This window comes from Cheilinus undulatus, linkage group 1 (genome assembly GCF_018320785.1).
Source record: "Cheilinus undulatus linkage group 1, ASM1832078v1, whole genome shotgun sequence".
Classification (NCBI taxonomy): Eukaryota; Metazoa; Chordata; class Actinopteri; order Labriformes; family Labridae; genus Cheilinus; species Cheilinus undulatus.
Window position 1 is genome coordinate 51164267 of NC_054865.1, and position 225600 is coordinate 51389866.

The following is a 225600-nucleotide window of genomic DNA, read 5'->3' on the forward strand; positions in this document are numbered from 1 at the left end:
CATAGAGGGCATTAAATGGGGCAGTGAATACTGTATACTGACAATAGAGGGCACTTTTCTGATGATTTTTCAAACATTAGGGCACCAAGGTGTGCAATCAGCCCCCCTCTGAGTCAACCAGTGCACTGCTATGATTACATTCAGCACCTATGACTGAATCACAGCAGTGTTTATATTCTAAATATCACTCCCTCTCATGTGATGTTGCCCTATAATATAGATAATTATTAGTGTTGCAGTTTAAGGGTTTCAGGGTGTCTCTTTTGGGTTAAAAACCTCTACAGCTTCTTGAGCTCATGTAGCCTTTCGAAGCCCATCACATGTCAAGCATTTATTTACATTTCCAAACTAAAGCCAAGGTCATTTTTGGCAGCTTCCAAACAGATGACATTTTTGAAAAGTATTTTTTTTTTAACCAATGAAAAGTGACAAGATATTATATTGAAACTGAAACATGTGGAGGAATGTTTGCTGGTGTACAGCCGACACTCCATATGTAATTTATTAAGCATTAAGCATTTCTGCCAACATCCTGTTACAGTGCTATAATTTAGGCTGAGTTGTGGAAGGTTACGAAAATTTGCAGTACTGTTGGAGTCGAGATTTTTCATGGTGGTCGAGTATGCAGAGCCAACAAGACAAGGTTAAGAGGGAGCACTGGAAAGTACCTGAAATGAGCGACAAATTAAATAAAAGCCAAAACATTTTTTTTATCTACATTGTTTTTGCCAATTTAATTCAACTGGGTTTCACAAACAAGTCTAGGACTACATTTTCCTCATGTATGCAAAATCAAAAATATAGCTTTCGACAAAGATACATGAACATAAACACTCAAAACCTCAGTGTGACATTTTTTAGTCTTTGGTGACTTAATCTTAAAGGTACAAAAGAATAAAACTCTGGTTAATCCTTTTACACAGCAGATTAGAACAACTAAAAACTATAAATTATATATTTCACCTACTTAATCTCATTCACATTGGATTTAACACCCATAAAGTGGTGTTATGGCTACAGTTCAATCTTCATTCAGTCAAGTTTATCATTACATCCTTCATAAATACCTTCAGAAATGAAATCTGAGTACCGCTCATCAAGCAAAAAATAGATTTAAACTTTTAAAACATTTGCATATATTTGAAATAATGTTGACGCATTTAGAAAGTGCATTGTCTCAGATAGTTCCAGCCTTCCTACAGAGGGCTATGGCAAGATCTTAACAGAAAAACAAAACATTTGGTACGTGTAGAGCTGATTATGTAAGATATTGCTGAATAAGTCATAAAAACTCACCTGAAACATGTTTTACAATCAGGGTTTTCAAGCTATAAAATTATGAATTACTCTCTTTGGAAACTTCCCAGCAGCGCCTCAAACAACAATCACGACCCGCTCACTATACTAGAGTTAAAGGACTCTACATTTCAGTGTCAGTGAGGCCAAGGTAGACAGTCATTCTCTACAGTAATACCTACTTTAAAGTCAGAAATAATAAATACACAGTCTGTTTGCATAGTCTGGAAGTGATCACTATAGAGGAACTCATCCTGCGAAGAGGAGCTCCTGAAGAGGCCTGGACTTGGGCTGATGTTGCACCTTCATGAGGCAGGGTCAGTGTTCTCTGGGCTGTAAAGCTGGTCCTGGATCTGTAGCAGGAAGTCATCAACTCAAAGCAGGGGGAGAGGAAACAGCAGGCGATCACAGCGGAGAGCAGTGGCTACCTGGAAGAGAAGAAATCAGCCAGGTTAGAGAGCTTTGAGGGCTAAAAAACAACATGGATCCAGGCTCACAATAATAATCTTCGCTTCCGGGGTGCTTCACAATGTGTGACTCAAACAGCTCAACCTGGCTTGTCTATTATTGTCTCTGTTTGCTGTTTGTAAATGTTTGTATGGTCTGGGTAGACTGCAAAAACTGAATTGCCCTTTGGGATAAATAAAGTTGTCTGACTCTAAATCTAAATCTAATGTACAAACCAACAGAATATTCAAATATTTAACCCTCATATCTATGCTTTAACCTAAGTCATAGCCGTGTGACAACAGGACAGAAGCAACAAATATGTGGATTTTATTATTTATCAATCCTTAGAGGGTGTTGAAGCCATTTTCATATTCTTATTAGTAATTTTTAGTTTGTTTTTGTATTTTTTTTAATTATTTTGACTGTGTCAATGCTAAAACATATATTTTGGAAGGTACTCTTTTTTTCAAAAGAATATCAGGACCTGTAACGGGCCAACAATAAACTCTGTGTACTTTCTGTTTACACTCAGGGTGGTTGTGACCAAAAATGTCTCACTGAAACCTATTAAAACCACAACTTTTGATACCTAAACCACTGCAAAAAACATGCATTTTATGTTAGGCTTTCATTCTGAAGTCATTGCTTCAAATTTGCAGATTGTCCTGTTTGCCACGCAATGTCAGGCATTTTCTAATATTTGGTGTGATGGGAAAAAGCATGCTTTTTCCTGATGCGTCCTCTAAGGGCATTTTTGTAACATAAAGTATTAATTTGTCCCTGTTTCCGAATCAATCCACTGTCCTTCCTCTGTCAAATAAAGCATGAAAAAGCCCAAAAATAAATCTAAAAAAATAATAATAATAATAATAAAATATCCTTACAAAGGAAAAAAGAAAAGAAACCCTGATATAATTCAATTAAAAATACAAAACTCTTTATGCACCTCTCCTGGACTTCAAACATCCATAGTATTCCACTTATAAATATCTAATGTTTGTTTAATTAACCAAAACTCAACTGTTTGTCTAACTGAAGGATTTTATTTTATTGTCTTTTTATTCTGTAAACTCTTGTGCCATTTTATGCAGTTAATTGTTGTACATTTTATCACATCAGATTCATGCTCTGTTATGAAACTATGTTAAACTGCATTGTCCCTATCAAATAAATAAATTCAAATTGACTTTACCTGTCTCTCAGGGGCAGAGTTGGGTTACTGAGGAAAGACAGCTGCTGCTCCAGGCTGCACACACGAAAAGCCAGGTAGCACGATGACAGGATGAGGAGAATAATACTGAGCAGAGAGGAGGAAAATTATTTTTAAATATAACAAAAAAAACTATTAAACATTATAATCACTGTGTTACAAGACATGAATTTTCTAGTGGTTTTAGACATCTGTAAAACCATTTTTAAACACTGGGGGGCGATGTTGTATTTCTGTCAACAAACCCTGACTCAACACAGCCCCTCTACAGCAGTAGTATTCTTCTACTTGAACAAAAATGCAAATCATGTTTTCTGAAACTACAGCAGAACATTTTCTACACAATGATAAACTTTATGGTTTAACATTTTTAATTGTGTTCCTGACAAAAGTAGATTAAAGCATACTAAAGATATAAAACCAGGAAAAATATCATTATGTCTTTCTACTTTTGATTATGTTATATTGTCATTTAGCAGATGCTTTTATCCAAAGCTACATACATACAGGTAAGACAGGTGTCCCAGGAGTTAAGGACCTTGCACAAGGGCCCAAACTGGATATTGAGTCTGTACTGACTGGGAACCATCAACCTTGCAGACCACAGTCAGTGGTGTAACCCACTGAGCTATCCAGCCCCCAGCCCCAGTGATGATAACTGATAAAATAATAACATTAAATACTGTAGTAATAATCCTGTAATATAATATGAGCCAAAGAAGAGCCTTTTGAATTTTAGATGAAGATTCAAGTTTTTAATATTTGTACTTTAAACATATTTGAGAACATAACATTATTCTATATAGCCCTTAGATAAACAGTTTTAAGTAAATACTGGGATTCAGTGTTCGAAGGCATGAAACAACATCATTTTATCAATATGGAGCTACGATGAAATACATCAAATCAATAAAACTATCTCTGGTTTCCACTGATGTGTGTTAAAAACATAAACATTTCCATCTGACATGAAGATACCTCAGCTCAGCCAAGTCTGGACAAACTGTGAGTCTTCCTGTTTCAGTATACTATATCTGGAGCTGGTTGTTTTTCAGCATTTGTTTATAACAGGAGACAGAACGTTGTACATATTCTGATTCCACTGTTATTTTGATGATGGAGACTTTCAAAATATACCAAATTTAAAAAAAAGGACTTGGGCAACATTTTCAACCAAAAGCTGCTCTGAGTGAAGGAGTGAAAGAGTTAGAGCTCTGTTTAAATCACACTACAGTGCACAGAAATGTTGGTAACATAATTTTGAGATTTAGACAGTGTGCCAGAGTTTGCCTGCATTATTTGGGTATAAAATAATACATTATATAATTGCATTTTATACAAAAAAAGTGGGCTTCTTTAAATTTAAGACATGACAGGCACTGGTTTTTATTTATTTATTTGTAAAGCCTTACAAAATGCTATCATATATAACATCTTTGTTAAATCAATCTCATATCCTATACTCAACACATTCTAGTAACCTGCTGATGTCTGAAGTTCCACAGTCAACACTTTGTTGGGGAAACTGCTTTAGCAGCTTTGCTGCACTCAAAGGGAACACTTTACAACAGTAAAATTATAAATACTTCCTATTGGTCAGTGTAAGACAACAATAACAAACTCATCTGATTTAAAATGTAACTGTTTTTAATTATGTTGATGACATTTTTATTTTTCTGTTGAATGCATATTTATTTTGTTTCCTGTTCCCTCGACATTATTGAAAATGAGTGCCTGTCCTCACTTTCAATGATATCAAGTGAACAACAAGAAAAATAAAACAATGATTGTTGGTGACAATATAGAAGCTGAATGAATGGAAACAAGAAATTACCCAATATTGCAAATAGAGGAGTCCTGCTTTTTAGGCTCAGTATCAAAACAGGTATCAGTAGTGTTCGATTTTCACTATCATCGTATTAGAAATCTGGTGGAAAAAAGGAAAAAACAAGAGACTTGAGAGCTTCTTAAACTGGAAGTATTGGTAATCATGACAGAGCTGGCTGGTGAAGGGCATGATCAAATCTAGAACTTTGATTAAACTGATTTAAAAGCCTTTATTAACTTTATTGTAAAGGTAAGTGCTTTGGTTTTTATGATATTCTTTTGAATTCTCATCGCTGTAATGAGGCTAAATACTGCTAGTGCTGAGCTGATGATAAATGCTTGAGTTCCCCCCAGGATTATTAAAGAAATCTAAAATCTATCTATGCTGCCCTTTGTTTTAATAGGCTAATTAAGAGAGCACAGTCTAGACCTGTCCTCTTTGTAAAGTGATTTGAGATAACTTCAGTTATGAATTGTGCTATACACACAAAGACTGATTGATTGATTGATTTGTTCCTTCACTGGCAGGCTGAACAAAAAAAGTTAGTTTTAAAAAATCTGTTGTGTTCACCTAAAAATCTAAAATAGCTATTTCAACTCTATTTCTCTGAGTTGATGGAACACATTTTTGGCTTCAAGTATACAGGATTCAATCAGTTTTTTTTTGTTGTTGTTGTTTGTGTCATTGTACCCGATTTATTTGACAACCATCCCTTAATCTGCACAGTTTTCCCAGAATGCCTTTGAGCACTAGACGCTTTTGCACCATGAGTGAAGTTACCCTCTCAGTTAGTGAAGTCCAGACACAGGATGATGTCTAGGTATACCTTTAAGTCGTTGATCTTTGTAGCCAATCATATCAGGTGGCATCATTGTTCAAAATTAAAATGTGTGAAAGACATAAGGGAAAAATTACAGTGGATGAGAAACATGTAAATGATATACTTTGACATGAGTTGTACTCAAAAAATTAATTTCCTTTACTTGAGAACTTTTCTGTAACTGATTACAACAATTAATTCAAGTGTTTTGAACTTGTTGGTGTAGACTGAGCTCTCATAATGTTTTTGTAGCTTAATTTCTTTGATTGTGGTATCAGTATATGCTTGTTAGGCTTTATTACATTCTATTTTAAACATATTAAAGTATAAATTGGGGCTTTACCTTAAGTTTTACCTTAGGTGTTCTCTTGATGTTGTTTTGCTGTTTTATCTCTTGTTTGGGTTCTGTTGCTTTATTGTTCTGTATGTCAAAGCACTTTGTAAACTCTTGTTTTTAAAATAAAAGTTATTTGAATATTTTTTCAAACAATTTACATATTTAAACTGTGATTAATCCCAGAATGTCTATAGTTAATCACTATTAATCTCTTAACTATTGCATTTTGAAGGTTTAACATTTTAAACCTAAAACGGTTTTTGTTTCATTTTGTATTTTTGTACTGTCTTTAACTAAGGGACATTGACTTCCTGTTTGAATACAGATCTGCTTTTATTTTGAAAGACCATAAGGAACTTGTTATGGACTGAAAAGGAAACATAAAACAAGGTGAAGATGACTTCTGACTAGTCCACTGAGCTGTCTTGAGTTTTTAAAGGGCCATGAGACTTATGGAGCAGTGGTGGATTTATTTTACCTCACTGTGGCTTTAGTTGTTTAACCAAACTGCTAAAAAGGACAATAAAGCATGTTCATGTTCGCAGGTCATTAATGCCGACAGTCTGAGTATAAATATTGCGAGACTGTCATTGTAAATGTTATGGATTTAAATCTGTGATATATATGACCAAGCCTGTTTCTTCTCTTCTCCCTGACAGGTGGGGTCACCGTCAGCAATAAGACAAACTTACAGGAGCAGATAAAGATTTATTGCTCTCTCAAGGACACTTCAACAGGAGCTTTATGCTCTCAAGGTGAAGGACAATCGATGTCATCATTGTGTTGCCTTGTTTGTAAGAGGGCAGGGTGGTTAAGAAAGCATGATAAAGTTATTCTACAGTTGAGTTCATTTTTATGGGGTCTGATTTCACTAAACTTTATCACAGAGAAATAAAAGTACAAACTGAACAGTGTTTAAACACCTCTGATCCCCATGTAACTCGTTTAATCACTCTCTATTTATACCGCCATGTTAGTGTGTGTAGGCGTGAGTCAGCTGTTGGCCGAGCTGAAGGTGCTGGTGTTGTTGGTGTTTGTGTGTCCCTCTGTATACTCACAGCAGGGTGAAGAACTTGAGCAGCTGGTACTCCATCTGGCCCAGCTCTGTCACCGGCTCTGATAAAAGACCTCTGTCTGTCTGCAGAGACCGCTCTGTAACACACAAACACACACTTTGACATAAAACCATTAACAGTACTTGGCCTGGCTACATTATAACCCCATCAGGCCTCTCAGGTCATAAGGTGGAGGTCTCTGCGCTGCACTCAGAGTTAGATCCAGGCTAAGTGAATGTGGTCCTTCTCTCTGGAACAGGCTGTGTGCTCACTTCAGGTCCATCACAACACCAACAGCATTTTAAAGAAAACTCAGAGCTTCATGGTTGAACACAGCGGTGTTTTTGTGCTTGTTTAATCGATGGAGCTAGGTACACACGCTTCAGTGAGAGGGCAAAGGTTTACACAACAAGGAATTGGTGTAAGGCATGATTAATCAATGGTGTTTGTCAGCTTCATCGACACATTTTCTGCATTGTTCTTATGTTGATGTTCATAAATTATGCTGTTTATATAACAGATGCTCTTTTTTTCTGTCTTTATTTTAAGATTTATTTTTGGGCTGTTATGTCTTTATCAAGGTAGGACAGCAGAGCATCAGAAAGAGAGGAGAGAGGCAGAGGGGAATGACATGAAGAAAAGGAAGCTGCCCATTCTGTGGAGAACAGCCTCTGTACATGGAGCAGACTTAAACACCTTTAATGTTCTTTAAAAATAAAGTAAAATTAAATTAAGTGCATGATTTTGATGATGATTTCTAAAGAGACCTTATTTTGGTTATGAGTATAAAATGTCAGATAAAAAAAAGATATTTAAATCATTTATTGTCATTGCAGTGCTGCATTTGATTTTCAAACATAAAGTATCCGTGTTGTAAGGGGTGGGAAAAATTTCACAAGCAAGATGGATTCTAATAAAGGTTAGGCCAACCTTCCTGCTCTCAATTTTAATAACAAATAGGATATTTTAAGCAAAACCTTTGGCAATAAAGCTATATGGAATGAATAATATGTAAACTGAATTCAAGAATTTTAAAACTGGACAGTACAACCCTTCCATTAAAGGGGGATTACCAAATATTGTTCTTTGCCAAAAAAAAAAGTGTTCAGAAAGTATTCAGACCCCCTTTGCTTTTTTCAGTTATGTCATGTGTCGGCTAGACAGCGGGCTTTCATGTCTTTGACACTGAGGAGACCTCATTGGTTTCTAAGTCAGGGGTTCCATAACTTTTCAACCCAGGAACCCACAAAACAACAGCATCAGAGACTGAGGGCCCCAACTGTCTTAATATTCAAGCATGTAACTTTACACATGGCCTTTCTCATCACTGACAAAAGAACACAACAGTCTAAAAACACAATATCTTATAAAATCATTTATTATTAAAAAGGCTGGAAGAAGAATTTACCATAACATTTTTCAGTGAGGGCCAGAAGAATCTAAGGATGGCGGGGCCACTTTGGTATAGTTCACCTTTAGTGTATTAAAGCCAGTAAACACAATCCCATGTAGGTTAAGATGGGCTTAGTAATTGATATGCTTCAAGAATTAAAAACCTTCCATCGTCACAGCTCTCCATCAACAGCTGACCAGGCAAACAGCCAATCACTGTAAAGGGTTTAAGGTTGGTAAGTGAGCACATTTCATGCTGCTACCACCATAACCTTTCTGTCTCTATTCATCGTGTCTTTATGATTATTTTGGTGTCTTAATGTTCACCATTTATGCTGCCATCTCAGTTTAGTCATAAAAAATAGCTTGTCAAAATGCTTGTTTACAGAATTAACACGGCAGTACTGCCACTGTCCAAACTAAAAAGTACTTCATAGTCTCATGTTCTAATGTGGGTCCTAATTTAATTTTTTAAATTTTCTGCGACCAATTTAAAATCAACTACAGGCCACAGTTTGGACACTCTTGCTCTAAGTCATAGGAGAACTGTGAGCTGACTGCTTGTTCTGAAAAGTTATTTATGATCTAAAGCTTCCTAACAGATCACTGCTTGTGCGTGGTTGACATAATGCTCCTCTAATACAGGTGTTGACTCAGGTTACACCACAAAGTCAGCGTACATCTCTTAATTTCATTACACCCCAGCTCTCCCTTCCACCTGATAATCATGTACACAAAAGCTCCCACTGATCAAACATCCAACAAGCATTAGAGGGCAACATTAATGTGGGTTAATATTTAGAAAAGATCTAAAGCCTGTCAGTATATATTTGTAAAAATGTCCTCAGACAGCTCTGACAGCAGACATTGTTTGGTGATAATCTCCAGTTAATCTGCATCCGCCCAGAGCGTTTTAATACAAGCCCCCGCATTCTTTAATCTCCATTTGGAGCTTAATGTGTCGTTGCATAAGAGAGATGCTGCTGTCCAAAAGCAATTACTCTTTCTCTCTCTCTCTCTCTTGCCCTGTGTCAAACACATACACATACTGTTTTAATGAAATGAAAACCTTAAAACATCTTCAGATGAATCCATAGCTATCTGCATATATTCACTAAATCTATTGCTCCCTTTATACATATAATAGGTTGAAATTATACTTTCACTTATATTGTGTAATAAAAGTGACTCTAACACTGGACTTGACTCATATTTTCTTGGTTCACTGACTCGGTGCTTCACAAAACTTGGATTAGAAGCTGTTTCCTATTACCTATAAAGCTGTTCCTGGTCTATGACCTCTCTGCTCACAGTGAGACTCTATCATGCAGATTTCCTGTTATCTAAATATTTATTTTACTGCACATAGTCTTTTACTGGCAGTGTAAGACCCTTGACCCTTGCAAGTTTAAAGGGTCATCTGAAAGCACACTCATGACCATGTGCAATACATCAGCACTAAAGCACTTTACCATCTGTCTTATAAACTTAGCTACAATGGTCACTTTATTCCTGGTCAGTCATAAGCAAAGTCATACAGCCACCTTCTGTATTGTTATATTTGGGTCTTTGTATTATGTTGTAGTGTTTATGTTGTTTGGTCTCTTGGTGTTGTCTGATTTTATGTAGAGTTTTGATTCCATTATGTACATGTTGAAGGTACTCCATGTTCATTAATGTGTACTGTCCCTGATAATAACTATATAAATAAATATAAAAAAATAAATAATTTCTTACTACACTTCTTTTTTTTTTTTTTTTTAAGATTTATTTTTGGCCTTTTTGCCTTTATTAGATAGGACAGTGGATAGAGTCGGAAACAGGGAGGAGAGTGGGGAGAGACATGCAGGAAATAGTGCCACGGGCTGGACCCGAATCCGGGTTGCCTGCGCACATGGCGCGCGCCTTAACCACTCGATCACCGGCACGCCTTACTACGCTTCTTTAATGTAAAATATTTCAACTCTGCCGAGAACAGAAGTCAAAATTACTGACCAATTTTTTATCATCTGTTATGACATTTCCTAGTTTTATAATAGAAACTTATTATGCATCTTCAATATTCTGCTTTTTTTGTTGTAATTTGTTTTATTATCAAAAGATTAATTTTTGGGCTTTCAGACTGTATTTTGCACTCACGGATCACTTTATTAGAAATACTTGTTCAACTGCTCATTAACCCAGTCAGTATATGGGATGCAAACAAACCACCTGGTCATCAGCGCCCTGACTAAGTGTCCTTCTCTACACCCATCAAGATGTTTTTTATTCAGTTAGGTTTTTTCTTTAATATTCAAAATGGCTTTGAGATTTTTTGAAACTCATAAAAATGTGAAACTCATAAAAAGCCAACTAATTACCCTTTTTGGTGAGCAGAGCCAGAAATTTTTTTGATATTCTAATATTTGAGATAGTGAATTTGGGATTTTAATGAGCTGTAAGTCATAATCATCAGGAGTACAATAAAAAAGTCTTAAAATATTTCACTTTGTATGAGATGAATCTAGAACAGTCGTTCTCAACTGGTGGGTCGGGACCCAAAAGTGGGTCGCAAAGCCCTTTTCAGTGGGTTGGGGTTGTGTGCCTGGGAAAAAAATTGTTTCAAATTTTCCGTGAGACATGATAAAACATGCATGTTTTGCACTGTTTCATTGTTTCATTGAAAATCTCTAAAATTTGGGTCGCAGTTCTCCTTGAGAAGTTGATGGTGGGTCCCGTGACTTAACCAGTGAGATCCACTGATCTAAAACATGTGAAAGTTTCACTTCTGCAGCTAAATAAACATCTGGAAAAATAAATTTTTTTATGATAGTCATTTTTTTTAAATACACCTATAAACTTTATATACAGTTAAAATGGATTGGATTAGAAGTAGCAGGTTCTTGTTACACATTATACGATTAGGACGTTGTCATATTTATCATATTATCACAAAGCCACAAATTTTACTGCAGTATCATAAATAATATTTTTGTTTCCCTGTGTTGCTTGGATTGATTTACTTCATTATGGATGAGCAAAAGTAAACCGTGTTTATAATTGTTAATAATTATGATCAAAGACCCTCATAAACTGTGCCAACATTATCCAGTAAACCTTGAGGAACATCAAGCTAATTCTCTCTAACATTGAGGTTAATATGTCTTTCCCTGGACGTTGCATCCATGCAATAATTAATACAGTTTAATCAATTTATAGAATCTTACTACCTTCCAGCAGCTGCTCTGGTTTGAAGGGAGCGTCTGTGGGGTTCAGGCTGCTGGTCGAGTTCCCCAGGAGATCAGGAAGGGAGGAGGATACGGATACCACCGAGGGTTTTCTTCTCCATTTCAACACTGACGGGAATTCATCGACTGCTTGGAAATCATCAGAAGCGGGAAACTCGTCCTGTGGTAAAAGAGAGAGGAGAATAAAGTGTAGAGATGATGATGCAAAAACACTGATCAAAGACTGACGGGGTATGAACATCTCAGCAGCAGGCAGACGATTGGAGAATTAATCTAAAACCTCAGATGGAAAAAGACGACTAAAATTTAATGACTTTTTACTTTGATTTCAGGGTTTTGTGCATTCAAAAACCTCTACTTTGCAACTTTAGTGGCCCCTAAACTGTTTTTATGCCTCCAAGAGGGCAAAAGCCAAGGTCAGGTATAATGTTTATGGATTGTCTGTCCTCATTTTTCTGGGAATGCAGGGTAACTTCTTCAAACATTGCATGAATCTTTACTCTGACTTAGGGATGAACTGGTTAGATTTTGGAGGTAACAGGTCAGACATAAAGGTCACTAGGCTTTCTGTTCAGCCCTTGCTTATGAATGCGACATATCAATAGCAGTCGAAGATGTCTTGGTGGCCTCTCTCACTAGCCTCTTTTTTGCACAGTCACGCAGTTTTTGAGGACAGCCTGATCTACGCAGATTTACACACGTGCAATATTCCTTCCATTTCTTGATGATGGATTTAACTAAACTCAAGGACATGTTCAGTGCCTTGGAAATGTTTTTGTATCCATCCCCTGACTTTTACGTTTCAATAACCTTTTCTCTGAGTTGCTTGGAGTGTTCTTTTGTCTCTGTGGTGTAATGGCAGCAAGGAATACAGATTAAACAGTGACTTGATCATCCAGACAAAAGTGTCCAAAAAGCAAAACTATATTGACAATGATTTCCAAAATCCATAAAAGGGAAAAACACTCCAGGGAGGGGTATTTTCATAGGCACTGTATGTTTTATAAAACGATAAACCAGACTGAGTGAATTTGGCCAACACTGATAACACCTGTCAGATCCTAACTTCACTCAAAATGATTCAACATTGTTTTTTAACTCAAAAGCAAAAAGTAATCCTTTGTTAATAAGACATACAGACCATAAATCTAAAAAGGCATCAAATATATATGAATGAGTTAAAATAAGGTTGGACAAAAAGATGAAAGCTATAAACTGGGGACACTTTGTGCCACAATAAACATAAACATGTCGTCCAGTTGGAAAACAGAAGGGTTATTCAGGCATCTTACTATCATCTTGGTTTGAGATGAGTAAAATGCTACAGAACCTTCAGTGGAATATTTTGGCACCGTGAGCAAACCTCCCCCTTTTGCTCTTAATGCTTTCAGGCTGGATTAAAGTGTGATCAAGGACACAGTTGTTGATAGAACTTAATTATTCTGTAGTACAAAGCTCGTCCTGTTACAGAGAAGGATATAGTGCACACAACCACACAAGGTGACTTCACAGAGCTCTTTGATAGCATCGTGCAGAGTCGGGGGATGATTCACGGCGGCTCAAACAGAATGATCAATCGATCGTGTCTGTGTGAGGAGTAGAGTCAGCCTTCAGGTCAGGGTTAGCTGTACGTGAGAGTCCTCGGTCGCTTTCAGGAAACATCAGAGTCATTCTAACACCTGTGAAACACCAGACGTTGTTTTATGATGGTTTATAAAAGATATGTTCAACGTACCAGCGATAAAGTCGGCTCTTCCATAAACTGCTTCAAGCTCAGACTCTTCCCATTGACCTGGAGAGGAAAAGAAAAAATCCTCTTTAACTGAATGAACTAGAAATAGTAAATCATGAGTAGTATGCATGTGTCTGTTATCTGACCTGCAGGTGTGTACAGATCCTGCGGAGGACGTCATACACACTATCTCTTGATAGCAGAGATACAAAAACATACTGAGGAAAGAAAAGAGGGGATGCATGAGGTTTGATTTTTGTCAGTATCAGACATAATATTCATAAAGCGTAGCAGTTACTGTACTCAGTATCATTTTAAAGCATGATTTTGGCCTCTCCTTAAGTGTGTATGTCATGAAAGTTGAAGCCATGTCTGCAGTTTGTTGACATCTTAAGATAAATGAGGATGAAAAAACAGGCAATTTCAAAAACATTTTCAGGATGCTGAAGCCCCCCTAAATTTCATATCAGCACCCCTAAAAAACAAAGGGTAATGCCAAACCAGACTTTTTTAATCTGACAGGTAGATGTCTTAAAAAATGGCCACTCTCTGCACCATATATCTCAGAACAGAAAAACAGACTAAAACGTAAGAAATAAATCAGATTAAACTTCCATTTAGTGTTGGGCTAAAGGTTAGGATACCAGAAAGGTTAAAAACCTGATCACAAAATATTTAATAAAGCCCAAAAAACAGTCTGCTCACAGGGAAAAAGGCTCGCCCCAAATGAAAACACTCTAACCCAGCAAGCATAGCTAACATAGCGTCATAAGCTGCATAAGCTACATAAATAATGGGGCTACGTAGCTAACATAGCTAAAGCCAAGCTCACAAAGCAGCCATGTAAGCTACATATTTATGTTATCTACATAGCTAAGTTAGCTTTGGCTACATATGCTAATGTTTAAGTTGCTGAAGCTAACTTAGCTTTAGATTACAGAGTAGCAAAGTGGCTGACATGGCGATGGAGCTAACATTGCAAAAGCTAAGCTCAAAAAACAGCAATGTGGGACATATAGATTCATTATCTACATAGCTACGTTAGCTATGTTGGCTAAAGCTTGTGTAGTTAAAGCTAAATAAGCTACATTGACTTATGTGGTAACACAACTTACATAGCTTGTGTAGCCATGTTAGCTTTAACTAAAACTAATCAAGCTAAAGTGAGCCACTGTCATTTTTTAAATTCTGTTTTGCTGTGATAATGAGGAATTGATAGGTTGGTTTTTCAAGAACTTGTTTGCTTTTAATCTAATCTTACCAAACAAAATTAGGCCTTTGACAGTCTAAAATGTTTTTTGGTTTTTAGGAGTGTCAAAAAAATTCTCACTTGACAAATTATTTACATCAAAATAATAATGTAGTTTAATCCATTTAAGTGGGTAAAAGCTGAAATCGAGAAATTGAGAAAACAACCAGAAATGACTATCACAGGAAATCGAGTGAAAAACTTGCAGGTCTGCTTAGGGTCATAACAACAGAACAATTTCCAATTTTATATCCACACAGAATTTTAAGAGGTTTCTAATGTACAACATGAGTGAAGGAGAGACACATACTGTCACTTATCACTAAACTGATCTTACATAAGCTGTGATATCAAGAGCTCTGCAAGGGACACCGAATTAAGAAATGTATCTTGACTTTCTACTTTGCTCAGACTGCCTTTGCTAATACCTGAACTTTGCTCTTTTTATCTGTTTGCATTTGGGATCATTTATACTGTAACACTCTTACACAATCAGAGCATTAAAGTGCACTATATGGACAGAAGTATCTGGTCACACCTGTTATTGACTGAATGCAGGTGCTTCAGTCAAGCCCGTTGCCACAGGTGTATAAAATAGAGCACCTAGACATGCTGTCTCCATTTGCAAACATTTTTGGTACAAAATGGGCCGTTCTGAAGAGCTCAGTGACTTGAAGTGTGGTACTTTGATGGATGCCACCTTTGCAACAAGACGATTCATGAAATTTCATGCCTACTAGATATTCCACAGCAGTGTTAATTTCGTCGACTACAACTATGACAAAAATGTTTGTCAGTGGCCTTTTTTTATGACAAAAACTAGACTAAGACTAACTTAAATAGGTCTGTGATGACTAAAACTGACAAAAATTAGTTCAGTTTTTGTCAAGATGACTAAAACTATACTAAAATGTATTGTAGTTTTCGTCAGACATTCAAAACCCGTGATATTTCTCCACTGTGGGTAATCTGTCAAAAAACAATGAATCTGTAGCTATTCTGCCTCTCAGCTGTAGAGAGCAGGGACCCCAGGTTTGGCGGAGTGCAGAGAACACCCTATCATGATTTGGTACCAGATTTAGGCAAGAAAATAAATGCTTAAACTTAAAGTAAAGACTAAAATGTGAGGACTTTTAATGGATTAAAACTAGACTAAAATGTTATGAGTTTTTGTCGACTAAAACTAGACTAAAACTAAAAAGGATAGAAATGACTAAAATGTGACTAAAACTAAAATGCAATTCATTTAAAGACTAAAACTATGACTAAAACTAAAAAAGTTGCCAAAATGAACACTGTTCCACAGTCAACTATGTTATTTTATTGGTAAGTGGAAGCATTTAGGAACAACAGCAACTAAGCCACAAAGTGGCAGACAACATACAATCATAAATTTCCACAGAAACACTCCAAAACTCGTAGAAAGCATTCAAAGAAGAGTGGAGCTGTTGAAAAGGAGGACCGACTCCATATCAAAGTATAAGTATATGAAATGTCATTATAGTCCTTGCTGGTGTAATGGTCCAGCGTCTGAATACTTCTGTCTATATAGTGTATGTAAAGCTTGAGTGATTATTTGTATTTTCATGCATATAAGCCAGCCAGCAATCAAACATAAAGATAAAGAGGAGACATTTGCTGTAAATAATTTGGGCAAACAACATTTCCATAATGGAGAGCTTAATCTGGGGCACAAAGAGGATATTTTCTAATCACATTTTGATTCAGGTTTATTCAGGCTTGATGAATTATAAATGACACATTGATGACAGTGTACTAAAATATCCTGCTGACCTGAATAACTATGATCATAGAAAGTACTTTTAAATGTGTTTTTAAGCATCTGAAACACTGTTGAGTCACCTTATCAGTTGTTTTATGTTCCTGTCTGTCCATAAATAGCTCTCTGTTGTACCTCTCGCTGAAGGTCATGCTTGTGAAAAAGCTGAAGAATAACAAATGAAGCTGTCGCTGGATTTTTTTCATCACTAACAGAAGCTGTAAAATTTGTACCACATAAACAGAAGAACTAACCGCCATCCTGCTTGGCGGTATAGCCGTGCTGTACAGAGTCATGTATGTCTGCAGGGTTATGTAAGGCATGTTACACAACCCTGCAGACGTACTGCATGAGGTGAAAGATATATTTACTTGAGCTGTGTGAGACATACTGTTCATATGCTCTGACAAAGGTGGGGATTTACTTTTGAAATTCATAAATATTAAAGACAAATTGCTTGGACAGATGGAATGTAAATAATTATTTTACAACAGCTGGGTTTTGCTCCGACCAGCAGACTTAACATGTAAAACTCCACAGAAATGCAAAGCATGTGGATATGTGAAGGTGACGACAGACAGAGATAGTGCACGCGGAAAAGACATCAGATGGACAGAGAGCAGAAGTATCATCTGTTTATTTTCATTCAGCTTGAAAAAATACCTCTTCTCATAAATAAAAATAGTTATTAATGAGTTTGTCTGTTTGCAAAACACAGTGTTCAGTTTGTGTATGAGAAGCCCAATTGTAAAAGCATCAGATTTTCTTCTACAGGACACAGTAGTTGTCAGGATAAACCAACATTATGGCTGCTTGGATGTAAGCCTGTCAAAATCTCCCATACTTAGATAACTGAAAAAGACAACTCAACTACCAGCTTTTTTTCTGAGCAGTGGTGGAGTCGTGTCTGGCACTCTTATATAGGAGAGGATTTCAAAGAAAGGAAAGTAAAAAGCAGAAAAACAGAGACCTGTTTCAGCCCAGAGGCCTACGTCGAGGCATTGTTGTGTGGGCCACTAGGCTTAAACATGTCAGTGTTTTCCACTTCTTACTTTCCCCCTTTAAGTCACAAATGCCTACTAAAAAGTGGGAAACACCAACAGCACAGCAGCCTACATAATAACTCCGCAATGTAGGCCACTAAGCTGATACAAAAACAAATACAAAGAGATTTATTGGTATGAAAAAGGTTTAAGCATTACCAAAGCAGTGTACAAATAATGTATAAATATACTATTTTATAAAATGACCTATTTTTAGCTCAGATTCCCCCCATTTATTTTGATCTTTGCCGAGATGTTTCTACACCTTGATTGGAGTCAACCTGTGGTAAATTAAATTTACTGGACATGATTTGGAAAGACACACACCTCTCTATAGAAGGCCTTACAGCTTACTGCCTGTAGAGCTCAGAGACAGAATTGGCTACAAAAAAGCGTCCAGTGTCGATAGAAGTTCAGAATTCATAAGCAGAGGAATCAGCAGAGTGTTGGACTTTAATGTCCAATGCACCTTAGCAGATGTCGAGCCCGCTCTGTGATTTCACATAGTCTTCTGCCTTGTGGCTGAGTTGCTGTTGTTCCTAAACTCTTCCGCTTTCTAAAAACATCACTTACAGTTGACTATGGAATGAAGCAGGGATAAAATTTCAATAACCATCTTATTGCAAAGGTGGCACCATCACAGTATCACACTTGAAGTCACTGAGCTCTTCAGAATGATCCATGTAAGATCACTGATGTTTACGAATGGAGACTGCATGTCTAGGTGCTTGACTTCATACACCTGTGGAAACGTGTCTGATTGAAACACCTGAATTCAATCATTAATAGGTATGAGTGAATACTTTTGTCCATATAGTCTACCTGCAACAGTTATCAGATTCCCATCAACTTTGTCTCTATTTTGTGCTAATTAACTGCTATTCTTATTTTAGCAAATTCAAAACATTGGTGGCTTGTAAACATGAGCACGTTAGCATCTTGAAATATATGCTTATTTAAATGACTCTCTTTTAGTGCATGGCATAAAACAAATGCACATAAAGTATATATGTGTACTATTTTCATATCCTCAGATTTAATATTTTGTGCTCTAAAATCGCCATCCTATTTAAAAAAAAAATGTTTTCATTCTCTTTCCTGCAGTTTTTTTAATGCTAACAGGAATTTGCAGTGCCACCACATGCTCGTGTTAGCCTGTTCTTTATCATTGTTCATGTGTTGCATGAGGCAGCACAGGAGCTTAAAAGGACATTATGTCTTTGAAAGCAGCCCTTGATGACAGGCTGATGTGACAGAAAGTTGAAAAGCCCTTCTTAACGTTGCCTTAATTGTGGAAAAACCCTTCAGCCTCTCGCTCCACCAGGCTAGGACTCCACTCTGCTGCTATCTATAGCATGGTGTTGTTTTTTCCATCACACCTCCCCTGGTCCCTGCTGCGCTAATCAGCATAAGTATTTTAATTCAAAGCGAGTGTGATGGAAGTGTTTACCTTCTGGCCAGTGTCTGTGGTGATAGCCAAGCCATTGGGCACGAGGCCCGCTGTTTTGTGCTTCTTCACCAGCCTCACAGACACAACAGGGATAGCCACCTGGAGAGAGGAGAAAATAACATTTAAAAGGGAGCCGTGGAAGCCAACTGGAACGCAAGTTGATACTGAAAACACTGGTGGGATATACGCGGGGCTGTGCATTGAGTAAATGGTATCCGAGAGGGAAAATGCAGTCGGGAAAAGCCCCTGGATTAAACCGGCAGTGGACATGAAACGTGTCTTATTTCAGTCAGAATGTGAAGAATGCAGTCTGAATAAGAAGCTTATTGTCACTCAGATATCAGGAGAGGTTTGGTTACAGGGAAATAAGGGGAAGGAACAATGCACAGCATCAAAGACAAAGTCACATAACTGTTTAAGGTTAAAGGTTCACTACCTGTTCTTGGTACATAGTTTCACAGCGCACACATGTGATCACAGACTGTGTCTGAGTCAAGAATTAAACCTGAGACTCTCAAAGTCACTCCATCATCTTGACAGACTCACAGAGGAATAATTTGTCAAGTTGTCCAACCAGCTCGTCACATTATGACTCAAAGCCACTCGGTTCCATTTCTGACAGTCACTTTAAGTTTATTAAGCTGTCCGTCTGCATTTGTACCTTGATGTCTTTTCCAAAAAGGTTGGCATAGAAACACAGCCAGTTTCTGGAAATGTAGAGCCGGCCTTGCAGAAGGATATCTCTGAGGAGAGCACAGGAGTACACTGACAGAAGAAACAAAGAGAAATTCTGTTACTATTTAAAAAACAGTAAACTGCATCAAGAAAAACATACAGCCTTATCAGAACGTTTCCACTGAACCCTCCAGCTGCTTCCCTGGCTGGTATTTGTTTTTCAAATTGAAAACAGTTTTCATCATTCTTTCAGATACACATCATCAGCCTCACTTTGTAAGCTGCACAAAGGGACAAAATGTAAAGTAAACCAGGTGAAACTGTGCAAATAGAGAAGCTGATACAGAGCAGGTAATGTTTTGAGTTTAACAGGATGGTGAAGCTGAGGCAGGAAGACTCGAAAGAAAGAGTCAGGACAGACTTCTACAATTAATAAAAAACGTTATGTATTGGTTCTGATCAGAGATGGTCGACTGTCAAAATAAGAGCTGGTACCAATATCCATGTTTGATAATTTAGATGATGTTCTTTTTTGAAGGTCTGGCTGCAGACCACAGCTCTCAGACGCCTCCTATTGCAAGCCACTACCGTGAAATGCTGCCTCTGTCAGGACGGACGTGATGTAATAGAGCTCAACGGTGCCTGCCTGCACCTCTGGATCCTGAAGCAAACTTTAAAATTTAAATCCTCCACAGATATTTTCGTAAAATCCTGATTAAAACATTTGGAACGCATGAACCAAGCTGACCAGCTATATTATTTTTAAAAATTCAATTTGGCAGCATTAATGGATGTCACCACCAACAATCATTCATCATTCGCAGGTGCAGTAGACATTTCCATGTTTACTCGAGACTCCACCAATAAGAGACTTACTGTTTCACTATAGGATTGTGGGTAGTGTAGTATTGGCAGAGATCGCGAATAAACTATTTTTTCTTCAAATATAATATCGTACAAATTTTGTCTTGTACAGGAGCGTATACCATTGCTTTACACTTAGGTAATAATCAAATCCACAATGGAGAAAATGAATGGGATTTTAACTTACAGAACCATCCTGTTGAGCTCTTTTTGCAGGGAGAACATTTTTCCATTCTACTTTTTTTAAAGTCAGGATTATTCATAAACAAACAAACAAAAAACACATAAAAAGGTCCAAGTTCTAGCAGCAGATTAGAGTATTTGTAGACCCATTTTAGAAATAGTCACAAGAATACTGTAGTGGCTCACTTTAGCTAGCTAATGTAGCTACGCTAGCTACGTAGTTAACACACCACATAAGCAAATGTTTCTATGTCAGCTACATAGCTAATGTAGCTTCAGCTTTAGCAAAACTAGCTTTAGGAAACCTTGCATGAAATGACATAGCAAACATGCCTTCATTAGCCTTAGCCTTAGCTATGTTAGCGAGTAGCTACTTTGCGCGAATAAAATATGGGTTTATGAGACTTGCAAAACTGTAAAAGGTGTACAGTCTTCAGCTATGTTAGCTACATAGTTTCTGTAGCTTTATTAGTTTAGCTACCTTAGCTACATGGAGGACAAGGTTTATCCTGTAAGCAGACAGTTTAGTTGGCTTGATTTAACATTTTGCAGGTCAGGTTTTAACCTTTGGTATCCTAACCCTAACCTTAGCTGGAAGCTTAATCTGATTTTACATGGAAAGTTTAAACGTGTAATTCTGTCCTGACTGAGGCAGCATCTTACAGCAGTGGTCTGCAAGGGGGGGCTGAAAACTGTAGTCTGCAGCCAGATGGTCTTGCGTTTTTATGAGCATCCATCTCCTTGTGCCAACATTTTCTCTCATGTTTGACCATGAAGACAGACAAGAGCTTGTTCAAAAAGTGCCTTCTTCTGCCCAATAAAAATTCTCTTCTTTCATCAGCAATAAGCTTTGCCAGATGCTAGCATAAACTTGAATGGACACATTAAAAAAACAATAAATATGAGGACAAATCGGGTACAACAAACATAAAGAAAAGAAGTTAGATTTAGGAGCAAGCGCAACGGAGCTACGAGACCTGCTGGCTTCTTCTCCCTCTCCTCAACTGTCTGCACTGTTTTTAAAAAGCCTTTAGATAAAAGCAGTGTTGCATCCAGCATTTACAGAAGCTAGACTGGAGTCCTTCAGTGGCATACATGAGTCATGATTTTGCACGAATTATCACTGCACCAGCTAATTACTAACGACTACGTGACGTGTCAAGGCACACTGCATGAATAAAAAAATATGATGCGCCAATGCATGTATTCTAATTTGCATTTTTATGTTCTATGTTTTATCATTTCATATCAGGAGACATTGGGATTTCGTTTTTTGTGCTTATTTTGCAGAATTTTTATTGTGTACACCACAGGCTGTCCTTACTTTCAAAGGATGGAAAAAACTGAAAGCTGCTCTACTGTTAGTTAAAATTAATGAATGAGGGAAACCTAGAATTATACATCTGAAATCTTATGCAAATAAACACCAAATCCTGACCCCAAAACTGAGGTTCAAACCCAGCAATTGCCACTATAAACCATTACACCCCTACTCATGCTACATTATTGGTTACTGGCCAATGTTTGTCACTAGGGCCAAAATCAGCTGATGTATACAGTCGTGTGCATACCTTTAAGGCATGAAAGGATTCATCATAGGCACATGCAGTGATGTGCAGGGAGGGCAAGGGGGGCGGTCACCCCCCCTTGTGGCCCAATTGTTGAAAAATGCGTGCTAAAGTGCCCTCTTGGAAGCCAAAATACATGTTAAAGTGCCCTCTTGGGCGCCAAAACACGTGCTAAAGTGCCCTCGAGAGCCAAAACGTGTGCTAAAGTGCCCTCTTTGGAGCCAAAACATGTTAAAGTGCCCTCTTGGAAGCCAAAACACATGCTAAAGTGCCCTTTTTAGAGCCAAAACACACACTAATGTGCCCTCTTGGGGGCCAAAAAGCGTGCTAAAGTGCCCTCCTGGTTGGCAAAACACACTAAACTGCCCCCTTGGCTGGTTAAAACATGATAAACTGCCCACTTGGGTGGCAAAAAGGCGTGTTTAAGTTTGCTCCTCATTGGCAAAACACACTAAATTGCGCTTTTGGGTGAAAAAAAAAACACTTAACTCCAGAAGACCATTAGGACCAAGAAATCAGTGAAACTTTACTTTGCAATGACTTTTATTTTGGGCCCTTTTTTGATCTATATTGAGCTAGAACTATATCTCACAGAACCAGTTTGAATTATCTAGTGCTAATATGGTGTTAAAATGCACTAGAATACAGGAAATGGCATCTACTTAAATGAAAATGTTCTGGGGGAAGACCCCCAGAACCCCTAGGGATTTATTTATTTATTTCTGTGTGTTCTTCACAGTCCAACGTTGGATCTACACAGTTCTTGTGGATGTTGATCCTAACTACAAACTAACCAGAGCAGTCTGTCTAGTTAGTCTGTTTTAAGGCTATATAATGTGCCATTTGTATAACATATAAACATGTCTAAAGTGCCCTCGAAAACATGCGAAACTTAGCGCCCTCTCTTCAGTGGCTTGAATGCGCTGTGTGTGCCCTTTTTCTCTTTTTGCCCCCGCCATTGAAGTCTGTGCATGCCACTGGGCACATGTCAACACGTGTTGAGCAGCCAAGGTCAAATAAAGGTCAAGCTTAACAGCATCTCTTTTTTTGGGCCCTTTCATCCATGCCAATACGCCCAGAGAATGCCAGCAGTTTTCGTGTCTTTCCACAGCCCAATCAGGGTAATCCTACTACCCTGACAGAGAGCTTCAAAGCACCTATTCATGCATTATAGCGCTAAGCTAAGTTGGAGAAATGGAAAGAAATTTTTAATTCCATCTGTTATGACCTGTGAGTAGGCTACAAACTTCTGCCTTTATCTGTTATATTTCCATAGTTAATGTCTGCATAATACATGGGCAAATTATTGAATTTAAGGTGAGGTTTCAGTGTGAGAGAGGGACGGAGTGGGGAGGGGTTGGACAGGGTGAATGAGCAAGCCAGAAGGAGGCAGCACTGATCTGGATCATCAATCACCATCTAAATGACCTGGACTAGCGCAAAACTTCACATAAAATTTTAATGTTATGAAAAAAAATAATGATGGACGAAAGTTATGGCATCAGTGTGCAAACACGATTAGCACCACATAAGATTAATTTTCTTTTTAATGTGCAAGAAATTTGGACAAAAAATGGACTTAGTGTGCAAAGACCTTCACTCTGCCCTGAAGGTGTGGACTTTATTACTTCACCAAGCACATGACCGGGGTTCTGTTGATCCTCTGCCCAGCGTGATGGTGCCCTCTGTAAGCTTACTCCTCACAACTCCGCAATTTTTGGCCCAAACATGTTTAAGTTCTACAAACTACATACCACTGTAATTGTAAAGTAAAGCAACTTACTTCCAGAATTTTGTTGGATAAGAGAAAATCAACCTTAACCAACATATCATTATTGCTGACTTTCCAGGATAAAAGTCTTGCTTTTACATTATATAAAATGTCTCAAAAAGGCAACTTATAAACCTGTGATTTCCAAAGTGGGGCCTGTGGCCCTCATGGGGGCCCAAAATGATGACGAAAGGGCTTGGAAAGGCATTAAAAAACAACAATGTGCACTGTTTTGCACTGCTAGCAGAGCACGGTGAAATTTTGTGAGATAATTTCCAGGTAAATATGAGGCTACTACAGACATGACAACCACTAATATAAAGACAGGAGAATATGACGAGTCATATCTTTCTCTCGGCTTCATCAGTAAATTAATGTGTGCTAAAGAAAGAGCCCCGCCTAACCCGCGTCAGATAGGTTTTCAGTGTGCATTTATAAATGTTTATTTGTTGTCGTGCATGGTGAGGCGCTGGGTTGGTTTAAATATATTTTCCTCTGCCAAAGGGGAGACCACAGATGACGCCCTAAAAACAGCTTATTTTGGCCAACTGATGATCCAATACCCAGCAATAAATTCTGTTTAATTCATTCATTTATGGAAAATAGGAATGCTGCATATCTTTACAACTGAAGTGCTGAAAAGTGGATCTATATACAGCATTTCTCTTTTTTTATGCAAGTTTAGACTCTTAAAATATAAAAAAAAATGCACGTGAGGAATGATTTTATGTCTTAAGCAATTTTTTACTTAAAAGAGCAAGTCATATGCTGTTACTGTAAATTAGCTGAAAGCAAGAAGAGTAAAGTGAAACACACACAAACAAGTGAGAAAAGTAGAAAGAGAACAAGTGAATCCAAATAAAGTTTAAACACAGCTGTAAAAGTATAAACTCATAATGACTGATAGAACAGATTAAACAGTCTGGAAGTTTAGATTCCAGTTACCCTACCTTTCATGAGAATCTCATCCTTGGGCACGCACTGGAACAGTTTGTGGTACTGCGAGTTGTACTTGCTGACAGTCTGTGCAGAGGGACAGGGTAGAGTCATGAGCAGCTCCTTGGCGGACCGGCCAGCCTGCACAGCACCAGCGGCACCGGCACCACCGCCCACTCCGCCACCACCACCACCACCACCAGCAGCGGCCACTCCGGCTCCACTCGCCGCAGACACCACCCTCTCCCTCAGAGGACGGGAGCTCTGCACCAGGCTCAGCACGTTGGCACCGTACACACAAACACACTCGCGCACATCCAAGGCCTGGAGCAAGCTGCTGCAAGACACACACTGTTCCCCTGTCGCTAGTCAGTGAGAGAAAGACTACCTGTACCTCTAGTCTACAAACACACACCTGGCTCTAATGCCTACACACAAACACTCTAGCACAGAGTTAGAGCAGCATCGCCTCAGTTTACAGCCACTCAGCTCTCTCTCAAACTACAAGGCTCTCTTTCTCTGCCTCCAGTAACTCTCCACCGTGCAGCACTCACTCAGCTGACACCCTCCCTCTCCTCCTCCCTCCTTTACACACAAACACACTCTGCCCTTCATCACTCTGAGCTGAAACACTCTCTAACACAGAGGTACTAGGGCTGGGCATATGGACTGAAAATCACATCTCTGAAGCTGAATGGGGGAACACAACACAGTGGTGTGAAAAAAATATTTGCCCCTTCCTGGTTTCTTATTATTTTTTTTGCATATTTTTCACACTTGACTCTTTCAGATCAATAAACAAATTTTAAATCAGACGAATATGACCTGAGTAAATAAAAAATGCCGTTTTTATAATGATTTCATTTATTAAGGGAAAAAGCCATCCAAATCTATCTGGCCCTATGTGAAAAAGTAATTGCCCTCTAAACCTTATAACTGGTTGTGCCACCCTTGGCAGCAACAACTGCAAGCAAGCATTTGCGGTTATAGATAATCAGTCTTTTACATCACTGCGCAGGAATTTTGTCCCTCTCATCATCGTTTTAATTCAGACACATTGGAGGGTTTTTGAACATGAGTGGCCTGTTAAAGGTCATGCCACAGCAACTCAATCGGATATAGGTACGGACTTCAACCAGACTACTCCTAATTTTGTTTTTTTGTAAGCCATTCAGAGGTGGACTTGCTGGGGTGTTTCGGGTCATTGTCCTGCTGTATAACCCAAGTGTGTTTGAGCTTGAGGTCATGAACTGATGGCCGGACATTCTCCTTTAGGATTTTCTGTTAGAGAGCAGAATTCATGGTTCCACCAATTACGACAAGTGGTCCAGGTCCTGAAGCAGCAAAGCAGCCCCAGACCATCACAGTACCAGCACCAGGTTTGACTGTTGGAAGGATGGTCTTTTTATAAAATGCTGTGTTAGTTTTACTCCAAATGTAGCAGGCTGCACACCTTCAAAAAAGTTACATTTTGTTTCGTCAGTCCACGTTAAGGATCATGGGGATGTTTTTTGTCAAATGTGAGACGAGACTTTGTGTTCTTCTTGGTCAGCAGTGGTTTTGGTCTTGGAACTCTCCCATGGATGCCATTGTTGCCCAGTGTCGTTCTCATTGTTGAATTATGTACTCTGATCTTAACTGAGGCCAGTGAGTTGCCTGCAGATGTTATTCTGGGTTCTTTTGTGACCTCCTAGATGAGTAATTTTGGTTGGCCAGCTCAACCTGGGAAGGGTCACCCCCGTTCAAGGTTTTCTCCTTTGTGGGTAATGGCTCTCACCATGGTTAAACCAATATATGGTAATATTTTATAAGTCATCTGTTAGACCTTTATCTGTTTGCATGGTCAAAAACGCAAGGAAACTAGAAGTCATACACCAAAAGAAGTAATCGGAGACATCTGTATAGGTAGCTGCAAACAGCTTAATTATTTTTCCCATCATTATAAGGCCTAGTTTTCACTATTTACGCATCTCTATAAATGACCTAATACTGGGGTGTCTAGGATTTATGTATTTTGTTGCTGTAGTATCAAACAGGTATCCATACAATTTCATATTTACTATTAATATAAAAGCTTAAAAAAACATTAAATCAACTGGTGATTGTCTATTAGAAGACTAGAACTAGAATGTATGCATTTTAAACAGATTATCCTGCAGTGAATAAGCACATTACTATTGAAAGTTCTCACATTAAACAAACTTTTTGCCAAGCTTTGGGCCTGTTTTTTTCCAGTTGTCAAATCAACATGAACTGTATTGATATAAACATTATTTTACTGTATTCTAAAAAGCTAGATATATTGCCCAGCCCTACCTGACAAGTTGACTTCATCTCTTTCTCTCTTTCTGACACTTTTCACCCCTCTAACACGTCTGACTTGTTGTATTTCATACTCACTTTTTAAAGAAAGTCTTAAACCGCCCTCCCTTAATGCACAAGAGGTCTCATTAACTTCAGCAGCTCACCTCCAGCTCTACATCCCTGCCAACATGCTATCTTTCTGTTTTCTGTCCTGTCTCGGCTCTCATCTATCTCCCTCCCGTCCATATCAGCACAGTTTGCTGTTGTCTGCCGCTTCTGTTTCTGTCTCTCTATTATTAGCTCATGCTGGTGCAGCTCCTGTCCTCGAGAGTATGGCACTGACAGAGGGTTACACTGGGCTGTTAAATGTATTTTTACTGTGTTTGACCCCTGACTTCATTAATGGCCACAGTATTGAGGATGATGCTGTTTCTAAATGTGGATCATCAAGAGGATGAGCATTTCTAGAGCACACTAGACAAAATTCAGTAAGACTACTGTTCCTAAAACACAAAGCAGCGGATGTTTTTAATTGTCAGCTCAGCCACCTTAGCTTTAAAATCATTACACTGAATTTTTCAGAATAAGACTTTCATCTAGGGATTTAAAAGTGCTGATTAAGAAAAACAATTATTAAAGTGCGAGTGAGAATGTTTAATTTTTTTCTACTAATGGACCAAATTAGAACAGAAGAGGAAAGAAATGTATCACAAGTGTTTTCTCTGCCATCATAAACAGCACTGATGGAGCTGAGCTTGACAATAAACATCATTATTTGTTTTCAATGTTGTATATTAAATCTTAAAATTAAAACTGATAAAGCATCATATCACTACTATCTAGATTTTCCATGATGGAATTTAAAATCCTATAAATTAATTAATCACAAATAAAAATTCTCTTCACAGGGAAAGCAAGGTCAAATGAATGGAACTGGGCATACAGTTAGGGTCGAAAGAGACTCACCGTGCCACGGTAACATTTCTTCACGTCTTCGTAGGACAGATCTTCAATCAAGTGAAACCTGATGAAAAAGAAAAATTATATTTAGATTTTCAATGATACTTCTATACGGGTGTATGTACCTTTATTGCATCAGCATACTTAGCCAATAAAACTGATTCTGGTCATCTCTGCAAAAAATAGCAAGCATGTGCATGTACGCAGAATGTAGAAGTGTATGTTACAGCTGTTATGTATATGTGAACATGGCATGAAAATCACATCCAGGTCAAAGCTTCCACATGAGAAGTTAATTATTAGTTGGCATGACTAAAGCGAGGCCGAGGCTGTCACAAAACAACATAATCGAAGATAAATACTGAGTTGTTTGAACACGATGCCAAGAGATTATACATGTTGTTCTTTCAGTGGTCAGAGTACATGAACATACGCTCACATACATACAGTAAACATACACACATCACTCTGATGAAGCCTGCCTTAGGAGGGAAAGTCAGAGTAGTGAGGCAGATGTCACAGCATGATGATCTAGATCTATTCTTAATGCAGACAGAACCACCCAGCAGATAAAATACAGTATAATCAGATCCGCAAGGGAAATGTCATTGAAATAAACTCAGATGTCAGTTAAGATGCTGGAAATAAGAAGATATATGCAGCCTCTCTTTCCTTCTGTATTTCTCTAGTGTTACTGTAGGTGACTGGCAACACGGATCGTGACGTAACACAGCACTGATATGAAAGGACTCCTTTCAAGGAGATCCTGATAAAACTGAAGCTATGGAGAAACTCCATCACTGTATTCTGATGGATTACCTAAATCAATGCAAGTATGATCTTGTCATATCGAGTAACATACACAGGGGCATCAAGGGGAAGATATAAAGTAAGGTTTGATATAAATCACTTTTCAAAGTCCAACATGAACGACGAGACAGTGAAGGAGAAAAAAAAAGACATCAGCAGCTGCCAAACACATAAATTACAGCAACTATTCTCTGAGCTTTTTCCCTCATTGTGATCAGTCAGGTTTGTATAACAGCAGATTTATGTTTGTAACATCTTTCCTTTTTCAAATAAAAATCACAGCTGGAGTTTTATTTTTCCATTATTTCATAATCATTTACTTAGACTTAATTTGCAATCAAAAGTAAATAGCTAATTAGACTTTTTCCTCTTTTACATTTCTCTCAAAAATATTATGGGGGGGTTGGGGGGGCAGTCATGAAAATGTAATGGAGGAAAGTTAGTACTTGAAAGCTCTAATTGGAACTGTGAGCTACAATGATCATCAGACAATTTCTGCACATACTGAGTATGATCCCTGCACTTAACAAAAAAGTGATTTTTCCCCCAGTGTTTCACTGATTTAGCTTGCATGAATTTAATTGAATTTCTCAGTCCTGCAGACCTCCTAGCATCTAGCATTGTCTAGCCAGATGAAGGGAAACAAGAGTCTAGAGAACTAGTAGTACTGAGCTAAAAGGCTCAAAAGGAAAAATGCGATGAGATGAGAGTTTAATGTCCTAAACCGTGGCAAAACTGCACCAACTGGACGGCTTTGTGAAAACGGACCATACATCAGCTTTGTGTGACAGCTCGTCCAAGCTTCAGACAGAGGCTTTCTTGATTCCTCCCTGCTTTCTGTGTGACTTTTTTTTACCTGAATATTTCCCCACTTTTGTGACACAAACGTCACTTATTAGTTAAGAATGTTTCTGTTTTTGCCCTTTTTAACGCTTGGCATATTCATGAACAGCACAAAACAAGGACTTTTTAAGTGTTTATTGATGTAGAAATCCCTACTTATCCACCAATGGGAGTTCTCCGCTACTGCCTGACGTCATACTCAAAGACCCTATTTTTGTCTTTATTATGCAGCCTTGTAAAATGATTTTTTTTTCACTTGTGAAATGAGAAAAAACTTTTTTTTTTTCCTGCTCAATTATTGGGATCTGCTGAGGCAGCAGCTCTGTCCTACCATGTTGATTCTCTGTCAAACACAACGGGTAAAAAACAAAAGAAGTGTTGGGTTTACTGTACAAATACCGTAAAATGACGCCCACGCGACCCTAAATGCACGGAATAGGCGGTATAGAAAATGGATGGATGGATAAGCAACAAATTGTGATTTTTTTTTTTTTTTACTTCATTATGTTACAACCTCGATGGGTGGAATATATGAAAATGTAACACCCCATACAATGCACTCAATTTGTAATTATAACAAATGAAGAAATTTCAATAAACTAACGTTTTCAATCAGCTAGCTAACTAAGCTAAACGGCTAACGGAGCTATCTACATAGAAACATCTAAAAACATCTGTTGGCCATGAAGCTATTTTAGCAGCCAGAAATCAACGTTATCCTCTTAAAATGCGAGGGCTGATTTTGTCCATGTCTTTTTTTTAACAAAGTATCCATTGCTTTCAGCCTTACTGATCAGTTTGTTTTGAGGCTAACAGTTAATCTGTGCTAACGATGAAAGCACGTCTCTAATCACGTACATATTTACATTTGTTGCATTTTCTTAACTTTTTTGCCTTTGCTTCTTTATTTAAAAGAGAAAACAAGCCTCTGAAAGTGTTGATCTTACCTGGCTGTTCCATGATTCAGCAGCACCTTCTGTAACATCACAAGCCAACAGCACCACATTTGTATTCTCCTTGAACAACGCCCTTCACTGAAGGTGCTGCTCTGTTAAAATAACCCCAACTGTTGAATTAATATCAGTAGGAGTGTCAGTGTCTGCTCTGATATGACAATGCCCTCTGGGTTCAGATGTTAGTGTGACCTCTGTGCTCTAAATCTCATGTCGATTTACTCCTCTGATAAAATAATGACCTTTGAATATAGCCTATGGAAAAAGCATCTATGTTCAATATTCTCCCATTCATAACATTGAGATACCCTCTTCATACTTACCATGTTATTCCATATTTTATAACTGACTTTAACACCCTCTGAAATCCCAAATAGGACAGTTTAATATAATGAGCTAAAGTGCTTAGTCTAAGCCTTATAGCATTACATTCAAATGCAAAATTTGCATTTTGACAAGTCTCAGAGTTGTGTTATTTTGCCCTCTGGTGTGAGAAAAATACTAGCTAAGGCTGTAAGTGCTGTGGTATATGGCATCAGTTTGCTGTACAATATGGGCCCCTATACAAATAAACATTAAATAGACTCTAAAGGTGTAGAGTTTGAAATTCTTAGATATTTGTGGACATCATTTCCTACATCCTCTTACCTGCCTTTCTACAAATACAATATGGACAAAAGTATTTGGCCACCCCTGCTGATTATTGAATTCAGGTGCTTCAATCAGACCTGTTGCCACAGGTGTATAAAATCAAGCACCTAGCCATGCTGTCTCCATTTGCAAACATTTGTGATACAAAATGTGTCGTTCTGCAGAGCTCAGTGATTTCAAGTGTGTTACTGTGATGGATGCCACCTTTGCAATAAGACAGTTTGTGAAATTTCATCTCTGCTGGATATTCCACAGTCAACTGTTAGTGATATTGTTAGAAAGTGGAAGCATTCAGGAAAAGTCACCAACCCTGCTGAATCCTTAGCTGAAGAGTTCTGAACTTCCACTGGCATTAATGTAAGCACAAAAACTGTGCAGCAGGAGCTTCAAGGAATATGATTCCATAGCTTAGCAGCTGCATGTAAGCCTCACATCACCAAATCCAATGCCAAGCACCAGATTAAGTGATGTAAAGCACACCGACATTGGACTGTGGAGCAGTGGAAACAGGTTTTGCAAAGTGACTGATCAATCTAATGGAGTAAGAAGTGAAATAGCACCACCACTGATATGTTACAAATATATATAAAGGAGTAAAAAGTGATAATAAATAAACAAGTACCTTAAAATGTGTCTTTTTACGGGTTTATTTTTACACTTTTTCTCATCTTCCCCTTTAATCCAGAATGTGAATGAGAGATCACAACTCAGGCTGGAAAAAGACCAAGAGATTCAGACAGGGTTCAAATGTCAGAGAGCATTAGGGGTGGACAGATGTTACTGCAGCCTGCTGTTTGCATGTGAGTGTATGTGTGTGTTGTTTACAGCAGAGCAGTCCAGCTGTGACAGCGGTGCCAGATCTCCAGCTGGATCACGCTGGTCAGTATTTAGACACTTAAAGGGACATGTGCTTCATTTTACATCATGCCTGAAGAAAAACGGGGGCTGTATCCATTCAAACACCTAAAATATTTAGTTCCAGTCTTCTTGTTTTGATAGCATCTTTAATTTTCCAAAGGACATCATATGAGATTAATGAAGGGACTTTTAGCTATACAAGTCATGTACAGTTTATAAGATTTAGAAAACAATGGTAACAAAAGAATGCATGTGACATACAGTATCAACACAGTGCAGCTAACCTGACACGCCAGATAAACTGTTTCATGTATCCATTACATGAATGTACCTCAAACTCACCTGGGAAACGTCCCATAAAAAGTGTTTGGGAAGGGCAGGACTTTTCAAAAATTCTCTGAAGGTGATTGGACAAAAGTTATGTCTGTCACATTCACTGCAGCCAATCACAGCGACAAGACTGAATGAGGTAGTCAGGCACGTAGAGCTCTTGAAACCTGAGCTGGGCAGAGAGGTGCTCCTGTAGTTTATGAACAGTGGAATTTGTTGGTGGATAAAACTCATTCTGAGGTCGGTTGGGAAAAAACATCTTCACTGTGAAGACAAGCTTTCAGTGCGCAAAGAAAAGATGCCCAGTTCTGATAAAAGTGTCGCTATAGCGAGTTGCTCTGCTCAGAACGAGCTGTTTCTGTGTCTGAGGCTTTAAATGTTACTCAGCCGTTTGACTCCGCCCCTCTCAGGAAATGTATGCGGCTGATCAGGAGAGGAAGGCAGGACTTTCTTTCAAGCTGGATTATCTGAATCTTGAGGGGATTGTGGACAGGCCAGGGGCTTGTTTTTGTTAGAAAAGCCTGAAAAAGTGATTTTTGCATAATATGTCCCCTTTAAGCTGCATCCATTTCCTAACAGGAACGTAGTAAGGGGCGGAGTCAGACAGCTCATTAACATTTAAAGCCACAGACACAGAAACAGCTCATTCTGAGCAGGGCTGAAACAGAGGTGTTTTTTTAGACATGCAATAATCCAATACTGGAGTGTTTTTTTCAGCAACAAACTTCACAAATATAAACTTGTCTTAAAGGGGTAAAATATGTGACCTTTAACAAATCTTAAAGCAATAAAGATGCTGCCTATGACCAAACAGTGTTCAATGACTTGAAAAATCCAGCATTTTTTCCATTCCCTGAAAAGGGGTGATTGGGAGATAGGAGCTTTAAGCCGCTACTGCAAACTGCTGCTCAGTGCTGTATCTAATTCATGCTTTGTGCTGCTTACTTGAGATGGATCAGGATTATTCTCTGCCACCAGCTCTGTGTTCTTTTGATAAAGCGTCCCCATAATGTTCAACTCCACCCCTCACACCTTTCACTAAATTGTGGTCCCACTTGACATTTCCATGGAGATGCTGCTCATCTCATTTGCTTACTTCTTACTATAAATTCATAACATACTGCACTCCATAAGGTGTAATTACTAAACACTAAAACACTGTTTTTGTTTCGTGGATGAGTTTCACACAACGAGGGAGAAAAGCTGTTAAAAGTTGTCTTTCTGGTTAACGCTGTGATCCCAGAATGCTTTAAGAGTAGCCTGTAGAACAAACCAGGAGGGAAACTTTTACCAGCTTTTCTTCTTTAATATATGAAAATTCATTAAACAAAAACATGGGTTTACTGTTCAGTACTTATATCTTATGGAGTGTGTCATCAAATTAAAACACTAATTAAGCTGCAGAGGTGAGTGGAGCTTAGCAGGGCCTCTTTTTTATTTTAAATTTTTTACTGAGAGCACCGTGGAAGTAGAATTTACATACTCAGTGTTAATGGTTGAACATGAGCACCTTGTTATTCAGTATTGCCTTCACTTCCAGCAGAGATTTAGACTTCAATTTTTGGTTTGCTAACAAAATAAAATTCTTGGTTCATCTACAGATTATTGTCATCCACAAACATCAGTGTTAGTTTACCTTTAGAGGTCATGTTTACTCATTTAATTACAATTAAATCAAGAGATGAAAACAGAAAACTCTGATCTGTAATTAAACTTACAGCAGAAATCAGGTTGATTGGAAAGACTATCCTCTGTTTAACCTTCCCAGTATTAATAATTGATTGTAGCTTATCCTACAAGTGCAAATTCATGGTGATCCTCATTAAAATCACCCTGGTAGAGAAAAGCATCCCATTATCCTGTGACCATGTTATGAACAATAGTGCATGTGTGCTGCTCTGCCTGCTGGTCTCTGACTATAAATATCCTCCACAGCGGCTCTGCGCTCCCAGGTGGAGAGAAGAGAGTGATTATTAAAAACACAGACATCTCTGTGGGGACTAACCGGCTCTCGCTCTCCATCTGTCTCTGTCTTTTACACCAGATCCAGGTCTTAATCAATACTGCTGCTACATCCAGGTGGGTGTAGGAAGAAAAGTGCTAGAGGCAACTCCAACTCCCAGATCCTAATGTGGTGCATAAGGTAAAGCTTTTTCTACAAAGGGTATAAACAAGGTCATGCTGGGATGAGGCAGGGAAATGATGGATGGTTGTCAGCGATAGCTCGGTGAAATCTAGCTCCATCGAAAGGACATTTAAGATTTATTGTGGACATTTTAAATGAATTCACAGGATCAGTGCTCTCTTATGCAGAAGTACAAACATTAAAATGTACAAAAATGACCTTTAAGAGTCGGAAAGTGCACTTTTTTTGGTACCAGGAGGTTTGAGAAGCTGCGGATTATAATGCTGTGAAACAGTCCTGTTGTTAAAATGACATTTAATGAGCTAAACTGACACAAAAATCCTCAAAAGCATGAAACTGTGTTCATTATCTATAGTCCCTGAAGGAGCATGAGTGCAGAAAAGAAACTAAACCTGTGTATCGCCTTTTACACCTGTGAGCATGCTTAAGGCTCCCTGCTGTGAGTGCCTACGTGTGTGAATGACGCATGCGCCTTTATCGAGTCTATCTCAGTGCCCTTGGCTGTGAGGCTGAATAGTGAAACTAATTACAAGCTCAAAGAATCCTAAATTGAATCCTAAATTAGAAAGCGAACACCTCCCTTCGGTGGGCCGGTGTAGCCGTGGAGTCCTGCTCAATAATTCAGCTGCTGGAGAAGAAAGTGGGACTGAGAGCTTGGACAGAAGTGGATAGACTGACTATGAGACTTTAAAGTTTAAAGTCTCAGTCAGTCAGTCCACCCTAGTTCACACTCTCAGTCATTCTTTAAAGTTTAATGAATCCAAGAAGAGAAGTAGCGGTACATTCACTCTGGATCTTTACACTTTAAAATCAAAGTATAAATATCAAAGGTCTTCATTTGCACACAGGAAAAAAGTAAGACAACTGATAATTTTTTTATCCCCACCTGACTGATTGATAAGTTTCATTCTGGCTTTGTACTAAAAATAAAAGTTAAAATATAATCCTTTACAGATATGATAAAGGTTATATGCTTTTAAAAGTGCATCCAAGAGTTTATGGTCAAACTTCTCAGACTGCATGAAAATAAAGTGGTGCATTGCTTGCCTTCCTATGGTGCGTTTCCACATTGTTTGATTAAGTTTGGTACAGTAAAACCTTGATCTTATGTTTCTAAAAAGTGTAAGCTTAATTGAAATTTAGATTAAATAGCATTATGGTCTACTGTCATTTTCAAACTGCAGAAGGTGGAATATGTCTTAAACCAGGGCAGTGATGCTGTACACATCATTTTTCAAGAAGAGGTTCTTTGCAGAGGATGAGATGGGGGGCAAGTAGTGAACTCTGCAAAGAGAAACGCTACCAAAAAAAAACTCATGTTTTAACCTCCCATAGACAGCGTTTGGGGAAAGGGCAGAGCCTTTGAAAAAACTTCGAAGGGTGATTGGATGATAGTCCGTCACATCTTTACGGGCCAATCAGAGCAACAAAAACACGTGACGTTGTAGCCCCTGCCAAGGTGTGCCTCTACCAAGGATAAAACTCCATAGAGAGCTGCATAACATGAACCATGGCAACTGTAGACATGTCAGTACACGACTGTTGTCATTTTTGGAAAAAAAAAACAACTCACTACTGTTCTTTGTTCTTCTTTTAATGAAAAAATGTCATCAAGTTCTGATAAAACTGGCACTTCAGCAGCATCCACGCTAATGTCTTCCACCATAATTGCACCGGCCTCTTGTTGTTGCTTGCTTATGACTCCGCTGCGTCTGAAAGTACTGCCCCTCGACGCTGATTGGTCCTGTCACTTTCTAACCGGGCCCAAACAGTTTAGACGGGAGCTTTGCAAGATGGAATCGTCAGTGAGAAACACAGAAACAGATGAATCCATTGGCTCTGCAAGGCTAGAGCAGTTTATGACTATCCCAAGCATTCAAAGTACAAATATAAACATTGTTAATCCATTTTTGGGCCCTAAAAGTTGAGAAATATTCAGGCTAAAAAAAGTTCAGGGAGAAACAGAAGCAGGCAGGAATTAAAAAGCCTTCTTCTAAAGCCGGGACGAGCGTATAATCCGTTACCACAATGTGGTCTGGTCTGGTTTGGTTCTGTACAGTTTGGCCATGGTTTAGCACATTAAATTTTGTTATTGCCTGTGTTAAATGTCTGTCTGTGCTCTTTCTGCATTTTGTAAACAAATTTAACACTGAAATGTAATTTTTTAAACCATTTTTCAGATGTAATCTCTGTGTTTTCTTTACAGTCTTTAAAGGGACATTTTGTCTTTTTTTTTTACCACAAAGACAAAATAGATCTAAAAGGACACTGCTAAAGAAAACGGTTATGGGCTGGAACAGAATGACTCCTGAACTTGAATACCCCTTTGGTGTTAAAAGAACACTACCAGCGTAACTTGTTGACCTGGACCACTTTCTCTCTTTTTGTAATGACTGACTAATTTTATGTAAGTCTGTGCTTTTACTTTACTATTGTTTTATATATGTATATATTAGAGCTGGTTGGCTCTCAGATGGCCCTTCATTTGGTAAGAGTTTAGCTTTTTAGATGTGGATTAAATAACAACAATGGAGGAAAGGAAACCGGCACTCAAATAAGAGCTGACTACAGTGGCTCTCATTAATAAGCCATTTCGTTGAACAGGCTCATTCGTGAACGGCTCATCTTTACTCGGTTGTTCCCCTCACAAGGTTTATTCCATTGATAGTGTATTGCTGTTTCAATGAAAAGCATGTTTGTGACAAAATTGGGATTTTTTTATATGGTAAAGGGGCTCAGCTAGCCTCTAAGCTCAGTGTAAGACTCCTCTAGACTCTTGTCTCCTTTTGTCTGGCTAGACGACTCTAGACATTAGGAGGTCTGCAGGACTCAGTATATTTGTGATATTGATCACCTCCATGCTGGGTAAATCTGTTAAACTGTGTTAAAAATTACTTATTGTAAAGTGTAGGGATTTTACTCAAGGTTTTTAGAAATTTTCTGATGGTAATTGCACCATAGAGGTCCATTTAGAGCTGTAAAGTACTAACTTTCCTCTGTTCCCATTTATTCCAGATGACAGTCCAGTGCTTCCTGACCCCCAGGGGACATTTGGGATCACGTGATTGCAAACAACCTACAGTTTGTGAAAAAAAAAAAATCCTACTATGCTGATTTTTTATAATTCCTTTTCTTATTTACTTCATATTGCAACTGAGACAATTGCAAATAAGTACAATTAGTTTTTTCAAAATGGTTCAGGCCCTAGCCTCCACAGCTAATGCCCATCCAGGCTCACTCATAATAATGGGAATACCAGTTCTGTCTCAGCTCAGAAATATGAGACAGTCTTTTGGCTCTGCATTTGTTGTCATGTTGTTCTTGTTATGCATTTTAAACAACAAATTGGAAAAAATCTCAAACAGGAGCCAACTCATTCAACTTAACTGTCTTGCTTTTAGGTTTTTTTCATTTGTTTGTCGTCACCCCAACATTCAAACTGCACTTGAGCTGTTGTCCTTGTTTGTATGCATTCATTATTGTAGAGTGTATTTTTCACATTTGAGAGCACCAATGAATGATTTTGTGCACAAATAAGAAAAAAAAAATCCCATTAGATGTTCATAAATGCCTCCTTGGGGTCAGACCTTTCTCTAAGTATCTTCTTTCTCTCAAATTTTTAATTGTTGCACAAATTTCCTGTCCTCATGCTTAAACTATTCTCCTCTCCCTCTGGTTACTTCTGCTCACTTATGAAACTGCTGCTCTGAGTATCCCTGTTTCCAGGTTGCTATAAAGACAGTCAACATGGTGGCCAATGCAGAACAGACTCAAAAGCCCCCCTGTAGTAATCAAGGCCTTTTCCATTAATACAGTCTATAATGGGGACAGGAAAATTAATATCTATGTCGCTTTCAGAGTTCTAGATGTGCAAAGTTGTAACATCAGTTCATCAACCGTGGCAATTTTATATGCAGTGTTACAATAGCTGTATGTGTGTCATTTTCTCCTGCCTTCTAGTGGTTTTAACTCCATGAATCCAGCTTTACATACTAGGATTAATGTTTACAACCAAAACTATGACATGCTGCTGGAGAGTAACAGGAAGTAGGAGATGACAAAAGATAAACACTGCTTACTGAGGGCTGTAAGTTCAAGAATGACATATGCATGAAGTGTTTTAGTCCCACCCAGTCTCCTAACATGCAATGCTTCTGTGCTAAATCCTATCCCAGAACAGTTCCTCTGGGATTACAATGCCCCTGCCTTGAATCCTTCTTATATAACGCAAACAAACTCACACAATAGGTGTACATTAACCAGCTCTGTATGTGCAAATAGAAAGACACTATGCATATGTTGACATGGATTAAAACACTTTATTGCAAGTAATTATTAAATGTTCCAGACACATGCATCTCTTTCCTAGCCTTTGGGGGGAAAATCCTTTTTTAAGCCCTTGTTTGTGGTGTCTTTGTGTGCGTGTATGTGCATGTGTTTAACCATTGTCTGACATCAAATGCGACTGAAAAAAAGCACAAAATGAGTGCTGTAAAAATAAATCTCCCCGGGCTATAACCCATGACCATGCGCAGGATACAGATGGTGCGTGGAGGGAAAAAAGGGCATGGAAAGAGAGCAAAGTGCTGCACAACAGAGCGTGTTTGTGTATGCGTAAGAGTGAATGAGACATGCCTGAATTGGCCATGTGTGTCGTCCTCTTTGGCGGGTTCCAGGTCCTGTGTTGAGATCAGGCCTGTTTCTTCGCTCTGCTCCTGCTGCTCAGTCATGCTCCTTGCCCTAAACACACAAACACAGAGCTGTGTTAACAGCAGGCTCCCCTCTGCTGGACCTTCATGTACACGTGAATAAAAAAAAAATAATGTTTGTTTTTATGTCCAAGTTTGGCTCCAAACACAGTGTTCCCCTTATAAAGTTTACTGGGCAAACAAGAAGACTCTGTCTCTAAATCAACATGGTGATGCAACATTCAAAGTCTGGTTCTGCTAGTTTACACTACATTAAAATCACCCACTCAGCAAAGTGTACTTGTGTAAATGGGGTCAGTGTATGCTCTCAGCCAGATGTCTGCAGAAAAATAGAACACCTTGGAGGTCATGCAGATGGCTGACCTGATGTACTGCTGCAAGCTGATGCATACAAATATTTTTACCCATACTGCACTGTGAAACTTCTAAGCACAAAGATCTATAAGAAAAATGGATAGCAAAGATAAATACTACTTACATAAGCTGGGATGTACAGACGAGTGAACAAGAGTCATAAAAATGCATCTACAAAAGCGCTCAACACAGGTTAGCTGAAGTAAAGATTTGATTCAACCATTCATCATCTATGATGCTTTTCCTATTCTGGGTCAGAGGGGCTGTCTTTGAGTACTTCCTGGACTAGTCACCAGCCAATCACATGGCTGATACACAGACAGACAATCACCCACTTTCAATCACACCTATGGGCAATTTAGAGTCACCAATCAACATTAAAACAGGATTTTGGTCTGTGGGAGGAAGCTGTAGTACCAAGAGGAAACCACACACGGAGAGAGTGCAAACTTGTGTAAAAATCCTGTCCAACTGGGATTCAAACCAGGAGCACTCTTGCTGTGAACAGGGGTGCTGTCAGGAATTATAGGCTCCAGGAAAAGCTGTCACAGTAGGCCCCACCACCACCACCACTGCTGCAACTAACCCTGCAAAATGGATATACAGTTTTACTCGGCTCTGCTTAAAAGATGCCCCCTGGTTCAGTCAAGCAGCATGCTTTGACCTTCCAGGGAGTGCATTGCTAGAAACCTTGATATGGATGGATACATTAATGACAATGCATATTGAATACAATAAAATTAGTGGTAGCATGAATCTCAATATGAGGCTGTAACAAGCTCTATGCTATAAAGGCGGAGGCTGGGGTGGAGGAGGTGAAGCTTTGCCAGCAGCAGCAGGGTGCTGCATCAGCATTAATACAAGCAGAGATTAGTGAAAAGTACGTCATATTAACATTCACTGCTGTGTTGAAAAAAGCAGCACATAGAAAAAAATCCCCGTCCCAAAACAGCTGTTGTACCCAGCAAAAACGGGCATGTTGATATCTTAAGTTTAAACAACTTGGAGTTGATTTTAATTCCACTCTAAGTGAAATGCTCTTCAGTGTTGAATTTATTTGACAATGTCAATCCACCTATGTTAGTTCACCTCTGTAAAGAGTCTATTGATCTAAGCTCTGCCCACTATAGTTTCAATTTAGGGGGGCATGTGGGCAGTTTCCCATCATGCTTGTGGGCAGGATGTTAAGATGTATTTTAAATGTGTTGATTTGTTTTTACAGATCCCTGCTGGGGTTCTTATGGTCACGTTTGTGGTGGATTGTTGCTGTTTGTGATGTGGGACACATTTGCACCATGAGAGAAGTTATCCACTGAGTTACCCGCAATTTCCACATACGACGACTGCGTCACACACCAAGGCACCGCAGGTTTGCTCCAAAGGTGAGCGAGCACCCCCACTGGAAGCTGGTCTAAAGCACTGCACCGTGGCACGCAGCCCTGATCAGCAGGCAGAGATCACGGGAGAACTGTGAGTTCACACAGGAATAGTATGTCAACAGTAGACTAGTTTACCTTTTGGGGTTAATTTATCATCCTTTCTGGTATAAGTCCATGGTATTATTGCTTCTGCCATTAGGTGAGTACTTTAGGAATGTTTTCTTAAAGGATCTGTGGTTTTATGTAAAATTCTTTGGCTAAATGTACTCAAAAATTAACTTTTCCTCGTCAATGTCACCATTGTAGCATTATGAACCACTGACCTCTCGGTGACCCTTTGCTCTCGCTGCAGGAATGAGACATAATGTTGATATAGTGATGATTTATGATCGGGAGTTTATGCATTGTGTTGTATTTTGAAAGAACCGGATATTCTAACGCTTGTGACTTCCTGTTTGGAGCTTTCTGATGGACGGGAATTGATGCGGTTTGGCAGCGGCCAGCGCTGAAAATATACCTGCAGCTTATCTTGAACAAAGCGGAGCAGAGTGGCGTTCCAGGGACGCGCCACTGCCGGACCGGGTAGACTAGAGAGGGAGAGTATTGCTCCACAGTACAACTCGGTGCTCCTGCAGATTGCTGCACAGTTGCTGTATGTGGAAATTGGAGTTTAGAGTCTCACCTGTGACTTTAGGTGATCAGTATGTATTACTTCGAAACTGAAGACTTTTTGCTAATTTAACACTTTAAAAGTGTAGCTTAGTTAAGTCTCTTTGAGTTTAATAAACGCTGTCAATTTTGCTGTGTATTTTACTTTATCATAGAGGTGTGACTTTACCTGAACAGCCTGTTGGAGATCTGTTCTCTTGTTGTTGTATTCAGTATTGAAAGATCATATATTACTGTACAACTCCTTAGTAGAGACTCAGCACTCAGTACTTTGAGTTAACTTTACTTTCACTTCAACAGATTTATAGTAATTTTACTTCTACTTACATAAATTTAAACACAGTAATCGTGCTTTCACTTGAGTACAATAGGATTTTTCTACCTCTAATGAGGCATGGCCCAGCAGCTTTCGCCTCAACTATTTATCATTGAAGACAGCTGTACAGTACATTCAATCTCATCCAAGGTTCTCAAGAGTGTCAAACATTTTTCCATCACTTTTATTTAACAAACTCCTATGGCTATTTCTCTGTTTCCCATCTCTTTCAACGTTTTAGCTTGCTGATTATTTTTCACCCTGTCTCAATGACAACACTTACTCTGGTCATGGCTCATCTTGCAATCACTAATCACAACTATAGCTTACTTATCATTCAAGATGTATCTTCAATTTGTTCCTTCATTTTCTCTGTATCACAGATAGATGGGTATATCTTAATATCTAATCATAATTCACTCCACATTATCTCTGTGCAGTATTAGACAACTCTCCATGTAACCTTTGGTAACTACACATTACACCCTGAGGAAAACACGCCCCAGGCGGGGAGCCACTAATCTGTTGTGTAAGACAAGCTGTGATCCTGTAAATGTTGAGCAGTGTTCATGTCATAAAACAACATCAGAGCTGGGAAGCTTTAAAGAATTGCTTTCCTCCTCTCGTCTGCACACCATGTCCTCTCTTTCTTTCTCTTTCGCACATGCACACAAACAGCCAGCTGCCCTGCTCCATATTTTCCTCAGGGAGAGAGGAAGTTGTTACCACCTGCCGAGGTATAATTACAGGTGCTGATGGAAATAGGCTCCTGCATGCAGTTTCCATTATCTCTAATTGGCCAGAAGCTTCACGTCAGCCGCTGACCTGTTCAAACAACAGCAGCTTCCTGGTCCAAGAGGTTTCACATCTGACTGGTTATCAGTGATCACAGAGGCTGAATAGGAGGTGAAGGGCCTGCTGTTACAGATAAGGAGAGGGTTTCTGTGGTTTGTTCACCTAAAGCTGGAGGTTAAAGGGATCAGGAGGGGGATCTTATCCCACATGAAGGCAACACGAAGCCTTGGGCTTTCTAACCAAGAAACAACAGTGAAAGGAAGCTGATTTTATCGTTGCTGAGATTTTCCTTTAGGGAAATTGTTGGAAAAAGAAGAACCCTGCAGCTCCCTAAAAATGCTCTCTAACAAAGTATGGGCTTACTGGAAATAAAACAAACTTTACACCTGAAACTTTTGGTTAACAGGGAGGTGGATTTTCTTTGCAAACAGGCCCTTAAACAGAATAATAAAGGGAGAGCATTGCATATTTCTGCACAACCTGACACTCCTGATAGACAGTTTCACATCTCCATTACATGTTGTATGTTACACATCCAAACACCCTGTAGATGGTGTTATGGTATGGGCGGAGTCTTTAAACAAAACTCAATGAGTGATTGGATGAATGTTCTCTCTGTCACATTTATTATGGGTCAATCAGAGCAACAAAAAAATGATGTAGTAGGTGTGCAGAAGTACACTACATGAAGTTTTGCATGTCTGCTTCTGTACATCATAGACTTCTTGTAAGTTTCTTGCAATACAACCACTGAATAAAGCTCTGATACCTACTCCTGGGAACTAACCCACCAGCCCAGAAGGTTTTAGACCAAAACATTCCTAATTTTCTGATATTTTTGCTCACTTTCTCACTAATCTTTCTTTTCAAATTAAAACCTGTTTGCAGAGGTGAGAAACTTGCACAAGAACATAGACACTTTATTTTTAGCCCACGTAGAAACAGAATCTTTATGAGCTGACAGCTGAGAATCTCTGACACCGATCACTGTTGCTAATGTGAAAAAATCTCTCATTGTTTTTTTAAAGAACATGCTTATTTAGAGTTTCAAAAAAAACTATAATTCCTGCTCAGTCCTAAAAAATAGAACATTGGTATAAAACCTTCATGTTTCACATTTGTAAGAAGGGAACTTAAATTGCAAAGATGTTTGAGCCCACAAACTGAAATTTTAAAAAGATAAAAATTAACAATATGATTTGCCTCCACTACAATGCACTACGATGTCTGCACTGCAAACGGTCCTCTTGCTTTTATTCTTCCTGTTGGCTCGACAGCAAAACAGAGACAGAAGATTCCCCACAAACAGGTTTTACAGTAGATCAGCAGTGAAACTGCCAAAAGACATGAGGTTGTAAATAGGTAATGGTAAAGGGACATGAGCTTTTAAAGCACTTTTAGCCATCACTCTTACACATTCACACACTGATGGCAGAGGCTGCTTTTGGTTTTTAACTAATCCCATTCAAACACATTCACACACCACTGATGCAGCAGTGAGGACTTCACAAAGACACACTGAAATGTGAATGCAGGAGCTGGAGACTGAATCCCAGACCTGGGCTGAGAGACAGCAGACTCCACAGCTGCCTCTGAATACATGGAAACACCTGCTCAGTCATACTAAAGAGTTCAGTTACCAAAGGGCTCAGCACATTTCCACAGTCATCATTATCACACCAGTATTCTGCAATTCTGTAAAATGCATGACTACATTCCTTTCCAACATCTTTAACACTTTTTACCGATGCATGCATTAAAGTTTGATTGCAAAATGATCTGTTAGTTGTTCCTGTCCCTTTTTTCCTGGTAGACCCCCACTTGTATCCAAGAAAAAAGATGTCGACAAAGTTGCTGAATATTGATTTGATGATTGCAAATAAGCTTATTAATTACAATTATTAAGTAAGATAGGATGTCTTACACCTCCAGCATTTCAAAATGGCTAAGAAAGAGTCTGATATGAAGGCTATACCTCCATAAATAAATAAACCAGGGTCACAGATAGCCCAGTGATTAAGGTGCGCCCCACACTCATCCCTGTTCCTGACTTTATCCACCGTCCTCCTCTATAAATAAAGGCCTAAATGTTAAAAATATATCTTAAAAAATAAAAAAGTAAACCAAATAAAGCTTCCCTTTTTTTACAATTACTCCTAATACCTGGCACTGCTGCCATGATGCCAAACTTTGATTTAAAGCCTAAAATGAAATGAATGTACAAAGGAGTCTTGGCCACACCATGATAGGTTTCACACATATGAAATAAAACAGGACATAAAAGCAACAGTGCTCAGGTCAAACTTCATGGCAGGATTGACTAAGAGGTAAATTTGAAACTAACACTGACCTGTAAATAAACAAATGGACTCTTGTGGAGCAAAAGTAAGTAAACCTTTGAGGGAAACGAAACCGGAGTTATCCCTTTTCCTCCTTATTAATCATGTAACACATCAACCTTCTTGCAAAATAAATACAAATAACCACAAGCTGGTAAAAACACCATGAATTTGGGATTATTCGGGGCCTCTGAGCTCTGAAGGCCTGAGGCAGTGGTGCTGGTTGGTTATACAGCCTTGAAGACAGCCAATATTTTTGTTTATCCGTGGATTTTACGTTTAGCTGGAAGGTGTGAAGGAGGGGTCCCTTTCCCGTCCTGCAATGCAAACTTTGATGCCAAAAAGCTGCAAGAAAGCGCTCGTGTAGAGAGAGAAGTGAAGTGAAAACTTAAGGTGATAGGCCACCCCTATCTGATGGTGCTAGCCTCAGTCTGCTGAGAGGAATTTAATGTGATTTTTGGACATGAGCACACTCCTTAAACATGTTTTATATTTGCATCCCTCCTTAGCAACATTCCTCCAAGTCAATAAGTACATGTATGACCAAACGAGACTCCAACTACATCACTGTCTCCTGAAATAAACAAGTAAACAACACAGATTTAACACCAGACTAGAGCGTTTAGTATATTCAATTACTACAAATTAACTCTCTTTGAACTAGCTCCTTCCTGCTCTGGTCGACCTTCTTACGTGCCTCCTCTCCCCCATCATGTCCTCAGCGTCTCAGGAGACAAACATTTTGTGCTGTCACAAGACATCCTCCAATCCAATAAACTCTAATCTTGTTAAGGTTGCTGAGGAATCACCGCACTGCCTTTGCTGTAATTGGGTTGCCTGAATCTTTGTTGCCCTTTTCCCCCCTCATGTTGCTGCAGCTCAAGGTAGCTTTAAAATTTCACTTTCATTTATAATACAACACCAGTGTGGTTTTTGAGGCCTAGAAGTATAATGTAGGCCTCAGTCTTCCTGCTCACTCAGAACAACTAAGTCTCATAATAAAATTACACTAGGAGTAAACAGTTTCATTTGGCAAAAGTTAAAGAACTTTTCTGTCATGTTAACATTTCTTTTGTGCACTGTTGTCAAGCCCACACACCTTCAGGGGAATTCAAAGAAAGACAGCAGGCGACCAGCTCTGTGAGCTACAGTCTGCTTTGTGTTAACTGGGTGTGTAGGAGTAAGTTTAATTTGTCTGAAAAGTTGAAGGTGGTTTTGTTTTCCTATTAGAGAAAATTAAAGTCATCTGCGGTACAAAATGAAGCTTTTTGTTTGTACGTGGGTGAGCGAAACAAGAGCGTGTTCAAAAGATATGAGGTAATAATTGAATATAAATGTAAAAGAGGAAAGAATGCACCCACAGAAAAACAAGTACAGCTTTGGTGCCATGATGATTTTTTCAGTTATTCCCTTGTGATTTCTTTTGATTTATTTTTGTACATAATGAAGACACAGTGTATGATCCTCCAACAGAAGCACAGCCTTTGGACTCTGCACCCTGCACGGCTTGAGACCTCCTGAAATAACCTTCCCATTGTGCAAGCATCTCAAAACAGTCTTTGATGGCACAAGTGTGTCTCTTAGAAAGAACAAGCCTCCAAATGTTCTTCTTACTGAAGCCTGTTTATTTACACTGTAACGCGTGAGACTGGTTGTAGAGGAAATTAAAATGGATGGCTTTGTGGTTTCCTATATCATCAAACACAAGTCAAACTGTAAGAAACGGTTTTTTGTAAGGTAGACCATCTTGCACAAGTAAAAGCAGCCAAGACTTGTGTATAATGCTATAATGTAAGATTTGTAGCCTTACTATGGAAATGCAACCTTTAATTTAGCTTTACAACGCCTAAATATTAAAATATGACAAAATTTAGCAACCATTAAACCCTACTTGTTTTACAGCATATGCACCAGCGACACTGGGATCTTTATTTTCCGCTCTTAGCGTGAAAACGGAAACAAACTCCACTTTGACAAGGAAAAATGCTGGTTAAGATGCAAAGACGGAAGTGGCCGTTAAAAATAAAAGCCACGAATTCGCTCGTAATTTGAACGCAGGAAACTACATGGTACAACTGAAAACCTCAGAGAACAACCAAATTGTATTATCATTGATTTTGTTATTCACACATAGCTAAGTATATGCGACACGGATACATTTTACTATCTTATTTTGAAGAAATTTAAGACAAAGGAAAATAATACCGACATTTTCAGCTTTTAAGAATTTTGGAGGCAACAAAAATCTAAATATGTTTAGTCTGAATTCAAGATGCAACGTTGCAACTCTCAATTTAGCATATAAACATGAACAGCCCGTCAATAGTTGTTTTATTTTGACATCCTTACCGGAAGCCGTTTCCTTACCCCACTGTTAGCCTGTTAACGGTTCCTACCTGTAGCTCTTATAACCGCTGTGAGTTTCTCAGCCGTGTTTTCGCCTCGTAGCCCCGCGAAACTTCTCCTGTGTGAGCTTCATTTCTCTTTCACATCAGTGTTTGTCGCTAATTCCCGAAAAAAAGCGTTGAAAAGTTGAATTTCAGAGGGAGAGAAGCCGATAAATCAAAGTCGTAGTGCAGTGTTGACGGAGCTGTGACCTCCTCAGAAGTGTGTCCTGTGTGAGGTGGGTTGAGCTTACCTATTGCCGAGTGTGGGCTGTTTACACACCGTCTGCCAGGGGATTAAAGGAGGCTATTTACTCCACACAGACTCCAAGAATAACTTAATGACAACTTATTAAATTTTACATTTAAAATAGTGACAGAACAGGAACAGGAGAGAGATCATAGGTACTAATGACAGACTAAAACTGTTTTAAAGTATCATTATTCATAATTCCTGTCACAAAATAGCTGTTTAAAGTCTGAGACTTAATGTCTCTGGATCTGTTAAGGTGTTAAAATCAGCTTATTATTGATACTAACGATGGCTGAAACGTCTTGCCAAAAAGTAAGCTAGCCCACCTCATTCTTCTACTTCTTTAAACTGGACAGTTTTGGACATGTTACGTACTTTCAAACGTATATTACTTCTTTTGGATTACTTATTACTCTGATGTTTACAGTTATTACGATACAAGTGAAGTCAATTTAAGTTGTTCTCTGGATAAAGATGCCTAGTTGTAAGCCTACATGAAGTAAACCCCAGTATTCACCAGCTGCATCATTAGTAATGCTTGTTATATTAACGCATGATCACTTATAACCCATACATACAGTGTATTCAGACCCCCCTCACGTTTTCAAACTTATGTTGCAGCCTGATGCTACAGTTAAAAAAACACATTTTTATCCGCAGTAATCTACACTCAGTTTACCATGACTAGGCGGAAACAGACTTTTAAATTTTTTTCAAATTTATCAAAATAGAAAACTTAAATATCACACTGACTTTAGTATTCAGACCCTTTGCAGAGACACTTGAAATTGAGCTCAGGTTCCTCCCACTTCTCTCGATCTTTGCTGAGGCATTTCTACACCTTGACTGAAGTACACCTGTGGAAAATTAAATTGTTTGGACGTGATTTGGAAAAGCACACACCTCTCTATAGAACATGCAATGCATTTCAGAGCCAAAACCAAGCCACGAGGTCAAAGGACTGGGGCTGCAGTCAACCACAGAAAAACTTGGTTGACTAAAATTGCACCAGATCATCAATTAATCGATTGGTTGTGGGACGGACTAATTCATCCTTTTTAACAAAATGTTGCCACACCACTGACTTTTCGGAGATGTTGTCATTTAACGGGAAATGGACTATGAACGTGTTCCACAGGCTTTGCTCTCCTCTAAGGTGGGAGGGTCCGAGTGATGTTGTTTTGACTTTCTGGGTATTTAACCTGTGATTAATTACCCTTAAAGGCACAAGTCAATTATATTTGAATTTGCTATATTATTATTTTTTTAATTATATTTTGTAACACTAGATAACTGAAAAAATAAAAACACATGACGTCTTCCCTCATCCCTGCAAAAAATGGATTCTTCCAATTAGCAAGTAGCACGTGCGATTGTTTGACCAGTTGAATTTTGGTCGGGCATGAGGTCATTGACCAATCGACTTGAGGCTGTCAGCCCTACAAAGGACCTGCCTGCAGAGCTTACAGACTATTGTTGCAAAGCACAGATCTGGGGAAGTCTTCAAACATTTCTGCTGCCTTGAAAGTTCCCAAGAGCACAGTGGCCTCCATAATTCTCATACGGAAGAAGTTTGGCACAACCAGGACTCTTCCAAGAGCTGGCCAACCGGCCAAACTGAGCAATAGGGGAAGAAGAGCCTTAGCAAGAGAGGTGACCAAGAACCTGATGGTCCCTCTGACTGAGCTCTGGAGATCATGTGTGGAGATGGGACAAAGTTTCAGAAGGACAACCATCACCACAGCTCTCCACTGATCTGGGCTCTATGGCAGAGTGGCTAGATAGGAGTCTCCTCTCTATTGAAAACACATGAAAGCCCAATAGGAGTTAGCAAAAAACTCCAAATACAAGCCAAGTGGGATTCCCTTCTCCCCTGATTGCTCAGTTTGACCAGCTCTTGGAAGAGTCCTGGTTGTGCCAGACTTTTCCACCATGCTCTTGGGATCCTTCAGTGCAGCAGAAACCACAAGTGTACTCCAGTCAAGGTGTAGAAACATCTCAGCAAGGATCCAGAGAAATGGGAGGAAACTGAGCTAAATTTAAAGTGTTTCTATCGGCTAAAGGGTCTGAATGCTCACTTGAGTTTGTATTTTTAATAAAATTGTAAAATATTCTGAAAATCTGTTTTCACTTTGTCATGATTGGGTGCTGAGTGTAGATTAGTGAAAATAAAACTAATTTTTTTCACGGGGTGTATTAAAGCTGTTACCTGACACAACTGAAAAAGTGAAAGGTATCTGAATACTTCTGAATGCACTGTAAAATGAAAATAAGGAAATTATCTGTGCCATTCAACAGACACATATTTATTATTTTGCTTAATTAGATCTTGATAGTGGGAATCTTAGTTGCAAGTTTAACCAGGTGATTTCCAAACTATCCTCGTAAAAACAGCCTCAAAAACTTAATTTCTCTTCTGGGTTAATATCTGCTTTACCATTTTAACCGAGTATACAGTCTGACTCCCGTTTGGTACCGGTGTTTAAGGCTGGACTACTGAGGATAGGTTTCAGTATATGGTGCTAAAGAACATATTTAACATCAGTTTTTCAGTGAAATGTTGTGTAATTTAATGAAAATCCATCCAAAACAGTTCATAAAATCCTTGAAGCGCTGAAAAAAGCATTGGTTTACTGTGAACGACAGTTGTGTTAACTAGTTAGGAGTCAACAGATTATCAGCCTGGCTGATATCAGGTGATATTTAAAGGTTCGAGTGTTAAGGTATCTTTATTAGTGCCTAAAAAGGTAAATTGTTGTGGTAAAGGTAAAAATAAAAAATGAGAGCAATACTAAGTCACAGTTAAAGACACATCCTGACAAATTTAACTAAAATCTAACATTAAAATGTTAAACAACCCTGCTTAAATTAAATCATGATGAAGTGCTTCAAAGACTAAAATACCAAAGTTAAAGTGCAGAGCCTGAATGTGTGGCTGATTGTACTTTATTTACGTGTCATGCACTAAAGAAGCCAACCCTCATGGGTTTATAAGACGCCAGGAAAACCAAACCAAATACCAAAACATCAATTCTTTACAAGCAGTTACAAAGTTGCATGATCTTGTCCTCAGTAATAAACAATACATTGGTGCCTTTTCTCCCAAGCTTTGCTGATGTAGTGTGCTATAAAAAAAGGTTCCTTTCCTGAAGCAAAACTCAGGTATTTCATAATCATCCAACCACAAAAAAGTCAGCATTAATCAGACATTTTGCTAATGAATACATCCCTTAAATGACCATAAACTGGACAGTAAAACAGAAAATGAATCTCATTCTAAGTTTCCCCAAAGTAACACAACAAACACTCTGCTTTAAACCTGCCAGTGTCTACCGCTAAATCTGAAGTCCCTGAATGTAACTGTGCACATAGTAATCTTTGTCTTCTAGTTAGAGTATACCTAACATAGGACTCAGTGTTGTAACTATTATTTATAAGATAAAACATTTGTAGTTTTGGCTCACATCACACATCAATAGACCATTTTTCTCTAACTAACATAGACTCTTAATGTCCTGAATGTCACCAAGTTACCTTGAAAAATAGACGACATTTGCATAAAACACTAGTTCAGCATATCAGCGTACTGCCTTTAAAATGTGTTAGCATCATCAATGTCTTCAGCTCTCTGGTTTCACACCCAGAAGCTTTTAAAACAGCAGAGGAGTTTAGGAGAGGTGGGTTTTTGTGCCTAATTCTGTGCTTAGCAAACAGTTAGGGCTGTTATCACCACATAGATTGGTGTGTAAATACAACCGTGTCTGACAGATTTTTTTCTCCATCCAAAAAATTTGTCATGTGAGTTAGCATGCAGAAGCGTGATGTTTGGAACCAATACTGATACTGTTATGCTTCTGATAATTAGTAATAAAGTAGCTGACTTTTAATACATGGCATACTGTCCTTTTACATGTTTTTGATCTAACATTTGAAAAACTATAAATTACTAATGGCTCATTTCTGCTGTAAATGTATATTTGTTTCAAATATCTGTTTCTGTTTAATCTGACATTTATGTCAAAATACCAGTTTAGAACTTTTCCTGCAGCATAGATGTTATGCATTACATATCATGCAATCAGTCTCATGCCATGTTTTTAGAACAGTGTACAAAAAAATCATACTTTCTTCATTTTTGTATGTTTTTCTTATTATATATGAGAATTATATGAAAAATACCATTCCCTTTAATACAACAGTTCATATCAAATTTGGAAAATGAGTAAAAAAAAAACAATCACAATTAGATATTTTTTGAAAATTGTTCTACCCTACTTTAATTGAATATTTTGTTGGTTATAGTGTAGAACTAATTGTTCTGTGTTTTTGTTGTAAAATGCATGAGATGAGGAACTTAAGAAACAATCACACATTAAATCGCAATTGCAATATTGGGTAAAAAAAACAAAAAACAAACACATTTGATTATTTTCCCAAATCATTCAGCCCTAGTGTCAGTAGTTATGATTAGTTCCAATTAGTTAATTACAAAAAAGTATAATGCAGTTAGAAAATGTATGCAGATTAATTGCACTTTGAAGTCATCACACAACTGTCAACTGTTGCTGTGTAAATTAGAGTAGAACACATGCCGCATGTGCGCTCAATTTCTAAAAACGAATTCAACCATTCCAAAGAACATCATCTGACATTAATGAACTTAATCAATCTGCCCTCAGTCTCTCCTCCTCCTGCACCTGTCTGCCTCTAGTGTGATAGGTGCTCACACCAACACACAGGTTCATCCAAACTACATCTGCCTCCTGCATCTATTAATGTGCAAACATTGAATTTAAAGATATGGTGCAGTTTGAAAAACTTGTAAAAAAGTTCTGATGGCATTCAGAAGCACATTCTTTCAGCCGTTTTATTATAATTAGATATACCTGCAATGCAGTCCTCCTCATATTGTTTATATATATCACAATCAATTGCAAAACCTGTAATTAGTGATTGTGAAAATGAAATGCACACAGAGAGCAAATGCTACAACTGAGATTTCTCACTAAACACACTGTCATCTTTCATTCTTGTCATTATCTCCCTTAAAGCACTTGGGATCCAAGTCCTGCTTGTATGTCAGTGGTATTAATGAAAATCTGGACCAACTTTCATGAAATTTGGTGAAGAATGTGGCAAAAATTTCTGGTAAAGCTGGGCAGAGTTTGGAAAACATAATGACAGTTTTTTCATATGGCAGTTAAAATGTCTGATGGGAAACACATGCAAGTGGAGAATGGACTTTTGACTTTATGGGGAGTTTGCAAACGCAATTATTAACAAAAAATATCAGCTTTTTGCATGTTCCCATTCAAAAAACACACCCAGCATCATCATTTTAATCTTGACTGAACGTTTTGACTACTTGTGTAAGATAGAGTATCAAATAACTTCTTTAAAATTTTTGTTTGCATCAAATCTGAAAGTTTCATGTATCATCCTAGTGTTTAAGTCACTGTACTCAGTTTACACCATCAATGTCTCCGCTTAAACGTCCTCCATGACACAAGTAACTCTTTGCATCTCCTCTGCTGTGATTGGTTCAGACAGAAAACTCAACTTCCTGTTAGCGACTGATATGGCAAGTAAATACAAGTGTTTCAGACCTTCAGTGCACTTCCTGTGTGCTTTTCACTGACCTGGCTCTGTTGGCTGCTATCCTCTGACTGCAGTTACCATGAGGGAGGCCGTAGTGGGGCAGCTGGTAGTATCTGTCCTGGCCGGGGGCCTCGTCGGCGGGCAGGGCCTTAGGGCTGGCTGCGTAGATAGTGCATCCCATGAACACCTCCTGGAAGTCAGCGTCAGCGTCCTACAGTGAGCGGAGAAAGCGTCCTGGAGGTATCCTTCCTGTGTGCGGCGGCCTGTCCTGTCGTGATGCCAGCCAGCTGCTGTGTGCAAAAGCCATCAGCTCAGCACTTTGTATCTTAACCCCTCCTTCCCACTCAATCTCTCCTCCAGCCAACCTCGCTCTCTCTCTCTCTCTCCCCCTCTGGCCCACACCCCCCTCCCTCCAACGAGCCCAGAGCATGGAGGATAATCAGATTTCACATTTACACTCAACAAAATCATCCCCAGCGTAATCACTCGCTGTCACTGATGTTGCATTATGTTAATGCACAGAGCGGACTCTCAGCTCAGGAGCATTAGGGGCAGTTAAAAATATCCTCACTGACTGGGGGAAGTGGATGCAGCGGCAGACAGAGATAAAGTTTTATCACCCTATGCATGAAGAGATGGACGAAAGAGAGGGACCAAATGACTGCCGGCCAACATACTCCTCAGGCTGCAGCAATCCTTTTACTCTCGGTCTTTTACAGTCGCTGCTCAGTCAATAATAAAGTAAAAAGAGGCTAACAAGAATCATTCACAACCAATAAAGTAGCTCAATTTGGTATTTCAGTTCAAATCTTAAAATGATCTGCTTCAGGCTGGAAACTTTGCAATTACAAGTTTTTGCATTTCTACATTTCCATTGGCTTGAAGTGCTTCCCATGCATACAAAAACTCTGCTTTTAATTATGACTGCTTTGGCTTTTTCTACCTGCACACATTCTAAAATGATAAATGTGAACTCTGAAAATTACATCTCTTCCTTCTCCTTGATTAAAAAGTTTCTGAATGATCAAACTGAACAAAATTATTTTCAAATTTAAAATGAAGCTGTTCTCATACAAGGATGCACAGCCTGCCCTTATGCTACTGCGCTAACACTGCAAGATCTGCTGCAGTGCACCCAGAAACTTGAATACAAATGTTTTGCAGGGAAGAAAATGCACTCACATTTGCCAGATCTTAAGGGAACACTGGGTGTAAATACAGTTTTTGTTTGTTTACGAGATGACTCCACAACCTCTGCAAATGCATCATCCTGTCAGGGGAAGTAATACTTAGTGCAACATATATTTCAGAGAACAGGGCACTTTTCGAGATCAGTAGATCATATCACTATGACATACTTCCTCAGAGTAAAACTTAAAAACGTTTTCATAAAGATGACACAAAAGCTCCTCACCAGGAACAGCAGAATATACACCAACACTGCGTTAGACTGGATGTGGACTGGTGCACCAAGTTAGATGGCAGCAAACCAGATAAAAAGTGACATTTGATTTAGCTGAGACAGACGGTGGCCTCCTTAGAGACACTGCTCTCCTGTGGCCAGATGTCACAGTGCAGCTTCTCTGATCTACTTGGACATCAGCCATTCAATTTCTACAGGAAGAAACATTTAACTCCTTTTATCTGCAATCTTGTAATCTGGACGAAATAAAATTTAGAACTTTTTTCATTTGAAAACTCACGTTCATGGGTATTTAGTCATGTTGATCAATCCGAGTTCAAATCTGACAACTTAATTGTTCTATTTGCTGATATGGAGGCATGTGGTATACAGTATAGACATACAGCATCGACTGTAGAAATATTGCCACTAATAATGAATAGCTTGATATCCTTTTTTAAAACTGAAACAGGCACATAATAAAAAAAAAAAAACACCGCTGCTCTTTGAACCAGACTTAAAACATGATTTTCCTGCAGTAAAAACAAACATGCTTGATGTACAGTGTAAAGATGACTTTCAGTTCTCCTCCAGCCAGCCTCAAGTTGACATTTGAGAAACTGCAGCTTTTTGCACTTCATGGTTGCTTCATTTTTCAACCATTAAGGTCGTTGCTTGGTTATCACAGGGCTCAACAGAGACCGCCCACTTCATAACGGCCCAAGCTTCAGGAGTAAATTTCCTCGTTCAAATCCTTCATGAAACAAAAACCAATCAGAGACATCTCTTTGCAATCTGTGGTTGTGGAAAGTGCAGTTCTTTACCCCAAGATTGTAAATATATTAGGATTGTCAAGATTAATTGCAATATTTCAGTTAACTACAATCCACTATAAGTGATTTTTTTTTCAGTTGTGATTAATCGCATGCCTCATTTCTTTCTACACACTCAAAATCACTGCAATGTCTCCTTGCAGCCACAGTGATGTAAAATAAGTCCACCCCTGCTCCTTAATGTCTCATTTCACTTTAAAAACACAGACAGCTTAGTCAAAAGTCCTCTGCACCTTGTGTTATCAAACGTTTCCTTTTTTCAGGTGGAAAGTAACTTATTACATTTACTCAGATTACTGTTATTGAGTAGCTTTTTGAGGTAGTTATCCTTTTTTACATTGAAAACAGTACTTTTACTTCTACTGAAGTAAGTTTTAACCAGAATAACTAATTTTTCCACCTCTGTTGTCCACACAGCAGCACTTAGTGAGAGAATGATTCCATGTCACAACCAAGAACAGCTGATTACTGCTGAGGTTCTTTTGCTCACTGTCGTTTTTGATGCAAGACAAATTTGCACCATGAGTGAAGTTATCCACTGAGTTATAGTTGCCACCTGTGACTTCAGGTGTCCTTCAGGGGTGCATAGTGACAGTTCTTTATCAGAATGCATTGCCTTGCTATGATGTTGACTGCTTTGTTGTTGCTAGAGGAGACCCACCTTAACACTAATTCTCAAGTGCTCTCTGCAGTTCTCTCATTAAAAAATATTTCTGTCAAAAGTATAGTTTAAATATTTGGAGTGTCAGCTAATTTACACACTTTTAAAATGTTAAGTTTAACTCTCTATGAGTTTAAATAACACTTTATGTTTTGCATTGTAGTTTTAAATTTTAGCCGGAGTACAATAGTTCTGTACCATCTCTGCATTTTTTAATGTTCCCTTCTTTCCTTTTCAATCCAGAACAAGTTCCTTTTTCCGTGGTTAAGTTCATGTCATAATCTTGAATCTACCGATAAAATCAGGTCTGTATCTAAACAGGAAGTCAATTACCCGACATACTATGTTGTTTAAGATGCGAGAAAAAGCCAGAATGACACAAAAAGTCTTAGATGCAAAAAAGTGGAATTTTAAAATGGAATAAAATGGGATTAGTCACAATTACTCTAGAAATCCTGAGATTAAGAATGATTTAAAAATGTTATCTTTAGACAGCCCTAAAAAATGTTTTTTTTTTGTTTTTTTTAAATGATGATAACATACTAATTTGTCTTCCACAGGAGCTTCAACCATCATTTCAGAATAGCTCGCTCATGGTAAGGCTAACTTTAATGTCTATGACATGCTAATAATCACATTTTGCTGGCATTGGGACAAAAACATGTATCTCCAAAATTACTTCTTTCTAGGGAGTGAAAAAGATGCTGTTTTTTTTCCAAATAATTAAACAATGAATTGTCATAGCATCTTTTTGACACTATTTATTGCTTCAAAATGTGTTAAAACCCACTGGCAGATGTAAAGGGTGACTCATAGCACTGATTAAAAGGTGCAGTGTGTAATATTTAGCCTAGTATCATTAAGCAGAACAAAGTAAAAATGAAACATAATTTTGATAATTGAATCTATCTAAATAAGTGTTTTAGCCTTTCATTTATACCTAGGGAGGGTCTCCTCCATGGAATCCGCTATCTTGGATTTTTTTTGCATCTTGCATGTTTCTACAGTACCACAGAAGGAACCAAATAACAAACACATTTTTAAAATTTCACTAGAGCATCAGAAGTGACCATTGCAATCTAAAATCTGACTGATAGATATCGCTTATACTCTCCTATTCTACACACTGTACCTTTAATAAAAAGAAAAATGGAAATACGAAGTTTTGGACAGATGCCAGTGATTTGCAAAAGCAGCATAGACTTTGTCTCATAGACTCTATGATGTTAGAAAAAGTGGGTGTCTTATCTCTCTCCTCATCCTATTCTTGACTTTCTGAGGGTATATTTTAAATTCCCATGGTGAATGCACCCCAGCCAATACTGTGGGGCTTAGGTACGCGTTAACATTTCACTTCACTGTTCAGATTAAAAATATAAATAAAGAGAGAGAGAGAGAGAGAAGACTCAAGCAGACTGACAAGGAAAAAAAGGTGTTTCATGAGCCAGTCACCACCGTGGTGCTGGTTTTATATCAGATTTAGAAGGAAAACAACTTCCTTTTTTGTCAAGCCATCATCTGGTATAAGCAGGCCCACCCAAAGACATGAACCACATGTTCATCAGATCAGCAGTGATGGTGCTAGTCTTTCTGCTAATGTGCATCTGTTAGCCTGACCCAAACTTGATTTGTTCAAATGTTACCAAATGACTGCTGTGGTTAAATGAGTGTTCCAGCCAGCTCTCTCGCTCTTTTCCTTGTACTTTTTTTAGCACCCTGACTTTTTCGAGGTCCTGGGATGTTAATGCAGTCCAAAATAAGTGGCTCAAGAGTTTTGCTTACTTACATAGTACTGGGCACCAGGAAGCTTACCCACCCTTACCAACAGCCTCGTGTATAAGACACCAGGAGACAAATATGAAAACAGCATCGTTTTATAGCTAATGTTACAAGAGTTAAGTTTCATATGAGCAATAGTGTAAATACCAGCTTCCAAACACAATCAAGTGTGATGTTTTCCCCCCTGAAATATGTTGAAATTAAACATTTTCACCCGTTTTTGTCTCAAAATGAATGATGAAGACATATATTCTGTAAAGTGAATGCAATCCCATGATGACCCAGGCTTTGTTAGCGTGATTTTCTTGACTCTGAAGATGAAACCTGCAAAGACAAACTGGAATTGTAGACCTTCATGGAAACATATTTATGCTATCACCACCTCGATGGAGCAGAGGCCATTGAGCAGTTCCCAGGACAGACTGTCTCATAAAAAGATTTATTTTTTCCAGCCCAAATTTACAAAGGCAAGTTACAGAGTATTGTATAAAAAAGAACCATGGTAATGTACACTTTACACAAACTCCTGAAGGGCGGGAGAGAGGAGGAGGAGGGTGAGGAGAGGGTGAAGAGTTCTGAATCTTCTCACACAGAAAGAAATGAAGACTTTGTAAACATCCTTGCAAGCACCAGAAGGACTGGTACTCTTTTTGGGAGGGTGGGGGGATGCAGGGTGGGTGGGGGGTGTTTGTGTGACAGTAGGTGGGTCAGGAAAAGACAAACAAGCAAGTGTCTCTGTGTTTTCACAGAAGAATGTTCAACTAGGCACCAATTGAGACAACTGCTGGCCAATAAATATACTCTTCACCATGAAACAAATACAGTCCTGCAAAATACAAGAGCCAAGCACTTTCCAATATGTTGATAGCAAACATTACTTTTCTGGCTTTCATACACTTTAGTATATAGGATTTTCACTGGGCTTTGCTTACTACTGAGATAACATTACTACTCTCAGAGAGAGGGAGAACAAATGCACTTGTCACAACCATTGTCTGATAAAACTATATGTACTGTATGCAGTCTGCTGGTACTAAAAACCCACTGACTTTAATGACAACATCACAGCTGCCTAGATTACCCTTACAGATTAAGTACAAGTCAAACACCACCACATTCAGCTTATTCATTTTAGCCATTCTTCTTAAAAATGCGCAAAAAATCAAAACATATACCATCTTGAAATCTTCCAGGGGACGAGAAACTGGCAACATATTTACTGGGAATGTCCAAAAACCTCGAAATGAAGCGTTTCATGAGTCGTAGAGTTGAAACAAACAGCTACGACTTCACATGGTGTTAGATGGACTGGTGGCAAACAGAGTTGAACACAAAATATATCATGAGAAACGTCTAGAAAAATGGGGACATTAAAAGTGATTGTAAAAACCCAAATCAATAAAATCTAATTTAGTGACAACATGGTCAATATTTTACTCCATATAATGCTTTAAAGGAACATTGAGACAGTTTTCATAGCATGAAACGTTCATAGTTTCCAGCCTGAGTGAGCATTTTTCATTCAGTTGAATGAATCATTTTAGCACATCCAGCTCAAAGCAGAAAAATGAACTCTTAGTGTGTCTATAGAGGCCCTAGGAAATCAATGTAAACGGCAGATGGAGAGAATTTCACATACCACGCCTGAAGTATACCCCAGTGGTCTAACAGAAGTGGGATTTAAAGCAAAGAGGGTCTTTTTTGTCGTCCAGGACACTTTTGCGTAGATTTGAAGACTAACACTTCAGACTGGGTGCGTGTTTGCTGCATGATGGCTGAGGTGTGTTTCAGCTTCTCCTTACAGTCATAGTCATGTCTTTCGTCACAAGTTTTACGTCTATAAGCAAAGTGTTTCAGTGTGTAGTTGAGCCAGGCAAATTCAGCAAAAACTACAAACTAGGCACAATTTTCCAAGGGAATTTTGTTCTTGGAAAGTGAAAAGTACACGCTGAAAGTGTAACTGTAGTATGCTTACTTTTCCTTTGATTTATTCAACTTATGTGGGATCAGAAAGCTCCAGCTAGTGTGGAGAACAACTTTATTATGCCATCATGTTCCGGCTTGTGGCCTCTTCAACGTCACCAAGAAACAGCCACAGATGTGGACATACATATCTGATAATCATTTTCATGTTCTTTTTGGCTGAACAAAGTATTGCTCCCTGGAAAAAATAGGCTAGTCTTCTATTTTTTAGATTCTTAGTGCATCAGATGCTACTCTGTGAAAGCGCCATCTTACTGACATGCACACTTAAATAATAATCAAACCGTGACGCAACCACTGTGCTGCCACCACACACCCAGTCTGAAACGACAGTAAGGCTCAGTCTCCATACACCCCTTGCCCCTGCTGCTGAGCACCACCCCTACATTTTGCATATTCACATTTAAGGGAAGGGCGTTCTGATTCTTACGGGAATGGAGGGGTACATTGTCCTTCAAACTGGGATTTTCCAGAGGCACGCTCCATGCAAGTGTCATGGGAAATCTCCCAAAATGCATTGTAAATCATCAGCTTAAGAAGTGTTAAAAGTTTAAACTGATGACAACAATCTCACCCTTTACTATTGTTTCAATGCATTAAGGTCATTTAGATTTTGAACTAGGATTCTAAAATTTGTTGTTGAAATGTCCTGTTTTGTTGTTGTGTCCGAACTTGAAGGGTTGTCCCATTTCATTGGGGAAGTTTTCACTGACTTAAGAAAAAAATTCTTAAAATGGAGGAGCAGGGGGCAAAGTTTGAAATTGGACTGAGCCTATATTTACAGTTCTGCATCGAGGAGCTAATTGCTTTAAATATGTACATGATCGAGGTCCTACTTCTGTTGTTTCACCATAAAAACTTTCTGCTCCAAGCTGTTCACTGGTTCATGCTTTCCTCTTAACGTAAGATCATTGTCTGCATCTGATTGGTTCATGTTTGTAACAGCTGACAGCTCTCTGGGGTCATTTCATGCACTTAATGCTTCAGGTGCTGCTGGTTGATCTTACAGCACAGGCAGCAACTAGACAGGGATGTTCAAAGACTAATCCAAAGCTGGCTGGTAAAAACAAATAAATAAGAATGCTTACAGCTGTCTCTAATGAATGTGTGTTGTGGTGAAGCCACACAAGCAAGAAAAGCACCAATTTCACCGTTCATTGATGGATTAAACAACCCAAATAGTCAGTGATTACCCATTTACCCTTATAAAATCTGTTTGAGTTGAGATTGAAGATCTGAGATGATGACAGCGGTTCAGAGGTCAAATTGCTCACTGCATGCTGGGATGAAGGGCTTGTGATGAGATGATAAAGCGGGAGTCAAGAGAATAAAATCAAGTTCAAAGGTGCAGCAAATCAGCGGCACATTGAGGCGTCAATCCAACCACTGCATGTTAAAGGCTGTGAAGGATCAAAAATATTAAACGCAGGCAGTTTAATGGGACAATATTCACATAAATGCACATGAAAGTGGGTGAAAATCTATTTTACAGCAGGAGAATGCATAATTTGGAAGAGTTTTCACATTTTTTTTACAATAAAACAAGCTTACTTAGTGAACAAAGCACAAGCTTACAGTAAAACACCAAACCCCCACAGGTGGCTGGATGCAGTGATGACAATGCCCCGTGAAATCATCGTTTGCTTATGTGGCTTCACCGTTTCAGTGAGTGTAGAGACAGACGTGACCCTTACATGGTGAAGACAAACAGGACTAACACCAGCATCAGACACATTCAAGGATGAACATAATGATATGAAGCATTACTGAGAAAAGAAAACATGAATAGTGTTTATTCTCCGTTGAGGTGTGCGCGGTCCCTTCGCAATAAAACATGACGACATCATCCCTGAAACGAGAAGTGAGGGTTCAAAGAGGATGGGAGAGGATCAGCAATGACGATGGAGGATGAAATTTAAAAAACTTCAGTCTCAGGCTCTTTAAGTCTCTGAAGAAAGCAGCTGTTGCCATATTCCCTCTCCCTGTGAAATATAGCCGATCGTTTGTCAAGTTTAGGATATACTGTTGTGTCATGGCATACGATGAGCCAAAGAGTTGAAATCATCTCAATGTGATTCACTTTATCTTCTCAGTCTTATTTAGTTTGATTCCCCTTTCCCATCAGCCACCCGACTCCCCAACGTCCCCTGCCAATTTCTTTCTGCGTGTGACCAAAAAGAAAAAAATGCAGTCAAAAGAAAAAAAAAGAACAAGAAAAGAAGCTGTTCTGGCAGTCCAATCGTCTCTTTTTGCATTGTGTTTGTTGACAGTGCAAAGACTAGATAACCAGCGGGTCGGTGTTTCCTCTGCGTGATGAGGCAGAGTAATGGCTTTGAACCTGAACCAGTCCTGTTACAGTCCAAGGTTTTGGGAAATCTGGGGCCACTAACGAGGGGAGGGAGAAAAAAAAAGGCAATCTGCCTCGCTTCAGGGCAGAAAAACTAAAAATATAGATAGAAACACCATTCAACTGATGTCTAAAAAGGTAACACCCGGGAGATTCTCTTCACATGTGAGCCAGTCACATGAATCTTTGCAGGGTTGAGGTGTGGCGGTCAGGTTTCCCTACAAGAGATACAAAGAAAAAGACTCAGTCAGTGCTTATTATCTCCCACAGAACACAAAAACACAACAACAAGGATGCAATTTAATGCGGTGGTTCTCAACTGGTCTCATCTCAGGACCAAAAACCTCCTCTTTAAGTAGAAATAGCAACCCAAATTTTTACAAAATGTGCACCAATCAAATTATTTAATGAGAAATGTTGCAGTTTGGACCTTAGATGTACAAAACAGAACTGAACACAGAGACAGGATATAGCAAACATGATTTAAAAATGAGATCAAAACAAAAGCCCTGTGAGATGAATTAGGGATACACTATAATGACTTTTTTCTGATATTTCCAAACTCAGTACTGATATATTCACTATTTATTTATTGTCAAGAACACCAAATCTTTTCCTGATCTATTATTAAGATTTTCCAAATTAAACAGCAAATTAAAAAAAAAAATCTGGAGTGTAAAAATTCAAACTAGTGAGGTTCAGACTTAAAACTTCAGTACTATAAACACTTTATACATTTTAAGGAATGAGGGTAATAGAGAAAATACTCTCAGCAGAGTGTACACATTATGGTGAGTGGCCATAAATATTTTCAGAAATGTTCAGATAATGGACTTTTTGAGCTATTTCTGCAGATATCAATGCCATAAAGATAATAACCTGCATCCCTACATTAGACTCTACTCCATTGTTCTTGACAACAGACATTTTGATTAGTGATCTTGAAATGTTTACACATATTCATGTGATAACCAGGTTTAGATAACATAAACATAATTCAAGATCTCTGGAGAACAATCAAAATTTATCCAAGAAAATGGAAGAAAATAAATTATATAAATGTATGTCCACTTAAGGCTTCTGCACTTCATACTTTGACATGTTTTTCCCCATGCAGACATTTAAAACCCACTTTTGGGTCCCAAACCACCAGCTGAGAACCTGGATTTAAAGAATTCCTGTGAGGCTATGATTAAAAGAAATATGTGCTGCATTCAAGTACCTTTCAATTTTAGATAACTTAGTATTTGTACATCTCTGCCAGAGATGGAAGAAGTACTTGACTATTGTCCTCAAGTAAACATACAGTTGCTGTAGTTAAAATTAACCTACGTAGTAAAATACCAGCTGATAAATCTACTTAAGTAAAAGTACAAAATCAATCATTTATTGTTTACTCAAAGTACTGAGTAGCTACTTTTGATAGCTGAGGGGTTACACAGTAAAATATGACCTTTCCTTAACCTGCAATAACAACAAGAGAATATGAATTTATTACCAGGTTGCTTATTATAAGGTGTGACTAAACAAAGTAAAATGCACCTCTACATACTAAACAGCATGTGTTGTGAAAGTCAAACTTCTGTCCATTTACTTGTTGGCAGGAAGCTACAACCTCATCATTTTTAGCTTTTACTGCTCTGTTTACTCAGTACTTGATTCTTTTAAAATTGTAGTAAAGTACAAGAATTTTCACATAATATACTTAAGTAATAGTAGTGATTTAAAAAAGTACACAAAAAAGCTACTCAATAACAGTGATTTGTATAGATGTAATTGCTTACTTTCCACCCCAATCTTGACTGTCAGAGGGACTCGGTAATCTAAAATCCACTATTGTGCCAAACTGGCTTAGGTGTCGGATTTTTGGTTGTTTTCCTCTTGATTATGTCGTTGTTAGTTCTGAAATATGATTGGTCCAGGAGCCATCAATCATTTAAATGGCCTACTGTGTAATTTATTGGACTATTGTGTAATTTATTTTCTACTAGTTTATACTTTCTACTTTGAAGAAGAATAATTTACAAACTACATGATTTTTTTTAAGATGCTTACAACTTAATACATGAGCAATTGTGGTACCTTAACATGAAATAATATAAAGAGTAATATTAATCTTAAAGGTAAAGTTCAATTTAAGTCTGATGTTTTGATATCACATTTCAGCAAATAAGTACTGATCTACCTGAAAGTGGAGGCTTTAGTATAAGAACTGTACCTAAACACAGTACTGTTTAGATGTTTTTTCTACTTCTCTCATAGCTGAAATACATTAAATCTCTATCACTACAAAGTTTCAAGTTAATTCTGTAAACCTAGCTGAAAGAAACTAATCAGTCTACAGTGTTTTCATATGAAACCTTCTAATTTTATATCATTACAGTTTAATTATCACCAATGTCACTAAAACATACCAAGCTTCTCAAATGTAGAATTAATAGCAGGATTGTTGTATTCCTCGCACTACTTTCAGCTTTATGAACCTCATAAACTGGCAGCTGAGTGTACATTTATTTGGCTGTAATTTTATAAGGCTCCACTAGATGTCACTGCAGTCTGCTCTGGCTCATAATCTTGGCGGGCTCTTTCCATGTCTCTATTATCAACACTGTGATCCACTTGTCCTCACAGGACCTACTTAGGATGGATGAGCTGGGGGGCTAAATGCTGCACTGCATATTGTACAAGACTGCAGCAGAGGAAAAAAAGGCTGTTTGGCCAGGATTTGCAGTCTTTACAGGTTGCTGTCTCAAAGTCTACAACATAAATATTGTACGGACAGAGCTGAGCAGGGTGTTCTTTTCACTTCGAATCACACAAACCAAGGACAAAGAAACAAAAGGGTTTTATATTCACAGGACATCTGTGCCAGTACACATAACTCTTCACCTACATATCTTCTGCTGGCCTGTTTATACGAAGCACAATGTGTGCCACCTGCATTAACACTGCTCTCAGGTTACTGTGTCTCTCTGGGCTCGTGTTTTGTTTACTGCCTCTCTCTCCAGCTAAGGGGTCTTACCGTTCTCACCTCCGCGGTGGTGGGTAGAGGGAAGGGGTTGCTGCTTGTTGGCTGGCAACAATAGCTGATGAGGAGAGACCTATGGCAAGTTGGAAAACGTAGGTCTATCAGTCATAATGCCTATTTAGAGTCTAAGTTTAGATAGCTGATCTGCCATAATTTAACAGTCTGTTTTACCTTAGATAATAGGTTTAAAGATGTGATTGTTTTCATATATTTATGTTGCTGGCTTAAATCTACTTCACATGTTCAGAACCTGACTCTTCAGTCTGTACAAACAGTCACATGAAATAGAGTTGTTCCAATACCGATACTGATATTGGCCAATACCGAGAACAGTATTGGTACAAAAGTGCAATATTGAGTATCAGGTACCAGAAAGAAGTATGGCTACAGGTTAACTCTCATCAGATGATACCAAACAACAGCAAAGAGCTGATGAAGAGTGTAACATTAGTTAAAAGTAGCTTAACACCAGTCTTCAGTGATTTCTCCCAATATGACAAAAAACTCAATGGTTTGTAAGGTTGTCTGCAGTCACGGGGGTGGGGGGTGGAGCAGGAATTGACAAACTCTGGTTAGGGATCCCTGGGAGTGGAGGAAAGTTGGTATGGTTAAACTCTACATGCACCTGCATGCTGCCGTTGTCATAAGAGAACTTCAGCATCCACTGGGATGGATCTCTGCATGTTTTCCACAGGCTAACCAACTGGCCTGATTTAAATGCAATCGATACCACAAACCTCGGTATCTCACAATATCTCCTTCTCCCAGATGAAAGAGACAAGAGTTTTGTGGAGGCTTTCACTGAGCTAAGGGGGTAGTTGTGCAGCTTTTCTCCATCATTTTGTCATAACATTATTTCAATAACAGACATACACCACTATGGAAAAAACCTTGTGGACTAACTAAGTAATGATGTGTCATTTAAGAGTGAGCCTGATCTACAGAATGGCTCTCATATGAATGACAGGAGCTTGCTCCCATTTGAGAGCCAGCTTCCTTTCTGCCATTTTTGTTATTTATTACATATTTAAAAATCCAAACCAGTACCAACCCGGGAGCCAAAAGACTGACTCTTATCACTGAGCCAGATTTCCCATCACAACAAGCAAGCCTGGATGGACATCCACATTGAAAACACAGCAAGATCAGGGATTACCCATGCCAAATTCTGACAAACTGTACTGAATTAAGCTGGGACTCTGTGAGATCGGACCATACTCAAGTGTTGTTTGACTCCACCTATCCAGGATTTAGATGAAGGCTTTTAACACATATCTACCTCCGCTTCTTTTAAACTTTGCCTGAATGTGTCGCCACTCCAGGACAAAAATTAGCTCCAAGATTGTTTTTTGTTTCCCTGCAGCTCGAACGGTTGGCATGGTTGTAAACAGCACAAAAATGTGCTGTTTTGATATTGCTTGTCTATGCTGGAATCACTTCCTGCCCCCCATATGGACTTCTTTGCTGTTACCAGACATCATCTGCTAACTATAGACCAGTTTCAAAGTACAAAATGCTGAGATTTGCACAGCCTTAACTCCTGATGAAGCCACCACCATCACCCTCAGCACCTGACCTGACACAATTGGAACTCCACCTCCATTCAATACGTATTCAAAGTGGTCACTTCACTGTTTGTAGTGTGTAAGATACACAACAACATGCACCAGGCAGGAGGCACCACTTTTTAACAGCTTTTCTCCCTCTGTTCATGAATACTGAACTTAATAGTTTCCTAAGTTAACTCTGTGGAGGTCTGGTCTAATTGGAAAGACTTTAAGGACAAGTGACCAATACAGGTGGGAACCTTGACTCACAGGCTGTGGGTCTCCACTTACCAGCTATCAACATTACTGTAGGCTAAAAGCTCGACAACCAAACCTGTGGCTAGGACTGCAAAGTCAACACAGTGAAAACAGATGGTACTAGAAAAAGCTACTCAGCAGCACAGAAACTGAATGTAGAGATCACCACAATTGAGACAATTCAAACCTTTTCTCCCTCATGAGACCCAAAACAGACTATGTGTTAACTGCTGGTGCAACTTATATTCTGGATTTTATGGTTATTTGCATTACTTCTACATTTTTATCCTAGGGATGCTCTGTATCGGCCAACACTCAGATCTAGGTATTGGAATCAGAATCCAATTCTGTAGAATATCTGCAGTATCACATTTAAATGAGTAAACTACTGTTAAACACCAGAAATTGGAGTTGCCAGACAAGAATTTACCTGTGGCGTAGGACAGGTCGTATTGCCCTGAGAGCAGCGGGTATGCCAGGTGGTGGTGCGAGGGCATGATGCGTTGAGATGGTGAAGATCGAGGTCTGTCCACGTCTCTTTCTCTTTCCCTCTCGCGATCCCTTTCCCGATCTCTGTCTCCGCCAGCTCCTCTGTCCTGCTCCCTCTCCCTGTCGTGGGGTGGCTTGTCACCTACTGTGGGGGACTTGCTCTTGTATTGGCTGGCGTGCTGATGCAGGATATCCAAAGCTTTGGAGTCCGTTGCAGTTTTGGAGACAGTAGGACTAACGCGAGATTTATCACTGCCTTCCTCACCTCCAGCTATTTTACTACCATATGGAGAAAACGGATAGCCTCCAGGTAGGTACGAGCCTAAAATGAAGAAGAAAATTGACTGTATTAATTCAAGGTTTGAAATGTTTACAAATGTGACAGCCAAAGATTAATTACTTAACATTTATGCAAACATCACTCCAGTTTGATGTCTGCATAATTCATTTTAAGGGTTTACAACCAGTTGCCTCATCTTACATGCACATTTTCAGTGATTAATGTAAATGATCTTAAATTATCTTACCAACCTAATGTAAATATCCCCACACCCTTACATATTTTATACTCTGATCATGTCTAGTCAGCATTCTTGCACCATTTGCACATCTTGCAACCATACTATCAAAGCACACTGACTTGTTTATGCGAGTTAAAATACCTGACAAGAGCTTGTACATATTAAAATCTTATTTTTTTACACTTTGTCTAGATTTTATTTATTTTTATATTTAATGTTTAATTTCTGTACATTGAGAGAAAAGCTAAACGGAATCAAATTCCTTTTGCATAATCAAACTTGGCCAATAAAGCTGATTCTGACTTTGACCTCCAGACATAACTTTGCCTTATTAAAGAGCTAGAACATGGAGTCAAACTGTCTGTAGCAGCATATTTTCTCTACATGGAATCATTTTAGTGTGAAAAATGAAAACATGCTGTTAATACTACAACATGGTTGAACACACTGGGCACAGCTGTAAAAATTGCTCTTTCATTTTCTGCACCAAAAAAGGAAAGAGGAGCTTTTTTTTTTGTCAAATGTGGCAGCATGGCTCGTATGCAGGCCATCAGCAGTTCTGTTAACATGTCTGGTGGTAAATTATCAGTACAGTTGGTGAGAAAATACATTTTCCTCACAGGTGCACTATATATCACACCCTACAGAAACTTTTGGATTTACATAAATGTAATCAATCCCAGAATTATGAGTATGCCGTTTCTTACCTAACCTTTTTCATAAACAGACAAAAAAATATGCCAAACTAAATCAATCCATAATTGACATGACCTGGCTCATTACTGCCATGCTGTGCTTTGTCAAACAGAAATCCTCCTTCCTCCCTGCTGCTTTAAATTTTTCTATCATTACTGCAATTTTTGCAAAATTACCAACAACACAAACAATGCTAAAATCTACATTAGAGCTGTTATGCATAAAATTGAATGAGCTTTAAATAAAATTGACACATAAGCACTCTGATACCATGCTGAGTCTAGCAAAGCAGTCTTTACAGACAATCTGAAACCGCTGTGCTGCATCACTATCTTTTGTATTAGTCATAATGCAGGCTTTAAATAGAACTGGGGTCAAAAGTTTAATCAAAATATTGATTATTGCTCATTAAGTTTGGCATACATTGTAAAAACTCTGAAATTGCTGACGTACTCTACACAAATGATTTAACTCATCCAGAGAATGGCTTTAATTTATGAACATCAAAGCAATTACCACATTTATTCAGAATGTGAGCTGTTTTTCCCCAATATATAACTTAACTAAAAGTGTACTGGAGAACCTCGAGCACTTCCTGACACATGTAGTAAATGTGATGCCATACCTGGGTAATTCTGCATCATTACTGAAGGCATGCCCCTATATCCAGGGTGGTTGGGGTCATAGCCTTGTCCATAGGGGTAACCATGCATGTAGGGCATGTAGCCCTGGTGCTGTGCTAGTGGTGATGAAAACTGCATGTGAGGGTTAGAACGAGAGTCTTTGCTCATGGCCCGGTGGTCCTCAGATGTGATCCTTGGATCGCTACCCTCTTTGCTGTCCTCTTTAGGCCCACTTTGACTGTCCTTGGGCCTGGGCCTGTCCTCCTTTAGTTTACGATCTCGTTCCCGCTCTCTGTCCCTTTCATCTTTCCATCGAGGTTGTTGTTGCTGGTGTTCATCCTCAGCTTGGGGCTTCTGGCTTTCAGGGTACTGCCGAAGGGAAGAAAGAAAGTCCACTGCAGCATGAATTAATATCTGTATAAATGTATCACACTTTGTGTTTGGTTGATTATTTCTTTGTTGCAACAATGCTTCTTGGCAATAAATCGTATACCCTTGGAAAACCTATTTATTTCCCTTTTAAATGGAGCCACATCTGTAAGGAATATGCATTTGTGGGATGAGCAGCAGAGCTGAGTATGTGGGTTGCACCCATGACAAATTTGCCAAATCTTCTCTGCCAAAGCCAAACAGCATTTTCTGCCATTGACTCTTGTTTGGTGGATTAGGTGATTGAAGTCTGAAGAAACAAAAAATTTTGGCAATTAAACAATTAATTAGTTTAACAAACAGGAGCCTCAGTAGCATTTGGAGGAACCTTACACACAGCTACAATAGTTAGACACCTCCTCCTCATGTTGGTCACCAGCCTGGTCACACACTGCTGTGGAATGGCATTCCATTCTTCAACCAGCATTTGTGACAAGTCAGCCACTGTGGTTGTGTAGGTCACTCTGGCATGAACAGCAGTCCATGGTATAAGATTTCATTGTTACAACAAAGAAATAAATTACTAAACAAAAATTCCCTACATTTTTGGTGCAAAGTTTCTATCTAAATAAATCTACAACAGTCTTGACAGTGTGTGTTTTAACCCCGCTTTAGTTCTTTGGCCCTTACCTGTCTGTACCACATGGCCTGCTCCATCCCTGCCTGACCTCTGGACTCCAGTGCTTGCTTGGAGTCCTCCTTTCCATGGTGGCCCCCTTCACTCAGTTTCATCTTCAGTCCTTCAGCTTGCTGGGACTTTGGGTCCTCCCCCTTTATGCCCATTGATTTTGGGGAGGGCTCGGAGGGTGAGTCCCTGGATTTGCCCTGGGGCTGAGGCGTCTTTCCCAGTTCTGACTGACCTGAAGGTTTGGAGAGGCTTGGTGGCATCGGGCTTTTCTGTTTCCATTCCTCCTTAATGGAGGCTTCTCGTTCTTTTATGGTTACGTCAGACTTCTTCTCAGCAGCCCGATGCTGTTCGGCCATCTGTCGCTGCCTTTCCTCATACTGTTGTCGGTAGGCTGGGTTGGTGCTCATCAAGTGGTTATGGTAGGCTTGATCAGCATGGTATGCATATGGAGGGACATAAGCATACTGGTTGTAGTAAAGCGGTTGCATGTACATGTTGGACCGCTGTTGGATGACGGAGGGTTGCTGTTGCTGCTGCTGCCCTGGAGCACCGCCATCAGGTTTGCGGTCTTCAATAACCTCAACCTTGACTTTTTCCTCAACTTGATCCTGGTCATCGTCTTTTTTGATCTTACCCTGACCCTCAGCTACTGGTGTGCCTGGATTGGGCCCACCAGGGCTGGGGTTGACATAGTTGGGGGAGTAGTAAGTCTCATAGCCAGGATAGTAGGGTGAATCCTTGCTGGGTGGCTGGTTTGGAAAGAGTGCTTTTTTGACACTCTCCCTGATGGCTTGGTCCTCTGTCCTGACTTTGACACCTTCTAGTTTCCCTTCACCATCCTCTCCAGCATCTGAAATGTCTGAATATGCTGGACTGTTGGTTTTGACCGATGAGTTATCAGCACCATTCTGGTTAACCACATGAAGAGGTGTTAGGGGCTGTGGCATCCCGCTACCATCTATCCGACTGGCTACACCTATGGAGGGGCTAGGGGCATTGTCAGAAAAGCTGTAAATCTTGTCAGCTTCAGCCTTAATACTGGCTAAGCGACTCTGATGAGGATCTGAAGAACCATTCAGGAGGCCTTCACCCTTATTTCCTTGATCAGAAGGTTCAGGGTATGGGAGCTTTGCTTCCTCCAGTTTTCCTCCTTTTCCTGGAGGCTTGGGGCTGTCTGCCTCCTTCACGCTATCTTTTTTCTTCTTGTCTTTCTTCTTCTTGTCTTTTGAGCTACTTGAGGCTGGATCTGCAATGGCTGGGGGTTTAGGCTGTGTGCCTTTCATTGTGGGACTTTTGGGGATTCCTTGTATCATTGGGGTAAGCCCAGGGGAAGAATTTGGGTTCCCTGAAGGAAAAGAGTACATCTGCTGGGATGCTGTAGAGCCAGGGCCTGGAGGCCTTGGTGACTTCATATTTTTCTGGGCGATCTTATCAGCTTTAGTACCCTTTTTGGACTTGTCTGATCCCCTCTTGTCCTCTATACCATCATTACTGGCCTCATCAGTGAGGCACAGCCCATCATCACACCCATCCATTGGCGTAACAACAGTCTCTGGATCTGTCTCAGCAATTTTCTTTTTACTCTGCTTTGAACCAAACTTCCCAGGTGAAGGGGAAGGACTTTGAGCATCAAAGTTTCTACCTTTTGGAGTCACAGAACGTGCTGGGGATAAGCATCCTTTCTGAGAGATAGATGCTCCATTACAGTTCCCTGGCTCAGGATGGAGAGTTGAATCCTCTCCATACTCACTGTCTCCATCTAAATCCAACTTTATATCATCATCATTGTGGGCACGTGCTTGGTGGTACTTAAGACCATTGATGTGCTTGTATTTCTTGTTGCAGTTGGGATGTGGGCAGTCAATAAGAACTGGAGAGGGGCAGCTGCGGTCAAGGGGAGGTGGGAGTGGCTCAGTCTTAATAGAAGGGATAGGAAGACCTGTTGGTCCTACCCCACTGTTGGAGTTTGTCCTCATGCGTTTGTTGCCTTTGGTGTCCTCTGAGCTGGAATTAGGTTCCATGTCTGAGGCTGGTTTGGTCTTGCGTTTTCCAGTTGAGGAAGGACTGGCCTTAATGTCCTCAGTGTTGCTGTTAGGTGGGGTGCGACGTTCTGATGGTGTCTGACTTCCCCTCCGACCCTTACTGTTAGAAGCAGCACGGGTCTTGTTGTTGGTGGCTCCCTTGTTGTCTGAAGAGTTGCTGTTCTCGTTGATAGGTGTGTTGCTGTTCGGCCTCATTCGCTTACCTCGACCACGACCATTCCTCATCTCAAGATCACTTGTAGGGGATTCACAAAATCTGTAGAAGGGGCAAAAGACATATTTAAGAAGTTTGTGACGTGATAGTTTGGTTGATTTTCTTTCACCTTAGAGCTTCTGTAAAGCTTCAGACTTTCAATTTTAAACAATACCCGATAAGAAACTTTACCCTACAAGTTTTTGACCTACTACTTTACAAAATTGAGTCACCTGGAAAAGAAATGTCTGGTTGGGTAATTGTCACCATCTTGATAATCATCTAGATAAGTAAGAAGTCAGAAAAAACAAACACATCAAACCTATTTTACACCTGTTCTTTTACGCACCTTGACAGATACATAATTTGTTAATGGTGTAATGGAGAACCCTTGTGTAATCGCGAGAGAAATGATCTCATGTTAAATGATCTTGCATCTTTAATGCCCAGATGTGCAGCATGTTCTATCAAAGCAGAGAACACACTTGATCGTGCTGATTTTGGTCCTGATTTCTCCCGACAAAAAGTCAGCAAAGGCTAGATTATTTTATGTCATTTCATATAACGGATGCTGGAAGTTAGCCAGCTAAACAGCTTAATTCTGAAATCAAATTAGCAGGCGTAACATTCACGAGTTGGTTAAGCTAATTATCTATCATTTATGGAAACCCAGAACTAAAATCCCAGTCAAATGCTCTTTTGAAATGGTAATTAAGCCACTAGTGGCCACTGTAGCTTTATTTAATGGACACTGGCTTCCTGCTAGAGCTTTCCCCCAGGTCTTTGCTGGATTTAAACATGAGAAGCTTAGCAGTTAGTGTGTTGTAGGGACAACATGGTATGGCAATGTTTTGAACTAGAAAATGGAAATAAAGTTGTATAAAGGCTGTTGAGGGTTTTACTGATGTGTAGCTATTCAACCGAAGTGATGAGTAACCACATTTAGCACAGTATTCATTTGCCAAGAAGAACGAAGACTGGTGGAGCTAACTGCTAATTTTAGCTACTCTCTATTCAGCATACCCTGTGATGTATTTAACTGCTTTCTGAGCCTTTTCTCCTGTTTGCACTAGTATGTTAAACACAACTTAATTGTACATCAACAACAGAAATCCTGTTGTGTGGGGTTGGACTGAGGATGGCCAATTATGCACTCTGCTATCAATAGCAGATAGCTTCCTCCTCCGTGATTGGCTATCAGGATGGAGGAAGCACAACAAACAAAGCCATGGCATACATGTTCTGTGTTTATACAACGTGTTCTGTAAAAACTGAAGCAAAAAGGAGAGGAGTTGGACCAAAAATCACTACTTAAGTGGCTGCAGCAGGTAGCTAACATCTAGCCACATGAGCTTATTTACTCTTAAGCCATGTTTTCCTGTATGAGATTTGAAGTTTTGAGAGTGGAGACTGGTTGCTGTCATGGGCTGTACTGGTTGCACACCATACCCTATAAAACATAACTGTTAAATCACTCACCATTTTTGTCACATGAGAGGACTTGGTTACCATTCTAAAAATATTTTGTGTACCAGGCTTTAATGAACCACAATAACACATACAGCCTTAAAAATTGTCCAGAGAATAAAACCTAACAGTTATTCCAATGATAAGTATCAGTGGGTTTCAGTAGATTGAATTTCTAAACCCGTAATAAGCAATGATATCAAAAAGTGTACTTCATTGCAGTTTTCCTGCCTGCTCATAACAAAAGTAATCTAAAATTTGCTGCAACATAAGTACTTTTCCAGAGAAAAATGTCTTTCCAAATCAAGGACACAAAAACATCATTTGAGAAGACAGCAGTGAACTGTCTGGCTACTTTGTAATCAAAACATGCAGGCATTCGAATACTTAAAATAGCAGTTTGGCCTTATCTCTCCATAACAGTAATGTAATTATCTTTCTCCACAGCAGTGAAGGTTAGCAATCTGTGACAATGAGAGACAGCAGGCTAGTATGACTCACAGCTTCCTCCACGAGTCTCTCCAAACAATTTCAGCCGCAGCAGGGGATGTGAATACATCCGTAGTCAGACAGTGGTGGAGGAATTTAGACTCATTACAAGCCCAAGTTTATATTCAGTTCGTTGAAAGCTTTCTGAATTATTCATGGTGTGTCCCTAATGTAGTCGTGCTCCAAACTGTAAGACTATCTTGGTGTGAGAAGAGGCCAGCAAACCTCACTTACTGAACATTATGGTGATATACTGTGATACATCAGTTTGATACAGTGTCCTCCTTGTTTTCCATTAGCACTGCTTTAATCTTGATTCTTGCATTTCAAGTACAGATTTATATTTACATTTAAATACAGTGCAGCTGAATTAAATCAAAGCAAGTGCTTGGAGGTGTATTTTACCCAACCAGCTTACTCTGCATAACAAAGGCAAATACTCTGAAATTACAAACACCTTAAGCTACCGCCCACATAACTCTGTTCTAAGAAAATGCAGCCTGTGTGATCGAGTATATTATACAGTCTTGAGGAAAAGCTATTAACCCAATAATTGAATAAGCAATCTGGCTTGTAAGAGTAGCTCTCTATTTCTCCAACTACCTTCTGGGACATCAGCCGTCTGCCAATGAACCCTCTCTCTCAACACTAAAGATAAAATGTGAAAGGTTCAGCAACACACAGGCGAGTGTGTATGAGCATCCAGCCGTATATATCGTTAAGCTGATGCTACGACTGCAGATCCATATCACATACAATATGAAAAGGTTAAGAGACCAAGTGCAGCTTGGATAGAGAGAATGCATCAATGATTCATGGCAATCATGAATCCTTTTCTGCCTTGACATTTACAGCAACCATCTGTGACAGTGAGGAGCAGATACTATGCAAAACCAGCCGATGCTGCTTCAGCTTTAACAACAGTCATATTAAAATAGGTAAGTGTTGCATATTTAAATACCCTTTTCACCCCTTCTTTCTTCAATATGTATATGAAAATAACCAGGGCAATATTTCTAACCTGGGGGGTGCCCAGTCATGCCGTGTGCAGTCCAACAAGGTGCCAACATATGTCTTGTTCCTCCAGGTAACGTTGACCACCAGCATGCCTGTAAAACAAGAAAACAAAGGTAATTTATTTTCAATCTTCTTTGACAATATTTCAAACGGAAAGAGAAAAAAATCTATGATTTTTGAAGGTATGCACCTGCCTTAAATTACATATTGTTTTTATAACTGCAGATTAAAATGATTTAAGTTCGAGGTAGATGTAATGGATTAACTCAGGGGGGATACTGCCTGGTATTCAAATATTTGCATGAAAAATAAAAAAAACATCAAAATCTTTGAGAACTTTGCTTAGTTGCAACCAATTGCCATAAGATAACTTGTGTATCCAACAGACGTTGTCTTTTGACTGACCTTGTTTTTTAATCAAATAGTATTTTTCGGTTTCAGGTTGTACTACTGCGAAATGTGGAATTTCTCAAAATAATTTCTTTACTTTTGAAGTTAATTTTACTGCAAAGAGGAAAAGAGAGAAGACATTGGAAATGATGCAAAGCACAGCTACTCAATCAGCTGAAGCAGGGGGCATAAAATTTTACACTCACTTTGCCAGAGAAATAGATTAGGAAATGTATTTCAGATGTTTTGGTTGTTAAAGTTTGTTTCAGGATCAGTAGAGTCCATCTTCAACCAAAAGAGACTGTAAGTCATTCAGACCACATCTGTCCTGCATTCTCTTTACTGACATCAGGACTGCACTATCTTGCTGCTCCAAGTAAAACAAGAAAATAATCAAACCCTTTTATACCTTCAGCTACCAGGCTGTGTAAAGCCAGGCATACACAATGAGAATTTCATACAATTCACACACAAATTTCGAGCCACAGCACTAGGAAGTCGTTCCAACTTTCAGGTGTGCATTGTTTGTTGTGCAGTGTACAGGGGGATGACAGACAACCACAACCTAACCAGCTGCTCCTGACTGGTCGATGTTTTGGTCATATAACTGCATACGATTTCTTCTCAGAGTAGGTCCCTGAGCAGAATCCTAAACTTTGAGGCATTTTGCCTTTGTAAACTGTCCTAAATCACCATGAAAACAGTAGGAATAACTTTCTAATGCCCCAGCCCATAATAGAGGAAATAGACAACAGGAAATAGGCCTACTCGTGGACATGACAGGGATGGTGATGCTGTGTGTGTTTGTGATAGAGAGGGAGATAGCAGGAGAGATAGAGAGAATATGACTTAAACCTCAGCATGTGAGACTTTATTAAAGTAAACTGCACAGATTTCTGTCACAGTCCACCCCGCTTTCACTGTGCATGACCATTTGACCATATACTTTGAAAACATAAATCATGCACGATGTTCATGCATCATAAGCAATTCAGTTGCACAGAATGAGCTGACCTTCCACCACCGCTGTTAGAGAGTTGTGTGGAAATTGCAGTGTATGCCCGGCTTAAGGCTGACAGATGCAACTGACCGAGAGGCCAGGTCCTGTAAACATTCATTATTTATTTATTTAGAGCTTAGGTTTATAGTTGTTCATGCCCTGCTCTTCTGTTGTCACCGACATGTATCCAGTTGTTTGTATTTGTCCGTTTTCGTTTCTATTAGTAGACTATAAACTAAATTGCTCTTCGGGGATGCATAAAAGTGTTTGAATGTTGTTTGAATCGCTGTCTTTAGATACTTATTTCACACAAGAGTACACACAATATCACTGTGGACAACTCAGAGACTGGCAGTCATCCCAGTACAACCCAGGGGACCAATCACAGGGCTTGTGGTCTGCATCATTATGATGCATAGTAACACTTTGAAGAGGTTTATATGAGCTACATGTGTGACGATCAGGACTGTGCAGATGTATTGTGCATGCTATGGTGTAGATCCGACACTTAGGTATAAATCAGACTTGATTATTAGGACAGTATTGCTGCTTATTCAAAATGATGGCAAAAGAGAAAGACCTTTTCTTAACACCGCAAAGCCAAAAGAGGAAACAGACAAACAAATATATTAGAGAACCTGAGTGAAAACTAGTACAGGATATTCCTTAGAGTACTCAATATGGGTTCTGTGTTGTTCAGCTTGAAAATAAGATGTCTCGCAGCACAGGCAATTTCTCTGAGTAAGGATTATAAGGAGACATATTTTTTCCTTTAAGTCCTCCATCCTACTTCGAAGCCCAGAAATATACGGCCTTGGGGAGAATATGGATCAACAGCCTGTTCAAAACAAACATGGCGCTGCATTAAAACCATTTCAATGTGGACGGTTCAGCTTGACAGACTGTAAGTGAGTGTGCAAGAGAAGCTCTTTGACTTCACTGGTATTGCTGCAATCTGTCACACTTAGAAGCTCCTGTGATGCCATTTGGCTAGTGTGAATTTGGTAGCACTCAGTGTGAGCTACACAGTCTTACTTGTCCCAAGTGTGATACCTGACCTTGCATTTAAAATCTTAAATTAGTTCCAGAAGATCACATCATTCTCTATGTATGTTTCTCCTTCAGAAACCTGAAACTTCGTCTGGAAAGAGCTGGCTTTTTTAGAAGAAAAGCTCCAAGATCAAGTGTGCAGATTTGTAGAAAATTACTTATCTAAAAGCCCGCACTTTGGGCATTTAGCTGCAGTGAATACATTTCATTCATTCTGTTCATGGAAACAGCACAGAGCTGCTGCTGTTTAAGGCCAGTTTAAATAGACAGCCTTCTGAGAACAGATGAATGATAATTTGCAGCTTTTGCTCGTAAAATCAAAAGTAAATCATCAACCAAAGAGCTTCACAGGATTAGGAGCAACGACCGTGCACAAAAGCATTCACAATTTATTGCCCCCACTGTCCCCCCCTTGCTCCCCAGTGGTGACCTCAGCTTGCCACTTCAGCACTGCAGAGAAACTGGAGGCTGCAGCGAGCTGACTTATCTAATGGCACAGGAATGCTGGCTGGCAGCTTCCGTCCCTCCGAGCATTTTATTAGCTTAGGAAACCTCTCTTGCTCACCCCATTTTCCCCTCTCTCCTTCACCCTCACCCTCATTTCCTCTTTTCAATGGTATAACCATCCCAGGCTTACAATCTTTTTCCCTCCCACACACAAGTCACAGTTCAGACCTCATTTTTCTCCTGCTGCCTCTGGCATAAAGTAGCAAGTGTATGAGGTATTTATATATGTTTACAGGAACCTGCTGACACTTGGCCACAAGTCTCTTCCTTCACCCTATGGCCTGAAAACACGAGCGCTCAGGTCAAGGCTAGATCCAACTGCAGTGATGGTGTGAGTAAGTGCTGGCTAGCAGAGGGGGGTTTTACATTTCTGTCAGATTAAAAGAACACAGACCTTTTGTAAAACGCCTTCAACAGCCCGCCCCCCCTCAGCTCTCCAAACACTCCAACACAAAATGGCTCTGGCAGCTGGTTGTGGCAGGATGTAAATCAAGGCAGAGCAAATGAATGAGCAGCCTTTCATGATGTGCAGGATATCGTCCTCTCTACTGATGGGGTTAGAAATTACACCATGAGATGGTAGAGGTCTTTAATTTTTCAAAATTAGCATCTGGCCTTTATGTTACAGCAGTAACTTAGACAATGGATGTGCATTAAGAGTCAGCATTAAACAAGATTTCCCTAAAAGAAGGCTAAACATGTTGAATTATATTACATAAATTTTTATTTTGTTAGGCACAATACCAAAATGTAGATCTTAATAAAATGCTATTTAAAATCAAACAATAGGAATACTTGTTTAAATATGACAGCAACAAAAATACAAGTCAAAACAACCAATATTGGGTAGTGTATCACTTTTAATAAACAAAAATCACTACCTATGTCCTGCAGGCTGTCTAGAAAGGAAACATTTCAAACCTTAAGTATCACCGGTGTATTTGTACTAGTTAGACAGTGCCTCCTCCTCAGCTCTCTCTTTGTAAGAGACAAACAGAACTTTAACATAATAAGGGCTTGAAAAAAGTCAGAATTTGCTGACCTGTGAACTCCAAAGAACTGCTGCTGCTCTCTCTTGGTTGTGGTAGTTTTGCATGAAAAAACACAGCAGGAGGTGCAGGCGGCCTAGTGGTTTAAGGCACGCCCCATGTACGCAGGCGGCCTGGGTTCGAATCCAGCCTGTGGCCCTTTCCTGCATGTCTCACCCTGCTCTCTTGTCCCTGTTTCTGACTATCTGCTGTCCTCCTCTATCAATAAAGTCACAAAAAAGCAGAAAAATAAATCAGGGTATCCCAACTTTTTTTAAAGTGAAAATTTAATGACTTATAAGACCATTTTTAGGACCTCTAAAATGAAAATAATACTAATACTGCAAGAAAATCAACAAATGACAAAATGTGCTTCATTAAGAATTGTATTACCTTTGACTAAAGGGACATTCTGGTGTTTTTAAAGTTGATGAAGTCTGCAGACCCGGACAGCAGATACACTGATGCAGAAGGGCATGTAGCTGGTGGCCGAAGCTCACATTGGAAAAAAGTGCCAAACAGAGATTTTCTGGGTGGAAAATAATGGCTTCAAAAATTTTCAATATAGCATAAGACTGAGCCAGCATATTTATTTGGCCCATGTTTTACCTAAAACTTGATTAACTATGAGCTGCTACACCTTAGGTTCCCAACCTGGGGTCCAGAACCCCCTGGAGGAATTATTTTAAATGCATTATTTTGCTTTTCAGTAGGGTCTTGGGGGTCTTACCTTTTCATAAGTACATGCAGGGGGGGCTCCAAGGAAAAAAAAAAGGTTGGGAAGCACTGTGCTACACTGTGTACTATGACCATGACTATACTATAGCCTCGCTTTCCTAAGTGCGTTCTGTTAGAAGGGCAATGCTGAGATGGGTTTCAAAATTTGTCACAGCAATTTAACTCTGAAAAGAAGAGACTGCCACTGATGAGTTGAATTAAAGAGCATGTTTTGCTTTTTTTGCTTTTATTTGTCTTTTAAATAAACCTTAAGATCAACAGTTCAAGAGTTTGCAGATGCTTCATTTTGAGATTTCTGTCTGCACCAGTGTTTTCATCGACTAAAACTATGGCTATAAATGTTCAGCAACCACTTTTTTTTTTCTTATGAGGAAGATTAGACTAAGGCTAGCTAAAAACAGATCTTTGTTGTCAAAACGAATTTTAGTTTTCATCAAGGAGACTAAAACTAGATTAAGATGTAATTTAGTTTTTGCCGGAAATTCAAAATCTGTGCTATTTCTCCTCTGTGGGCAAAGCCATGAAAACACAATGTATCTGTAGCTCTTCTGTCTCTCCAGGGTTTATCAGAACACAAAAAGGATGATTTGGAACCAGATTCAGGCAAAGATCTAATGTTATGACTAAAGGTAAAGACTAAAATGAAATAACTAAACAGGACTAACATGTTTTTGAGTTTGGACCAAATTGGACTAAAACTATAAAGGGTTTTGGTGAGGCCAACATTTATGAGGTTGCCTTTGTATTTTTGCCTTGACATCATGGACAACACAGTTTTTAGGGTCGTTCAGAGTCAGGTACCGTTCACTCTCTCCTCAATGTAAAGGCAAGACAAAGGGAGCATGCAGGCGTCCCTGGGGGATGCATGAAGACAAGTGAAGGAGCTGGAGGGCCAGCTTCATCAAATGCATCAACTATGAAAATGAATTTAGTCATTTTTTTTAGGTCTTTGACTCTGCCAGTTAGTGGTTTCGCCAAGTTGACACTGATACAGCCTCACACTGTCTTGAATCTAAAACATTTACCTTTGCACATTAAGACTTAAGGATTCCAGTAATACAATCCCACACTTACTCAGGCTTGGTTCGCCTGAATTTTAAGTCAGGATCTCAAAAATCTTCCAGCAGCTGAGAAGGTTTTTCCTGGTCAGAACCTTTGGCTCGGTTATCGAGGACTTTCACAATCTTGTTCTGAAGAAACTCCATGGGGAGTTTGGCTGAGTGATACAAATCACTGGGCTGCTGGAACATCAATCTTTGCCACAAGCTGAATCTCCCTGCATTTTCCTCAAGTACAAGGCTCAGATTTCTGCCAGTAAAAAGAAACATGCGGTGAAGGGGAGAAAGATTTGCCTCATAAATGCAAAAGCAGACAAGAATAAGTGCTGTGATCAATTGGGAATCAATTTTATTCAGCAGCTACACTCTGAATTCACTATTGATTCGTCGGCCAGCAGTAGTTTAAAGTGCTACTTGTTGCAAAAGATGAATAAAACCTCGATCATTAAGCACGCTTTACAATTCAATTACTATATAAGGCAACACACTGAAAGAGCAACCATAAGAATGTTTAACATAACTGTTACTAACAGACATGTACTAACAAACATGCTTCAGAACCCTCTGTACAAGTTATTATAGGCCAACAGCTCCATTTTCACTTCATCAGTTTCTTTGCCTAAAGCTCAGAGCCTTCGACATGCCTGTTTGCAGACTCTATGCTAAGAGTTGAGTTTTTTTCCCCAAAGAGTGAACTCCAACTGCCCTCGTCAAAGCCAAAGAAACTCTGTAATCCTGTCAGAGTGGTCCTTGGCTTCTGGGTCACCTCAGATCTCTGCCTCTGCAACACTTTCTGTGAATGCTAATAAAGTAGCTCTTTGGATGCTATGTGGAGCATCTCAAGGACATGCAGAGGAATTTGGATGCATCTTATCTCAAAAGGGAATGGTGCTAAAAAAACACACAAGATGTGGATACCAACTCAGAGTGTTGGAGCTCTTCATGTTTAATTAATTTGTTAGAAAAAGGCTAGAAAAATTCATGCTGTTAAAAGGCTTTCAGTGTGTGTACGCTGCACAGAAACACAATATGACAGGACCAGTTATCTCTGGCACGAGTGAAGGGGTTTTCATTACATCAGAATGCTGAAATTCAGCCACAGAGCCAAAAAGTTCTGACTGGTCTGAACCTGAATTTTTTTTTGAAATAGCAGAAATGTGACAGATATTTGGAAAGCAATTGACACATTATTACAATGCTGACATTTCTACTTGATCCTTTCATTATATTCTGCTGTGATTTTATGTAGATATAATTGTTTTTGATCAAGAGTAAGTGGATAACAACGATCTGTTCCAACCTGCAGCATATGGAACACACACATTTTCATCTCTTAAATGTAGATTCTAGGATTAATCACTCTTCATTACATGACTTAATCATCGCTTTATAGATTCTAACCAAACAAACAAGACATTCACGTCATAGCTGGTGTATAATTTCAATTATATTAAACTTGTGAGATGATAAGCACTGTTTAAAACCATTTTAAATAAGCATGACACCTGCAAACCTCAGCAATATTTTCATCTTGTGGAATTCCATTTGCTGTTGGCTGTAAATAGCCCATAATGAGTATGCAATTTGTACTCAGTGAAAAGACCCCTAATCTTAATTTTGCCCCATGTTGCCACAGCATCTCTGGAAAGTGTCACAGGCTGGATTCAAACCTGAGCCGACCGCATACATAGGGTGTTCCTTAAACCAGTGGTTCTCAACTGATCCGGCTTCAGGGCCCACCAGTCTGTCTTACAAAAGATTGCGACCCAAGTTTCAACAACGCATGTTTAATTAATTGAATATATTGCAGTTTGGAGCATAATTGGACCAAAACCCCTGATATAAAAAAGAAAAGATAAGACTGAAAAATTTCATAACCTCTTTCCTCATTATTGTGTATCAGTTTTTTCAAATTTTCCAGACAGCTTATGAAATTACTTCATTATCATGGGAAAAGCAGCCATTTATTGCAAGAAGAGGAGATACATTAGTTGAAATATTGATTAAACGTTTAAATTTACACAATTTCACAGTAAAACAGGGTAAAATAAGAGGTATTGATACCACCGCCTTAAATGGTTAAACTACTAGGCCACCTGTGCCATTATTTTGATCATTCACAAAATGCAAAACAACTCCATACCTATGAAAGGAGGTGACAAACATAGTGGATAACTTCACTCATGGTGCAAAAGTGTTTAACATCAAAAACAATAATAATTCACCTGACACATGAGCAAAGGACTCCCAGCAGCAACAAACAAAACCCATCTGAACACTCTACCCTAAATGGATCAACAATGCCGACTAACTTCAACACTTTATGCCATTTAACACTGACTGGAGTTAAAATCAACTCTGACATGTTTAACACTGAGAATCCAACACTTAATTTTTGTTGTGTCTTGACAATGCCGCTGTTACATACTTTACCACATGACCCATCATGGCCTCCTAACCTAACTTTGTAGACTGGCGAGCATCAAAAGTCACTACATCAAGTTCAAGTGGGAACCTCCCCTCATCTGTGTTTCATCTGATTTGTCTCACGACAGCCAAAGAAGGCCGGGAACTCTGGCATCCCATGCTAGCTCCATCCACCTTTATCCCACCTCCAACATGGCTATAACAGCATTGCCACCTTCAACAGACCCAGGCAAGCTCCAGGTAGTGACAATGCTCCTCGTGTCATTAGGAAAAGAACAGCAAAGAGATGACAAGAGAAAACAGAAGGAGGGAAAAAGTCTGAAGGGAGAACTTGGCAGCTTGAGCTAGTGTTCATCTCCTCTAGATCTGGCTGATGTGCTCTCATTTCATGAGTGTAGAGAAAGGAGCGGAACCCAATTGCCATTATTCCTCCTCATATGCCATGTTGATTGTCCATAGGTTTTATCATTTGTGGAAAATGGCGTGCACCCTCTCTTCCTTTACAGCCCAGCATGTGTTTCAACCCCAACAAATCAGCTCTCAGTTTCAGAGAGGAGCAGAGTTTGCCACGGTGGATGGATTTTTTTAAACTCCCACCCCAATGTTGCAGACATGCGTGAGTATATTGGTAGTGATAATTGTATCCTTCAAACATATGGACCAATGTTATTCATGTAAAAGGAGCATTAATGAGCCTTTAGCAGGTGGCTAAAAGTACATTGTACTGAAGAATGTGTAGTGTGTAGATAAGCAAAATCAGCTCACATGGCTCACTGATGCCACTTTTGAAACAGGTTTAGTTTAAGCTGAACACCAACATTAGCTACCTGAAAATGTAAAGGATACTTCCACCCACTTTTAGGAAGATTTTACAGACATCCTGACCACCTCTTTACATTGGATAACCCGGGAATCTAAATTCAAAAGAATCCCATCCCTGTTTACAGAAATTTGCAGGGCTTAAAGGAAAGTGTATTGCGAAAGTGTCTACGCAGACTCTACTTACAATTTATAATGCATTGTTTTGACCTGTTTACTTCTACCCACGGGGTCTAACTTTGTAAAATATCTTGACAAAAGCATGAAAATGTGCCCTAGTGCATGCAAAAGATCAAGTTCCAGTGCTGAAAGCTACAAACAATTTGAATTTATCTCAGCGCTTTCATCTGAGGAATAATTTCCAAGTTGTCAGGAGAAAGATGTCAACACCCCGTCTGTCTAAACATGCAAAGGCCCTGACAAAACAGCCCAAACAAATTTCCCAGTAGGAGAAAACAAACTGAGCTGACTTTCCATGCATGATCATTTGTTTACACACGGGGAGTTACATGTCAGTGTTTGCATGAGCTATGATCTGTCTTTTTACTCTCTAGATTTCTATCTGAGGAAAAAACCCACAGATTTGGAAAAAAAAACGCAGCTCCCAACCCCCTTTTCTTCCTCTCCCCTTTGTGTCAGCCTTATTAGGGTCACTCATGACAGCTGAGTGAAGCCCACATTACTGAGAAGAATTGGCTTGTAATTTTACCACTCATTTCCTTTTCAATGCTGTCGAAACAACAAATGGCAGGCCTCCTTATGCACCCAACTCCGCCGCTCACTTGTATAGGATTACTTGAACAAGAGGGTAATGCAAGGGGACAAATTAAGTCAGGAGGAGGTTGTCGCTGCATGGGTGAATGCCCCCTCTGGCCCCTAAAACTCCCCCTCCCTCTTTAACACATTTCATTCGGTTGCAGCGGGGCCAAAATATATCAGGTCCTCTGGTGCTGCTGCTGGTGAGGGCCTCGGGTTCACAGGTTGACCTCTGCTCTGCTTCAACTCAACAGGAATTCAGCGGGGTTAATGGCATTTTCACTGACTGACCTTGTCAAAACGCTTTTGTTATGTTTGAAAATAGGCGATCACTTGTGTGGAATGATTGGCAACGACACTGTTTCACTGTTCTCACAAATATCAAATTAAAGGTTTCCATTTGTTTAAACGAGTCAAGGAAATTTCCACATTCAAGAAATTACTAGGTGCAAACCATTACCAGAGTCTCCCATTGCACACAGTCAGAAATTTAAGTAATTATTGACAGATTTAACAACCGTCTTTCCACTCTGCAAGCACAAAAGCTCCTTTCTTATCCATTTCTCTGTGCACTAAAAGCACCTCTCATCAAGGTTGCATGTAGACGAGGAAAGTGAGAACAATGAGAAAAATAGTGTCAGTATTCATTACGGGGAGAAGATAAAAGATAGCCGGGTGCTGCCAGGAGCAATAACTGTAACGTTGATAAATGAAGCGTTTGAGCATTCAAGTGTCTGAGCATGTTTCCAGCAGTCCATTTTAAGAGCGTTTCTGCACTCGTGGTGCATGAAATGAAGCCGAGCTTGTCCGGGTATGTCAGTGTCAGAATACAAAGTCCTGAGAACGACCTTATCTTTAAATCCTGAGCAGTCAGGAATTTGGGACGGACTGCATGAGTCACTTACAGCTCTGGAGATGCTGGTTGTGCACAAGAATGAAGAGCTTGGAGGATTTTAGGAGTCACAGTGATTTTCAAGTTATAGTTTCCGACAAATTGTAGGGCTGAGACAATAGTTTAAGCTAACCAACATAGGGTCAATCAACGACTGTGTGTTTCTTTGCGCAAATTTTCAAGAAAAAATGGAAAAAAGGGCATCAAAGCAGGCAAGATAGACGAAACAGCTTCAAGATAATTTCATTATATATGATTGTTCAACGTCTAAAAGGAGCTGATATACGGGAGCGCAGATGGCCAAGCAGTTAGGTCACACCCCATTAACGCAGAAAACCCAGCATCAGGTTTGGCTTTTGGCTCCTTTCCTGCATGTCTCTCCCCCAATCTCTCCCTGTTTCCAACTCTACTGTCCTCCTCACTAAAAAATAAAGGCAGAAAAAGTAAGAAAGTGCATCTATAACAAAAGAGGACTTGATTTACTTGTTCATCAAGACTAAAAACTGAACCTCTGAAATACATCATACAAAGTTAAATTTTAATAAGTCGGACTAATGCACCCATATAACAGATGCTCCTCTGGAAATAATTTCAGATCAGATTAAACACTGTTATAATTCTGACTAGCTGAAGTCAAAAATGCCCAGAAAACAGTCAATCGCAGTATTTACTATAAATGGGATCACAGCTGCAACTGGAAATGGTGTGACGTTGGTTTGCAGGATGTAGTTAAAGACCGGCTCAGACTTCACAGATCCAACCAGACGTTGGCCTGACTGCATCGTCGCAGCTCAAAGTCAACGTTGAGCCTGATTATGAGTGTTGGGAGAGACAAACGCTCTTGTAAGAGTGACATAATTATGAACAACAACCCAAAGATGCTACACAACCATGATTCGACAAGACTAGCATGTCAGAATTTTTTTAGCATGGTCGTCCAGTTTGACACCCTGACCCAATGTCAATAGCTTATCTTTGTATCTTTGTAGGTTCCTTATCTTTGTATCATCATTTACCAGAGTGACTTTATACGAGTCCCCTGACTGACTCTCTTTAACCCAGCCCCCTGGCAACCTGTGAACTCTCTCAGTTCTAAGACAGTGGTGATGTCAGTGTATGATGAGGGTCGGGATCACACTAGCAGTGTGGCCTATAGGGCTGTCATTATAGAGTCCCATTTGAATTTAATTTATCGTTTTTTACAGATTTGGAATTATATTTGAATATTCATGCACATTTTTTATTAATATGTATGTAAAACGTTCAGTTGCTTTAATCACAGTGTAGTTACACATTTGTCTACTAGAGGACCCTCCAACATTACATTACAGACTGCAATGAAGAAATAATGAGCTAAAAGCAAAAGTAGTTAATGTTAATTTATATGTACTTTTTTAGCCAGCTGCACCATTTAGAGCCATCAAACAGGTATTGTGGTACTGATGGATAACTTTAACATGAACAAACGGGTTAGAAATTAAACGTCAAACAAAAATAAATTTAATGATGCTGCTTACGGCAGCAATGACATCATGTTTATAATGAGCAAAACATTTTTAAAAAATGTTGGTACTATCTTGCCCGTGCATGTTTTTATCTAAAAACACGAGGTGATTCACGTTTTCCGAATCAAGAGCAGAGCGTTTTTTGTTCACTTTAGTCCCAGCCGTGGAGAAAACCCTCTCTGCCCGGAGGTGCACAGGTACTGACGTGCCAGCTGTGACAGGGGAGGATACCTGGACCGCAATGTTTTCCACCACGACATTGGGTTACTGTCATGGGCATTGCGATTTTCCTCTCCTCCATCAGCATCTCTTGATGTAGCGAAGCCTCACCTCCCAAATCACCACCAATGTGTGCACCACTTTGGCGATAAACATCCCCAATGGCGGCCATTATGGCGCCTCTGTGTTTTGTGTGAAAACCATATTGTTTATTATGTCACGTGTCATGTGATGAAACATTTGGTTCCTACACCTACATATGAGTGAAGTAGACGCCAAGGAGAGAGGGGAGAGACCTGAGAACGATTTGAATATTAATGCTTTTTTAAATATTCAAATTATATTCAAACCCTGAAATTTGTTCCAACAGCCTTAGTAGCCAGTCGGTCGGCTGTGACAGGTCAAGATTTCAGTTGCATAGTCTGACATGGCGCTGTTGTGAATGACAAAAAAAATCGTGTGGTCTGAGTCAGCCTTAACGTAGCAGCGCTATCACCACTGACCTTTGATCCTCTTCACCTGTTCACATCCACAGGGCTGTGCTGAATATTAGGGATGCACTATATTATCAGCGTATCGGTATCTGCTGAAAATAGCTTGAAAGCTCAATATCAGTTTCATCAGGTATGAAAATCGATATTTACTGCCAATATATCAGCTGTACAGATCAAGAGCATACATAATCTGGCTCATATAGCGCTAATGTGTACAGCTCAGCCATCAGGTGTAGGTTTTTGCTCAAGGAGCTACACACTCAAGAGGGCCCACCTCTGCAACTACCAAGAGATCTGACTCTAAATGTTTAGCCAGCTAACTGATGGTCGTTGGCTGTTTATGTTGTGTCCTTCCTATGAAACCAACAGAGCTCCAGGTTGTCACTGTTCTCTCTGTTCAACATACAACCCTGCTGCTGCTTGATGTACTGTTTTGCTGAAATGTTGCATCAGTACATCCCTTGTCCAAAAGAAAACAGCTGAAAGGGATCACATCACCACCTCCTGCAGCAGAGTTGGACTTGCTTTTATCAATAAAGCAATCCCCTCTAGTACTTTAGTATTGGATCAGAGCAGACAAACCAGCCTAACTGTCAAGTCAACTTTCTGAGTGTTTCAGTAGAAAGTGGCCCACCAGTGCGTCTAGTTCTGCTCAAGGTTTCTGACTGTATAAAGAAGGTTTGTCTTGCTCAGGGTTAGATTTAATATCAGTATCTGTAAATAATTATATAAAAAGTGTCTTCTACATGCTCTTTTTCTAAACGGCCCTGAGAAAAAAAAAGTGATTTTCACTTGAAATAAAAAATGATTTGCCAAAATGTTATTGTGCTACAAAGTCTCATTACAAAGGATGATTTTAGATGGAAAGTTTCCTTCAGTAAAACAGCTCCTTCAGTCATATGATGAGTGCTCACATTTCTAGATAGCTGTGCATTTACACACACTGGGGGCAGAAATGGCAAACTTTTTTCACAACATTCTGAGTAATAACGAGTCAATGTTTGCTGCAGGCCCTTTACAGCTGCCGTCAGAGCACAGTTGTTAATTCTGTTAAAGGAAATAAAACACGGATAAACATTATATACAGAAATTCAAGCCTCAGTACCAAAGTAAAGTTCAATCAATGTTTGTGCCTGATGGTTTTATTTTAAACTCCAGAGCCTTTGAAAGAGCTCTATCTGAAAAGTTCAGGCTGCATTCCGGTTCAGAGGAGGTAAAAGTGCAAAGTCACTCTCTCTGACAAGAATAACAGCCTGTGAGAAGGTCAATTCTCTCATAGCACTGAGAGCCAGAGGAAGGGAGCATTAGTATGCTCTCCACACAGTCACAACATTATCAGCCGCATGCAGCACTTTCTCCCTCCAGAAAGAAGTTGGAAAATCTGTACATATTTACTCCTACACAAGGAGGGGATCAAAAATCATGTGTAACAAATGTAACAGCCAGAAAATAAATATTTGACATCTCAATCTGCTTTGCATGCATCTATTACTGGAAATAATTTGTATTCAGGCAAGCTGCAGCATACTTAAATGTCATCTTGGTAAATCTACGATCTCTTTGTAAAAACTACCCCTCTGGTGTTTTTCCTTAAAGGAGATGGAGCTGAGATTAAGAGACAGGTCTGCCAAAGGCGCATTACTCAAGCTCTCGTTGACGTGTATATAGCAAACATGATATCTTATGACAACCACTGGCAAAGCCTACAATTCCTCTGGGCATGAGATTTATGTTTCATGACCATTTAAGTGCCTGAAAAAATTGCAGTTGACTGCCAATATGAATAGAAACCGAGCCTCTCATGAGAGATTTAGGTTAAGTCAGGCGCCATCTTGGTCACACCGCCCTTGGACTTAATTTGGAACCAACAAGACAAGCATCCTCCCTGCAAGAATGAGGAGTTATCTATCTATAACTTAAGTTCCATGGAGAGGATCTTTTTAACCACATATTGAGGATTAAGATGAATTCCTAACATGGGAGTGTTCATATTTGTGCCTGGAAATTGCTCACTTCCACTCTTGCATAGCAAACACTGATGAGGGTTAAGGTTGGCTCGGATCTTTGGAAAGTAGATCTTCCCTATAAAAGTCGACTCAACGTTAGTGGATGAAAAAAGCCCAAGAGGGCCAAGTTTACAGACTGAAAAGAAGAACTTAAACACCCTCCAGGAGCTGCAGCTTGAATGTTTTGAGTATGAGAGTATATGTGTGTATCTGCAGTTACCAATCAAGCCTTCCTCATCACAGAAAGCTGCCTTGTTGTCAATGTTTATATTAGGATTATGCCAAATAAAAAGCCGTCTCTTGGGGTACTGGTAGCCTGGTGGTTATGCCCAATCACCCCGTGTTCAGAGGCGTTTGTCCTCAAAGCAAGCAGCCTGGGCTCAGATCTGGTATGTGGCAACTTTCCCACATGCCATTCCTCCACCACCTCTGTCTCTAGTTTTTCACTCTATGTCCAATCAGAATAAAGCCATAAAAGCCCCCAGATCAAATCTTTTAAATGCAGTCTGTAGGTGCAGGACCAGATTTTATTATTAATATTTCTTATTGGTATAATGGTTTTGGGCACTGGTTTAGCTTAGTGGGCATAGTGGATGCCCATATGCAGAGGCTACAGTCCTTGACGCACTGGTTGTGGGATTAATTCTCAGTCTCTGCACTGTTTGGTGCATGTCTCCCCCCACTATCTCCCATTGTTTCCTGTCCTTCTTCAGCTTTGCAATCATAATAAAGTCAAAAAAGCCCAAAAAATAATCTTTAAAAAATAGAATGGTGTGGGGGAGATGGTGACCAAGTGGTTCAGCCAAAATGCCCCATTATGGAGGCTGTAGTCCTCAAAGCAGGTGACCTGGGTTTAAGTCAGACCTATGGCTAGTTTTGGGCATGTCATTCACCATTTGCTCTTCTCCTCTCGTTATCTAGTTTCTAACTTTATTCACTTTATTCAAATTTATTCTAAAAAATATACTTGTTTCAGTAAGCATAAGAAAGACTTTCATGAACTCTGGATCCATTGGTTGTGTGCAGGAAAACTGTCCCTGAAAAAAGCTTAAGAGGCAAAATGCAATCCAGGTACCTGTCGGCAACCATACCATACCATACCATACGACACAGGACCTAGGATACAACACAATACCACAAGATATGACAAAACATGACAGGATATAAAATTATATGGCATGACACGATACAATACAGCCCCATACGACATGATATATTGCTGGGCAATTAATCGAAGAATAATCAAAATGACATTTAGAACCTCTCACCAACATGAACCTGCAATGTCAATTATTTCTTTTTTTTTTCCTTTTAACTCTCTTTACTAATGTACGACCGCCTTAAAACACACTACTGGCTGTGTAGTCATGTGATAGGCAGCCAGGTGTCACAGTGCATGTAGCCTGCCAGAAACCCAAAAGGAGAAGTAGTAGTCACATGACACTGTCCCATCCAGTCTGCTAAAACTCAAACCCGGGGCCGACTGTGCAGCGTGAGCAGCAAAGTTATTCCTTACTTTTTATGCAATATCATAAAATTATTTATTTTGTTAGCAAGAAATACCAGTTCTAGGAAAATGGTTAAAAAAAACCCAAACATTTCAGCTTATGTGTGTTTGGATTTTAATAAATAACCTTAAATTGTTCATCTGTGCATGTTCCTTTCAGTTATTTGTTTAAAAATCATACAAATATTTACAGCACAAATAGAGTCATGGATGAGGAGGCTGGGATAATCATATATGAATCGTAATCGGGGAAAAAAGTTCAATTAATCGTGATTTTGATTTTTGCCATAATAGCCCTGACATGATATGATACAACAGAATATGATACTGCAGGATACAACATGATACGATACTGAACAACACGATACTGAACGATACGACAGGATATGACACAACATGAGAGAAACTGACTGAAATGATGAAATACAACACAACATGATAGGGTACTGCATGATACGACACACCACGGTACGATACCGCAAAATACCACACAATACGATATGATACGATACAACACAACACACGATACCCAATGATACGATACTGCAGGATACAACAACATGATACGATGCGACACAACAACATGATATTAAACTACATGATGCCATACTGCACTGTATGACAGCATGGTATGATACTGCAGGATAGGAAACAAAACAACCTGATGTGACATGATGCAATGCAATATGTTAGGATATGACACAATACACTTCATTGTCCTCAAAGAAATATTAGCTTCAAGTGTTTTCTGCCTAAAGAAGATTTGAAAACGCGAACTAATCTTATAAAGATTAAAAAACCACAGGGAGGAGTGCTTCTAGGACTCAATAAAAAGTTTGTTTGAGATGCTCTTTGAAAAAGGGGATTCATAAAGTTGATAACAAACAGGAAGAAAACTCCAAGGCACTCTCTTTAAGCATTAAAATGCCTTTATTTTCACGGCATGGACATGTGTAGACCTTAAAAACACACTTCAATGCGTTTCGGCATCAAGCCTTCATTAGGAAGTCAAACAAAGGTTTGAAGGCTTGATGCCGAAACGCGTTGAAGTGTGTTTTTAAGGTCTACACATGTCCATGCCGTGAAAATAAAGGCATTTTAATGCTTAAAGAGAGTGCCTTGGAGTTTTCTTCCTGTTTGTTATCAACTTTAATCTTATAAAGACTATTTAGCTTTGATTTTAGACCAATATTGTAAACAAATGCCTTCATGTTAGATGTCCTTTTCCAAATCCATACTTACTACTGAAGCCAGGGAGAGGAAGAGTTTTCTAAGGTTTGATGTGAGTGTTGTTGCAAACACAGTGCTTTCTGTAGACTGTCATGCATTTGGATTGTTTAACTTTGAAATGATAATGTTGGCAACAAAAAAAAAAAAAGAATTCCTAGACAAGTTTCCATACAATTTCGGCACCTCAGTCATGAGAATTCCATCTTCTGATATTTGGAATCAAAAAGTGTTATAGAAATCGATTAGGCTGGTGCATGCACTAACGCACCACAAAGGCTTATTGTGGTTTGGTATTTCTCTGTGTTCTAGACTAGTGTTAAAAATGTCACTTAAACATTGTTAACACATTGGCAGACAAAGAAGTGAAACCACTTACCCTACTGATAAAACAATTCATGTTTAAATGATCAAATAAGCATCATTCACATGCAAATGGACCTCTCTAAAAACCACCAGTTGACAATGGAAATCTTAAGTGGAGGGTAGTGCATTAGGGGTGTAATCACAGATAGGAACTGGTAAATAAAATCATACAAAGAGAGGGATGGAGGTAGAAAAAGGCTCATTACATCTTTTGTTCCTTTCTTTTCAGTCTGTGTCCTCTACTGTTAACAGAGGATGGTCTTCTGTGATTGATTTCTCACTCTATCTTCTTCCTGCTCATTGGTGTGGCAGAGGGCTACAGGCCTCCAGAGAACGCTCACTCTTATTTCAAGGACAGTTTCTATGGTGAGTTCACAGGGAGCAGCCATCGCTCGCCTTTGTAAAAACATTTCAATGAGGCCACTGACAGGTGGTCTTCAAAAGAGCAAGGAAGCATAGCTGGCAAGTGAGCTACAGAGCTGAGCGCTCCTTTCATACAATATTCTCCTTCTCGACTCGCTGACAGGGTTTGAGAAAGAAAGCAGAGAAAAGGAAACAGAAGACTTCTCGTCTCATTTGTTTATACAGGAATATCCGCTTCACACTGACCTCTATTCAACAGCTTTTAAGTGCTGATGTGAAGCCAATGATTGCACTGTTACAATGATGTAATGTGTGCTGCATAAATAATCCATGAGACAAACATTTTATCACAAACAGCCTGTATTATTTATCTATTAGGGAGCTTAAGAAGCTGTGGTCTTGCTTGGGGAATAGCCCGCTGTGTACTTGAGGGTCGATGTGTGTGTTTGGCCGGAGGGGGAGGGGTGTGTGCGTGCACTGGCATGGAGCTGCAGTGTTTGGCCAAAGGGGCCCCCTCTGTGTTCCCTCTCTACCCCGGAGCAGAAGCCAAGGCGTTCTGGGCCGTGATTCAAGAGCAATAAACTTCTCCAGCATTTTAGAGATGACATTTGGAGGTATCAGCATGCTAAGCCTGGGAGGGGTTGGCCCGTTGCTCCGTCGACACGACCCTGAGAGCTGCCACCGCTTCGTCTGCGCTGAGGGGATTTGTGTCAGTGCCGGGCCTTAAAATACCAGCGCTCTGCCCCCCCACCCTTCCTCATGTCTATGTCTCGCTTACCCCCACCTTGCCTGAATGACACTGACGCACTTTCCACAGCCTCCTGTTGACCATTTATGAGTCATTTTGAAGTATTATGGGTTATTTTGTACATGCACTTCTTCAGATGTCTAAGCAGTATTAGAAAAGGTGGATTTATCATATTAGTCTGACTAAACATGAGCTTTAAAAATGCGTGTAAACATGCTAATTTAGCTGAAATAGTTCTAAATTGAATTTAAGTTGGACTAACACACCATAATAATAATGCTGATGGAGATCGATTTCCTTCCGCACATGCTCCACAGACTCTGCACCAGACTTAAACCCAGAAGTCGATGAGAATAAATGATCAGAATAGCAGAGTTTGTACTGTAGTCTACTTTCAGATACTACCACAGGCTTAAGAGACAGCATGCATTGTGTTTGTGCCAAAAAGAGAGTGAGAGTGTGTACAAAAAGTGTGTGTTTGTAAAATGTGTCCATGCTTACACCACCAGACATAAAACCAGTTGACTGCTTTCTAACTTGTTAGCAGGTTCAGCAGGAGGAAGGTCTGTAGCTGAAGGGAGGCAGCAGCCATAGAAGAGCTGGACATGCTACCGCTGATAAATCACTGCTACTGCTGTGATTGTATACTAGAAGGACAGTAGTCCTGTCGAACCGCCTAATCCAGCTTTGACCATAGCTTTAGCATTGAAAACATACTGAATTCCACTTTAACCATAATGCTACATCATACAGGAAAGCTAGTGATGTACACATTGGTATTTATAAAGTGCAAACATCAAATGCAATTTAAATCTAATCCAAATAAAGACTAGCAGTGGATATGTCCTTATGATGTATTATCAACATCAAATAAAGTATGATGGCAAAAATATCCAATGGTGAGCTCTTGCTTGACCATTTATCCCATGGACAGAAGCTTTGCAACCTATATGGTGGATTAATTTATGCCATGCAAAGCAAAAAGATAGCAATTTATGATTCCCACATGTTGCTATTCTAAATAGCAAGTGTGTTTCATAATATTATCAACAAACACAATCTGATGATGAAAGAAACAGAAGCCCTGCTGTAAAACTATGAAGGGTCTCGCTAAAATCACTTTTGAAAAAAGATTGGTTCTAACAGGAAAATGAAAAATCTCAACATCCAGAAGGTTCAATCTTGATATCGGCTCAACGGCCTGCTATACTAGACTTACACTGCAAATAATAAAAGATTTATTTGGCCTCCTCAGATAAGATTCTTGTCAGCGCTGACCAAACGTGCAGCTCCTGTGATCCGTTTCTGCTCAGTGTCGCCTGCTTCCTCCTCATCTGTTTCTTTCCGTGGCACTGGCAGAGTCGTCTGAGGCTGAGACAATTACCGAGAGCCTGTTGTTCATTTACTCCCACAAGGCCGAAAGGCGGAGGTGATGAAGCAGCTGTTGGTTGGCATGCTAAATGAAACGAGCGCACACACGGTGCATGCCTAAACAGCTCTGTATGAGACTTGTCATGCAGAGAAGTGGGGACTACTCAACTTCACTACTAATCAGAATGCCTCTGCAATGTCTTGGGGGGCCTCTGTTTGTTGCTCTCCTCTGGTGCTCTGCCTGGTTTTGCTTGATTTCCTCATTTGGTTCTCATTTGCTCAGTTGCCCCCACAATGAGAGAAGCTGGCTTTCATGGGTCTCTCAGGGAAAACAGTGAAGAGGCAGCGCAGTTTAGAGTGAACAGCATCTGGGTCTCCTTCATTTTAAAACTAGCCAGTGGGCTGTTGTGGGCTTGTACCATTAAAATGATGTAGGAGGAATACAACTCTTTGTGTTGCTTAATGTTGTGTGCAGTACAATGGAGGCTATTCAGAGACGCCTCCTTGGAAACGCAGATTCAATCTCGGCTTAAACTGACAATCACTGAAATATCTGGTGAAGACTCAGGAGCAGCCATTTTTCATCCCGTAACAAACAAAAGATGATTTTGTCAGCAAGGAACAAGCTGTGGTGTCTGCAAACTTGGGAGCACTTCACAGCGACAGTTATCGAATCCATCTCGTCATCCGTCATCACATATTTCTACCCCGACTGTCTCCCTGATAGAGGTTTAGTCTGAGATAAGAAAAACAAGCTTCAAAGAGAGAGACAGGAAATGTTTTCTGTCCTCGCAGCTCTGATGGCCGTAACAACCTGTGTGCTACACCTGCTTAGTGCACCCTCTCCCTCAACATACCCATTTTAAAACCACTCAAAAGCTCCCAGAAGCCCCTTCCCTGCTGCGCCAGATAGAGTAGAATCAGAAGCAAAAACGGCTCCATCAGGCCAAACCACCACCTTTTCAGCCAAAATAGCAGCTTTGAGAGAAGAGAGAGTGCAGGCAAAGGATGGACTTGGACGGAGAAAGGGAAAAGGGGGCAAGGCGAAGGGGGAGGGGGAGGGTCAATCACTCCGTGGGAGGCAGAGAATGAGGGAGCATAAACATAGTACTGGTGTTGGCTTGGAGCCATGTTTGTGTCACTAACAGAAGTAGCCTTGTCTTTGCCCCCCCTCCCTCCTAAAAGCCTTGCACTCGCTCTCTCCCAGTTTGCTTGGAAACAGAGTCAAGGGGCGCCCGGCTGGATGCTTGGAAACAGAAAAGAGTCGGGATAGAGGAGAGGACAGGGGTGAATCAGACGAAGCCCACGGCTGGAGCAAAAATCAAAAAGAGGAGGAGGAAGGGAGGTGGGGGGGAGCACTCAATAGCGGGGACGTTGCTTTGGGAATGTTGATGAGGCAGGGACCTTTTTCTGTTCGGTTCCTCTGAGTGAAACCAACAAGCAGAGCTGTGGCTGTGTGGGCGATTTGTACTCAGCATGCCCGCAGAGCAAGTGAGCGCGAGCTGCTTTGAAGATTAGGTGTTTGCAGTATTTCACATGCACGACAGAAAAAAAACAGGGCAGTTTTTCAGAGCCAGCACAGCCCGATAGTGCCAGTGATACATCTTAAAATTAAATGAGCTGAATGCGGTTTCCATCAAAGAGACGAAAACTGTGAGTGTCTAAGATTTCACTCGGACTGCACTGTAGGAGAGAAGCCAAATCTATTCCCAACCGGCACTCCTGCGAAAAAGTGCTTTGTGTTATGAGGCATGTTGTTTGTGAGCAGATATCTTGATGCAACAAACTCCTGTCTGCACTCTCCTGAGCAGAAAAACTAAATCAAGGCCACCTAAGAACTGCCAGCCAACTGCTACTCTTGTGGGCAATACTATGCTGCATGTGTGCTGTCAAAGCATATAATAATACCAACACCAGCTCCTCAGGCAGTCACAGCAGAACTAATTCTATTTTAACAAGCACAGCATGTATGTAATGACAGAAAAATTGTTATTTTTTTAAATAATGGAAGCACCACTAAAGCCTGATAAACTTCTGGATGCTTTCTAGTATCCACACTAGCTTTGTCAAAAAAAAAAGCACAAAATAAACCACCCCCCGTCTGTTACTTGCCAAACTTCAGCACTCAGCAAAAAAAAAAGGAAAGGATGCAGAGGAGATTCACATTATATTTCCAATTTATTATCTTTCCTATTGTGCATTTATTTGATGATTCAAACTTTTTTGATACAATTTTACTGAACATAAATAACTAAAGCCTGGTTTATACTCCATAATTGTGCATTGGTGTGTTCCCCTCGCTCTGCAGTACTCTACATAAATGCTACTGGGCCATGCAATCAGAAGTGAGCAAATTATGTTGGAAATGTTATGAAATATTGAGCACCAGTTGATTTTATTGCAGGTATTGCATGGAAGAAAAGCATGGAGACATTCAGTGGAGGAATCAGCTGAGGCAGGGGATGGGGGAATTTTTGCAATCTTTAAGCCACCAAGAGAAACATGGATGACGAAATGCATGCTTGGTATTTTTAGTATGCTGGCAGGTAGATTTGATAACATGCATTGTCATCTACTGCCACTGATCTCCCAGTAGAGTACACACAATATGCCTGCAGACATTCTCAGAGACTGGCAGTCACCCAGTGCTACCCTGTGGACCTATCAAAGAGCTTGCGGTCTGCATCATTTCAACAAATAGTTACATAGGGTAACTACGCATCTGCATCAGGTTCAGGCTCAAGGCTCTGTGTCTAACAGCTTCCAGTAGTGCCCACTTCACAATAGTCACAGCGCAAGGTAGTCAGGTGACCTGGTGCACATCATGCAACCACTTCTGTGCTTTTGGACTTTAGCTAAATTGCACGTTTTCTTGTTTCTGTGATGAACGTGAATTAAAGTCTGCCTGAAATCATCTCTAGAAGCCAGAGATGAGAGCTCTGTGCAGCGTCTCTTCGTTATGTCAGGATGCAGGTGACCTTGCATCCTCATCCTGATGCTTCAGGCAGACCCTGAGTTACACAAGGCCAATCCTAGGTGAGTTGATTTCCATTACAGATGACACCTCACCTCGGTGCTTGCTGATAAACAGACCATTCACAGCACAGCTGTACTGATTGTTTATTTTACAGCTTACGTGTGCACGCTGCAGTGTGATAGTCATGGCAGCTCACCTGTTTGAGCATAATGGTAACCATCAGTTGCACTCAGACTTTTTCACGGCAGCTAAAAAATGTGCATAAAAGGCAGTTCATTAATAAGGTCATATTTTTAATTATTTTATCAAAAAACTGAAATACATATCACTTAGAGAAAAACTATCGCAATGCCTGTTTGTTCCAGTAGCATTCAGTCCTACTTTATATGTTAGCAAACAGCTTCTCCTTCCCTCAGCAGTGATCATTAGGTCTGTCTAATACTGCTTTGTATGTTTAATAATGGCTTTCATTTTGGGAACCATCACTAATAAAACATTAAATTAATGTAAGTAAATCCTTCCTCAGCACAAGTAGCAACTCTTGACCTGGAATTATAGGTCTGAAAGGCAAGCTGAAGGGACTTTTGTTGTTATTATTGAGTAATGGATTGATGAGAAATGTTATTCAAGCAAAATTATGGACATTTGACTGGGTCAGTGATTAAAAGTACAAGAAAAAGCTGATGCCAAGGTAGTTTTAGCACCTATGATGCTGAGCCTTGAAAATGCTTTACTTCATAGGTTTTGTAGCAAAAAAGGGCACTGCCAGTTAGAAATGCGTAGATTGTGTAAATTAGGGCCAATATGACACTTCAAGGAAAGATTTAGCAAATACTGACATCAATTTTTTCTTTTGGTGTAAGTTTATGACAAGATTTTCTCTTGTGTTTGAACATGAGAACAGATCAGGTTTTTTTGCAACAGGCAACTTCTTCTGCACAGTTAATAATCTCCTATTTGAATCAGCATTAATTGTACCAAATGCCAGAATATATTCTTCGAACACAAGCGATTAAAATTGGCAACTGATATTTGTTTATGCCACATTACTTGCTGATGGCCACTGTTTGTTAAAAGGGCTAATGTCAGCCTGCACCAATGTCAAACTGATGCATTTGTGCATCCATACTGCCAGTGCAATGGCACTGGAACGCAGGCAGAGCATCTACTTCTGAATTAATGTACTATGTTGGTTTTACATCAAAGAATCCACATGATGTTGTTTATCGTGCCCTAGTGTAGGGTCTTCCAGTCACTGTGAAGCAGACTTGTCAAGCGTTGGATTGTTAACTCACTAACAGGAAACCTGAGTTGACGTGATAGAATCGTGAGACACAATCATCCCTCTCCCTAAACTCCGGCTCCTCGGACACGGCACGAATCCTTTTGCTTACCGTCTTCAGTTTCCTGCCACACGATGCCTTCCAGATTGACACTGGTGCCAGGCTCACAGGGTCCCAAACACTCAGGCTCAGTAGCCAGGGCCACATCGGACGTGTTCACTGCCACGGAGCGCGTGCGGACCATTATCTGCTCACACGGCGAGGAAATCTCACTGTTGCCTACCGTAGCCAAGAGGTGGAGAGGGGGAGGGGCTGGCGTGGAGACAGGAGACTCCATCTGTGGAGACAGAAGAAAGGAAAGAAAGCGAACATGAAACACTGAAGAAACATTGTGCAAACACATAAAGATCAGAAGAGAGGATAGAGCCAAAGGATCGCCACAACAAGGGGAAGTAAACAAAGTGCTGAACACATGGAAGTCATCAAGGTGCAGCAGCACCCCTTTATAACCCTCCTAATCAGTAAAGAAGTGATGCAGCACTTAATGTTGTAATAAACTGTGTCTTTCCTCAACCTTAGAGGTGATTAGAAGGAAGGAACTGCAGGGAGAGATGTGAACTGGCTGTGTGGAAGGACAGAATTAGTTATGCAGGCTTGGTCAAACAGTCCCTCCCCCAGCTTTCCTCCAGAGCAAGATCCGTGACACCAAATCATCTCACAGGCTGATCGCTCATTAATTCCCTCAATTAAAGAGCGAGTTGCGGTGTGGGAGCGGGCTGCTGAGGGTCAGTAATTGATTCCACCTGTTCTGATACACTGTGACAGCAATGAAGAGACAGCCGGCCTACGTGGAAAATGAAAAGAGCGAGAAGGGAGGGAGCAGAGATGGGAGCATCTGAGGAGAGGCATGCAGGCGAGATAGAGAGAACTGGAGGTAGAGAAGTGTGTAGGTGGAAAAAGAGACCAAGAGAGGGAGACTGATGGTAATTTAAGGGCCGCAGTGACACCAGGCTTAGTGCTCTTCATTCAAAGCAGTCGACATTAAAGAGCTCCAAATCATTAGTGCTGAACTGCAGGAGGAATGCCATGCTACAGCCAACAGCACACAGTCATTAATGGGGAATAAAGCACTCAGTGTTTGGGAATATGCTGCCAATGCTGGAGCCAATTACCCTTAGAAGACAATAACAATTGACACTTTGGATTATAAAACCATACACCATGTAAAAATTTACTAATCTACTTAATGCTCAAAACTGAGTGTGATGTGAAGAATCTAAAGTATTTATGGCATTATAAAGAAGGTAAACACTTCAGGGATGGGGATGTTAACATGCTGGCTTAATGAAGACTGAAATATCTAAACTATTGGTACAACAATTATCTAAACTATGGAGCTACTTTGGTTTTGGAGAAATGCTCATTTTAATGGCCCAGGGCAAGGGCTTTTAGTTTCTTCTTTATTAGGAATACAGTACCTACACTGGTTTTATTAGCAATAAAAAAATATTTTTTTCATATTCTCCTAACACCTGCACAACTTAATGGAAATCTAAGTATAGAAGGCAGCGCTGCAGATATTCTCATTTAAGAAAGGCTTTAACACTCACTACAAGACTTGAGAAACTTTCTTCTGTGTGTTTGTTGTTGAAGTTTTACACCAAACAGCTTCAGCAATGAAAACTCAAAATGATCAATAATTTCTCTGGTTATTACAGATTTCATTATAGATTGCTGTAACACAATTCTAATAAAAGGATCTAATTTTTGGATTTTGCACCCATGAATTTAGCTAATGCCATCAATACCAACACAACACGGTAACGATGCTTTCCACAGATGCACAATAAAGGCTCCAGTATTGTTAACATGTTCTTGTAATATTGATGTTAACAGGACTCTGAAAAAAATCAATCACCCCCAAGCAGTTTTCAAAAATCAACTTCATGGTCCCCAGAGAAACCTAAATGACTTTACTGACTGAGACCGCATTTGAGTTGCAACACCAGGTCAAAGTAGTTATCCTGGGGAATATCTCAGCGCAAGCGTTTCTTGGTCGGACTATATCTAAAAAATTCATAACCAGAAAGTCTGTTAAAAATCTGTGCTCCTTGTATGCTACAACGGCTGCCATGTTTATAAAACCTGCCCCTCACCTATCTCCATTTTCTGCCATTTCAAGGAGACGGCTGCACCCCAAGAAAAGAGGGTCGAATGACAAGCATTTAAAGAGATGCATACTGAAAGTGACAGTCAGAGAAAGTCTGTTTAAAGCTTGTTTATATAGGGTCAAAACCTCCTCTGGTGTTTGACTTATAGAATATTTTGACTAAAGCATGACATAGACTTTTCATTTAGACCACAGGGGACTGTATTAAAGGTAGGAATGTGGATGATATGTCAACTTTAACATTCACTCTTCACAAACTATGAATTCTAATTTTCATCTTTTCAGCAAAATTAATACATTTCCCTAGAGACTCGACTGCTCTATACATAAATGTTTAGTGAGGCCACACTCACACTAGGGCTAGTTGATGAGGCACAACTGTTTCCCTCCCCGGTAACCGCTGGCCTGCACCTGCACTGTTCCAAGTCCAACCGGGACTGTGCAGTGATACATCATCATGTCTTACAATGACACATGCAGTTTACAAGACGCATGCTCTCACAGAGGCAGCATAATGGAGAAATCCACAGACACCATACAATATCTTTACTCACTTTGTGGCATCATTTGTTTCATTTTGGTTGGATATGGCATGTCCATGCATGCACATAAGCACAGGTGTGCATACATGAGCGACTGTACCATGCTGAAGCCCATCTCTGCCATCGATGGGACTCAGTTTGAAAAGTGTGAGTGTTCTGTACCAACTTGACTTCAGTGGTTGTGTGCTAAGGTATGGTACAGATTGCCTAATGCAGTGTGCCTTGCCCATAGCAGACCTAATTGACTACACCCTGGCATGCATTCATATCTATGCAAAATAGCAGCTGTAAAACATAATGCAGTGTCTTAAATTGTTGTACAGTTAAAGTAAAGAATGGTTGTACAATTCCCAAGGCACACCTTGTCTTTCCTTATGCTACAGCAGTGTAGCTTGCCACACTATTTGAGAATCACTGGCCTAGTGTAAGTGCAACCTAAGAACCCAATAACAAAAGCTAGCATGTTGCCATGCCAACTTTAGATGGCATGGCAACATGGTGAACATGGTGAACATTACTCACAGATATCATGACTTCAAATTGTTGCATCGCCTCACAAGCATTAAGCTAAAAGCACTGCCGTCTTAAAGTGCAGCTTTGCCGTGTCTTTGGTCCAAACTCTTGCTTAGAATATCTTTTTTTTATGGTTTCCTGTTTCATATTATTGTTCCTTTTATTAATCCAGTATTTCAAGTTTTCATAATCATGCCAGACAACATCACACTCTGCTGCACTTTGTATGCAAGTCTTAGAAAGTCTTGCTCCAACAACAATAACCTTTTTAATTCTTTTTCATAAATGATTGTGTCTGTTGAAGATGTTTTTATTCAACAGCTGATTCCATTGTGTTCTGGTTACACTTTGAGCAGGATGAACAATACTTTTCTTGGATTTTTCATTAATCTGATATCTTAAGATGAATAAGAAATGATGCAGTTCATCATGACTCACAGCACAAGTTATTCAAAAGCAATACTGCCATGAATTTTTCTGTGCGAGACAATTCCAAACACTGTCTGAGAAATCTGAGTCAGTGATGAACTGAGAGCTTTGAAAAGCAAACATTAGTCCCTGATGAAATTTAATATTAGCTTTAGACTTGACATCATATAAGCTTCATATTTCTCAGTTTACAGAAATGAGCATGGATAGCCCATTTCTGCCGCTGCTCAGGGGAAGAGCAAATTAATGTGTGCAGAGAGCGGCCGACGGTCGGGCCTAACGACATCGTAATCACTGCGTGTCAGTCACTGATGCATGACGTGACCAAGCTGCAGTCCGGCTGACTGAACGAGACAGGACAGGTAATCACCCGAGCTGTCACCACACACTGTTTCCAGGCCTTATGGAGACACAGAGAGCCGCAGACAAGACCACACAACCAGCCCTCCATCAGAGTGACAGCCCACGGCGAGAGGTGAACACAGGTTCATCCAGAGCCTCTTCTGTATCGACTCGAACCTCAAACTAGAGACTGTGTCGACACTCTGGAGATATCTGAGACAAATTTAGGCTGAGATAATCATTTCTGGACATAAGAAAATGAGCTCCTTTTCCAAATGAAATCGTTCCATCAGCAAAAGTCTAGTATTATTGGCAGCACATTTAAATTTGCTTTTGCTTTTTGGTACTGGACTGTGCTTGCCTTGTGCCAGCCTCACACCAGAGGACTTTGCTTAAACTCTTAAAAGACTTTAAAAAGACTGACATCTGACATCCTCTCACATCTAAAGACAATTTTGTGGCAAGCTGTTGAGTTTTTACTCTCAGACTGAGATTTTGCAAAGACTAGTGGTCACTAACTACAAGACTAGAATACGACTCCTTTTGGGATCATTTCCCATCATACATCTGTTAGAAATTCGCAGCAACAATTTTTGAGCAGAGCCAGATGTCAAAGGAGATGGAGACTACATTTGAGTTAATATCTCCTATAATCCTTTTTTTTAAAAAAATAATTTACATTGTGCAGAAATGAAAGGAAAGTTTAACACCGGAGCAACTTCGCATGCTGTTGCAACAACCGAGGAACTATCCCAGAAACACTACAGAATAAAAGTACCGTATAAAAACGCGGGTCGTCTCAACACAGAAACAAACTGATCGGGCTTTTACTTTGAAAATCCCGGTGGCAGTTAACCGTTCATGTCATTTTAGCCTGAATTGACAGACAAGATACACAAACTTACAGGTGCAGGGATCTGACTGCAGATCTGAGCAGATTTCTAGAGGTCTGTGTCGACATTCAGCAGCTCTAGAATGATCTATGCTCATGTTCATATTTTGAGGACTGAAGTGAATTAATGTGTTTATGCACAACACCAGCTCCCATTGGTCACAGACGACAGTTGCGCCACTGAGAAACACAATTTGCATACGACCAGACTTAGGACTTAGGACAATATCAAGCGTGTTTGATATTATCGTAACACCAAGACTGAAGAAAGACCGCCTTAAAATGGCTAAAATCGAGTCTTATGACCACCTTACACCTGACGACTGAGACAACAGGAGCAGTCTGCAACTTTAGCGAGACTCCCATGATTTTACTCCGACTTTGGAATTGTGCCTGCAACTTTGAAATCGGAGGCCAAGTCGTTAGGAGTCAGGCCGCCTTTATGATACAATACAATGACCTACGCTATGGCATGACCATTTCCTTTAGGAAATTTGTCTTGGACTATAATGCTACATTCACTGACCTGCCTCTACATTCCAATCAATAATAAAATCTGCATAGTAACAGTACATTTTCTCCATAACTCTTTTTGTGTCATATAAAGTCTTGTTTTTGTCAGCAGACAGTCCAGTGGTGAGTTAACAGCATCAAAACCAACAGATACTCAAATTCAAGAAGCTTGAAGATGACCAATGACGAATGAACTTCAGAAATAATCAGAAAAATCAACTCTTCGTTGCAGCTCTTGTCAGACTTGATCCAGTTAAACACCTGATTTCCATTTATTTCAGTGCACATCTGAGATGACCAGGATGGGAGTCTCAAGCCCATTTGGCATCAGGCAATTATAATTTACAGGGTAATGTCAATAGAGAGAGGAGTTCACAGTTTCCCCTGGCTTCTGTGTATAGCTTTAATTTAATTAAAATTCTCCAATTATTTTTTTTGAAGCACAAGAATTTCTGAGCCTGGAATTCTTGAGGTTTTTAATTGTTGTGTAGCAGCTCCATTGATTGATGTTTTAAAGCCCAGTCTCAGAACCATGTGGCATTCATTGTCATTGTTTAATATATAGGATGTTAATTTCTCTGTCATTTGGCTGAAGCCAGGGGTTAACATGAACAACAGCAAGGCAGGACACCCTTGTCCTTGCGTCATTAATCTCTGCAATATAAACACCGCCATTTCTTTATCCATTATAGCCTGTGCATCAAGTTTCAACAGAAAACTACAAGATATACAGAAACTTCAATCAGTGGTGAAGGCCTAAAGACAATCCAATTGTCTCAAGATTTACTTGAGCTTAACAGGATCAAGCATAATGATTCAGATCTGTGAAAAGTACAAAGTAAACTTGTGCCAGGTCTCTCCTCAGAGGAGGACAAAATTATATTAATGTTTGTTTTGTGAATGGAGTTCAGATCGATCACTGCATTTCAGGTAGTCAGGAAATCTAAACATTAATCAGTGTTAACACAGTGTCGAGCAGATCTGTGGCTTAAGTTGAAATGCTTGATCTATAATAGATTGCTGGCTGCACTTTTATCCAGATATCTGTTTATAGAGATCAATAAATCTTCGTTAGAATACATCTGATGGGAGCTGATGTGTCATTAGTGAGGATAATGCTCTGCCTGTTTTTTGCTGTCTATAAAGAGCGTTTCTACTGCACACTAAAGCCTAAAATACAGCTTGGATTACAAATGTGCTGCAAACAGAAACCACAACATTTCCCATGCAGTAAATCCAGACTCCAGAGCACAGACTCTTCATTTCTATGTAGAATCTGTTAATAGATTTAGGTATTCAATATATTCAGGTTTCCTCGTCCTCATGAGTTTTGACTTTGCTGTTTCCACTTAAATCCTGCTACCAAGACTGCACAACAGAGAAACGTTCTCTGTTCACGACAGAAAATACCCAGAGCCAAATCACAACAAACATAAGACCAGCTACAATGTACATGAGCAGTGTTGCTCTGCTTCCAGCTCCCATCAATGGATGAGTGAACAAAAGGACTTTCTCTGTGAAGCTGCAGAATGTAAACCCACAGAGGGAAAAGCCTAAGTCTTGTCCTGGGTTTCAACAAAACCACTGAACTACACACTTTGTCACATCACACAAGGCTCTACCCAACGCTCAGCCGATGCCAAATTCCATGATTTCTTCCCTCCTTGCGAGACTTTACAAACAGATTTGGAAATCTCCCCCTGAAACCACAATGCTCGAGTGTCACGCAAGCCCTCTCTTAACTGAAACCCCATGCCAGCTTCTTTTAAAAAACAACCACACTGGGTAGAAAAATGTTCAAGTGACTGACAGAAATCCCTTGAATCTTTGTGTGGTGCTGAGCATGCCTCTCTGTGTTGATAGAGGAAAAACTCCGTCTGGATTTCCAGTGATCACACAATAACGTCAGCTGTGGCAGACAGACGCATGCTGCACTTTTTACTGGACACATTAACTTCAGCTTTAACTTGTTTATTAGAGTTGGGATTAAGAAACCGAGCACTGAGCTTGGCTGGGGATTATGAAAGGATTACACTGCAGTGTCGCACTGAGACACCTGTCTTGGCTTTTCTCAAGTGGCTGGTGTGAGGCGAGAATGTAGCTGACCATATTACACCATGAGTCTTTCAATGTAAATACACTTTAGTCAGCAGTTTATGTGTCTGAACTTGACAATGACTGAACAGATTCTACTCTTCTTACGATCAATCCTGCTAAAGCTAAGGCATGTGAAGAAATGAGCATTAATGAAAAGATTCATCATTCAGCTTCAGCTTCTGAATTTCTTTATAAAAACACACTTTAATTTACTTCATCTTTATTCTTCACTTTTTTAATCTCATCGTTTATCATCAACTCATGATAGCTGAACAAGTTCTCATGATTTACAATCCTCCATCTATAATCCATAATTTCTTGTGCTGAATAAGTAAGTTATTGATCTTAAGTTACTGTAAAATACCAAATAATAGCCGGGGCGTTTATTTGTCTCAATCTCTGAGCAGACCAGGCGTTTATGGGACCATGTGGCTATTTGGGACAGGCGTTTAATTCCTTTCTCACAAAAATCTTGCTTAGCAAAAAATGGAAAAATATGGTCAATTTAATCAAACTATTTATTTACACCAGTAAGAATATCACCTTTACATTTTTAGGACAAGATTACAGTACCTAGTTATAGTAAACTCCCAAGTGTTCTTCAGCATATTTGACGACACATACTTTCACAACCATGTGTTTAAAAATGACAGTCACTGTCATGTTAATGTTAGTACTAAAAATTCCTGATGATTTAGAAAAAAAAACAAAAGAGAGCAGTATGGAAGTGTCAAAATAGTTGTACAATTTTCTTTAAGATATATATATTTGGACTTTTGATGGCTTTATTTTAGAGAGGACAGTAGATAGAGATGGAAAAGAAAGTTTGGGGGTGAGATATGCAGGAAAAACACCAGACGTGAACCTGGACTGCCTGAGCACATGGGGCACTACCTAACAACTAGGCTAACAGGCACAACTACACTCTAGTTGTGCAATTTTGACAGTCTGCAGGAGTTTGCATACAATTTTTAAAGTTTTATTTCTGCTGCTTTGTAATCAAAATGGGTACTGATATTAGGAATGTTCCTAGGGAACTACTTCCATTCTGGTGTTTAGTCGACCAGGCTAAAGTGAAGAACAGTCAAAATCTAGAACTTGTGATTAAACAAGGGATCACAGTGGCAGTGGTTAAAGATGTGAAGTTGGTTTGTTAAGTAGTGCTAACTTCTGTCTCTGTTTTCTAGATCAAGATAGATGCCACCAAACTGTGCTGTTCCTTGGAGACACAGACAATGCTATCTGCTCACTGTGCTTGTTTACATGCTGGTAGAAGAGCATTATGGTAACCACTACCTGGAGCTACAGTGGCTACTAGTGGCAGGAGGATGCATACAGCTAACATTACAGATGTGCATGGTGAATTGAAATATTTGGGGATTAACTTTTTTGTTGGACTGGTTCAGTACAACGTGTTGTTGCCTTACACATACCCACACTAAGTCATGTTGATGAGAATAAAGAAAACATCCATTTTCATAATAGCATCTGCTTCAGACCATGAATATTTCTATACATCACCCTCATGTTACACAAGGTATTAGAAGTGCATGTTCAGGTCATGATTTATCTTCCCTCTCACTGACACTGCTGTTCAAGGACTCAGGGAATCATGTTGAGTTCAGAGCACGCAAAGCTCAACAACAAATGCATGTTTTCCTGGTGCTGTAGCAGCAGTACTTCATGCAGACCTTGCATCTTTTTTCCTTCATCTTCTCCTTTTAAATACTAGTTTAGTCTGTCCTGAAGCGGTTTAAAGCCAGCAACACTGGGAATGATACCCATGCCTCAATAATTATGTGATTATCTTTTCACACACAAAGTCAAGACCTGCATTTAACCCCAGTAAGAGGCCGGGTCAGATAACACAAAGGGTCACTTGGATTGACCGCAGACGTGGTTTTATCTTCTCAGTTTATGTATGAAAGAGAAGATGGGAAACAGACTTTTAAAACTCCCACTCTTTAAAAGAAACTGAAGTGTTTTGATGTGGGGAAAAGTGTTTACTGTGAGAAAGAAAGCCTTATTTCATCACAACAATAACAAATCACAGTAATATTCGATCACATAGAAGCTTTCATGAAAAATGCCGTCCACTCAGCCTGGCTGACAGCAGAATTCTGCTGTCGTGAGGTGAAAATGGGAGAAAGTAGCGGCACAAGGCTTTAATTTTCCTCTCTTCTCTTTATGTTGTCTTTACAAGCAGCAGTTATGAAGGCATGCTTTATATTACAACAGCTTTATGTACTTTTATCATCTGTTTATACTGCAGTCTGTACTTATGTGAGCCCACAGGAGGGCTTAGAGCTGTTGAGGGATACAGTCATAAATGCTTAAATCTGCCTACAGCTATGTTACAGTGTTATGAACTATTCATTTTCAAACACGAGCTATAAATGCTACTTAGACGGACTCAAAGTAAAAGGATGCAGATTTACATCTTTTTTCCTTTATTGCAATAAAAACCAGTCGTGTTTTTGGGTAAGTTTACAGCTTATAAGAGTGTTTAGTGAACTAGCTTAGAGTCAAGAAAACATCCAGAAAACAGTCTGGGATCACAGCAACAGTTAGTAAACAGTATGAAGGTGGTTTACAGAATGTGGCTAATGTTAGCAGAGCTAGTACCACTAGCCTTAGATCCTCTTTGCAAGTTTACATCCACAACCATGACCTGAATGTTCTCTCAATTATGTACGACTATCTCTTGGCACAGCGTATGTACAGCTTCATCCCCATTTCCTGGATCAAATTAGTGCTAAACTGCTCCTATGAGATGCTATTGCTGCTATCAGTTCTCTGTTGTTTACATCAGTTAAAAGAGCATCATGGCAGCATGGCAGTAGCCATTAAGGACAGCTACAGTGGCTTCTAGAGGCAGGCATTTGGGTCACAGTTTAAGGTTGGATCAGACTTCAAAACTGTATCCAGATTTTATACCGATTGCATCATCCAAGCCCATTGTTGGGCCTGAATATGAACACAGGATGACAAACTCTCTTGTAGTGTGACGTAACCAACGATGAAGCCAAGACGCCCCATCACCATGATTTGACATGACTGGCATGTCAGAGTTTTTCTTTCATCTTCCGTCTGGTTTGACACCCTGACCTGACACCAGTGACATGGATCTTCCTGACGCCGGCCACTAGGATAACATTTACTCCCTATCTTTGTACTGTCATTTACCAGAGTCACATAATACAATTTCCCGCACTAGAGCTGGGCAATTAATCGAAAAATAATCAAAACCTACATTTAGAACCTCTAACTGACGTACATCTGCCTTGTCAATGATTTCAATTTTTTCCTCTTTTCTTGGAAAAATGTGACTTTTTAAGAAAAAAATCACTTCAGTTGATGTGTGTTTTGATTTCAAATGTTTCAGTGATTAACCAGAAATTGTTAATCTATGCCTGTTCCTTTCAGTTGTTTGTTCTAAAATTATACATACACTGCCTAACAAATTTATTAGACCACCCTAACCCTAACCAAAATAAGGTTTATGCCACAGCTGCCCTAAATTAACAGCATTGGTAATTACCAAAATCATTTTTTATGTTTCTGCAATGGTTAATACACCAAAATGTAGAAGCTCTTTACCCCAAATGACATTTTTAATGCTAAAATAGAATTATTGTTGTTATCCATGAATTTTCAAATGTACTGATTTACAAAAAAACTGAAAATATAGTAAAGCACATTATTATTTCTTGATTAATATGTCCAATTATAGTTATTTACTTACATTCCTGAACAGAAAAATGAGTTTTAGTGGTTGAATGTTATGCTTGATTAATTTCTGACTTCTCAGAGAGGCCCAGTGAGCCGGCTCAAATTTGAGTATAAAAAGGTGAATTCAGTTTGAAATTCCTCATTCCTGTTCAAAATGGTAAAACTTGGAGAGCTCACTGAAAATGAAAGAGTCGGCATTAAAGCACTTCATGATGCTGGATGGTCTCTGAGACAAATATGACAGGTGGTCTGATACATTTGTTAAGCACTGTATATTTACAGAACAAACAGGGTTGGAGGTTGGGGGTGGAATAATCATTCATTCATCATAATCAAGGTAAAATGTTCAATTAATCATGATTTTTATTTTTGCCATAATTGCCCAGCCCTACCCTGCACCCAGTCTTTTTCCCTCCTGGTATGTTTGCAGACAGTAATGCTTGCATAGCAAGCGAACTGGGCTCATTTTATAAGCATGTTACCACATTCATGGTCAAAATGAGTTTCCTCAGGAGGGTGGCTGGGCTGGCCTTAGAGATAGGGTGAGGAGCTCAGGCATCCCCATGGAGGTCGAAGTACAGCTGCTGGTCTTCTAGATGCATCCAGCTGGGAGGAGACCCTGGGGTAGACCCAGGATAAGCAGGAGAAAATGGATTGATTGATGGATGAATGTTACCACATTCATATCTCAAGTTCAATTTGAAGGACATATCCTCATATTTATTCTGATACTGCTTGACTGCACTCCCTGACGACCAATGAACCATCGACAGTCATGATGATGGCATCCAGTGATTTGCTGGGATCGAGATTGTAGAGTTTCCAGTTTGTCAGCTAAGAAAGGACAAGGTTTTTGTTGCATAGTCTGACATGGTGCCATCACAGAAAATGAGAAGAAATCTCTGAGTCTGATCCACTAGACGGAGCATTTGACCAGGATTGTGGACCTTGACTAATAAAAGATGTCACTGATTAATTTAACTGACCATTAAGTCTGGTGTGTGATTGTAAGACTACTGTTGTAAAACTACAAGAAAAAGTCTATAAATACCAAGTAGTAGGGCAACAAATTGATTTGATCAATTAATTCTTTTTTTCACAACTTGAATGGCAAATCAGATCTAATGAGTCCCACTTTGATTGTTAACTATTGAACAGTGTAAATTTTCCAGCCTAATAAAGCATTTCAAACATCAGAAGAATGAAACCATCCGTCTAGAAAAGAGAAAATGAAATTCCTCCTGACACATGGGGCCCATTATTACTAAATAAAAAGCAATCCTTGCTGAAGTGCTATTAGTTGGCTGAGTTCAGTGTTCCTGCCTCAATTATGTAATTCTTTCTGACACCGGGGGCGAACACAGTGAACATCTTTGGTGAGTTAGAGAGGTCGGAGGCCGGTGGAGATTACACTTCTCACTGGCTCCAGTCAGTGCCTCTTTCAGCACCACTGACACCCAGTTAGAAAAAAAAGGACCCAACTCCTTTTATCTGCCTGTCATACAAACAACACTGAGCGTTAGACAGCATCACGGCAAATTTCAACACCAATTCATTACATCAGCTTGCAATTCCATCTCCATAGATTTTCAATGAAACATTCAAATCAGCCTTGAGTCAGAGAAAGAGACATAAAATGGCTGGATTGCCTTTAAAGTCGTTAAATCCAATCAGCTTGTTTTCAAACACTGCACACTGGCCTAATTCCTTCACGAAAGCCACACTCTGTTTCTCTTTGAGGCTCACAGTAATCACAGAAATGGAGAAAACACAAACAGGAACACCTGACGTCTATTGTAGACCACCGGCTGAGAAACAAGCACTCAGTTTCTAGGCAACTCTGCTCAGTTTGAGCTGCTAATTGTGCTTTCAGGAACGCATAAGCACACATAAATAATCCAGGAAGGAAACTAAGCTGTGATGAAGTCTCTCACCCATGACCGATGATCTCTGTGAAGCTTTAACCAGTAAGCTGGGATCTCAGTGGAAACAGTTGTTGTCTAACAAACAAACAGGCTGTTTGACATGTGACTCTTTGACACTGTGGACCCATGCTCTGTATGTGGTTGACTGTCTTTTGGAATAACTCATCTCCTTCTGGAGCAAACTTGTCAGTAGAGCCAAATCTATAACCTGACACACCAGATGGATTTGTTTCACACATCCATCTGGTAAAGCATCTATGGACAGCGTTCACGGAAGGGCAGAGCCTTTGAAAAAAAACTTGGAGGGTGATTTGATAAATGTTCCGTCTGTCACATCTTTACGGGCCAATCAGAGCAACAAAACACGTGACGTAGCTGCTACCAAGGAGTAAACTCGATAGAGAACTGCATAACGCACCATGACTGTAGACATGTCAGTACATGACTTTTTTCATTTTTTAAAAGAGAACAACTCAATGTTGTTCTTTGTTCTTCTTTTAATGAAGAAATGTCAAGTTCTGATAAAACTGGCGCTTTAGCAGCATCCATGCTAATGTCTTCCCCCATAACTGCACCAGCCTCTTGTTGCTGCTTGTTTACGTCACGACTCTGCCACGGTTGAAAGTACCGCCCCTCGTCACTGATTGGTCCTGCAGCTTTCTAACCGGGCCCAAATGGTTCAGACAGGAGCTTTGCAAGATGGATTCACCATGAGAAACAGGGAAATGGGCGAATCCATCTGCTTTGCAAGGTTATACTTTATATCCACCATGATGGCAAATGAACAAATGATATGATATAAATATCAATAGTTAAAAAATCCGTCCAAGACATAAACATTATGATATAAACATCCTTGATAAAGTAGGATGATGAGTTTCGACTCACATTTTGCATTGATTCTTAATGCCTTATGTCAAAGTGTGTAATGTGTAATGTGTATGCTGCAGCGTGGTTGAAGAGCCCATGACAAACTTCTCACTCTGAGGGATAATAAAGCTCCTCTCTTCACCAACACACACAGATAGTTTTCCTCCGTATCTATTTCTATTACATCCATAAGACGGCATACTCCTTTTTGATCTATATCTGTGGATGTCACGGATAAACAATGATAGATGCTGATATAAATGGACTGAACAGTTGCATGAACTCTCATATGACTGTTTAAACTTAGCCTGCATCACATGAACATCAGACTTTTTATGTAGACATGTATATCATTGCTAACGTGCCTAACTATATGGACATTTATCCTGGGTTTATACTAGGGGTGCACAGATGCATCGTTTCAACATTAGCCCTGTTTACAAACATCAGCCCAATCATGTTGCATGAACAGATATTTCTTATAAATGTTTATCTGTCGTGTCCAATCAATTTTATGCCGGCATATGGTATAGCTAGAGGCTGAATCCATTAGGTGATTTTTACAAGGCAGACACACCAGGAGCGGTACACAATGAATTGTTATAAACCAGCGGTTCTCAACTGGTGGGTTAGGACCCAAAGGTGGGTGTTTACTAGGTGTCTGAAAAAAATGGAGGCAAAAGTCCTGAAGTCCTTATTAGACATGCGTCGATACTTTTTATTTTACCCTGTTTTACTGAGAAATTGGTTCAGTTTAAATGTTTGATCAATATTTCAACCAATTTATCTCCTCTTCTTGCAATAAATGGCTACTTTTCCCATGATAATGAAGTAATTTCACAAGTTCTTTGGAAACCTGGCAAAAATTGTCACTTAATGATGAGTGAAGAGGGTAAGAAATGTGTCCATTTTGTTCCTTTTCTTTCTTATATCAGGTGTTTTGGTCCAATCATGCTACAATTTGCAACATATTCAATTAAGTAAACCTACATTGTTGAACTTTTTTTTTTTTTTTACTTGGGTCGCAATCTGCCGTTAGACAGACTGATGGATCTTGAGACCGGACCAGTTGAGAACCACCATTATAAACAACAGTTTATAATGGTGAATTAACAACAACAATTATCATTTTTTAAACATTGGTATTGGTAAGGGCTGGGCAATTAATCGTAAATTAGATTAAACCACAATATGGCTTGCTGCAATTTCCAAATCACAGAAGGTCCACTATTCCTTTAACCTTTTTTAACAGGAGAGATATTATTTATTGAATATGCAATCATTCAAGTGCCATATTTTTAGAATAATCTACAAAAAACTACTTTCTTCATTTTTGTACGTTTTTCTTATTAAATACTAGAATGACATAAAAATTACAATTCCCTTCAATACAACAATTCATATCCAATTTGCAATATAAGTCAAAATCATCCCAATTTAATATTTTTTCCAAATTGTTCAGCCCTGGTCTAATCGGCTATTGTGTTGGTTATAGACACTTGTGTCTATATCTTGTGTTTGCTGGAAATACATAAAATGAAGAACTTGAGAAATAATTGCATATTAAAATGCAATCGCAATATTTGGGGGAAAAAAATCACAGCTTATTTTCCCAAATTGTTCAGCCCTTGTATCGGTGCATTACTGGTTTAAACTGCAGCAGGGCCTCCAGTCAGTTTTGCTGTTCAAACTAAAATGGAAAAAAACATTTGGGATTCTTAACTGCTTTTCTTGCAGTCTGAATTTCTTTTGAGTAAATTCTGAATGAATGCAAAGCACATTTGCATACCTTAAAGCTTAAAAAAGTCAACCTTTCCCGAACATGTAATTTTCCAAACAACTCCAGGATATTCTGATTAGTGTCGCCCACATTTTGACACTTCACGTTACAGCTCATTTAATGATGCAACACCAGCTCCAACATCAGAAAGAGAAAGTGAAAGCTGAAGACATAAACATGAAGAGACATCTGTAAAAGCTTCACATGCAGCACCGAGAAAGCTCGCCCAACAGCTCCTGTGAATTACATCTTAACTGTTCAAAAGAGCAGGACTGCTCTCATGTTGCAGTTAATTTCACTGCTTTTTAAATTACATTTCTTCACAGAGCACGCATTTCAGCAGTAATCAAATTGACGATCTTTTAGTGTGACATTCACTTGCAGAGGTACTATTTTACAAAAGCCTTTGATTATTCTGACAGCAGAGAGTACACAGAGCCTTTTTCAAAGAGAAAGCTCTTCAGAGAGCAGGAGAGGCTTTACCTGTGGAGACATATGCACCCGCTGATGAAAGGACAACATACATTAGTCAAGAGGCTGCTCCTCCAGCTCCAGGCAGCATGATGGGAAGTAAAAGTGATATAAAAAGACAGAAGGCACCAGGGACCGCAGGGGAGAGGCCTGAGCCAAGATAAGTGGAGCTTACCAATTTGCTCACTTATGAAGCAGTGGCCTAATTTGCTTGGTAAAGCAGCGTTACACAGAGGAATATAAAAAAACAGCACTACTTTTACTACAAATATAAAACTGCAGAAGGAGAACCATGTTAGGTTTGTTTACAAGCATTCTGGCTGCATTCATAATGCTGCTGGCAAAGTCACTACAGCCACAGATTTCACCAATTAATATGGTGAGGAAAAATTTAGGAAAGATAGGAAAATTAAGTTTGCTTTAAAGTTTTGAAATGTTTTACAAACACTGATGAAAGTAAAACAGCTACTAACAAGATTTTTAGCTTAAGGTCTCAGTCTAGAGTCATGCTAGCAGCATTTTAAAGATTCAGGAAAGCAAAATACAAAGTCTGCAACATCCTAGGTGAGCAGTTTGGCATGTTCGCATTTGCCAAGGCTAATGGGAAGCCCATTAACTTACAGGTGTTATATGAAAAAAAAACCCAACAAAGGATAAGAGGGGCCACAGAGATAATGCAATAAATAGGGATGCACGATGTTGAACATCCAATATGTGTATATTTCTTAAATTCATTTAATCAGACATTGATAACAACTTTTACTGATGTGAAGAACACCATGTCTCTTGTATTTTGTGCCAAAACTGACCTGTTTCTGAAATCACCTGATTAAACAGCAGGTTTGCAGCTCATTTTCCTGGGACAATCCTAAGAAAGTGCTTACAATAACATAAAAACATTCTTTCAAATGTAAGGAGTTGAACTCAGGCCTTAAAATTAAATCTAACAAAACTGAAAGGTTAAAGAATGGCAAAACTAAAAAAACCATCAACTTGGAACATGAAACATAAATGTGATAATGTAAGTAGAGTAAGCCTAACTTGATCAAAATTGCAATTTCAGCTGAAATTTTGTGGGGATGCTGAGAGCTGATTTGTAGAAGAACTGCTGAAAATAGCCAAAAGTACAAAAATAGCTGAAAATAGCATAAAAATAGCATAAAATGGCATAAAAGTAGCTGAAAATGGCATTCAGTAGCTCAAAAAAGGATAAAAATATCTGAAAGTAGCCTAAAAATATCTGAAAGTAGCATGCAAATAGCTGAAAATAGCACAAAAATAGAAGATTTTGGCCTAAAGTAGCTGAAAATTGCATTCAATGGCTGAAAAAAGCATGAAAATAGCCATATTTTAAAAAATTAACAGTTAGAAATGAGAAAAGTCAAAGCAGTCAAATGACAAAGAAACTGAATTCTTTAAAGTTTAAACGGTGTCGATACGACAAAGTATGAAGGAGGAGATAGCGGCGCAGAAGAAGAATAATAAACAAAATGGCCGACGCAAATATCAATAATGTGGATGCTCAGCATCCACACTAACAATCCTAGCTAATACATACTGTTTCAGTGTGTGTACACATAAGATCCCCAGAGGGAGAAAAAGTAGGGATCCACACGATGAAGCCACAATAAGCGTACATGCTTTCTTATTGGTTAACGGCAGGCCAGGGTGTCAAACAAAAAAACCATACAAGTAAAACTGCGACATGCTAGCCTTGTTGAATCATGGTAGCTGAGCATCTTCAGAATGTTGCATATTATGTCAGACTGCAACAGTGTTTCCATTCCTGATGCTCATGTTCATGCCTGAAGTTTGACGATGAGCCGAGACGTTGCAGTCAGGCCAAAATCTGTCTGAATGGTCTGAGCTGGTCTTAAGCTAACGCTCAATTTTTGCATCAAATTTAAAGCCAATAATGTATTAAATACTTTTTGAGACATTTTAAGTAGCAAAACAAGCGCTGAGGCAGGCTATGCTTCTATCTCAATCAGACCACTTAACTGGACTATTTTCCAGGGACTGTCCAAGTCCACCACTGTGAGTGGAGACATGCCTGCTTTAAACTAGCCACCACTGGGCCTCCTTCCAGGTGAACTTTTACGCCACTTCCTCTAATGGATACCTGCAGATTGGTTACCATATCAAAGTCTAGTTCAGAGGCCATACATGTACAGACTGTCTAGACCAGTGTGGGTCCAGTTGAGGTGGATACATGCGAGAGAGAAGTCTGACTTTGAGAAAACCAACTTAGTATAATTTCAGTTGGACTAACGTGTTTACATTTATTATAAAATTCCAGTTTTAGTCAGAATAACACAAAAGCTTAAATGTATTGTCAATTGCACTAAAAAAACTCGGAGGAAAAACAACGGTCTCAGGAGTTCTCCTCTGATGACAGTGAACTCCTACACAAAACCTTGCAGTAATCCATCCATTGACTCCATGGATTGTCTTAACCTCATCAAACAAAGCAGCCAACACTTCCTTCACTTCCAGTAAGATTAGATAAAAACTTGTGCAAGAAAAGCTCATGTATTTTGTTAATCTCCCATGTTTCTCCTCACTGTTATTTCTGCAGTTGTGAGCACATGAAAAAAAAGTTTTGACCACTGTGTCTGAAGAGTCAGACAGGGATAGGGAAGTCAGCCCCTTTGTGCAAGAGAAGGTTCAACTCAACCTTTCCTCTCTTCATTGTTACCTCGTGCCCTGCAGGGAGTCAGTTTTTTCTCCACTCTGCCTCTAAGAGATCCTGAAAACAAATGAGAACTTGAAAGGTTACTGGAGTTTCTTACCAAGAAAAGTTGACGCCATTTGTACTTGTTGGCTCAGAGATCTGGCAGGCTCTGGTTGGTTGACTGGCTTACACACAGCAGGTGGTTTGGTACACTTCTCTCTTGTCTGGCTTCAGCCTGACCTTGTCAACCTAATTCCTTCCCTTCCTCCCGCTCGCTCAGCCGGCTCCCTTGAGCCTCCGCCTGCTATTGTTTGTTAGATGACAGAGTGGGGGTTGGGTCGAAGTGCACTGGGGTTGGCCTTTGGGTATCATGAGGACTAAAAGCTCTCTGTGTAGAAGCAAGGTAACCTGAGAATCAGAGTATGTTTACTGCTGTTAAGCATGTTGTGTGCCAACGCCAGGAGCTACATTCATTACCGTAAATGTTCAAATAACTCAATTATTCTACTATACTAGGTCATGATATTCTCTGTGCACAGTCATACACTTTTTTAAAAATATATGTTCAATATCAATGAGACAAAGGTCCATGTTGTATTAATATTGAATGTAATTTTCTAAGTGAAATCAGAGTGATGCTTAAAAACATCCACAAGCTTTCCAGACCATAAATAATAAAGATAAACTCAAATTAAATCTTGATTTATGAAGCACTTACGTAGCGTTTAAAATGTGCATGAACAGAGAGGAAATAAAGAAAGGCAAAAACTAAAGCCAAACCAATAAGACAAAATATTGAGAGTAATTTTCTTTTCTATGGCTTACAGCCTTCAAAATGATGAAAAAATGCCTGCTCAATTTGTCAAATTTACTTCCTCATTACCTTATTTTAAGCCCAACCAGAACAACTGTAGATAATACAACATGTTTAGCAAGGAAAGCCTGGATTCCTTGCACTTTCATGTTAACTAGAACATTCTGGTACTAAAGTTAGTTATGATTTTTGAATATGCAAACAGCCAAATATCTTAAAAACATTCAGTAGTCTAGTCAGTAGTCAGCCACCAGATGGTGGCTGTCTACATGCTGTTTGCTAACCTCCATTAAATTGCAAAAGAAGAAGAAAACATTAGTGCCTGGTAACAAACTGCAATAATATCCAACTGCAGCCACGGGTACTGTACAAAATGCACCCCCTTGTGCTATTTGCTTAGTTCAAGGTTAACTTAGATCAGTTTAGATGGGCCTTAATTAGCTTTAGGTTAGGTTTAGCATTTTAATTTCCACTGGTTAGATTTAGGGGTAGCTCATTGGGGTAGGTGTATTTTTTAATTCATTAGCTTCCTGGGGTTAGGTTTAGCATTTAAATTCCACTGGTTAGGGTTAGAATTAATTTTTAGTATGGATCAATGGGGCGTGTTTTGTAGGGGGCGTGTCTTGTACAGAGCGTGGTTTGTAGTGGCTGCGGCTGCAGCTAGACCCTTCTCACAAAGTGGAGAGTTGAAGACTGGAGATGCTAGCTTAGCTCAAGTTCACATATAATGTTTGGTGGACTGAGCGTGATTTAGATGTAAAATTTAAATACTGTAGCATTTTTCATTCAGTTTGGTTTGCTCTCACGCTTTGTTAAGCATACCAAAGAAGGTCAAATGCTGTGTAATATAGCCTCCTGCCACTAGTTGGAGCTGTACATTGCACTATGACCAAGAATAACAAAACACTACAGAGTGGAAAGGCATCTGATAGTATGGTGCAGTACTGTGTACAAATGGAGATAAAGTTTTATGCAGGCAGTTTCAGGTTAAACTGGCGTATCGACCAGAGCAACATGTAACAACATTCAGCAGCCACATGTGAGCGTAAATCCACAGATGGAGCAATGCTATTGTGGTCCGCACTCTGCAAACCTATTTGACATCACTTACAGATGCTATGATCTTGTGTTTAGCCATGTTTTTTTCTGAAATATCCAATTCAACCCACAATGCACTGCTTTTGGATCATTTCTGTCATGTTGGCAAGAACAGGTCCTTGTTTGGTTTGGATTGCATTCTCATCTTCAAGACCAGCATTTTCAAACAGACCAGAGTTTAGTTCTTTGGTTCTCACCAGAGTTTATTTGAGGATTCACACTGAATAAAACCAACAAATTCTCTGAAAAAGCAGAGTAGTGAATGATTCGAGGAGATAATCTACTTTTGATATTTATTTACTGCAAATGTGATATGTATTATTGTAAAGTAGGGGACAATCATTTTATATCATCCTAATTTTTAATACCAAACATCTACAAAAACAAGGACAATCAGATTTTTTGCAAACTAATCCAGAAATAATTGACGCTTAAATGTATGCATGATGCATAAAGATCACTGCTGCAAAAAGTGTATTAAACTGTGTTTTCACACACAATTTACATTGAATTAATATTGCATCTTCTGGGATTTGAAAATTGTGCCATATTGCCATTTAATCTAAATTTTAATTAATTGCCCAGCTTTATATCAGAGCTCATTTAAAATGGACCAATCAGCACCTCTTAACTCAAGACAATAAATTTATCCAACACTGTAAATGTCATTTTACATTTAAGTGAAATACTTAAGTTAAAAATATCTGAAATGAGATGCTAAATCTGTTAGCCTGTTAAAGGCAATTTCCATTATGTGTTAGCATCAAGCTAACAAAATAGGGCATACATCCTGGTCTATGTGTGAAAAACGTATCACTGATGGAAAATGGTTTTAAACTGTAATTTGCAGGGATATTGGTACACATGATATATACAAGGAGTTCAGCCCTGAAACTTTAGCCCTTAAAACACAAAAAAAGAAAAAGACTTCAGCTCTTGCATGTCAGTTTGTCCTGACTTAAACTCCACAAAATCAGCCGTAAAAACAGCTGATATATATCTGGATTGTAAATACCAGCAGAAATGTTCATAGCTAAAAAGGTTATCACAGGTATCTTCAGATATCAGCCAATAGCGTCGTGGTGCTGATAATATCGTGCATCGCTGGTAATTTAACCTGAAACCAAATCCTTAATCAAAACAGCAGTACGTTCATTTTTTATCAGTTACTGATAGACAACGCTTTCTCATTGTAAGTTAGTACGGTTCATTTTTCTTCATCAGCACAGTATGATATTTCTTCTACATGTAATACCGGTGATTAATTTTAACACTGCATGTCAAAGGCTTACACTGTTATCAGCTCTGACAGATCTGGACTAAATCCTAGAAAGTCACGATGCTGATCCTGCCAGCTTCTAACAGTGCATCTCTCACTTCTCTCCCATTTCTCATCCTCCCACTGAGACCAAAGGTCAGCAGACAACAACAGTATCTATTAAAACAATAAGCTGTATCCTTGCCAAGGTCACCTACTTGTGTTGAACAGAGAGAAAGAGAGCGAGGCTGTGCTGGGAGCAGAAATCCAGATAAACTGAGCTGAGCCGACGAGGATTTCTCTCCCCGCAGCCCCTCTCCATCGTCATAAATCTTATCTCACAGCAAAGGGAAGCCTGACAACAAACTGAGAGGCTGTCATCGGCAGCTCAGCCACCTAGATTCCCACCCAAATACCAATGATTCACTGTGTGACGGCTTACAAGTCGGAGGCTTGGACCCACGGCTTTGAGATCAGGCTGGAGAGAAGTAGAGCTCCCTGTGTCGAGTGTTTACAGCTCGCCAGCATACTGACAGCTGTGACCAAGACTCCAGTTTCAGGTACCTGCATTCAAAGGCTGAGGAGCCGAGTCGAGGCAGAAAACGCTTCTAGTAATACTACCCAGAAACCTTATCAGCTTGGCAACAAAAGACTTCTTACTAGACCCACATATTACAGAAGGAAAACAAGTTGTTATTGAGGCTGAGAGATTTCCCCAGAGCCCCTAACCTCAAACTATTCATAGCTGTTCTCCGTCAGTCTGCTTCCCTCGTGTTGGCGCTCCGCTGTGGGTGGTGCCTTCACCAAACATTAGAAAGAAAACCCTAAGCTGCACATCAATAAACACACTTCCTTTAAAGAGGCGAGATCTAAATTTAGCCAATTTACTTTCTACTGTCATGGACTGCTTTAACTGACACAAACAGAACGCAGTAAAAATCACAAAGAGCTAAATATAGACCTCTAAATCTCAATGTGACGCCAGAATGTGGGAACTTGTTAACATGAATACTACAACAGTGGAAGATATAGTATATTCAAGGGATTGTTTGCAGATTTCCAACCATGTCTGGAGCTATCTCAGTGGGCTAAAAGGATGAAAAACGCAAACAGATGTTACAACGTTCTCTGGTCTCTGGGGTGCCGCTCTATGCAGCTGTAAAATCTGCTGTCTTGCAGCACCAGCAGAGTCATTTGTTGTAGTTTGTGTCCCAGAAGAATAACAGGCTATTTCAGTTCTCCATTACCTAGAAGTGCAAAACTATCAAGGAAACTGCTTCAAACAGTGACGTGTGTAGCGTGTTTTATATCCTCCTTATTTCACAATATCACATCCTATACCTAAAGTTAAGATGCATTATCTATCCGATACGTTCAGGGATGAAAACAAAAATATTATCAATGAAAAAAGCTGATTTTCACCAACATTGCAATCACTGTTAGCAATACAAAATTTTAGTTTTTCTTTAAATTATAAATGATAATTTTTTTATTGCAAAGGTAATTGACTAGAAATTGCACTAAAACCCCTACCCAACTGAAGTAGCACTGATCAAATACCAGAATCAGTTTAGTAGGAGAAGACTGATTATTGGCCTGGCCTATTATTGATGCAAATATCTGGCATTTAGACGATTATCGGTGGCAACATTTTATTCCCCAATAATCTGCCAGAATCAATTAATTCAAAGATGCACTAATCTGGCGTCCCTGCAAGGTTTGTCTACCACTCTAGTTTTGTTTTCACTTTCCACAGTCTCACCTTATGTCCACAACACTGTATGACTGGCTTGATGTCACACAGCTACCAGCCAATCAACACTGATAATGACAGAGCTGCTGCTAACTCGTTTAGGTTCCCATTTTTTTCAAAGATGCAGTTTTACTTTTGCCACATTAATTACATTTTATTTGTCATAAATAGGGCTGAAAGATTTGGGAAAATAACCTACTTTTGATTTTTTTACCCAGTATTGCAATGGCGATTTGAAATGTGATTATTCCTTAAGTTCCTCATCTTATGTATTAATGAAATGACTGAGGAAGAATAAGCCATGAGCTAAGAAGCTAGCAGTGCCTTTTTAACAGCTTTTTGTCATAAACCAGTGTTCAAAGGACACACTGGTACACTACTGTGAAAACAACTTTTGTGGTTTAATGATTGAAATGACAACTCAAGTCAAGACGACAAGCTGTGAGGGAATTGTGATGAGTTGTTTGCAGATGAATCAGTTCTAAGGGCTTGCTCTTTCTATGAATGAAGGATGCTGGCTCCATTTTGACAGGTGGTTTCCTTGTTTTCTGTTTCTGCTGTTGTTTTAAAGAGTTTGAAAAAGGAAATATGTTAGCAAGGTCAAAGGGCAGCATTTATTACTGTAAACTGGATTAGGGTTAAATGACTTGGAAAAATAATAATACTGCCCTTTTGTTCCCAATAATGTGATTGCTATTTAATACGCAGACATTTTAAGTTCCCTATCTGATGTACTTCTAAGCAGGCACGCAATAAGTAACTCTATATTACAATCTAAAGATGTTCATGTGACTATTCTGACTCAGAACATGTATTAAACTGGTATAATAATTTCACATTCTGCAAATTGAAAATTGCTGTAGGCCATATTGGGATTTAATCTTAATTTTGATTAATTGCCTGGCCCTAATAAGGAACTTAAAACGGAGACACAATTCTATCACTCAGGTGAGCCTTGAAAGACATAAATGAAGCTGTGCTTTTATCAGAATACAGCAGAACCATCAGTTGATGGTATTGTCTTTAATGTGTGCCAGTATTGTGTCTGCATTACCAATCCAATCCAGATGAAGGTTTCCCAGGTTTCCCCTCTGCATGCAGTCTGTTTCAGTTAACACTTAGGTGCACCATTAAGGATTACTACTTGGTATCTGAATCTCCATTTACAACAAATCCATATTAATGCACTGAGTAAATGGGGTCTTCAATATGAACCATGGCAATGAAAAAATAATTCCCAGATCAGACACCCAGTATTGTGTCATTTCTTGTTTTTAATATCAAAAATTGCAGGCAAACTCCTGCACACTGTCTAAATATGCGGGCAATGTTTCAGAACCAAAACGTAGCAAACATATTTGCACAACTCAGACAGTGTCAGCACAGCTGTCACCTCTTCTGCTCTGTCTGTTTGTAATAGAATATTAAAATGAACCTTGGATGCTTTATCATTTCCTTGAAGCAGCCTTGGGTTACTGATATGACTGAAGATCTGTGATTTTATTTTTCTATACATTAATTAGAATAATTGAGAATCTGAACAACCTCAGCCTATCATGCATCCTGATCTTATATTCTTTTTAAGCTTACACTAATACTCTGCAAATACCTAAACACATTAAAAGGCTGTATATCGCGACATTTCAGTCTGAAGATAACCAGAAGAAATCCCATGATTAGATTCCAACCATATCTCAGGCGTGCTCATGGTCAAAAAGCAGCACTTTCAGAAAGCATTCAGAGATGAGGGCCAAGGCTGCAGGGGTAGATAAATGTGTACTACATACTGAGAAGTGCACTGCTCCATTCTGCAGACAGTTCTTGATTTGCACTCACTGTGCTGTCCCTCATGCTGCTCCTTTAACTAGGACTTGCTACTCTGATTGACCTCTGCTGCTGGCTGCCTCACAGAGCTCCTATTGAACCGTGTCCATCTTAATGGACGCTGATGTGCACTATTACTGAGTGCCAGTAGCTTTTGCACTGCACCCTCAGAGCCCCTATAGACTTTTACACCTTAATACACCTCTGGGCAATGAAAGCTGGACCTCGCACCACATGACATTTCAACACTCTGGCTGGTGAGAGGGAAAAATACTTGACAAGGCAGGTCAGAAGAAGAGTGAAGCAGGGTAAGTTACACTACAGCTTATTTTCTGATCCTTACAGCACGTCCATGACTTGTTTTGATAATTATAGACTTGAACTGACTTGAAGATAATCCAGGGAGTTATTGGAGAAGCCTATTCTGAATTGAAAACCATGCTCAAACAGGCCAATGTGGAATGAATCCACTCCAGGATGTATCGAATCAATCTAAAAGCAGTTTAGACTGTTTAGTAGGTGCACTTTGGCATGGAAACAAAAGCAGGTTAAGCCTTGAAATATGCCTAAGACTCCTGCTAAATCACAGCACTGGTAGGAAATCTCTAAACAAATTACATCTCTGTAACGTTCAGCTCATTAAAAGCACTGGTAAGTCAGGCTGAAGTTGATGCCAAGAGAGCAGAGAGTAAAGAGACCCCCGCTGTAACACACCAAATCTCCCCTTGCACTGCCAGCCGCTCAGCAGAGGTCTGCTGCTCTCAGCCATCAGAGTTTGATGACCTTGTTAGTTTGAGTGCCTAATCTGCTAATGCCCTGATAAAAATAAACAGTCAGTACGGTGCAGTCATTGTAGTGCCCCCCCTCCTCCTCCCTGTCTGCAGCTGCTATCCACACACACAGATGATACCCTCCATCTTTATTTATCCTGGGGACTTACCATCAAACTGACAGTCTGAAGAGCTGGGGGGGTCGCCATTAGGTATTGTTGGTAAAGATAAGCGCCTCTTTAACATAGTTTGAGGCATTTTGTGTAAGTGAAGCAGAAATGTTGATGTTTATAATCAATAAATACCTAAGAATTTGTCAATTATTATAAATATTTAGCCACAGAACATTGTAAGAGGATATTTTCTTCAACTACATCTATTCCTAACACTGCCTCTTTGGAGCTTAATAATTCATGCTAGGTTTGAGATGAGATTTTAAATGAATAATTTATCCCATAGTATATATCAAAAAGTCTAGAAAATGTCTAGTTTGCATTGCACCAACTTATTTCTTAACATGATCACTCTTGTGTTTGTCTTGGAAAAATCATCTCATTTTCATGCAGATATTTCTAGTCATGGTGACTGCTAGATTAGGCTATTTCAATCATCATTTTACTAACAAAAGTGTGTCAGACTCTGCTGTGGTACTTGTAAAAACTCCTACAGCTTATCGTCTTCCTGTTAGTATTGCTAACAAGTTTGCAAGCAGCTCTGGGGATATCTGAAGGCAAAAAACACAACCAGACTTCTGCTATGGCAGCATGAATGTTCATCAACTTCCAGCTCAAAGCCAAGTGTGGAGGCGATTAACACAAACACTCTAGTCCAGTTAAGTTCTGACTGAGGTGTGTATGCAGAAGTTAGACTCCAGCAAGGTGTGTTGGTTGGATTTTGAGAAATTAGATTCATGTTGTGTGTGTGTTTAAAAGTCCAGTTTTAGTTAGACTTAAGCCTGGTCTGTGCTTCTGGGTTGATGTGCTCTGTAGCTAGGCCATTGCTACGCTGTACGGGCCTATGCAAGTGGTTCTTAACTTGCAGACATGCATACAACTTGCATCAACCTCAGGACCCACCACCACCTGCCAAAATGAGCAACTTTCCCCAAATTTCCCAAAAATTTCAGCAACTTAAAATTTGCTGAAAGAAAAATCTTAGTTTGCACCTTACATGGATTAAATGAGACTGAACAAAGGGACAGGACAAGCATGTCATTTTAGAGGCAGTATATTCCCAGACGTGCACGCATACATGGAATTCTATTGTTTCCATTTTCATTTATTTTATGCTATTTATGTATCTCAGACCATGATCGTATGCTATAGAGCACAAAAAGATCATATGATACAAATAATGAAAAAAAAGCACACGGCATGTCTGAAATAATGGACCAGTATTCTTCAAAAAAGCACCAAGTTATACAAATAACTTTTGATTTATCTGATTTCAACAGACCCTGCGACTGACTGGTGACCAGTCCCAGACCCTGCTTTTCACCCAATGACAACTGGGATAGGCTCCAGCCCCCTGCAACCCAGCAGAGGATAAGCGGTGTGCATAATAGATGGATGATTGCAACAGCAAAATCAATTTCAACATAGAAGGACATTTAAGATAGTATAAACATTTCTCTATACCTCACCATGCTCACATTTTCACACTCAGATGGTACTCATGACCTGGATGATCATCATTACAGAGTGTACACATCCTTTGGTTTCTGTCCAGCTCTTTGTATCTCCTGGTGACCTTAGGAATTCTGGTGTTGTTCAATCTAAAATGATAGATAGCTTATCTCTTCTTGGAAGTTCTAGATAACAAATACTTTACAAGTATAATCTCTTGTTTAAATTCTATAAATCACATAATATCATACTTTTCAGCTCACCTTGCCACTTTTGCAAAAACTAATCCCTAGTCTTTTCAGTGTGACAAGGTGTAAATTTTGGTTGTTCTCAAGGAAGAGATTAAGAGAAATATGTTGAAAGACCAACATATTCAAATGAGAAGACCAACTTTTTGTCTCGGACACACCAGCTGAGATCCACTGACCTGTGCCATTGTGTTGCTCAGTAGAGTAGTTTTTATGCCAGTTCCTGGTCCTGTTGCCACTTGACCTTCTTGTTTGTGCACAGACAACTAAAACTGAACATATGTTGGAGTTGGAGCTGGTACACACTGAGCAGCAGTTGACTATACTGCAGTTATCGCAAAGAAAAAAAAAAGAGAGTAGACAGCGGAAGGAGATGGAAAGTACAGGTAGTTAATCAGCTACGGCAGATGACGGGGATTCTTGCATTCATTAAACCAGTGAGAGACATGAGAAAATGCTTGTGTGACAGTTTTGGATGTCGACGAGTAGATTTAACCTGCATCCATTTAACTCACTCTAAAGTAAAGCCTGCAGACATTACTCAGACTGACAGTCACCTTTGCTATCCAGCGGATCAATCTTAGTGCTTACGGTCTGCAGGTTTGGATGCATGGTGTCATTTCTGAGCAGGTGCAGATCAGCGGCCTCTGTATAGCCTTCAGGGCTATGTGGATGTAAGATAAGATAATATGAGAAATACTTTATATACAGTGTGGGCTATTGCACAGTTTTGTCACTAAATCATAATTCAGGCTAAAAACTAGAATATGTCTGCTCTTACTGCATGTTGAAATACCGAGAGAGGAATTTAGATCAGGGGTGTCAAACTCAAGGCCCAGGGGCCAAATCCGGCCCATGGTGCAGTTATACCCAGCCCACCAGATCATACAATATTTTTATTAGAACTGGCCCACCAGTATGAGGTCTGCAGATTTCCTCCAGTATAAAAATGTGAACTTAACCTTGATGATTTATAATATCCTTGTTGAGTCACAAAAAATTAGAAAAAGAAAACAGTAAAAATAATTTGATAAAAAGTCAGGAACATAGAAAAAATTTGTTTTCTCTATATTTTCAGTTTTGCATGGTTTTGACTGTTTATTTCATATTTTAACCTTTACATCTCATAGCTTTGACTCTCATACGTTTACCTTTTAGAGTCATGATTTTACATTTTAAATCCTATTTTGATCTTTTAAGTCATGTCTTTGAATTTCATTTTTTGGCCCTTTTCATCTCCTAATTTTGACTTTTATCTCAGTTATTTACCTTTAAAACTCGTCATTTTTAATTTTATTTTATATTTTGACTTTAAAACTCATGAATTTGAAATTTAATCTCATATTTTGACAACTTAAACTCACGATTTTGATGTTTATCTCACATTTTGATTGTTAAATATCATGATTTTGATTTTTTTTTCCCTCAGTTTTGCTGACCATTTCAACTCCTAACTTTGACTTAAGACTATTTTTTTCCCCTTAAAACTCATGATTTTGAATTTTATTTCATATTTTAACCTTTAAAACTCATGATTTTGACTTTTATTTCATTTTTTGACTGTTAAAAATTATTGTTTCGGTATTCTGTCTCTTGTTTTGCCTTTTTAAAAACATTATTCTGACTTTAAATGTCATGTTTTTACCTTTAAAACTTATTTTTTACCTTTTATCTCAGATCTTGAGTTTTTAACTTATCATGTTGACCTAATAATCTCAAAATCATTTAGGCTGACACTAAATGGTAAAATGTTGACCTGTTAGGCCCTCAGGTTAGACCCGAAATCAGAATCTGGCCCCTGCTGTGATTGAGTTTGACATGCCTGATTTAGATGCTATCAGATCAGACTGGTATGGGCAGATACCCAAAGCCCATAGCAGATCCGTAAAAGGGTTTAAAAAGATGGATCTTTTCTAGTGCATCACTAGTGCATTTGAATTAAAAACATTTAACTCACTGAGATGACATGTTTATGTATTTCATAGGTCCAGTTTTAGTCAGATTAACACTATAAATAAGTTTTTAGTCAGTATTATTTGTTAGAAAAGATGGAAACAAACTAAATGAGGCTGTAGCTCACATGTGCTGCATACATAAATGTTTGACATTCACCTTAACAAGATCAGGAGGAAACCCCAGACATTAATAATGTACAGTACACTGTGAAGGTCATGGAGCACAGATATGAAGCTTGTGGATTCCTGCAACATATCCTTTAAGGTACCCTAAATGTCCCATCGTTCAGCAATAACCAAATTGCTTCAACCTTTAGAACAATATTCTTGGAGGTAATTAGCAATAAAAATGCCATCCTAAGCATGACTTAAGAGACTGGATTTTACAGCAAAATGTCTCACTCTTCCAGGGATACATAAACCTAATGGATATGATTAAACATAATTTAGTTTTCCAGATGGACAGAGAGGCTCCACTTACCAAACATAATTGAATGTGCGAGCTCAGCTCATTGCCAAGGACTAAACAACTCCCCAGCCTCTGCTGCAAGGAGGAGCTCATTTCCATATTAACTTCACCTTTATTGATCCGCTCACACATCCTCCCCTCTCCTCGCTACAATAACACCCTGAAGTCCTTTTGGGATATTTAGAAAAAAAACGGATGGAAGCGGTGGAAGGAACGCTCTCAGGAGGGTTTAACTATCATAGGAAATACATAGCATACTTGGGTAATTGTGCATTCTTTGGACAGAGGGTGAAAAGTGGTCTCAGCAAATGAAACCAAACTGAAGTAGCTTTCTTTACATGAAGCTGAAAGTGAATTATATCCATTTCAAGCATGCCAAGCTATGGGCCGCTCAGCTCGTGTGCATGAGTGAAGTACTTTGAGTCAGAAACAGAAACCCGGCTAAACACAAGCCTGTCTGCTTGATTTATTTATACTTCAGACTAATCTCACAGCACATAGAGTTCAGAAAAGGTCCATGTCTGCCACACAGTTCTGCTTACACTACATCGGGTGTTTGCATAAGCAGATGTGCTCAAACATGTTTGTCAGTGCGTGCCCTCTGCTTGTACACTTTGCTTTGGCTGGACACGCACAGCAGATGACGAAATTTACATCACACACACATTCTAGGCTGAGAGAGTGCAGAGAAATACAAATGGAGGTAAAAGTGATAGTTTGAAGGGGGAATTTCTGGCATATTTTGATGTAAATGCCAGACTAGTGTTGGGTAAATGATGTCCATTGAAGCAGTATATCAAGCTGAGTTCTCTTGCTGCCTTGATTCAAAAGGCTTTTGTTGTTTTCAGCTGCTTTTTCCACAGCTACTGTTTGAATTAATGCACCAAATACCCCAGCCAGGCAAAACACTAGTACATGTATCATATTCCACACTTAAACATCCTCTGAGCTCAGATTTCAGGAGCCATTTTTCTCCTCTTTGTCCCAAAGATTTGCAACAACAAAAGCAAAGGAGAGGCCAAAGGTCTAAAATGCAATAGGCCAAAGTGGTTCTTATCCCAACTATGTCCAATGACTGTTTGGGATTGAATATACAACAGGGTTTTGCAGTCGCACTAAAATGCACCCAAGAGACAGAAACATCAGAAACAGCACTGGTAGTTTTAGTAAAATGTGTCTAAAGGCTAATTCATGCTCTACATCTTATACAGCCTTCTGCTCATACTCTGCATTCATTTCTTCTATATTTCTGCATGTTTTCTGAAAGTTTCTGGAACAAGAGTTGTGATACCACTGAGATTGGGGGCAGCTTTGGGTCGCTAAAACCAGACCGGCAAGATACCGCAAAGAAAGGTTTATTTATGTTCTATATTTGTATGAAAATTACATCACACACACATTCTAGGCCGAGAGAGCGGCCTACATGTCATCCGTTTTGTTCAGATGAACGTAGAGGTGGGGGATATATGGAGTATACTCAATGTATCGCAACTTTTGCCACGTGAAATCTCTAAAATGACTATATCATAACCATTGAGTATAATTACATGGAAGTTTTCAACCATCAGCATGCAATTTTCTCTGGAAATTTTGCTTCTCCCACAGTCTCCTAAATGCCTCCCTCACAGCAGACAGCACGTTCCTCCGCCCATCCAGAGAATTGTCCTCCGCACATGAGCATGGGAAAGAGGAAAGTGTGAACACAGAGCCAAGGCGAGTAAGTGGTGTGAAGAGACAGAAGTTTGAGATGGAAATGGATGATTTGGTTCTGAAGAAAAACAGCACCGAATCTGTCACCTGGAAGTGGTTTGGATTTCAAAAGAGAGATGATAAACAGAACGTGTTAATCTGTAAAATTAAGATTACATCGAGATTACACTGGCAGTATCACAACAAACTGCCAAAGTAAGTGTTGTTGAACAGCAAGGATTTAAAAATCTACCAAGGAAAGTCAACCCAAAGTTTGATTTACATGGGCACACCTTTTCTGCTGAAAGCTCCCTGCCAGAGTTGTACATGTCAGAGAGAAGGTTGTCCAGGAGCTAACAAATGTGACCGACTTCTGCTCAACTACAGAGCCTTATCTAAGCCTAACAGTACATTACATGGACAACTGGGAGTTAAAAAGGCCATGCCTCCAAATGAGCATTTATCCCCACGATCACACAGGAGAGCTCCTTGCAAAAGGTCTGAAAGATTCTCTCATGAAACTTGTCAAGTGTGCATCAGCACAGGTAACAGGACTAATGTAATCAAAGCTGTGAGCCTGAATGGGTGGACTAAACTACAGTGTTTTGACCATCAACTATTTCTTAAGATTGTTGAGTTTTACTCATCATACTGGTGTCATTTTATGGAATAAAGAGTTGAATTAAACATACGCTCATTTAGAGGAGATTTCAAATATCATGATATAGCCTAAAAATATTGCAATATAAATTTTCTGCCTAGCTATTTTTGATGATGATGAAGATAGTGACAGGCACCATTTAAACCTTTAAAACAATGCCACATTTAAACTTCATTAGGTGCACCTGTACAACTGCCTATTGATACAAACATGTCAACAGAAAAGCTTATCCCACAAACCAGTGCAGTTAGGTATGTAAACGTGGTCAAGACAGTATGCTGGAGTTCAAACGGAGCATCAGAATGGAAACGAAAGGGGAGTTTAGTGTCTTTGAATGTGCCATGGTTAGGCCAGAAGTCCTCGTTGATGGCAGAGGTCTTAGCGGAATGACCAGACTGGGTTAAGTGACAAGAAAGGTAGCATAAAATCAATAACTTCTTATTACAACCAACATATGCAGAAGAGCATCTCTGAATGCACACGTGTGATCATGATGGTTATTGATATAGTTTGATTTTTTTATCAGTGTATTTATATTTAAACATCTGAAGACTCATTGGTTTAGTGGGTTTATCTATGCAGTCATGCCAACAAAATGCAATCTAGCAGACTGGTATGAGGGGAGGATGGACAGGTTTGAAGGCCTATCTCTACACAGAGGTTAGTAACACTAAGAAGGAGGATTCACAGCTCTGCATAGAAAAGCTGTCAGATGGCAGTAAACTTATCTTTCAACTTTATGATTAAGAGGAAAACAGTAGAATGATTTAATCTCCTAGGAATGTGCACGTATTCATATTTCATGGGAAACTCATTGTGTTGTCAAATAAAATCAAATTGTGTCAAGGCCTGAGCCAGGTTCAAGGATTTTTTTCCAAATGCCTGCAGTTTTTGGAGTTTGCTTGTTCCCTGTGTGCATGGGTTACTTCCAGGTGGTTCTGGTTTTCTCCCAGTCCAAAAGACATTAATTTAGGGTGTACTGGGGAAAATGAAAATGCCTTTCGGTATGAAATGACCCAAGGAAGAATAATAGTTGCAAAGGCGTTGGCCAATAGGGATTCTGCTAAAGAGTAATATCCACCTGGATTCTTAGACTTATGTTTTTCTTTGCACGATTATGGCTATTTAATTATTTCCAGCAGTATTTCCCACATCGAAGCCTCCCTCATACTGCAGCAGCGAAACCAAAAGTGACAAGACTGCTGACCGTATGAGTCTGGAGCTAAAACAGAAAACAGGACGAACGCTGTTTTGACAGGCGGCTTTTTCTGTGCCGACAACAGCTAATGCAACGCTTCTGTATTCAAGGACACTGATGCAGTGTGCATGGAGCAGATCAGCATTCAGAAGAGGGAGGCTGTGGCAGAGGTGACTTTGATGCATGTGCTACTCTTGTTTAAGGAAACCAAACAGCATGAGAAAATCAAACCTCAACACACCAGAGACTATAAAATGTTGGCACACAACCAGCTTTAGAGGAGAGGTATAAGCAGAGGACAACCTACATTTATCACTGATGGCATTTAAGGCTTTTAATGTTGTAAATCTTGCAAATATACATAATATAAAGGACGCAGAGGTCAGAAGTCTAAAGTCTGCAGTTTAATGCAGGACAAAAAGGAGACATAGGAGAACAAATGCAAAAAAGGAATCAAGTACAAGACATCAACTCAAATATTTGACCAGTTTGTCCATTATTTACATCCAGAATTCATTCACTATGTTAGTGTTCATTTCCTTGACTGCATTGGTTAACTGGCTAACTTTTTCCATGAGGACAACTTGACTAATTCTAGCTAAAAATACATCTTTGACTTACAAAAATACATTTATTGTTTGTCAAGGACACTGAAACAAGACTAAATTGTTTGTGCTGGACTGTTCAAAAGCTATGATATTTCTCCCCTGTGCTTATAAGATAAAGAAATACATTTTCAAAACATTGTAAGGTTTGAACCCTGGACTACATTATAGAAAGTCCGCAACACTGCCACTTCATCAGCCTATCCACCATCGCCGAAGTAATGTGATTTAAATGTCAACATTGGTCAGTGCATTGAGCTCCGTACAAAACTGACAATCTTTCTGTTCTCATGTTATTTATATAAATAGAAATGTTACAGACCACTCCATCAATCTTATTGCCAACGTCACCCGGCTCATACAGCATCATAATGGGGATTTCTGTTACATACAACTCAATGAACCCCTGTCTTGTAGACATGGCAATTCAACCACCGCTGTGATACCATTTTGGAGATAAGGAAGTCATTATTTTATTCACTCTTTCAATGAAAATATGAATAATAACAATATCAGTATAATATGATAACATTTCTCTTTTCACACTGATGTTATATAGAGCCGCTGCTAAGTCTTAACTGCTGCCTCAGGCCTATGTGATGAGAAAGGCAGCCTTGCCTATGCACCTACACTGAGGGCAACAGACCCAGCCTTTACGCTTACAGATCTAAGTACACGCTTACGGATCTGAGTACAAATTATGTGCGGTACAAGTGTTGCAAAAGTCACATGTGTATGACAGCCAATTGAGAGGCAAATTCTGAACCAAAATGAACTAAGTCCACAATTACAAATTGGTCTACATATTTGCAGATTAGTGCACGCATTTGTGGATCTTTGTACAAATTTGCAAAAGTTTTCACACATACACACGACAACCAGGGGGTTGTGGCAACCCTCCTACTCGCCCTAACAGTACCCTAGGCCAGTGGTTTTCAATCTTTCTTTGCCCAAGTCACACCTAAGATCAAGCCAAAATTTTAAGGTTCACCACAACCATGTCTTTACAAAATAGCCTCTTACATGTTACAGTAAATCGAGCGTATATTGTTAGTTCAGGCAGGCCATGGAATCAAGCGCTGCCATATAATTGAGATCAGCTGATCTAATCAAAGTTCTTGTCAGCTGATGCACTCTAGGCATGCTATTGGCAAATCCTACTCATGCTGCCATATCCAAAGCCTGTCCATGCTTTGCTGCTCCCTTTGCAAGCTTCTTTTTACAACCCTCCTCCACCCCAGCTCCTCCTTTATTGTACCTTTTACTTCATCAGTGTCATTCTGTTGTCATTTATGCCTATTCTGCTCTGTTTTTTGTTATTGTATAGTTGTAGTAATAACGTATGGTTGTACAAATTCCTACGGTACACTAAGACTTAGCTCAAGGCACACCAGTGTGCCTTGCCACACCATTTGAGAATCAATGCCCTAGGCTATGTTAAAACGCCACATCTACCCATAACTCCATCCTAAAGCTGTGGTTTTTGTTTTGTTTTCATCAGATAATCTTCCCATGCCCTTGGTAATGTACAAAGACATCCAGAGTTTGACCTGGGTTGTGCCAATCCTCCTTCCCACCCAATGGGGCCCTCAGGTGGGCATACTCGCCATTACATGCCTTACTTCAGCCTCAAATTTCAGCCCAAACATGCCTAAAACTTCTGCACAGTACTGTATGTGGCAGACCACACAGCCAGCTGAACTTAAAAAAGACAAACAAGGATGTCTTCATTTGTTCTAAGGTAAGGCAGCATAGTGTTAGCAATGTTTGTGCTAAGGTAAGAAGCAAATATCCTCAAACCTTATGTTGCAACCCATTGTAGGAAACTTTGCTGGGTTTCTTTACTATAATTTAGCTTATTGCTGCCAAATTTATGGCCAACTTTATCTTTGTAAAGTTAGCTCGGCGTATCAGCTTTTCAACTTAATCTGAATAGTTTTGGTCTTTGACAACTGGCAGTCAGTATTGACTGGAACAAAAAGTTGTAGTTAAAGTCCACCATACTGAACAGCATAGATGTTAACTTGGGCAGCGATAGAGCTAAGTGGCTTAGTGAGAAGTCAGCTCCACAGCATAGAGGGGAAATATCGACACCTGTAAAAATGGAGGCAGACATGCTCCTGTCACTAAACCATTTCTCCCATTATGTCTGTTGGACAAGGACAGTAATCCTGTTAAATACCTTCATTACACTAACCATAGCTGGACCTATCTTTGAATGTAAACATACTGAATGTTGACTGGACAGCAGAAAAGTCAGGCTTGGAATGGGACGACTTTTATTCCACAAACACAACAGTCATTTTTAAGTCATTGTGTGAGTCTTGTGTAGTGTTGGCCTGGTTTAGAAGTCCTTTCAGCAGATAATAACTCCATCAATACTCTTTTCTCTATTGTTATTTCAATGCTCTCACCCCCTTCATTTGCCAAGTGCGTCCCTGGTCAGACATCTTCTGCCAGCTGCATAAATGTATAAAGTCATGTAAACAGTGGCAGACGCCTCCATGCCAAAGTCAAATAGTTCCATGTCATCGAGTCTGAAAAGAGCTGGCAGCGAAGCAACACTTCAGTCAGAGCAGCAGAACAGAACAATCCAACAGTGTTTGTACACTTAATGCATTTATTGTTTATTTATTTATCTATTTATTTCTCCTGAGGAGCTTTTGATTGGGGATGAGGATTTAAGGGATTCAGTGTTGATGAAGCGTTAAGTTGTTGGCCTGAGGCCCGGGTCAGTGAGTCACACCATGCTTTACCTCACTCTAGATGCTCTCTTTCCAACATGTTTAACATGAAGAGGCTTCACAGCGAGGCTCTCATGAGACGGCTGCTTTGCCAAGTCAGTAAATTTAAGGCAGATACTTCCAGACAAAAGAAACTGCACTTGAGTAAGTGCTTAAGCTGTAATTTTCCTCTCACAGTAATAGAATACTGGTAATGACTTGCTTTTATGTTGTATTGACAATCCAATTTATGGTTATTCTTCATCATTTTAATAGACCTATTTTCTCTGTAATCATCTCCACGGCAGAGGTCACGTTTTCAGAGCCAATTGTTGGTTTGTTTGTGAACAGGATAACAGAGTAGCTGACCCACATATTGATAGACATCTATGATAAGTGTAGCAAGTGCCAACAAAGACCCAACACAATCTAGAACCAAATAAAAATTAGCAGTGACTCACATGATTCACCATGATGTCATCAGTGCTGGTTACAGCAGAAAACATTGGACAAAGCCTGAGAGACGTCGGCCATTTTGGGGCTCTTCCAATGAAAGGCAGCTGTCATATTGAAAACGCTGTCCCAAACAAATTTAGATCAACCCAAAAACAGAAAAAGAGCAAAAAGGTGGATCCTAAGCCACCTGCTTCAACATGTCAGCATGCTCTATCAGCCACACCATAACTTGATATCCTTTTTAACACTGAAATTAACTTTCTATATTAAAAAAACAAAAAATAATACAGTATGTGCCCCTGAAGACATGAACTATTGTACCAGGCCATAAACATGTTTATTTGTTGCATTTTAACATGGGTGTTTGCCACACATAGAATATACTTGGGTGTGCCACCCAGATATATTTACAGCCACCCAAGTATATTTGCCCACCATTTTTTCTTAATTTTCAAATATTTTTGCATAATTGTTTTATGCTTTCATTAGAGTGATAGCTACTGATAAACCCCTCCCATAAACATCAATTGGAGTGTGATGACTCATGTAAACATTTTGCTTCAACATTTTCCTGTAGCTCCTTGCTGCCAGTATCCTCCTGTATTCCTTCACTCTACAGGATGCTGGTTGCAAAACTCTACCTTTTTAGAAATAAGAGTGATGATATTTAAGCTTCTTTATAGGGTTGGGCATTGTTGGGGGGGTTTTCAATATCAGTGTTAGATTGATACATTTAAACTGGAGCGAGTGTCTAAGGTTGGGTATTGTTTGGGTTTTTCTGATACAGGTGCTAAATTGATACTGTTTATATGGTGCCGGTGCCTTAACAATGCCTGAATCAACACTTCTGAGGGAAAAAAGTGTGACAGTATAGACTTAAGTTTTCTTTTTTATCTTTATAAAATGCCAGCAAACCTGGCATAAGAAAAGGAAGCCAGTTTAACTTAACACATCAGTCATGCATAATCCATAACATTATTCTTGCCTTTCATTTGGGGTGGCAGGGTATCAAAACTAAGTATTGATCACCATGTTGTAATTCAGTCCAGCAGGTATCAGATATTGGTGCCAGTAACATGTGGGTATGGGATTTTGACACTCATCCTTACTAGTGTCCAAACAATGCATGAATCAATGCTTTTAAGTGAAAAAAATGACTATGTCATGCTTTGACCCAGAAGTTGAGCAGCAGAAATCCTAAGTGACAAAGTAAAGCAAGTTAGAGGTATGTTGTTCACCAAAAGTAAAGCACAGATTCCGTAGGAAATCTACAGATCTTAATGCTGTACGGCAATAATGGACAGTTCTCAGAGCAGACAAGGCCTAGGTGGTTTAGCATCTTTGGCTCAGACATTTAGTGAGTGGTACCTAAATAAAATACCAGAATTTAAGCTGTGATTTCATTCAGTAGGTATCATATGTGTTGGTACTGATGCCATATCTATACTGGTTTCTGGTACTTACCCCAATGTCTTTAAACAACATACTGATGATAAACGCTGACAAAAGAGCAGAAACCCCAAAAAACTAAACATAAAGAATGAGGCAGAGCAGGATGGCCATCCCTCCCACACAAGCAGCATTGCTGTGTGGAAATCACTGCATGGGGTTTGTAAGTGACATCCTGCACTTCTGAAGGCAGAAGATTTTTGCACTTAAGCATTGGCATTTTTGAACCACAAAGGTTCTGCTTGGATCAAATGGATCAAACTTAAGCAGCCCAGCAGTGTTTGCCATCCAGTCAGAATTTGGCTATCAGTGAATCATACTGTTAAAAGCAGTACATGCAAAATCTCTATGAAAAAACTGTTAACAGGGCTTACTGCTGTTCTAAAACAATAGGAGTTCAAACTCAGCATAAACGTTAGCAGAGATACTGTATTATCACACATTAAGGTCTGTACGTGCCCTGAAGATGTCCATATTTCACTGAGCAGCTCCTTATTGCTTTGTACAACTTATTTTTATGGATATCTATGATTTAGGATGATTAATCCGAAAGAATCAGATCTCTGATATTATGACAGAGGACCAGACATTAGACACTGGTGGAAGTCTGCACTCTTTCCTTTATGTATTTTAAACTTGTCTGGTTTGTGATCATCAGCTTTAATAAAGCTTGTAGAATTTAATGAAAAACTCACTGTAAAAGTAAAACCCTGACATTTTATTTCTAATTGCAATTTGCATAATATTGACTGAGTGTTGAAAAAAATAACAGATTAGAAGGGAAGTCGCTACTTATTTTTCTTTTTTATAGAAGCCGTGGCCAACAAATTCCATGTAGGCATTTTCTCTGGTGCCTCTTCCTCATGCCATGGATCTACAAATCTAAGAGAAATTTTTCAATAATAAAAACATGCAAACATTTGCATGAAAAACCTTGTGAACATTATTAATAGATTATTTTTTTGGGTTTGATGCTGAGGGAAAACGAGCACTCCAAAACTGCTTAACAAGCTCCAGATTCAGTGGTATATAGGCACGGTTGAGGCATCCATCGACTCATGAATGTTTGACATTGGTCCCAAAGGACGGACGTGTTCTCCCTTTAATTTCTATCAGTGGTATAATCTCCTTTTGAAACCCTTTTTAGGGTGAATTAGAAAGGCCCTGCATTCAAAGAGATGAGTGGAGAGAAGGGGGCGGGAATAATCACAAGGGCCTGGCTGTCTGTGTGGATTAGAATGGGAAAGAAAATCCTTTCATCTCAGATCTGTACTTCCAGGCTTGGGAGCATGCATGCACACTCAGGCTGAGATGCAATGCACCAAACCTCAAATGCAAACTTCACACAAAACAGAGCAAAGTACCTTCTAGTTGTCAAACTTTTTTAGATAACCAAGAAGCAGTGATTCCCGTCCAAACACATAACATAAAATCAAGCTGAAATGTGCGTGTTGGTCACTGGATTACAGAAAAAGCTTGTATAAAACCTCTGCTCTCGAGGCTGACCTCTTTGTTTGGCTCTGGGGTGAGACGGGGCGCATGATCTAACCTGCTTCTCCGATGTCTCACGCTGAAAATGTTGACTGCAGCTCTATTTCTGGCAGACAGCCTTCTGACGTCCAGCAAAATGTAACGAGGAGGATAAGCGTGGAGAAGTTCCTCAGCCAGAAAAACAACAAACAAACAGAGAAGAACAACGCCATCTGACAGATAAGAAAATGGATTAGCCATTATGTCTGTTTGCTCAGTTGTCTACCTCAGTGAGGGTTTAACTGAGAGTGAAATGACAAGACGGCTCGCAGTGTGGAACACAAGCTGACAAGAAGACTGAGACTGTAATAACATTTTAAATATGTCCTATACCTTGTGGATACGCCTGTTGGCACAGATTTCTTCTGTAACACCAAGGTTGGAAGACATTTCTGCTTATTTTGACAGGATTTAAGAAAATTTTAACCCAGCTTTGTGTCATACATGTTGTGTTTTTGACTACTCAACACTTTTACATGAAATAATAACCCATTTCCCTTTTTTAATCCAAAAACTCTTTGGAAACTTCACCTTCACTGGAGTTTCTCCTCCCCAGTATCTCAGGCAAACACTCCAACGAAACCACACTGCAAACAGCCCAAATTGGAACAGCCAAACAAGCCACACACAACTGTGTATACTTGTTTTCCCAAAAGGCTACACAACCAGTCAAGTGGTATTTTTAGCCCAATTATAGATAATCACACAGTGGGAGTTGGTGTACAGAAATGAGTTAAGAATCTCATGAGTCTATACAGCAAGCTGGAGCACGCTGTGATGTTCAAAGCAACGCTCCAAATGTCTTTTGGTATGCAAAAAGAATTACTTTCTGTGCGGGCTGTATCGTCCCGTCTAGACACGATGTGCTGCAGTGGCAGGCTGCTAGCTGGAGGCAGTGGCCCAGTTAAAGAGGTTTTGTCAGAAAATATTCCCCTATCAAACTGTCTGTGGGCATCAAAGTGAACGCAAGGAAAATGTATAATTACATGTGTGCACACTAGCATAATAAAAGATGCAGTTTGTTTGAGGAAACACATAAACAGTGGGTAATTGGGTCAAATGTGATCCCTTACTTTCAACACAAATTAAGGGAAAAAGGGTGGGCTCTTACTGTCTCATCTATTTGTGTCTGTACATTTGAAGCAATGAAAACCAGAGTCAAATACCATTTATTCAGACATGCAACTGACCAATACAGCAGACAGTGATTTAAATAACATCCATTTATCTACTCCAGAGCCTGAACTACTGTAAAAGTGGTACTTTTAACATACCCTGATTTTTCTTTTAGGTTACAGAAGTAAAAATAAAATATTTGGTGGTTACTGATAGGTATGTATGATTTTAGTGTGATGGAGAAAAGAAAATCTAGGTGATGGCTGGGCTCTAGAATTAGAGTGATGGTTATTTTTCCTTGGTTAGATGCATTACCAGTTGCCTTCATAAAATTGAGCAATACTTGTAGAAATAAACAATTAAAAAGAAAAGATCTTAAGTCTTTTCTCAATGCTCTAACAGACCACATGATCCAGTATAAGATGCAGGCTGGTTTTGGGGGTTTCACAGAGGGAACAAAGGTTTGACTAGGGATGCACGATATTTGATTATTGGATTACTGGATATCCGATATTTACAGATCCATTTTAGCCGGTACAGATACTGATAGAGGTATTTAAATGTGCAATTTGGACAAGAAATTTCAATCCTTTTGAAACACTTTGAGGTCTGTTGGTTCAGCCTAACACTCCACTAGTTTATTAGAATATATATAGACAAAATGTACAGTCGATACATGCTTAAGTACACAGGCAAAATAATGGATGTAAATATCAGCAGAAATGTTGATATCTGCCGATATGGATACTTCGGCTGGGAAATTAATCGCAGATTAGATTAAATCACAATATGGCCTGCTGCAATTTTCAAAACTCAGACAGTGCAATATTTCTTTGACCTGAAATTTTTGTAAAAATACCAGTTTAATGCAATTTTGTTTTGCAGCAGCAACAGATTTTATGTTCGTTGATTATGCAAACATTCAAGGGTCTTTTTAAAAATTTTGACAGAAGTCCTTCTTTTTTTCTTTAAGTAATTTTTTTTCTTAATCATAACAAGAATAACATAAAAATCTCCTTCAATATTGCAACTGATATCAAATTTGCAATTAGAGCATAAAAAGCAAGGTTTTTTTGTTTATCCCCTTTTTTATCTAATAAAATGCAGGTTATAATATAGAATGAATTATTGCTTGTGTTTGTTCAACAACAAATGAGATGAGGAACCTAAAAAATAACTGCATATTAAATCACAATAGTGGGGGAAAAAACACAATTAGATTATTTTTGCAAATCGTTCATCCCTAATGGATACCAGACCGATAATATCTTGCTTTTTCCTGGGTGATGATGCTCATTGCCTTTAGCAAAGTTAAAACATCCAGGCAGCTGTGAAGCTTTTTTCATGCCATCTGTTCTAACCACATGGAATTTGCACTCCAGTTATCTGCAGGTACAGTAGCTGAGCTCTCAGATTACAGTGATAGTTGTGAAGTACAGTCCCACAAGACGCACTGTCCACCTCCACGGGTTAGTTATGTCTGTAATTTAGTATTTTTTTTCCATCAAACCAGCATTACACAAGGTTGATTTGATTTAATGAGAGATTTGCTGTACCAGTCATGTCAGCCTGGAATGAACTGACAGACAAGATACATAATAATTATAATTTTATTCTGACTTTGGGATTTGTCTGTGACTTAGGAATTGTTTGAAAAGGCCAGCAGAGCTTTAGACAGGGTCAACAAACCTATGTCAGCTGAAGCTTTCTTTGTTCATCAGCATCCATTAAGCTTTAAAGGACTTGAGTTTTAGGTGTGAAATACATGTTTGATATCTGATATCTGAATTGATATCTGTATCAGCTAAGATAAACTCCCCTACATTCCTAACAGCTACAGCAGCTGGTGTGATTTGGTGACTGTATTTGACCAGACAAGTGCATAAAAGACCACAAGATCATGACTTTCTGATGACAGGTTGTCGATAAGATCTCACAATAAAAGAGTGAAAAACACTAAAAAAAAAAAAAAAAAAAAAAAAAAAAAAAAACTATATCATATAAAGTATGACTAAAAGATTAAAAGCATCCCGGTCTTTGAACTTGATGCAGGAGAATCAAAGAACAAAATTTAGCAAAAAAATTTAAGCACGTCAGGAAATTTCAACTTCAGAGCAAATCAAATCTCTTTGATTTAAAGCTACAACAAATGCTAGTGACTTTCTGAACAATCATTTGACAACAAACCGGCTCCAAACAATCTCCTTATCCATGCATTAAGAGGGGAGGGCGAGGCCCGTAATCCTCTATAATCACTCTTGCTCAAACACTGCCTCGCTGTTAACTTCCTCTTTGTTAAACTACAAACCTTTCACAAGCAGTTAAGCTCCTGGACCACAAATGTTTTCTCATACAGTGTTTCATGGTCAAATCTGTGTGGATATTGACAAGTATTTCAACATGTGTGCCGCAGAAAATGAAATCAAAGGGTCAGAGTAACATGAGGAAAGATGTCTGAGCCACAACAATAGTGAGAGTCCAGAAACAAAACCCCTCAGCAGCGACTGAGAAATCCCCAAACATGGTCTGCAAACTCTTTTACAACCGTAGCAAGTCGGTGCAAACTTTGCGCCACCTCTTCCCCCCTCGCTGGTAGAAAATTCCAGTTGAGGGGGGAAAAAAGCCACGTCTGCTCCTCCCCACTGTGTGGGTTTTGTTCTGCTAATCAGACCACATGCCTCAAGGATTCAGGAATCTGAGAGCTCTCAGCCAGCTCCTCTCATTCCTCATAGAGCCGCAGCAGCCTGTGACAAACTATTCAGTGTGTTCGGGGGGGTTAAAGACTCTATCCATTCATAACACTGCTCAACGCTCCCTCCCTCCTCTGCTAATCTCAGCCACTTCTTTACCCAGCCACCCCCACCTCCTCTTACCCCTCATATGCCCTCTCTCTCACCACAGCACAGCTCCTTTTTATCTATCTACATACAGCGCACTGGGTCTGAATAGGCTCAGGGTTTATTATTAGACTATGGTCCAACCACACAGCCATCGTGGTTTTAAATAGAAAAAAAAAACTAAGCCTACATCGAGTGAGAGCACTCAAAGTCCTGATATTTGTCTCTCTCTCTCTCTTGCTTGTTTTTTCCGTCTTATTTCCTCTCTGTCCTCCCCTCCCTGCCTCTCTTTCTACTCACGCATTGAGAGGCGAAATGAGGCACACTGGAAATTTGCAGCCTGACAATGGAAGACAGCTGCTCTTGCTGCATAAGTCTTTCATGAGCTGAATTAGTTGTACAAGCCTTTGCTCCCTTCCCCCCACACATGCCTCTCCTCACAGCGAGCTGATCCAGACACCGCAGCACACCTCCTGGAAAGCTTAGGAGAGAGAGAGAGAAGGACAGGGAGGGGGAGACAAAGCATGACGGGGGCTTTGTTTGACAGATTTGTGATTGCTTTTTGGCAAAAAGTCGCCCAACATGTTTTGTGTCCCTGCAGAATCCATCACATCAATACTTCATGTGTTACACTACACTGCTATTGTTAAAAACAGAGGGTAAAAGCACCGTTTCTAACAAGATACTGGTTTAAAAATAAAGCTTTACCAAGTCAAAAGGAGCTGCAGCAATAAGTCTCCACTGTAATCCAGAACTCCTTTAAATTATAAGAAAGAAAGGCAAAATGGATACATCTTGGTTGGATATTTGTGTTTGAATACATTTCAAGATAAATGACTCCAATCTCAGCTGCACAAACAGACATAATTATAACAAAAAGGCCTGACGTGATGAAACAAAACCATCAAAATTACTTTTCAAGGATGAAAACCCATTAAAGATACAAAGCGCACATTAATAAGATCATGCCAATAAAAGAAATCTAATATCTTTCATGTTAGAAAATACAAAGAGCTGGTTTTCATATCCTCACAATAAAAGAAAAATCCTTGAAAGAAGGAGTCACGGAGGGCTTTCACTCATAATAATAACCAAGCTGTTCTAATAAAGAAGCAACAATATGGCTTTCACACTCCCAGCATGCAGTCTAAAGGATTATATGCACCTTGATTAGCTCAGGGAAAATTGTAAGGTGTGATTTAAAAACACTATTCTGTTAATTGAGACCTTTTTTTTAAGTAGTAGCATGCTGTGCATTTTACAAGTGAGCCTTCAGTGCAGTCATATAGCATTTAAACCACCCACTGATAACACCATTATGACATCACAGCTACAGATTAGTATTTCAATTTCAACCTTAAATTTCTTAGCCCTTTTCACATATGCAACCCTGAAAATTTCAAGGTTAGCCTTTCCAGAACATTTCCTGACTTGCTTGTTCACACTTGTGCCTCACAGCAGGAAGTCTTCCTGCAGTTTGCTCGTCTGTCAATGGAGGGGTGGGGGAGTGGAGAAATACCAGGAGGAGAGCAGGGAAAATTCAAGGTAAAGGCCCTGTCCAGACGGGGATGAAAACAATATAATGCCTTTTCATTTTGAAAAAGTTTTCAGTAAAGTCAGGATCGTTTCAGGAAATATCTGCGTAAACATGGAACCACTGAAACGACTGAAAACACTGTAATGCATATGCCAAGCCTGTATGTGGCGCTGTAATGCTGCCAAAGAAATGCACCAAAGAAGAAGATCGCAGAAAACTGGCACAAACTTTCTTCTACTTGCCCTTCTGGTTGTTCTCCACGTTGGATTTAAGAACATATGGTGTATGCGTTTTGCGGTGGTGGTTGTTGCTACCCGATCCGTCCCGGAAACCCGATTTGTACTGCGCATGTGCAAACACACATCTACATCCGCTCGGCACCCCACTTGTGCTATTTGCTTATTTTAAGGTTAACTTAGATTAGTTTAAATGGGCCTTAATTAGCTTTAGGTTAGGTTTAGCATTTTAATTTCCACTGGTTAGGTTTAGGGGTAGCTCATTGGGGTAGGTGTGTATTTTAATTAATTAGCTTCCTGGGGTTACATTTAGCATTTAAATTCAATGGTTAGGGTTAGATTTAGTTTACATAGACGAGGATGTAGATGCGTGTTTGCACATGCGCAGTACAAGTCGGGTTTCTGGGAAGGATCGGGTAGTGACAGTGGTAAAGGAGCAACAGATTTTGCTGTAAAAGCCATAACAAGCTCAGTTGCTTCTGCAGCACGAACACAACCCTGTAGTTTGCTATTGTTGTTTTGGCTGGACCCGCACTGGCGCCTTAAGAGAGCTACGCTGTGTGACGTAATCATTTCAAGAGAGATGCGGATAGCCGTCCACACAGAGATCAAACGGCAGTCGTTTACGGATTTATGCACTCTGGGACCTGTTTAAAAGAGTATCGTTTACAGTCACCTGAAACGATGTTTCCGTGTGGATCACTGATATGACAAAAGACTTCTGCGTATACTCCTGAATTCGTTTCCGTGAAGCAGCGAAAGGGTGTAAAGCTCAGCTGTTCACATCCATGCATGCAGCTCACCCGGGTAAATCCAGGACATTTTCAGGAGTTTTGTCCTAGTGCGTTGGGCACTGAAACCTTGACCTTCAACACCAAAGAGCTACAAATACTACAGATAAATAAGCACATACTGAAACCATCAAGAACGTTGGACCATAGAGCTCAACAGCATGGCTCATGATCTTAAATTCCCATCCACACTGTGGATTTAATTGTTAGTCACAATGTCAGAAATATCCTAGTTAGACTTACAATAAACTACCTGGGTATGAAATGATGGTAGAAGACAAAAGTCACTGAGATAGCAACAGAGCTTATCTGCAATTTCAGCTAAAAATACCCACTATCCCAGTGTCACAGCAACGTCTCTGATTAAATGGGTCACTGTAATCATGGAAATGTTTACTGCACTGCAACAATACAGGCAACTGTAGTGTGTGATGTACACACTGTATGGTGCAACTTCTTTATATGCATCTTATATTACAACTTTGGCTAACTTTGGCAATCTCAGAAGAAATTGCCCCATTTGTCACATTTTATATTGCACTTTCATTTGCATCAAACCTTTTTGGGGGTGGTGGTTGTACTGTCTTTAAGGGCAACTGACTTCCTGTTTGGATGCAGACCTGCTTGCCTTTAGAGCTTAGCCATGGAAAAGGGATTTGTTCTGAATTGAAAATGAAATAAGGCAACGTTAGACAGGTAAATGGTTAGTAACACAAGGTGTAGATGACTTTAATTTGTCCACTGAGCTGTCTGTGAGCTTTTTAAACTTAAATGAGACTTTCAGGAGCAGTGGTTGGCTTGATTTACATGACTGTATTGGCAGGGAGACGCTGCAGTGGTTTCATCTAAGTGTGCTGAAAGTGACAATAATTCTTGTGATTAATCACAATTAAATTAAATGTATGCAGTAATTATGGACCTTTATTAATTGCAACTAATGCTGACAGCTTGTATCACCTCACTCTCATTCATGAAACACTATGATAAAGATAAACCTAGAAAGAAGGAACATGTAGTCTGGAGGTCTAAAAAACTGTCTTTGACAATAAACAGGAAACACAATAGATTGTGGAATATGTAGCACCTTCATCCTCATAAAACATATGTACACAGTCTTATATATTTTTGCATTTATCATATTCATTTGAAAAAAATCAAAGGTTAAAATGCAACTCCTAAACATGTCCCATAATGCATACACTGTGGATGCACAATGGATTGTGGGGCATTTAGCTAGTCTTAACTCAGTGGCTTGGAATTGTCCTGTAAGAAAATTACGACCTTGGGAAGCGCTTGCAGGCCACATAAAATGATATGCCAATAGGTGGAGTTCAGCACTGCCTGTTTGTTTTGGTGAAAGGTTTGATGGAAAGGGCTTTTCTGCCAAGTATTTCTTTAAACAGCCTTTTCCTGCTGTACTCCAGAAGCATTTCATCACATTGTGCCACTAAGATGAAAGAATAAAAAATGACAGCATTTTTTGCTGCAGTTTATTACTGTGCAATCATGTGATATACAAGACTATTTGATTTACATTGATCTGATTCTCCCTCTGTTGCGACTTGTGGTTGCATGTCAGTGAAGGATAGGACACAATAAACCTTGAAATTGAGCGGTATGTATGGTATGCGTGTCGTCTGCTGGAGGAAAGGAGTATCTCAGGACATGGATGTTCAGATTTAATTAGAATATATAAGAGCCAGCAAACAGTCATATGACTACAGCTTTTATATTCCTTCTAACAGCTATGAAAATAGAACTCTGCAGTCCATTATACACTTGGTTTTATGCTATCTATATTTGATGGAGTGTCGTACTTTATCTGTGAGTTCAAACCGGCACACATCACTTTGAAGGCAGCTGCTAACAGCAGCCATGGAAAACAATTAGTGTCAAATGTTTTCTTCCTGTAGCACTGAGGGACTCCCCGAGGGTGAGCGCTTCAAACGCCACAATCACAAACTGGAATGAACAAGAGCTGGGAGATAATCCAACACTCACTTCTCCATTTATAGTTGAAACTCTGTTCTCCATATGGCTGATTCCAAGAGTTATCCATTGATCGTTTCATCCAACATCAGCTTGACTAAGCTGTTCATTTGCATACACTTGTCATCAGGAGTTTATGCTCTTGCTAGGCACTTTTCTGACACCCATTAAAATCTTCCCAAGCCATTTAACCAATGACAAGCAGTTATGACAGGGCAGAGTTTAAAGGGCCAATCTGGTATTTTTAAACCTGAGCCTGCCAAGGTCTCAGTATTGATGTCCTGAGTTACCTTACTATATTTGTACAACAACGCTCCTTTTTTAAGATTTTAGAGTGGGGCCCCTCATCCAAGAAGTTCTTTCTAATCAAATAAAGAGGACCTTATTCTTTAGTAAATAGTCCATCTCTGCAGATCCTTTGCCAAATGTTGACTGACAAAAAAAGGCTTTGTTCAGGCTGCAGGCAAATTTGATTTTTAAAATTGGATCTTAAAGAAATCCAATCTCATCTGCACTGTTGTGTGCAGGTGATCAAAGATTGAGTTTGTGTATGTGGCACCACCAACTCATGGGTTGCTGTGGTTACTTCCCAAGCATCATAAATAACTATGTAGGAACTTGCATAACATGATTTAAACATGGATTCTGCTCAGTTGCTGATTCACTAGTGGTATGTGGATTTGATGTTGTTGTTTTTGATTGCTAGTTACAAAATATAATAAACTCTAACATTCAGCTGATGAGGCTGGATAACTTGATTGAGATGTGTCTGCAGAGACTCAAACAAACTAAAGAGTTGCTTTGACCTGCTATTGCAAAGGTCACATCAATGATGTTCAGAAAATCGAGTTATGCCAAAAATAAGATTTGGACTGACAGTCTGAACAGTGTTTAAGATGAGTTATAAATTCAGCCTCCCAGTGGAAAAACAAGGAGTCTGAGTTGCTGTACTTTAATCTTACAGGCTTATATTGCAGCTCTATCAGTATGTTTCATGGCTCCTGAATGAAAAGATCCCCATTCATAACTAATGACTGATGTTTATAGAAGGTAATGGATCCTCCTGGCAGCATCTGTTTTAAAACAAAACCATTTTCAGGGCTCAATATAAGTGCAAAAAACACCCTAAACATCACCTGTTTGTTGCTACATGCTTTCGGTTAAAAAAAAAAAAAAGTTATACCTTTGGAACAACACCATACTCCACAATGTCACTTCCCCTTCACTGACCAATAAAAATCAAGCAGGGATTCTGGATATGTCAACAACAATACCTAGGGACAAACTAATCAATCGATCTTTCTATATCATCAATTCATAACCAAAGTTATCTCAAGACACTTTAGACAGCGGGGAGGTGTAGACCGTACTCTCTATGTGGCCTATTATAACAAAGATCAGCACTAGTTATCATGAGCCAAGAAACTGACTCATCTTTATGAGGATACAAGTGACCTACCAGAAAGGCCCACCCTCCAATGCAAAAAGCATATTGGCTGCTCCACAATCCTAATGTTAAATGTGACTGATTGTTAACCTTATTAATATGACTAGCTTAATCATGATCGCACATGGATGTTTGAGTAGACTTTTATTTAATAATTTAATCAGCAAGAAAACTTCAAACTAAGTCACCTAGTTCAGTCATCTTACCTTAAAATCAGTGTTTTTCGCTCTTAAGTCTGGTGGAGTAAAGTTATATGCAAGTACTTATGAAGTGCCAGTAAAGTTTACAGTACTTGAGTGCCCTAAATATACTTTATTATTCCACTGCAGAGGCTTAAGGTACAGCATTAGCCTAAGGTCAAATGAAGTAATTTCCCTCATCTCTATAATGTCAACAGAAGCTGCTTTAGCACATTTCATCACCGTTATTGTTAACAGGGAACTCTAATATGTTCAGCACCAGATTATCGGTTGATTCCTAATAGAAAACCATTAGAAATGTTGTTTTTTCCTGAGGGTTCACAGAAATGTATATATCTATAACCTTTAAAAATCAGTCAAATGATGGTTTAGTGGTAAAAGTAACACTGATAAAATATATCCCAAGAGGCTAGAGAGTGAAGTGAATCTTTAGTGTTCTTTAAACCTCATAGAAACACAATTAAGTGTCCACTTTGGATTAAGCTATGGCAATACACACGGTCAGCTCAATGTAAAGATCAACAAGGATGTTTAGGTTTGTTCTAAGGTAAGAAAACATAATGTTAGCAAAGTCTGCTGCACAGTGGCATCCTCGGTTTTCATCTGGTGGGTTGGAACAGTCTATGATGTGCTTTTGTTTTGAAGGATATGTCTCCACATCTTTGCTCCATCTCACCCTTTCTTTCAACAACAAGACACATTTTTCATGAAAGACATTTAGTTAGAATTGAAAAGTGTAAGAAATTTGGGGCATGATTTGCTGTTAAGGCAGTGGTGGTGGGCCCTGAAGTGAGACCAGTTGAAAACCACTACTACATGATGTTGGTGACATCAGATGAGACTGGGCGTGCTCAGGGTGGTATGACCGCAAGCGTGTCGGTAATATCATGTTTAACATTACTTTGCAGCAAACTTAGCCACTTGACGTTACTGTAAGCTTAGCAGTCTGAGTTTCAGGTAGAGCTGCTGGGAATGGAAGGACGTGATTTACATTAAACACACATAGCTATCAAAAAATGAAGCGTAGTTTCATGATCAAGCATTTGTAAACGCTGATGAGAAGCCCTCAGAAATCAAGGTAAAATTGTAAAACTGTTTAGATTGTGCAAAAACATTGGCAAAGTTATAGTATTGTAATGTTGCCGATATTTTGTGCAATTTTACCCATGAATGGGCGTTTGCTTGCAATTTTTGAATTGAGTTTTGACACTATCTATTTAAAAACCAGAAAAAAAACTAATGCACTAATGGACACAGTCTTTAGATTAAAAACATTTAAACTGCCATACAGGCTTTTAAGAATATATTTCGTAAATCTATGGCCTTGAGAGATTTAAGAGAAGCTGTTAAATCAGGCTGGAGAAAAACCTCTACTAGTCTCTTCAGGACTGCATTCATTAAAACACGGACAAGTAAGCTAACAGTCTCACTTTATATCAAGCTGCAAACTGAAATTTACTCCTTTCCTTAAAATAAGTCACAGTCTCTCTTCTTTTCCCTTGTCTTTAAAAGCCCTGGCACTACTTAACAGGAATGAGCTGCAGCACAATAGAAACAGTGAGTCAGGCGGGGATGGAGAGAAAGAACTGAAGCCTGCTCTGATGAGATCCCTGCACACCCCGAGCCGGACATCAGCAGCGATGCAGAGCGGTGCCTGAGCTCTTTCATTCAAGTGCAGCCTTTCCTTTTCTCCCCCCTCCTTTTCATAGTTACATTGCCAATGTAATTTTCCATGAGAGCTGCTCCATTTATCAAGGCCGGTGGCACATCGAGGCAGCTGACGAATGCCTTACTCCTCTAGATTTGTATAATGAGAGGTGGGAGAGCGAGACACACTCCGAGGTGGTTAGCACTTGTACGGAGGAAGTAGAGATGATTTATTCAGCATCTGAGAGCCAATGCTTTAGGGGGCTTTAACTCAGGACAAGGACAATGTAGCCATGCTATTACACTTATACCACTGAGAACAAGATCGCTGCTGAGACGAATACTGATTAATGCTTGAATTAAACTGGACATGGGACGGCTCGTTCTTTTAAAGCAGGAGTCAGCTTGTAATGAGGCTGACAAATGGCTCACATCTACTAACCAACATCTTAAGTAATACCACATTTTTGCTTTGTTTAAAGCCATGATTCTTAATGCACATCTTCATGGCTCACCAACATTTCAAACAGGGATATGATGCTTGAATAGCAGGAAAAGGGTAAGAAACTAAAGTACTGATTACATTATTCCTGGGTTTACATTTTTTTCTGCCACAAGGGGAAAACATACAGATTTCCAAGTCTTATCTCACATAAGTAACAGGGATTTCAAATTCCTCCCAAAAGGCACAGATAGGAAGTTTTGAGTCAGGTTGCTAATCGTTTTTCACCATTTTTTCCTTTAAGCCTCAGTATTTATTTCACAGTTTGCGCAGGCTGCCAACAAAAATCTGGCCTACAGACATGACGCTGGATACTGAGGCTAGCGTGCGATGAAGAAATGGGATTCTACTTCCACATCTGTGATGGAAAATAGTCACGTGAAGAGCTCATTTGAGGCATGAGGATTCAGGGATTCAGGATGGGATGTCACGAGCTAGAACTTATGAGCTGCAATTCTTCCAGTGTACTGGGCTGCTTGTAGCTCAGCTCTAGTTATATAGGCATGTAAAATACAGTACAGCTGCTAGCTAGCCTGAACTGATTTAACAAGTGTTGCCTACTACTAAAATAGGACCTCCAAAGTTTACAGGACATTTGGTGGGTTGTTATTTTTACAGTAAGGTTACAGTTTGGTCCAAAAAAGCTGTATGACTATTACAGAAATCCTAAAAATGTACTTTGCTGTGTCATAGCTTGGGACAAACAAATTTGGAAGTCACCAAATGCTGCAAGATAATATTATCTTGAGAAAGTTTCGTAGTGTATTTCATGTTCTCATACTTCTTTTGATGTAAAACTCCCACTGTGCAAACATTTCTCTTGTGTTCAAACATGAAAACAGATCAGAGTTTGTCTAACAGGCAAACGCCTCTGCCCTTATAAAAATCCTTCTCTGGATCAGTAGTTAGCTGTACTGGATGTCAGCATAAGGCTGTGTGTCCATAGATGACTTTTTTTGTGGCAGCGCTCAGGACCTCAATTCTAGAGTGCTTACCAGTTCGTACTACGTTACAAAAACTTAATCCCACTTTCTTCGGTAGAATTCAGAATATCTCTACTCGCTTCATATTTCTGTATTTCAAGGAAATATCACACAGGTGAGATGCAGACAATGTAAATGAATCCTGTCCTGACACAGGCAGCAGCTGCAGACCTGAAAACTACCCTTGAAAAAAGAGGAAGAAAGACAAATCGGATCACTTTCTCCAAACCACTCTTCATCCATTTATCTGAATTAACTACCCATCAGTGTCTTTTTTTGCAGTGCATAACATTGAGTGGAAAGCTATCACAATGTCACTTATTCTAAAATTATTGCTGACATTTTTTTTTTTTTGTAATTTCTACTTTCTGTTTAATATTGTATGTTACCCTTCACATCAGGCAATGCTTCTTGAGAACAGCAAACTCAAAACTGGTGTGTGTGTTTTTATAGGGCAGGGCAGCTTTAACACACACATCCAATCTCATCACACTGATTGGACTCCAGGTTGGCTGACTCCTGGCTCCAATTAGCTTTTGGAGAAGTCATTATCCTAGGGGTTCACATACTTTTTCCACTCTGCACTGTGAATGTTTACATGTTTTGTTCAATAAAAACACGAAAACATATCATTTTTGTGTGGTATTAGTTTTAGCAGACCGTGTTTGTCTATTGTTGTGACTTAGATGAAGATCAGAACACATTTTATGAACAATTTATGCAGAAATCCAAGAAATCTCAAAGGGCTCACATACTTTTTCTTGCAACTGTGTGGTCTTTTCATGTGAGAGTAGGTGCTATCAGCCTCCTTTTTTTTGACTCTAGGATTGGATAAATCATTTCTGTTTGCTGTGTCAAGGCAAACTGATATAAAAATCAAATAACAGATTTTTCACAATTACATTTTTATATGATGTTCATATATTCAATGAAAAATGTACTTTTTCACTAAATTTCCAGCACATCAAATATCTTGGATTTCAAACCTTAGAAACTTCTCCTTAAACAAATGTTGATGCCATAATCACATCCTCTCGGTAAAAAAAACTTTCAAGGATATTTTTAACCAGTTATCTGGTTGAAAGCAGGTGTGACCTCTCCTTCATTCAGAGCTTTAAACCAACTCGTGGTTTTCTGTTAAAAGCCTTTTCATTGTAAATACTTCATGATCAGAAAGACTTTCCTGAAATTGCTTTTCATAGTGATCAGCCAAAGGAGACTCTGCGGCTTGTGTTCATGACCGGTTGTCCTGGATTGAAGGAATCAAACAGGCTTCCTCGCAGCCCATCCCCCACGCCACTTTCAGAGCAGCAGGAAAAACGACGAAGGCGTGCTTTGCACCGGCTCCCTCCCCCACACGCTGCTCCAGCAGGCATCGCTGGGGCTTGTGGGATTAAGAATGGAACACGATGACAGACAAAAACAGTCCTCAGCACCTCCCTGCTCTGCTGTCTTTTATTCTGCCAGAGCATGAAAAGGCTGCTACGAGGCGTACAATAGACGCAGTGATAGATCAACTCTATGAGGGAACAAGATAAGTGTGGGTGAACAGCTACACAAATCTTTATATTGTTCTTGTAAGATAATGTCAGCGTTGAAATTGTGTGAATAAAAAAAGTGGAACACGATGTGACATTTACTTAACTTCACAGGCGTGATGTGATGTTTATGGCTGACATCTATTATATTGCTGTATGAATGTAGCGCTTGCTTTACTGGCTCATGTATGGTGCACAACACTTCATGGCTATTTAGATCTAATGCTGGCTGGTTTCAATTTGCAACATGGGCTTTGAATCTTTGAAATACACAGGCAACATATGGGCCATCCTTTTTAAAATTAATCTAGCCTCTTCTGTCAGGAAACACCACTGTGTGGGCTTTTTCCTGTAGCTGATCTCAGCATCATATTCGCCGAGGGTGCCCTTATTCACCGTGTGGTAATAAAAGAGAAAGCAGCAGTAGGTCTTTTTATGCATCACGAGTCAGGCAGCTTCAGGGGAATAGAGTGAATCTCTGAGCCTGCTGTAAGCGACAGGCTGTAACAAAGCACCACTTCAAGAGCCCTACATTGTCTGTTCCTTTTGTATTTCTTCAAACCATGATAATTACATCGATGAAACCTAGTGTTGATTCAAAAGAATCTTAGCGCAAACAAAAGCAAATCAATGGCATCTGCAGCTGATTTTGAGTAAGAAAGTGATAACTGAGATGCTGCTAACACATTTTAACAACTTGTGCAATTCACAACATGGAGTTTGAAGCTTCATCTAGAGTTCAACTTTAAAAAGATAAAGGTTTGTAAGCAGGTGCAGCTTCAAGACTTCATACCAAGAAAACATATTTTATCATACAAAGTGAGAGCTGCATATGATGGTGTGTAACTTCTAGTGATCTAATGATCCCACAGTTAGTAACATAACTTCAGCCAACAACCAGATCCACATCAGTGTTTACAGGTCCTCACTGACAAGAAGCCATGTTCTGCTTTTTAATAGTTAAACTTTTCATCAAAAAATCAAATTTGGGCATTTATGACCACAACATTTCTTTTGCCCTAAATCATTTGATATTTCATAAGCATTTTTGACAATTTACTGTGCAAAAAGTGGTATCTTTTTCTCGATTCAGGTCTTAAAAAGTTCTTAAATTTTATTTTTAAACACCCGTAGGATTCCTGTATGATTACAGAATAATGGGTGAAATATTTAAGAGGCGAGTGATGTTATTTGAGCATCTTCATACAACGTACTGCTGATGAATACTGTGAAAAGACCAAAACACACAAAAATAAACCTAGGAAATGAGGCAGGTTGGATGGCCCCCTCTGCTGCCTCTACCACCAAGGGGGAATATCATTCTCCGCCAAACACTGAGCATGGAAAAAAAATTGCTTTCTGACACTGGCTGTAGATGAAACACAACAAATCCATGCAGCGTCAACAAAGCGAACACAAAACTTACCTTCTCATTTTTCACCTTCTTTAACGTCTTGCATTCACTATTTCCATTCTCCACCTCCTCTGGTTCAGTTTTTGTTGACAATGCTGGTACTATCCCAACAGATTCAAGTGCAATATTCCCCATTTGATTGGCATCAGCCAAGTCTGTTGATTGTGTGTTCTCAAAGGACGCATTACGACTATTCCCCAAAGCAACTTGGGCTTGAGACACAACATCCTTCTCTGCAGCAGCTAACGCCACGACCGGGGTGCTGTCATTTTTGTCCTTCTTACTTTTCCCACTTGCCCCTTCCTTGTCCTTTTTACCACCCAGAACCCCTCTGGAGGCTTTGCCCCCTTTCTCCATGTTCTTCCCAGAGTTATTACCAGCGGCTCCTGTGCCTGTCGGCTCGCCTTGAGTCCGTCCGGTAGTTTCTTTTTTACCTCCGTCTCCTGCTGAAGCTTTGCTACTATTGTCTTTAGAGTTCTTACTGCGCTTGTATTTGGATTTGCTCTCCTTGCCTTGAGTGCCAGACACGGGACTAACAAACCGGATATTGTCAGGCAACGCTGCCACTGCGCTTGGTGGTGCCGCCATGCCGTCCTTGGTGCCAGACATCTCAAGTTTGTCCTTTTCTAAGTCAGCGTCGAGGTCGATGATCAGATTTCCAACACCAATATCCCACTCATCCCCGCTGTCGTAAGTGTCCACCGCATTTGAGTCCACACCTTTCCCGCCTGCAGTGCCACCACTTAGGGACATTTTAGTGCCAACGGCCCAGGATTGCCTCAGTGAGGTCCGACACCCTCTCAGACGGTTGGGACTCGGGGGCAGGGGTTAGAGAATCCTCACGGTGTACTCGTTCCTGTCCCATTTAACCACATTGTGTCCTAGAAAGAAGAGAAAAGAGTAGAGTTGGTTAGTCTAATAACATCTAAATAATAGTGCTATAGCTCTGCACAGCTCTGCCATCGCAGAACGCAGCATTTCACCAGGGACCAAGCGGGAAAATCGTTTGATCATGAGCCAGTAATTCTCTGATGATCACTGCGCAAACCACTATGGTAATACCCACTGGTGTGACAGCACTGCTCCGAAACCCTCCTTTCATAATCACTTCCCACAGTCGCCATGGCAACCCTGGGAAATGTAGCTTAAATCCTGCTTTGACAGCCAAGGTGGCCCCAATGTTCTGAATGACTGGCTCCCTTTTCACGAGGCAACTGCTGATAGTGTCAGTGCTGATAAATAAGGAATAGCTGGCCTCACACACCCCCACACGGTTAACAGAGCCGTGCCTTTTCAACTCGAGCACACAATGGTAATCTTGCATTAACAGGGCAGCTTAAAAACATGAATGAACCAGTGTTTGCCTCAGAAGAACAACACTTGGTTGTATTTGCTTACACGGTGCAGCTTAAAGGTCACCATGTTTCATATCTTTGAGCAAATTAATTCCGGGACACTGTCTTCAAAATAAAAACCTCAAATAAATCAGGGTTGCTCAGTTCATTTCAGACTGAGTCTGGACTTGTTTTAAGCATTGTTATTCATATGGCTGAAGGTGCTTTTCTTTTCTTTTTTAATCGAGAAATTCTTTCTTGTCAAATCATGAGCACAGGCTTGTTTGCTGTTGGTGTTTTTCAAGAGTAGTGCTTGTGAAAAGAGGTCTCTTAAACATCATTTAAATGTTGTTTTTAGCTCTATGCTTCACTGATGTTATTCTGAGAAATATAAATGTAAAGAACATTGGGTTTCCCTTGTGAATAACACTTTCTGCATAAACAGAGTTTGCCTTGGCAGCTGCATCAGAATCCTGCTCCACTTTATTTCTCGCCTTTAGCAACCGTAAATTGGTTTGTTTGTTTTAAACAACACAACTAGAGGTGCTTATTGTAGTACATGTGTGGTGCAAAATGAAGTGTAATGCATGTTTAAATAATATTGTCAAAAGATGTAAGTAAAGCACATTGCTACTTTCTGGTAAGGATATAAGGACATAATGTTTGAAACCGCATCTTGTGTGAATGCACATCACTGAAGTCAAACTGTATTATTTATATGTAAGTTGCTGCTAAATTATCAAAAGCACAACGAGTGTAACTGTCTTCATGCATCAGCCAATCTACTTAATAAAGCACTTGATACAAACACCATCGACACAGGGATGTACAAGTACTTGAAAACCTGAAAATCTTGTGCTTACGGACCCCTGAGAGCTCTCTCCATGTTGGTAAATAATTAACACTCTTGTGTTCTCTTCCTGTGATGGGGAACGTGAGGGAGGATGAAGCCTGAGCACAAAGACTCTGTCGTGGTGGATAGGCTGATGAGATCAATACCGCCTCAAACACACATGAATCCAGATGATTCTCTTTGTGCTGTAGAGACCTGACTCGAGAAACGCAGCGAGACAAGACACAATGGAGCCCTAAGCCGAGTATACGTTGAAAGAGTTTTGTAATCTTTACTAGGGATGGATGATATTGGATTTTTGCTGATATCCGATATGCCGATATTTACAGATTCATTTTAGCTGATATCGATACTGATACTTATATGTGTTCTACATAACTAAAAATTCAGTCCTTTGAACACAATTTTAGGTTTGAGGATGAAAAAAGAAATTTCAAAGTTTAAATGAATTATTAAGAATGAATAAAGAAAAAGATCTCAACTTACTTAGGTCTGTTGGCCCCGCCTGAAACTACACTAATTTATTAGTATGTTTGGCCAAATTTTACAGTCGATGCTGAAATGCACAGCTAAAATATCTGCAAAAATTGTGATATCTGCCGATACAGATATCTGGCCGATAACATCGTGCATCCCTAATCTTTACTATTATTTAAATGTGTGAGACCCCTCACTTTATGACGATTTTATCAGTTTTTTTTTTTGAACAGTTTGGGGTGCAAAAAGATGACCAACAGAGAACGATTAGAGATGCACAACACTATCAGGGTGATATCAGTATTGGTAGATATTAGCTTGAAAAGTGAATTAATGGTATGGCAGATATGAAAACTACCGCTGCGATTTAAAATTGATAATTTGGCTTTGGAAATCTGCCCATACCAGCAGGGACATACAAATAAAACAGTCCTTTTACTTTAAAGTTTGTTTTAGAAGTTGCAGTCTGAACTACATTCAAATGTTGGTATGGGCTTAGATTAATATGTAAATACTAACAGATCAGATACTGGCAAAAATCCTGTATCATGAATCCCTATTTATATCAGATTCAATCAATCAACCACTCTTGACTCCTAAAACTAGAAATCTCAAAAGGTCAAATGCAACCTTAGTGTAACCAAGCCATCTGGAGCTAGCTGCTAGCCAGCTGCTACATTCTTTACAGTACAGCACCTTTGTGTTGTTGCCACAAATTTACAAATTAGTCCCCCAATTCTGAAAACCATCTAACTTTATGCTTACGGTTTCCTATTGTCCTCCTGGTTCTGTTTGTTGTGCTTCCTTCTTCAGACAGCTTGCTTTCTAGGGTTAGTTCTGATTGGCTATCAAGTCACAATCCACAGAGTGTATGCTCAGCTGTCCTCAGTGCTCCCCCTACACATGCTTGATAAAGAGATGCAACATTTTCTCCATTCTTTGACCACAAAAACAGATCAAACTTTGTCCAACAGGTCACAAAAAATCTTTGCTCTGAATCAGTTGTTAGTTGTGCCAGCTGCCAGCAATAAATTTACATGACAGGTAAACATCAGCTACTGTAATCAGTTCATGCCACATATATTACAGATGGCTGATGGTTATCAAAAGGGCAGATATAAGCCAGTCATCCCTCTAGAGACACCTCTCGAAACAGCCACATATTTTAGCTTTCCTGGGGGTTTCTGAGGCATTTCCAGACCAGATGAGATGTATATAATCCCTCCAGCTGTATCTACCCTGGGGTCTCCTGCTAGTTGAACACACCTGGAAGACCTCTACCTCCACCAGGAGGCATCATTTCAACTGCTTGAACTTGGAATCTCATTCTTTCGATCATTACCCAAAGTTCATTACCATAAGCAAGGGTTGGGACCTCCTGATTAGAAGACACGGTTTTCTTTTATGTTGACCAGGTATTTATAATGGTCTACAGAAAGATACGTGTGGTCTTTCTAGAGGAGCTAGGTAATAAAATGAAGACATTTACAGAGAAACATCTCAAATTCGTCACAATTTTCAGTTTTTGACGATGCATCAAATGATAATTGTAAAATATTCTTATTAAACATAAACAGATGGTTAGAATTCCCTAACAACTTGATGCATTGTCTAACACAGAAATATCCCAAAATTGGCCTGATTAAACAAAAAAGACATTAGTGCTGCTTTGCTACAGCTGCACTGACAAAGTGCTGTTAAAAATGTTATTCTGCTCATATTCCTCAATACATGAGACCTCACAAACTCTCACAAAATTAAGTGCATCCTAAAGCTACACCCTGTGGATTCATTTCCATGATCTCAAACTGCAGAGTTGCTTCCCATGTCTATGAGAATGATAGAGTTGTGTTTCCCCTCCAACCAGTCATGTGGGTGTTCATGTTGTGCGTGCATCTTTACTCCAGCTTTGCAAACAGTTGACTAGCTGGTTTGTTTACAACACACAGAGCCGACAGTATTCTGGCAAGAGGCCATGTGTCGGTCACTGCAGTAAAAACCCCAGTAGGAGCACATACTGAATGGGCTGAATACATATCTAAAGAATGCCTCTGCAATGTTATTTACAAGGCATCTCACTAAAGACGGAAAAACTGCAGAATTTGAGGTTTAAATGGAACATGCAGAGTAATGGAATACTATCATTTGGGACAACACCGGAAAACATGTGCGTGTTCAAGTGTAATCCCTGTTTCTTTAGGGATAAGGTACACAAAAATACACTCTAAAGATGTCCAATCAGGTTGTTAGGGTACCATGCTAGTGCTTTATTTAAATCTGGTTTGTTTCCGCTGACTGACAGAAAAGCAGTCACTTTACACTATGTACCATTACTCAGCACTCATTAGGACAACAGTCCAAAATGGCAGCTGGATCACATCGTGCACAGAGCTCATGTTGATTCAGTTAAGGGGCCATTCATATCACCCCCAGCAGTGACAGCGGTAAAGCTGTTGAACAATCATTTGATCACTGAGCCTGCTTATTCCTCACAGATGGCTCCCCAAAGGAACAACAGTCAGTGGCAGGTTTGGAGGGTGGAGAGATGCAGCTGTCCCTGTTTGACTGGGTATACAGTTGTGAGGTCTAATTTGTCCAACACCTCCACAAAAGAGAGGTTGTAACTCTATCGTCGCTTGACCTACTGTACTGCCCTTAGCTGGAACTTGCAGTGCAAGCCCTTTTGAAAAAGCCCCGCTGAGGAAATGTCCCAGCGAGTGCCCCGTTGAGCGAAAGGCATGCAGGCTGTGCAACTCCCAGAGTGCTTGTCCTTTTTTTAAAGATCCAGTTTCATTCAGCAATCTATCACTGAGGCCACATTAGCAGGAATGAAAGTGAAGGAGCAGACAGAGGGGAGGCAGTTTCTGCTCCAGGGAACAAAGCTGAATGAGAACAGACTAAGGTTCACTGATCAATAAAATTAAAGAACTATATTTTTCTTTTCAACGACCAAAAACAACTATACGTTCAAGAGAACTGGTGCGTAGCTGTATTTGTTCAGTGAACGACAGAAGAATTACAGCACTGACTGCTTTTACATGGACTTTAGTGTCCTGATTTCGATCAGGACACTAAAGTTTCGATCAAGTACACTGCTTTGTGTTTAGACAGGTAGACATCATATCTCCACTTCAGAAAGCAGAATAAGTCCTTATCCTGATTTTGAGAAGCCTGATTTGGCTACCTGGAGAACTCTGAAAGAAAAAGGCATACTGTGGCATTTATTCCCCTTAGTCTGTTATCTGCCGCCGACCTGCACAGGTGCCTTGGCCAAGTCAGCAAATCAGCAAAACAAAAAAGGCAGAGGCAATAAGACGGTGTGACTTCTGGAGTATCAAAGAAATCTGCCTAGGTAAAAAACTCCTATTTGATTCAGCAGCTAGCTATGCCAGATGGCAGTATAACATTGATTGGATACAACAGATAAACACTAGTTAGTATACTGATGTTAAACTGATGGATCTGAGCACCCCTACTTCACATAATGTAAAAAGGCTAGTATATTTTAAAATAGTTCCAATAGAGGACTAAATTGAGTTTCTATGTGTAGCATGATTTATACAAGTTGTCAGTTGCAGTCAATCATGTATCTTTGATTTCGAAGGGTCAATCTCACTATCTTGAATAAAAGTTAATTTGCAGTTCTAGTTTGGAGGTGGATACACTATATCTGCAGCTTGATGTTGACATCTAAGAGTGCTAAAGCTCACAGTGATCACATTTTCTCTCAGATTTTAAAACTGCCGCAGTTTGTGTTGTAAAAAATAACCATCGCAGGCACCTGTGCAAATATGGTGGAGATAGTATTTGTCATGTATACAGGAATATGAATAACCATTTTTCTCTGGGTTACAATGTATTAGTTTGATCTGAAGAGGTTCATTCATAACCTTAGAATTAGTCGCTCCCTGCAAACACAAACAGAATCTTGAAACATCTGTTTCTGGTCCTCATTGGTAATGTTGTACATCAAGATATCACCTCGACTAAGATTCCAGAAAAGCTTAGCTGACGCTAACAGGTGGGGTTAAAACACTCCACACAGATGATTGGTCGAAGAGTACTGGCTAGTGTGAAACAAGACCTCCTGCACAAACTGTCTTTTAAAAAATTCAAGTTTGCATCAAATACCACCACTTTTTAGTTCTTCAATCTACCTCTGTTTAAAGCAACTGCAACCCACAAAAGCAAGCCAAGATGTTCAGACTCTCCTCAAGCTGGCTGCCAACGAAAGCACCAAGCAAGAATCACGTTACAGAAGACGTCACTTCATTTAAGAAGGTATCGCTATGAAGATTAGCTGAAATAATCCTGCTGTCGCTGATGGGGTATCATCTTCAGTGGAAACTAAGACGAGTATCTTTCCAAGCAGATTCATGCAGAAGAAATTTGGCTTTAGTCATTTTTCCCCAGACTATTTATGTAATAGAGATTTTTAGATGGAGCACACAGAAAGGTGAACGACAAGAAAGCCACAGCAGGTTTATTTTAAAATGTGTAAGCATTGCCATTTCTTTTCAAGCAAACTTAGGAAATTCTTTTACACGCGTGGAATTCTACATTAGTACTTTCATTTTCACACATCATTTAGAACAGCATGTGATGGATAACGTGTTTGGAGTCCTTCATGTCAGAGAGCAGAACAGGTAATTATAGTTTCAATTGCAGAGATAAAAAAACAGCCTCTCAGCTTAGCCATAAATGAGATCTGCCCTCAAATTAGGAATGTGTCAACATGGAAATTTCACAGTATGATTACCTGGGCTAGAACAATCTCCGTGCATGATATTATCACAATAATTACCCCAGTGAGATGATAATCTTCAAATAATATTAAAATGTAGCTACAACAATGACAGAAGCACTGTGCTGTTTCACATTTCAAATACAGCTTTAAGAGAAATAGCTTCATTTTCAGAACAATGATGGTCTGAAGCTCTCCCATGTTTTATGTTCTAACTTAATACCACTGTACACAAGCTGCTGCTTTTTGTTACTGTAATAACAACCATAAAAACTTTCACTACCACAGGATTCCTCTTTATTTTTATTGAGGTATGTATGCGGTCATAACGATTATTGTCTTATCTCTGCTCCCACTGCTCCAAATCTCATTAAGAGCAGAAAAATACCTCTCTAAAGTGACTTTAAATCTTCTTGGAGATATTCACAATAGAGTGTGGTTTGTCATAGCTCTCAGAGGTGATTTTAGCACTCCTGAAATCCCAGCTACATGCCCTGCATAGCTGTGGCTCTGGGTATCAAACAAGCGCAGACTGGTTGAACAGGGGAGGTTATCCTGGAGCACTGGGGCTGGGCTGACACCGTACACAGAACTAAAACAATAAACCAAAGGAGAAAGCGAAGACAAGGTTTGTTTGTTTTCTGTCAGCTTCTTAACCTTGAAAATTGAGGGTGTTTGGGTTTGTTGACTCTGGTCAGACAAAATAAGTGTGACACCATGTCGACTATCTGAGGATTAGCCCCTTTACAATCAAGATGAACATTTTGTGATGACATGATAGGGTTGTTTTCTTAGCAGTACAAAGACTCCCCTCAGACTTAAGCACCACTTCTTTTTCAAGCTTAAAGGGACAGTTGGGTGTTTTTTGAGTAGGGTTTTATGTGATACTTGTCAGTAGTAAGTTTGAGCCACAGGAGATGTGCGTCAGGTCAGCTCCTCCATGTGAAACTGGCAGGAGTGCAGGCACAAAAGCTAGACTCTGCATTGTACTTGATAGTAGTAGTGGACTATACATCATCATGCAAACATCAGTGCAAACATAGCATAACCAATGCCAATGTTGGGGTAGCAGAGTGATATGAGACGGACAACAGATTGGTCTGAGTCATTTATCAGTGTGTTTCGCTCTGAACAAAGCCTAAAGAGCAGCTGGGTCAGTGTGATTAACCCTTGAACCTCTAAGCTAGCTTTTAACCATTTTGTCTCACCTGAACTGTTTGTCTTAAAAGTTTGGAAACATCAACCCTGTGCTGCACAGTCAAGCTCTAAACATCCTTTTCTCAGGACTACCTGGGTTTAAAGAGTATGTGTGCAGCAGTGATGACACTTTAAAAACGAAACGAGACTACAAAGACACAAGAAATGTAAAAAAAAAAAAACAAAGAAAAGAATTCATGATGAGTTGAAATGCATAGACATCCCTGTTTAATAAAGGATTTTTATCACATCAGTGTCTTGGATTTTCAGTTTCGACTGCCATTTTTATTGTGGTTTAATATTCACAACTAATCTTGCAGGTCACTCTCAAATATTTTGCTTGTTCTTCCATCTCTTGGGAACAAAAAGGGAAAAAATAATCACTCTGTGACAAAAAAAAAAATCTTCTTAATACTGACATAAAGTCCTTGCTCTCCTTTGTACTAGCTCTACTTGTGCCATTACTCCAAGCAGTTCCTGTCTGCAATGACACAGAGGGCCACATCTCAGGCTCTCTGCCTTTCCTTCTCTCCATTATGAGCTATTTAAGCCATCCTCTGCAGGATCTAAGTGTTAAGGCATGCACAGTTTGACAAAGCATGACACACTGATGAAACAGCCTGCCTTTGGTTGCCACAACCACAAAGCAGTGGATACCAAATGGTGTGCAGCATTAGCCGCTAACATCAGAAACAATTGAAAATGGATTTAAAAATTGGTTGAAAAAAAAAAAACATTCAATATCCAATTTACTGGTGTGGATTTGATTTTTACAGATCCTGAAAAGTCACTTAAGTTTCATGCTTGAAAGAAAAGCTTCCAAATCTAATTCAAAGGCATGGAAAGCGTGGTTGGAACAGCACAGCTGCAGGCTTCAAGAAGGAAAAAAGTAAGCGGCTATGATGTATGGTTCAACAGTTTTTTAACTGTACATAACCTGCGCCACTTCTTGTTGTATACAACAATACAAGTCTCTAAGGGTTAACATGAGGTTTATATGTGTTCACTCCACTACACGTTCAATGTATATATTTACAGCAACAATAGAGTGGTGCAGTCATGACTTAACCAAGTCAGCATTGCATGGGTTCCCTCGGCATCGAGCCTATGGGATTTTTCAGTGAGGTTTTGGATTAGTGCTAAAAATAAGCTCTGTGTCCAATAAACATTTATGAAACTTACACGTTTTGTTCATAAAGATGATCTTCATAAATTGATAATATAAGCATCATATCTGGTTCATTAATCTAACTGACGAAAGCAAAAAGCTTACATCATGCTATAGATTGATTGATTGATTGATTGATTGATTGATTGATTAAATTTTATTATTGTGTCATGCATAAACAATATGCCCAGCCCAAATAAGCTTACAAGACACCATTATCTTTACAGAAGGACCAGAAACCAAACGTAGTATAAAAGTTAAAGTAGTAGTATATTGAACTACAACATGGTCAGCTGAATTTGGCGTAATTACCCCTGGATACAAGTGGACGGCAGGCTCAGTTGCCGCGCTTCGGATGATGACGTATAGACTTCCCAACAAATGCTGTAGTCCTTGTTAGCTGTCTTTTAGCAACCTCCTTTATTAAGACGTGAAGAGATACACCATTCAAAGGTGGGGTACATTTCCGATGTATTTTATGTTGAAGGATAAAACGTTAAAACTCTCTTGAGCTTGTGTTCACCACAGACCTCATTTCAGGCATTTAACCAAAAACTCATTCAAAAATCCCATAGACTTTCAGACGAGGGAACCGGAAGTGCTAAATGCTAACTTACTTCTGTGGACTCAGTCCTGCATCACTCTATAAGCAAGTTTGCTCAGCCTCTGTTAGGTTAGCTTTGGCTTTAACACAAGAAACAAATAGACTTGGTTCATCTTCCTATCACTGCAGTGAGTGGTATAGCAACTGCTTAAACAACTGTCTAAAGGTGTGCTTTAACCTATGACTTGCTTGTTTTTAATCCATGATGATTCAAAGAAGCGAGCTGTGGCATTAAACCAGGTCAAAGAGCAGCTGTAAACACAGTAGCTCCGTACACTCGCCTGTATCTCTGCTAAAGCTAAGTTCAATCAATTATGAATAAGACATAGTGTTCACTATGAAAACGGTCCTTAGTTGTTATTTTTTTTTTGGAGTGCTTTAATTGGTAATTACCACATCAGGAAATATGATGTTCTCAGTAGCAGCTCAACACACCCTAGCAGAAGGAAATGGAACTTAAAGCAACAGATACAGCTGTTTGGTTTTTTTTTTTGTTTTTTTATGAAATAGTGTAATTTCATGAAGAAAACACACCTGGCTGCTACAATCAATAACCTAGCTTCTGTGCCTGCACTCCTGCCAGTTTCTCAATAGATGAGCTCAGTTGACCCTCATCTTCTGTGGCTAACATGCTTACTATTGACAAGCACCTCATACAACCCCACTCCAAACTATTCCTTTAAGTACTCCGGGTTTTGAATACAAATCCACAAGGGTTTTTATCGTAAATTGAAAAGCAACTGCAGCACTAACGTAAACAGGAATTAAACAAACAAAACTGAATGTGCAGTGTCTGGAAATGTGCATCCTTCTCTCTGTGGTCATTTAAAAGGCCATTCCCCTCACTAAAAGCCCCACAGTAACCTCCATCTAATAGGATTGTGCTCTTGAGCTGATCACCAAAATAGAAATGCACCCAGCCAATCCAGGTGATGGGAATCAGGAGTCTGTGGGCCGGTCAGCATCTTTATGAGAAAATGTGTCAACCACAGGAACGCAGAGAGCTCCAACAACAAGCAACCACACTGTGTGCATTAGATTCATGTGTTGGTGGTCCTGACATTTTCAATAAACCTTCTTTTATCATCTTCAGATCAAATTAATACATTTTAACCCAATTTATGAACCGAGTTATGTCACTTTTGGTTAACACACAAAATTGTTAATGCGTAATAATCCCAAGATTATTGCCAAGGGGTATTTTTTATCCACGACTGCAGAAGCTTTTTGGATCTCTTCTACTGGCAGCTGTATGACTCAAATTGACAGTAACTGAGGAAGTGTGAAATATGCAGATTGCTCTGCGGCTGATTAGGTCTTAATACCCACACTCTGGTGTGATGCAGCAGAAAAACAAAGCTCTCACTCCACACTGCCTCAAACTGCATCAATCTCAGTGGTTTTCCAGAAAAGGAGGTTTGGTGGAGGAACCGAAAAACGGCAAGGAGATTAGATGCTATAAAAATTCACAGCGTGCAGAGAGAGTTAACATTTTTATGATTGCAAAGCCACTTTATTACAAGTGTAAAATGTGGTCAGCTGTACTGACATTCAGACTGAGTGATGATAAGTTAGGGGAATCATAAAACTGTCTCCTTGACATCACTACTACACAGCTCCTCAACTTGTTCAAGCATGAATGTTACATAATTTATGAATCCAACACAAACACTTTCAGGTGTTTCAAAGAGCAGTGTGTGTTTAAAAAGCTTAGTGTTAGCTTGGAAAAACAACAACTGACTACAGGCTAAAGGGCAACAGATAAGAAATAATCTTGAGAAGTTCAAGAGTTGGGAAATGTTCATTGTTACAGCACAGAAGTAGTTTGCACATAAAAGTAGAAATGAGAAATCAGGTTGTAAAAAGAAACTATTCAGCTGATTGCCTATAGCGACACTGATGGTGTTTTTTCAGTACATCTTTTGTTGTAACACTCCCACTATGCAGAAGTTTGTCTCGTTTTTGACCATGAAAATGGAGGTTGTCTAACGGATCACATCTTACACCCAATAATATAACTCTTCTCTGAATCATCAGGTGGGCTAATTGGCTACTGATATCTATTAGAGGTGTAACGATTCGTCGATGTACATCTAGGCTATACATTGATTGGTTGATTAGTTATCCAATTAGTCTAATAGAAAGCCAAAACATCGATCAACATCATCACCTTTAAGCTCGTTTTAATTCTGAAATTCCTCCAGCTCCAGAAGCTCAGATTAAAATGTTTGTCGCTATCAAATGAGCATGTTTTTATACAAATGTCCATAGTAATGTTCCTAAGTTTTTTTATTTAATGCAGAAACTTTTCAGAAATGCTGACACTGTTACTAATCTGCAAAGAGGAACGAAGGCTGGTGGAGCTAGCTGCTGATGTTAGCCACACTCCACACAGCATATTGGGCTCCCATCATAACCCCAGACACAATGATCCTGTGATGAATTTGACTGTTTTCTAAGTTTTTTCTAGTCTTTAGACAAATCAGTTCAACGCAGATTAAATTGGCATTGAGCCAAACAGGGAAAGTGACATCTAGGATCGTCCTTAATTGGTATCATGTTGATGTTATCTTTTCTGTGCATTGATCACACAGTTTGCAAGATTCTTGCATGTATTACCAATATGTTGAGTGGATATTGATGACAACAGCACTTCAGCTCAATATATGAGTTTCCCAATAAGGTAATCCGAAGGGCATTCGCCAAATTTTCCCCACTTCGAGAATATAAACAATAAAAGATGTGATTGTTGCTTTAATTAGCTAGATTTTATAATAATAATAATAATTAGTAGTGCAGATAGAGTAGTGACTAAAATCCTTTAATGCTGTGTAGCGGTCCCTGTGGTTGACAGAACTGGGTGAGTCATGCTTTTTTAGGACTTACTGTACAAACAAGGGTTGGGAATCACAGATAGCTAAGGTTGTCAAAATGTTCCATACCTAGGTACTTTTTAGATCATTTTTAAATTAAACATTCTCTGTTTTTGAGAGGGTGAGAGATATGGCAGATATAGAGAGAAAGGAAATAGGGGTGAAGATTGGGAGAAGCACACTAAACAGGGCCAGGGTCAGAATTTTCTAATCGATGATTGTAGCAAAATCTACTGAAACTTAAAAAACACTTCTGATTTATAGGATAGGTGCAGAGGAGAAGAAGATATCAATCAGAAATTGCAGGTAAAGTCCCACACACTGGTTTCACTGCACTGGCAAATTTATGGAACAGTAATATTTAGTGCATTTTTTATCAATTCACTAAAGCTCACTTACTTTTGATGGCTGAAAACAATGAAATTCACAAGTTCTGGAGGCCTAAGACGTCTATCGATTTTATGTGAGCTTTACTAGTATCATATTGAAGTTTAAGGTTCTGGTTTTTAGCAACTCTTTCAACTACTAATGCAATACTGTATGAAATAATACTATGCAAAATGTGAGGTGTGGCCAAGGACAATAATATCACAACACAGCACTTCTGCAATGATTGCAAGACGGGCTGATCTACCTGGACTTTAAAGCTCCTCTCAGTTAACTCTTGTTTGGAAGGAGGCAGTATTTCCTGACTGGCAGTAGGGGAACTGATGATGCATGATCAGCTGAGGGCAGCTAACACAGGTAACAGCAGTGCAAGGAACCAAAGGAGAGACGATCTAGAGATATGATCAGTAACAGCCCTACCTGCAAATGTTGAATACCTCACATTAGTACACTTGAACATAAATGATAATGTTAAATAAACCATAAATGGCAAAGTGCAGATTAAATGTATTTATTACTATCTGGGGTCAGTTTCACCTTATATCACACTTCATACTTGAACTTGTCTTCACACTGATCAACAATATCCCACTGACATCTATTTTGGCCAATTAAACTCTGTTCTTATGACCTTCATTTCTGTCACAAGTGACACCATGAGGAGTCATCAAATGGTGATGTCAAGATTTAACACCAGTAAATCTTAATTGTATCATGAGTCAGGGTGACATTATTTTTGCTATCCCTGGTGTATGCTCTCTTCTAATATCACAACAGAACAGGAGCAAGTAGTCCACTACTACACAGCAGAGTGCACAGACCCTGTCCAAGGAATCCTTAGCAGAGTGCATTCAGCCTGGTTATTATTTGTTTGTCTGACTGAATGGCTCTATAATGATCAAAAACAGAAAAAAATGTGCTGCTCAGAGGCTGAGTGCTCCAGGCGAATACTGTGAGTGCTTCTCTCATTTAGAGAATTCAGTCCAAGGTCAGTGAGGCAAGGCACCTTTATCTGAAGAGGAAATTTCAGCTGCAAGGTGAATGGCACTAAGCCATTTCATAAAAGAAAAACAGCTTAAAAAGACTGTATGAATAGAAACAAATCCAATAACACCAGCATAAACAGCAAAAAAGATGAGTAAATCCTTCTCAATTTTATCTAAGCTAATAAAAGGCAGAGAAAAACAGAAAATAGATTGAGTACTTTACTTTATTTGCATTGTCTAATACAAACCACCTGTAGAAAGTTTGATGGATTGCAGATGAAGTAAGAAAACTTAAAATATAAAATACAAGAAAGTGGATCATGATGACTTAGACGTTCAGAATGTATATCTAGCAACCAGGGGGCTTAAATCAAAAGAAAAACAAAGGAATACATACGGTCTATTTAGTTAACAGTCAGTCCTTGTTGATGAATTGCACAAATGAGGGAGAAAAGCTGTTAAAAGTGACATTTCTTGTTTACACCATTAGCAGTCCCAGAATACTTTAAAGGCAGTTTGCCATGTGAACCAACAGGCAATTTTAACTATTTTTCTCCCTTTTACTTGGGATAAAAGTCCCCATACTCATGCTGTGGATGAGCTGTACACAGTGAAGGAGAAAAACTGTTAAAAGTGACATGAGTGAGAGAATGTTTTATGGCCAGCTTGCCATGTGAACCAGGAAGACAACTGTATACAATTTTCCTTCCTTTTAATGTGGAATTCATTTAAAAGTTAAAATACTGGTTTACACTAGCAAACAGACCTGGAGTGCAGTTGTTATTTAATAGATTTTTCAAAACAGAAGAAAGAAAAAGGGGGAGGCAGAGATGAGCAGTGTTTCTCTACTCAAACATCTGCTGTCATAAATGTAAACACAAAAACGGTGCATGTGGAACTTCATGGAAGAGGTTTCCATGGCTGAGCAGTTTCACACAGGCCTCTCATCACCAAGTCCAATACCAAACACCGAATGGAGTAGTGTAAAGCATGCCAACGCTGGACTGTGGAGCAGTGGAAACGTGTTCTGTGGAGTGACGAATCGTGCTTCTCTGTTTGGCAGTCAGACGAGTCAGTCTGGGTTTGGCAGAGAATGGTACCTGCCTGACTGCACTGTGCCAGCTGTGAAGTTTGATGGAGGAGAGAAAATGGTATGGGGCAGATTTTCAGGATTTGGACTAGGCCCCTTATCTCCAGTGAAGGGCAACCTTAATGCTTCAGCATACCAAGACATTTTGGAAAATGCTACGCTTCCAACTTTGTGGCAACAGTAAGGAGAAGGTAATTTTCTATTTCAACATGACTGTTCCCCCAGTGCACAAAGCAACAGCTATGAAGACATGGTTTGATGAGTTTGGTGTGGAAGAACTAGACTGGCCCACACAGAGTCCTGACCTCCACCACACCAAACACCTTTGGGATGAACTAGTATGGAGACTGTGAGCCAGGCTTTGTTATCCAACATCTGTGCTTGATCTCATAAATGCTCTACAGAATGAATGGGAACAAATTCCCACAAAAACACTCCAAAATTCAGTGGAAAGCCTTCTAAGAAGAGTGGAGGCCGTTAAAGCTGCAAAAGGGGGACCAACTCCAGATAAAGGACATGTATTTGAATACAGTGTCATTGGAGTCCCAGTTGGTGTAATGGCGAGGCGGCCAAATACTTATATTTTTAACATAGGAGTTGTCATTTTTCATTGAAATTCTACATATTGTTCTTTCAAGCAGAGCACATAAACAGATGTATAAATGGCTCAGAATTGAATCATTATGAAAACAGAACTGCTGCTGTGTAGAGGACTAAAAGCTCTAGAAGAATTTAAAGAGATAGAAGAGACAAGCGCTATTATTTTTCTAATACAGGCAGATAATTATATAAGTGAACAAAGTGTGGGGGATGAAGTGAGTGAACATCGAGAAGTGACATGTCTATTCGTGGAGAAATGGAGATAACTGCCAGCAAATTCAACTGAGCCTGTACAGAAAAACAAACCCCGGCCTAATTAGACAAAATGTTATTGTGTTAAAGGAATACGATTTTTCAGATGCCATTGTAAATATGAGAAATATCACCGTAATTTACCATATCATTTTCTTGCGGTGAACTACTTTTAAAGCAGCGTTACTCTTGAATCACCTGGCAGTTTCTAGAACAGATTAAAGACAGAACAAAGATTTGTTGTCAGGGTTTAAGTGCTGACAGATGAAACCAGCTCTGTGGACTGTAATGACATAAGCAAAACATCACAATCAAATTGTTATTAGAGGTAAAGATGCATTTGCTTCAACTGAATCAAATCTACGTCAAGGGAATTTACTGCTGTTCGATTGATGCTTGCCAAGGAAAACACTCATCTCACTCATGCAGAGCAGAACACAAGTACAAATCATAAATGAGATCACTTGCAGGAAAAAATACTGCTGTAACTTCATTTTCAGCCAAATTCAACAGGACCAAACAGTTCTAGAAATAGAGGCTGAAACTTGGGATTAAATCAAAATGTTTTGTAAACTGTAAATGAATCTATGGTATAAGTTCTGTTTGTACCCTGCTGTGTTGTGTTAAGTTGTTGGTGAAAAAACACCTCATTTCCTGATGTGACTGTTCATAATAAAAGCACTCAAACAACGTAGCATGTGGGGAATTCTACTTAGAGGAACTTGTCCTAAATAAAATGTTTACCAATTAATTCACTGAGCTTAAGCAGATAAAGCAGAGGGTGCAAGGACTGACAGTATTTACAGTTGCTTCTTTGGCCACAGTCTGAGCTACAGTCTGCTTCTTTTCATTATTTTGGATTGAAGACAAGTGAGTCATGAGTTAAAACACACCTTCAAGCTGGTGTTAAAGCTGTTGCAATTGAGATGTAAATCACTCTAGTGCTGGACTCCAGGCACACCGAGTCGACCCCTTCCAGCACAAAGGCTGAGTCAAAGCCCCAGAGGGAGGGATGGAAGTGCTCTGCAAAGCAAGCACACTCACTCACTTAATGTAGCTGTAATGTGAAGACAATAAATGGAGAAGCAATAACACACGTTTACCTGAGTACTCTGCTGCAGGTCATTTTCATTGTTAACACTGACACCTGCTCTGACACAAGGAGGGAGTGCTAGTCAGTGAGGCCTGATAAGATGCTCTTTAAATGTCAGAGCAAAGCTTACAGACTGCTCAGTTTAACCTGATATATATCACAAATCACCCTTTTACATGATGCCTTTATTTGCCTGCCATTGTGAAAGATAGGTTGAGCAACCTGTGGCATCAATTTTGCCTTGCTTGAGCAGTACAATTGGCTATTAGCCTACTGACTATTGTTGCTTTGGTATTACACACCTACACGCACATACACTAACCTAAGCTGCAAATAACAGCAATTTAAGTTAGAATTGAATTGCTAACTAGTCATAAAGTTAGCAATTAGAGTTTTTTCACCATTAATTAACTACTTAGGTAACAAAATTTCAACAGACTATCCATAACGTTCCTGATGCATCTAGCCAAATATTTCCAATCAAAAAATAAAAGTTTGTCATATGCTTCTACATTGAATCAGAGGCAACACGAATTCTCAAGTCCATGCACATAGCTTGTCATAAACCTGTTAAAAATTTGACTACATATCAAGAGAATACAAACTGCAAGCCCTGTGATTGGTTCCCTGTGTAGCACCAGGTGACTGCCAGTCTCTGAGTAATCTCTACCAGCATACTGTGTACTCTAAAGTGAGATAAATGGCTGCAGATGACAAACCAGTTAGTCAAATCTGCAGTACTCCCCGGCATCTGAAAACATCAGCAGTCTATTTCCTCATCCGTGTCTCAGTGGCTGAAAAAAACTCTCCTTCCCTCTTTCTCAGAGTCTCATCTGTTTTCTTCTTTTCAATAACTGCTGCTCGGTATTTATCAGCTCATAATACACTCTTTTCAGGTGTCATGGCTACCTGTACACAAACAAGCAGAGAATGAAAGGACAGGAAACTGGCATAATGCTAGCCAAGATATCAAACAGTACACTAGCACCTTGGCAGAGTATTGTGATGTGGACACAAAAATGCACAAGTATGTAGTGTTAGCAATTGCGTAGGTCCCTACAGCATGTAGCCACAGGCCAACTACTCCTTACACTGAACAAAATAACTGTAGATCTGCCTCAATAACAGTTGAAACAGTGAATCATTATTAAAAACAATATTCCATTATTTTTCAGTTATCTTGTCAATTTATTGTTGTAGCTCTTGTAGAAAGGAAAACAAAAAAGACACTGAAAACAAGCATAATCTTGGCAAGGCTGTACAGTGTTGATCAGTCTGAATTGTGAATTCAACCGAGACATGACTACTAATAAATAATCAAATTGTGGCTTGTCTGTGGCAGCAGCAGGCACAGAGGAAGAAAAGAACACTCACACATTGGCCAGAGTGTAAGGAAACCTCAATCTTAAACCTTGACAAGGTGCCAGATTGATTTTTCCTTCGCTCAAAGGGAGGACTCCAGCAGAAACAAGAGCAGCTCCATTAACATGCTCAGCCATTCCACTCGGCCATGATTTCTGGATTACAAAAGCCAGTCTCTGCGATTCTCAAACACTTCTCATTATCTCTGCTCACTTCATTCTATAATTGAGACGCTCTGTCTCAATGCAAGTCGATATAGTAGGAGCGGCGGCATCTAATGCAGCAAGCGTGTTTGTATTTGTGCTAAATTGTGGAGTAGTTTCTCTTAGGGCATACTTAAAAGCCTTGGAGGAGAGATTAAAGCTTGGAATATGTGATGCATTTCTATGAATATTATGTCTAATGAAGTGGATTAAACAAGAATGTGGTGAATTAAGTGTTGGGCATGTTTTTATACTCTGCTCATGTGAAATGTTCATCTACCTTGTCGTCTTTCAATGACATCCAATCACCACGGTTCAGTCAAACTAACAGCACACGACTGACTCTCACATAAATACACATGTTAAAAGCTAAAAATCAGACAGATTAATATGCCAACAATATTTTATTATTATTATTTCATATATTGCCTCTTTTATTTTCATCTAACTATAAATGCTTTCTTGAAAGCAGGCTGTTGATGAACTTGCTGAAGTACAGACCAGTATCATCTGCATAACTAGGGTGTAACGATCCATGGATGTGCATCATCCATAAAAAAACTACCCAATCAGATAGATAGAAATTTAAAAAAAAAATCGATCTACACCATCAATTTTACCTAAACTTTAATTTTAAAATTTACATTTGAAAGTTATCTGCTAAGATAAAGAGTATATCCACTTTTCTCTGGGCTGTGTGTACATATTTCAGATACAGACTACACCACAAGCTTTTCGCCTTATCTTACCAACCTTGCCTGCATTTTTATTCCTATACAGTCGCCACATGAGATTGTTCACGGATAAATAACACTGTCCTCTTGTTGTAGCTAAAAGTACTCAAGTGGTGTCTGATAAAGGCTCTACAGATTAAGAGCCAGATGTCTCATGTTAGATTTATACTGAAAATATCACCTTGATTTGGTTCAAGCAGGACCGCTGCTCTCTTTATACCCCCCCCCCCCCCCCCGCTCTTTTGTTATGAGGCAGTTCTCATCACAAGAGCGTACACTGAACTAAGACTTTGTCCTAACCCCTCCATTTATCAAAATCAAGATTGCAATAAATAAAAAACAATGTAATTCAACACTGTTCACCACATTCCACAGATTTAGCCTCATTTAAATCTCATAATGTACTACAAAACTACAAATGAGGTTCCTATGTAAAGTAGAATGAGCCAATAATAAAAGCAGAAATATCTGTTCAATTCCATGTGGAATCAGGGGCCCTCAATTTTAAGTAATTAAAAAAACATTTACAACATTAAAAGATGTTACAGTAATAAAATGCAGGTCTCTGTCCTTTCTGTTAAAATATTGTTTCTTTTTACAGAAACATTGTAGAAAATCATCTTTTTGTGTTACTGTGTGAAATGTGTATGTAAAGTTGTCTGATATTGATAGGCTCCTATATAAAACTGTTTCAACATAAATTGTGGCAGATATTTTTGATATCAGAAAAGATATCATTGTCTGAAATATCGACATTGTATTGTATTGTGATAAAACAGGTGATTTACTCCCTACTGTGTAATAGCATTTCTAGCATCTCAGCCAGACTGGTGTTGGGGAAAATGGTGCTAAATTATAACTTTTGCTATAGTATCAGATACTTGAAATGAAAAAGTTGTCCGTAATGGCTGAGAATATTCTAGTTTGGTACCAAAAATAATGATTAAGCTGCTAGTTGGCCTAGCATTTAGTTTGTGCCACCCACACTTAGGAGCTATAGTCCTCAAAGCGGGTGGCCAGGGTTCGACTTTGACCTTCTGCTCCTTTCCCGCATGCCTTCTCCAACTTTCTCTCCAGATTTTTCCAAGACCTTATCTAATTAAATAAGGGCATACAAGCTGAAAAATCAATCTTATAAACAAGAACCATAGCTTCACAAAACGAGATGATTTCACAATTAAACAATTAAAAGAAATCATTACTTCAAGAAAATTTAAATTGAGTCAGATATGATTAAATTGCCAACAAAAAAAAGGTTCCATCAATGTAGACAATTTCCCGAAAGGATTACAGTCTGTGGTTTTGAGTCCAACACTACAAACTAAAGAGAGAACTTCACCATTAACGGAAACACTGAATTATTCAAAAGCAGCAATAGTGCCAGTGGAGATGAGGGAACACAAAGTGCTTCGTGTTGAATTTTTGTGTTGACAACTACAAACCCTTCCACAGCCGCAGATTCTGATTTGGTGTTAACAAATTAGAAAAAGCTGCAAAGATTTTTCAAACTACATGACTGGGCTTGACTATCCATCTGACTTTGCTGTAAAATATGGTATCCAGAACAAGATTAAGACATTTTGTCACAGAAGATTTTAACCGCTGTGTGAGTTAAAGGTTCAAAAGATTTAAATCTAAACCAAAGCAGCGGTTGATAAAGGGGATCAGACATTTTATGATGATTTATGCTGTATCTACCATCATGAATCGTAGCTGTAACTTTGATTATTCACACAATAGAACTACACATAGAAGTTACATTTGAAAGATGAGTTATATACTGAGAGTTCAAAGCTTTTGGGCTGATAACAGCTTTTCTTTTTATGTCTTTTGGAAGGAATTGTGGTCAGTGGTATAAATACACTCCAGCTAATTTCTTATTTCCTTTTGTTTGGGCCAATTACAGGTGTCAAAACCAATCCGTTGTACACAACACAGCATGATAAGCACTACATATTCACATTAAATAATATTCAATGCTTCAGATAGTGTTGTAAACAAGCCAATCTGCAGTTGTAGGAGACAGGTTTTATTTTGCATACAGGATCATTTCTGGAGGTGGTTCACAGCGGGTGATGTTGATATGTAGGGATTTGTGCGGAAAGTGTTGCATCTTCTGTTTATACTTATAAAAACAAGTCTGGAATGCTGTCAAAAAGTACTGCAGTGATAAAGTACAGCAGAGAGCTTATCAGGAAGTATTAACTTCATACCTCACCTCTCCAGGAACTTATTCCTGACAGCGCTACTGAAGAAATATTACACTGCTTTGCTAACAGGGCTTTAGCTGATACATAAAAACAAACAGTAGATGAGGAAACTAAACCAATATTTATCAATAAGTCCAATCTTTGTAACTTGATATTTCCTGGCACACACACACAGGCATTTTGCTTCAAGAGATAGGATATGACCATTTTTGTTAAATGGGCAAATCCTCCTCTTCAGCACCTTATTGGCTTTATCCTGGGAAGGTCTTAAACGTAACTCAGTGAGCCTTTTAAAACAAACACGCCAGACTGGGGGTCAGCATACAGTGCTAAAGACTTGATTTGATTATATCAGACTCAGGACGCAGTCGCAGTGCTGGGGGTTGGGCAGATCGGTAAACACGGCAGGTCCAAGCTCTTTAGAGGATAATCAGCGTGACCGTCGCGCCTGACTTCCCTTAGTTAACACGACTAAAGTCAGGCTTCAAATCTAGATTATTAACTAATATGAGACAAGATTAGACTAAACCAATGGTGCATGTCTCCTTTGTCAGTCTCTGTCAGAAAGCGCCACAGATACCACAATGTGGCAGAGATTTTTTAATTCATTAATCTGTCACAAAGTTAAAAGGCAATCATATGCTTATTTTCCCAAACAAAAAAGGGGTTTATTGCAGAGATAAGAATCAAAAAACACCTGACAAGTGGGCCATGTGGCCATTTTCAAACAAACATGACATGCTCAAAGAGGTCTCCATCTAAAACAGTCAGAAACTGGCTTTAATATGTGATACATTGTTAAAAACATGACCTTTGCAGTGTAATACTTCATATCTATATGGCAAACACTACTTTTGTTTCAAGCTGTTTTTACAAATGCACTCCTGAGCTACCAAACAATGATCTTATGATGTACAAAATGTACTTAATGAGGCAAAAGTAAGATTGTCTGATGAAAAAATGAAGAACAAGAAACATAGTAAAAACAGAAAAACAGGAAGTGATGCCATTTGCTCACTGTGTCAGTGGCACCCAGGATTAAGGATTGATTGGCTAGTACTCATGTGACATCAGAGTATGTAATACAGGGTGTTTACTAAGACTGTGGATTGTGAAAATAAAGCCAAAGGGGACAACTCACTTTGAAGTGGAACCAAAGTAGCAACTGTTTGATTAATTAATTTTATAAATTATCGAAAAATAAAATGCTGATACCAATATCGGCCAAATGCTGACTACGGACCTCAATAATCTGTCAGGCCATTAACCCTATAGCTGAGGACACACTGCAAGATTTTTTGCCAGATTTTACCCATGATTCCCAGGTTGGCAAAGTTTGCACTAGTCTGCACTCGTTGGGGGCCGTCAGCATGGCTGGTTGGCACAAAAATCTGTTGGTGTGTGAGGGGAACAGACCCAACCTGACCTCAGTCACGGTCAGTCAGACATATTTGATTTCTTTTGCTATCGTAGACTACTTGATTTGTCAAACCAAGCAAAGCCAACTGAACACATCAAACTCTCTCGCAAACTCTCGCCTCATCAGGCGCAGTTATGAAGTGTCTGATCGCCTGTCTTTTTGGTCATCATACAAACATCTGCTGAAACCAGTCTGTTAATGTGTACTCCTCGTCTTTTCAAAAATTGTACAGACTATGAAAGTTGTGTAGTGTGTCCTTTGCTTGATGAGGACTGGTTTGCCCTATTTCAATGCCTCATGTAGTTCAACACAGTCTATCAACAAAAGAGCAGTTTAGACTATAAAATAGTCTGCACTAGAATTACTAGTTGGTTAAACTACATGTCAATATTTTATTTATGATTTCAGGCCAACAATTCTGGTCTAATGCTACATCTAAACAGTCACACAGTCGACTACCACTAGTAGCCACTGTAGCTCCAGTTAATGGCTACTGCCATGCTAATATAATCTTCTTAAACTTGATGTAAACAACAGTGAATTGGTAGCACTGACAGCATCTGTAGAGTAGTTTAGCAATATTTTAATCTTAAGAACAGGGATAAAGCCATATGTAGGCTGTGTCAGGTTGTTACATTTCAGGTTGACAATCTTGGCCTAAAACTCCATCTAAATGGTAACACAGCTGACAACCACTAGTAGCCACTATAGCTCTGGTTAATGGCTATTGCCATGCTAATATAATGATCTTAAACTTTAAGTAAACAATGATGAACTGATAGTACAGATAGAATCTTACAGAAACAGGGCAGTAGAGAATAAGGAAAACGTTGTATTTAGGTTGTGCCAGGTTATTCCCTCATATATCCAAAACATCTAGAGAAGATATTCAGTGCAAAAAGCACTGAAGACAAGCGATGCTAGCACTGCTAACATAAACCACATTCTGCAAACCAACTTCATACCATTATCAACTGACATTGTGACCCCTCTTAAATAAAAAGTGCTCAAATTTCAGTGTTTTCAGGGTGCTTTCTTGACTCATTGACTGAATGCAACTATAATTTGCATTTATTTGTATGTGATATTAGTAGTATAGGAATATCCCTATAGACCATGCTGATAAAAAAAAACCATACAATTAAGTAGCTTAGGTTAATGAACAGAAATCAAAGGAGTTTTGCCATAGCAGCATATAAATACCATGACACCCCCCACCCCCGGCATGCAATGAGATTTCCCAAATTTCTCCTCCTGTGTTCATGGATCTGCTTACCAACATTTCACACAGAAAATGTACGAAGTGGCTTGGGTGACCAATTTTCCCACTGACACCAGAAACTAAGGGTTTGTTTTAATTTCTGACTCCATCCTATACAGCCTATGTATTATTAAAATACGGAAGGAAACTTTGTTTATACTGGCAGAGAAAGATGCACAACAATGCAAATGTGTTTCAGTATACATTTATCTTATCTGCCCTTCTTCCACTGTGGATGAAACTGAAATTCAAATTATAGCAGACAAATTTAGATAGGTGTTACACAAACACTGCAGAAAAACAACAGGTTATGTCTTGAATATCCATGTGGACTATTTTCCCATCAATCACTGCAACATTAAAGCATTTCTCCTCTACCCAGGGTGTAAACAGATAAGGAGCTGAATAAATATGTCAGGTAGAGTAAGCTTGTTTTTCTACTAAAAAGCTGAGTGACACATGAGGAGGAGGAAGAGTTGTGAAAGGACAGGGCCCCAGGCTAAAGAGCAGACAGTCCCTCGTCTATCTGTATGTTTGTGTATTAGAACAAGATAAAGACACCATTTCTTCCCTTCAGTCTTTTGTGTTTATAATACACATCACAGCTCATGCAGCTTGCCCGACCAGATTCTTACAGAAAACTGATACACACACACACACACACACACACTGTATTCACCTATCGATGTATACTTTCTCTGGATGATTCAAATTAACAGCTGTTATCCAGACTGAATCTTTCACTTACCTACTGAAAGACGTTTATCTGCTGATAAAAACAAGACGCTTGACAGAAAGCAGTGGTCTAACTGCTCCTGTGGAGAGTCAGGAATCTTCACCACTGGAGAACAACAGGCCACTGCTGAGTGACTAATACACTGCACTACTGTTTGAACCATGGACAGTTGAGGTGTTGCCATGTGAATGTCTAACTAGAGAGAGGGCATGGACAACCATTAACCCTGAATAACTGCCTGCCTCTCCTCCAGCAGCTGCTCCACAAAGACCGAGTCAACAAGCTGGCCTTCAAACTGCCGTGTCACTCTCACATGGTAGCTGTCCAGAATCAATGCGGCGCTGATCTCTTCCTGAGAGGCACAGTGTCACATTCAAAGATTGATAGGTATCAGGAGTAAGAGCACAATTTATCAGAACGCTGGGAGTTTTTGACACTGCAGAATCAATTCTTCCATGGCTCATTTTTAGCAGATGACATGATATTAAATAAGCGTTCCTTCTTCAACCTCAAGCAGCTTCACATCCCAAACAGAAAGAATGCTATTTGGAGTAAAACGGCATCTTTTCCAGTAGTAGTTCTAATGGGAGAACAGGTTTTGGGCAGTGCTTGTATACTGAGTGAAGCTCTCCATTTAGTCACATAGTTTGCCAAGCATTTTTGCAGAAGTACTCAAAATGCCTTGAGTTAGAAAAACTTGAACACAATGCTGAAAGAACACCATGTTTTAGGGTTTTTCTTCGTTTTATAATCAAGAGCTGTTTCTGCAGCAGTGAGCACAAGGTTAACGGCTGCTTAGAAACAACAATCCACTAATATAATTTAGTGGTGGCTTTTGTTGGCCAGAATTAATGACAATATTAGACAATGTTAGCAATTATTCAACCCAAAACAGCAGCCCATGAGGTAAGTAACTGTGGTATTTAAAGTACTGTAAAATCCAGTATATAAGCTGCACTGGTACATTAGATGTGGTCTGTATTGGGAGGGTCTCCAAAAGGGAAAACAGGTTTAAACTGTCTTCCTGTGTGACAATTTCCAAGCCTAGAACAGGCAGCCTCTGTGCAGCTGTGTAGATCTCAGTACCATCTGTTTTCACCATGTGGAGTTTGCTGTACTTGGTAGTAGGCAGTAGTTATGTTCCCACCCTATAAAGATAGTTGTGAAGTACAGTCGACCGATTGATCAGCGGGCCGATTTATCGGGCCGATTATAGCATATCACAGATTAATCAACATTGGCCAATATGCAGCCGATATATTAACCCTTAGAGCTCATGCAGCACGGATCCGTGAAAGCTTTCCGTTGTGCCTTTCTAATCATGTCTTCCAAGCATTTGTAGCTCTTACAGAACATTTTCTAGTGAGCCCAGAACTTGGCTGACTCTCCGGAGTCTCTGAGGACAGTGTTGTCATATACAGCAATACGTGACACAGTTTATAAAAATGCTGATAACTTTTAAACCATAAGTCACAGAAACTTACTCTTTTTATCCTCTGAAAGCTGACCATTTTGCCATTTATTTGCTATCAACGATGTCTCCATAGCTCTAAAGGATGCCGTTATAGCGAGCCCAGAACTTTGGTGACTTTTCATGGTCTTTGGAGATTAAATCCACAGCGTTACATCCAGTAAAAGGGTCTTTTTATCCATTTTAAACCCATTTTCGATCATGTACTTTGACTTTCTTCAGCAGGCAGCCATATTTGTTGACATGCAACGCATTGTGGGAGTTGTAGTCAGTTGTCTCTACTGCTTAGAGGAGTAGAGACGCAGGAGTAGAGAATAAATAATGAAAAATGCAACTGTTAATTCACATGTCCACCATTATCTAATAAAAGACTATTATACAGCGTTTTAAAGTCGTCTAAGTTGTATCTTTGTGAAATAAACAAAGATAATATAAATATAAGAATTTGTGTTCATGTACAGTATATATCCTGTGTATATCAATGTTCTTATTTCATTTATCAGCCAACATATTGGATATCAGCCGATATAGCGGATATCCGCATTTTTTAGCCCCCAATATCGGTATCAGCATCGGCCCCAAAAATCCCATATCGGTCGGGCTCTATTGTGAAGTATGGAACCCCTAGCTTCAGGACTTATTTCAGTCAAATCAGCACTCTACAAGGGTCATTTACCCAAAGGTATATCATTGTTTTCTTTAAATGCAGGATAACCCAATGAGGGAGAAAGCAGTTAAAAAAAGTTTTACCACCCAGCCAGATCCACTGATATGTTTATGCCTTAATCTGACCCCAACTGACCCAGGCATTCTGAGCATGTTCAAGTTTTTGCTCTACGTTTTGACCAAAAGTCAATGACAACATATGCATAGCTTAACAGAAGTCACATTGCCCTTGGATATCACAATAAGCTACAGGGTGCATTTGTGTCAAAGGTAAAATTCAGAATATGTACAAAACATATACATGGCTGGAAAGTTTTCCATGTTTTTACCATTTAACATATAATCAGATTACTGTAGGTCAACTTGTTAGCAGGATCAACAGAAAAATGTCATAAGTATCTAGATGAAAGGAGGCATGTCACCACCTAGCACTGTAGAGGTGGCAACAGATTCTTCTACAAAGTGCTTGTATACTAGGGCAAGGACAGTAGGCCATTATAATGACCGAAGCTAGAACTAAAGCAATTAATTGAGTTTCAATTTCAATCACAATTTTAGCTTCCCATGATTATAAAAATAAGATAATCATAATAACACACACTTGTATTGTCCAAAGGTTTGTCATGTGGTTAATGTTTCAGAGTATGTTCTTATATTTTGGCCATTAAAGTGTCTTCATTGTTATTAGATAACATTATTTTTGTACATTAATTGTTTTTTTCTATTAATTTATTTCTTTTTACTGCTTGTTTTTTAGGATTTTAGAGTCTCTAACCATGATAAATGCATTTGATGCAGAGGCTGTAAAATCAGCGAGGAACTGTGTTTCAGTGTCATGATTATGATTTCTGCAATAACCAAGCTACGTAAACTACAATAGTTTTTCCTTTTTGGTCTTTCCAGCACAGTCTGCACCCTCACTGCTAGACACCACTTAATCCCAAGTACTATTTTTTTAATCTAGCTCCAAAACAGGCACAAAAACAGCTTACATCTGACAGTGACTGCTGACACCAACGTATGCTCGCAGTCACTGTCGTCTTGCTGGAAAAGGCATGTAAGATCAGAATCAGGGGAGGAGTAGCATGCCACTGTGAAACATCCTCCTTTAAGTTACACCCACTCTTGAGATAACAACTTCACTGGTGCAGTATCATGCATTCATATTTTTCCCTACTCTAATACTGAGTAATTGCAGGCTGGATGTTTGCTTAACCTTTTCACTCCAGTTCACTCCCACTTTTCAACCCACATTATCTTTCATCCACAGTTCTCGACTCAGTGCAAACGGAGCTCTCTGTTCTGCTTCACATGGTCCTACTGGAGAAAATAACACCATATTTACAGTATGTTACAAAATACCAACCTCGAGGATTAAAGTTTGAATACCAAAATACCTGATCCAGACATCAGATGGCCTTGTTTACATATTTGCTGCCACAACTGTTTGGTCATCCATTGCAGGAAATGACAAGGTAGCATGTGCACCCACCTTCAAAATCACACATCAGCCAGGTCAGAGTTGAAATGCTCCGTCACCCTGAAAATTAAAAGTGCACAGGTTCTGTTGCTTTTTGCTCAGACTGTGCTTGTGTAATCTTTTTTCCCTTAAGCTATCCACCTACAGCTCCATTTCTTTGTGCCTGTCTGCTTTCTTTTTCTTCACCACCATCAATCTTCTTTTATACAACCTGCCGTATTAAAATGCAAAGCAAACAGACTGACAGACATCATATTCTGCCCTTTATGTCAGCATCTCACAGATAACAGAACGGTACTAGTAAAACCTAAGACATCCATTCATTTTACAGTGATACTACAACACGAGTGCTCCCTTTCTGCCGACATGCAACAAATTCATATAGTCTCATATATTCACAGCTTGGAGGATGTCTATAATTTACGTTACAACATAACACTAAAGCTGAATTTATGATGATGTGTCCAGTTGCTCCCTGCTACTGCTGTGAGGGATCTGATTTATACTTCAGCATAGGATTTAACCTGTTGTTTGCATTTCACTGCTTCCACACAAGATGGATGCGGAGTACATTATCAAGCCATGCTGACTCTTTATTACAGCCAGAGTAATTGGCTTTGCTTTCATTTATTCTCTCTGTTAGAGGCAGAGCTGACAGTGGTTGGAAACAGTCGTCCAGTAGAAGTGGCGTTACAAAATACACATTTGTCCAACATAACTGAAAAAAGAGGATTATCTGGCATTACTTCAACCAGCTCCAAGTTGTCTTTCCTATCAACAAATAACCAACAGCGATAGAAAAAGTAGGACAAGCTGTCCAATTACAACACTTGTGGTCTGGTTGTGGCCCATATTGCGTCCGTTGCCCCGCACATAAATACCACAACATCTCAACGCTGAGGCATAAATCAGCCTTAAGCTGTTGAGTGAAACGTTACACGCCCATATTTTCCAAACCAGTCGGGACAGTCCAATCCAATTATGTTAAAGCCACAAGATTGCTTCTGTGACTGTTTAGACAAATGTCCACAGCAGAGATGTTTGTGCGGCAAGCATCACGTCAACGCTGGAGGAAAACAGTGTTCACTGCCTGCAGCTACACAGCGCCATTTGTTCAGGGTCATTATGGGAGACTTTTTTCTTTAATGGGTGTCATGATTAAATGTAACTACCTGATTTACCACATCAGTACTTTAAACAGCATCACCCATGACAGACGGTACATTTTTCTTTCTTTCTTGTTATTCAGACCAGATTTTTGACATCAAAATGAAAGATTTATTTCATTTTAGTAATGATTTATCTCAAGTCTGTGTTCTCTATTTATCAAATTATCAGTCTAAAAAGTGATAGAAAATTGATAGAAAAAACTCTAGTACTAGTGAGTGTATTTTAGGTTTGACACAGCATCTTTAATGGTTTCAGCTTCAATACAAAAGTAAAAATATTTTTTGAGGCCCTCAATACTCAGTTATTTCTTGTTTTCACTTAATAAAAATTAGGGGTCGACTTGTTATCCGCCTGAGTAACTGTCAGGGCTGATACTGCGCGTTTCACTGATTATTTGCATCCGCTTTTTATTTACCAATTGCAGATAAAGTCAATATCTGATTGGCTAGACGTCACTTGTGTGATAGCCAGTCAACTATGATTGGTTCCAGATATCAGATGTCAGTCTCATAAACTGCAAATATTGCCATCACTGTTGGCTCCGAAATTAACAAAAAGTTGCTGCCAACCTCCTGCAGACTGTCTAAATTGCACAAACACATCAGCAATATTTTAGCACAGAAAAACCACCAATTTACCTGTGCAATTAAAGCTCTTTCCCTACAGCTTGTGCCAGCTTTTTGTTAAAAGCATGACTTGTTTGTAGGGTTATTTTCCCAAAGTTTGACCCTTTCTATCATTAAAATAATGAGAATTTTGTTGTTAATCATGTGATATTAAAAAGTATGAAGCATTTCATACTTCACTCTTGGTATGTTTTGTGCCAAAGCACTTTGTAAACCCCTGTCTTTAAAAGTGCTATGTAAATAAAGTTTCTGTTATCATAAGGGATGTAATGGTATTGTTAATATTGTGGTACTGCGGTGACAGACACATCTCAGTGTCGTCCTGGACATGCAACAGTTTCAAAGGATAGTCCTTAAGGGCAGAGAGTGTAGTGTTTTTTAATGTTGGAGAGCAAAGGGAAGTGAGAACTACAGGTCCCATCGGACCTTATGTTCTCATCATCCTTTGCACTCCACTCATAGGCTTGCTCTAACAGCACAAAAATGGTGGATGGTACAAGTGGTGAGGGAGAACCGAGTAACATAGTTCTTGAGATTGTGGAGGCTCCAGCAACTTTTAAATCTGACATGTGGAAGCATTTTGTGCTTTTGATGAACAAACAAAAAGAAATATGCAGACACTGCCAGACTGCAGCGACACACTTGTAACATCAGGAGCCGCTTGGCAATTCATCACCAAGAAAAGATTTGCAAAGATGGGAGGGGCAAAATACAGCCAGGCCATAAGAGGTCTCAACATACCACAAGGTGTGTCGGTGGATATATCACCAAAGACCTACAGCTATGTACGATGAAGGTTTTAGTTGGTTAGTAAACACGCTGGAGCCAAAGTCTGTATTTTTAAGCCTAATGCACATTTACTGCATTTTTTGCACTTATTATATTAAAAGTGCAATTGTTTTTTGTTTTAATAAATGCCAACATCCTTTTTTTCCCCCAAGTCTTCATTTGTTGTTTTGGGTTTTTTTATGCGGCAATAAAAACCCTGTGGACTTGTTACTGATTATCGGCATTACACTTTAAGACTGTGTGGACTTAGAATCTTTTCTATTTTGTCATTTTTATAATGGACACTGCATCATGTTTTCTTTGAAACTCAAAAATTTGAACATTTCCAGTCATTTTGACACGGGTGACTGTTTTTTTTGGCCCATTATATTTTCTTGTCTTTCTTCCTCCATGATTTTCATGCCTCCCATTCACTTTAGTGCATGCTACAGCACAGAAACAGCACAAGTAAATAGCCATCCATGTGGGACATAGAAAGCATCATATTTCAGCATGAATGTATGAATAATTGAATTTTAGTACTTGTTTCTGTTGCTTTTTTGCTTGTTTTAAATGACCACTAATAAGGACATAGACTATGGCAGGGAAACCCCTCTATTCCTCTGGTTTGAAGAGCTTCAAACAAGGATTTTATTGAATTTACATTTTGCTAATAGCAGACATTTATTTTTAGTAACTGAAGATAATTTGTTTGACAAGTCTTTAATTGAAAAGCCCATATTTTTACTTCTCTTTAGTTTTGAGACTTTTAAGTCTCTCACCACTAGTTAGTTGGTAATGTGGGTCAATATTTGTCTAATTGTTTCATTTCAGCACTGATTTAAAGTTATATTTCATTCAAAGCCCACAGCAATGTTAGCATTTGGAGACATAAACCATATTTCTCCAAGCCTGGAGGAGCTGATGTTCTCTTAACCACAAAAACCAGGCCGGCTGCACAAAATGGTTGACAGTTGTCCAAGTGTGGTGGATGAGGGCAACTGGCCAACCACTGCTATCCATCCTTGAGGGCCTAAATAGGATTACCCTTACTCCAGGCCAAATCTGACTAGTTTAATCAAAATTAGTAGATTTAATGAGGATTTTCTGTGACTAATAATCAAGGTGAACAGCATCCAAGAAAAAATAAGGCAACAAATCTGAGGACTAAAATCCCACCAGTACAACTTTCCTACATTTTAATAGATTCAGATTTCTTTTTCTTCCTTTTACTGCCTAATAAACTAGTCCCGTGATATTCATATGTCGTGGGGAAAGAAACTTCTAAAGCCTGGGACTGCAGTTAAGTCTTTATCCATGCTCAGTAAAAGGAACTGGACATGATCAGTGTGAGCAGGAATGACAACACTTCAGTGGTCTATAAACTCAGGCTGCTCTGGTGGGAATATGTTTTTAACTAAAATGGATGTAAAATGTCTTTCTTCTTCCTTTCATCTGCTGCCATGTGCGCTCAGGCTGTGAGATGAAACAGGCCAGCAGAACTCTGTTAACATTAATGCAGCTGTAGGACAAAAAAATCAGTCCTACTTTTTCAAAAGATATTGACATTTGAATCCAAGTTCATCTGTTTTAGCTTTCAACTGGAGCAATTTTGTCATTCCTGGATGTTCTCCACTTTAGTCTTCAAAATCTCACAAACAGGGCATGTGTCAGAGGAGAGACAGACGGCTGTTTTCTCTTTGATTGTACAGACGGCAGAGGATTCTGCAGTTTGATAAGGGCAACGGGGACAGAGCCTCAGAACCACCCACGCACTGTCACCGCGCTCAAGTATTGATGTTCTCTGAGGAATTCCCACACATCACATCTTCACAGACCTTTGTAGCTTGACAGTAAGCTCGACTCAGAAACACATCTTTATAAAGCACCACAGGATTTGACAGTTACAGTTGCCAGGTTGTCTTTGGAGACCCTTCTGAGACATTGGCGACAGTTTCAAAGCCTTTGGTTGTGATTTGATTTTTGACACAGGAAAAATGGGGACAGCAGACCTAAAAGCCTGGACCCCAAAATAGAAATGTTTAAATCTAGTGGCGTTATTGGATACGGTATGGGATACAGATATGGAAATCTTCTAACCCATCAGTAAACTTTGTATCATCTACCACTGTCCAACGATGATTTGTCTCTGGGAATGGATGCCTTAATTGCTTGGTAATTCCAGTTAAGCCGGGAGTAAACTTAAACTTCCAGCCACGTCTTCTCTTTTTGTCTTTCCAATTAGTTTGTGGGCATAAACTGTTACTTCTTCATCCATGTATGGTAGAGCCTATTCAACTGTTTCTTGTGAGTCTTGGTTAAACAGCATAAGTTGTACAGTGGCTTCACTCTGGCTACATTCAGCAGTATGAACCTGTTAAAAGACACATTTTCTTGTGATTTACTTAGCATTAATGGGTCATAATTTTGCCAGAGTAACAACATCTTGATGGATGATGCTAAATGATTTTTCCACTCTGCAGAAGGGTGCATCAGATGCACTACTGCTGTTGTCTAAATTAGATTTAGCATGAACACATTTATGAATAACAGGGATGTACAACACTGTATTTTGGCTGATATTCGATCATTTACAAATTAATTTCAGCCAATAACAATGTCGATGCAGCAGTGTTAATTTTATTGACTAATTATTTTCTTTATAGTTCTCCTTAATAGCCTTTTTCCCCTGATGAAAATGAGACAGTAACTTATTAAAACAAGTGCACATTGGACAAAAACTAAAACGAAATTAATTGACACTTTAGTCAACAAATAAAAATGAAACGAAAATGTTTGACAGAAACTTTATCCAATCAGACCTAATTTCGTCAAGTAGAAAGTAGGGACAAGCTTGGTATATATCCAATCAAAGCTACTTTGACTGTGTGAAAAGGTGGGATGAGATATAGGGGAGATCCAATTACAACTGTTTTTGCTGCGTGGTGGTGGAGTAAGTAGGGAAGAGATCCAATCAGTCAACTAAATTTACTGTAAATTTCGTTGACTAAAATGTTGGGAAGTTTTGTCAACTAAAACTAAAATTATGACTAAAACTAAAAGATATTTTTGGCAAAAGACTATAACTAAAACTTAAAAGTGCCATCAAAATTAACGCTGCTATGTAGGTATATAAATGTAGTCCAGACATAAAACTTCAGTCTTTAAAACACACTTTAAAAATGAACAATTTAGCACCAGCTCTATAAACATAAGAAACCACACAGAGCATCCCAGTAGCAGCAGGGAACAGGAAGTGATGCAGTACACTCCTTGTGTCAGTGCCACTCAGGCTTCAGTGTTGATTGGCTGATAGTTGAGACATCAGGCCAGTCAGATAGTGCTGTGGGCTGAACATGAGGTGAGATGGTAGAGAGTGAAAACCAAGCCAGAGGGGAAGATGGACCTTGCAGTGGAGCCAAAGAGGCTCTGTTCTAACCGATAATTAGCAAAATAAAATGCTGATACATATACTTGCCCAAATGCCAAATATTAGCATCATTAACCAGCCAGGCTTATAATCTGTCTACCTCTACTAGATATCATTAGAAATGTTCATATTTGCCAATACCAATTATGACCCATTTAAGCTAATATCTTCTGACCTTGATATTCTACAGATAATATTGTGCATCCTTTAATAAAAATACAGATTTGAATTCTGTGAGCCAAAGAAGTCATCTAACAAATTTAATATCCACAAATCATACCCTTTTAGATGCATCAATTAAACAAGGTCCTGAAACCACTATACTGCATACCCCCATATTACTATTGTATTTATTTACCATAAAATAATTCAGCTAAACTACTTTTTTCTAACAAAGCAAAAAGTTACTCACTTGCAGCATTTCTGTGTTGTGTTACATCTGCATCAGGCAAACAAAGGGTTTAGTTTCATACCCCAAAACTGCAAATAAATCTCTCTTTTTTTTCTTTTTGCAAATTTATTGCAAGTTTACAAAATAGATAGGCTAAGCAGGTGTCCATTTTTGTTTTTAAATACCAAAACTGAATTCCACACACAACTTAAACTGCACTACTATGTTGGTGACATTAGACTATACACTCTCTCTCTCTCGATTATGGCAGATTTTGGACAAAAAGATTTCAGAAGATCACTCGTTTCAGTACTTTTCAACACAACCATCTAGAAAAATACAGTGTCATAATAAATCACTGGGTATCACAAAGTATCAAAATCTTCGACAGTCTTCATGGTTTTGGACTTACAAAGGTTGACAGTGTATGGGCAGCTGTGAAACCGACCATATGTAATTCTTTTCTACACAGCTCTGTTTAAATCATGCAGCACAGATGGCCTAGTGGTTAGTTTGTGTCCCATGTGTACAGGCAGCCCAGGTTCAAGTCTAGCCTGTGGCTCCTTTCCCACAAGTCTTTCCCTCTCTCTCTTTCTCTCTCATCCCTGTTTCCAATGCTAGCCACGGTCCTCCTCTATCAATGCAGTTATAAAATAAGCAAAAATAAATAAATAAAAATCTGTAGAAAAAAAGGACAAAATTAAGTGTCCTCAATCTTTTTGCAACAAAGGCTAAGACCCCCATCCCTTAATACTCAGTTTATGGCGTCTTTATGTTGTAAAAATTTAACAGAATCCACTGCAGTATGGCTGTAGGAGATTGTTGCTTGTGTAATCCTCTTGATAGGACTGTAATTGAAAAACTTTAAGGCTAGAGTCTTTTATACAGAACTGGTGGGGGATATGGTTTGAGCAGATAGTGCTAGAAATGACATAGGTAGACTGTAATGTTTGCAGGGTTCCAAAGGTCAAACATTCTCTTATTTCTTTGTTAGTTGACAGAAAGCTTAAAGCATCCTATTTTCTTCCTCACAATGAGGTGAGTAAAAATGGCAGCTGTATTGGCGAACAAAGATAGATTCAAGTTGGATTCTCGATTTATCTGGCAACAAGTTTTGTTGTTGAGCTGCTTTGCATCTAAACATCTCAACAATGAGACACCAGTTTGTTTACAACAATTCATTCATCAAGCGTTTGTAGATGGATAATTGTCATGCTTAACTCGCGGTGAAAAGATCACCAGTGTCAGGAACAAGTGAAGCGAGTGTGATAAACCAGGTCATGTTGCTTATGAGCGGATGAATGAAGACATTACTGAGAGCAATAGTGTGTTAAACAAACTGATGCAGGGTGACAGAGCGGCATTATTAAAACAGGGGAAAAAATCCAAACCAGCGTGAACTGACTCTTTATTCCTGTGCTTTTTCTTTCCAAGAACACAGAGATCAGTTCTTCAAACAAGAGGCAAATGAGACAACATTTTGCAGCACTCAAGACTGCTCAGAGCCACAAAAGCTGACAATATCTTTATGGCTTGTGTGGGGGGAGAGTTGAGTGCAACCCGGGCTCACATCCCAGGAAAAGATGGATCACCGCTCTCTGGCAAAGAAGCAACTGTGCAACAAGCAGACAGAGCGTGCTCTTTTCTGCTGTAATTGACAATTCACGAGTGAGAAATCCTAGCAATGCCCTAAACTGAGGCACATTTTTGACCCATAATACAGCTACAGAGGTCATATGACAACTGTCACTTAAAGGATGTTTTTTTCAACAAAACCCCACCCTGAAGACGTGAACGAGGCAAAGCTCAAATGAGACAGCAATCTACATTAAAATATGAATATTTCTGTTACCAACCCAGACACAACTGTCCAAATCAGAATGGTCCAAACACTTACAATGTTAGCAACTTTTCAACCCCCACTTATTTTTCTCTTAAACACAAACAATTGACAATACTGTTGACTCCATTTTATTACATCTCCAGGACTGAGCTACTGTGTTCAAATGTCTAAAAACATTGACACACAAACTTGTGTTTGCTTTCTGGTTTGGTCATGTAAGGTAATGGTAAACCAAACGGAACTATCTGGTCTTACTGTACAACATCGCTGCTTTCTGTATTGCTTTCTGAAAGAAAGTATCCAGCAGTAACGTAGATCATCTTTCTGTACCTTAGGTACCTCAGGCTCAGTTTGCATGAATGATTATAAGTCAAAGTCTGCTTTTTCAGGTATGCTGATATGGACAAAGATTAACCCTGAAATCTTGCTAAATTGCAAGTTTGTGTGGAGATCATCTGAGTCCAAACACTGTTTATGATGAAATCATATGAGGGAGGACAAAACCAAAAAGCAACAGTCAGTTGCTACACACCTTGATGACAAACCAGCACCCTCAGTAGCTGACACAAGAAATACCCGTTCATTAAACTAATCATGATATCTTACATTAATTTAGACCTGCAATCCCCATCAAGAAACCTCAGTACTGGTTAATGGCTGATCTCATGCCATAATGCTCTTCTGCCTGGATTTAAACAACTACAGTGAACTGACAGTATTAATAGCTTCTCAGGTGCAGCACAATTTGGAAGTATCTGTCCTCAAAAACAGAAACTAAGTTGTACATAAGCCGTGTCAGGTTAGACTTGCATGTAACCAATGAGCTGAAGCAATGACTTACGAATTCAGCACAAGCCCGATACATTGTTATTTGGCATCTGGGAATCAAGAATCGTCACATAAATGTAGCACTGCATTTTGACCTAAACAAACCATGGTTAAGTATATTACAAAATCCATGAACCATTACCAAAGCTTCTCATAGACCTACTGAACTGTGAAGACTTGTGTTAACCAAGTGTTACACATTCTAAGGAGTGGAAACAAAAAGTAAAATATATAGATATTACATTGGAATTTGTATTGGTGGCTGTCAAAACTGAATTACCTACAGTCTGTAAAAATGAACCATGACAGATAAAAACACAGATTTTAAATGCTCTGTCTTCTTAATTGTGTAAAATGGTACATTTCACAGAAAATTACTTTTCTCATGTGTTAACAAGGCAAGTCAGTGAATGTCTTATCATTGATGATACAGTGAATACTAAGAAATTTAGAGCTAGAATAAAAGATCCTGGGAGTCTTGTACCATAAAGGATTATTCTAATGTCTTGTGGATTAATTTCTCTCCTTAAACAGATTCCTGTTAAATGCGAAATCATTTTGCATTGATTTGAAATTCCATTTACTGACTACTAACTGGCAGCCTGGTCTTGTAAAGCTCTGCTGGATGGTGGAGCCTCTTGCCAGAGCTTATGCGAGCCCATCCCCCTACACTTCAAATAAATCCCATCCTTGAGGAAACACTGCATCATGTTTTACACTACAATGGTGCTCCATCTAATCTCAACACTGTCTAATGACACTAACTTTATTATGAGGCTTAATGTGGACTCCCAACTGCACAACGGAATTAAGAAATACATACACTTCCTGTTTGTTATTCTTAACTGAAGTAATAACTTAGAATATACATGGATATGAAGGTTTACAGTCAACCAAAGCAAATGGCTTTATTGCATTATTATAAAGGTAAACAATAATTAGAATTACCAGCTATGTTTAAGTATATAGGCTAAATCCTTTCTTACTTTGCCATCGTCTGGTGTGGAGCCATGAGATGACAGGAGCCTCACAAAGCCAACATAATCCTCTTGTCCCAGACTAATCTGATGCCCTGGACCTCAAAACAAACACTGTTAAAATCTCGTCTCCAACGGCAGTTCTTTGATATGGAGCTCTACTTGGAAAAGATTCAAATAAGGTTAAATACAAAACAGACTCACAACAAAGAAAACCTGTAGAGGTTAGTGCAATGGATGGGAAAAGTCATCAACTTGCTTAAAAGAAACAAGCAACTGTCATCCCCATCTAAAACTTTATTTCTACCATATTTTCATCAGTGCTGGTTGTAATGCCACAGCCAGACAGTGGCTGTAAAAAGCTGTTTGGTATTCACGATTAAATTAATAGTAAGTGGAAAGCAGTTCATGTCCTGTGACACATCTCTTGGCATCTACATTTTCTTTGAATTCTCCTTGAAAGGCACAACCCTAGTTGTCGCACCTCCTATTCAACAGACACAAACACAAACACTTTGTTAATAATGCTAATTATGACACATCTGTTTTACAGCCGCATACACGCACATCTGTCTCATATCCTTCTATTTTAGCCATCACAGTCAATTTACTTCATAGGGAAATGGGAAATTCCAACATTGTCCTCATTCTCTCCCTATAGGCACCCATCCAAGCATGCTACAAAATTTACACATCTCTGACACCTCTAAAATGTCATGTTATTTTGTGGAGCTCAGAGTCATAAAGATCACTTCTACTTTACGACTGATGGCTCGGTCAGATTGTATAAAATGTGCCTGGCATGCTACAACAAGGCCCCTCACACGCTTTCAGTGATTAGAGGTAATCAGATGGAGAGGAGAAGCCTTTGAAAAAGTACTCAGTTGGAGAGGAAGGAGTAGCAGCTTCACAGTGAGCTGAGTTTTAGAAAGAGAGGGAACAGAGGATGCGACACATTTGCTCTGAAGAAGTACTAAAATTATTAGCAGGAACACTCGTGCTCCCAGTCTAATTGTTCCTGCTTAATAATTTTAATTTGGTGAAAATCAGTGGCAATGAGAAATCCTCTGGGGTTGCCAGTGTCATATTGCAGCATCTAGTTTCAGCTTGACAAGTGCATGAGAAGGAAAAGCATTTCCCAGAGTGAAACACCCTCAAGATTGATGTAATTAATGAATCCATGGCATCCTAGAAAGCCTGAGTAAAGGTTTTGCATAACAGGTAAACCACAGTAGCCCTAGTAATGTTGATTTTCTTGTTGCTCCTTTTAGGGTTATCATATCACAGTTCTAAACTTTGATATAAAACTAGTAAAGTCAAACAATATTGATACCGTTATGGACATCAGGGAAACAAATCCAGAAGTCCTAAGCACCCATTATTGGGTCATTTTTGTAGGGCTGAAAAATGTGCAAAAATAATCTGACTGCGATTTTTTTTTTACCAAATATTGCGATTTAATATGCGATTATTCTTGGGTTAATCTTTTGTATTTTTTGACAAATTCAAGCAATAAATAATTCCATAAATAAGACCATGTGTATTGAAAACAATACAATTATTTCTGAAGCAATGAATCCATAGTAGCGTGAATCTGAATATGAGGGTGCAACAAGCTTCAAGCTAAAAAGGAGCCAGCTGGGGTGGAGGACATGAAGCTGGCTCCCAGCTGATCACAGCTTGGGTTATGACTTTTGTGAAGAAACGTTACTATTTTGGCTCGTACTGCAACTTTGATGTCATTTGCTTTGTTTAAGGGCATTATGATTTTTATGTCACTCATTTTTTATTAAGGAAAACATACATAACACAAAAAAGGAGGAATTTTATAAACCATTATAAAAAAATTGACACTTGAATAAGACTAAAAATGTTAGTCTACGGCCTTTTTTCACATGACAAAAACTAGACTAGAACTAACAAAAACAGATCTGTGATGACTAAAACTGACTAAAACTAAGTTAAGTTTTCATCAAGATGACTAAAACTAGACTAAAATGTAATTTAGTTTTCGTTGGACATTCAAAATCTGTGACATTTCTCCACTGTGGGTAAATCTGTCAAAAACAATGCATCCGTAGCTATTCTGCCTCTCAGCTGTAGAAAGCAGGGACCTCAGGTTTGGCAGTTGCAGAGAACACACTACCATGACTTGGTACCAGATTTAGGCAAGAAACTACATGCTCGGACTAAAACTAGACTAAAATGTTTTGAATTTTTAAGTCAACTAAAACTAGTCTAAAACTAAAGGATAGAAAAGACTAAAATGTGACTTAAACTGAAATGCATTTCATTTAAAGACTAAAATTAAAAATAGCTGCCAAAATTAACAAAGGTACATGTCCCAAAAGATTACCATTATATGAAACGCATATTCTTGCGAGTGTGTGTGCTCTTTCTGTGTAGGCATAGCTCACAGTTTGGGACCTGAAATCATTAACAACAACCAAGTCCAACCACAGTGATGGTCAAAGTTACACCAAGGCTACTCTTCAACCAAACCATCTGCTTTGCTAACTGACCTCTGTGACAAACATATGCAAAACAAATCCACAGGTTTACTGCAAGCTAAGAGGATGGTTCACTTAATACTCCCAACATCCAAATTACAGTCTGCTCTATACCAGCCATGATTAATGCATGACATGCTGACACAAAGTGGATTAGCAATACAGTAGTTTTTGTACTATTTTGAGATTCCAGGTAATATCTTACTCCTGTATTAAGCAGCTTCAGTACAGAGTTACTGCCACACCCAGACAATAGAGCTGCCAAACTGTTACTTAAAATTGAACAGCTGCATTAGTCAGGGATGCTTGAGGCTCTTTAGGAACAAGTTAAATGCTTCACTGCCAAATATTCAAAGTTCCCTTTCACTCTTGTGGATTGGTGCACTTATCTAAACGGATAGCATTAAAAGAGGGTGATTAAACAAAACACTCAATCCAACTGAAGTAAATTAGCCAATCCTTGAGTGGTTACTGTCCTCTAAAGCATGACATGATTGAATTTCTGCACTCATCAATTTATTTTGTGGTTTAAGAAGCCAGCTTCTATCTTAATGGTGCAAGTTATCCGTATAAACAGATTCTGTATCGCTTTTTAGGCAGGAGACAAGATTTTAGGCTTCAGAAGAGTTCTTCTACAGTTCAACAGTCCTGTCCACAAGCATTTCAGCTGGCCGTTTCTGTATGCAAGGCAGTAGGTTTATGTGGACTTATGTGGAAGAAGCAAAATGAATCTGCTACATGACAATCCCAAGACCCATCCACTTTTATAGATGATTTTTTGGTAACATCTGCAGCTACATGTATGTTTTAAACATCATCTCTAAACTTAACCTCCATTCCTGCGTCTAATGTTCCTTCTTGGACTGTAAACAATTACCAGAGGACAGAGAGGGAAGTCTTGGCAAGGATATCCTTAAACATTTATCCCAATTACTGCTCACTGCAGCAGATGCCTCAAAATATTTTCTAGGGGCTCTATCGTATATCCTTGATGTCAGATTCTTTTTTAGCTTCGGGCTAAAATAAATCCTGTTGGTTTCATCTCCAAACAAGTCATTTTTACCATGCAAATACAAGAAATGCTAAATGCACAGCATGTCTTGCATTCTTGTTTTAAAGTTGTTTTGGAGTTCATGGTTGTCTGGTGTTTTCTGTATATCTCTCTTAGTCTGTAAGTGCAATCACAATGTGTACAATAAAGTTGGCTTAACTTGGCTAATACTAGATCTAAATGATACTGTAAAATACTGGCATTGCCGTGTTGCACTATTAAGAATTACTGATGGATTTTCCACATATATTTTGATTGTGCTGGCTAATCAAGGCCAACTTACATTTGAATTAATCAATAACAATTTAGTCCTTCTTCACCCATTTTTGTTTTTCTCAGGCTTAAAGAATGTTGAAACTAGAAAAGCACTCGGAGAGAGCAGGCCTCCGCCATTAGCCCTATCTCCCAATAGTGAAGAATCCTTTAAAAAATTCCTGAATCTGTCCCCATGTGCCCCCCAACCATGGCATTCGCCGATTACTCCCTCCCCGGTAGGGTGGAAACACGGTGAGGCAAAGCATTGGCTTCGCTACGTGTGGACTGTAATGGCGGAAGCATTGCCTGCTGGTGCCAACAGATGCACTGACAGTCTCACCCATGAAAGACTGAAAGTCATGGCAGAGGGTGAATAGTCCTCTATTCCTCCCAGCATTGTGAGTATTCTCGCTACAATTCGCTGTCTTTCTCTCTATTACACTCTGACTCGTCTCCTCGACCGGGCATGCGTCTTTCACACTCTATAAACTCCAAAACTTTGAATAGAAATGCACCAAAAAATGCTGCTGGGATTGAAGTTACTCATGTCCACCATCTCCTGGTGTAAAGTGGTAACAGCGCAGACCTCTGCCATTAGCCGTATATCCCGATAGTACAGGATTCTTTAAAAAAATTCCTGGATTCAGACGGTGATCCGGAACACTCCCAAAATCTAATCAGTTCTTCCTTATGCCATTTCTGACATTTCATGAAAATTTCATCAAAATCCGTCCACAACTTTTTGAGTTATGTTGCTAACAAACTAACAAATGAACAAACCCACCCGATCACATAACCTCCTTGGCGGAGGTAAATAGTGATGTGTGACAGTATTGCTTAATACTGAAGTAAAGGGAAAGGAGTGGTGGGTGTTAAGTTGGTATCAATACGATGATTAGTAAATTTCTGCCGCGGAATGGATTTTTGCTACACCATCATCACCAGTTCAAATGTGTGTTGGGCTGTAGTGCACACGCAACACAAAACTGATGCCACCGCTAGTGTAGCGAGGTGATAAGTGGCTGGGTCCAGTCATCAGCATATTGTGCACTACCATTACGAGCAACCACACAACAAACTAAGGCCTCTCACCTGTGCCGTTGTACTTAACATGCAACACAGTTAACAGGTTTTTTCCCACTACAAGTTTGATATCAGCAATATAGTGAGTGTGCTCAGAGCGTCGGTCGGTCAGTCTGGGGCTGTAACACAAGCTGGGTCGCTCGATTTGTTTTCAGCACTGCACTGATTCAGCTTAAACAGCAGTTTAAAGGTCTGTTTAAACTTGAGACTCCCTTGATGTAAGTCCATATCGAGTCCATGAAGCAGGCTGTTATTAAAGCCAGTGTAGCCAATGATTTTTAAATCATCTTCTACCCATCAGCACTTTAAATCCCAGCTCTGAATGAAGCAACAAGAGATGAGACCCTGAGGGCTATTAACTGTATAACCATAAAGGAAACATCAACATAGAGCTCTGTCGTATTAATGACAGTCCAAGCTATATTCAACCTTCTCTTTACTCATACATCTGTTCCACTTTCATAGCTGTTGTTAGCTGTGATGGTAGCTCTTTCTCCGACTCGACAAGTCGTCTCCCTCTAAAGACCTCATGCGAGCATATCTCCTGTCGGCAGTTTTGCTATTGGCAGGCTGTTCTTCTCCACTCTTGTAGCTTTATAAATAGTGCATGTTGAACGGCGCTAATGGCTAATGTTTTTGTTTTGTCTTTTGACTCGTACTGTATGTCCCGTAAGAGTTACCATAGCCATCGTACAGCAGTTGTTGATGCAGTAATGTAGCTTATTGTGCTGACAAAGCCAGAGCCATGGGGGGATTTACCTCTGTGTACCGTTTATTTTCATACTTTTCTTACCCAGTACATTCAGTCAGACAAACCTGTGACGCCATATCAGTAAAAATACTGCTGCTTAAAATAGTGTGTGCACAGTGTGTGAGTCATGACGCATTACTTGCGTCATGACTGCCAGTGCAAGTAATCGAGTACCCATTCTTAATTCACACACCACTGCTGCAGCTGTGGGAGCACTTAAGGGTTAGATGTCTCACCCAAGGACACATTGACATGTGACTGCAGGAGCTGGGGATTGAACCCTTGACCATGAGGTGCGATCAACTCTATCCACATATGCATATGCACAGCGACCCCAGATTCAAACATGACCAGACTGAGTTAAAAGTCTCTTAATAAACGCCTTTAAACATATTGAGAAATGACAATGTTGTGTAATTTGGGAGCTATTCTATTAAAGCTGAGTCTCTGGCTACGGACTACTTGGCCAGTCTTTAATTTGGTGTTGTCATACTCGAAGGAGCAGCACAGACCGCAGGCTTTACCCATAGTGGTCTTGTAAAAGACAACTCTGCTTTAATTGAATGACTCACTTTACAGAGATGACACAACCCCAACAACACAAGCCAACAAAAAGAATATGGAGTGAATTTTCCTAATTTTTCCTGCAAACAGCCCTCTCTTAAAGTTTTATTTGACCACAATGAACCATTTTATAAGATCCTGTCCCCTTTGCTTCCTCTGGAGAAGACTTTGCTCTGCCAGACATAACTTGTTTTAAAGTTGTTGTCAAAGTGGCAGCAGGAACGGAAGTGAAACACACAGTTCAAACAGTCAGATGGGAATCCAATATACTCTCACTTTCAGTCGAAACCTAGAACGTGAGAGGTTACTGAAAAACACCTTTGCTTCCTGCAGATCCACAAAAACACGCTCACGGTCGCCCTGGGGTCCCCGGTACACAGCTTGGGAAACACTGTATACTACACTGGTGGAATCTGCAGCTTCAACTCCTTCAAAGTCATGTTTTTCTACAGAAATTCATGACATACATTTATCTTTAAAAGGTCTATTTAATCAGCTTATACGACAGGGTTTTTCTTTCTAAATGGCACATTAAACCGTCCTCGCGCTGACCGTTCACAACCGTTGACTCCAGTTAGTTGTCGTTAGCTAGTAGTGGTGCTTTACCTACGAGCAGAATAAGTTAGCAGTTTACCAATACACCTTGCTTGAACTTCAAATAGCTTACAGGGCTAACATAGCCTGTTGTAATGAGCTAATGGGACTAGTACGCTAGCTGGCAGGGTGAAACAATGAGCTCAGAGTGCAGTCAGGCTTGGCTAGCTTGCTGCTGCATGCTGTGTTGGCTGTATGGTGTAAAGCTAGCCAGCTCTCTTTGCACGCAAGGCTAACGTTAAATGGCTAACGAGTCGTAGCACTATCAACAATGAGAGAGTGGGTAGAAATATGCAGTAACTTACCTACTTAACTAGCCACTCCTATTCCAAACCCCGCTCTGTCCATGGTGGTGTGCACTCCATAAAAAGAACAAATCAGACTATGATGAGGTTGATACACAATAAAAGCTCTAAAAAATCTGAAGCACCAGAAACCAGTGGCAGCGCACTCCCCAAGACATCCAACACAAGAGAGGAGGGGAGGCCAGCGATTCACTGGACTTCTGCCATCACACTTGGAGATACCGTCCACATCGAAAACAACCCAGTCCGGAGGGCATTTTCTCGGTGCCGTCTCAAGCCCGACACAAGTCCGTTCCCTTCCCGCGACCTTCCGACAGTTAATCCCACAGCGAGTACCGTTCCATCCAGGTTAATTCCTCCGTAATTCACCGTTTCTGGATGTGCACCGCGGTGGTTCTTCGTGTGGGAACTGATACAATGTAGCCAACCAGCAGCAGCGGGAGCGGGGAGGAAATCCAGGATGAGGCGTTCCAGTCGGATTGAACTGTCACAGTCCGGGGAGTCCGGGCTAAAGCTACGGACTGGATTAACCACACTGAGCGGACCGTGATTTGATGTGTTTGTTGTTGACAAGGAAAACCAACCAGCACACATTCATGTCTAATTACCACCTATTTACACCTGCAGATCTCTATAAAACCCTAACCTATTACACAAATGTTAGGACTTAATAAGGCTTGTGATTTTAAAGTACCATAATGCCTCAAGTTAACTCTTATCAATTTATAAACCAAGCTCCCTTCACTAGCCTGGAGTTGCCGCATGCTTTGACGAATATAAATGAATTTCATATCCTAAATTTAATGGTTAAAAGAGAAAAGGCAGCAGGGCAACTAAAAGAAAGATACATTTCAAAATCTGTCCAAAAAAGAAAAAAAAGTTGGTGCACAACAAAATAGGCGGAGCAAGGGGGTGGATTGCAGGGCTTAAGCCCCAATTGTTTTTTAAAGACCCCAAATCTTTTAGACTTGTGTATTTCATCCATAAATTGAAAAGAAAATAATGTACAGTGTACAAATATACATGGAAATATAATTCTTGTAGGCAAACGGAATAAAATCAACCTTTTTATATTTTATCTATTATATTAAATTCTCAAATTTTATGTGTTTTCGATAGCATATCTAAAACAACATTTTGCTTTTTATGCTCTTTTTTTTAAATGAAATGCGCCAGTTGTAAACATTTTCTCTAAATTCATACGCTATTCATGTTGTGAAAATAATAAAAAGAAATAAACCGTTTTTGCATTATTTTGGCAGAAGTGACATTTTTGATCTTCAGTACAGTGTATTAGTTTTTTAGAATGATGAGCACACTTTAAAAATATAGCATTTATAACTAGAAAAGCACTCGGAGAGCGCAGACCTCCACCATTAGCCCTATCTCCCAATAGTGAAGAAACCTGTATAAACATTCCTGGATCTGTCCCGATGTGCCCCCCAACCACAGTATTCGCCCATTACTCCTTCCCTGGTGGGCTGGAAACATGGTGAGGCAAAGCACTGGCTTCGCTACGGGTGTCAACAGAAGCACCCATGGTCTCACCGGATGACTGGAAGTCAACAACTGAACAAACAAACAAACCCACCCGATCACATAACCTCTGTGACAGAGGTAATAAATTATGTTAGCTGTAAAGGATGCATTTTTAAAAGAGGGAAATGTGTCATTTTCACCTAAATGATGTATAATTTGTTGGTGTTTTAAGTCTAAATCCACATTAAAATTGCTTGCCTAAGTATGGGTCGCCCCATATCAGACACTTCTGGCTCCACTTTTGTTAAAGATCAGCCTGGGACTGACAGACTGCAAAACAATTTCACATCAAATTTTTATCTTAATTCAATATTTTTCTTAAATATCCTTAATTTTATTCGGTTCAATATTTTTGGTATAAATTAACTATTTTTATCTTCCTGGATTTTGTTACAATAGGAAAGGCCTGTCTCTTATTCCTTTCTCAAATAAAGGCAGGGTCATTTCACTGACTAAAAAAGTCTATCCAAAGTTTTATGGTTATTGTTTACATTGCACTGCTGTTACGAAAACTAGCTCCCAGCTTTAATTGTGCACATAGATGTACTCCCAAATCTGTAAAGCTTGGGATGCATGGTCTTATAAATTTCATATCAGTATCAGCAGACATTAGTTTAAAGTGAGTTATCAGTATCAGCAGACATTAGTTTAAAGTGAGTTATCAGTATCAGCAGACATTAGTTTAAAGTGAGTTATCCATATCAGCAGAAATTTTCAGACCTGCCAATATTTACTCCAGCAAATATTTTGTCCAAACAAATCTGCTTACATCTGCTGTAAATATTGGGCTGGACCAACAGATGTATGTCAGCTGAGTCTTTTTCTGAATTTATCATCATTTCTTACACTTTAAAGTGTGTTCTAAGGACTGAAATGTCGTCATTTGTTCATCCCCAAACTTTAAATTGTATTTTAATGACTAAAGTTTTAGGTCTGAACTACATTTAAATATCGCTATCAATACTTAAAATTATTTTGTGAATATCAGCGTGTAAGATATTAGCAAAAATTCAATATCACACATCCTTATTTAGCATATGAGTTGCAATTTTATTCTTTTTAAAGCTTGTAGGAGTTTATTAGATGGTTATGAAACACACTGAATTAATAGGCTATTCTGGGTTTTTATTTTACTTTATTCATTTTTATTCAGTTTTTTAAAATGTACTTTTAAGATAATTTGTTCTTGAGTTTTTATCGTGTCTCCTGGGTTATTACGATGTTGAGTTACAATGTTGGTTAAACGTTGGGGTTTTGTCTTTCTTGTTGTGTTCTTCTGCTTGTGTTGTGTTATGATGGATGCTTTGTCTGATTTATGATTCTGCTTATTATCAAAGCATTTTTAACATCGTTTTTTAAAGGTGCTATACCAATAAATGGGATTAAAATCAAAGTAGAGCGTTAATGAGAAACTGCCAAGACAGCCTTCTTCCTGTATCATTTTATGTATAAGATGTAATGCTTTTGAACTGTCTCGACTGCATATTCTAGTGTTTTAAAGATAAGAATAGATATGCAGCTATTGTCTGAGGTGTTGTGGAGATGGAACAAGAATTAAATCACCCATGCATACAAGAAAAACTTCAGCATGAATTAAAAGGTCAAAATATTTTCTGCCTAAGAAGTAAGTAAATAGACAAAAAAAGGTGTCAAATAAGTATTTCCATTGATGTTTTTCTGTTAGCCTGAGGTGTAGTTGTGAAATCACAATTAGTCAATTCCTGTTCTTTGTTTATAAAAGGCAGTATATTTATATTTGTTAAATGATATCTTTTCTGTAGTAGGAGGTCAAAGAATCATAATTTTCTACAGGCATAACAGAGAAAGCCTTTGCCACACTTGCACAAAACTCCTGAAAATTTCATGAATTTACCTCAGGGAGTTGCATTTGAGAATGAGAACAGCAGTTTTCCACTCTGATCCCTGTCACCCCCCTGTATGCAGATGATGAGGCTGAATTATAAAACACTAAGCCTGCATTTTTGTTATTTCAGGATTCAACTCTTCTGAGCTGATTTCCTGTGGACAAATCACAGTGGAGCTTAAATCATTTAAAGCGGGAAAAATGGCCACTGGGTTGTGATCATTTATGTCTTTAATATATCAATAATGAAAATGATTAGGAATGTTTCAGTATGCTGTGTATAATAAACCTCTAAGCTGATGTCTCTATTAATAACGGTGTTAAACATGTGGGTTATTCATTAATAAATGCTCTGCTCTGCTTTTATAAACTTAAATGAGTGACAAAATTGGCTTTTTTAAACACCAATCCAGTCAGTGTTAATTTTGCCAACTAAAACTATGACTGAAAATGTTGGTCGACAGCCTTTTTTTCCATGACAAAAACTAGACTAAAACGAACAAACACAGATCTGTGATGACTAAAACTGACTAAAACTAAATTTAGTTTTTATCAAGATGACTAAAACTAGACTTAAATATAATTTTTGTTAGACATTCGTCGCGTCGAGGGAACGCGTTGCTCTGCAATTCACCGCCATGCCGCTAGGTGGGTGTGGGTGTTGCTGTGTGTGTGTGTGTGTGTGTGTGGTTTCAGAGAGGTCACATCCAAATCCTTGTTTATCTTCCGGTCACAGTAAACAATGGCGACAGAGGCAACTCGATTATTCTCTCTTCGACTTGATCCATCGTTGAAACATTTGCACCGCTCCACAAAACCTTTAAAAATGGCGGTGTTGCAGGAAGAAAGACCAGGAAAAGCAACTGCTGGAAATAACGTTTTGAGCTTAATCCAGTACTTGAGTCGTGCATTGAGGGTCTTTCTGGTTAAGTATAAAGAGCTAACAAAAAAATGTTAGGTAGTAGGACTAACCAATGCCAAAGCAATATCCAGCTACCCAATGGCTGTTAATCATTGATAACACTGATATTTATAGCTTAGAAACACCAACGAGGGCACTACAACAGACGCTTTAGTGCTGACTAATACATACTACAGCAAACAATGAATCTGTCAACACTGTGATTACATTTTTATTAGAGTGGATTGTAATGAACAAAGTTAGCACTCATTTGCAGATAAACAACTATATCATCTGCGTACAACTTCTTTCTCCCAGTGCAAAGGACACATTTTCTTTAGACGTCAGCACTTTTAATGCTTTTGATCTTTTTGTTGCACATAAGAAAACAAAAATAGGTCAAATCTGGATTTCCAGGCATCACTGCAAACTGGATTTGTTACCTTTGTGACTGTCAAATCCATGTTCTGATTTAACTGAGCTGAATTCATGGGAGAATTTCTCATTTAGCCCAAAAAAAAAAAAAAAATGAAACGAATCCAACAATCATACCCTCTTGGAAACATTTGGTTTCCAACTCTCCCAGCTCCACCGATAACCTTTCATGTACACCAGCTTCAAACACCACAAAGGCTTTAAGTCGTTGTCTCTCTCAGTGCTGGTTTCCTGGGCAACAAGGATATGATAATGTTGCCTTTGACATGACAGAAGGAATCATCTCGCTAACAAACAGAGACAACAGGCACAGGGAGGGCCGGGGGAGAGGCGAGAGGAGGGGGCTGAATTAATGGACTCATTTTCACACAGAGGGAAAAGCAGCAGCAGCAGCAGGAGCAGCTACTCACCATCCTCCATCCCATACTCCATCTTCCTCTATTGCCTCCAATGCATTCCTGCTGGCAGGCACACTCATGGCCTCCCATGGGAGCAGCCAGCATCCATTGAGAAGCTAAATAACAGTCAGCAGCGAGTGGGGGACTGCAGGGGACACATTTTTGTTGACAACCGTCCTCCGAGGCTCCAGACCAAGTGCTCTAGAGCTGCCGAGTGTCGCACCAACCCAAACCTGAAATGAGCTCGCTGTGTGGACACCATGTGTTTTCCATCAGTGAGAAGAGCTAATCAGCCAGCCATGTGGAATCACGGAGAGGCTGGCTCCATCTGAGTGATCATCTTTCCATTACTCTATAAAAGACACTGTAAAAAGCCTGAAAGCATTGAATAGAGACTTTTTCCTTAACACATGTTTGAATGAGAGATCTCTGTCGAATGACACTAGTAAAAAATAACACTAAGGCAAATACAGAAGAAATAACACACTGTAACTATGTGTCAAAGAGGAGACCACATGAAGAGATAAAGTAAGCAGCACTCACTGAAGATTCCAATGAGTCATCAAATTGTTTATACAATAACCCAACAGACCATAATCCCACGGGGGCCATGTTCTTGTGACAGCATTCTCGGGGCAGGAAGCTCAGGTGTTGGTAGAAAACCAAATCACACTGATGTGACGTCACACATTCATGGAGCTGCCTCCTTGCAAGAAGTACAGAATAGCAGTGGTATCTTGAAACTTCCAAGTTGAGACTGACACATTTAGCTCATTCTTGCAGCTTTGATCTACAGTATAATTTACCTGATGTAGGCAACGGTAGAAAAACCTATGCTACAGTGGAAAAAGAATCTCTTCATAAACTGACATTGTACAAATGAACTTGTCACATTTTCTTGTCTTTGCTTTTGAAATGTCTTTGCTTTTTATTTTCAAAGAAAATTACATTACAGCCCGCCCACTCCAGTGATCACAAACTCATGCCAAAGCAGATTGGCAGAAGATTGAAAACACCTTTAATATCATGAAAAGCCTACAGAGCTGTTCTTTGCTCTTTATTGTATGAAGAAATGTGGTGAAGTCCTGATAAAATTGCTGCTACACCATAGCTACATCCAGGCTAACTGCTACACCAGTGCCATACATTGCTATTAGCTCCCAGTATGACTTAACCCCAGCCATGGCTACCACCTTGTTCTCCTCAAATTACACTGAGTTGTCTGTTGATTAGGCACAAACATAGATTGGAGCCTAGTGGGGTTATGTTTGTACTCCTTCCTATCCTTTTTGATTATGGTGCAGTACAGTATGCCATGCCTCTTCTTTCAGGCTTTGCAGACAAATCTGCTTGTCCCTTTACTAAAACAAAACTCAAGTTGTTATAATCATCCATCCAAAAAAAACAAACAAACAAATAAAAAAAAAAAAAAAAACATTAATGGCAGACATTTTCCCTAAAGGGATACTTCAACATTTTGGCAAATTTGCCCGTTGCCATAATTCCTATAGTCTTAGTAATAAGTTTATTTCCGTTAGTTGTCAGTGCAAGCTGTTTCTAGATCTGGGGGGACCGATATACCAGCTGCACAGCTATGTAAGCAGACGTTTTTTTTGCTTTCCCTCATCAAACTCATCAAATACACAATCCAACAACTCCAAAATGCTCTCATGGACAAGTTGTGACCTGTACATTCACCACGCTATGAAATAATCATGGAACATTACGATACGGAGATGTTTTAAAGCTAAATGCAAAGCCGAAACTACACTCCAGACACGGCTGCTGTGCTGTGTCACTCCGCCCAGTGTTTTACCCAAGAAATAGTTCAGAGTATTTGCTTCATGTGCCGTAATGCTACAAAATGATACGTTATTATTTCATAGCGTGGTGAATGTGCAGGTCACAACTCGTCCTCGAGAGCTTTTTGCAGTCGTTGGATTGTGCATTTGATGAGTTTGATGAGGGAAAGCAAAAAATTCCGTCTGCTTCCATAGCGTTAGCTGTGCAGCTGGTTTAACGGTCCCCCCAGATCTAGCTTGCACTGACAACTAACGGAAACGAAACTATTACTAAGACTATACGAATTATGGCAATGGGCAAATTTGCCAAAATGTTGAAGTATCCCTTTAAAAGTGGCCTACATCACTTAAGTCTTTATAAACTGAACTGCAAAGGGAAAAAAGAGACGCAGCTGTGCCACGTCCAATCAGTGGTAAAAGGCTGGTCCAAATAAAAACATGCCAGGGCCAAGTTTTCATCCCTGTCCAGTGCTGCGTTACCCATCAGTATTAATCTTCCTCTGTTTTATACAAGTGTCCTAATTCTGAGTTCATTACTCCACAAATGGAGCACAAACAGACTTATGTTGCCTGCAGATGTATTTTTTTATTAATTCTGAATTAAGAATGCAAAATACTGATGAGAGACTCCACAGAAGGATGAAAATGAGCAAGCATCTAAAATCAGACCCTATTACTCATTATTGACTAAAGCACTGAGTGTGCATGGTACATAAACTAAAGACTGGATGAATGAAGGAGCAGTTCTAAATGACTATACTCCAATTACAGGATATTTACGCCGACCAATAGAGGAGTTTGATGTTTGTGTCTTTACCCTGTGGTTGGATTGTACAGTTAGAAGCATGCAAACACTATCAAATGTTATCCACCATTAGTGCTTAATGGATGGGAGTCATGCAGCATAGAAATACATTTCCTTTGAACATGACGCAGGATAAGTGAATCGATAATAAAACACCAGCACAACTGTGTAGATTCAGCTGAGGAGATTATGCTAAAGCCAAGTCTTAAGACAGCTGTGGTTTCTTGACCAGTCTCAGGCTAAACATGTGATACGAATACTTCACAACAAGGCTAAATTAAAGGAAGGAGAAAAATCAGGGGATTTACAGATCGTGTTGATGGATTAATTTCTCTTTTCAACACATGATTTATTTCCCTTGTCGGATAAAAATTAGATCAAGGATGAATGTAGCAGCATTTTTTTCCTCTCTTGATGTTCTTAATGTTTTCTTGATACATCCAATTAGGGACAAATTTGATTTTAGCCCAATTTGTCAAACTGAAATCCTTCCAGTCATGAGACTTCCTTGAATCTAGCTTGTCTAGAGAGATTCATTGCCTGTAGGATGATTTTATCTTTGCTTATCCTCCATATTTCACCAGTTATCAAACACCTTCCCATCTGTCACATCTTTACATTTCAGCAGACTAAAAACGTTATGTAAGCCTGTAGCAAAAAAAGGGTTTGCATTTATCGTCTATCATATAGCAGTATGCTAATAGTTAATCCAGAGTAATCATGTTATGTATCTGTTACAGCGCCTGCTTCCTAAGAAAACAGAAGCCTGGAAGGGACTACTTTACATATTCAAGAGACTAAAGCTTGACAAATCACTGTGTTCACAGATTTAGCCCTCGTGACAGGAGACGCCTTGGAGACAAACTCTCATCTGATGTCTTCTGTGTGTCGTCATGTGTGTTAAAAAGCTCAGGGAAGCTGTGAAAACGCCCGGGCGGGGGGGCTTTCTGTGGACAGTCGTTATTTTAGAGCACACAGGAGTCTCATCGAGTGTTCCTTTGGTTTTCTGTTTGGAAAATTTGACACAGCAATAACTCAAACATCCTGTGATATATTTGTGTTGTTACAGCGGCTAACCCATTCACAAGGTCAGGGGTCAGGGACTGTATTGATCCCTTATCAGTGGATCTTTAGAAATGGCTGCAAGTGAAAGCCATTTGTGATAGGAAATCCATTTTTAATTGAATTTATGCATCTGCTCTCTCTTCGAGGACCCCGAATCCGCTTATTGTCAACCAGAAATCCTTTTGTAAAGTCACTTTGGTCTTATCAGCGTGCAGATTTATTGATATTTACACCTTTCATCTGACTCATTTGTTGGAAAAGGATCCTTTTAGAAAATTTACTGTTGCCCACCTGTCAAGGGCAAACAAGCGACCATGCTTGGTTCTCTCGCTGTGTTTTACTCACTTGCCTTGAAGGATAAAAGCCTCAAATGTTCCTGAGCTTCCCCTCCTGCGATGCCTCCCCCACCCACCTTACCTCCGGTCTAACAAAAGGTGACGAGCCATGACACACTGTAGGGGCTACAAAGACAGGCAGGGAGGGAAATCTGCTCTGCTTACCAGCTCTATAAACACTGGATCTCAAATTAAGGTATTCCATCAGGTAATCAGAGTGCTAATCAGAAGAAGTCTTAAATGTAAAAGACGTCTTGAGAGTGTGAGCTGTGAAAAGAATTTTTTCAGCTACAGGAACTGTAATTGTTTTCTTGCTGAGATTTATTGTTGAAAGACTGACACCACTTTTATGTCTATAAGCAAAAGCATGCTAGTTTTACTAACAGAACTAAGGCTGGACTTATACTTGCTCTTACTCTGTGTATGCATGTGCATCATAGCCGCCATGCATCATCTGGATCCACTGTGCACTCCCTCAAAAATGATAGAGATCCAGACATGAGATGCAGAATACACATGACAGATAGAGGTGGTGTAGAGACAAAGGATCTGTGATAATACACAGAAACAACAACAACTTAAACTTTTAAACACAGACATAAACCGAGTTAGAGTTATCCCCATCTGATGTGTTATTTTCACTGCACAGGGACAAACATCTGTAAAACAAGTAAAACATATCATTGGTGTTTCAGTTCAACAAGTGACCCTGTAAACTGTGACTCTCAGTTGAGTGCATCTGTTGTTTTAGTTTAGTTTTTCATTAAATACATATCTGATGGGTGGGTGGGAGGGTGTTTTGACATAATCGTGAAAAAGCAAAGAGACATTCACGAGGACTCCTGTTTTCAACAGCTGCTGTAATAATAACATCTACAATCGCAGTTGGCTGATTGTCACCAGTTAACACTGTCACTAATTAAACCTAAACACCTGGACTGCTACATCCAAGTACGGAAGAAAAAGCTCAAGAAACTGATTGCAGGCAGCATGTTCTTACCACCGGTCATCAGTCTGAGCTGACTTGATGTATCTGTGGATTATTGTTATCACAAAATTAACATAATTACTTGCTCAAATGTTGCCATGTTTGTAGTTTACATCCCACACATCAGGTTGTTTGTTTGGTCTGAGCGCTCTCATTTACATTCTAGTGGTGCCCACCAGTAACATGCGTGGTTTACAAGCAAGTATATTTGCAATTAAGCTAATGACACTGCCAGATGCATTAGTGAACACAAGATATCTAAATGGAACTGCAAAAACAATTTCATTGTACGTTCTACAATGACATGAATATCTGTGGCCTGATCAGAGATTTTGCAAGGGAAAAATATCTTTCCATGTAATTAAAGGTAACCAAATAATACACACATTTTCAGGGAAAATCAATACAAAAACAAAAAAGTAAAAGTTTCTGCATTTCTGGCATCATTACATTCACATTTGACAGATGGTGCATGTGGCAATGGATGTAAAATTCTTTGTAATTCCGGTTAAGCCAGTGGTTAGTACAGAATGACCTCCAGGCAAGACTTCCTCCTCTGTGTATGGAAAAAGTTGTCATTTCTGAGAGGGGTCTGGCTGAAGACCGTAGCTCCCAGACACCCCCTCTTAGAACTGTTACTGTGCCAAACCGTATCCATCAGAACAGCTATACATGCTAAAACTTTCAAAATAAAATTGGATTAAACTTTCAGTTAGGTTAAGGTAGGTTAATATACCAAGTAAAGAGTTAAAAACCTGACCTGTAAAACCTGATTACAAAACATTTAATATAGCAGAGTAAGCAGTGTGCTAGCAGGAAAAAGCTCATCCTCAGTGAAAAGAGTTGAGGAATCTGTCCTTTTATGTCTTTTATTTTCTTAATCTTTGTGTTTTTACAGCTTTTATTTGTTTTCATTATGTTTTTATTCTTTTTATTGATTTTATGGTGTTCCGATTTCCTTTTATATCTTCTTCCTAATGTTTTCATTCCTGCCATGTTTGTGTTCGAGTTCTGTGATTTTACTGTGCATCAGTTTTGTAAACTTTATTTTTATTTTTTTTTTAATGTGCTTTTTAAATTAAGTGGATGGGATTGGGAATATTTCTAACAGAAAACATAGCTGGGCTAGCTGTGTAAGCTACAACGATAACAAAGCTACATAACTAATGAAGCTAAAGCTAAATCATCATAAAGCTCATGAATATCTATACTAATGAAGCTGCAAAGCTAACACTAGCTTACGTACGTAGCTGCATTAGCTTTAGATACATTCTAAAATTCTTACACATCTATATTAGCTCTGTTAGCTGTGTAAGCTACAAAGAAAACAAAGCTACATAACTAATGAAGCTAAAGCTAAATCACTACAAAGCTCATGAACATCTATGCTAATGAAGCTGCAAAGCTAACACTAGCTTATGCAGCTGCATAGCTTTAGATACAGTCTAAAAGTCTTACATAGCAAATGTAGCTCTGTTAGCTGTGTAAGCTACGCAGTTAACAAAGCTGCAGTACAAAGCTCATGGATATCAGTGCTAATGAAGCTTTGAAGCCAACACTAGCAAAGTAAGCATTGCTATCTATGTAGCTTTTGTAGCTACATTAGCTTTAGCTGCATTTGCTTAAGTTCTCATTCAAAAGCTAATTTTGTTACACTGGCCTATGCAGGAACGTTAATCAAGTAGCTAACATAGCTATATTAGCTTAAGCTAAAGCTAACAAAGTTCAAGCTAGCAACCATTCTTGTAACTACTTCTAAACTGGGACTATACATAATTTACCCCGTGATTGGACCTAAAAAAAAATCTCTGTTTTATTCGTGAAATGCTACTTAGTCTTTAATGTTGTGTCGTTATTCCATAAATGTAACTGCTAGACTAACATGTTAGCATTTTAAAAGTCCAGTGTTGGCCAGACTGATACAGTAAACTGTAATGAAACATTGGTGACTGTTTAAAGTCTTAATGTTAGCTTTCTAAGCAAATGCTCGGTTATTTTGTAGTTTTTGTTAAATACTTGGCAAAAAGATTCTCTGATAATAAAGCCTTTGAATTAAAGTATCCAAGTAGCTAGGTGGCTGATGGCTCAAACCACATGTTGCCCTTACAGATATAAAAATGCTCCCAATCTTCTGGTCTAACTTTTATAAAGTCAGTACATAAATATGATTAACTAGTGCTTTCCTTCCATGAGGAGTAGATACAAGCTTCTGTTTGCATAGTGAAAGCAATAAGGCAGAATGTGAGTAATATGAGTGGAGTACTAAGATGGTGTTGATGTAATGATGGACCTCCGCGATGATTTGAAGGCATCCAATTCTGCTGTCAATTTGTCTTCAGTGAGCCATCACTGACAGTACCCTTCTCTAAATATTTCCTCTGTTCTTCCTCCCGGCCTCGACAGGCAGCAGTCTGTCACACATTAGGAGATGGATGAGCCACAAGCCGTTCCCAGGTTGTATTGTTCCCCAGCCTGCTGCCACCTCTTCTAAAGTGCTCCAAAGCCTAATTTCTCTTCCAGGCCTTGTGGGGACGGGGGGATGGGACCTCGCGCCCTCAGTCCAATCAGTCTCTCAGCAAGCACACAAAGGTCCTGCTGCTTCTACAACTGGAAACTTGGCTTGGTGGTGAGGAGGGCATACTGCTGGACTCGAGTCAATTGCATTTAATTTCAGTTAGGAAACTCAGCCAGGCATCTTTTTATAATCCCAAATGAATAAGTAAATTATCCCTTTTAATGTCCTATCTTATCTGAAACCCTCAGTAATTGGATAAAAGTTGGTAGCAGGAATTTTTTGCTTGAGTTCTTACTGGTGCTGGATATTGGATGCAACCTGCTTGTTACATTGCTTCATACACTCTGATTAGCCCCCGCAGCCCCTCCTCCATATCCACCACCAACCCTAACAGCAGGGAGGTTGGTTTGTGATGAGGCAGAAGAAGTCTCGAGTAAACACAGAAAACATCAGATAGTGTAATGGCAGGATTTCATGTGAAAGCTAGATCAGATCAGTTTTGAGAACTGTAAGAAAAAAAATACATAATCAGGAGGTAGTTAGCTCAGAATAAAGGCTGAAAACAAAGCCAGACATTAGCCAGGATCAATCAAAAGCAAATCAAATCAATCTGCAGGACAGTATTCCTTAGATCATTTAACTTATAGAATCATAAAATAAATTTAATTCATTTGAATTCAGTTTGAACAAGTGGAATTTCTCAAAACCAGACAAACCCAAACCCAAATGAACCATGTGTACTGTGATCCATCTGTGCCCTGATTTTGCTCTGTCTGCTGGTTTGCATCGTGACCCACTGAACCTGTTTCTGATGCACAGCACAGATGGATCTAAAATCCAACACTATGCTAAAAACATGCATCGTTCTGGAGTTACACTGCTGTTCTTTTGTGCCTGTTTTGATAAAATATTTACCTGATGATGTACAATTAGGAGTATGCAACCTTGCAAAGCCAAAGTATGGACCAGATTCCATGTCTGTCATCTTGCAAACCTCCAGGTCAGGAAATGCACCTGACCAATCAGGAGTCATTTGAGGAGGAGAATAAGGTTGTAACTATAGATGGGGTTTAGTTGTACTGGAAGCCGATAGCAATGGCTTCCACAAGTGTAGCGATTAGCTCAGATGTAGCAGTGCTATAGCAGCAGCTTTATCAGCACTGGGTCACATTTCTTAAGTAAAACAAGAGCAAAGAACCACACTGAAAGCTTCTCCTGTTAGAGAAGATGTTTTTGCACTTCTCCTGATCAGCCTCAGCATGAGTTTTATACACCAACACGCTCCACCATTAAACTATGGCAGCCCCTTTCTGTCGAGCTCAGGTTACTTTTGATGCGGCGCTGTCTTCTACCTCAGTTTGTCTTGTTGCTCTGACTGGCCCATTTTGCCACTTTCTGCCAATTTTTGCCACTTTTATCCTGGTTTTTGCCCTTTTTAACCAGTTTTTTCCTCTTTTATTCTGCTTTTTGCTATTTGCATTTTCTTTCCTTTACGTTTTTTACCATATTTTGCCCATTCAAACTGCCTTTGCCATTAAATGCCATTTTTTGCCCATTTCTGTTACTCTTTGCTGCTTTTTGGCCCATTTCTCCACATTTATGTTGCTTTTTGCTCATTTAGGTCACTTTCCACCCTTTTTTTTTGCTGCGTTTTTGCCACCTATAACTTAGTTTTTGCCACTTTTCACCCATTTCTGCCACTTATTATCCTCATTTTTGTCACTTTTCACCCATTTTTGCCACTTTTTTGCCAGCTTTAACTTATTGTTATTTCCACCTTAAGTTGGCTATTTGGTTGAGCAGGGTTGAGTAGCACTGTTTTAACAGTTCAGCGCATTAAACCCTCAACCCCTCCCCCCATGCCCAACCCATCCCACCACCAACCTAAAGGGCACTAAAAATCTACACTGACTCAGTATTCCTACTCACATAATAGATCCTTTCAGTTAGATGTAAAATTCATCCAGCTTTAATTTGTGCTTCAAAAGCTCCAAAGCCAGTGAGTACTATAGATATTATGAGGAGGTTTTACCACTAAACTGTAATCTTTACTGCCACAAGGCCTGCCAGCCGGATTTTATGAGTAGTATGTCCCTGGTAAAGTCTGCTCTAGGGTGCAGTAAAGGAGGCTCCGCTGATTGTCCAACCTCAGATTCAGGAAGAACAATGAGGATTCCGTCCTGATGGAAAGTGGACCAGCTCTTTACTCTTGCAGTGCTTCTTGAGGGAGCATGGGAGTTTGCTCAGTTTGCTTGTATTGTGTGGACTTGGAGAAGGCTTACGATTGTGTCCCTAAGGTGGGGGGGGGGGGGGTCACGTGGGGGGCACTAGGAATATGGGGTTCCTGGGCCACTGTGGCGAGCCATCAGGAACCTGATTAACCAAAGTGAAAGTTGTGTTTGCATCCTTAGCACAAAGTTGGACACAATTCTGGGGCCTGTTGGCCTCTGCCAGGGCTGCCCCTCGTCTTTGATTCAGTTTTGGATCTTTATGGGTGATCACAAGGTGTGGGGCTGCACGGGGGGCGCAGGGCTTAGCGCTGTTGCTTCACAGCAAGAAGGTTCCTGGTTCATTTCCTGGTCAGGGCCTTTCTGTGCGGAGTTTGCATGTTCTCCCCGTGCATGCGTGGGTTCTCTCCGGGTATTATGGCTTCCTCCCACCACCAAAAACATGCTTGCTAATTGGTGAGTCAAAATTGGCCGTAGGTGTGAGCGACCCTGGTTGTCTGTTTTGATATGTCAGACCTGTAACTGACTGGCGACCAGTCCAGGGTGTGCCCCGCCTCTCGCCCAATGACGGCTGGGATAGGCTGCAGCCCCCTCAAGACCCCCAATGGGATAAGAAGTATAGAAAATGGATGGATGGATCACAAGGTGCAGTTGGGGTGACGAGGGTTTCCGTAGCTACAAATTTCATCTCTGCTGTTTGCAGACGATGTGACTGGATCGTGAGATTGATAGGTGGAGCATCAGATGTTTTGCAGGCGCTGTAGCAGACTGTTGTGGTGAAGGGGGAGCTGAGTAGGAAGGCAAAGCTTGGATTTACAGCTCGATCTACACTCCAACCCTCGTCATGAAGTCTGGGTTATGACCAACAGAATGACATTGCAGATTCAAGAGGACCCTGAAATTTTCTTGGGGGTTTGCAGGGAAAGTCCAGGTAAAATTTAGGTGAAAAATGCAGCTGTTGCATTCAGATTTGCATCCAAAAAGTTTCAGAAACTTTTCAGTTCAGAAGAGGGTCAGAGGAACAGTGAAACCTGTGGTTTATGGGACTTGTTTCTGGACTATGTCTTTCCTTTGAGAAACAGCTCAGCAACATTCAGAGACAGCAGGAAATCCCCGTGTCTGGACAAGTCGCAGTGTTTTATATAATCCTCCATATCACGGCAAATTGCTGTATTTGCACCTGGGTTTTTTTCAGGATCCAACAAATGAGCTGTGATGTGTTAATTTGTGAGCTTTAGAGCTGTTGGCGGGCGGATTAAGCTAAATTCAGAAGGAGGTAAGCCAGTTGTTTTTCCCATTCGCAGCCTTTGTGCTAAGCTAACCTGCTCCTGGCGTTAGTTTCTCCTGGTATTAGTTTTCTCATCTAAGGCTCTGCCAAAACAGCGAAGAAGCTTTTTGAGAAACTGTTCTCTTAAAACCACACTGATTGGCTGCCAACATGACCTCCACTGCTGCTCTGGCAGGATCTTTGAGTGCATTTCTTCAACTCTAGTACATAACATCTTTTGTGCTTGAAAACCAACAGCACATGATCTTATGGTTTTATCTAAAGAGGCTTTGGAAAACTGCATGTGCTTAATTGTTGAGCATTAAAGCACAGAGGCCTTGTTTATGTGAACTTGGATGTGTGTTTTCTTCGTGAGAAATGCTCCTGATGTGGAAGACAGAAGAAAAAGCCACCCACAGGGCAAGGAGCTGACTCCGGTGATTCACTGGGGGCTGAATTCAGTCGATTCTTAAGCAGCCTCTCTGAGAAAGCCCACCTTCTATGGAGAAACTTTACAAAAGAGACCTCTTGCATTCTCTGGGTGGGAGATTACCGGGAGGCCTGGTGCAATTATGCGTTCTCATTCTGAATGGAGTGGAGCGCAGAGTTGTAGCTAATCTGCAACTCAAACAAGGGTAAATCTAGGCTAATCAACAGCGAATTACAATACCAGGCACAGGCAAAAACACAGCAACTCAGGATGGGTGTGTGTGAGAGCCGGTGATTCATGCTATGCTTTTCAAACCACGATGAAATATGCCCTCGGCAAGAAACGGTTTAGTGGGAAAGCCACTCAACATTTTTGGAAGGAATAAACAGAGAGTGATGTGAGAACAGGTAAAATGTTCGAACACTAAATAACATATCACTGGCAGAGTATAAATAGGAGCCTGTCACAACAGCACTTGAGAAAGGGGAGGTTCTGCAAAATAAAGGTATCAAAAACCTTGTGGGCTTTTCAATATCAGCACAAAAGACTCTTAAGAAGTCTAAATGAAGGATTTCAGATGAAGCAGAGTGTGTTATGTCTATGTTATGGCTCCTGGAAGAATAATACATCCTGGCTGACCTGTGCTAAAACTCTAAGTACAGGTGTGATTACACTTAAGGCAGTAATGGATGTCCAGATCTCTAAAACAACATTTGGAGGTGAACTGGGTGGAATGTATTACCATATTCCATTATTAGTGTTCACATTTAAAAAAAAATACAATTATTATTATGTTTACACAATGTTAAAGGGATATTTTGGTGTTTTGGAAGTATGGTTGTGTAAGGAACTTGGCAATGGCAGTGGCATTAGCCTCCAGAGATGTCAGTGGGCGTTGCCCCTTCAAACAGGGCACACTTGGAGAAGCTAGGCTTAACAGTGTAGCAGATGGGTACAGTTTCTTCATGTACTCTGGCAGGTTTTGGGTAAAAATAGGACAAAAAAAACAAAAAACACAGAGCCAGCTTGATTGCATGTAAAATCCGGCATTTTTGAAGTGTGTCATGTTTCACCCAGGAAGCCTCTGTGTTTGACACTTCTTCTCAATGCAAGCTAAACTAAAAAATGTTTATTTCCCTTGAAATAATGTCAACTGGTTTAACTGGACATTCATCCTAAAAATGTTCAGAATATGGATTGTTACTTAAGAGAAGTGAGGAGAGTTTAACATCTCAGCTGTGTCATTCCTGCTGTCTTCTTTTGTTATTAATGGTGATTAGGAAACATTTTCCAGACGCACTAGAACAGGGATGTCAAACTCAAGGCCTGGGGGCCGAATCCGGCCTATGGTAGAGTTGTATCCGTCCCTCAAGATCATACAATCTTCTATTGTAACTGGCCCACTGGTAAGAGGTCTGCAGATTTCCTCCAGTATAAAAATGTAAACTTAACCATAAGTATTTAAAATATCCTAGTTTAATTATAAAAATCTGAAAAAAGTAAAGAGTAAAAAAGTTAGATTAAAAGTCAGGAAGGTGGGAAAAGAAATTAATGTTGTCATTTCATATTTTCAATTTTGCATCTCACAATTTAGACATAAACTTTTTGAATTTTTTCATGTTTTGACCTTTTCATATCATATTTTAACCTTCAGAATTCACAATTTAAAATTCTAAGTCATATTTTTACCTTTTTAACTTGTAATTTTGACTTTCTATGTCATATATTTGCCTTTTCAAAACATTATTTTGCATTTAAATTTCATATTTTGAACTTTTGAACTAATAAGTTTGACATTTTAGCTCAGACTCTGAGCCTTTAAACTCATTTGGCTTTTTTCATCTCAGAATGATTTATTATAATCTGTGTTATTTATTTTTTCACATTTTACTTCTGGTGAAAATGAGGTTGACAGTAAATGGTTAAATGTTGACCTTGTTAGGTCTTAAGGTTAGGCCTAGATTCAGAATATGCGGTTGACTTCGACACTCCTGGCCTAACTAGTCCCACAGGACGTCTCATTGGAGCAAATCTGGCCCTGTACTCACTCTGAGTTTGACACCCCTGCACTAGAGCCACCATCAAGCAGAAGCACTGCTTCTACTTGAGTTTGTCCCAGTTAAATGTTTCAGATCATCAAACACATTTTTCAGTATAACACAAAGATAACCCAAGTCCATGCAAAACACACATTTTGAATGATGACTTCATTTATTAAGGGAGAAAAGCCATTCAAATCTACCTGGCCCTGTGTGAAAAAGTCATTGCCCCCTTAACATAATAACTGGTTGTGCCATCCTTGGCAGCATCAACTGCAAGCAGGCATTTGTGATAAATGGAAATGAATCGTTCACATCTCTGAGGAGGAATTTTGGCCCACTCTTCTTTGCAGAAATGTTTATAATTCAGCCACAGTGGAGGGTTTTTCTAGCATGAATGACCTGTTTACAGTTATACCACAGCATCTAATTCAGATTCAAGTCCAGGCCACTTCAAAACCTTCATGTTTTTTTTAGTCATTCAGAGGTGGACTTGCTGGTATGTTTTGCACTGTTGTCCTGCTACATAACCCATGTGCATTTGAGCTTGAGGTCACAAACAGATGGCTGGACATTCTCCTTCAAGAGAGCAGAATTCATGGTTCCTTCAGTTAGGGCAAGTGTCCCAGGTCCTGAAGCAGCAAAGCAGCCCCAGACCATCACACTACCACCACCAGGTTTAACTGTTCTTTTTATCAAATACTATTATTTTTACACCAGATTTAACGGGTTGCACACCTTCCAGAAAGTTCAACTTATAATCTTGTCAGTCCACAGGGTATTTTGGGGATCATGAAGATATTTTTTGTCAAATGTGAGCTTTTGTGCTCTTTTTGGACAACAGTGGTTTTGGAATTAGAACTCTCCCATGGATGCCATTTTGCCCAGACTCTTTCTTATCATTGAATCATGAAATCTAACCTTAACTGAATCAAGTGAGGCCTTTAGATGATGTTCTGGGTTCTTTTGTGATCTCCAGGATGAGTTGCCGATGCTCTCTTGGAGTCATTTTGGTTGGCCAGCCTCTCCTGGGAAGGTTCAACACTGTTCCAAGTTTTCTCCATTTGTGGATAATGGCTCTTACTATGGTTCTCTGGAGTCCCAATGCCTTAAAAAATATTTTTTTACTCTTTCAAGACTTATGGATGTCATTAACTGTTTCTCATCTGAATCTCTTTAGATTGTGGCACAAATTGTTGCTTTTTTAGATCTTTTAGCGTACTTCACTTTGTCAGACGGGTTCTATTAAAGGGATTTCTGGATTCAGCAGGTCTGGAAGTAATCAGGCCTGGATGTGGTTAGATAAGTTGAGCTCAGCTTTCCAAAAAAGTGGTTAATCACAGTTAATTCATGATTTAGCAAGGGGTGGGCTGTTATTTTTTCACATAGGGCAAACTGGCAATAATTGATAATTGATCATTTGATATTGTCATGAACATGGCCTCAGGGAAAGAATGGAAATAAAGCTACAGAGGGATGTGTGGACTTGTTCAAATTGTTACAACTGTCTGATAGTAGTGATGCGGGCTAACATCCACAACATGCCTGTTCTACAAAAAGTGATAAACGAGATCCTACACATTCTGATCTACTACATTAGTACATTACTACATTAGTAAACTTACTATATAAGTAACACAACATTACCAGAGCATCATATAAGAATTAAAAATGTTTTCCCTGTAGGCATTCTTTGTGACTGTTGATGGGTTGAACTGTCAGTCTGGGCATCCACAGAGTTGAATCCAAAGAGGGCAGATGTCACAATAAACTGTTGATTTAGGAAACAGGACGAAGAATACTCCCAGATTCCTGCATAAATATCTTGGGTTGCTTGAGCGGACACCACAAGCACACCTTTTAGTAACCAAATTGAGGTCACATTTTCACCGCAACACACGGAAAGGACTTGGGTTGTGTGGATATTTTTCTGACCAGAAGTACAGTACTGTGCAGAAGTTTTAGGCATGTAGAGTGCTAACGGTTCTTCACAGGTCCTGATGTTCCAACCGTGGGCTGAAGAGAGGAGGGAGGGCGGCCAGAGTCAGTGCTGACACATTTGACATGTACATGTGTCGCTCAGCAGCCGAGGTCGAGCTTAACAGCATTTCTTTTGTCTGAGCCTTTGCATCCCTGGTACTATGCCCAGCAACCACCAACAGTTTTCAGGTGCTTAGAACATACACACGACAACCAGTGAGTTATGACAACCCTCCTACCCGCCCTAACAGTACCCTAGGCTATGTTTAAGCGCCACATCTACCCATAACTCCGCCACAAGCTGTGGTTTTTGTTTTGTTTTTATCAGATTATTTTCCCATGCCCTCGGTAATGTACAAAGACATCCAGAGCACGACCTGTGTTGTGTCAATCCTCCTTCCCACCCGATGGGGTCCTCAGGTGGGCGTGCTCGACATAACACGCCTTACTTCAGCCTCAAATTTCAGCCCAAACATGCCTAAAACTCCTGCACAGTACTGTAGCTGAGAAACAGTGGCTTTGAAAGGGGGCTATTTGATTTACTCAGAAGATCAAATTTCCATCATGATCCTTTCAAGGGTTGTACTTTTCTAATAGACTTTTGTTTTTGAGACATCCTAAGTGTGATCCTGCAAGGCCAGAAGCTCTGGTTAAGTACCCCTGACTGAAA

General features: G+C 39.4%; 2 protein-coding genes across 6 annotated transcripts; both read right to left on the reverse strand.

Annotated features, from left to right (window-relative positions):
- Positions 1-561: 561 nt before the first annotated feature.
- gramd2aa (GRAM domain containing 2Aa) lies at positions 562-47888 on the reverse strand. 2 transcript variants are annotated; one of them, XM_041809508.1, is made up of 12 exons: positions 47679-47888; positions 39357-39461; positions 28137-28194; positions 24881-24953; positions 19531-19634; positions 18870-18968; positions 13494-13565; positions 13351-13407; positions 11598-11775; positions 7000-7093; positions 2939-3043; positions 562-1724 (listed from the first exon to the last, which is right to left on the reverse strand). In XM_041809508.1, the coding sequence occupies exons 2-12, from the start codon at positions 39449-39451 to the stop codon at positions 1721-1723; spliced, it is 939 nt and encodes a 312-aa protein (XP_041665442.1). In that variant the 5' UTR covers positions 39452-39461; positions 47679-47888; the 3' UTR covers positions 562-1720. The 2 variants fall into 2 exon arrangements, with proteins under 2 accessions (XP_041665442.1, XP_041665529.1); XM_041809595.1 differs by lacking the exons at positions 39357-39461; positions 47679-47888 and adding an exon at positions 30731-30821.
- Positions 47889-58624: 10736 nt separating this feature from the next.
- znf609b (zinc finger protein 609b) lies at positions 58625-204759 on the reverse strand. 4 transcript variants are annotated; one of them, XM_041785291.1, is made up of 9 exons: positions 204344-204759; positions 158005-158873; positions 100792-101017; positions 75954-76041; positions 70744-73039; positions 69687-70053; positions 67786-68166; positions 65545-65623; positions 58625-62740 (listed from the first exon to the last, which is right to left on the reverse strand). In XM_041785291.1, exons 2-8 carry the CDS (start codon positions 158743-158745, stop codon positions 65550-65552), a joined length of 4173 nt encoding a protein of 1390 aa, XP_041641225.1. In that variant the 5' UTR covers positions 158746-158873; positions 204344-204759; the 3' UTR covers positions 58625-62740; positions 65545-65549. The 4 variants fall into 4 exon arrangements, with proteins under 4 accessions (XP_041641225.1, XP_041641218.1, XP_041641240.1 ...); XM_041785284.1 differs by having other exon boundaries at positions 204340-204759; XM_041785306.1 differs by lacking the exon at positions 204344-204759 and adding an exon at positions 148831-148933 and having other exon boundaries at positions 158005-158023.
- Positions 204760-225600: the final 20841 nt, after the last annotated feature.

Excerpts from the sequence above, each read along its gene's own strand:
- gramd2aa (XM_041809508.1), bottom strand. The coding sequence starts at position 39,451 with ATGACTGAGCAGCAGGAGCAGAGCGAAGAAACAGGCCTGATCTCAACA. Across the intron at positions 24,954-28,136 it reads AGAAATGTTACCGTGGCACG|ACTGTCAGCAAGTACAACTC; the intron begins GTGAGTCTCTTT and ends CCCTCTGCACAG. Across the intron at positions 13,408-13,493 it reads GGATCTGTACACACCTGCAG|GTCAATGGGAAGAGTCTGAG; the intron begins GTCAGATAACAG and ends TTTCCTCTCCAG.
- znf609b (XM_041785291.1), bottom strand. The coding sequence starts at position 158,745 with ATGTCCCTAAGTGGTGGCACTGCAGGCGGGAAAGGTGTGGACTCAAAT. Across the intron at positions 101,018-158,004 it reads AGAAGGTGAAAAATGAGAAG|ATGGAGTCTCCTGTCTCCAC; the intron begins GTAAGTTTTGTG and ends CTGTCTCCACAG. Across the intron at positions 76,042-100,791 it reads GTGGCAGGAAACTGAAGACG|GCATGCTGGTGGTCAACGTT; the intron begins GTAAGCAAAAGG and ends CTTGTTTTACAG.